The following is a 224622-nucleotide window of genomic DNA, read 5'->3' on the forward strand; positions in this document are numbered from 1 at the left end:
AAGGATATACCCCATTTGCGTTTATATAACCAAACATTTGAGTTATTAAAGGGGTAAGTAACCCACGTGTCTTATTCGAGAAAGTAGAAACCCTGTCCCAGTTTGGCCTTACCCACTGATGCTAGCTAGCTAGCTCCCTAAAAAGATAAACAAGCACCATGGGAGCTAGCTAAAAGGTAAACACGCACCATGGGAGCTAGCTAGCTAGCTAGCATCTGGGGCTAAAGCCAAACTGTGGCAGGCATTTTACTTTCTGAACCTGCATTCGCCACCTCTGATGTCAACATCGTCACTGCCCAATGAGCATCTCAAACGTGATCCTTGTTAGCTGTACAGGCAAGATATGTGTACCTAATAAAGAGGTCAGTGACTATGTTCAAGTCGGTCAGACCAAAGAAAACACAAAAATAATCCAATTCATACTCGGCTGACCAATGAGGATCCACTTTCTCTCGTTTTTTATTGACATGACATATTTTGAATAGCTTCGAAGTCAAAGTGCTATCGCGGCCATGTTGGGCGAGCGCCATCACTGATATCACATGACTCATATTCAAGTCATGTGATTTACGAGCGGCATATAAACGGTTTTTTGGCCTTGCGTCCAATCAGAAGATGCAGAGAACCTTCCAGAAAGAAAAAACCTCAGCAATTGTACTAAGGAAACATGAATTCGTATTTTTTTTTAAAATGTTCCTTATATGGTTTCATTATATGGCAGACTTTCACCTACGGTTGGTCTGGAACGATAAATGAGGGTCCACTGCACGTCCTAAAAGTACATTTTGTAATTGTGTCTTCGTGACTCCAACTACCGGTGACAAATTCCTTGTGTGTTTTGCACATTCTTGGCCAATAAAGACGATTCCGATCCCGATTCTAAGTTTGCCGACAAAATGAGTCATTTCTTGGCGTCCATTGTGCGAGGAGCTTACGGGCCCTGAAAGGAAGCGAAGGGGTCTAAAAAAAAAAAAAAAGGCAACGGATAAAGCGGAAAGATGGCAGCGGAGGGGGCGGGGCCCAGGCGTGTTCACAAAGTTTGTGGCTACAGCTCAGTGTGTGTTGATAGCCTCCTAATCCGGGTTTTATTGGCTGCCTGTGTCCAGCCATGCTGTTGGAGGGAGTGGTGGGTCGGGGGGGGGGGGGGGGGGGGGGGGGCTGGCCAAGGGGGGGGTCAACACATGTCCTCCTTTGTGCTAATACGCTGATTAGGCCTGAGAAAAGGCCGGACCTACTTACGGCCTTTCTCAGGTCACCGTAGAAACCAGCCCAGTAGGGGACCTCATTGACACCCCCCCCCCATCCCATCCCACCCCACCCTCCCCCTGTGGCAGCCCCCCTCGGACGCACACAGAACCGTAGGCTAGTGTAGGCTGTGTGTGTGTGTGTGTGTGTGCGTGAGACATCATTTGGCTGCGACGTTCTTGACCTTAACCGCCGGGGCGGCTTCCAGCCACGTTGGCCCGGAGCGGGGAAACACGCTTCCAGTGTTGTCGGGCGTCCGACCGCAGACCGCGTCGCCCGGGCCCCCGCGCTCGTCAATCAAAACGTCGTCGTGTCACATTCCCCCTCGCGACCAGCTCGTCATCCAAAAAAATCCCAACGCTGAGCTCGGCACATTTCTGACGCTGTCGTAATAACGCGGCAACGCCGGTGATGGAAAACAGACCTGCAGGCTGCTCGCATGACACATGGACATCCAGGATGGGAGCCCGAGACCAGCCCACCACGTCCCCCGTTCTGTGCCCCGCTCAACTTCCAGTGGCGGGTCCAGTGGTTCTTCTTCCTCTTTGTTGTCACATAAAAGACACTGTGTGTGAGTGTATGTGAGAGGAGGCTCCAAGGGGGGGGGGGGGGGGGGGGGGGGGCCTTACCGCTGACCTCCACGCTCTGCTCGCTGGATGCGTACCCAGATCACTCACACACATGCCAAGAACCCCCTTAAACAGAACAAAAAAAGTCCCAGTGAACCCAAGCTCCTACAAATGGGACAAAAACCTCCCCTAAATACAACCAGAGCGTCCCACAAAAACAGAACTAAAAAAAATGTTGCAGTAAAAAGAACCAGATCTCCATCAAACGTAACATCCCACTAAACCAGGGGTGGGCACACTCGGTCCTCGAGGGCCGGAGTCCTGCATGTTTTGGATGTTTCCCTTTTCCAATACAAGCTGATTCCAATCGACATGGTTCGTTATCAGGGTTATGCAGAGCTTGCTGATGAGCTGATCATATATCAGCTGTGTTGGAGAAAGGAAACATCTAAAACCTGTAGGACTCCGGCCCTTGAGGACAGAGTGTGCCCACCCCTGCACTAAACGAATCCGAACCACTTGTAACCAGACTAGGGTATACCAAAGAGACAAAGAACAAAATCTGAACCGCCTACTAAGAAGAACCAGAACCTATCCTACAGTAGAACCACAACCTCCTGTAAACAGAAACACCCTTAAACAGATCCAGAAACCTTCCTTACACCAGGACAAGACCCTAACCTTCAATAAAACCAGAGCATCCAACTAAACCAAACTACAATCCCTCTTGAATAGAACAAGAACCTCCCAGGAACCAAAACCAGAGCCAGAAGAGAACAGAACAAGAACCACAAACTATAAACAACCAGAATCCCCCGTAAACAAGCAAACTGACCCAGAAACCTCTGTGAACCTACCCGGAGCCCCTCCAGATGGAACAAGAACCCCAAAAAGAGCTCTGCATTTTGTCGCTGTCACTTCTTCTGTCCCTGACTCTCCCTCACCACAGATGCCTTAGAACCAACCAGAACCCTTATAAACGGAACCAAAACTCCACTGGGAACAGAAACCCCCGGAAACAGGACAAGGACCTGCGCCCCACTCCCACAAATCGAACATAAACAAAAATAGACCTACTAAGCAAAAGAAGAACCAAAGGCTAAAAAATAACCGGAATCCCCCAAAACAGAACCTCCTAGTAAATTCAACCAAAAACTTGTTCAGAGCCAGGGCGCTTCAAACAGAACAAGAACCTCTCACTAAAAACAACCAGAACCGACCAAACAGGAAAAGACCCTCACAACAACAAAAAACCTCCAGAACCCCTTTCAAATCTCTAGAACCTCAAACTTGCCCTGTGATTGGCTGGCAACCAGTTCAGGGTGTACCCCGCCTACTGCCCGAAGCCAACTGGGATAGGCTCCAGCAACCCCCGCGACCCTTGTGAGGACAAGCGGTACAGAAAATGGATGGATGGATGGATAGAACCTCAAACTAAAACCAACCAGAATGTATTAAGCTGGGCAAGAACCTCACACTCAACATATCACCCTGTCACAAAAATACCTATCACAAGCTGAACCAGAACCCATCAAACAAAAACTCCCATACACAGACTAAAACAAGCTGAACAAAACAAGAACATGTCAGTCTAAACAAGAACCAGAACACCCCTTAAACAGAACCAAAACATTCCACTCAACAGAACAAGAGCCACACATAAAACCAATCCCAAAACCTAAACAGAAGCAGAACCTTCCCTAAACAGAACCAGGACCTGTCTCAAAGGGTGCTTACCCATCTTTTTATGATAATGTGCTCGTCAACAGAGATGACGTGGTCCGAGTCGGAATGAGCTGTTCGGGGACGGGAGCTGTCGACGGCCGCTCCGGTTGCCATCTGGCTGTCGCCGTGCGGCGGCCCGCCAATCAAAGCGGTGTCCCGTTTCAATAACCGCCGCAAAAAGCGCAGGACACAAAGCGCACTCCGCCTGCAGGTGGGGTAGAAGGCCGCCGCCACAGAAACGTCCAGAGGGCGAGGCCTTCATTTTGTGACGCATCAACATTCTTGTAAGGCACTTTTTAATCAGTCATCATTGGAAGTCATGTCAGCGCCTTCGCGTGATCTCATTAAAAAGTCCTGAACGCGTCGCGACCTTTGCTACTTGGAAGGGGGGATCTCCTCAAAGCGGCGCGGCTCATTTAAATGTATAATGGAAAGAACTTAAATCGAGCCTTATTTCGGTTGAGTTCTAAAGTGTAGGAGTTTGTCACGACATGAAATCTGCCTAAAATGGCCGACTTCAAAGCGGAGAATCAACCTTCGAGACGGTAGCAAAAAAAGCGACACTGGGCAGGACGTCACGGTTGGGGGAAGCGAGGTGCTACTTACGCCGCAGCAGCTAGCTAGAAAAAGAGCTTCGGCTGACTAGCTAGTGTTGCTAAACACGTTGCGGAGTCATTTCTAGTCGTCGCTTTCATGGGGGCGAATAAGCTACATTTCTGACAAGTGTCGTTCTCTCGAGGGTAAACAGGAAAACGGGAAAAGACTGAAAAAGCCAGGCTAATGGCTAAGCTAACCTAAGATTGACCAATCATCGCTAATTGTTATCATGGTGGCGAATAAGCTACAATACGGACAAGTGTCGTTCTCTCAAAGGTAAACGGGAAAAGATGAAAAAGCCATGCTAATGGCTAAGCTAACCTAAGATTGACCAATCATCGCTAATTGTTATCATGGTGGCGAATAAGCTACATTACGGACAAGTATTGTTCTCTCAAAGGGAAACGGGAAAAGATGAAAAAGCCATGCTAATTGCTAAGCTAACCTAAGATTGACCAATCATCGCTAATTGTTATCATGGTGGCGAATAAGCTACATTACGGACAAGTGTCGTTCTCTCAAAGGTAAACAGGAAAAGATGAAAAAGCCATGCTAATGGCTAAGCTAACCTAAGATTGACCAATCATCACTAATTGTTATCATGGGGGCGAATAAGCTACATTACTGACAAGTGTCATTCTCTCAAAGGTAAACAGGAAAAGATAAAAAAGCCATGCTAATTGCTAAGCTAACCTAAGATTGACCAATCATCGCTAATTGTTATCATGGGGGCGAATAAGCTACATTACTGACAAGTATTGTTCTCTCAAAGGTAAACAGGAAAAGATGAAAAAGCCATGCTAATGGCTAAGCTAACCTAAGATTGACCAATCATCTCTAATTTTTATCATGGTGGCGAATAAGCTACATTACGGACAAGTGTCATTCTCTCAAAGGTAAACAGGAAAAGATGAAAAAGCCATGCTAATGGCTAAGCTAACATAAGATTGACCAATCATCTCTAATTGTTATCATGGGGGCGAATAAGCTACATTACGGACAAGTGTCATTCTCTCAAAGGTAAACAGGAAAAGATGAAAAAGCTATGCTAATGGCTAAGCTAACCTAAGATTGACCAATCATCACTAATTGTTATCATGGGGGCGAATAAGCTACATTACTGACAAGTATTGTTCTCTCAAAGGTAAACAGGAAAAGATGAAAAAGCCATGCTAATGGCTAAGCTAACCTAAGATTGACCAATCATCGCTAATTGTTATCATGGTGGCGAATAAGCTACATTACGGACAAGTGTCGTTCTCTCAAAGGTAAACAGGAAAATGGCCATGCTAATTGCTAAGCTAATTTAAGATTTACACGGCTAGTGCATTTAACACCAAATTAAGTACTTGGGTGACCGAGTACACTTTTCACAGATGTCTGGCTGGAACCGCATTATACCACATCCAACTTTGAACTTCCAATTCATAAGTGTATGGACTCTGGAGAGAAAATCAAATGAATTTAGCTTTGCTTTTGGACAAGAAAATACAGTTTACTGCTGCACACAATGTGAATTAAAAAACGTATTTTCCATCCTTGTCCCAGCACTTTTCCACCATTTTACCAACGCTTTCTATGATATTTCCATTCTCCTCCCATCGTTTTCCTGTCCAGTTTCCATCCTTCGGCCACGCCTTATTTCTTCTTCCGCCATCTTATCTCTTCCATCCTTTTGCCCTTGCCTTTCTACTATCGGTCCATTTTCTATACTTTCCCCCATCTGTTTTCAAACATTTTTCTTTTCATAATTTCTATCCGTCTTCCCCATCCAATTCCAAAATATTTGCCTCCTCCACCCTTCTTTTCTCCATCACCTTTTCACCATTTCCATCCTTTCTCCTTTTTCAGATTCTTTTCATCTCGCTTCCCAGTCAAGCAGAATTTTGATGTTGAGGGGCGTCGTTTAGGTCTCCTACAAACTACAGAAGGGCGGCTAAAAAGGTGGCACAGTTCCCTTCCACTAATTTGTGAAAATGTAAGTTGATCCCAAAGTGAGACTGTCTTGCGCACAGGTGTCAAACTTAAGACCTGGGGGCCATATCCGGCCCACTAAGGGAAACCCAATGAGTCTAATTCAAGTTTCTGGCAACATTTATTTTTCTTTACATTTTGTCAGATAATCTGTACCCATGTATCCATTTATGAAGAAAAATTGCAATTTATTTTTCTTCATAAATGGATATTAAAACATTTTTTTGCGTTAGTCCGCTAGCTTAATGCTAACACATAATAGGAAATGCCAATGTAATACTAATAGCATCAGTGTTGTGGTGCTATAACCCTGAAACTAACAGATATTAGAAAACTGTACACACTCATGGGTGTACAATCTTTATCCTCTGCAAAGAATGACTAATATTACTGTCGCTGTCCATGATATCCACAAATGTGGATTATAGCGCCTCCAGGTGGCCACGGCGCACACGATGAAATCAAGATGAAAATGAGTTGTCTGGTGAAAGCAGGACTGCGGTTTGCGCAGGTTTCCAGCAGGGAGTGGCAACTGGCGTTACGAGTCTCGTTTTGTTGCGTGTGACATCGCAGCCCCGTTCGCGCCACGGCCCGTCTAGTCGTCTGGCGCGCTGCGACTCTCCTTTGATGCTCGCTATCTTGTCGCTATTCATGCTGATCAGTTTCCTCGTATGTGAATCGGATGACTCCAGGCCATCCGTCACACGTACCCCCCCCCCCCTTCCTTCACCCCCCACCCCCTCCCTCCAGCCATCAGAATGACAATGATGTAAAAAAAAAAAAGTGTCGCCTTTGGGCCGCGGCATGCCTGGCCCGGCCACCGCCGCACTTTATGGCTTTATTGTGGCCCCTTTTATGCGCTCCCCCCACTGGGGCGGGCGGGTAACAATTTGGAAAATTCACTGTATACATCGTCTACCCCGCCCCCCGCCCCCCGCCCCCCCCCCCAGCGGCGTGCGGCGACATGCGCTCGCTGGCCGATATCCGGATCAATTAGTCAGGCCGCAACCTTTTCTACATTTTTTTTTTCGGGGTGTGTGTGTGTGGGGGGGGGGGCAAGTTACCTTCTCCGTGCGTCCCGCCCTCTCTGCACACGACTGGAGGATGGGTCGGGAGTTTTGGGGGGTGATTGACAGATGGGAAGGAATAATAATTTTTTTTTTCGTAACCTAAGGCCATCTCCTGTGATTGGCTTGCCAGCTGACATCTCCAACACCCCCCCCCCCCCCTTCACCTCCCTCCTCCTCCTCCTCTCCCTCCCATTTAATATTGGGCCTGTGGATGAGGCATCCTGAGGGAGAAAAAAGTGCAGCGGGAGGAAGACATCTACCTTAGGGAAGAAGGAGAAGAAGAAGGAGAAGAAGAGAGGGAGGGAAGGACGGACGCAGAGGATCGTCGCTCACTTTTTCTTTCTGGCAGCCACCAGGAGCCTCACACACTTTCCTGGCCCGACGCGAATACAACAGGACGCTTCTTCTTCTTCTTCTTCTTCTTTTCGACATCTTCAATTGAATTCCACGCTGCGGCTTCACTCCTGAAAATTTCCCAAAAATCTTGCGGGGAAAGCGGAGCTTCCATGCGTTGAACGCTCCAAGCAGGCTGGCCTCATGGATTTGTACCTGATTGGATATTTGCTGTGCGTGTGGCTGTGCGGCTCGAGGGTGCTCGGAGGCTATCCCATCTGGTGGTGAGTACGCCGCCCGCGCCAACCAACCGGCCCGCCCGCAAGCCCCTACGACGTGGTGCGGCGTTCGGGAGACAAAACATGCAAAAAAAGGCCTCCCCGGGTGATGAATTAGTTGAAGTTGAAGGGTCGGACTTAATAGTGAATTATGTGCATTTTGACAGGAATTAAATGAGTTTGATGGCAAAAATATAGCATTGAATTTGGATGTAATTGCATAAAACATGGGAGGCAAAATTCCATAAATAACAGGAAGATAATTGCGCTAGAAATGGAGTCTAAAGAAGACAACTGAACCCAATTCTGGGAGAAATTCAGAGGAAAAAAAAAAACAAGTCAAAATTTTCTTTAAGATAAAAACTCAATTGAACAAGAAATTCCACCAAAGCAGAAAATATTAAACTGAATTTCACAAAAAAAAAAAAGAAGAAGCCACAATTCTATTCAAGATACAAATTCAATTGATCAAAAAAATTGCATGGAAGCAGAATGTAATTAAACTAAATTTCACAAGAAATGATGTCAGAATTCCATGAAAGCAGAAAATAATTTGTTTTCACTTCAACTTTTTTTTTTACCAATTTATTGAGCTAAAAATCTTAATCTTGCTGATTTTTTTTTTAATGTTGGTAAAAAGTGATATTTTTGAGCAAATCTTACACAATTTGTTTTTAGTGTTGACATGTTCAAGAAGAAAAAAGTTGCCAAGTTACAAGAACAAAGTCATTTTTTTTCTAAGAAAAAACTCACAATCGAACAAGAACAAAAATGACTTTGGTTGTTTTCATGCCAGTGCAATTTGGTCGTTAATTATTTGTTATGGTTACAGCTTGTCACCTCCATGCGAGTGACCGCAGAATTTTGGTGAACTTTTGAGTGATTTGGAAGTTCTACTGCTTCTCGGTAAATATGAGCGTGTGTGTGTGTGTGTGTGTGTGTGTGTGTGCGTGTGACAAAGGCGACCTGGCTCCGCCCGCGCAACTTGTCAACGCTACTACGCGTTCGGTAGCCCAGCGAGCATGTGGCCGCGCCGCGCAGCGCCAGCGCGCGCTTCTGCTTCCATTTAGCGCGGCGGCGACCGCCAAGCGTTTTGCGAGGCCTGCACGCCCACTGCTGGCTGCGGCGAGGACCACCGCGCACGAGCCACAAAAGGGCTCAGCTTGCTGACCCCTGTTTTTTTTTTTTTTTTTTTTGCGCCTTCAAGGAACTTACGCGACGGCGGTGTCGCGTTCCCGGTAGCGAACAAAGAGCGCGGTTGCCTTTGATTGAGGCTGACAATTTTTTTTTAGCGGCGTGGCTCCAGGTGAAGGCGCAGGTGCTGAGGAATGGCTGCCGTCAGGAGCCCCCTCCCACTCGGGAACGTCAAACGAGTTGGGTTTCAGCGAGGAGCCCGGCGGGCTCCTCTGGCAGCGCCTGACGGAGGGGCCGTAAATTGTGAGGGAGCAGTGATATGCACATTCTGGATACGAGCATGCAGCGAGCGCTAATCAGGAGACTTTGGAGAGTCAATTGGCCTCGTAAATTCTAATTCAAGAATGCTGCGGGGAAACAATTTGACTGAGAATACAGTTCTGTTGGACTGTCATGTTCATCGAGTCATGATGAGAAGCTTGAGGGCTTTGTAAATGTGTTTTTTAGCGTTTTCTAAAAAAAAAAACTGTAAAAAAAAAAAAAAGGAGAAAAGACCCCCGGAAATGTTGAGACTTTTTTTGTGCGTCTAAGCAAGTTAGACATGCCTACCAACTTTCAATTTACTAAGTCAAACTAGATTTGGGGGCTGAATTTTCAAAAGATTTGACTGATGCCTGGAAATGGCCAAAGTGGCCCTAAAATGGCAGCTTCAAAGTAGCATAGCAGACTTCATGTGTCTTTTTGAGTATGGCATCTTGAGACTTTTTTGTGGGTCTACTCACGGTAGACATGCCTACCAAGTTTCACGTAGCTAAATGAAACTGGATTCAGGGGCCGAATTTTCAAAAGATTTGAAGGGCGCCTGGAAATGGCCATAAAATGGCAGCTTCAAAGTAACATAGCAGACTTTGTGTGTATTTTTGAGCATGGTTACTTGAGACTTTTTTGTGGGTCTACTCATGATAGACATGATTACCAACTTTGATGTAGCTAAGTGAAACAGGATTTAGGGGCTGATTTTTTATTTTTTATTTTTATTTTTTTTAAGAAGGACCACTGGAAATGGCCAGAGTGACCCTAAAAATGTAACACAACAGACTTTGTGTGTCTTTTTGAGCATCCACTTTGTGATAGACATGCTTACCAATTTTGATGTTGCGAAGCCCTGGAGTTAACCTAAAATGTCTCCTTTAACACAAAATGGCCAAATCTGTTCAATTTTGGAAAAATGGGTCATTGGTACTTTTTTTGCTGCATCCTGTATGAATGACATATTCACTAAATGTCATGTAGAAATGTGCTATTTTTTGCTAACTTTCCAGGGGGTGTACAAACATGGCACGAGGAGGCCCCAAAAGTGTCTAATAATTATATTGTTCAACTAATCGCTTAGCAAAAAAAATTCTAAATGAAGAATTTTTTTTAACTGTATCTGATTAGAATGACACGACAAAAAGGTGGTTTTGGATCAACATCATATTTGCGGAATCACTTTTTGTCCTAAGATCTGAAGGCAAAGCCAAGGAGGTTCACACACACACACACACACACACACACCTCTCCTGTGTGACCCAAAGCAGCTTAAATGGAGCTGAAGAGTCCATCTCCGGGTCTCAGGAATGTCATTATCTGACAGACCCCTCACCCTTCCCCAAAAAAAAAGAGAAAAAAGAAAAGAAAACTTGCACTCCTCAATCTCGGAGGGATCACTTTAAATGATTCCCAGTGCGACCACTCCATGTGAAAGGATTGAGGATGTGGTGCTGTTATTGGCAGATTTGCGGTGAACGTTGAAGCAAAGAAGGCAGGAACGTTTGTGAGAGGCCAAGGGCTGGGGGGGTTAAAGTTCACTTGAGGCTTGTGGCAAAAGAGTCTTTTTTGGACTGTGTGATGCAAGGCAGGTGCACTTCGGAGTCAAACTTTCAAAAAAATTTGAAGGATGCTAGGAAATTGAGATAATGGCATTAGAATAATAGCTTCTAAAGGAGGAGAAGACTTCCTGGCTTTTTGAGACGATTTTTTCGTGGGTCTCCTCATGATAGATATGCCTACCAAGTTTCATGTAGCTCAGTGAAATTGGATTTGGGGACTGAATTTTCAAAAAAATTGAAGGATGCTTGGAAATTGCCAAAACGGCATTCAAATGATAGCTATAAAGGACTGTAGCAGACTTCCTGTGTGTTTCCGAACATGGCTTTTTGAGACTTTTTCGTGGGTCTCCTCATGATAGATATGCTTACCAAGTTTTATGTAACTCAGTGAAATTGGATTCGGGGACTGAATTTTCAAAAAAATTGAAGGATGCTTGGAAATTGCCAAAAACGGCATTCAAATGATAGCTATAAAGGACTGTAGCAGACTTCCTGTGTGTTTCTGAACATGGCTTTTTGAGACTTTTTCGTGGGTCTACTCATGATAGACATGCCTACCAAGTTTTATGTAACTCAGTGAAATTGGATTCGGGGACTGAATTTTCAAAAAAATTGAAGGATGCTTGGAAATTGCCAAAACGGCATTCAAATGATAGCTATAAAGGACTGTAGCAGACTTCCTGTGTGTTTCCGAACATGGCTTTTTGAGACTTTTTCGTGGGTCTCCTCATGATAGATATGCTTACCAAGTTTTATGTAACTCAGTGAAATTGGATTCGGGGACTGAATTTTCAAAAAAATTGAAGGATGCTTGGAAATTGCCAAAAACGGCATTCAAATGATAGCTATAAAGGACTGTAGCAGACTTCCTGTGTGTTTCTGAACATGGCTTTTTGAGACTTTTTCGTGGGTCTACTCATGATAGACATGCCTACCAAGTTTTATGTAACTCAGTGAAATTGGATTCGGGGACTGAATTTTCAAAAAAATTGAAGGATGCTTGGAAATTGCCAAAAACGGCATTCAAATGATAGCTATAAAGGACTGTAGCAGACTTCCTGTGTGTTTCCGAACATGGCTTTTTGAGACTTTTTCGTGGGTCTACTCATGATAGACATGCCTACCAAGTTTCATGTAGCTAAGCGAAATTGTATTCGGGGGCTGCATTTTTTTAAAGTTTTGACTGACAATTAGAAACTGCCCAAAATAGTTTTAAGATGGTAGCTTCAAAGCACCTGTGTGTTTTTTCACATGGCTTCCCGATACTTTTTTTTGTGTGGATCCACTCATGATAGACAAGCCTACCAAATATCATGTTGCTAAAATTGAACTGCCGTTGATAAACACGCCTCCCAACTTTCATGCAAAGAGTGAAACTGGCTCCGGGTGCGACGTCAACGTCAACATGCAGGAGCGCGAGAGTGAGGCGAGCTTTTCACAAGAACATTTCAAAGCGGGCATAATCTGGCCCGTCATCAAAGCAGATGCACAGCGCTCATGTAGGAAATGACAAAGTATTCACAATCATACACCCCCCCCCCCCCCCCCCCCGCTCCCACCTCCACCTCCACCTCCAGCGCGCATGGCTATTAGTGGCACTAAAACACAGGCCGGGCCGGTTCCTCAAAGGGAAACCTCGGAGGCCCCGAGGCTACGAACTCATTAAGACTGAGCACACATTCAACATTTAAAAGTCTTCATTAGCTCACCCGTCTCACCTGCTAGCGCGTTCATTATGAGCTAAGACACATGAGGTCACATGCACCCCCCCCCCCCCCCCCCGGGTCATATTGACCCGGTCAAATACGGCACAAAAGTTTGATTTCGTTGTTGATCAAAATGTACATTCAGACATGCGAATCCATCCTCCGTGAGGATTTCAACCATGGGACAATTCACAACACGCAAGCAACAACAACACCACCACGAGCGATTTAATTATCAGCACGTAATATTTTCGAAAGACGCCGTGTCCTCGCTCTCATCCACGCAAACAAATTCCAGAAGCGCACCTGAAGATTCCACACGCTCTCGTGCGAGTTTTGATTTGCGTCGGACGGATTAGTGCTGACATTTGGAGCACCGAGCCAACAAGCTAGCATCAAAATAGCAATGAGCTAACACACAGCTAAGATCATGCTATACCTGGCAAAAAAAACTGCAAAAAAAAAAAAAAGAAGCTTCCTTTTACAACATCCTGTCTTTGTGAAGCGGGATGACACTGACCAAAACAAAATGACTGAGTAGACTGGATTTGAAGCATTGATCTCAACAAGCCTGAGTTACTAAGATCTCAAACAGCGGGTGCTAAATTGCAACATTTGAACATTTGGGTGGGCTACAAAAGCACAAAAATGAAGTTCGAAGTGATGGAATTGGAAGTGTTAGCGGAAGAGGCAAACAAAAATATTACTCAGTTACGGAAAATAAATCTTATCAGCAAAAAAGCTAGCAACGCCAAACATCAGGTGAAGTGTGGTTTCTTTTTCAGAAATAGAACCTGCTTCTATCGCAGAGTCAAAAATAAATTAGCGATAGCCAACTTCTTGCGCCTTTTTAACTACGCGTTTTATTTGAGTGCATCATCCAAATAAATGTACGACGGCGTATTAGGGCCACGTATAGATTATTATTATTTTTTATTTATAGAAAAAAACGTGCAAATTTGCCACTTTATAAAGTGGGAGATTTAGGAGAAAAAACCTTCTGAGAAATACACGTAGTATTGAACTTTTATGTTTCCAGAATTATTATTTACACATTCATAACTTTTATTTTTTTTGTACAAGTAGCTAAGTTGATGTGTCGAATCTGCTGCTCTCCGTCATTCACTTGCATTTACCTAAAGCATGCTAGCTTCTGATTGGTTAGTGTTAAGTCAGCGGATCAGGAAGTTTGTTGTCGCTCCCGCTGCCGTGTATGACGAATAAAGTTTAAATTAAGAATGAATCCCGTCTCCATCCTGCCTTTTCAATTTATAAACAGTGTCCCATTAACCACCAACGAATGCTTTTTTTCTCTCGCAAATTTGCCACTTTATAAAGTCGCAAGTTTTTTCTCAGAATATTAACCCCCCCCCCCACCTCTGTGAAAAATATATCTATATATATATAATATATACGTGGCCCCAATACGCCGTCGTACAAATGTCTCCGGCCCTGGGGTACGGTTTCTTTTAATTAATTGAATAATAAATAAATAAATAAATAAATAAATAAATAAATGTCATTTATAAAGCTCTTTTAAAGGCTCGATTCCACCTTATGTTTGTGCTTTACCGCGATAAACAAGCCGTTGCTATGCCTTTGCGTTCTTGCGCTACACTTGTTTTTATCTATTCCCCGGGTAAGGCGTGAGTTTGCAAAAAAAAAAAGAGCAATCAGCTTTGATGGCCCCGCGGCATGGAATACACTCTGCTGACTAAAGCAAAACTCTCTCTGAAGTTATATTCGGCTCGGAGTTTTCCGTTTTATCCTGAGGGACTACCAGTTTGAAACCACTGAACGCCGCCGCCGCCTGTGTTCCAAATTTGAAATTGGTGTTTGTTGTTTGCGTTTCGGTTTCCACAGCTTCGTTATGACATGCGCTGTTTGACCTCTTGGGCAGGTCAGTGTTGTTCCGGAAATCTCAATGAATTGTTATCTGGTTAAAAAAAAAAGGGCGGAATAAAAATAGGCCTTTTGTTTGATTTACTCGTCCTGGGAATTGGATGCATCGGGGACAGGACACTAAAAAAAAAAAAAAACTGCTCTGCATCAATCGCTATCAATAGAATTTATGCAGAATGTTTGTTTTTGGTGCTATGGCATGACACCTTCTTGTGACACCCTCCAAGTGAGTTTTTAGGTCATAGGAATCAAATTCAAGGACTGAGGGCCAGATGTGGGCCCACCATATCAGTTTTTGTGGCCTGCCACGTTTCTTCTATGATTGCAAATGTCCAAGGGCATCTATTTATTTATATTCCTTCCAGAACGTGTGCGGTCATTTTGTCCGTTTGGGCCTACGCAAGCCTAAATTTGCGCGCCCGCTTAGTCGCATCAAGTTTGTGCCGTTTTTTGTTTTTTTTGCACGCGTAAGCCTCGAGTAAATTAGGCCTAATGTGTCTGATGGTCTCGGCGGAGAGTTCACAAGTTTACGTCGTGTTCATCTTCCCTCTCGTGACCGCAGGGCGTCCTCGTCCCAACGCTGCACTCCAGCAGCAGCAGCAGCAGGCAGGATGAGCCGCGGAGCTCCCGACAGGTTGGAACATCTTTCAATGGTCCTGTCATTTTTTATCTGATCAGCCGGAAGCTGTTGGACTACAAATCAAACGTGTGCCAGAGAAAAAGTCGTCAACACGAGAAAAAAAGTCCCGTCCTTGAGAAAAGCCGCCAACCATCCGTAACCCACTTTCCGCTATCTTCGGCTCTCCGTGGACCTTCTTTAGGGATTTCGGCAACAGCAACAACGCGCCGGCAGCGCGATTCTGCCAAGGACTCGCGCGCTTAGTGATGCGAGCGCCCGCGGGCGAATATGACAAACATCCGCTTGTGCGTCCACGTTGCGAGGTAAATACGAGTTGAATGCAAATACCGTCCCCCAAAGTCACCTGGGATGCGACGCTCCAGGCTCAACGTAGCATATGCTAGCCTGACTTATTAACGAGATAAAGTTTGTTTGCGAGTCTTTTATTAATGCCCTCGCAGTGGGTTTATATCAAAAGGTCACCTTTTTGTGAACAGATCACTCCGAAGACAGCCACGTCCTGTTTGGAGGAAGTCGCCATCTGAAACAGTCCGCTAGTGGCATCTTAGCCATGCTACATGCTCGTAGCTTTGTGCACGTCAGCCCAGCAACTTTTTTTATTTTATTTTTAAAACTGTGAATAAAGTTTCACAATAAGAGCAGACGCTCCAGTTACAGGGCTGGGACCGATGAACGGCATTTCAAAGGGGGAATTGATTCTATGAGTCAATTGATTGACCTCGAGCCATACGTTAAAAGCTGCTACTGTACTTTCAGATGAGCCCACTTAGATCGCAACAGAGAAAACCCCCAACCAGGCTGCAAAGCCCCCCAGGCCATAAGAGGCCCCACGCGGGACTTGCCGAGGCACGCACCTGCCAAAGCCTGCAGTTGGCCTCCGCCGCCGCCGCCGCCGCCGCCGCCGCCACTCTTTGCCGTTTGTCCCAGCGCCTGCAGCGGATTCCCCCGGATGGCTGGCTGCCTCCGTGGAGGTCTGCCGTTCGCCGCCCCGGTCGGGACATGTTGCTGGCGGCTTACGAGAAGCCAGGGGAAAGGCAAGAAGGAAGGCGGGAGGGCAGGTGGGCGGGGCTAGCGCGGTCTACGTGCTGTCACGACTCCACTGACATCCCCTTGGGCTGAGACTCATTCCTCATCCACCCTGCGGAGTGACAGAACGTCCAAGATCATATTTGGAACGCAAAGTTGAGAATGTTGACATCCAAGATGGATGACGACGCTAGCACAGTGAACGCCGTACTATTCACGATTTGAAATTCGCAAATTGACCGACGAGCGTTTGTGCACTCTCACCTATTCGCAATTTTTGTGCACTTTCTGTAATGCCCTAAAATGTCACAAGATGCCGCCAAATGCCAGGCCAATAGGAGAGTACTAATTGGTGTCAAGGAAGTATGTTGAAGTGATCTAAGATCTCTGTAAAAATTACGTCAATTGCGTTTTTTTTTCAGAAGGGGGTTGACAATTTCTGCATGTGAGTGTCTGGTCGTGAGCTGTGGCTGACAGCAGCTCAAGTATGCGTGTGCTTTGAATGTGTTTTGCTGTTCTCTGAATGGATATTGTCCTGAATAAAACATACGATCATAACGTGGTAAAATAGAATCCTGATAATGCACTGTAACAATGTGAACTGATGGTGGCCTGATTTTATAATGTGAACAAACTTCACATTATAAAATGCTAGCTGGATAGCTAAATAGATAGCCGGATGGATGGATAGACGCGTGTAAAGCTAGCTAGCTGGTTGCTCGCTAACTAGCCAGATAGCTAGATAGAAATTTAGCTAGATCAATAGATAGTGTAGCTTGCTAGCTAGTATTGCTAATGTTATGCTAACGTTATCATTTTATAGTTTGTGAGGTTGCTAGTGGTAGTAAAATTGTATTCATACTTGACTTTGCGCTGTCAAGGGGGCTGCAGCTTGCTCATCTGTCACCGTCGCTAGCCGCACTGATTGGGTTGCGCCCCGCAGGGGGTCCCGAGGTCATCCTGAGCGGCGCTATGATCTGATCGCTGTCAACTGTCAACCCCCACACCAAAGCGCCGCCACCCTGGGAGCCTTTTCAAGTCCCCCCCCCAGCGTCATGTTGTCCACTCGGACCCGAGCTGCTAATCAAACGGATATTGTATTGAGTTTGTAGCGATGACATCAGCACCTTGGAAGTGTACTACTGTCCTTGCGTGTCTTGATGAGATGAAAAATTAAAGCTGATGGACAACTCAAAGACTGTAGTCCAACCCCTGATTGATTGATTGATTGATTGATTGAGAGGCCAACCCGTGGCCCTCCAATAAATAAACAGGAGCTGTCAGTATTGGAGTACATTAGTGACTCACCATGAATGGTTGTGCTGTCAAGAATTGAAGGAGTCTGCTGTTGTGGTGCGGCAGGTTTCCATCCAGAGAGCCTCCCCCCCCCCGGCACGTCACCATTATTGGGAATGTAGGAAGTTCACAGAGGACACAAAGTGTGAGGGAGGAATTTGCGCTGAATAAAAGCAAAGAAGGGAACAGGATCGCATTTGCCTTTACGGCTTGACCTGAAACTAATTGAGTTAATTTATTTTAATGAGTAGAATCTGATTGACTCACCTGATTTCCTTTACTTTTGTGGTAGCTGCTCTTTGGTTCTGACTTCATGGTGGTTTGAGACATTTTGGACTTTAGACTTGTGACTTCCGGCTTCATACAAATGTGGTAATAGTGTCTTAAAGGTCTTGAAGCTCAAGACCAAGTTAAAGACTTAATGTGAGACTTTGCACTTGACACCAGTGACTCAAAGGTGTTGATGAAGAAGTTTAAAACTAAAAGCTAATTAATTCTAGACTTTTGACTTTATTGACTCCTTCAGTAAAAAGACTTTGACGTGAAAGACTGGAGTTTACACGAGAGCCTTGAAAGTTTTGCAAACCAAGAAAAAGTCAAAGACTTAAAGTTAACTAAGTTCAAGACCCCTATTGACTCTGTTGTAAAAGATGATGTTAACGACTTAACGTGATAGACACCTGACATTGGCACCAGTGACCTCTAGGTTTTGTGGCTCAAGACAAAGTTCAAGATTCTGTACTCCATTGACTCCAAGACTTTAATCTACAAGACTTTAATGTGAATGACCGGATTTTGGACTGGGCACTAGGGACTTTAAAGTGTTACAGATCAGAAGAAGTTGAAGACCTCAAGCTAATTAATTTGAAGACTCATTGACTCTAATGTCTTGAAGGGATTGTATATGAATTAGACGCAAAGCGAAGGACTCTTGATTTTAGAATTATTCTAGTGTCTCAAGGCTTTTGTAACAAAGTGTGGTACTGACTGACGTTGTTGCTGCCCCCCCCCCCCCCCAGGTCGCTGGCCCTGGGGCAGCAGTACTCATCTTTGGGCTCCCAACCCATCCTGTGCGGCTCCATCCCCGGCCTGGTTCCCAAGCAGCTGCGCTTCTGCCGCAACTACATCGAGATCATGCCCAGCGTGGCCGAGGGAGTCAAACTGGGCATCCAGGAGTGCCAGCACCAGTTCCGCGGCCGGCGGTGGAACTGCACCACCATCAAGGACAACCTGGCCATCTTCGGCCCGGTGCTGGATAAAGGTACGCCGGCCTTCCGCGTTTGCGTCACTGTGGAGATGACTCATGAGTGGCGGGTTCAGAAAGGCTACTGCAAGCCGTTACAAAACCTCCACATGTAGCAGTTTGGCACCCGAGGCGCAGGGCTGCCTGAACTCCTGCTGCCAAAAACACTAACTGGGGCAATTACAATAATAGACACCTTTCCGAGCCGCAGCCAGCGCAGACACAAGCACCGACACATTCCGCTTGCATCCGCATTTGTCCTCGCCACCCCCCTTTTTGCCCGTGTACAGCGCACCGCGCATTTAAGAGGGTCAGCGCACCGCGTCCATCAGCGAGGTTCCAGTCAAGTGCCACTGAAACACTGCACGCATTCATCAGGTGGCTCACAGGCGGAATATATTAATTGTCTGGACACCTCCTGTGAGGGGGACAGCGGGATGAGGCCTCGCGCCGTCGGCGGTTGGGAAGGTAGACGCTTGTGTTGCCGCTGATTGGGAAAAAGAATCAGCTTGTGTGTGTGTGTGCGCGTCACAGGCGAATGAATGTGGGCAGCGTAAGCAGTCCAAGCGCCTCCGTCAACTCAAAAGGAGAAGGGAAGGCCAAATGAGATTACAGGCAATAGAAAAGGGCCGGGGGGGGGGGGGGGGGGCTCCGCTCAACCCCTACTGTGCATGAAGGCCGCTGCTTGCCTCACACAGTCCGGCTCCCACGGACGCCCCATTCACACGCCCTTTTGACTCATGTCATGAACAGGCTGAAAGGGGATCTCTCCCAACCTGGCCCGGGTGCGCTCTTCGGGACGGGGAAGCGACCCAGCCTCGGACGTACCCGAGCTGGCTTGGGGAGGTTGGAGCCATACAGCGGGGGCTGGTGGTCGTGGTGCATGGGATTTCTGTTGGGGGGGGGGTGAAGGGAGGGTGGGGGTGTGCGCTTGGTTAAGGGAGTTTAGGGAATGCCAGCTCAGGGCAGAGCGGGGGGGCGGCGGGGGCGCGAGTCGCTGGGCTCTTTGTGTGGATAACACAGCGTGACACGTAGGAAACAATGGCGAGTCGATGAGCCCAGCAGGTAGAGGCGAGCCTTGTACATGACGGCCCGGTTCCGATTTAGCAGGAACCGCTGATTTGACTGATATCATCCAAGATAGTTGTAATATTAGTCTTCAAGTCAAAAGGTTAATGAAGGAAGAAAGTCTTTGGTTTATTACATTTGAGTGGCAGGCACATTTGATGATACAGCAAAATATTTTGCAGAGCCCAATGTTAGACCCATGTAGGTCCAATGACCCCAGTTTAAGGACCACACTTGGATCTCTCAAACAAGCAGTGTGGCAACATGTTGACTAATAAAGAGCCTAGGTGGGTGGCGGACTCATAGTCTTGGAATTTCTGGCTCTACCTGAGTAAACCAGGCCCCCCCCCCCCGCCCGGCCCAGCGTATCAGTATGTGTTGGCATTTGTGTAAGAGGCGGCGCGTAACGGCAGAGCCACAGACAACAAGTGCGCTGCGATTATGAAACAATGGTGTCATCTTACAAAATGAGCCGCTGTCTTCAAAGGCAGCGTCAGCTAAGAAAACGGGCCGACGTGCTGCTAGGTTTCACCTGAAGGCCTTGAGCGCTGAACAGGGATGGGTAAGAGATGAGGTGGTGTGGGGTTGGGGTTGGGGGTTGGGGGGGGGGGGGGGGGGTGCGGTTGACAACATTCCTGAAACACTATCCAGATGCAAAGCAGCACACACCTCAGGGATGACAGGAGGTCATGAGATCCCACCGAGCGCTAAGGCCTCACTGACGCCGCCACAAAAGGGGCTGATGTCACTGCAGGGACTCGGCTTTTCCCAGGAGTCCTCGCTCGTTCCAGAGTAAACAAAGTGTTTACCGTCCTTATCGTCCAGTGAGACGTGGAGGAAAGGTCCTGCCACGTCCCCAAAGAGGCTCGTCAGGGGGGGTTCTTATAAACCATCCAGCACGGGTGACCTGCCGTTATATTTTATGCACCGTGTCCCGCCACTCTGCGGTCTTGGTGATACCAATCAACCAGAGGCATCAACGGGTTAATCCATACATTTTCTACACTAGTTATGCTCTTTAGGGTCGTGAGTGATCTAGACCCTATACTATCTTAACTTTGGGCGGCTTCGTCTGTCCTTCCTCCCTTTTCTCGGTCTCTCCTTCGGTCTCTTGAGGCCTCCCTGATTTTAGGTTTTTTGGATTTGTTGGGGTCTGGATGTTTCTTGGGCTGGGGAGGAGTTCTGGTGGGTGGTGCCTGGTCGGTGCTGGATTTCACCTTCCTTGGTTTTCTTTGGTCCCCTCGGGTCTCCTGACGGCGGTGTTCGGTTTAGGTGAACGGTATGAGATTTTTTCTAATAGGTTTTTTTGGTGAGCTAACAAATACACGCACGCACGCACACACACAAAAAAAAATAATAATAAATAAAAAAAAAAATAAAAAAAAAAAAGAGTAATGATGATGACATTTCCGAATGAACAATACTGAGCTCTTTAAAGAGAGAAAAAAAAAAAAAAACTTAGGGCGAACTGATCACCAGCCAAACACAACATGAAAGAATCACAGGGAAGGTTTGAAGGAGCTACGGGAGGAGTTGTGGCACTGAGTTAGGAAATCTGGAGTGGCACAGAGTTTGTTTTTAGTTTTTTTTTTTAGACTAGTACAGGTCTAGTATGAGAAGAGTAAGACCGTGGCAAATTGAGGTATGCTGCAGCAGAGACAAAAAAACTAAGTTGGAGGTGGGATAGCCTTCAAGGATCAGCTCTATCTCGTTTTTGGAAAAAGGAGATTTCGTGGAGATGAAATTTTAATCTGTGGTGAGAGGAAGAACTGAAAGAGAGAGAGATGGGGGTTGCACTGGAGTACTGGCAAGAGTACGCGTGTGACTGAAAAACCCAGAGCAATAGTGAGGGTACAAGGAGTCGAGGTAGAGAAGGTACAGGAGTTCGTCTACTTAGGGTATTAAAAAAAAAAGGGTCGTTTTCGAAAACACGATATAGTGAGGAATCTTTGTAATGATTCCAAGTAGAATCCTCAAGTGAGTGTCCTCTTTGTCCTGAGCAGAGTTGCGCGGAAGGGAAGTACTCTGAATAGCAGCGTCTGGATGTTGGCAGAGCTCACAATTGCTCTTGACCATGTTTAACACGATTGACACACTCTCTCCCTTCTCTCAACCCCCCCCAACCTGTTTGGTGCCCGTTCTACGTCTCCCGCAGCAACCAGAGAGTCAGCGTTTGTCCACGCCATCGCCTCGGCCGGCGTGGCCTTCGCCGTGACGCGTTCTTGCGCCGAGGGCACGTCCACCATGTGCGGCTGTGACTCCCACCACAAGGGACCGCCCGGGGAGGGCTGGAAGTGGGGCGGCTGCAGCGAGGACGCGGAGTTTGGCGTGCTGGTGTCCCGAGAGTTTGCCGACGCCCGAGAGAACCGACCCGACGCCCGCTCGGCCATGAACCGGCACAACAACGAAGCAGGACGCACGGTAAAAACTCGTCAATGTTGCTTTCAAGCATCTTTTAAGTCAAGGTGCTGATGTATTCTCAATTCCAAAGATGTGTCGATGGTTGTCCAGATTTCCTTCCGAAGATAAGAACGTCAATACGATGATTGACGCTTTCTTTCATTTGGAAGATGGGCCGATGTTTCTGTTTGAGCTCAAAGTGAACACTTCACTACACGCAACACACCCACAGTAAAAAATTCCCTGACTGTCAGTCAGCTGCGTGACTTGAGGGTGGAAGTCGGGACTAAACGCATTCACGGCTGGTCAGGACCACACGGGAACAAGCCGGCGGGGGTGCCTGCTGCTTGGGCACCTCAAGCCCCCCGGTTTGAGGTCACCTGTCCATTTTCTGGTGGGACGGTGAGGTTGCACGGGGCTTTTTTTTTGTGAGGTTAAAAGGTAGCAGGAGCCTAAGGGCGGCCTTCTATTGATGTGGACTCGCAGCTGCACCCCAAAGTCTCCTTTACAGGGTTAGAGTTAAAACGACTTAATGCAAATAATTAATATCTAGGAGATCTGGATGAACAGGGTTTAGTTCAGATAGCAAAAAACACATCGGGTGATCTCTCACGGCATTGTTTTGGGGGAATCAAGGACTCCCTGTACTTTTCTTAATCCCAGGAAGACGGCCGTCTACTTTGCTATCTTCTGACTTAATCGAATTGATTTGAGAGTGCAGTAATAAAGTTTGCATTGCGGTTACTTGTCACCACTAGTGAATCCACTGATGAAACTTTTTGTCTGTGGGTGTCAAGTATGCATGACCGCAGGCTTTGGAATGTTTCTATCTCAGATTCCATCTCTCTCTTCCCGAGTAGTATGATTGCATTGACATTTGAACAATGTCATGTTGTGTGTCCCCCCCCCCCCCCCCCCCAGACCATCCTGGACCACATGCATCTGCGCTGCAAGTGCCACGGCCTGTCGGGGAGCTGCGAGGTGAAGACGTGCTGGTGGGCGCAGCCCGACTTCCGCATGCTGGGCGACTACCTGAAGGACAAGTACGACAGCGCCTCCGAGATGGTGGCGGAAAAGCACCGGGAGTCCCGCGGCTGGGTGGAGACCCTGCGCGTCAAGTACGCCTTCTTCAAGCACCCCACCGAGCGCGACCTGGTCTACTACGAGGGCTCGCCAAACTTCTGCGAGCCCAACCAGGAGACCGGCTCCTTCGGCACGCGGGACCGCGCCTGCAACGTGTCGTCGCACGGCATCGAGGGCTGCGACCTGCTGTGCTGCGGCCGCGGCCACAACACCCGAACTGAGAAGCGCAAGGAGAAGTGCCACTGCATCTTCCACTGGTGCTGCTACGTCAGCTGCCAGGAGTGCATGCGCGTTTACGACGTGCACACGTGCAAGTGAACAGCGGGGGGGGGGGGTGGGGGGGGGGGGGGGGGTCGGGTGGACTGGACTATAAGGAGCCACCCGAACCTTTCAGATCCCTGAACGGCGTCCCGCTCTGTACCCAACATCCGGTCCCTGACCTGGTGGACACTTCTGACCTTCCCCCCCCCAGCTTCACATCCCCACATTGTCTTTATTTATTTCCCCTCTGTGCCAACCACATGTACAGTAACACATAAATGCAGTCGAAACCAACAGCACAAGACTATTTGCTTTTGGATTGTAAGCAAAGCATCTAACACCTCCCATGTCGGGCCGCTCCGGCTGGTTGCTGCTACTCACAAATAGTTTGGGGGGAATTGCGCTTTCAGGTGAAATTTCAGGATGTACCTATAATGCACTAGAATCTTTACAGTTGACCTCTAAAGTTTTGAAAAGGGATAGACGATTATCGATTATGAGCGGCAATATTCCGCCGATAATAGATCCATTAAATAAAGTTTTCGGGGGGGGGGAATCAGGGAACACATTTTTATAGATGCTTCTGACCCTGGGAACTCTCTGCACCTTCTGTCTTTGTTTGAAATTAAAACTAGAGAAGTAAAATTTTAATACTTCAGATATTTTGAAATTTGATTTGATTTTCTATTTACTGTAGCAAACAATAAGGAGCTATTTACTTAAATTATTTAACTTTTGAAGACGTGCTACTGCCCCTGGAAAATTCCTGAACTTTTTGTTAGAACAAAGATGTCTATGGACTGTGTAATATTTTATGAACCCTAAACGTTGCTCAATAAATAAATAATAAATAATAAATACCAAGAGCTTGAGTTTGTATTTAAAAAAAAAAAAATTATGCCAATAATTTCCATTTTAGTTAAAATATCGGCTCCAAATATCGGTTATCGGCATCCTTGACTACTAATAATTGGTATCGTATCGACCCTGAAAACCCCCCATTATCGGTTTATCTCTAGTTTTGAATCCAACTGTCCATCATGTCAGGAAAACGTTTAGACAAGGTCAGCTGAAAATGTTAATAGCGCATTTTGGGGTCATCGTGAAAATTCACCCAAAAGCCAAATCCAATTACTTTTTGTGAGTAGCGTATAGTGATTGCTTTTAAAAATTAAATCAACCTCTTTAAAAAGAGGAAAAAAAGTGACTCGAGCGGGTGGCCTGGGGAAGCGGACCTCACCGTGTTAACTACTGAACAGGACTGCAGGTCTTCAAAACTACTGAGCGGAAAAGAGGCGCTCGCGCGGCCCGTTTTTTTTTTTTTTTTTTTTTTTTTTTTTACGGCCCCGCATTGCTGACATATTAGCATTGGGCCGGGACTGCAGGTATGCAGGAGGGAGCATGTGTGCGAACTGGCAAGCTCATTCCACGCGCTAACAACGCCACATTTCAGCCAAACGTTGCTTAACTCCATTGTGGAAACTATTGCAACAGGATTTCGTTTTTTTTTTCTTTCTTTTTCATTGAACTGCTGAGCTGGTTGCTAACTTAACTCATTCACTCCCAGCCGTTTTCACTGAAGCAAACCCCTTCGCTCCCGGCTGTTTTACTGGATTTTGACTGATTTTGCAAGGCCCACAGAATATTCATTTTTATTGCTATAAAAACATGGAACCTACCAAACGAAAGATTAGTCTCTTCTTTCATCAGGAAAAAAAAGTATATTTGTATCCGTTCTGCAACAATTAGCATTAGATTATAGCTAGGTTTCATCATTATTCATAAACCTGTTCAAATCACTAGGAAAAAGAGCTTGTTGCATCATGGCCCTGGTTGATCTCTTATACTCTGCTGCCACCTGCTGGCCGTTTTTTTTTGGTCATATCTACCATTGCTTTAAGCGACCTCTTCAGGTCAGAAGCTGCATCAAGGCCTTCTGTATGCTCTAGCATAAAAAAAAAATATATATATATATATATATTTTTTTAAATATATATATATATATATATATATATTTTTTTTTTAAATATATATATATATATTTTTTTTTAAATATATATATTTTTTTTTTTACGTATTTATACGGTTTTGGGATTGAATGAGTTAAGTATAATGACGGACTTAGTATGAAATTAGGGTCTACTTTTCTGAATACAAAGTCATCGTGTTGTCTGAATTTCACCGTCTGCCATCTTGTGGAGGGGCATTTAATTTTTCTGTCACTATACGATTATGAATATATGTCATTAATCAATCCTCTTTGAGCCAATTGGATCAAAGTCAAATGAGATCATTTCCTGTAAACAATGCTTAAAGCAACTATATGGAATTGACGTTTTATGATAAACCTTTGCTAACAAACTTCACAAGCGGAGAAAGTGCAACAACCCTCAAGAGGTTCAGCTTCAGATTTTTCAGGCCGCACCGTGACTTTGAGGGAGGCGCAGAATCATGAGATCCTTCCTGAATTTGACCGCAAAAAACATACGCAACGAGTGAGGGATGGGTCACAAGATGGCGGAGTCTTTTTTTTTTTGCAAAAAGGGAGGTGGGAGGGGTGTGGACCTGTAAGGTTTGCGGACATGTATTCAACATAGTGGGGCAAATGTAGCTGACGTGCACTAGCCTAGCTTAGCTTAGCTTAGCTTAGCATTTTCCTACGCACACAGGCTTCCTGTTCCTGGCCCTCCCCCCACCCGCTATATCCAAAGTTTTGTACAAATGTTGTAAAAGTGAATAATTCCCTTTTGATTTTATAATCGTTAATGTTATGTTTTTATAAATATTATTTATTATACAATGTATATATATGTATGACTGAACCAAGATTATATATTTGAACAACAATGCTGTGTCGGCTGTTTTGCTTCACATTGACTCACACGCTGTACTACTACTGTAATACTTTTGTACATATAACAAAACAAAAAAAACACCGGACCTGATTCACTCAATTAATCATTTCATATGATTGATTTATTTATACGGTAAAAAGGTGAGTAAACAGCATAAGACACTGAGGTGTGCGGAATGATCAGGAGTACAAATGTCTTCTTCTTACTTTACATATAAAAATGACATCACTGATCATCGTCAATCACGATATACACAGATCCAGTTCACATCCCCCGTCTACGCAATATTTTTTTGTGGCGTGTGAGGGACAAGTCGAGACAAGAGGACGTTTGCGTCTTCATCATTCTAGAGGCAAACAAGTTGATCGGTTAAACAATTTGAGTGGTGATCATTCGGTCAATAACGGCAAGGCTACAAATCGCAAAACTGGCTTGCGGGTTTGTTAGCTTCTTACCTGGTGATGGGCATCTTTTTATTCTTTTTTTCTTTTTCGCCTGCGGCTCTTCTACTTTGGCGCATCCCAATGCGGTTGAATCCTGGAGGGGGAAACGGCGACGACATGGTGGTCAAATGGAGGACAGCCTTAAAAAATGATTACAATCTTTGATTCATGTCTGAATTCAGGGGCCCAAAATCACAAAGCAAGTTTTGTACAGTCCACGTAAAAAAATAATGAAATCGCAAATGCCAGCTTGAATCGACTTTTATTTTAAGGGGACATGTGGAAAATGAAATCTGGTTGTTTTATTCAGAATTTTTATTAAAATTTATTTCCCAAAGCAAATCTCTTGAATTTTCAAACCCGAGTCAGACGGAACCTGCTTTGGTGCTTCGTGCCCCCGACCCCTAACACTTACGCTCCCTCCTCATGCAGCAGATTCATGAACTTCCGAAGTCTGTATTGGGGAGTCATCTGAAAGCACGAGAGAGGAGAAAGTGAGCAGCTTACCTTCACGAGTGATCCTCAACGACCAGGAGTCGCTCGTCCCCCCCCCCCCCCCGCCAAAAAAAAGAGCGAGGAAGTGACTGTTGCCGTGGCGACGCAAAGGATAATGTTCGCGGCGTCTCAGGACGCGCAGGTCCGGGACGGGATGGGTGGGGGTACTAAACATGGCCGTCGTAATGAAAACCACAGCAATTACACAACACGCTTTTTCAAACTTGGTTTCTGCAGGGGATATTTTTCTCCCTCAGAATCCGAAAACGAATTAAAATATAACCTCATCATCACATCAGATCTTTCAATTAGGCCAAAAAAGTAATGCAGGGAAGAGTAATGAGCAATTACGACTCCTGGACCTCTCTGGGACCCGAGTTTGAGAATCACGCTTTTTTCATTTGAGACTTCTGACTTCTAACAATTTCGGGACATTTTTGTCAACATTTTATGGTAATTTTAGGGATTTCTTCTTTTGTTTTTTGACATTTGAAAGGTACCTTTTGAACATTTTCTTTTCTTCCTTAAAAAAAAAAAAAAAAAAGCAATTTTACTTTTTGGAACATTTTTAGGTAATTTTTACAACTTTTTCATCTACCTCTATTTTTTTTGGCCCAAAAGTAATGCAGGGAGGCGTAATTATAAATTATGACTCGTAGACCTCCGGGGACCCGAGTTTGAGAATCACACTTTTAGAGCGTTTTTTTTTAAATATTTTATGATGAATGTATAAAAAAAAAGAAAAAAGTATCAAAACACAACTCGAAGGCCAAACCGCGAGCCCCTGTGGGCTATATGACAAATCTCTAGGAGGGGTGGGGGGGGGGGGGGGCGTTATGTCCTAGTGAATTAAAGGCATATGTTGGTTGAATCTGCCGTCCCCTCGCCACCCTCGAGGACGCAGCGGGATGCTTCGGGACTTTTGGGGAAGCGTCCCCGTGAGGCAGGACACGTGACCGCCACTTGGCCAGTCGCACGTTGTCAAGTTTGAGCGTACTGGAAGTGGAAGTGGTGACCTAGAAGCGTTCGCAACAAATCATCAGGCGAAGCCGCACACATTTTTCATTGGACTCAACACATGGCGGTTTGCGAGCGGCGGCGGCGGCGGCGGGGACGCTCTGGCGACCAGATGTGGAGGACGGACGTCGGCAGAACGCGCCGGCAGAGGGGTGGGACGCTGATGTCCTTGGCGTGCAACTTGTTGCCATCGACTTTATCACAATCATTTTTTTATTGACTATAATTTAGCGCTCAAGAGCCAAAACGTGTATGTACAGTTAATATAAAAACTCTACACACCCCTTTTCAAATGCCAGGTTTTAGTCATGTAAAAATGAATGACACCAACATTTTCCACTATTAATGTGACCTATGACCTGTACAACTCGATTGGAATAACAATCTTTTCGAGGGGAGAAGTAAAAAAAGTAAAAAAAACAAAAAACAACAACTGAGGTAATTCAGTTGCACAAGTGTGCACACCCTCATATAAATGTTCAGAATAAACCGATTCCATCCAAACTCATGTTAAATGGGAGTATCCATTTAAACCGTTTAGCTGTTCTAGTAGGCTTTTTTTTTAATTAAAAGAATTTTTTTTTTATTAAAAAACAACAACTTACCGTAATAATAATATCATAATTTTGATCAAAAGTGAGCTAATAGTTACTTGTTGTAGTTGACTGAATACATCATCGCTTCTTCTTCTAACGAGATCACTCTCACCCTCTCGCTCGTACCTGAGTGGCCATCTCGATGAGCATGATTAATTTCTTGATGCCGATACTGAGGACCCGACCATGGCAGGCGAAGGCGATGGCCTCCATGTCGTTCTCGTTGAAGCTTCCGAGCACCTTGAGAGCAACAAAGACCAGAAAGTTCAGCGTGTCATCCACGAGTTTGACATTTGTGGAAAATATTTGGAATGAGAAATAATTGATATGATTGATTTTGTATTGTGTGTGTGTGTGTTGGTGTGTGTGTGTGTGTTACCTCCAGGGCCCCGACCAGCTCCTCGCTGCTGGAGATGTTGGGAATGTGGATGGTGGTGCTGAAGGAGTTGAGCATCTCCATTTCCTGGAGGACGTCTTTGCGGCTGCTGGTGCCGATGATCAGCAGCTTGCGACCCTGAAAGGCAGTCGAATGTTTTTTTTTTTCAAGTTACGAGCCGTTGCGTCCATTTTGGGTGAAAATAAACGGAGCCGTCAACATCGTGTAATGCCCTCGCATTGGGGCAAGGCGAGCCATACATATAATATTGCATTTGTAAGACATTGGTGACCGCTCAATGCATTTTTCTTTTCATATTAAAAGCTATCTAATCTTTAACATGAAGTCGCTTGTGAAATTCTGCACATTTTTAAAATTGTAAAATACAACTTGACCCAAGTCTCAACAAATATATGCATTATTATTAAAATTATTGCTGCAAAATTTTGACGTGGACATGTCTGCTGCATTGCGACTGAAATGACCCCAATACAGGCTTTCCAAATAAGGGGCGGTCATTAATGGCACGTTAAAAAAAATGTGGCGTCTAACTCTAATTTTGATGATTGTTGGGGGGGGGGGGGGTCTGGAAAAGGCATAACAATGCATTTCGACGGGGAAATTCATTTGAAAAAAGCTTGGTCGCGGAAGGTGATGTTTGAAGCGCCGAGCAGAGAAGACGGGCGAGCGAGGGCGAACGACGCGAGGACGACCGCAGAGCGGCAGACAAACATGAGCCAGGAAGAAAGAAAATAATTGTAGCTGCGCTAAGCCGGCGAGCTGGAGGAGGACCAGGCGAAGGAGCGGCAGGAGAGTGGCGAGCAGACAGGGGGATTATGGCCGCCGGCCGCACCCCCGCGGCGTGGGGGGTTGCGACGCTGCATGCAGATGAGGTGCCACACAGGCGGCGGCGCTGCCAGGTCCCGGTTCTCTCACAGAGCCCATTCTCCTCCGTGTCGCCCCGGCCTCCCCCCGGCCCCCGGCGCCCCGCTGGGCCCGGCGCTTCTCATGCACATGCGGGCTATACAGCGCGCCATCCGCTCATTCACAAACCCGGCAACGAGCCGCGGGCGCAGCCACGGCGAGGGACGGCCCTCGGCCGCGCCATTCACTCGGAGCACAACAAACACTAACAAGCGTCCCCTCGCGCAACTGCGGCTCTCATGCCACTCGCAGCCCAGCCGGGGCCGGGCCGGGGCCGGGCCGGGCCGGGCCCCCGCTGGCGCACGCGTGATCTGCTGCCCTCTCTCTGCCGCCGCCGGAGCGGCAGCCCCAAGCGTTACCTTGGGAGGAGTCTTCTTGAGGAGGACCAGCAGAGCCTGCAGCACCAGGTTGGAGAAGCGAGGGCCGATGGGCACGTAGTCTGAATTCAGCAAAAGGAGAGGCAAACGTGAAGAGAAAAAGCAAAAAGCAGCGGGATGTCGTCAAAAAGGGCTCGGCCCCGCGTACCCAGCAAGCGCTCGATGTCGTCCACCACGATGCAGCTGAGCTGAGACTTGTAGGCGTCCTCGAATATCTGAGACCGCAAGAGACTCACAATCAAGGAGACGCCGCCAAGTTGGATGTGCATTTAGTTGTTGGTGCTCAAAAGGTCAACGAATGCAAATCATGCGATGATCAGGAAATGATCTACGGTCTGAAAATGATTTCTTCACATCGTGTTCCTTTATGTCAGCGACATATAGTGACAGGCAGAGGGAAAAATTCAACCCGCCTTTAACACAACAGAACACTTTGTTAAATATACTGTATAATATGTAAAATGGTTGATTTGACTATTTAATTTACAATGAACAAATTAGGCTACTAATATATTTTTTATAAAACCCTGTACTATTTATTGTTTCCAATCATTTAATGAAATGATTCAGTTCGGATTAACGGATGTACATGTATAATTGTTTTGTATTATTTTTATTTGCTTTTATGACAAAAAAATAACTTTCCTTAATGTAGTTTTATTTATTTTACTGAAGGTTTTGTTTTATTTACAACAAATCAATCGACCTATTTGTTTAGCCCTAATATATAAATGTGAATTAATGCAATAAAATGTTAAATGGATATGTATTTTTTTATTTTATATCATTTACAATAATAATTAAATCATTTAAATATGTTAAATGTACATGTAAAAGTGTTTACGATATATTCTTTATGATCAAAAATAATAATTGTTTTTAAAAAATAAATTAAAATTGTTCATTTTAACAAATTTATTTAAAAATATATATTTTTTTTAATATATATATTTTAACCAATGTAATATTGTTAATCTTACAATATTTTTTGCTTCATTATTAAAATAAATAAATCCACCAATTTGTTTAAAAAAGGAAACTTCATTTGAATGATCCCATTTTTGGATCAAACCGACTAAATTATAAATATAACATAAGCGCTCGGAGGGCCTCATTAAAGAATGAGGATGATTAAACGTATTTAGATCATCCGCGGACCTTTTCATTTTGTTGTTTGGTTTGTTTTGTGATTTTGGAATTTAGCTATCCGGATTTTAAAAAGAATGAAAAATGTGGAGTGGACTTGGCCATACTTGGCCCACTCTTACGTAACAGTAGCAATAGTGACCTTTTTAATGGCCTGGCATTTGGCGATCTCCGAATGTCCGATCATCTTGTCAGGCGAGCAGATTTTGATGAAAGGAAACTGCGAGTTCTCGGCGATCTTGGCCGCCAACGCCGTCTTCCCGCTGTTGGGCGGCCCTGCGCGTTCAAATCACGAGAGCCGTCCGTCACGCGTCGCTGCCGACGGCCGCGTGTATGCGCGCATGTTTGTGCGGTACCCTCCAGCAGCACGGACACCAGCGGCGTGTGTTCGCTGTTCTTGGTCTGCTGCACCAGCAGCCCGCCGTCCTCCAGCACCGCCGACACCGGGTCGCCCCAGCGGATGATGCCGTTCATGATGTAGCTGGTGTAGTCCTCCTGGTTGCTGCCGAACGCCTGCAGAGGACGCAGTAATAAGCCTGCATGTTGGTTTTTTGTCTTCCCGTTGCAAATAGGGCTGCTCGATTGTGAGGGGGGGAAGAAAAAAATCACGATTATTTTGCCGATACAGTGTTCTCTCATTTTCCGCTGGGGTTAGGTTCCACAACGTGAATTTTAGAAAAATAGGTACATTATTTAAAATTAAAAAAAAAAAAGAATGAAAAATTGCACACACAAAAAATCTGCGAGGCGGCAAAAAGTGAACCGCGTAATTGAAACGATTATTTATTTTTTGGTACAAAACAAGAAAATGTTATTAACCATTTAAAAATATTAAGACCAATTTAAAAAAAAAAATAATAATAATAAACAATAATTATGTAAGTTCCTTTTGGACCAGACAGAATTTATAATAATATATAAACTGTATTTATTTATGTTGGTAAAAAGTGTGCAGTTGGGCTGAATAAAATATTAATCATACACATGTAATAATTGAAATCACAATTAGGACGATCATTTATTTTTGGGTACAAAACAAGAAAAAGTTTAAATGTAAAAAACAGCTAAAAAATATTAAGAGAAATAAAATAATTTGAAACACTCCTTTTGGATGAAACAACATTTGTGAAATGTGTTATTTTAACATTTTTATAAGGCGCAAAGTGTATCAATTTAAACAACTAAAAGGTTTCTATTAACTCATTTGCTCCCCAAAACGTATAAATACGTTCTATTTTAAAATGTCCCAAAGACGTATTAATACGTTTTTTAAATGTTTTTTTTATGCTAGAGCATACAGAAGGCTTTGATGCAGCCTCTGAACTGCAGAGAATGGGTGAAGCAATTATAGTAATTAGAAAAACGGCCAGCAGGTGGCAGCAGAGTATAAAAGATCAACCATGGCACAAGCTCTTTTTGACAGTGTTTTCACCAGGAATGTGAATAATAAGGAAACTTAGCTAAATTCTAATGCCAATTGCTACAAAATGGAAACAGATACAAATATAATTTTTTCCTGATGAAAGAAGGGACTCCTTTGGTAGGATCCATGTTTTTATAACAATAGAACACAATATTCTGTGGGCCTTGCAAAATCAGTCAAAATCCAGTAAAACAGCCGGGAGCGAAGGGGGTTGCTTCAGTGAAAATGGCTGGGAGTTAATAAAATGTTTATGCCGATTTTGTAATTGTGGAGTGTAATCATTGAAATTGTAATTGAATTTCAATTGATTGCACAGCCCTAGTGGCAAATGTAAAGACCATTCGTCCTTGATGACTTCCCTCAACTGCTAACGACGAGACGTCCAACTTACAGGTTTGATGTCGTTGTCCAGCGAGGCCATAAAGTCCAGCCTGCTGACCTTCAGCTTCTCGGCCGTATCGATGTTGACCTCCACCGTGTTGCTGGCCTGAAACACACAATCGCACACACATGAATGAGACGCGCATATTGCCATTGCTCAACTGCACAGAGTGCAAAGGTCAGACGGAGACGACCCCGGCGAAGAATACGAGCTCACACGGGGCACCAGACGTCTCGGCCGGCGTACGTCAACACCCGCTAATATCTGCGTGTGTGCGTGCGTGCGTGTTCAAGTGTTTTGTCAGCTGTGCAGACTTGAACTTCACAATGATGAGGTGCCATTTTCTCATGATAACAAGCACCGGCAACTACATCAAAAAATAATAATTCATTACTTCAACTTTCAGCATCTTTAAAAAAATAATAAAAAATACAGATTACCGATTCATCAGACAATTATTTAAAAATATATATATATATAATGCATAAAAGATGCTAACTTCCGGTTAGCATTTGAATGGGATCGTCCCTTCGCTTTTAGCATTAGCGCTAGGCTAGCGATGTTTTAAAACAAAGCATGTTTTGTATTAAATATACAATGGATGCTATTCTTATTGTCGTGTGATTCGTTTTACAGTTAACTCCAACTGGGGTGTCATTAAACAGCTTAAAGGATGCTTGGGAGACGACAGAATGAGCAGAATAACATGCGTTACACACTAGCTAGTTGCTAATGCTACGCAAGCAAAATGGTGCATTCAGGGTACTTTCACAGCGTCTGACACTTCGGTTTTCTTCGTTTATAACGTTTTAAGGGGAAAATAGATTGCTTTGGCAGATGTTTGAAGGGCAATAATCGGCGGCCGAGATAATTAGCCAATTTATTTCAACAGTTTTTCTTTTTATCTAAAATTGTTCTTGTTGTTTTCTGCTGATGCCATGTTTATTGTCATGTTGATGTCATATGCAAATTTCCTGGGCGGGATCAATAAAGTGATATTTTGTCTTTACATGAAACGGCATAAAAAATATCAAAGACAGCTGCGAATAAAATCAATGATGTCATCGGTTAATGAACTACGACTTGTCTACCATATTGAGTCGTTCGACTCCTAATATGGACGCAGGAAGTTTGGTCGCCGACCTTAATATGTCTGTTCATGGCGGTGGACTGCGCCGCCCTGACCAGGCCTTCCAGCTCGGCCCCGCTGTAGTTTTTGGTCTCCACGGCGAGCTCTACGATGTCCACGTCGCTGGCCAGCAACTTGAACTGCCGCATTTTTATCGTGTGAATATTCAGGATCTGAACGCGACCTTTCTCATCCGGCAGGCCTGAAAGCGGGAAGAAGGCGCGTTTTCATGACAGGGTGGACGTCGTCGTCGTCGTCGTCGTCGTCGTCGTCGTCGCCAGTGAGACGAGCCGAGTATCGTCTCTCTGCGCTCTTACCGATCTCCATCTTGACTTCCAGCCTCCCGGGCCGCAGCAAGGCCTCGTCGATCAGGTCCGGCCTGTTGGTCATACCTGAAGGAACAAAAAAAAAAAGTCCGATGGACAGAGGTACCTCCGCCATTTACTTGAACATTGTCCAAGATGCCACAAGATGGTGCTAAAGCAACCTTTATTGTCAAAAGAGCCATTTTAGGCCAAATAAAGAAATAAATAAAAAATTGTGATGAACGAAACAGTGTTAGTGTTGTACTGAGGGGGGCCAATAGCCAAATTTTCATAAATGTTTTAGACTTTTCTGCCATCTCTGTTAAATTTCTAACATTATTGGCAATTTTATGGACATTGGGCAATTTTCTGCCTCTCTTTTTTCTTTTTGCAAATTTGATGGCTAGTTTGGACATTTTTTTCCTGCTTTTTTTGCTATCAATTTTTGGACATTTTTGTAGACATTTGATGGTAATTTTAGGGATTTCTTCTTTTGTTTTGGGAAATTTGATAGGTAATTTTTGAACATTTTCTTTTCTGCCTTTAATAAAAAACTATTTTCTGACTATTTGGAATGCCAAAGACATTTCATGCTAAATTTTCTGCCTTTCGTCTTTGGACATTTAATGCTTTTTTTATTCAATTCTCTGACATTTTTAGCAATTTCGTGAAGATTTGATGCTAATTTTCTGCTTTTCCTCTTCCTTTTTGGACATTTTATGGTCACTTTTTGGATATTTTTAAGCAATTTTTAAAACTTTTTCATCATTTCACCTGTCTATTTTCTGACAAATTAAAAAATGTGAACAGTTTTTGAATACTTAAAGTAGCACTAAGGAATTTTTTAACCTTCATAAAATATTTTCATAACTTTTCTGATCAAACATTGACTTAAAACTAGTTGAATGGTGCCTTTGCCATGGCCTGAGGGGGTCTGTATAATTTTTAGTGGCACCAAGCAACTTTGAGGAGGATGGTAGGAACACTGCCACACAAAAAAACTACAAATGTGCTGACTGCTTCACGGCATACGTCACTTCCACCTTGACGGAAGTCAATTTGAATGTCGACGCACAATTACTGCTTTCCTGGCAGAAGCTGCAAAACAACTGAAAAGAAAAAAGGAAGCTACCCGGATAAAAGGACAGTCAAGGACCAACATTAGCCTGTTTTTCACTTGCTAACGTGAGCTCAAAAATGTCCTCATGGGAAATGTGGTCTTCCTTCAGGCATAACATTACCGCTTTTGTCCATATGGTGCCGCCATAATCAACATAAACTGAAAGTTCCTTAGTGTTGCTTTAATTATTATTTTTTATACAAATTTCTTTATTTATAATTAGTTTAAAAAAACATTATACATTTTTATTTCATCATTAATTCATGTAAAGAATATTTTATCTGAAAAATACAAATAAATATGTAAAAAAAAATAGGAATGGCTTCAATTTTGTTTTGTTTTTTAAGAGATAGGTTAAAAAAACAAAAAAAAAATGAGAATATTGAGACTATATGAGGATATCCATGCGTTACCGATAACCAAGATGTTGTTGAGCTGCTCCACGCCGTCCATCTTGGACAGCAGCTGGTTGACCACCGTGTCGTGCACGCCCGTGCTGCCCGCCATGCTTCCTCGCTGCTTGCAGATGGCGTCGATCTCGTCCAGGATGATGATGTGCAAGCCGCTGTTGGGGCCCAGCTATCGACAGTTTGAACGGGGACACGTTAAAAAAAAATTTTTTAATCAATCTTTGTGGATGCTTGCATTTTGTCAAATACATCATTTCAAACTGAAACGGCGTGACGACTACTTTTGATAAGTCTCCAAGAATATTCCTCCGGATTGTGTCTGAATAATAGTCAAATGTCACATTTTTAGCATCCTTCATCATGACTGGTGAAAGGCTGGGGTGGGGGTGTGGGGGTGGGGGGGGGGATTTTCCCCTCCATCCACACAGCTGTCAGTGCAGCATTTAAAGCAGCTGCGTCAAAGAAGCGCCTCATTAGGTGGTGAAGACTGAGGTTCGACGCCAGTGTCTCGCTATCCAAACGGACCACCACTGTCCACCACATGGTGAAAAGTTATCAACATCTCGCTTCGCCTAAAGGGCAGATCTGTCCACTCCTGCACAAATTACGTGTTCAGATAAATCATGTTGATGGAAGTGAGGTCAGTGCATACGCGCTCAATTTGTGCAAGCTGGCGTTACTACGTGCGTGCGCTGGGAACCCTTCTCCAAAAGTCGCTCCAAAATTGCCGACTCACTAAAATCTCTCAATTCCAAACTGGATGATTGCCGGACGGATCCCCTCCTCACCCTCTTCTGCTCATCCTCAGCGTCGGCAAACAGCTTGCGCACGTTGGCCTCCGACTCGCCCACGTACTTGTTGAGGATCTCGGGCCCGTTGACGATTTTGGGCTCGCGGGCGTTGAGCATCTTGCCGATCTGCCGCGCCATCAGCGTCTTGCCGCAGCCCGGCGGGCCGTACAGCAGGATGCCCTTCACGTGCTTGCAGCCTGCAGCCAAAAAACCACGTCAGTCGTTCGCAGCATCGCGATGCAAACGTACGATAAGTGTAAAACATGATCATGGAATTATTTCTAAACTCATTCAAACCCAAAAACGTGTAACCCCCTTCGCTTAGAGCAATGGTAGTTATTGCAAAAAAAAATAAAAAATTGGCCAGCAGGTGGCAGCAGAGTATAAGAGATCAACCAGGGCACAAACTCTTTTTGACAGTGTTTTCACTAGGAATGTGAATAATGATGAAACTTTTGACTATTTTACTAATGTCTTTTTGGAATTGTCTTTTGAATACGTGTAGCCATGTCAGCTAGTCTGCGGCTAACGTTAGCTCGCGACCCAACAGAAATACCAAAGTGCATTTTTGGAAAACATTGGGAATGCTGCTATTAAAAGTATTAACTCATTTGCCCTTAAAAACCTATAAATATGTTCTATTTTAAATATGACCATGCTCCAAAAGACGTATTTATACGTTTTTATGTTGTTGTTGTTGTTTTGTGCAAGAGCATACAGAAGGCTTTGATGCAGCCTCTGCAAAAGAATGCTTGAAGCAAAGGTAGTTATTACAAAAACGGCCAGCAGGTGGCAGCAGAGTATAAGAGATCAACCAGGGCCATGTTGCAACAAGCTCTTTTCCCCACTGTTTTAAACAGATTTATGAATAATGATGAAACTTAGCTATATTCTAATGCTAATTGCTGCAAAACGGAAACAGATAGAAATATACTTTTTTTTTCCTGATGAAAGAAGAGACTCTAATCTTTCTTTTGGTAGGCTCCGTGTTTTATAGCAAGAAAACACAATCTTCTGTGGGCCTCGCAAAAATCTGTCAAAATCCAGTAAAACAGCCGGGAGCGAAGGGGGTTGCTTCAGTGAAAATGCCTGCGAGTGAATGAGTTAAATTCATCCATTATTGGCTGCCAGATTTTGACATGTGTCCAAACGCTGTACATGGACATTAGCATTGAGCGTCGGACTTTCCGACTCTGGCTGCAGATCATCAGCGTGCTGTCAGGTGACGTGACCTCGGCGGACAGTGTGGCTTTCATGGCGGCCGTTTGCACCTGCGCCATGACATTTGGGCTAATTGAGAGGCCCGCTGATAAACATCTGCGCTGCCATTTGCGGAGGAGCGGCCAGGTGGGAAGTCGACTTCGGCGCCAGAGCCCGGGTGACCTCGGCAGGAGTCAAACGGCTTCGTAAAGCAACGCTCGCACCCGAAAGGCGCGCACTGCAGACGCCCCCTCCCCGCTGTGCCTTCCCCCTTGCTGTCAGCACCTGTCCACCCCATGCAGGCCAATTAGAGCTTTACCTTTAGCGGGACGGGCTATCAGGGCCTGGCATCTCAGTGCAGCGGCCATCTGGACACAGCCAAAGGCCGACTCCTGCGCACCAGCGCGCGGCTAAAGGTCGACATCAGCAATGTGTATGTGTCGGGGGGGGTTGTTAGGGACTTAAGGTTTCTAACGAAAACTACAGGGAGCCCAGGGCTAAAAGGTTAACTGGCAACTCAAACAATTCAAAACAATTCAAAAGTTACAGATTGACTTTCTTTTCTTTGATCCTTCCTCTGGTCTCCTGACAATTTCACAAATAGCGGGATTCTGAGGTATTTGGTTAAGGTGAAGGGTATGGGATTTTTTAACAGGTTTCAGGTGAATTAATGAGCACAAACTCACACGCACGCACACAGAATTAAAATAATTAAATTAAATTAACAAAAATAAAAAGAGAGAGAGCAATGATGATGATGATGAAGAATCGGTAAGATTGCTGAGCTCTCTCAAAAAAAGGAAAGAAAAAAAAGTTACCAATTGTTTTCAAGGATAGTTTTCCAAAACTTCTAAACATCTGGAATGTTACATTTTCACTTAGTTTTCATTTCAAACCAAAACAAAAAGGTGTAGAGTTCCCAGGGAAAAAAGAACATTGAAATAGTTGACACAAATTGATCTCTTATCGGCTGTTAGATTTGCAAAAAAGGCTGACGCCGATATCCGTCAAAATGCCGAATATCGACACCGATAATCAGTCTATCTCTAGTATATTGTAAAATAGAACGCACTATAAATATTCATGCAAAAATAATTACTACTTTCCTATTTGTCATTTTATAACACTCTAGACTTATTGATATGTACATACAGTCATTTTTAATGCAATCATTTTAAGAATGTTCCACAGAAAATTTTTCCAAAATCGGCGAGTTCACGAAAGGCAATGAGCAAATCGGTGAGAGTTCTTTCTTTTGAACAGGTCCTCACAAGTCTTGAGGATCAGGACTGATGTGTGAGAAGCAGATGAGTCATGAAGAAGAAGAGTTGTGAATCATGTGACACACGTCAGACGCGAGCCTGCGTGCTACTCGCCAATTATGACAGATGACACATTCACCTTCAAAAGGTGCCTCGTTTTGGATTTAAGGATTTATAAACGCCGTGAATGGATTTGACGTCTCGTTATAATCCGGTCCTGACAGCAGTTACTCTTCTTCAATTCAATTAAATAAACTCTTTTTTTTTTTTTTTTTTTAAGTCTGTCCACGCATGCAAAGTCGTTGCCTGTCATGTGTGTGCCCGAGCAACAGGTGGCGCTGCGACAGGAACTCACCCATCTGTTCCACGATGTCCGGAGGGAAAACCCGCGAGGCGAAAGCTCGGCGGAAGATGTCGGAAAACTCCTTGTCGAGGCCTCCGATGCCCATTTTCTCAAAGTTCCAGTCGGGACTGATGATGGACTGGCGAGACTCTCTGGTCTTGGATTTCCCTGTGAGGCGGTTAGCCAAACATGTCATTAAAAACAAAACAAAAAAAAACATTTATTATTACCATAAGTGGGAGATTTCAGTTACACAACTTGGCTTGAGTTGCCAATTTTAGGATCTTGACTTTGACTTGACATTTCGTGGGGTCTTTTGATTTTTTTGCCACAGAAACTTGAAGGTTAAGAACCTCTTTGGAAGATGATCTACTCCAATAGTGCCGCAACCACTCAAATAGAACCTCCCATGCAGTCGAGGAATTCTAAATGTGAGCACAGTGCCCCCTTGTGGTCATATAGAAGACTGTCATCCCATCCTGGCGATAGTGGCTGTTCTGGGAATCACTCATTTATTCCTTCATTATTACTTCATGCTAGAAGTGTGATTTTTATTCTCCTGACTTTTTTTTTGCCGAGAAACAACTCCCACATAATAATTTGTTTCCATATTATATTATCATATACACCAGAAGACCTGGGTTCAAACCCCGCTTGGACAACTCTTCAGCTAGTGCAGCGGAGCTTTGACCGGTAAACAGGAGGCGATGGTTCGAAACGCACCTTCACCACTTAATAATTACTAGTAATACTACTTTGTCATTTCCATATCATTTATCCTTCAATTTCCTTCATAAGCATTTTCAGCTTTCAGCATTTCTGCAGAAATTGCACACAAAAAATGTCATCATTCACTACACAAAAGGCAAAAACCACAGCTCACCAATCAGCGTCATGGAGGAACTCTCCGCCTTCTCAAAGATCACCTGACTATTTGCCAGCAACAAGCCGATCGCAATCTGAGGGAAAGACGCGTTATTATGATTAGCAATAGCGCGACGCCATTGAGCATGAAGTCATTGTTGAAGGCATCCGAAAAAGAAGGGCACCTTTGGTTTTTTGATGGAGGAGCTCTGGACACCCTTTAGGATGCTGGGGTCCATGCCCTCCATATCTTTCACCAGCACGTCAAATGGCTTATCGCCAAACTTAAACACCATCTGTAAAGTTCACATTGATAAGATTTCAGTGCACGGAGGATTCAAAATGATTCTCATGCCCCGACTCAAGTCACCGATACGGGACGAGCGTCTGCTACCTGCTGGCCCGTGGTGAAGGCCTGGTGGTTGAACTGCTGAATGAAGTCGTTGGCCATCACGTCCGAGTCGTACGGATTGCTGTCGGCGTTCTTCTTCTGCAGGAAGTCGATCTCCACCGTCATGGCGCTGATGCACTGCTTGGACTTGTCAAACGTGTAGTTGGAGACTGCATGACATATATGAGGTTGATGATTGCAAAAAAAAAAAATTTGTCAGTTCTCAGGGAAACTCAAGAAAAAAAAAATCATTAAGTGGAAAAACTACAGTAGCATAAGTATTAGGGGTGTGCCCCCCCTCCCCCAAAAAACCAAATCGATTATCATTCAGAATCGATTTTAAATGTCCCAAAATCGATTTTATTTAAATTATTTTATACTGTCTCGCCTTTGTCTTTGTGTGCCTTCATTTGGAACGCTGTTCATGTTGTACCCGGTTTGGCCACTGAGGGGCAGTGTGGTTCCACGCGGTCTAATACACTGTTAAGTTGCAGCCACATTAGAGAGTGGAAAGGAAAAAGTCAACATCAAGTTATTCCAATAAAAGTCTTTTTTTTTTTCTCCCCAGCGTGGAGCCGTTCTTTTGAGTGATAAAAGTGCCGCGAGTAGCGCGCTAATTAGCATTAGCGAGTCAGACTGGAGTAGATCATGACGATTCCTTGCACATCTATAGATTGAAGCAAAAATCGTTCTTAATCGAAAGTCGATTCTGAATCGAATCGCAGACCCCAACACTGGAATTGGATCGAATCGTGAGACAGTGAAAGATTCCCACCCCTAATAAGTATTTATGCTGCCCCCACGTGGCCAAAGTGTACAAACCAGGAAGAGTAGCACAAAATTAAATTTAATCCCCCCCAAAAAAGTGACAAAAACTGCTTAATTCTTTACATTATATTTAATGATGTCATTCCTGTATGTTTTTCTAAAGTAAAATATTCTAGAGTTATATTTTTCTTATTAACAAATTTTTGCTCAAACGGATTTATGGCAATTGCATTTATTTCAATAAGGAAATGAATATAGAAAATTGCACTGGATCTCATGCAAACTTTTGATTGACACTACATCTGTTGCATTGGATCTCAAGTGTACCTAATGTAGTGGCCTAATCTTTTTAGCTCACCTTCCACTTCTTGTCCGATAGACAGACCGGCCCATTTTCTCTGTTTGGAGGGGGGAAAAAAAAAATAGTACACAAGATGGACTTTCATTGCTTTTAAGTCACAACAACGTAGGGTTAGCAGCCTCGAAAGCAGATGTAAAGTCGGGCGGAAGAACAAACAGAAGGAAGAGCGGGTTAGAGAGTACCTGCGGGCTGGTGAGGAGGCAGCGGCCCGTGTTAAAGATGGACGGAGAGGAGGCCAAGTTAAAAGGAGGAAAAAGCAATTTGTTACAAGCGAGAGTGAGCGCACACACACACACACACACACACACACACACACACACACACACACACACACACACACACACACACACACACACACACACAAAGCTAAATTTTACGGTGAGTTTAGAACGATGATGAAGGTAGAAGAAACAAACGTGTTCATTCCGCTCCTAAAACGGGCTACACGCACACTCACGTAGATGTTAAAAAGCAACATGCGTGTTTCCCCGCTTAAACTGACAAGAGCCAAAAGTGACAAGAGCGACCCCTAGTGGCAAGATGCGGAATGCCAGGCCGGTTTAGGTGGTCCGGGAGCTGTACCTGTGGGAGACTAAAGGCGATGCTGCCCATGTTGACGCTTTGATGCGTCTTCAAGGTGAACACATACTTCTGGGTTAGGTTGCGCACAGTCACGTGTCTGAGAGGAACGAGAAATAATGAGATGAATTGAGACATGACAAACGTTGACGTATGTCGAGAGACTGAAGAACTCACTGCTCAAATTGAGGCTCCTTCTCGTTGATGATGGCACAGTTGGTGAGGGACAATTTGTCCGTCGGGCATCGCGCCGCCTGCATTAGCTGAAGAAAGATGATGGACAAATCAATCCCTTTTATATCAACAGAGAATAACACATACAATACAGCAACACCTTGATTTACCAATATACCACTTTTTTTTTTTTTTGTTATAAGCCGCCATTGCTCTGAGACCCTAATTTAAATCATACCCCTTGATTAAAACCCTAACTACAAACCATAACTTGAAACCTGGCTAAAACTTTTTAAAACCACAAACCTGGCTTGAAATCTTAGTTGTAAAAACACATTTAAAAAAGCTACGTTGATTGTTGATCAATTGGTGATGACGTAATACGTTGACGTCAACTAAACCGGAAGTTAATCCTTGCTGGCATTTAACTTCACTAATTAAACTCGACAAACGCCTCATAATGACCAGAAAGATAAATATTAGATGTTTAATGTTGAGGCTAAACACAAAGAATGGTCGTATTGTATTTAAAATATGCAAAATAGAAACACAAGGTACTTTGTTGACATACGTCCGTAGCAGTGCTTGAAAAAGCTTTGCTGACGTAAACAGTCGCTGGTGAAATGTGCTAAGTAAAGCGTTGCAGCGCTATTAAACTTGTTCACAAACTTCTTTTGAGCCGGACAGAACACTTATTGGTGCGGTCGACTGCTCCGGGGCAACTCTTAGCACATTTAAGTGGCAGCTAAATCGTGCTAGCAGAGAAAGTGGTCATAAGGTTTCGCTTTCCGGACTGCCAACTTTTGAATGACAAGTGTTCTTGCAACCACAGAATTTTTCAGTCCTCTAAAATACAAAATTTAACCTCCCCCGTATGTAATGTAGGTTGGCTTGTTCGTAAACTGTACATTCCATAGATACTCACCCTCGTAGTCATCTTTGTGTTGAGATTTTTTTGTTTTTGCGCTGATTCGAGGGCAAAGAAATTAAGTTTTTCTTCCGCTGACAGAACAACCAACTGCGGTTAAACCTCGCGATATGGGACGAGATCTCGTGGCGTCACGTGACAAACACGTGTCTCTGATGTCACCGCATACAGGAAGTCTCGGAACAGTTTTTTTTTTACCGAGATACAATCTTTTTTCTTTTTTCAATTAAACTAATAAGGCACACATGTATCATCAAATGACAAATTACTTGACAAAGATTGAGCAAAAGTATTCTAACAATATAATTGAACATATAAAATAAAAGGGAAAAAACATAAAATAAATAACAAATAAAATAAACACAAATTATATTTGTAAGAGGACTATAACTAATAAAATCTTTCCAATAAAGAAACTAAATAAGGAGCTTTACTATCCATAACCAATTCCAAAGACTAAGTGCCGGAACAGTATTCAGTGATGCATTTAATTCTTCAAACCAGACTCATCAACTTATGCTGTGTCCCGAATGCCTTTTAATAAACTCATTAATTAAATATTTAACATTGACCAACATTTTTTTTTTAACCCAATTAGAAAGTGAGAAAACAGTTGCCAAGGAATTTTTGTGCCATTTCAAGAGACAGGACAAATTTCTTTAAAATACAAAATATTTATTTTGAAAATGTTTTTATAAGAGAACAACAAAACGAAAAAAAAAAAAAAACATACAAATTGTTTGGTTACTAGCATACCACGCTAATGCTAGAAACTAACAATGGAGAAGAGCAGAGTCGGGGATGCTGAAAGGCAAAAATATTTGTATTTGATTTGTTTTGCCTGATGGGACTTTTTTAATGTTGCACCCCGACAAGAGGCAGACAAGCGCCAGGGAACATGGCACTCGTGGTGAAATTTCCTCTCGCCTCTTCTATAAACATACATGAGCATTCAGGGTTGGGGGGGCAGGCATGTGGCAACCATTATTTTTGTTTGTTGTTTCTTTTTTTACAAAAACACAAAACCAAAAGCAAATATAGTGAGTTTAATACACTTCTGAAATACAGTGGGGATTTAAACTGTTGGCAATGATATGACTGAAGGGGGGTAAAACCAAAATGGAGTATTCCAACCTTCCCAAAAACTGAACAATGTACTCCTGAAAACATGAATAATAGGGAACAAAAAGTGTTTGTTTTTTTGGAGCAGATCTTGAAGGCTCAAGAGGTTGAAGTGGCATGTACTGTTCTTCCTTTTAATCTTTTTTTACTGTGGTTGTACAATAAGATTCCCTGATGGCCTGGCTTGGCCGCTGAGTTTAAATGAGATATCGAAATAAAAGAGAGCCAGGAAAAAAAAAAAACACACACAAAAATGTGATACTGTCCATTGAGGGAAAGGAGGGAGGAGGGGGGGTGTGTCTGATGGGTGGTGGGACGGGGGCGATCCTGTTCACTGCACTTTTGTCATCTTCTCCCTTGTCCCCAGTCTTCAAATGTTACATAAGCTGCTCAAACACACACGCGCGCGCGCGCGCGCGCGCGCGCGCTTCCTCCAGGTCACGGCCGCAGGCCTGCTCTGAGAACGAAAATTGGAAAAACCACACTCAGCATCATCAACATCATCAACGTCATTTTCTGTACGTGTCGAGTGTTGCTTTCATGTCGTCGCTCACCTATGTCAGCTTCTTGGCTTTGTTGTAAAGCGAGTCGACCACTTTGCTCATGTTCTGAATGGTTTCCAAGGCGGCTTCGTACGTTTTGTCCACTGGCGGCTCCTCGAAGATGATCAGGACGCCTTCGCCCTGGTCCAGGATTCCTGAGACCACAAAAAAAAAAAAAAAAAAACACAATTTGATTAAAAGGAAAATAATAAGCCTCCAATTCAATTTGTTATCAGAAAGTCTTACAGGCGTGAACACTCTTTGGGTGTTGCCGTTTACAATGTCTACTGTCAAAAGGTACATAGGGTTGCTGATTTGATATTTTTCAATCAAAAATAAAACATTTCGCAACGCTGTCCGGGCGCTTATATGCTCGCTAACATCTGCTTTTTACTGATATTAACGACAACACTGACAGTTGTGACCATTTTAGTCATGTGACATTTTCCCATCGTGTCATCTCAACACGCATGTTCAGTAAATCGCACATCGTAAAACAAACATACCGTGAAACTTTTCATCCAGAATCATCTGTGATAGTTTGCGCTCTACGTCCCCCTTAAAAAACAAAAACAAATTTGTCATTAGCAATTCGACAACCTATTTCGTAGATAGTGGTTTACTTGAGTTGACTTACCTTAGAGAGTTTGATAAGACTTGATATGTGTTCTATCTGGAAAAACACATAAAAAAAATGCTTTAAAAAAACAAACCACAATACAGTATACACATTCATTCCTTTATTGACAGTAAGTAAACACGACCATCTTATTAAATATGGAGATGCGGGAAAAAGTCCGCTTCCGCTATTAGCGAGTCTGCAACATGTCACTTGGAGTTCAGGAAAAAAAATAAAAAATTTGCTCCCAAAAACACCACAATTTTTTTTTCAGCCCCTCCCCCCGGTTTTTCTGAATAATACCCCCCCCCACACACACACACACACCTTCTTTTTCTGAGTAATTTTTCCTAATTAGTAATTTTTTCCAACATGTTTTTCGGAATTTATTTTTGACAGAATTTTTTTTCTGTAAAACTGAAAAAAAAATCTGAAAAACAGAAAATAAAAATAATCAAAAAAACAAAGCTCCCTCCAAAAATTAGTTAGAAAAACAGGAGTTTTTTTTCTCTTCAAGTGAATGCAATACGCTTCCGTGGAAACGAATCAAATGCAGGAGGCTACTTTACCGCGATCTCTTACCTGCACTCTGGAGAAGGGCTCGATGACCCGGATGAGGTTCTGTTCCAGCAGGTTGTCGTACAGCTTGGCCAGGTGTGTGTTGATGATGGGGTCGTCTCTCAGCTCAGCTCTATACTCTGTGAGGGCCTACGGGAAGAAGGGGGGGGGGGGGGTGGCATGCTCGCTTGAAAAAAATGCAACAAAACTTGCCGTGAGACAAGACTGGACCAACCGAAGACTTTTGTTACCTTTTCAAAGTCTGCTAACGATCTGTTCTTGCTGGCCTGGGCCACACATTTCAGTGCGTCTGTCTGCAAGGGGAGTGACAATTGAGATTTACAATAAATTCATAAATAACAGTAATCCGGTGTGGATGAGAAAAGGGAAATGAAATGCACCTGGCGTCCGGTATATCGCAGGGCCAGTTTCCCGCTGATCAAAGCTTGAACCTCTTCTGGTCTACAACAGAAAATAAAAAATAAAAAATAAATCTCATCTACAAGCCAGTCGACAATGACGGCGACACTTCCCCAAACGTGTACGTACAAGTTGAGGACAATCTTGCAGAGGAGCATGTATTTGAGGGCCGTGATGGCTCGCGGGCTGTCGATGGAGTCGTAGCCCTCGAAGGCCTCGAAGAAGTAAGAGTAAGCCGTCTTCCAGTCCTTTTCCTCGGCCGCGTGGATGATCCCTGCACACGGCAGACAAGAGCTTGGATGACGCGCCAGGGTCAAACCCCCCCCCCGCCGTTATGCCAACCCGCTGTCGATTCCCACCTGACTGCATGTCCAGCGCCGCCTGGAGCTTGGGAGGACAGTAGATGGCGTTGGCGGTGGTGCGCGCCGAGGTGAGAGCGGCGCGGGCCTTGGGCAGGTTGCTGAGGGCGTGGTACGTCTTGCTCTCCAGCAGCTGCACCTCCACCAGCAGGGCCTTGTCGTCCATCTTCTTCAGCTCCAGGAGAAGCTGCGAGCCTGCGGCGGACAACGGATGCTCACTCATAAATGCGCCGCAGTTATTTATTCATTCGTCGTCTTTCTCCGTCTCCAAGTCTGATCTCGGATGCGCATATGCGACGGGGGCCTTGAGTTCCCACCCCCGGCACCAACTGGCGACCAGGATAGCAGCTCATGGAAATAAAATGGATAAGAGGGCGGCAAACGTCGAGCACCCACCGAGCGCCAAGGCCTCCTGGTACCTCTTGGTGTCAAAATAGAGCGAGATCAGTCGAGCCTGAGGGCACAAGAAAGAAAATGGGAGAAAAATGGATCACATCGGTACGAAATAACAGGGGAAAAAAACAACGTTAAAAGTCCTTATATAGACCTCAGCTGCATTTCTGACTTTCAAACAAACATTAATATTATTACTATGTGACTATATATTTTTCAATTATTGATCAACTCATCCCCTCCCAGCCATTTTTACTGAAGCAACCCCCTTCGCTCCCGGCTGTTTTACTAGATTTTGACTGATTTTGCAAGGCCCACAGATTATTGTGTTCTATTGCTATAAAAACATGGAACCTTTCCAAAAGAAAGATTAGAGTCTCTTCTTTCATCATGAAAAAAAAAGTATATTTCGATCCTTTTCCGTTTTGCAGCAATTAGCATTAGTATATAGCAAAGTTTCATCATTATTGGGAAAACTTGTTGCAACATAGCCCTGGTTGACGTCTTATACTCTGCTGCCACCTGCTGGCCGTTTTTGTTATAACTACAATTGCTTCAAGCATACTCTTTAGTTCTAAGGCTGCATCAAAGCCTTCTGTATAATCTAGCATAAAAAAACATTAGAATAACGTATAAATATGTCTTTGGGAGCGCGGTAATATTTAAAAATAGAAGGTATTTATACGTTTTGGGAGCAAATTAGTTAATATGGTGGGACTTTGTAGTTAACGACCGATATGAGTTTTTCAAGACCGATACAGATTATTATTAGTCAAGGAGACAGATAATATTTCAAGCCGACTTGCAGTAAAAGAGAAAAGCATCAAAAATAAAAAATAAAATAAAACCTTTTTCTTTAAATTTTGAACATATAAAGAATTGAGAGCTTTGTTTAAAAATTATAACAACAACTGCAGGGAGCTTCCAGGGTCATCAGCATGTGTTAAGCTAAATTAAAAACTAAGCAAGTGAATAGTTCCCTAAAGTTTTCTACTGTAAATAAAGTTTTCCAAAAAAATGAAAAAAATCAACATAATTTCTTAATTCTATTTAAAAAAAATTGTTTTTGTCAAAGTGTAGGAAGTTCCAGTGTTGGCCTAATTTTTATAAAGGGGAACCTTAAATAAATCCATAAATAAGATGTTCACTGTATCTCACTGAACGACAAATGCATGCCAATGTAGCTCATTTGGGTTTTTTTGTCAGGGTTTGTAAAATGTTTCAGAAGATCTTCGCAGACAGTGAAAATGTGTCTGAATATGTTCGAAATGTGTTTGCGACAAGTAAAAACTGTCACTGAACATCTTACAAATCCTTTTGAAAACCCTCAATTCCGCTACGTTCACAAGCATTCAGTGTGACACCAGCTTCAGATTTGTAAAAAGGCCGATATTGGTCAAAACGCCAAATATCGGCACGTCTATCCCCAGTACTTTGAGAGCTTCCTTTTTTATTTTCATTTTTAGGTGCTACTAAGTTTTCATTCATTTTCTTGTCTGTACCTCGAGAGCTTGTCGCAAGAAGGTCCTCTTCTCGGCCTTGGCCCACTCGATGCATTCCAGACACAGTTCCACTTCCTGGCCCGTGGCCGCCTCCATATCGAGGAACAAGTCCAGCAGCGAGCGCACCAGCCGGGCCGCTTTGGCCTTGCTGATGGAGATCAGGAACGGCCGCACGAATTTCAGCAGGCCGCCGAGCTCTGGGGACACGGGGGGGGAGGGGGGGGGGGGGGTCGTTTAAGAGAATAAAAGAATATCCTGATGCATTGTTGGGAGTTTTCAAAGTTCACCTGCCGCCTGCCCCGTCTTGGCCAGCAGCGTCCCCAGCTCCAGGATGCTCTGCTCTTTGACTCTGACCGCTTCCTCATCGTTCTCCTGGACGTCTCGCCTCACTGCGAGCGCCAAAGCGTTACAAACACCTCTCGTTAGTTTTGTGCAACCGTGGTTAATCCACAGCAGAAAAGAGGCTGTGGAAAATGGACTCGCCAATTAAAAAAATAAATAAAATGGATGAGCATTTCACATTCATATCTTCAGTTACAGGTAAGTAGCAACAAGTAGTTTGCTCGAAGCGTCTGTCAGGAGCAGTGGTACGAAGTAGCAAAGTACAAATACTTAAACATTTTTCCCATACTAACTTTTGAGAGACTTTTACTTTGTATTATTTTTTTTCATGTTGCACATAACTGATGGTCACGTCATTTGTACTTTACCCAATTTCAGCGTCCGTGCATTTATAAGTAAGAGTTGAATCAGCACTTCCAGCAGCATCTTAATTTTACGCGAGTATCTGTACTAGTACTCAAGTACACCGTGTGAGTACTGAGTACAAACACGAGGCGAGCTCGTTGACAGCCAAGCCTGCCGCTGTGACAAGGCAATTTGAGGGCAACCTCGCCAGTGTTTACACATGACAACATTATGCGGAGCACACGTTCAAATTCGCTTTCTAAAACTCAAAACCATCGAAACAAACGTTGGCGAAACGCTGTCGTGCCATTGTGAAGAACAGTGTGTACCCAGAAAAACAACAACATGAAAAAAAAAAAAACATGTCACAGCTTCACCAATCACGGTCATGATGACAACAGGCTAACAACGCTAGCCAGTTATCATCACCGATCATCGAATAGTACAAATAATACAAAAAAAATCAATAGCAGGTCGGTGAGAGAAAAAAAATGTTTAAAAAGGACAAAACACGGCTTGCGTGAGACGTCAGGCCTGTTAGCAGAGCGGCTAACGAGCTAACGTCCGTCCACCACGGTAGCTCCCATTCAACAGTGAGTCAGCACCGCACAGCCGGCTCGCCGCTACTCAACTAGCGCCGGCCCACGAGCGACAAAACGCTGAGAAAGCGGCTAGAAAACGTCCTCCGTCTCGCGAGGTGCCCCCCAGGCTCCGAATAAAAGCGTGACTCGTACCTATCGAGTGCAGAATATCGATGGAGGCGTCGCGGTCCGTGCTAATGAGAGACTGAGCTCTCTGAAACTCGACCACTGCTGCAGCCGCCATCTTCCTTATTCAAAGTGCAGCCTGAATGAGAAGTACGTGCAGGATGTGACGTCGGGTGGCTTGGGGCATGCCGGGAAGTGTAGTCTAACGCAAAACTAGCCTTTTGTGTTGGACAACAGTAACTAGTCCAAAGCGATATTTGAGTAAAAGTACATAAAATAAGTCACTTTACAGAATAATACTTTGTAAACGCCCAGAAAGCACATTACAAGCTTACCGTCAAACTAAACATGAAGCAAATTACATAAAACAACCACAGAGCTAAAGTCTGTGTAGCTCAATGCTAACAGGCAACACAAAATGTCATTAGTGGCTAACGGATAGCATCAGTCATAGTTTTATAAACAACTTTTATTGGAACACAAAAGTGGTGTAATATATATAGACAGATAATATACTACAACATTGACAGGCATATACTGTATATTTCCCCGTCTGTATGAAGTTCTGAGTCTCCATGTATATGTGTACTGTATGCTTGTATTATACTGCCCCCAGGTGACCAAGGTGCGCACACCAGAAGGAGCAGCATACTGTCCATTGAATTGAAGCAAAAATAAAAAAAATAAAAAAGGCAAGCGCGGTTTAATTTGATAAATTCGCTTCAACTATGTCACAACTGGATGTGTTTATAAAGTACAATATTAAGTGCTACTCATTCGTATTAAATACACATTGCAAAAAGGGTGTCTTTTTTTATGGATGCTGGTACAGATTGATCATAGTATTTTTATTCATTTAAATGAGGAAAGCTTGATAACAGGGCACCTGTGTAGCAAATACAAATGAACAATAATACCTATAGACCTACCTACTTGCGTTTCAGGTTTATCCTATAGGTTTTGTATTCTTACAAAGAAAGCGTCTTTATACTGTTGATCACACGCAATACGTTTTACTATCCTGTACTATCTTGACAACCTCGCGTTCAATATTTGCTCTTAGCAGAGGTAACACGTGTGTCAAACCCAATGAGCACATTCCCTATTGATTTTGCCCCCCGGGGGGAGTGTAGATTCGTGTCAATGTGCCTCAAATTGGGTCAAACGCCAACGTCCTCCAATCACATTGGACGCTCGGTGGTGCGTTCAGGTGCGCGCGCCGCGCACTGTACACATCAGAGTTCTCCGAGCGGCTGCGCGGCGCGGACGCTTTACAGTTAGGACCACCGCCTTTGCGCCATCACTGCACAACACAACGCCGCACTACACGACACTACACGACACTACTACACACCAGGCAGCTCTCGCAGCAGCATCACGGCCGCAGGAGCGGGAGCGCATCCTCATCATCCTCATCATCCCCCCCCCAGCATCCTCCGTCGCGTGTTTTCACGTATTCATATATTGATTGTATTTGGTATATTATCATCGGGGGATTTTATCGCTTCTCTCGGGCGCCTTTTAAAACGGACCGAGATGCTCGTCAGTCGCCGTTCATGAGGGGGAAGAGGCTCATCTTCATCATCGTCGTCGCTGCGCAGTCATCCGGAGCGCTGGTAAGCTTTATTTTCAACATATTCATCTTTTGGCTTGGATGTTACATGGGATGATATCAATTTCTTTTCACGCGTATGGATGTATTTTTTTTTTTTTTTTTTTTTGCACGAGTGGCTATAAATAGGCTCGATTCCACGAACGGGCTCAGCTTCAGAACCACGGAGAGCATCCGTGTTCCGGAATTAGCCCCAAAAAATCCGCGAAAATCAGCTTTACACTCGGTTCTGGGGTCTTGAATTGTATTTTTTCTCACGGATGACGGCGCTCAAGTGATGCACGATGATGGGCTAAAGGTTCGGCTCGGTTGGCATGATGCTGCAGTGAGGACGAGACATTTTTCTCTCCTGGTTTCATGAAAATGAGCCCATATCCAATACACGGCGTTCTATACATAAACTGGACCTTATGGACGGTGTTTACTGTATACATTTCAGGCGTCCATTTTAGAGATGGTGCATGATTCGGTCATCGGCCGTTGCACATTGAATATGGATTTGTGCTCTTGAAATATTAATGCAAACCACCATTTAGGGTGTGTTTTATTATTATTATTTATTTTTTTTTACAGCGTGGCACAGGCAGGAGCAACACATGATATATTGTTGATCATTACGTGTGATTATCGTCATTACGTCCATCATCTGCTGCTGGTCGCCTGATTGTGTGTGTGTGTGTGTGTGTGTGTGTGTGTGTGTGTGTGTGTGTGTGTGTGTGTGTGTGTGTGTGTGTGTGTGTGTCTAAATGAATCCCTCCAACGCCGCAGCAGAGTCCAGTCAATGCTGCTAAATAAGCCTCAAGGACAAACAACTTAATAAGAGTGAAAGGAAAAATAAACGTGTAAAGCCATTTCGCAAATTTTTCAGTTTTAACACAAGCTATATGGTGAAAAACGCACCTTCTCACGCTTATCTCTCGATTTTATTTTATTTTATTTTATTTACTGCCGGCAGGCTGTATTGACAGGAATGGCTCCTTGAAAATAGGCTGGTAAACATCTCAAAATGATGCAGAGAAAGTCAAGAGATGATTAGCTGTTAGCAGCTAGCTATGCAAGTTGGTAAAGCTTGCCGCTTCTTTTGTCGATAACAGCAAAAAAAGAAAGAAAAAGAAAAAAGGTGCGTTTCTGACCTCCACCACTAGATGGCAGCAGCAAACATGACAACGCCGGGCCGCCATCAATTCACATTGGTTTCTCGGCAGTAACAATCTAATTTGAAGCGTTATGGGATTATACAGCAATTTCTATTCTTATCTGACATCACTCAACAACGGAGACAGACCATAATTGGCAAAACATAATTTATTATTATATTTATATAAGATTTTAAACAGATTTAATCGTTATTTGTCATGTTAATTTAGCTACGTGACATCGTTTTCACAGTCCGCCATCTTTGTTTACATTTGCCAGTGAATTTGGGAATATCAGACGGCGAACATACGGGAGGTTCACTGTAAACGGGCTTCACGATTGTTCGGTTTTTGCTATCTGCCTCAGGGCTCGGTCCCGAATCCGTCTGATCATTGATCTCGTTGGCTTCCGGCAGCCGCCGCCGTCTGGAGAGTGAAAGCTGAGCGGCACAGCCGAGACGCTCGCCGTCCCTTCCCGAGTCTCTTCCGCCGTCTCCTCGCCGTCGCCATGGGAACCGTGCTGTCCCTGTCGCCCAGTTACCGCAAGGCGGCCCTGTTCGAGGACGGGCCGGCCACGGTGGGCCACTACACGGCGGTGCAGAACAGCAAGAACGCCAAAGACAAGGGCCTGAAGCGCCACTCGCTCATCAACGTGCTGCCGTGGAAGCGCATCGTGGCCGTGTCGGCGAAGAAGAAGGGCTCCAAGAAGGTGCAGCCCAACGCCGCCTACCAGAACAATGTCAGCCACCTGAACAGCGAGAACCTGAAGAAGTCGCAGTCGTGCGCCAACCTGTCGTCCTTCGCGCAGGATCAGAGCACGCCGAGCGACAAGGCCGCCGGCGACAGCCCCTCGGTCAAGAAGGCCCCCGTGGTGGCCGCCGCCCCCGCCCCCGCCGCCGGGACCCCCAAGCGGGTGATCGTGCAGGCGTCCACCAGCGAGCTGCTGCGCTGCCTGGGCGACTTCCTGTGCCGGCGCTGCTACCGCCTCAAGCACCTGTCGCCCACCGAGCCGGTGCTGTGGCTGCGCAGCGTGGACCGCTCCCTGCTGCTGCAGGGGTGGCAGGACCAGGGCTTCATCACGCCCGCCAACGTGGTCTTCGTCTACATGCTGTGCCGCGACGTGGTCTCCTCCGAGGTGGCCGGCGAGCACGAGCTGCAGGCCGTGCTGCTCACCTGCCTCTACCTGTCCTACTCCTACATGGGCAACGAGATCTCCTACCCGCTCAAGCCCTTCCTGGTGGAGAGCTCCAAGGAGGCCTTCTGGGACCGCTGCCTGTCCATCATCGAGCTGATGAGCGGCAAGATGCTGCAGATCAACTCGGACCCGCACTACTTCACGCAGGTCTTCGCCGACCTCAAGAACGAGAGCCAGAAGGAGGAGGAGCGCAGTCGCCTGCTCATCGGGCTGGACCGGTGAGAGGGGTGCGGGGGAATGACGGCGGGGGGTGGGGGAGGGGGGGTTGAAATAAGATTTTTGACGTCTATAGTCGTCAATGGCACTGAATGAATGCAGACTTCTTCAAACATGGGAAACATTAAAACAAACAGAAACAGAAGAATTTGAACGGTGAGACAGATTCAATCAATTCAGACTAAAACCCCATTGAGTATGGAGTTTTTAAGAGACTAACGGGAATAACAGTTTGGGAGCAGGGAATGATCAGTTTTTGGTTTTTGAATTAAAGACTGCATGCTCTACAGGGTTTCAGTCTGGAGATTTATTTCAATGGGTTCAAGTCTCTTCTTTCGACAGGGTTTTAGTCTGGAGATTGATTTACTTCTTACCTTATTCACTGCCGGTCCTTTCCAAAGTTGAGTTCTCCACATTGACAGCCATTTTAGAGGGTTTTGACGAATCCACATCTTGTTACTTATTAATGGCTTCATCAAAAACACTTTTCCGACAAGGCTGGTCTTTAGATGGCAAAATAATAACAAAGATTACATTTTTCTACCTTTCATTTTCCACTTTTTGCTATCAATTTTCAGATTTTTCTTTTAACAATTTTATGGACATTTTATGTTCATTTTCGGGATTTCTTCTTTTTTTTGTGGACATTTTATAGTTACGTTTTTAACGTTTTCTTTTATGCCTTTTAAAAAAAGAGATTTTTCTACCTTTTATCTTCCACTTTTGGATTGTTTCTGCCTTTTTTGCTATCAATTTTTTGATTATTCTTTTGACAATTTTATGGACATTTTATGTTCATTTTCGGGATTTCTTCTTTTGTTTTTGGACATTTTATAGTTACGTTTTTAACGTTTTCTTTTATGCCTTTTTAAAAAAAAGAGATTTTTCTACCTTTTATCTTCCACTTTTGGATTGTTTCTGCCTTTTTTGCTATCAATTTTTTGATTATTCTTTTGACAATTTCATTTACATTTTATGATAATTTTCAGGATTTCTTCTTTTGTTTTTGGACATTTTGTAGTTACGTTAACGTTTTCCTTTTTGCCTTTCAAAAATATCATCTGTTTCAGATTTTTTGGCCAGTTCTTTTTTGCCATTTTTATTAAATTCTCTGACCAAAAAAATAAAAGAGGCAAACTAATAATTTCATGACAGATACACAATTATGTAATGAGCGCAAGCGGACTGGTATGAAGACACATTTCAAGTCAAGTGTGTAACTTTTGCTGCCCGTGTCGTGTGCCCTGCAGGAGGGCCATCGCCTGACTGGCGTCCGTCATCAAGCGACACCAATGAAATTCCTGCACCCCTTTTGACATCCTCTCGCCCGTCAATGCGGACTTCACGTGGACGTTGACGAGTCCGGGACAGAATGTCAGCTACGTTGAGGCGTTGGGACCTTTTTTTTTTTTTTTTTTTTTGAGACGGCGTTTTCTCGGACCAGACAAAGTGGGGAACGCTGGGATGGAACGTTGCGTCATCGGACTTTTTCTCAGCCAGAAGACGCAAATTTTTTTTTTTTTCATTTTAAGCGACAAGTTACTGGATGTTTTCACACCCGTGTGGAGCTTATATTTATTGCTTTTTATTTATGGCTCTTCTGGAACGAGCTCTTTTTATTTGTAATCATTGGTTATGAGGATTAGAATGACATGTTTTTGCACGCCTGCCAGCGACTTTAGAGGAGCAAAGCTTTTCTCTTCTTCTTTGGACTTGATTAATAATTGCATTAGTGTTGATTTTAGCTCTGCTTGCGAACATGTTTTTTTTTTTTTTGCTACTTAGCGTTCTCATCATCTACCGTTAAAACAGTGCCATATCCTCCCATCACGCTCTCCTCCCCTTAACACTGATATCTACTCACTTTCATGACTTTTAGGAGCTCGTTAACACGGTCAGTGTAACATTTTAGCTTGAGCGTTTCGTCTCGTCGTTTGGTGGGAATGACGATTGCTTCCGGTCGAGTGTCAGGGATTTATTAACGGATGACCCGCAGGAAACAGTCTGACCAGCAAAAAAAAAAAAAAGACGACGAAACAACAAGCGACAACAGGATTAAAGTGGAGTGAAAAAGACGAAAAGTATAGTTGATTGGTAGTTTGGCTTCAGTGGGGGGTTTTAAAAGCAAACTTGCACACCTTCTCGTTTCAGACCAGGAGATTTTTATGCTTTATGCCGGTGTCACATTTTGTTTCCCCCATATTTTATAGATGGCGTCACATTTCTGACGGTTTCAAATTTTGGGGGTATTTTAAGTCGGTGTCCCATTTCCCCCCCGTATTTCACGCAGTTGTCATATTTCACATACACGTATACATATTTTACTACCATAATGCAATTGACATGCCATCGTCACGTTTTTTTCCCCCATATTTAATTTCTTCCATGTTTTACTAGTGCCACATTTCCCCCGTATTTTAGTACCAACAACCCATTTTCACGTTTTTTTTTTCACACCCGAAATTTTCACATTTCTCCCACATTTTCCGGCTAAGATCAGATTTCTTCCATAAACGGTCTATCTCACATTTTTCCTGTACTCATTTCTACTGCCAGTGGTGTCACATTCGTCTTCACCAATATCACATTTCATTTGCATTTGCCCTGTTCTTTTTGTTTAGTCAAATTTCTCCCATCACTTTTTTCGAGCTTCAGATTTTCCCCCGTATTTTATTTTTGCCATATTTTTGTCTCAAATTGCTCCTGTTTTAAATTTCTCCTTTTTGTATTGCTGCCGTCACATTATTTTAACCTGTTACCGGTTATTTCTATGGTTGATTTGTATGCTCCCCCCCCCCCCCCCCACCTACCCCCCTCCCACCCCAAACACTTTTGCTGAACATTTCTCATCCTGTCTCTCCTGTATAAGTCCTTGTATTTTACTGCCGGCGTCAAATTTTACGACTATTTCACAAAGTCAATAGACAGAGGGGAAGGCTTGCAAGTGTGTTTAAAAAGAGAGGTCACATTTGAAGACGATTACGAGTGCGCTTGGCAGGAAGTCACCAGAAATTGTGCTTAAGGAGGCTTTTATGTGCATAATCTAAAACTAATACATCACTTGGAGTACAAGCAATGCCCCCCCCCCCCAAGTTTTTATATTTTTTTATCTTCTAAAACCTTCCTGTTCTGCTTTTGAATGCCATTTCCAAAGTCATGTTTCCGTCAAGCAGTCGTCATTTTGGAGTAAAAATCATTGACGTGAACTGGCGAAAAATAGACTTTTTTGGCTCCCTTTGGAAGAATATCAACCTTTGGAGAAAAAAAAAAAGTGACATGGAAATGCAAAGAAATATCAAGCTGCTCGGTAGAAAGAGCCAAACAAAAACAAAAAAAAAGCACATTTCAACATCAACAAAAAAAAAAGCATCTTTTTCCTCCACTCGCGTCATCGAATCAAGCTTAAAAAAAAAAACTGGACAAAACTGATGATTTTGTGACTGTTGTTGCGTATCTTGTAGATAAATAACACAAGTGGCTCAGACCAGGTCGTTTGCGAGTGTGTGTGTGAATGTGTGTTTGTACAGAAGATTGTGTGGAAACAAAAATGGTAGGGGGTGCGAGGAGGGAGGGGATCATGACAGTTATTAAAATGTCACATTTTTTCCAACAAAAAAAAAAAGAAGAAAAAAAAAAAAGAAGAAAAAAAAAAAGCTGATGTTGTTCCTGATTTCATTTCCCGGTTCGGCTTATTTTCATTTATTTTTGTACTGTGCTGAATATAAAATCCAAATAAAATGCACTGATTGTTCCAGACACTGACGTGTGGATTTGTGCAAGTTAGCCCTAGAAAAAGCGCTAGCTGCTCATTTAGCTTGAACAAAACAAAACAAAACAAAACCCCAAAAAAACTGCCCGGTGAGAGGCAGAAGGACGCGAAGGCGAGTCACTGAGTCAGCGGGCCGAAGCGCTAACCAGTCATCACCGGGAGCCAATTAAAGCGGCCCGCCGGTGACTGACACCAAGCGGCGTTGTCACGGCGACAACAAGTCACTTAACGTTAACAGGTGTCCGTGATTCATAGTTGACAACTTCCTGTTCTCACACACGTTCGGAGAAAACATTTGCACACAAGACTGCAAAAAGTACTGCATGTACTGTTTATTGCTACGAGAATATGACAAAGTGTACGCAGAGAGAATATCAAATGAGGCACACGCGACCGCATGTAAATATACAACACACAATAAATAACGGGGAATCTGGCGAACGCGCGGCGGAGACCGCCGTTGGCACACAAACGCAACATTCTAAGTGTACTTTACGTAGTGGTACGTTTCCAGCGGCACCTTGACATACAAGTGCCCCAAATTTGGGAGTTTTTGGAGTTAGTTTGCAAACGAAGCCACTGGTGGAGTGAAATAAAAAAAAAATAGTGAGATGCCCTCGCATGTGGGCAAGGAGAGCCCAAGATGCCGACGCACTTTGAGAGCACGGCCAAACAATCGCACACACAGACTAACGAGGCAACCTGAGCTCAGGTGCTATTGTCACTCGCTAGGCCACACCCCCTTAAAGGCACGCATCCAACACAAATACTACAGTTTGTTCAGTACGGACTTAAAAAAAAATTAATTACTGTTCAGTACTGACCATTTATCATTTTATTTATTTCATTTATCATTTTATTTATTTATATTAGATTTGGGCGGGGGGGGGGGGGGGGCGAGAACTGATTAACTCATTCACTGCCATTGAATTTTTCCCCACTTTTGTTAACAATATAAAAACAGATATAAAATTTGTGATTAATCATGACTTAACTGTTGAAGTCATGCGATTAATTACAATTAAAAAAATAAATAATCACCTGACGCGATAAAGAAAAGATTATAAAAAATTAGGGGCGTCAGGCGATTACATTTTTTAATTGTAATTAATTGCATGACTTCACTAGTTCACTCACAAATAATCACACATTTTATATCTGTTCTAAATGTACAATCATTTTTTCCCTAGGTTTTAATACTCTTAGCAAAAGTGAAAAAAAAAAAATTAAATTAATAGAAATTAGTTCAAATGACTTTTTGACGTCTATAGCCGTCAATGGCAGTAAATGAGTTTCAATAAGAAAATTCCGACCTGGGAACAAAATTCATATCCTAAGTCAAGGTACCAGCGTACTTCTCATGTATATTTGTTACGTGCACTTTTTTTTTGTAACGGTTTATCATCACATGTTTTTTTTAGACTTTGAGGAGAGGCGGAATGAAGAAAAAGCAGATAAGGAAAGAGAATAGGAACAAATTAGAAAGGAAAGAAGGACGTAGGGGGGGGCAAGAAAGCAGAAAACTTTCCCACCACCTCTTCTTCTTCTTCTTCTTTTTGGCGTGACAGCGCGAGTTCCTTCCGAGGCTGGAGAATAACGGGCTAACGAGCGGAATCGGGGACTCGAGCGCACGCATTCTCCACTCGCTCGCTCGACCGCGCCACTGAGCACAAACCTCGACGACCTTTGACTCACTTTACACACACGCTTTACTTTGTCACACAACATGACAATAAAAGTGTGTGTGTGGCTCCTTTGGGTTCGAGTCTGTTAGCATGCATTTGTTAGCATGCGGCTAATGCTTCATATTTGATTCTACGGAGGTTTCCTTCATTACAGAGTACTCGCGTGCGTTGCATTCATCCGGCCGTCCCTTCATTCATTAAAAAAAAAAATATTGTATGGCTTCGAGCGAGAGGCGGGGTTAACCCGAGACTGGTTGCTGCCAATCAGGGGTACGTATTGACAAACAATCATTCACCCGTTTTAGAGCAGCAGTTCTCAAAACTTTTAGGGTCCACATGAAATGAAAGATCAACTTAAGCGGGTTTAATAAATACATTTCCAAATAAAACTGAATTCTTATTTTTATGGCTAGTGCAGTGGCGTGCAAAAGTGGGGGCTGAAAGAGCACTGCCCCCCCCCCCCCCCCTTAACGGACACATTTCAAAAAGGGCAATAAATGAGAAAATAACTATTTCCCATCACGAATGTCAGATTAAATGCTATTTTGTGGACCCCCCCAAGGTACAGAGCCCAGTTTGAGAACCGCTGAATTTGAGTCATGTTTCTTCTGCTTTGGAACCAAGACTCCAACGGGGAACCCGTGAGGCCTCCTAACCAGCGGCGCACTTTGCTGCATAATGTATTAAATGTGCATGCATCACAACTTTAAATTAACTTCATTGAAATTGCGGACGTGCTCAACACGTCCCAACTAAAAAGTCAAGAAACGCCTTTGGCACGGACCAACGTTTATAATTAACACTTTTAAATCCATTAACATAAAACTTCTTCAACTCATTCTTGGATTGACAACAAAACAAAGTCAATATTGCACAAAGCAAACAAAGAAAAGAGGAAAGAACATCACTTTGGCGGATGATCCAGCAGTGCTAACTTTTTGAAAGCTGCGATTGGACGCTTCCGTAAACAGACAAACAAGTCAGTCACCTTCCCGGCCTGCTGGGGGGGGGGGGGGGGGGGGCGTCGCCCTTCAGTTGGCGGGGACGGCCAGCACGTAGCCGGCGCGGCTCTTGGTGAAGTCGGGCTGCGATTGGTTGATCTTGGGCTCCACCACCACCGTGCACTTTTTGCCGTTCATGCTGCAGTGGATGGGTGTGTTGACGTTCACCTGCAGCTTCCTGCGCTCACTGACGCACAAAATAAGACAACGCACTTGTTAATACATTCAAATGTGCACAAATGTACACAAAACATTTTCAACTTTATACACTTTGAGGTCACCGACAGGCTGCTGGCGGAAAAGCGCACAATTCCCCCAGGAAAAAGTTCAGCACCCCCCACCCCGTGCTCTCCAAAACCCATCTCTGACAATGACAGCGCCACTGCCCCCTACTGTAGTGGATGTGCAATTACAGGTTAATCCTGAATCCCAATTTTATAAAAAATAAATACATAAATAAAATGTGAATGAATAAAAAAATAAAAATAAAATAATATAAATAAATAAAAATATATAAATAACTAAAAAAAATAAAAATAAAAATAAATAAAAAGAAAATATAAATTAATAAAATATAAATAAAATAATATAAATAAAAGAATATAAATGAAAAAAATAAATAAAAAAATATGATCCTACAGTACAGCCAGTCTGGCAATACGTAACACAAATCACGCTTTTCCACTTCCAAACTCAGTACAAGTCGTCACCCGATGACAGCAACTTGTTACGCAACCACAACAAGTCACTCATGAACACAAACACGCCGCCCACAACGCACTCCTCCGCAGAGCCGCTGCATGGGAGCTCCAGTTGGAGCGGAGGGGAGAAGTCACTGCTGGTTGCCGTGGCAACCTCCGCCAGCCCAACTCCTCCATCTGTCATGGCCGCCAGCCAAAGGTACTTTGTGTGTGTGTGTGTGTGTGTGTGTCTTGCTGAAATGCCAGAGGGATGCTGGACTTGGCGTGAAGGGCAAACACTAGGAGGATTACACACACACACACACGCACGTCTCCAAATAGATAACACAATAAAATCACATTGTGTCGATAAATAGAAAAAATATTATTTTTAAGGTCACAGGATGATTTTTCATTCCCAGCAGGCCGTCTGAGCTGCACTGACCTCCCCCAAGGCAGACTTGCACTGCACTGGCCCCTCAAACAGTAAAATCAATTATTTCCTTCTCCTAATCGCATTTTAACCACCGAACATCCCCCTTACAACTCTTGCCGTTGTCAGCTCACGTTTTTCACTACTTCACCCAGATTGCAGGACAAGATTGGACATTTCAAACACGCCACAATCAGATAATTAGGTGGCGGGACAAAAAAAAAAAAAATGATTATCTGACGCAGACACTTTCAACCCCACAGCAATCGTGACGTGAATTGTACATATAAATGACGACAATGTAACAATTGAGGCACAGCTAATATTCTGAAGAACGGTCGCCACGAGCAGACCAGGCAGCTTTGCGCGTCTCCCGACTACAATTACAAAGAATCAAGGCCAATCAAAAGGTTATAATCCCCGTGAAGGATTAAGTGCGCAGCTTCTGGATTATTCTGCATTAGTTTGATCTATGCGCGGCTGATTAGCATGCGCGTAGATACAGTACACAGCACGGGATTCTGACAGAAGGGCACGTGAAGGACGATAATGCTAATTAGAATCGCTACTCCTTGTTATTCATGTGTCTTTGCTGACTGAGCAGAAAAACGGCAAAAAGAGCAGATTGGCACATTTCGACCTCGCCTTTTTGTTCTTCTTATAGATTTTTTTTCCGTTTGCTAACAATAGGTGTTTGCGAGTACGTCCAAATGATGCGGGCTTGTTCTACCTCACATGTGGAGAACCTCCCCGGGCCATGCGGTTTCCTTCTTTTGTCTGACTCGATGCTCATCTCACCGCAAGGAGCTAAACATCGACTTTCTCTCCCTCTTGGAATACATTTAATCGATAGCGCTTTCTTTATGCCTTCTTGCTGACCTACCAAGAACCGTGCCGTGCCGAGAGCCTGCAGCAGCTCAGAAGCTCCCAGAGAACGAGTTTATTATTTGCCCGGAAACGGCTCAAACGTTGATCATTTCCAGTGCAACAATTCCCAACATGGCAGCGGATTATTCGCAAGAACTGGGAAGAACAAATATTGTTGTTGTGAAATAGTGAAATTAGCTTTGAAATGAGACGCAACGCAGAAGTGTGTTAGCAACCCTGACAAATTTGAATGATTAAAAATCAGCAGTTATGCAAAATGTGGCTTTTTTTAAATTTTATTATTATTATATTTTTTACCTCTGTCTACACATCCCTAAATGTTTCCGAAGTAAAATATGTCTGCATAAAGCCAGGTCGTTGCTTTCCGCGCCGTTACAAAAGGTGCTAGCCATCAGCTAGCTTGCAAGCTAGCAGACTTTGCCCTAATAATAGCTATTAGCTAAGCAAGTTAAGGATAACCACTAGCACAAAAAAAAAACTAGGAGTTTTTTAATTTTATTTTTTAAACCACATCCAGAAATGGTGGACAACAGTTTTATATAAATCACCACAAAATTCAAACGTGTCTTTTAATTCACTTTTGAGTCAAAAACAAAACAAAACAATAGTGACTCTAAAATGTACACTAAAAACAGTTGGATCCTCTACTTGAGTCAAGAAATGGGTTTTTGAGCGTAAAACAACTCATAAATATCCGTTTTAAAAACAACCGTGAAAGTTGGGTCAAATTGACACATAAAGTGTATCGTTCCATTTTTTATCCATAATTGGGTTATTTTTGACCCAACTGTTTTTAGAATGTACTTAATAAGTACAGCGTGAGTACTTTCGCCACCTCTGGCAGTTACACTTGCAGAGGGAAAACAGCAGCAAGGTGATGTTTTTTTTGGATGAGCGTCATTGGCTCTTGATTTTATTCATGCATGGCAGAAGCTGCTCACGTGTTGCCTCCTCAACCTGCTCCATATGTTTGCCGTGACTCAGCCGCATCTAAATAACAGTGACTCCAAAGGGGGGGGGGGGGGTTGGGGTGTTTCGACAGAAAGGAGCATGACCCCGTCCTCACAACATTTGGACATTGACTGTCCGTCTTCCCGCGGGACGGCGGGTGAACGGCGCGTGCCAATAACAGCTGTTGCCGGGAATGCGCACATGCGGCGCTTAAACAAACGGGCCACTTCAGCGGCTGAGTGGGAGGTGAGGCGGAACCGGAGTCGCAGGAAAAGCGGCGGCGGCGTCTGCCTCTTGGGGTGGGGACGGTGTCGCACTCCGCAGATGGCGGCGGCAGGGTGTGTCGAATGAGCCTTTGTGCCAAGTCACTGATCAGGAAAAGGCATACGTAAATCGCTTCCACTGAAAAACTAAAATGCTAATGCTAACACGGATGGAAAACGTTTTTGGCGGGCTAACAACTAGCATCAATAGTCATACAGAAGAAAATGGCAGCTTCAATCTTCTTCGGTTGCCTGTATGACTATTATACAGCCCCCTGGTGGCCAAGGTGGGCACACCAAAAGGAGCAGCACAATGAACGGAGCTGAAGCATTAAACACGAAGTGCTTAATTCTTTGCATTCTATTTATGTGTTTACGCTCTATGTACAGTATTTCCCTTCTCTAAATCAGGTAAACATTTTTGTTAGGTCTCTCTGAAGAAGAAAATGGAACACATGAGGCTCTTGAAGGAGGCGTCGCTGCGAATGTAGCGTGGCAAAGGTGTCGGACGGGATGGATGGTGGCGAGGAAATGAGGTCATCGGGCGAGTGTGACACGGAATGAGCAATGACGGGATCCACTGGAGAGGTGGCGGACGATGAAGCTAATCATGCTTGTGGCAGGGAGGGGGAAAATGAGGGAGGGGGGGGGGGGGGGCGGAGTAGGTAGGAAGGACCGCTGTTGCTGGGCGGAACATGGGTACCCCTGGCATGGGCCGAGGTCACAAGAACAAAGATGACAATGTCTAATTGAACACAAAAAAAAAAGAAGCAAGATAGGCCAGGACTTCACGTAGCAAACATGCGGTGTAATTAATGGATCGCTTACTGATCAGACAAACATGGAAGCAGCTGTCGCCATGGCAACTGCATCCGCAGCGCCCCAGAATGGAAACGGCAGGCAAGGGGGAGAAAGGAGAACAAAAAGAGGAATGTGAGGAATGACAGGTGAAAAACAAAAGAGGAGAAGGGGCGCAGCTGGTGGGAGAGGGGAGGATGGGAATAAGGGAGGGGGAAAGAAAGAAAAGGGGGATGGGGGGAAGAGGAGAGAGCTACGGTGGATTAGGACGAGGGGAAAAAACGGGGAAAGGGAGGGGCGAGTAGAGAGAAAGGGTGGAAGGGAAACGGCAATATGAGACAAATGGGAGGAAAGAAGAGAAGAAAATATGGAGGCAAATTAAGGAGAAGAGAAAGTGATGGAAGGAAGAAAAAAAGGAAGGGATAGAAAGACTAGAGGAGGGATGAAGTAAAAATGAGAGGGATGGACGAACAACGGGATGAATGAAGAAGAGAAGAAAATGAAGGGAAGAGTTGGATGTAAGGGGAAAAGAAAATAAAGAATGGGGTGGAGGGCAAGAGCAGAGATAAGGAGGGATGAAAGGAAGAGTGCATTGAAAAAAGAAGGCACACGAGGAGAGGATGGAAGCAACAGGGGGGGAGGAATAGAAGGGAAAAAAGAAAGGAGGGATGGAAGAAAAGAGGGAAGAAACTGGATGAGATGAAGAGGAAAGAGTCATGGGTAAGAAAGGATAAAAAGATATGAGGGACGACAGGAAAAAGGAGTGCATCGCTTGCATCAGTGAGGAAGAAAGATTTGATTCAGCAGAAAGCGTTGTGACCTTGGCGTGGGCGAGCAAATCGACCCTCTCTCTCTCTCTCTCTCTCTCTCTCTTTCTCTCCATCATTCCGGTGCAGGCTAAAATGCACTTTGACATGTTCCCTTTACAAAGTGCTGACGTACTCCCGTTTCAATATTTACATTTTACACGCTTCTGCGGCAAACATGGAAGGCGGCGGCGGCACTGGTTGGATCTGATCCCAGCACTTGCACCGCGTGTTACACGTGCGCTGTGAGAACCTCACGGGACTTGAACGCATCGCGCTGTGCGCAATCAATGAAAGTCTGCTGACTCAGGCAATCGGGTCAATGATAATAAAGCAGATGGTTAAATGAACACCTCTCTCATGGCCGTGATCGATGTCACCTTTTGTATTGAAGGTGTCCCTAATGAAGTGGCTGCTGACTTCATTAAAGCCCTTTTTAATTGTTGTAAAATCGTTTTGGGCAGCAGGAAAAAAATGTGTGCATGGAGTTCATTTTTCAATTTCCTTCACAAAAAAATTCACGATTAACCTGACGGTGAGCAGGATGAATAGAATTTCATCAATGACTCCATCAATCCTGCGTGTTGGATCTTTTCCAGGAAAGCCCCCTCGACTGATCACTGACACAACACAAAGTCAGATTACGCCGGGATTTAGAAATGACGTCATACTGAGAGACAGAACATCCGCAAGGATGGACGTTAACAGCAAGTAGCAAAGAGAGGAATGATATAATGTAATATATATATATATATATATATATATATGAGTAATATAGAAATATATAAATAACATCATTACAAAATATCTTTATATCTTTGTTTCTATAAAATAACATCTAAGACAGTAATTAAATGTGAGGGCCACATTTTACCGTTTAAAGTGACAGATGAAGACAATAATTCTTTTCAATTTGATTTGATTTATTAATTTAATTATAAAAAGTATTTTGATTATCAAATTATTATTACATCATTATTGTTAAATGTAATTCTTAAATTAAATTAAAATAATTTCATCAATTATTGAATAAAATAAAAAATATATATTATTATTATTACTATTATATTTTTATTTTAGAATTTACAAAAAAATCAATTACCCAATACATTTAATGAAACAAATCAACCAAAAATGAATATATATAAATATGTAAATATATAAATATATATTATATATATATATATATATATATAAATAATCGCATCCAAAAAGATCTTGACGACTCGAACCTCTTATTGATTGACTGATTTCAGGGCTGCGTCCCATTACTAGAACGAGGGATAAAAGAGAACGAGGGAGGCTGTTTGTGCTCTAAAAATAGTGGTCAGCAGCAGCAGCAGCATCTTTAAATATTTCATCTCCTCAGAAATAAAACAGGGGGAGTCAAGTGAGGCTGAGGTGGGGTTGGGATTGGGGGTTGGCATGAAAGACGAGCGAGGGGCGGTTTGTTTCAGAAAGATGGAGGCGGCTAAAGCTCTTCTTTTTCCTTCCTATTTTTTTTTTTGAAAAACAAGACGACTGAGGTTGCCTAGTGAAGCAACTCTCTCTCTCTGCCTCTTTTTACATAATGTGAAAAATCTGCCATCTAAAAAAAAAAAAGAAAGTGAAAAAAAATGTGAAGGTCCGTTTGTCTCAGAAGGACACTTGAAGGTTAGTACTGTGCGTGGTGACACCGTGAAAATAATTACGCTGCCTCTCGGAGATCATGGCACACACGGGCCATCGGACTAACACACACACACACACACATGCCTGCGTGTCAAAGTGACGGATGAGGCAGCGTGAAGAGCTGTTCCTCATTGAATTGCCATTAATCCATAACAGTTTTCGCAGCTTTTTATTCGTCGACATGTTGCTTTACCGTTTGTGTTCAAATATTTGTTTAAAGAGTTCTAAACACCACGCTACAGATGCTGTTCCACATACGTTTGTTAATTTGACACATTATCTGTAAATAAAACAATTTCTATTATTTTTGTAGGTTTTTTTTTTGGGGGGGGGGGGGTCCATTGAAAATCAATTAAAAAAAAACAAAAAGCAAAATTTGTTATGAATAATGTAATTATTTTCTTTTTCTATAGGCAAAAAAAGAAAAAAAAGATGTATTTTAACTCATTCCCTCCCTGCCATTTCCCCTGATTTTCCTGTTTTACTGGATTTTGAAAGGTCCACAAAATATTCTGTTCTTTCGCTATAAAAACATGGAACTTACCAAAAGAAAGATTAGAGTCTCTCCTTTCATCAGAAAAAAAAAGGATATTTGTATCTGTTTTCATTTTGCAGCAATTAGCATTAGAATATAGCTAAGTCTCATCATTATTCACAAACCTGTTGAAAACACTGGCAAAAAGAGCTTGTTGCAACATGGCTTTGGCTGAGCTCTTATACTCTGCTGCCACCTGCTGGCCGTTTTTTTGGTAATAACTACAATTGCTTTAAGCAATCTCTTCATGTCAGAATATGTATCAAAGCCTTCTGTATGCGCTGGCATAAAAAAACAAAAAAATATATAAATACGTTTTTGGGAGTGAAGGTCAAAGTACTAAAAAACGTATTTACACGTTTTTGGGTTTGAATGACCCAATCAGAGCTCTAAGGTACACTGAAAATAAAAGGCACACAATAACATCATCTGGATTCAGAAACATATTTGAATATGTTATGATGAGTATATGATGAATAGTTCACTTAGCGCCAGATGATGTCATTTCACTCCAAGAATGAGACTTTCCCATGGCGTTGGCCAGGAAATGGGCATATTGGCCAACTTACCTCTTAAAGTGGCTGAGCAGGGCCCCCACCAGCTCACCGATGCGGTTCTCGTTGGCGGGCACCAGGCCCTGCAGGCACACCACCATGTCTCGGCTGTCCTTGGTGTGGAAAACCACCAGCTGGTCTTTGCCCGGCGACACGCTCATGCCCGTGACCTGCCATGCATCATAATGCATGTGAATCGAACAAAAAAAAAAAAGAAGACAATTAGCAAAATGACATTAAAAGTGAGCAACTATATCTCTGTCAAGGCAGAATGTTGTCCCGCAGGTGTCGTGTCGAGTGAGCGGATTGATGCTGTGAAGATGATGTCTTTACCGCGCTGTCAGATTGAGTCGAGAAGGGGAAAATAATCCATCAAAGTCAAAGCGGGTAAAGATTTATTGAAGTGCGTCCCGCCCGGGGGGGAACGGTCAAATGTTCTTTTAATCAAAAGCAGCAGGACCCAAACAATGAGTTTGACTTGTGCATTTTTAAAGACGCAGACGGAAAAGGACGATAAGCGGCCTCGAGCTTCTGTTGTCGTAATTGTGCTTCATCTCACTCGCTGTTTATTTTTTGCTGCAACTGTAAGTTTATGAGTGCGCCGCCTTCAGAGTCTTTCCAAGTCACGAGCCGCCGCCGCTTTGTCAGATATGCCGTCGCTCGAGTCGAGTGGGGGGAAAGTAACAATAGCTGAACACGCGAATACAAAATGAAAACACTCACGAGGAGCTGCTGCTAACGCTAACAAACAACTGATTGACCACGCCCCTTAACTCTTTGACTGCCAGACGTTTTCAGAAAAGGGATGCCGCCAGTGCCAGCCGATTTAAGCATTTTGACTGATTTTCAAGGTCCACAGAAAATGTTCTGTTTGGACTATGGAAACACACGTACTACCAAATGAAAGATTGGACTTTCATCTTTCATCAGAAAAAAAGAGTTTGTTTCTACCTTATTCCGTTCTTTAGTAATCAACAATAGAAAATGGTTAGTTTCATCCGATTTCGCTTGTTTTGAACTCAAATACGGAGAAATCAAGCTTTTAGTGAAACGATATTATTTCATGCATTCTAGTGAATTTGACACTTCTTTTTGTCCATGAATGATGCCACAAACACCTAAATAGTGCTTTACTTCTATAAAACACTACCACCAAGAATGAAAAAGTGTTTTTTGATAGCAAAATACGTTTATTTACATTCAACAGTGTAACAATTTGACAACAATTTGGCAAACTATTTACAAATGTGTGCAACTGTGGTGCTATTTACAAATATGTGGATGTTTCAACGACAGTTTTTCTTTGTGTAACACTCTCCTGCGTGCAAGAAGACGCAACAGCATTTGCACAACAGATTGCCTCTTCGCGTGTGCCACTTTCTTGCAGGCCGTTTTTTTCCGGGGAATAGCAAGTATATACTGCAGTGTGTGTCAAGTCTAATATCAGGATCATGCTACGGTTACGTTACGGTGGTGTTACGTCTCGCTTCCCCGTGTCCTTCAGTTGCTATACCGGGTTGGTCGGAGATGCTCTGATCCATTTTATCCACTCCATTCATGGTGGCATCGTAGTCCAGAAACAGTGTCTTCTCCGTGATCAGACTGTACCCGCTCCTCCGATGAATATGCATTGGACTCGGGGTACTCTTCATTGTCCGATCGAATGTCCGCTTGTGCAGCTCCGCGTTTTCCGGCCTTAGCAGCGCTAGCCGCGCTAGCCGCGCTTTGCCGATGAGGCTTACTACTTGTTCATAACAGTCACGCCAAAGCTTCCAACTTTGGCGTAGAGCTCGTTGTCATCTTCATCATCATAATCAATCTGCATTGGTCGATGCCAACTCTCCATCGCCCGATCGAATGTCCGATTGTGTAGAAGTACCCGGCCGGCTATTGTGCGCGTTTTCCGGCCTTAGCAGCGCTAGCCGCGCTAGCCGCGCGTAGCCGGTGACGCTTACTACGTGATAGTAACAGGCCAAAGCTTCCAACTTTGGCGAAGAGCTCGTTGTCATCATCATCGTTGACATCAATGCGCTTTTTAGTATTGATTGATGCTTTCCGTCTTTGAAAAAAATGCTCAAGCGTGAGCTGCTTGTAACCGGTTGCTTGGTCTAGCCATTGTGGCTTGGATCAGCCATTGTCTCCTCAACACTCTAGCTCCGCCTCACGTCTTCTACTGACGCCCACGGTGGGCGGCCCATCCAACCTTGTGCAAAGAGAGTCATCGCTGCCCTCTAGGGGCCAAAACGAGTCTTTGACTAATCAGATCAGCCTGATTCTTTCAGCACAGCTGCCCAAGGCTTTCCTGCACCCGTTTTTGAAAAAAAAAAAAAAAAACATAGGGGACGTCTTTTAACGTCCTCGGCGCCCTTCCCTAGGTTTATGCTAAACGTTTTATAACGTTTATGGCAGTCAAAGAGTTAAAGGCACACAATCCAATATGCGGACTTTCCAGTTTGTACAGTAATTACGATTATTAGAAAAGCAGTTTATTTCTTTTCATTCTCTTTTAATATGCTTCATTATGGCGCGGGCCAAAAGGGTTACAATCCCTCACAATTATTAGCGCCACATTGACTTTATTTTGAAGGCTTAATTGCAGGGCAGCCCGCTTGGCTGCTACTAACGAGTAGCTTAATGATACTTTCTGATTTGTTTTCTCGCCTTGATCCACTAAATCACTTTTGATCTGCCGAATGAAGCCGCGGCGGCCACTCGTCTGTCCCGCCATCTGTTTAATTGTCTCGCCGCAGGACACCACATGTTGACGAAGGGGCTGGCTGGGCGCGATCATTCTTTTTGGCTCAACTGAATGTGCCGACCTTTTTTCCCCCCCTTTTTTTTTTTAAAGCTACAAACATACACTTGCCATCTGAAGTAGGGTTATTTTCCGCCTGAATGAAGTTTATAAATTTTTATTATATATAAAATATATATATTATATATTTTTTTATTTTTGGTCTCAAATTTTATGTTTTGTATTTTGTTGACGTGACATGGTGATTACAAAACTGCACTTTTTAACTTTTTTATTTTTTTTATTAACTTGACACTGTAGCACTTTTGTGAGATTTCATTGGAAATGTAAAGTGCATTACAAATACAATTTATTATTATTATTGTTATTAATTAGGTGTCTATTACTTTACAGTACATTAATTGCTTCATTTTTTTCCCCCTCACTTCACTCGAGGTGAGTCAGCGTTTGCACAGAGCGTAGTTGTAAAGCTGTAAAAAAATTATTTTGGCTTTCTTTGTCTTGTTTTTGTTGTTTAAAAGTGGCAAGGGTCACAAAAGCCAAAAATAAGCATCAAAGTCACGTGTTTTTTTTTGGGGGGGGGGGGGGGGGGGGGTCAGACACCTAGCCATGTTCTAATGCTGATTATTTAAACTAAACTAAGCGTTAATATAGGAAATTCTATATATTTTCAAAGAGGTTGCCAATTACACGTATTTTTGCAATTCACATCGCCAAACTAAAATGGCCGCACATCAGGAAGTTACGGGAAGGTTAACGGCAGAAAAAAAGGAAGCGGACGAACGGGTACATGAGGAGATGAACGACTCTCCTCGAGAAACGGGAGGAGGAAGAGGAGAGCTCCTCGCCACCAGACATCAGCTGATCCGCTCGGTCGCTATGACGACGCCATCTCCTGGGAAGTTGGCATGACAACAGTGGGAAAGGAAGCGGAGACAGTGCGGGGGAGATGTATCAGGTGGAGGGTGCGGGGGGGATTGGGGGCGGGCGGGTGGTGCTTATCGGAAGTGGGGGAAAGAAAGTTGGAAAGTCGCTGAGGCAGAGATGTTGCTCAGGTGATGATGTCATCGTGTTGTTTTTGCACAGGTGTCGAGGAGCTTGCTTAAAATAAATAAAATCACATCTTTTGGTTTCAACTAGTGATCGCTAACTGAGAAAAACTCCCACTGTCGCGCCCCCGCACCCGACGCCATCTGTCGCGACTGTGGCTGTCTAGATGCAACCGCAGCGGCGGCGGCTGTCTCCTGGCTCTCAGTTTTCCTCGCGCCAGGTGGAAAACCCTCATTCCTCATCCCCGTCAAATCTCAAGGAAAAGAGGTTAGTCAAAAGACATCTTTAGATGCTTTTTTCAGCTTTCAAATATGCTCGATAGCTAGCAAATATGTTGATATTTTCCTTTTGTTATATTTTCTACCCTGGCGCAATATTATTATTATTTTCTATCTATGTACGTTTTTCGTGGACCTAAGTGATGAAATGAAAGAATCCTACGTTGTAAAGTGGGATGCTCTTCATGAGTTTGTACTGCTTGAGGGGGTCCATCTTGTACAGGTGACGGTCAGTGATGAGCACAGCTCTGTCTTCCGCCTTGTTGAAGCGGTTGATCTGGAAACACAATTCCAGATGTTATTCTAGTCTGGTTTGCCTGAAAAGAGAAATAAGGCGGGAAAAGGTGCTGAGGCCACCTTGCGCACGTTGCACGCAAACAGGACCCGCATGAATTTGTCCTTGCGCTGCAACTCGCTGGCGACCAACGCGAAGGACGGCGTGCTATCGGGGCTGTCTCGCTTCTGGAAAAGGGACACAACAAAGGCTCCATGTGTATCAAGAGTAATAACATGAAGTCAACAGATTCACAGTTGCTAGGTAGAATATACTGTATATTTTCTATGAAATAACATCTACGTTAGCAATTGAATGCGAAGGCCACATTTTACTGTTAAAAATGACAGATGAAGACAATAATTCTTTTAAATTATTAATTTAATTATTAGAAGTCTTTTGATGATCAAGTATTAAATTTAAGTCTTAAATTAAATGTAAATTACTTCAATTATTATTGGATAAAATATATATTTTTTAATTGTTATTAATATTACCTACTATTATTATACTATATGTTTTATTTTAGAATTTACAATAAATCAATTACCCAATAAAATGAATGAAACAAATCAACAAAAATATTTTTAAATTAACCACAAAATAATTCCATTTATCTGTAATTCAGATACTCTTAATAAAACATAGTTACTAAATTAAAAATAAATAAATAAATGCAATAAAATAATAATTATTATTATTAATTATTATTAAATAATAATAATAAAACAAATTTGGGATGCTGCAGTAAACCACAAATAGCTTAACTCACAAATAGCGACCCGCGACCAATCAGGGTTTCACTGTATTATCTCAGAGAGCAGTCGAACAATTTACCAGGTAATTTCCTTCCCAGGCTCTCTGCAGCCCCAGGTCAACCCTGTGGTCCTTCAAGGCCTCCAGGCAGGCCACCTTCGCCTTCACCTGCAGAGTCTCCTCTGCATTAAGGCCTTTGATCAGCGTCCATGCCCACCACCTGCAGAAGGGGAAAAAGGGGGGGAAAAAAACAAAAACAAAAAAACACCTTATTAGAGTAGTGGAAAATCGACCCGAGTCGACTCGTCTATCGTCTCGGGGTGTGGGAGGGGCAAAGTTCTCGTTGAGCAAACCGCCGTGAGGATGAAAGGAAGCGATGGGTTTTTGGAGGATGCAGGGAATAAAAGAAAAAAAAATCCATTCCCTGTGTGAGCAGAAGGAAACATGCTTCAAAGGGCCGCATCTGGATGAGAAAAAAGACCCGAGGCCTTGTCAGTCTCCAGCGGTTCACGGGTCAAATCCAAGGCTGCCAGGTTTGAAAAAACACCGATTGAGAGGCCACGCTGGCTGGCCGCGCTTACTTGGAAGCACATTTTCTGTGTTTCGGCTGCTTGAAATCACAAGTAAACGGCCAAAAAGGTTATTTCATTTGTCCAATTTGAAAACTAAATATAATTATTAAAATGATTGATTCTAAAATAGCTGATAAACCTAATAGTGTTCTTGGGGCGTCACGAGCAGGTTAACACTTGATAATAACAGTAAAATAACAGCAAAAAGAGTAAGAAGAACAAATGGATGTTCATATTTTGTTTCAGAGGTCCCTGAAGGCAACGTATGGTAAGATAGCGGTTAATGGACAGCCAGGAAGTGCAAATGCAGTGAGCGCTAGCTTAGCCTGGAGCTACACTCGTGTCCACAGAGATCTTCTTTGTTGTTTCCTAATAAACCTTCTGGTAAGAAGAAGTAGCAGCAGCCAGATCTATAAGAGAGGAACCAGAGCAGGAGTGCAGGGGGCGGAGCTACACGGTTGTCAGTCTCTGGCCACCCCCATACCAAAAGGTAACATTTTGGTATCCCTGATTTTTCTTCATATGATTATTATTACGGATTCTTATTATTAGTTTTCATGTTATAGTTGTTTATATTATTATTATTATATTTTTTATTATAAAATCGCCCTGGCAACCCCAATAAAAGTTTTCTGGCAACGCTCCAGTAGATACACTTTTGTGCTCAAGGGCCAAATATGATTTTTTTTAACGGACATATATTACAAAATTACACATCCACCCATCTATTTATTTATTTATTTCATACATTTTCTATAGCACTCTTATTCCGGGTCAAGGTGAGCTAGAGCCTTTTCCAGCCAACACCAGGCAAAAGGCAATTTTAGGATTTATTTATTATTATTATTTTTTTTTTACAGTACTTTTGATATAAATGCTCCGTCAGCCAAATAGGCCGTAATCTGGCCCCCGTGCCATATTTTGCCCACCATTGGACTCGCACCTGTACCTGTTATAAATGTTCCTGAGCGCCTCCTCGAACTTGCGCAGCACTTTGGGCGGCGAGGGCCACTTGACGTGCCGGCCGCGGTCCTTCATGGAGCGCACGTTGCGGAAGCGGCGGTTCAGCTCGCGGATGTAGGACTTGACCTTGTAGTGGCGGTAGGCCTGCAGGATGACCAGGCCCGCCCGCATGCGCCGGTACTGGATGCGGGCGATGGTGCCCCTCCACACCTGGAGGTGCAACCCCGACAAAAAAAGAGAACGTCTCAGATGAGGGTCTACAGGGTCTACTTTCAGGCTAACCAGAACGGGCCGAGTGGCTATTAACATGAATATTCAAAATGCAGCAGCAGCACCCTTGGGTGTCATAACATTCCACCAATTTCAAAGCCCGGTCAGCACAACCATTATCGGGTGCACGACTTGCTTGTTTAAGTCAGTTCGCAACATTAGAAAAGCCGCGGGAACATGCTTATATGTGTGTTTTATTCAATTCTCAGTGCAACGTTGTAACCTCTGTCTGTGTGAAAATAAAGTAGCAGATGAAATAACATTTCATGCGGAATCCGGCGCTCAGTCATGATCGAGATCATGAATATTTCATGCATTGGGGGCGCGCGTGTGTGTGTGGGGGGGGTTTGGCTGACGGCAAGAAGGAAGCACATTTCAAGCACATGAATAATAAAAAAGCGCAGGAGGTGGTCTTCACCTGACGAGCTCGCCGCCATAATTGGAGAGGAGGATGAGAAGTCACGCCGCAGCACAAGTTGCCAACGACTCATTTGTCTCATTCCCGGCATTGTTAATTATCTCGGCGAGATGAGGTCCGCCGCATTGACAAATTTTTTTTGACAATAACTTCTATGCAGCCTCATTGGTCTAAATATGGTAAGCAGCAAAATGCAGCCGTTTTTTTTTTCCATCTCAGAGGGCGGCCATTTTGCCACTTGCTGTCGACTAAAGATGACATCACAGTTGCTCAGGGCTCAGGCAACGACCAATCACAGCTCACCTGTTTTCTGAAGCTGAGCTGTGATTGGTCGTTGCCTGAGCCTTGAGCAACTGTGAAGTCATTTTCAGCAAAATGGCCGCCTCCTGAGATGGATAAAAATGGCTGCATTTGGATTCATAACTCTTATTGTAACTCTTATCCAATATAATATAAATCCGAATGTCGTATTTAAACTAGTGAGGTCACATATAACATATTACTGTCAAGAAATGTTTACGGTTGACTTTCACTTGAATAATTTCAAACAGTTCCAAGATGTCGTAATATGTGGCATGCTTTTGTCAAAATACGCCCAGGCTCAATAATCATAGGCATATTTCACCAGCATGGTGAAATTGGCTCATTTCATAGCGGTAGGAAAATAAGAAAAAAAAATTCATTTCTGATTTCATTTCAATTAATTTCAATGGGGTCACAAAACAGTCAAGACACCACTGTATTAAAAATGGACAAAAAAGCCTCGGGGGAGTTCCGAGCTCTCTCGACCAGCACAGAACGACGCCGAGAATCGAATGCCTGCTGCACTGCGCTGCTCCGCGTTTATCCAAGCAGATCGCTAATTAAAGCCAAGCGCTGTGGAGAGTGCAAAAGGGGGGAGGAGCAGGAGGTCAATTGCAGGGGAGGAGGAATCAAATAAAAGAGCATCAAGTGACAATAAATCACATCGCCGCTCCAACATGGCGGCGGCAAGACAATAACACCCTGGGGACGGGTGGGGATATAATCAGGCTCCAAATAAGACGGCCAGACAGAGCAGCCCTGCAGACCTGCGCCAATAAAAGTGAGTGCTTTTACTGCACCCTTGTCAGGATTTACAAGACCATCAGAGACCAATAGGAAGAAAATGAATTGACCACCGACGCATTAGAGATGTCCATTTGTAACAAAACAAGGCTTACACAAATGTATCGAAAATATTTCCACTTCCTGTATATGAAAAACAGATCTCGTGGTGACATAATGCTGCACGGCTCCCGCAGAGGGAAAGTTAACAGACATCGTAGTATCGATTTGTGACAAAATATGAAATTGACCACCCGTTTGCAAAGTTATTTTTACTTAAAATGAAATTATCAGACAAGATCATTGTTCTTATTTTAAGATACTTATTACTTAATTATCGTATTTGATCAAGCAGTCTTGGCATTGAGTGGCTTAAAACAAGCATTTTCCATATTTTAAGATGACAACTAACCAACATCAAAGGCCCTGAGAACTGGGGTTTCATAAATTGAATTGTCTTATTTTAAGATTTTGCATAATCCAGTCATAAGATAAATGGAAAAAAATTCAAGTATGAAAACAATAAGACAAAAAGTGCAATATAGCTTAAGTGGTTCGTTTGGTTATATTTACTAAGTTTACCATTATTTTCTTAGTTTTCAAAATCTTTCCAGGTAAATTTAAGTAAAATTTTCCTGTTCTAATGGCAGATAAAAATTTGCTTATTTGAAGTAATAATTTTCTTCTTTTACTATATATATATATATATATATATATATATATATATATATATATATATATATATACATTTTCTACTGTCCTTTTTGCAGTGTGCTACCTCCCTGCATATTATCCAAGCGTAAAAAAATACTTTAAAAATAAAAATAAAAGGCATTAAAAATATTTTAAGAAAATATTCTATTGATTACAGCTTAAAAAAAAGACACAATTAATTGTTTTTAGTCTAAAAATACTATTTTCCAGACCGCTGTGGTTGATAAGGGCCTAGTATTATTTTCTTTATTTTTCAAAATCTTACAGGTAAATTTAAGTAAACTGTTCTTGTTCTGTTGGCAGATAAATGTGCTTATTTGAAGTAATGAATGCCTTATTTTACTATATATTTTTCTGAACTTTTCTACTGTCCTTTCTGTAGTGCGCGGGACGCGCCTGCTTCGGCGGCCATTGTGAAAGGGGGGCTACCGATGCGCGTTCCCGCTTTGGCAGCCAGGAGTGTGACTTATTGCCCCGCCCACTCACTCCACTGACACACTTCGCTGCGGCCGGCGGTCGTCCTCGGGACCACGGGGAGGCGCATTAGAGCGTTTGTGACACACTTTGGCGAGGCGGGGAGCGCCGCGGTTATCGATCCATCGGGAGCTTCACTTGAGTGATACAGTCGTGACGTATTAACCAACAAAGCGATGCTTTGTCTGTCGATTAGACACCAGACAGACCATCAATTCAGGATAAGTGTTTACTTCTGACATTTTTGTGCAAGCCGTGAGATTTTCCCAATGTAAAATATGTGCAATAAAGGTTGGTAACGTGGTTTGGATGAGGGCTAAAGCGCATGTAGTCTCATGTCAAGTCTCCTCGAGCTGGATTTGACTTCCCAATCTACTGAATAAGGACGCTATTTTGCGAAGGAGAAGACAACGATAGGAAAAAAAAAAAAAAAAAAAAGAGTCTCGGCCACACTGACAAGCTGATGCCCTGAGAGCGCAGGACAGGGAGAAAAGGCTTTGGAAAGCAATTAAGGCGGCGGGGGCAGAGAATTCCCGAGGGGAATCTTCGGTCTCGCTGCTTTGACAGGCACACACTTACTGGGATGTGGTCTGATGCGCTGGAATTTATGAAATATTCATTTGGTCACGTGGGGAGGAAATGGAAGGGGGAGCTCATGTCAGTGGGCCTTTCTTTACTTGTGTGATTGTTCCAAGTGGGAATGAGTGGACAGAAAGAAGCCTCCGGAGCAGGATGGCCTCTGGGGGGGGGGGGGGGGGGGGGATCCGAAAAACCGAGCACTAGCTTCAGTTATTGTTACATGACAGTGGGGCTAATTTGCATAATAACTCATTCACTTCCATCTATTTGCACCGAAGCAACCACCTTCGCTCCAGGCTGTTTTACTGGATTTTGGCTGATTTTGCAAGGCCCACAGAATATTGTGTTTTATTGCTATAAAAGCATGGAGTCTACCAAAAGAACAATTAGAGTCTCTTCTTTCATCAGGAAACAAAGTACATTTATATCTGTTTCCGTTTTGAAGCAATTAGCATTAGAATATAGCTAAGTTTCATCATTATTGGGAAAACAACTTGTTGCAACATGGCCCTGGTTGATCTCTTATACTCTGCTGTCACCTGCTGGCCGTTTTTGTAATAACTACCATTCTTCAAGCATCCCTCTTCACTTCAGAGGCTGCATCAAAGCCTTCTGTAAGCTTTAAAAACGTATAAATACGTCTTTGGGAGCATATTAATATTTAAAATAAAAAGCTTGCCCATATTTGGAAGTGCTTGCGTAACTGACAACCAGGACGTAACATGCAGGCTTTTTCCTCTGGTTGGTCTATTTCTGTTAGCGCTCTGAAATCACTCCGTCAGCATCTTGTTTTTCCTCTGGGTAACAGATTTTTGCTGAAATACTCAATTATTGGCATTTTTGTGCTCTTTCGATAACGCTGCAAAATGCCACGAGATGACGTCAAAGCAGCTCCACATAGACTAATATTGCAAGTGGAAGTAACTTTTAGTCGCATGTGCATGGACACATGCACTTGAAAGTGAAACAAATCCGTTTTATTTCTTAACAGAGGGTTTACTATGGGACACTTTTAAAAGACATCCAAGTGTGGCTGCTGTGCTCTGATGTTTGCTTTGCTTGCAAAGACGCCGCAATTCCTGCGGGTGTTCCCTTTGCCATCAAAGTTCGTTTTCCCCGGGAGATACGTGATAGGACTGTGCTGGAAGGGAGGAGGAGGAGGAGGAGGAGGACGTGGGATGGGAGATCAAATGGATCAATACGTGAAGGTCAACCGATCAATTGGCTTCGGAAGCTAATTTGAACACGCTCTTAGGGGAGGAGCAGGCAACATGAAGGAATCCGCCAAAGTGATTCCGATGGAACGGGCTGAATTGCAAATAAAGAGTTGACACGTGTGTGTGTGTGTGTGTGTGTGTGTGTGTGTGTGTGTGTGTGTGTGTGTGTGTGTGTGTGTGTGTGTGTGTGTGTGTGTGTCAGTCGAGACGGAATCATGAAGGGAGCATCCAGGCGAGTTGCAGCCTCCGCTTGACAGACAAAGCCGCGTTCCTTCTGTCAACACGGTTTGATTCGCGTGCGGTTCACGTAGAACGCTGCCATGTCAAGGCATTGCCGACACGCGACGGGCTGACAAAATGTCCGCCTGAGGACCAAAACTGCCAAAATTAAGAATTAATAAATGACTAAATAAATAAATAAATGAATAAAAGTGAAAATAAAAAACGGATATCCATCCATCCATCCATTTTTTTAACCGCTTGTCTATAAAAAAAAAAGATTCAAAAATTAAATAGAAATGGAAATAGAAACAACAACAAAATATATATCCCTAAATAAACAAAAGTAAAAATAATACAAAAATTAAAAATGAGATTAAAAAATAAATAAATAAATAAATACAACAATAAATATATAAATATAATTAAATATCAATCAATCAATAAAAATGCTCTGCTCTCACATTTATTTATTTCATGTTGGAGACACTCTGTCAGGACAAAATATTATTCAAATGAGGGGGGCGGCTCTAAACGTGTCTTGGGATTGGACTCCGCTGCTGCAAACTGCCTTTCAATGGTCGAGTGAGCAGGTCGGCGAACAAGAAAGTAAATGAAATAAAAAAATGTGAGAGCAGAGCGTTTTTATTTATCAATTGATATTTAATTCTATTTATATACACCGATATTTATTTCAACATTTATATATACATAATTTTTTTTAATCTATTTTAATATATATATATTTTGTTGTATTTTATTTTGAAATTATATTTTTATATCCGTTTTTATTTGAACTTTTATTCAATTATTTATTTATGTAGTCATTTATTTTTAATGCTGGCAGTTTTGACCCTCCATACAAAACAAGTAGTAAACACAAACATGTCCCTCTGTACTGGCGATGGCGGACAAATGCAAGAGGTGGTGATATATTAACACCAGTCATAAAACCATCGTAGCCAATCAGAAGACTGAAAAAAAGTGGAAAAGAGTGTCGGAGACAATCTGCATCGCACCCTCACCTTCTGCAGTAAGAGGACGATCCTCTGGAGCATGACGGTGCGCTTCTCCTCCAGGCTGAAAAGCGTGCGCGGCGTACGCACAAACACTTTGGTCTTGCCGTAGGCCACGTCGTCCTCAAACCGGCAGCTCTGCAGGAGCTTCTTGACCGCATCCTTGTCTGAGGGAAGATCGTGGTTGGGCCACGTGAACTCCGAGATCAACTTGTACCTGCGGGGTGGGACGGCAAGATTAGGAATACAGTATGATATTTTGAATTTCAAGACGTCATGTTATGTCATAGCGGCCCCTGAGGATGTTTTTATGCGTGATAAAAATCCCTTTCAAAGCAAAAGTGAAATAAGTTTCTTCTTGCATGCAATATTTCAAACCATCAGAAAAAAAAGAAGTGTGTGAATCTTTTATCGGCATGTTTCTAAAAATGTGCACGAGCAAGCCCTTGTCAAATTGTGTAATTTACATAATCCCGCTCGTATAAAACAAGGCCAGCTCTTCAAAAAGGGGCAAGAAATGGGGCCTGTAAAATGGACTATAACGTCCTATCTATGAGGTCTTTTATGAAGACACCTGGGAGCTGTTTAAAAATAGAGAAACACATAATTAGTCTCCTTTAACAGATACAAATCAGCCTTAGCCATCTCATTTACAGTGCCTATGTGAATGATAGCGCCTCAATGAGCACAAGACGTGTGATTCATCACCGCTTGGAGTCCACAGCAGCCAAACGATGACATCACTTGACACCACAAACAAAATCGGCAACCCGCAAGACAGCATCTTGAAAACATCCGACACGTCCTTTCCTCGACATTTGGCGCGCTGAGTCAATGCTTAAGCTGTGATGTAATAGATGTGACCTAATGCTGTGTGGACAGTGGGTGAGTGTAACAGATGGCGAACGAGACCACAAGTGCGCTTATGTGTCGCATCTTCCATAGGTTCAAACTGCAATTAACATTTTTAGGAAAAGGCAGTAACAATTTTTATTTTTTTTTACCTGTGCAGGAATCTCGGGTACGTCTGTCTGTAGGCAAAGCCGGCGCGGCGCACTCGAACGTTCTCCAGAAGGCCCAGGTACTCCACCTGGTGGCGGCAACGCTCGCGCTCAAAGAGCAGCGGCGACTTGACGTCGTTGGGCTTGATGCAACGCACGTAGTAGGGCTCCTGCACGGCGCGGCAGAAAATAAATCGAGGTGTAAGTGTGGAAAAAGGTCGACTAAAAAATGTCTGCCGAGAAGCTCCGGCGGAACCATGTTTGGGCCATCCATGGCTTTTGATTTTTTTTTTTTAATTGGCAGACGCACAAAGTACTGGAATGGCAACTTTGATCTGATCTTAATTTTTTTCTGTTAGTGCACCATCTAGTGGCCGAATTGCATATGTTATTTGTATGCTTAAAAACACTCATTAACTTAGTACTTAGTGTTTTTTTTTTTTTAAAGAACTTCTGAATGTCCTAAAAAGCACTTAGGCTGTAATTGTTACAAAATATATCCTGCCACTTGGTTTTAGGTGTTCACCACTAAACCAGTAGAGGGCAGTCATCCACTAAACATGCCCAGAAAAGGACAAGAATAAGAAGTGATTGATGTCATGTAGCTAACAGCTAGCTCTAGCCTTGTTTACTCATGGAATAATGTTGAAGCATCATGTGTAAGCAACTTTTAAGACACTATTACATGTGCAATGTAGATATAATATGTACGCGTAAACTAAATGGTAGTTAGTATTTGCCTTAAGCGCTAACAACTAGCGCACTAATGCTAATCACAATTGCTAACCGTTTAAGGCTAATTTTGTTGGTGGTTAATAATGCATATGTATAAAAATTAACAAATTATGAGTACTTATATCCACTCAATTCAATTTACGTCCAATCCTAATGGATAAAAAAAAAAAAGGATTATCTGATGTAATAATCAATAGGATTTCGCCTTTCACAGTCAACCACGGGGAGGGAGGGCCATTTTTACACAAATGAGTCGTCACCTTGCTCGCCAAGTTCTCCACCAAGGAGATCATGGAGTTTTTGAAGAGCGCGGCGGCAGTGAGCGGCCGCTTGGTGACCTCTGTGATGCTCAGCTTGCCCTCGGGCCACATTGCCTTCAGCACCGGGTTGGAACTGGACATGAGAAACAAAAATGGAGAATGCTTGGTAAATTGGTCCCACAACGTGGTGGCCATTTTTTTCTCCTTACTACCCTGTGAATTGATTTCCAATTTTAACCTTCAAGTCCAGGTAAGAAACCTGACTCAGCGAGTGCGACTTGCGGGAGCAGATAAATTACGGGATGAAAAAAAGACGTGCGTGTAAATGTGTCACACCTGTTATAGAGCAGCCTCTTGAAGTCCTGAAACAGAGTGTCTTTGTTCTTGTCGATGAAACCCACCACCGAGTAGCTGCGAAACGGAAAGAGGAAAGGAGGCAGGTAAGAAGCGCAAACACGTCATTTCTACAAGTTAATCCTATTAAGTGAGCCCAGCTGAGCGATAGCAGGCCTGCTCTGGCGGCGCAAAGTAGCTGAGGGATCAATCAAGCTTGTCCCCTGCTCCCCCCCCCCTCCCTCCCATGCACCCCCCCCCCCCCCCCCCCCCCAGTGGGCGCGGGAGGGGGCTCTTAACCCAAGAGCGTTAAGAGGGCTTAGCATGTGTGATTTATTCATTTGAACGGTGTCCAGCGGCTTTAGGGATTGTCATCAAGCAATGATGATGTCATTTAAACGCTTCTCCGTGAAAGTCGTTTTAACACGAAACGGAATACTCACACCACATCTCCGGCGTAGTGTCGGATGCGAAAGTCCCGGTCAAACTCCAAACTCTTGTCGGTCGGTGAGAGCTGAACAAAGACAAGAAATGCAGTATTTTTGTTTTATTACTGAACGATGGTGGGATTACGGTGAACCGCGATAAGTCTGCAATATATTGAAATTTACATAAACCGTGTGAAATCTGGGCCTTTCTAGTTCTTTTTCTGTTTATGAATGGCAACAACTGGATAAGCAGGTTAATTACACTTTCTGCCACCTAGTGGAAGATCACGTAATTGTTCTGTTTATCTTTAACCCCTTCAGACCCACATTTTTTTTTCGCTGGGCATTTTGTTGTTTTTGTTTTACTGATTTGGACTCTTTTCCCGCATAAAGAACAACATGGGGAAACTTTTTTGGGGTTATCTCATTTTTTATTTGTTATAGTGGACGCCAGGATAGTATGGCTGCAATATGCTGTAAACTTACCAAGCTTATATATGTAACACTTTTAACATGAACATCATGCAAATCAACTTGCAATCGTGATTGGTTAGTTAAGATCCAATCATGAACCAGAAGTGTTGGCATCATCCAATTTATGCATTTTGTTGGTTTAGACAAATATGTCATGTCCAATGCGATCATCGACGCATGCTTAGATGAACGCATATTTCAGTAAATAAACAGCCTAATAATTTTGGGGCAAATTACCGGTAAATGCGAATTTTGGCACAGTGCTGGTAATCCCGAATCTAAATCTAGATTTGATTTAGATCCAACACTGCAAGTAATCCACACTGTACTGTACTGCAGCTACCAACGAGCTAAGATGACATCACTCTCTTTTACTTCTTTTCCCGCAGCCAGCAGTGTTCACCCGAGTGCTAAAGTTGTTGCTGAACTATGCAGAAGAGCAAATGGCGCGACGTCGACGCTAATCGCGCGACACCGATTTCACGGCTTCAGTGGAGCAGAAAGCGGCCGACTCGGATGAAGCCTGCAAGGAGAGCCGAAAGTCTTTGAAACGGGGCCATGAGAGAGCGCGAGGGAGAGAGACGGATGGTGGAGTGATGGGAAGAGACATCGCGGGGAGAAAAAAAAAAAAAAATTAAAATAAAATTTAAAAAAAAGAGTGTGTAAGTGGAGGTGTGATGGTTGGATGGAGGCCAGTCAACAAGGTTTCAATTAATTTGATAATCGATTACTTGTCAATTAATCCTAATTTAGAGCACTTGTACGCCAATGTACCACTGCATTAGCATTCGCAATTAGCGTTAAAGAAAGCTGTCATGAGTCCAATGAGTCGTGATTGCCACCAGGCCTCGACTGAAACTGAAATAAACAAGGCTGGTGTGAAAACCCAGAAGGCAACACGCAAACACACACTTGGCGCCGGTTAGGTGTTTCGACAAATGTGTTGGGTGTGATGGTGTGTGTCAGTGTGTGTATAGAAGGAAAAGTGATCAAATACGGTCAGAATAATGAGCACAGGAAGTAGGGAAGGGAGGGGGGGGGGGGGGTCGACGCTAAGCAAAGAGGACACTTCAATGACATCAGGAGTAAGTCGTACTTCTCCAACGCACCAAGTGATTCTTTTTTTCTTTTTCTTTTTTAGCTGTACATCATAAAAATAAATATTTAAACGAGCTAACCAATACATCTGAAAATGAACGTTAAGTGCCACATACAGGCTAAATAATGTGGTTGGGAAACTCACACACAGCGTTCGTAGTGTCGACAGGAAGTTGCGAAGTGAAAGGGGCGCGAGAGAGAAAAGTAACAAAAACACATCCGAACGATGTGTCAGCCATGACAGGTACAGTACATGGTGACGATTGATGAGGTGCGTTTTTTTGTTGTTGAACTTGTAGTTGTAGAAAAGGCTGATATTATAGCTTCAAGTTGAGCGTCCATTGAGAGGTCAGCGCGAAGGGAGGTTGCTGAAGGCATCTCAGGACAACAACAAATCAAATCCTAACATTAAATCTGCTTTATTGGACGTTGAATTCTGCCTTTGTGGACGACCTTCCTGACAAGCAGATGTTTACCAAGCACTCATCTGCACTGCATCTCACCCTCCCACTGACGTCATCTATTGCTCCCTCTCGTATTCTTCCTGACATCTGCTGCCCTCTAGTGTCCACAAAGAAGATCGACTGCAGTTTAGCGTTGACACCCCATGACCACATTCATTAGCTAAGTCGCCACCCGCTTTTATAAATGTTCAAAGGGGACCTTATTAAAATGATTTTTTTTTTTTTAATGACTAAAATATCATAATTGAACAAACTACGGCCACAAGTTTCACTGAATACAAAGAGGGTTTTGTTGAGTACCTTGCGACTGGTGTAGTGCGCGTGCTTGGCCAGCTTGTCATTGAGTCCCTGCAGGAAGAGCTCGTCGGTGACTTTGCCCACGTTCATGCAGGCTTCGTCCAGCACGGAGATGATGCCCTTGTGCTGCTGCTCCACCAAGTCCACAATGATCTGATTGTTGAAGTAGTCGATCTGACGGGCCGGCGCGGCAACAAACGGGGTTAGCGTTGCCTATATGTTAATTGCGCATCGGAGTGCAAACGAGCGGCGCGTACGTGTTTCCACGGGATGCCCTCTCGCTGGTACTCCTCCTGCTCCTGTTTCAAGACCAGCTGGATGAAGAGTTGCTGCAGTTTCTCGTTGCAATAGTTGATGCAGAACTGCTCAAAGCTGACACAAGCAAACAAAATAACACGTTTTTGTGGAACTTAAAACTTTTTCTATTTTCTGTTTTTGTGCTCAGGCCATAGCCACATATGATATACAAATAGTGTATTGGCGCCATCTGGTGGCAGGTAACTACATTGGCCTGCATTAGGGAGTCAAGTAGGTATCGCTTATGTCCATCTCAAACCTGTTATTCTGGAAGATCTCAAAGCCGTAAATGTCCAAAACCCCGATGACGGTGTTCTTCCCGTGAATCCTGGCGTTGTAGTCTTTCACCTCGATGATGTTGTTGATGCATCCCACAATCCAACAGAAGAGCCGCTCATACATGGCCTAGTGATGATGAGGACGATGAAGAAAAAACAGGTGAGCGCAGATTTAAAAACAAAACAGACATGGCGAGCGCGTGACGCCGCGTCACCTTAGCGAGGGCTTCGCGTCCGTAGCAGGCTTCTTGCACCGTGTGCTGCTTCTCGATGATGTCGCGGCCCGTGGCCACCGTGCGGAACAGCAGCGCTTTCTCCACGTTTTCCTGCTTGGCGGACAGCAGATCGGCCATCACCGACACCAGCTTGGTGGTCTCGATCAGCGTCACGTCGCCGTCCACGCCAATCGTCAAATTCCCCTGAGAGACAGCCAAATTTGAGTCAACAAATACTTTGCGTACAAGCTCAGGGATCGAACGGGAACGGGAACGTTACCAGGTGCAAGATGGTGGCCAGGATCTTGTAAACCGTTAGGACCTCGTCGCCCGTGAAGCCGATCACTTTCATGGCGTCGGCCACGGCTTTGAAATCGGCGCTGTCGTTGATGCACGACTGCAGACGCGAAGCAGGTTCATGGTTATCAGTAAGGATGGGTATCATGGATTGAAGACAGTTGATGGTGTCTTTGACAAAATTGTCAAGTTAGTACATCTTGCAATAATGAATTTTAATACTTGTACTACTAACAGAAAGTGTATTTTCATTCATCCCTAACCTAAGTCACTTCACAGAGAATTTTATTCTAGTATTAACTCATTGCTTCATTTGCTGAACGCTTAAAGCAATGGTAGTTATTACAAAAACGGCCAGCAGGTGGCAGCAGAGGATAAGAGCTCAACCAGGGCAGTGTTGCAAAAAAATAGCTCTTTCCCCCAGTGTTTGTAAAACTGATTTGTGAATAATGATGAAACTTAGCTATATTCTTATGCTAATTGCTGCAAAACGGAAACAGATAGAGATAGAAGGGACTCTAATCTTTCTTTTGGTAGGTTCCGTGTTTTGATCGCAATAGAACACAATTGCAAAATCAGTCAAAATCCAGTAAAACAGCCTGGAGCGAAAGGGGGTTGCTTCAGTGAAATTGGCTGCGAGTGAATGAGTTAATTGAGCTAGGGCATAAATTCCAGCAAAAAAAAATAAAAATAAATCCCACCAGCAAAATATCACAAAAATTCATGTATATAATACACAATGATGATCTTGTCTCAATTTGCCCCCAGTTTAGTTCAACACAAAGCCATTATTTAATTGTTCATGTCCAGAATGAACCTTCTGCCATCTAGTGGATGAGCATAAAATTGTTCCTCCTGTCACTTTGAACATATTATATATATATATATATATATATATATATATATATATATATATATATATATATATATATATATATATATATATATATATATATATATATATATATATATATATATATATATATATATTTATTTATTTTTGGCACATTTGTTGGGATCTACCTTTATCTGGCCTCCCACTTTGATGTAGTTGTAGTTTTTGGGGTCCCTTTGGACATGGAGGGTACGCAGCAGGGCATCGGGAGCTCCTCTCAGCAGCTTGTCCAAACCAAACACACATAAAAATTCAACTTTAAGAACATGTTCCTACATACACTACAAAGAAGAAGAAGTCAACTTTTTTTTATGAATATTCTAAGTAAACACATTTACCTGATAGAACGAGTGAAAGCTCCGCTCTCCTTCTTGCTGAAAAATCACTCTTGACTGAGTGGAGAAAAAAATGAAACAGATAATCCGATGCAACAAGAGAATAGACTGGTGATGGATTTAAAGGTTAGCCACAGACCGGAGACGTCCTTACCTTCTCGAGCAGGTAGTTGCTGATGTGGCCGCCGATGGGGTCCCCCTTGAAGTCAAAATTGATGTCCATGTATTTGCCAAATCGGCTGGAGTTGTCGTTGCGGTTGGTCTTGGCGTTCCCGAAGGCCTCCAGGACGCAGTTCGACTTGAGGAGCATGTTTTTCACCCTGTGGAGGACATGGCGGCCGCCTTGTCACACATTTGCTTGCTTTGTACGTATAAAGAAGTCTTCCTCACCTCTCAACCTCAGCCCGCTGGTTGGGGTTCGTGATGGCAGCGATGTACTGCATGATGTATTTGCTGGCTTCCGTTTTTCCGGCCCCGCTTTCCCCTGCAGAAAAAAAGCACCATGGCTACTTTTTTTTACCTTGATTTTATATATATATATATAAATATTTTATATATATATATAAATATTTTATATATATATATATATAAATATTTTATATATATATATATATATATATAAATATTTTATATATATATATATATATATTTTATATATATATATATATATATATATATATATATATATATATATATATATATATATATATATATATATATATATATATATATATATATATATATATAAATATTTTATATATATAAATATTTTATATATATATATATATATATATATATATATATATATATATATATATATATAAATATTTTATATATATATATATATATATATATATATAAATATTTTATATTCAGGCAGATGACTCACCGTAGCTAACAAAAGAGATTTTCCACAGTCAAACCGCAGAGTGTCTTTAAATACGGTATACAATTATATTAGGAGTCTATAATTTCAGTTTAATTGGCTGCCAAATGGAATCAGCAGACCTCAAGAAGGGAGGTGTAGTTGTCTCTCTGACCACTGGGTGTCACTTTATCACCATTGTGGTCACACCAAGAAATGTTTTTGTTTGTGTTTCATTGGTAATACTTTTCATGTAAAAATCTCATTGACTACTAACCTAAATTGGGATGGATTGCATACAAAAAAATTATTTCAACACTATCGTCCAAATGTGAATTGTTGTCGGGCTGGAAACGAGTCCAGGGTGTACCCCGCCTCTCTCCCCCAAAATCAGCTAGGATAAGTTCTAGGAAACGGCTAAATGGATGAATAAAATTGTTACCCGAGATGACAATACAGGTGTCTTTGTTGCGCCTCTTCATGGCTTTGTAGGCTGCGTCAGCGATGGCAAAGAGATGCGGCGGCCTCTCGTAGAGCTCGCGGCCTTTATACTGCTCCACCACGTCGCGGCCGTAGATGTTCATGGCACGGTAAGGGTTGACCGACACCACCACCTCGCCAATGTAACTGTAGATTCTCCCCTTCTCGAACCTGAGAAGACCAAAACAGACAGTTTAGGAAGAGACTTATAAGACCTATTTCGAGGCTACTTCCTTTCAATTTAAAATGCCTTATTTACTAACTATGTATAGTGAGCTAAGAGTCGTAATTAAGAAAAAATATATAGAAATCGACGCCTTCTTAACTCAAACCCAAAAACGTGCAAGTGCGTTTTTTAATACTTTGTCCTTCACTCCCCAAAACGTATTTATACATTTTTTTAATGCAAGAGCATAAAGAGGTGGCATAAAGCAATGGTAGTTATTACAAAAAAACTGCCAGCAGGTGGCAGCAGAGTATAAGAGATCAGCCAGGGCCATGTGGCAACAAGCTCTTTTTGACAGTGTTTTCAACAGATTTGTGAATAATGATTAAACTTAGCGATATTCAAATGCAAATTGCTGCAAAACGGAAACAGATACAAATATACTTTCCCTGGTGAAAGAAGGGACTCTAATCTTTCTTTTGGTAGGTTGCATGCTTTTATAGCAATAGAACACAATATTCTGTGGCACTTGCAAAATCAGTCAAAATCCAGTAAAACAGCCGCGAAGGGGGTTGCTTCAGTGAAAATGGCTGGGAGTGAATGAGTTAAAATAATTGCCTAAGTCTTTTTTTTAATATCGATTTTTTTAGGCAACAAAAAATTTAACCATTTGCATCATGAAGAGATGATTAAGGCAAAAAAATATATATATTTTTTTGCAAAAAATTTAAAAAAGAATTGTTTTAAGAGAGTGTGGACTTTTTAAGACAGGTTCATTTAAGGTTTAATTATTTACACCGTGGATATTGGATAATGCAAATCTGCTTTTGGGACAAAACTCAAGACCTCATTATCATGTAGATAAAAGACAGAAAGATAAGTACGCATCAGCTTTATTGAACAGCATAAATCGTTAATATATAACCAAAAGACAATCCAAACTTGACATGTTATTCCAACACGGCAATTCTGATCAGGAAGTTCATGCAGCCAAAACTTGCACAAAGGCTTTGACGTGCAGAACCAGAAAGTCTTCATTTGGAATATTATAACATGTCTGCCTCACAGTTTTGAGGTTCAGGGTTCGAATCTTGGCTGCTGCCCACTCGTGTGCAGTTTACATGTTCTCTGTGCTTGTGTGTGTTTTCTCCATCTTCCTCCAACATTCCATAAGGAGGGCAAACTGAAGACTGAATTGCTCATAGGTGTCACTGTGAGTGTAAATGTTTGTTTTGTCTCCGTGCCCCGTGGTTGGCTGGCGACCAGTTCACGGTGTAATCCCGACGCTCAAATTCACCCCCGACCCTAACGACGACACCTGGTATCAAAGCATCTCCCGTTCATTTAGGAAAAAAGCTCTTTGTGCCTTTTCCTCCCTCCTCTCCTCGCTATCCTCCAAGCCGCCGAATGACCTCCTTCCGTTTCCTTCCTCTTCCAAAAAAGCAATCGGATCCCGGCTGGTCGGCACAGAAGAAGAATGCTCTCTTTATTCAGCGCTACCTAACGTCTGCTGCCCCCCCCCCCCCCCGACAAAACAATCCGGGTAAAGTGGGGGCCGACTTATTTCGGAAACATCCTCACAGTCGCGTGTGAAGTCTGTCACCGAAGCCAGTCAAGTCCTCCACACGTTGGCAACCAAACAAACAATGATGACAGGTAGGTCAGCTGTTAGCTCGAGCTAACGTTAGCAGCACGCTACAACACCTCTTTGGCAGCCGGGCCAAAACGCGAGCATTGTTCTGCTAGGCTAAACACGCGTCGCTATTTCAAAGCGCCATTGTGCGCTGGCTTCGCTGCCGCCGCCAGGAGGCTGCCGTGCGCCCGCTCCATTGTTCGGGTCGTCAATCGGACGTCTTTGTCTGAGAACGGACCCAACGTGGGTCGAGCAATGTAGCGAGCATACATGAGAGAGGCGTAGTGTATTTTCTTCATCAGAAGTTCGGCCTGGAACGAGTTACGTTTTCAATGTTTAATTAAGCATTCTGTATGGATTAATTGAGTCGTTCATTAACGAAACAATTAGGTAAAGGTGTGTCTCGAACTGTAAGTTGTTGGGAATCAAGCCATCAACGAGGTTGAACTACAGCCCGCAACTTGGTTACTCATCTCATCGTTTGGCGTGGATGGAAGAAGGCCATCAAACACGGACGGATGAATGGAGAAAAAAAAAAAAAAGCTCACAAAAGCTTTCAAGAGGAGGAGCAGTTTAACATTGAACTTTGTATTCTTCTTTTCGCGTAAGAGGAGATGGAAGAGGGAGAGCGGTGAGAAAATGTCATAAATGGCTTGAGCTCCTCCCAAAAAGTTGACCATAAAAAAGATCCGCCCAAGCCAAACTGCGGCGTGCGGTTCTGTGTGCGCGCGCTCTGCTCTTGTCTTTCTCTCTTTGTGAAGCGCAACCTTTTTTTGACTCTCCGTACAAGAACAGCCATTCTCTTATTTGCAGCCTGCATCATTTTCCTACGCATCTCCAAAACAGGCGTTTTGACTTTTTTTTGATTGATTGATTGTCCCAATACTTTTGTTTTTGGTCCACGTTGGCGTGCGTTCCTCCCGCGCGTGTGTGCCAACGCTTTCACCTTCAGGGTCATGGCAGGCATTATAAAGAGCGAGGAGATAATCTGTGTGTGTTCCACTTCATCACAGTCGCTCTTGTTTTGAGACCGAGGGGGCTTAAAGCTGATCTCCGCCCACCCGCCGCGGATGCCGCCGGATGGCACGTGATACTCGTCAAAAAAAAAAAAAAACGCCATCTCCAGCTGTGCACAGGGAACACTTCGGCTCTAATGTGTTCGTGGGAGAACAGGAGCTGCGGGTAAACGGATCCAATGACTCACACACCCCACAACACAATAAATAAGCGGGTTCAATAAGACAACAATCTTCTGGGGAAGGTGGGTGGGGTCATGATGTAAAAGCTGATGTTTCCATTGAAGTGTAGGGGGGAAAAAAAAGAAGGTGAAAAACAAAATGGCTGCTTCCAGAAAGAAGTAGTGACTCACGGAGCTGTTTTGGGGCAAAGTCCCAGAAATCGCAAATCAAGAGCCAGAAAGGATCAGCGGACTAAATTGAATAATAATTACACGCTCCCTGAGGGGAGCAAGAGCGTGTGTGCGTGCTGAGTCAGCAACTCGTATCCTATCCAGCCCCCCCCACCCCCTCCCGACACAACTACATAATGACATCATGTCAAGAACAAGAAGGCTTCAGTGAAGAAGTGTCGCATCAGCGTACAGAAGCATTTTCGAATACATGTGTAAGCTTTTCCTACGCCATTCAAATATATTAAATATAAAAATCCATATCCCACTAATAGAGATGACATATACATACAAAAATGTGTATTATCGCTCAAATTGGCTTCAACTGTACTGTATAGATTAGCTGCTTCTGGGTTGTCAATGTACGAGCCCCTAAAATGCACCCAAAATGAAAATGGCAGCTTCCATCCAACATGGCTGGCTTCCTGATAGATTTGATATATTTTTTGACAATTCCATCAAAATAGAAATGTTGAAATTGTGCCTTAAAACATTTTTCTAATTTCTCGCATTCGGTTCAAGTGGAAGTCAACCTTAAACATTCCTTGACAATAATATGTTATGTGTGACCTCACTCGTCTAAACACGACATTCTGATTAATAATACATTTGTGGAATAAGAGTTATGAAGCAAAATCCAGCTGTTTTTATCCATCTCAGGAGGCGGCCATTTTACCACCTGCTGTCGACTGAAGATGACATCAGTTACTCAGGGCTCAGGCAACGACCAATCACAGCTAACCCGTTTTCTGAAGCTGGGCTGTGATTGGTTGTTACCTGAGCAACAATGATGTCACCGTTAGTCGACAGCAAATGGCAAAATGGCCGCCCCGTGAGATGGATCAAAACGGCTGGGATTTTGCTGCTTAACTCATGTTCCACTAATGCAATATTAACCATATTTAGACGAGTGGGGCTGCATAGAACATATTATTGTCAAAAAAAATGGGGGTTTGACTTCCTCTTCAAACAGGAACCTGGTATGCAACTAGTCACCCCTGACATCTGGAATATGGCCTGATTCTGCCCCCACCCCCCGAGGCACTTCGAGTGCAGTTTTGTCAAATCTAAGTGACGTAAGAGAAGCCAATCCAGTGAAGGTAGTGTAAGTGTTTTGTAGCCTCCCCCCTCCCACAAATGAGGCGTCCGCGAGAGTTGCTCTACTTATTTGCAGAGGAGGTTTGGGCTTTGGTTGGGGTGGGGGGGGGGGCTGCAGAATAACACAACACCAGCACGGCGAGTGTTTACATAAGGACGGTAATGTGGTTCCGATTACACAGGCTCGTATGGAAATTCTTGCGGCGAGACTGGACGATCGCAGGCGAGCGGGCCCGCCGGGCAAATAAACCGTCTGTTGTCGAGGAGAGGCAGGAAATCTCCAGGCGAGCCCAGACTGCGTTCTCAACCGACATTGAGAATATGCCCAAATCCTGACTTTATCAAGCAGGTTGTAGCGCCGGTATATTGCGGGCGGCTCGTAAAAAAGCTATCAGGGCTCTGGTCGGTTGGATTTTTATTGCCGAGGGGCGCCCAAAGGAGAAAGTAAACAGTGCTGCTTTGACTGATAAGACGTACAAAAGGGCAAACCTCGCCTGTGTCGCATGCTCACATTGATTGCCCCTGCGCAGGATGAAAAGGAAAGACGAAGGTCATGCTGGACTTTGTTCCGAAATGTCTTCTACTTCATTCGGCAAGCCCTACTTTTGTTTGAGAGCAGGCAATGCCAACATTAGATAGAAAAAAATGTTTTGATTTTGGTCCAAAGTGCAAAAAACAACCCGCCCGTGTCACATGACGACGAAGATGAAAGCGGAAGGTGGTCCTTAAAACAGTGAGAGGAAACTCTTGAAACATGAGGAGCAACACAACACGGTCAGGAGGAAACGCCGGCTTTCGCTTTCCTTCCTGTTTTCTAAACCCTCCACAGTTCAAAGGTCAAATCACTCCAGCCTCTCAGAAGGCCAAATCGCACTTGTTGAAAAATGTCATTTAACTGGAAGAGCAAGTGAGAGTATGTTGTAGAAACCTTGGTGGCTTCTGGTTGGTGGAGTGTACTTGTGCCAGACGCAGCCGGCCCCGCCCCCTTCCCGGGACTTCCTGCAAGACTAAAACAAACAGCCGATCCTGTAATTATTTGCTTTGCAGGCCGCTGCCTTATAAAGACATTCAGACCGGCATCCAATCAGGAAAGAGAACCCTTATCCTGCCGGCCATCTGTCCCAGAGGAGCGGGCACCGCTGCACCCTCAGAAACCATCTTTTTCCAAAGCAACATGGCGGGCGTGGAGTGACGGGAACGCTCGGCAGAAAAGTTATTCGGAGGTTGGAGTCCCTCAATTTAGGCTTGGGTGTGAACCAAAACTCGTCTCCGGGCCCAACTCCCGTCTAGATTGTCACCAGACCTGAACCACTGGGCTGCATCTTCACCAATGCCCCCGGGTCCCTCAAACACATGCTGGGAATACGGGGAGGAGGGGGTGGGGTGGGAAGGGGGGGGGGGGGTTGTAGCACTCCTGCTTGGTGACGCCCTCAGCAAATAACAATCCGCACACGCCATCTCCGGACCGAGCTGAGGGGAAAACAAGCAGACAGAAACTGGCAAGAGGCGGGAAAATGAGGCCCAATGTTGGCCCGCTAGCCGTCTGGCTACTGTGCGCGCTGTCTGGGAAAACACCGTCAAGCTCTTCTTAATATATCAACTTGCCGGGTACAAATCCCACAAGCTGCCCATTAATTGTTGGGGTATTTTAAGTAATCTCTTGGACTGTAACGATACACCAAAGTTAAGATTCTATACATCTTGATGTACTGACTCACAGTTCTGTCCATGATTAGATTTTTAAATCAAATTAATATAACACAATACATACCATAATATTATATTATATTCAAAGTTCTGCAATTTTTGTTGTTTTGGTAAGTTCAACTAGCATTAGTGGTAGCCACAGTTTTACTCACGCTGGTCAGATGACTGTCACCCGAAAAACTGGCTTAAAACTAGGTCTACATTATTTTTAAATAATAATATAGTGGACCAGGCTGCCGCTTTTGCAAGCGATGGAAGGCAAATCACAAAGTCAAATCGCGCCGAACAGTGTCAAAAGGCATAGCCACCCGTGTATACGTTGCAAAAGCAGTGATTTATTGTCGTTGGAAACTTTTGTACCGAGAGGCATGTGCTTCCAAGCCACAAATATTTTTGCAAAGTTGGCCTTGCCTTACCTGTACAACCGAATATGAGAGCAAATGGAGGTGCAGTACAGTAGTAGTATTTTTTTATTATATATATTATATTCAAGTATTTTTTTTGTAGAATTTTAAAATGTTAATGGGTTCAAAATCTAAGGCAAGGCAGCGTTATTCAAGTCAAAAGTCATAGATAAATGACATTGCAATAATGTCAATTTGCTTTTCCTAAAAGTTAAGAAATTAGAAATATTTTTGGGGGGAAATAACAGTAGACTTCCTTTTAAAACATGGGTTCTAACAACAATAATTTAAACCGTTATTAGTTTTATTAAATGACAATGATTAAATACGAGGAATATGCTGCCACGGACGACATCAAAGCCACATGGTAAAGCTGTCAATCAAAATATGCCTTTATGACGTCAAACTTCAGGGGGTCGCTCCTTTACGACGTCACACTACCACCTGGGCACCCACAAATGCACCTTTTGGCGGGTTTACGTTGACCTGTCGCACCTGTCGCAGCGATAACCAAAGATAAGGCCGCTCACCTCAGCTTGAGGTTGGCCATGAAGTCCTCCATGGACACGTTGTCCAGAAGCACAAAGTCGGCCATCCCGAACTCGAGGCTCTCGTGTTCGGCCATCGTCTTTCCCGGGGTGGCTTGGGAGTTTCCTTCTCGAAGCCCTGACGTCCGTCTCCAGGTGAGCCGTCTCGACGCCTCCTCCTCCTTTTGCTCGTCACTGCTCGACGCCAACTTTCTTCTCGCTCATTTCCGAACGAGCAACTACTAGTCTGTGACAAAAAAATGTTGTTTAATTTTCTCCTCTCCCTCGTGTTGTTAAGTGTTCATGTCAAGTTACAATCGCATCCTTGTTCCGTCACTGGCACACACAAGCTCGAGCCGGACGGGCTGTCCCGCCTCGTGTTGTCCGGAGACTCTCACAGCCAATAGGAATGCAGCTTGCTCACTTCAAGCCACGCCCCTTCACGAAAGCGGGTGTTTGTTTTTTATTTTTTTTTCCAAACGACATTCTCTTCTATATAAACCACCATTTCATTCCCAGTCCATGCTTCATACTTTGGCGATGACTGAGAAGTGGACCACGCCGCTGTGGGAGGAGAAATGGGGGCTGTAACCACTTTTGCCTGTGACCATACAAGGAAAAATGAGGGATTTTCCCTCAGACTTTCAGCGGTCATCAGCTGGATGGGCAAGAAGTAAAAAAAAAAAACTACTGGATCAGCAACAAACTTGTTGCGTCGAGTCAATGTCGGTGCAATTGCGCCATCTGGTGGACAAGAGAGGAAAATCCTCCAAATGACTCAAAACTGACTCAAGACTGTCCTCTAGTGGTTCTCAAATTAACGGTTTAAAAATAAACATAGGATTAAATATATTGTACTGACTTTGGAAGTTAAATACAGTGAGCTGTACTAAAAAAGTACAATTTAGGTATACTGTAATGGACACTCTTTTGTAACTGAGATGTAGTTGTATTAAGAATTAACCAAATGTTCCATGCTAAATGGCAGTCAGCGCACACCTGCCACCATTTAAGGAGCCTTTGAATAACCCCAAAGATGTTTTAAATGTTCTAGTAGTCTTTGGCTGACTTATTTTTTTTTCTACAGAAGCAGTTTTGTGCATTCACAGTCATTCCAAACTGTTCATAATTGCCTCCACTTTGTCCAATGCCCCAATTCCAGCAGAAGAAAAACATTGTAGGAATTGTGTTATAGTTTGGTGATGACCACACTTGTGTACATTTTGGGAAATATGGCCTGAAAGGTCAAATTTGGTTTCATCGGACCAGGATGTACTTTTAAATCTGCACCCCAAAAAAAACAAACAAAAAAAAAACACCTCACACTTTACAATCTCAGCGTGGCAGGAGTTTTCCTCGCTGGCATTTGCCAGGACTTCAGTTGCATAATAGATGAACTTTTTATGCTCCATCTGCCTCCCAACTCTGCTCGGTCCCGCGCAAAAAAAGATGACAGCAACCAGGAGGAGGAGACGACCATCTGCGGTCACGCTCGAGATGACATTTATGCGGCTTCACACTTACTCACTGTGTGTGTGTGTGTTTGTGTTTATGTGTCATCACCAGGAATCACCGTCTCCACTTTCACACGCTTCTCCTCACCTGCGACGTGTTCTTTTTTTGGTCCTGCAGAAGAGCAACGATCAGCATCTGCGAAGATGGATGACACAGCCGGCTGAATGATCGATGCCGCGTTGGCCCCGCAAGGTAGCGACCGTAAAGTGAGCCTCGCTTGACATTTGCTCATCCCTCGAACGCCCCGGCTGGGCAGATGGCGGGGGACGCGTGCTGCGCTGCCAGTAAGAGCAGCAGCGATCTGTTGAAGCGCGTCATCCGCACTGCATGTGGTCAGGATGACACGCCGTTAAGAACCCCCGATGAGAGGCGGGTCAAAAACGCCGCCTTTACAAAGATAATGAAACGTCGAATGCAGTGGAAATGGACTGAGCTTGGCCCATGAAGAGTGAAAATCTGTGCAGAATTTACACTCATAACCCCCCCCAAAATTCAAAATAAAAAAAACTTTTTTAAAAAACTGATAAACTGCCACCAACTTTTCCATGTTTTTTTTCTTGCTATTTACTCTAATGCTCACTATTAATTGACACTGGTTGTAGTAATAATGACCAACATGTAGACCACTCGAATAGTTAAGTTACTCGAGAATTTAGTGATACACAAAGATTAGACTCAATTTCCATCTATTTCACTGTAGGTAGTCGTGGTGGGACAAACAGACACCCTTGGGTCTTCTTCTTTCTTTTTTTTTTTTAATACTAACTTATGTATCATATTTACAGTATTTACAATCACTTCAAGCTGGGAATAAACTTGTAAAAATAACATTTCACACAATATCGATGAGATTGACTAGACATGTCTGATAATAATAATAATAATAATAATAATCAGAGGTGTAAAATCCAGGTCCAGGTCCAGAAAGTATAAACCCTGCCACAGTTTGGCTTTAGCCCCTGATGCTAGCTAGCTAGCTCCCTAAAAGAGAAACAAGCACCATGGGAGCTAACTAGGGAGCTAGCTAGCTAGCATCAGGGGCTAAAGCCAAACTGTGGCAGGGTTTTAACTTTCGGGACCTGGATTTGCCACCTCTGATGATGATGATAATAATAATAATAATGCACACTGTTTGCTGATGATGTTCTGATGGCAAGGATGTCACATGACTGATGTTTGTTCCAAGATGCACACAAGAATGGAGTAAACAAACAATTCCAACTTGGAATTTCCAAGTCATTCACATATGATCCTTTGGGTGGGAGTATTGTGGGGTGGTCAGTACCTTTCCTTCCTCATTCCGAACCGACAACATGCTGGGGAGCCGCTCGGGACAGCTCCGCTTGTCGGCCTCTCACGAGACTTTTTTTTTTTTTTTAACATCCTCCGATCGTCCCTGACAAAAACAACATGCTACTGCTAAGACTGAAGTGAGAGCAGGCACTTGTCTGATTGGTCCATGATGGCAGGGAGGGGAGGGGGGAGGGGTCGTGCAAAAGGCCTTCAGGAGGACTTTTTCAGGGCGGGGTAGCAGGGGGGTGTTTGAACGGACAGGACGCGGCTTCACTTGGCCACCTTGTAGTTGCTCAGGTCCAGAGGTTCTCTGCTGGGGATGCACCAGTCGTCCACCTCCTGGCTCACTTTGTAGTTCCTCAGCGCCGTCTTGTTGTACACCGGGAGCCGCTCGATGGAGTCCGTCGACAGCGCCTGACGCACATGACACGGAACTCAAAATGTGGCCGTCGTGCTACGCAGAAAATTTCGCGTTTTAGTCGTGTTCGGGCGACTTGCGCCATGAGTCGAACTCATCGGTGTCAAACATAAGGCCCGGCCCACCAGGTCATCTTATGAGGCCCGTATATATAAAACTATGATGTGACGATATACATTTATATGGTTTAACAGTCTTAATGGTGGTCTGGCGGAAGCCATAACCACAATGCGGGCCCGTAAAAATGAGTTTGACACTGGTTCAACTCGTTCCATGACCTAGTTCAAAAGAGAATATGACAATGCCGCTTCTGTCAAAATGGTTTGATTGATGATGCCCCTTCCGGTCCAGCCCTTCACTTCCGGTCAGAGTCCCGCCCCCTCTGGGAACTTACCAAAGGATGACGTCACTTCCGGTCAACCCCTTTCACCCAAATATGGGCACATGTCATATGAGGTCATACTTCCGCCCCCGTATGCCCAAATATGGACTTCCTATGACACCATACTTTCGACCCTGCACCCTTTGCCAAAATATGGACTTCCTATGACGTCATACTTCCGGTGATCCAGAACCAGTTCTGACACGTTTGAACAAAGCGGGACATGTCCTAACAATGAAGGTCATTGAGCTCACTGTGATCCCGCCCGCTAGGCCCAAATATGGACTTCCTGTCTTAGTTCCATTTATGAAATAATCCCCATTGAAATGAATTGGAATTCCGTGAATCCGAACATGTTTTTTCCCCCCCATTTGAATAAAAAATGTATCATAATGTCATGTGACTGCAATAAAGTAAATATGGAGCGTTTTTGTGCACGTGGCTTCATCTTACCTTCAAGTAGATGACGGCGTCGGTTCCGTGACCCTCCATGGAGTAGAGCTGCAGGTCGCCCTGGAAGTACTTGGCGTAGAGCCGCGAGATGGGAAGCCCGTAGCCAAAGCCGGCCTGCGCACAAGGATGGCTGTCGTTCAAACAACACGCTCCTGTTTGCTACCGCTATTGTTGCGTAACGTTGCGGACCCACCAGCGGCGGCCGGGCGTGCTCTCCGATCTGCGGCGCGGGGGCGGTGGAGTACATGTAGCTGAAGAGGTTGTCGATCCGGCGGAAGGGAACGCCGCCGCCCTTGTCGCTCACCTGCCGGGAAAGGAGAGAAGGACGTTGAACAACGGTTTGAGTTGATACTCTCTTTTGTTATGTCACTTGTCGCCATGGCGACGCTGAAGAAGAGATATGCTTGTGGTGAAGAACAGCCATCTTTTTTTTTTACACTGTTCGTCTTAACAAATCTGTAGCCTACAAAATGCTTATCTTTTTTTCAGCGAAGGGTGTGGAATTGGATTGTAACCAGACACGCACAAAGCCCGATGTTGTCGACGGGTTTATCTTGCTTGGCAAAAATTTGGATTCAAATTTGGCACCTACCTGGCCTGAAATACTAAACATACCGGATGGAGGATTGTGTTGACATGTTCTGGGAGAAAATATTTTGTTTTTGTTTTTTTTGTATGGAAGCAGCACCTTTTATTTAGATGACATTTTTGTTGATTTAATTAGTTCCTGTTAATACTAGAAGAAGAAGAAAGAACTTTAAACCTGTGTTTGGTTTCTGGATTAATAAAGCAAATCCCAGAAGGAAAAATCCTATGGATAACATCATTGTCATTTGCGTTTCTTTTTTTTATATATATATATATATATATATATATATTGATTAAAAAATATCACTAACCTATTATGAGAAATCCGATTTTATTTTAGAATCCCTTAAATTAAAAATAAATATATCTTGACACACCACAAAAAAAGACAAATTTGAATTATTACAAAAATTACTACTTCATCTAGCATCTTTCTTATTCCGAAACAGGCACTTGTGAAAATATTCACTGTAGCGATTCGAAATTCAATTTTCTGCGCCCAGTAGCTTTAAATAAAAACAAAAAACAATTCCCCTCCTCATTGCTCTTCCGTGTTTTTCCGCGTGCACTCACGGCAGACAACGAGGCGCTCTAATGCGGCCATGCCAGTAATACTAAGGCCGCGTCACCCAAATCCTAACATACTGCACTGCACACCTTAATGGACATGTCCTCTCCCCCGAGGGACACCAGCACCTGGATGGCCGGCAGCTCGCTGTTCTCGTGCGTCTCGATGGTCGCCCTCATGGCGTTCTGGTCATGGTGACAACAATCAAAGGAAGAATCATTAAAAAAAAAAGAAGAAAAAAAAAGAAGTATTTGTGCACGTGTTGTCGCCGTCTCACCTTGAAGAGCTCGAACAGCATGTGGTACAAGTGCGACGGCACATACACGATGCCGATAGGCTGCTGCGTCTTCTTGACTGCGCGGGGAAAAACAATCGCCGTTTCAATGCCAGCGCCCACTTGTGCGCATTTTCCACGCCGGGCTGCTTATCTCCGTCAATATTTATCCGGCCCGCTCGGCCATTACTTCGGCTTGAGTGCTGCTGAACATAGCGGCGGCGGCGGCGGCGGGGGGGGCGGGGGGGACACTTTGCATTGAGTGTGTACACAAGCGAGGCTCGCGCTGTTTATTCTTACATTTGATCCCTTATCAGGAATGTTCACTTTTAAGCCAATTTTCCTGTTTGATCAAAAAAAGGCATGCCAGCCTTCGGCGCCGGACTAAACATGTTCCCACGTAATTACAATCAAGCAAGTGATGAATATCGTAGACAGATTTGAGCATGTCCTGACGATTCCTCACAAGGTGTACTGATATGTTAACTCCAACCCGAACCTCACCCCATATACGCTTCACAAACTGTAACATTGCAATAATGAATAATGGATGCACCAAAATCGAATTCACGACACAATATCATCTCATTGAAAAAATGGATGAATAACTTAATGAATAATAATAACGCGAGGCGGCCCATCCGCCTTTAACCACCGAGAAATGACGTGAATGGGAATTGGACGCGAGTAGCGCACATTGCACTCACTGTTGATCTCTTGCAGAACGAGCGGAGGCGAGCGCAGGTAGTACTGCTCGCACAGCATCTTGGCGCTGTGGAAGGCGTCTGAAACACAAAAAGCAAAGAATTCGGGTTTTTTTTTACACGCACGTTGCTTGCCCATCAAATAACGGTCATAATAACACCGTCGTCTTAATAGTCATATTCATGGTTCACTGTTACATTTTTTTTTTCCCCAGCTCGTGGCATGTGAAAGATTTTTAAACATTTAATTCGCAAGACATTTGAATTGTGTATCCAAGTAGTTTTGACAAAATATCTTATTGAAACGCAGGTTAATATTAAAACTTTGCATCATGTTACATTGGCTTACAATAATTAAAAAAAAATACACTTTTTAGTCACAACTTGTCCCGTTTTTAACACTCCTGTATTTTAATGTTGATCATGATGGTGTTTTTTTTTTTTTTTAAGACGTTAATGAAAAGTCTGAGAAACACTAATATAGGTGATTAGATTTTTTTTTTTTTTTGTTATTTGCGGCATACCTCGGCCCCTTATTCGGGACAAAACTGGAATAAGAAAAGCAACATTTACCCTGCACCACGTCGCCCACCTGGCAGTGCGGGTCGATGCTGCCGATGGTGTTGGGGTGCACGGGGTTGGTGGTGCCGTCAAAAATCAGAGCTGGCCAAAGACAAAGAAGATCTTTCAATACGGCCGGGACTTGCACCGAGGTGGGCCCCCCCCCGTCGTCGCGGTTACGCACTGTGCTGGTTGATGAGCATGCGGATGGAGATGCGGCTCATGTAGAAGCGGTCCAGGAAGTACTGGATGTTCTGGTTGGTGATGGCATCCTGCGGGAAGACTTCCTTGTACTCCATGACGCCCTGAGCCATGGTGGGGACCACGTCGTTGTGGCGGTTCCGGATGGTCACCAGGGCCTCCACGAACCTGGACAGACGAGGGTGAGGGGGGGGGAAATTATGTGACGTCATCTTTTTTTTTTTTGCCCCCCCTTTGATATCAAACAAGCTTTTTTTTACCACAGCATGTATTTTGCCAGCTGAATTTGTTGTTTTTCTTTCTCGCTAGAACATTATTAGAAATATCAAAGTCACTCATTTCCATGTCAATTGGTGCCTTAAGATACGACTTCTAGTTTTTCAAGATATGAGGTGGTGGCAGTGAACTTAATTCAACTCATATTACAATAAGAAAATGTTTGGCAAATATTGAACAAGTCTGAACAACAAAAAGAAAAAAAGAAAAAAAAGAATTACACACTCATTTTCTTTTAAAGCACACATAGCTGTGCCTAAGAAAAGTCAACTTAGGTTAATGTAAAATAGTTGTTGTTTGGAGCAAGAAACAACAAATCAACAAAAAATAACAACACAAGTACGAGCAATACTTTTTTTCAACCTTTGTGTCTGCATCATGACAATTATAATGCCTCCTGGTGGCCAAAGCATGATATAGCAATCATAATGCGCTAACTGTTTAATTATTTTCATCCTAATTAAGATATGCAGTTTTTATAAAGTACAATTGTTATCGAGTGCTATTTGACCTTATTAAAAAAATAAAAAAATAAAAATATTTTGGTTTCCATTCTTTGAAATGGGGAAAGACGATTCGAAATAAGTTTTGAGGTCATGGAAGAAATTTAACTTACTCTTCAAGGACTTTGTGGTCGTCCGGGTTCTTGTGGAGGAAGTCGAGGATTTCCATCAAACTTTGGATGTACCTGACAGCACACGCGCCACACGCACATTTGGTCATAACAATATAGAATAACCAATGCAGGGCAGCAAAACACAGACACGTGAGGAGAAAGTGGGCTAAAGTTCACAGCTGAGAAGGAAACCCCCACCCCGTGTCCCCCCTCGCCCTCCTCGAACCCGCCTCCCCCATTAGTACGCGCAGATCCGGCTGGAGCGAGCACAACTTGGTGAAAGGGGGTCGTTGTTATCTTGAGCATGTGACATAAGTGGACATGCGCGGCATATGCTTTGCCTCGTTAACATATTTTCAGACATCGAGTGTCATATGAGGGGGAAGGAGAAGAAGAAGAACATCCTGCCGGCCATGCGTGGCCTTTACAGCATTTATCCCAAAACAAACACTCACCAGCCTTGCACCGTTTGCACGGAGGGTGTCGTGAGCAGCTTGTCGGGCAGCAGGTTGATCTCCTTCATGATGTTGGACAGCCGCACTGGCAGTTCCTGCCTCAAGAAGGCAAACGATGTTTTCTCGCAGGCGTTGATGGATCCTGGATGGACACGCGACCAAACATCATCCAAGCATTCCGAATTTATGGCTGCAGTTTTAGTAGCATCTGGGGACGGCGAGTCTACGACTAGTCACTATTTTTATTTTTTATTTAAAAAATGTATAAGAAATTCCTGAGACCTTTCTCTTTCCCGACGGGTCCATATCTGACGCAATATTGTATGCAAGTGACCAGCGTGCATGCAAGGCCGGCCAACTGCGGCGCATCCATCCCAACATTAAATTGAATGACACCCATTTAAAAAAAATAAAGAAAGAAATAAAACATCCAATGCTATGATAATACTATAACAACGTAATTTGGCCGCGTTCGTTTGCATGCATTTCCGACACTCACCGAAGTCCAGAAACTGCTTCATGGAGAGCGGCGAAGGGGAAAATTTGGAGAAGTGCTCGATGTGTTTGGGAACACTCGCCAGCGCGGCGTTTTTCATAATAAAGCGAACGAACTTCATGTTTGATGCCGTGGAAGGTCACAGCCGCCAAATGTGACTGCTAGTTCGGGCTGCAGTAAGCTCGCCAGTCGCCACAGCAGATGAAGCTCCCCTAAAATAAGTGGGCGGGGACAAACGGCGGGTAGCCAATAAGGGGGTGAGTTTGTGATTTATTTCCCCAAGAGAGCCAATAGGAGCCGGGGAGCGGGGTTTGTTGTTAGCTCCGCTTCGGAAAGAAAACGCAGGACACTAATGGCGAGTAGCCAATAGGTGGCGAGATTTGTATTTACACCCCAGTTGGGCCAATAGAAGCCGAAGGGCGGGGTTTGCGCTGTCTATTTATCTTCCGGTTGAGCCAATGGGAGCTGCGTGGCATGGTTCGTTTTATGTCCGCCTGGACAGTGGACTTGTAGCACCTTTGCCCTACTTCTGTTATTCAGGGACGTGACAAAGTACTGTGAACCCCCGCATATTCGCGTTTGACACGCGCAATTTCGCATAACGCCATCTAGAATGGAATAGAAAGCTTTTATTTTCGTTGTATGGTGCAGATGTAACGAAAATGGGGTGCAACTATCAAGTTTGTGTTTGAAGATTTGAGAAAACATAAAAACTGCACTAAACAAACTAAATATGCAGTGCAAAATCTCAGTAACGCACATTACGTGTGCATAAGGAGCATTTTGTGGCATCTCTATTCGCTAGGGATAGTGACTAAGCCTGCTTCAAAGAGTGGGGGTTCTTTGTGACTATTTACGCCCCATTCAAAAGAAGACACAGGCTGATTTTTACAACTGGCAACTCTTGTTTTTCTTGTTTGCGTTAGCAGACGTGCCTCCAGGAGCTGACATACATTTTGTGACGCCATTCACATTCAACAGTGGCAGGATGCCTTCAGTGGGGGTTTAATCCGCCCACTATCACATTGCAATTATAGAAACCATCAATACTATATATATATATTAAAAAAATAATAATACATCAACCAGCCAATCAAGACCTCAACTGCTGTTGACTTTATCTCTCTGTGTTTTTTTTTTGTATTGTGGCGTCATCTGCAGGCCTTGAAACAAGTAACTGAGATGCAAGGAAACACTTCCTCTATTTGACCTCCTGGGTTTAAAAGGCAGCAGCGGTTGGTCCGTCTACCAATCGGCCTCCCCGGTAGAGGATTCCGTGGAAGTTTGCCAGCGTTGGTTTTGAACAAAAATGCTTCTGTCAGGGAACAACGTGCCCCGCTCGACATCGCGCACTCCCGTTATGTAAGCTGCTGCTGAGTCGGGATTGTCCTCACAAAGCCGCCGCCTTGTTGTTGTTCATCGGAACATGAGTTGCGCACACGGGCTCGTGTAATCAATGTCATGTAACGTTTTGGGTTCAAGTCAAGGTGCCTTAATCATTTTTGTTGTTTCCCTCAAAAGGGTTTTTTTTATAACTCATGTAAACAGTCATACTAAAACATTTTGATTATACTATACATGGGGTATGATATGATTCAAGGACGTCGCGTTTTTGATTCAGTGTAGCTTTTGTCATGTTTAGGAATACTAACTAAGTAACATGTAAAAAAACTAAACCATTCAAGTTAACTAAATGTAACAAAAACACAAATTATCGGCAACATCAAACTGATTTATATTTGGCTTAGGTCTCTCATAAATGACGACTTGATGCGTATTTCGATACATGGGATGCGAAACGATTTAAGAATGCAAGCATTCCATTTGGTTCGTCAAATCAAAACCAATTTGAATAGTTTTTTGTTACACCCCTAATATATATATATATATATATATATATATATATTTAAAATTATTTTTAAATTATTATTTATTATTATAAAATTAAAAAAAATATATAAATATATAAAAAATAGTTTTTAAAATCATTTTATTTTTTTAAGTACGACTGTACACCTTGTAAATCCTGAGATATCCATCTAAAATGAGGAGGAACTGCGGGTTCACATGAACTCGTGTTTTGTGGACTTTCATTTTGTTCAATATCAATTTAAATCTCAGAAGGTGAAGCACGTCGTCAAAAATGACTTTTGACCCGATTTAAAGCGAACCACCGTCGTCATAACTGGATAACGACGACAACTTCAATACAGTAAGTAAATACTGTAGTTTAAATGAGGACCTTTTGGTATCATCATTGAAGAATCTCCAGCTGTTTATCTACTGGAAACTCTCCACTGAGCAGTGTGTGTTCTGTTTGGGATGGGTTGTCTTACCCCCACCCCCGCTAGTAGTTTTCCATCAGCCGGCATTCCTACTACTGGTCAGCTCCTATTCCCGCCGTCAGCGTGGCCTTACCAAATGGCGCAACTGGACCTCTACCAGGATCGTGCAGGAGGATGTTGCCTACTTGGAACAACATGTTCTCGTGATCGTGACGTGCGGCGTGGATAAAAAAAAAAGTACACACCTGCCACAAATAACTCAACAACTCATACCTGAAAACTGATAGACTACCAATTTTGGTTTGAAACATCAATTTAAGGTCAATTTGGTCATTTTCTAGGGCGCTTTGAATTTGTGAACGTTCAGCCTATTAAGCCAATTTCACTCGACAGTGCCCCCTCCTGGAAGAAATGTGCAACTGCAACAGTGCCCCCTCCTGGTGCTCTTTACCGATGCTTATCTTTAACTGGGCGCATTATGACATCTGAGGCGGGGAAGAAAGACGATTTCGCCCACAGAAGAACTGCGGATGAAGTGTAGCATTAGAATTAGCATATTCATATACAATATTTATGTTCTGTAGCCTGTGGCTAATAACCTCATATGAATAACTAACACATCAAGAAGAAGCCTGGTGCTGACCTTTCAACTCTACCACCTGACACAAGTATGCCTTCACTCTCCCGGGATGACGACAGTCACAGAAGTTTTGGATCATTGCGTCCTATTTGTAAAATAGATATTTTCTTGGCCATAAGGCCTCTCGAATGAATCAGTGAGGAAAAAGGGATGAGGAACATCACAAGCGAGCAGGTTGTATACAGGCGCTTACATAAGAAACGCCCACCAGCGTGTTATTTATTGTGCGCGCTGTTGCTGACTGGCTTGCCTGCTTGCTTTGCCCCCAAAATAAAAACCAAAAAAAGTCTAAAAGGAGGAGCTGATGGAACTCTCCGGATTATGATGAGCAGAGCCACACACACACACAAAAAAAAAAAGTCTCAGAAAGTCATGCCTCAAAAGTCAAGAGGTCTGCTATTTTGATATGAAACAGACACGGGGTCGATTTGGTTCTTCAAATGATTTGAAAACTCAATCACTAAAGCCAGTTTCATGATAACATGTAATATGGTAGGCATCTCGAAGACAGGTAAACCCACAAAAAAAGCCTCAAGATCGCATGTCCTCTCATCTGCCATTTTGGTTCAAGGCCGCCATTTTAGTGACAATTTGGTCATTTCAAAGGCTACTTTCAATTATTTAAAAATGCAACCCCTTATGCCAGTTTGACTTAGCAACATCAAATTTGGTGGGCAAGTTTATCTCAAGTAAACCCACAAAAAAAGTCTCAAGATTGCATGTCCTCTCATCTGCCATTTAGGTTCCGGGCCGCCACTTTAGTGACAATATGGTAATTTCAATTATTTTAAAAGTCAGCCCCTTATGCCAGTTTGACTTAGCAACATCAAATTTGGTGGGCATGTTTATCTCAAGTAGACCCACAAAAAAAGTCTCAAAAAGCTATGCTTTAATGCTCACAGGAAATCTGCCATTTTGGTTAAATTTTTGTCCATTTTAGTGACAATTTGGTCATTTCAATTATTTAAAAATCCAGCCCCTTATGCCAGCTGGACTTAGCAACATCAAATTTGGTGGGCATGTTTACCTCAAATAGACCCACAAAAAAGTCTCAAGAAGCTATGCTTAAATATATACAGGAAGTCTCCCATTTTGGTTCAATGCTGCCAATTTGGTCATTTCCAAGGCTCTTTTCAATTATTTAAAAATTCAGCCCCTTATAGCAGATTGACTTAGCAACATTAAATTTGGTGGGCATGTTTATCTCAAGTAGACCCACAAAAAAAGTCTCAAAAAGCTATGCTTTAATGCTCACAGGAAATCTGCCATTTTGGTTCAATGCCGCTATTTTAGTGACAATTTGGTCATTTCAATTATTTAAAAATTCAGCCCCTTATGCCAGCCGGACTTAGCAACATCAAATTTGGTGGGCATGTTTACCTCAAATAGACCCACAAAAAAGTCTCAAGAAGCTATGCTTAAATATATACAGGAAGTCTCCCATTTTGGTTCAATGCTGCCAATTTTGGTGACAATTTGGTCATTTCCAAGGCTCTTTTCAATTATTTAAAAATGCAGCCCCTTATGCTAGTTTGACTTAGCAACATCAAATTTGGTGGGCATGTTTATATCAAGTAGACCCACAAAAAAGTCTCAAAAAGCTATACTTTAATGCTCACAGGAAATCTGCCATTTTGGTTCAATGCCGCCATTTTAGTGACAATTTGGTAATTTCAATTATTAAAAAATTCAACCCCTTATGCCAGCTTGACTTAGCAACATCAAATTTGGTGGGCATGTTTACCGCAAATAGACCCACAAAAAAGTCTCAAGAAGCTATGCTTAAATATATACAGGAAGTCTCCCATTTTGGTTCAATGCTGCCATTTTGGTGACAATTTGGTCATTTCCAAGGCTCTTTTCAATTATTTAAAAATGCAGCCCCTTATGCTAGTTTGACTTAGCAACATCAAATTTGGTAGGCATGTTTATCACAAGCAGATCCACAAAAAAGTCTCAAGAAGCTATGCTTAAATATTTACAGAAAGTCCTCATCGCCAAAAAAAAAAATCTACTTTCACTTAGCAATTAGAAATTTTGTATGTGTGTCTGGAACGAGAGGACCCACAAAAATGTCTCAGACAGCCATGCCCAAAAAGACACAGGAAGGTTGTTTTGAAAATTCAGCCTCTAAATACAATGAAATTAGGTAGACATGTCTATTGTGACTAGACCCGCAAAAAAATTCTCAACAACCAAGCGTAAAAAGACACAGGAAGTCTGCCATTTTAGTGTCAATTTGGTCATTTCCCGTGAATGTTCTGAAAATTCTGCCACTGAAGTCAGTTTCACTTCACATTATGTGAAACGTAATACATGACAACCACAATTAAGTCGACCAACAACAAAAAACCTCAGCAAGTCATCCGAGTTGACCTCCTTACTTTTTGTGCACACTGCATACGGGAATATGGGAAAAAATATATAAAATATTCCCATCGTCATTCTTAATGAACGTGGCGTCATCGCCAGCGAGAGCGAGAGAGACTGACGCTCCTATTCGCGCGACATCATCAGCATCATCAGCATCATCTTCCTCCTCCTCTTCCTCCTCCTCCTCCTCCTCCTCCTCCTCCACAGAGCGCGATGTGAAGGCTGAGCCGCGCCGCACACGGGCGACTACAGGCGGCGTGCTTGTGCTCGGCTCTTCCGCTCGCTTCCGTTCTGCTGCTCCGGAGAGCCAAGAGGGAGGAGTACAAGGGAGTGCCTTTTCTTCCGCGGACGTGCCCGCTTACCGCACGCTGCAGCCGGCCATGCCTTCCACGGCGGATCGCTCCGCGGCAGCAGAGCGTGAGTTTCAAATCCGATCCCCGTATCTTTGCACCTCCACGGCGCTCGTGGACGCGCAGCCATGTTGGCTTGCTGTTAGCAACTCACACACACGCACGCGCGCGCGCGCAGCAACATCATGTCGTGGTTCAAAACGTACGTTCGAAGGAGTATTATTATTATTATTTTTTTTACACGCTCTTATGACAAGACTGCAACATGAGTTGCAAACGCAGGCCGGGTGATGGAAGGGAGGATGAGGAGGATGGAAAAGTAGCTCACGTTTTGCACTTTGCAGGAAGGAGACAAAAGGAGCTCAAAACATATTTAGCAACCCGGTTGTCTTGAACGTCACTCGTCTCGTGTTTAGAGCCGAGCTGAAGTTGATTGCAGGTATGAACTTTGTGGGACTGAATGCTGACAAATGATGAGACAAAAAAATCAGGACGCAACTACTTAGTTAGCATCGTAACAGATCATAGAACATCCCTGAATTGTTGTCAAATACACCGCCTAGTGGTTGGGAGAAGCGTAGCGAGGACATCAGAGTACTCTGATTGGATGAGTTTGGGCTGGGCAATATGGCCTTAAAATCAAATTTCAAATATTTTTATTTTATTTTATTTTTTTAGATTAAAGCACATTTCCTGAATCTTTGCGGAAACAGGTCAAGGCAAAAACATTTTTTTTTTAAATCGGAAAATCGTGTTTAAAAAATGTGAGTGCATATATATGATATTTTAATACGCAATTAAACTGTCAATTATTTTGTCGATAAATCCATGAATCAGGCCCAAAAACCATTTTAATTTCCTATTTTAAAAAACAGGACTTTTTTCAAATTGACATTGGAGAAAATGCACTTGCATGATTTTTTTTTATGATTCAGTTACTGGTTTGTTCCATGTTATAAGCAAAAATGTCGATCATTGTTTCATTGTAAATATCATATTTGGATACAATACTCATCAGTCTGCTTTTATAGAGGTCTAAAAAAAACTGAAAATATTTGCTTTCGAGAGGCTGAAATTTCTCAAAACGGTCAATCAATAATCAATAAATAAAATAATAAATAATTATCACTTAATTCCATAATTGATTAGTTGTCGATTAATTGTTTTATATCGTTTTAAAAAATCTACATTTTACAAGAGTCTGCACTTTTATTTTATTTTACTTGAGCTGAATTGATACTATTTACCATTTAAGTACAGAATATGAGTACTTTTGCCACCACTGCTTGTGTTGTGTCAGCCACGTCTGACTTGGCGACGAGTTAGCGTAGCATCGCGCTGCCAATGTAATTGATTGCTCTCTTTTTTATTCAGTGTTGTCATCGCAGCGGATTTGTCGGCTTTTATTTTGAGCTGCCTTGATGCCAGCTGACCATTTGTGTGTGTGCGTGCGTGTTACTGACGCAATCAGGGTGAGAAAATTGTCACCTAAGCAGCAGATGTGTTGGCTCTGTGGAACGATGCTAAACGGCAGCACAGCTGTCAGCCAGCAGGCCTTGTTCTTGCTGCTCAGGTGTTTTGCTTTTCCCACGCTGTTAAAAACAGAAACGGAGCACACGCGTAAACGGCCGTTCTGGGCGACGGCGCATTTGCAGCTAAATATTACTTGCTCGGCTTCATGTAACACAGGTGCAAAGCGCTATTCAGACACTGCGCCGACGCAACTATTACTAAGTGGATTCCATGCAATATAGATAAGAAGCAGCTCTAGAAATAGGGGCTATAGAGTTAAAACATTAGTGGATCAATTCCTTGTAACAGATGACCAAAACAGTGTCAAGGCAGGAAACAGGAAACTAGATGATTCCATGCAACACTGATGTGAAGCAGTTTTTAAAAATTGTTTATACGACTACTTAGGATGACCCAATGCAACACAAATGTGAAGCAGTGCTCATACAATTAAATATTAGTTGGTCAAGTCCATGCACCACAGCTGTGAAGTATTTGTCAGAAACAATATTTTATTTGTATTGTTAGTTGGACCACTCCATGCAACACAGATATGAAACAGTTGATAGGAAAAGTGCTCATAAAATTAAATGTTAGTTGATCGACTCGTGCAATACAGATGTGAAGTAGTTGTTATAAACATTGCTTATACAAATATACTGTTTGTTGGTGGACTCCATCCAATACAGATGTGAAGCAGTTCTCATGAACAGTGCTTACAGTATGCAACTAAATATGAGTTGGCTGACTCCATGCTAGACAGATGTGAAGCAGTTGATAGGAAAAGTGCCCATAAAATTAAGTGTTAGTTGGTCAACTCAATGCAATACAGATTTGAAGTAGTTGTCCTAAACAATGCTTATACATTTATTGGTGGACTCCATCCAAAATGCTTTTACAAATATACTGTTTGTGGGTGGACTCCATCCAAAACAGATGTGAAGCAGTTTTCCGACTTTTCACCCCCAAATAAATGTTAGTTGACAACTCCATCCAATACAGATGTGAAGTAGTTGTTATAAACACTGTGTATACAAATATAGTGTTTGTTGGTGGTCTCCATCCAAAACAGGTGTGAAGTAGTTTTCAGACCCCCCCCCCCCAATAGTTGACAACTCCATGCAACACAGATGTGAAGCAGTTCTCATAAACAGTGCTTACAATATGCACCTAAATATGAGTTGGTCGACTCCATGAAAGACAGATGTGAAGCAGTTGGCAGAAAGAGTGCCTGGCCAATTGAAAGAATGCAAAACATGAGAACAAAACAACAAATATCTGCACTTTCATCGCGAGCTAACCTTACGAACTGATGGAATGGAGGCCGGATCTTGTGAAGTTCACTACCGCCATCTAGTGGTAGAGCGTCTTCTCAGTCAGAAACCATTAAGCAAAGCAAAAACAAAAAAAAAATCGACCCAGCTTCAAAAACTCGTCAATTTACTACTTAAGGACAAAAGCGCTAATAAAGCTATCGCTAAAAGTGTAGCAACGCGCAAGCTAGCTGGCTGACTGACACAACTGCCATGCATGCCGAGACTTTTTCGGCGGCTCTGCCGGACCTTGGTGCTCGGGGGGGGCCTGCGGGGCTGAGCTTTGATATATGAGATCATTTATCTCACGCTGCAGCAGCATCACCGCTGGGCACACACTACACGCCCTCTCACACATACTATACACGCGCGCACACACACATGCACGCTGAGAAAGTGAAGCTCGCATCGTTTCATTTTCGTCCCTCACTCGGCATGTTGCCTGGCCGACCGCCTACCGCTCTGCTCTCATAGTACACCGTGTGAGTAAGTACAGGACAGAGCTTTACGTAAGACGCTCTGATAAACTCAAGAAAAAGAAAAGGAGAACATTCTTTGTATGAGAGGCCGTCGGGGACATCATTGAGGACACGTTATTATTAAAACGCTTTCATAGTTTGCAACCGAAAAAGTTTTTGCTCATACACAATCACATTTACTACTGAAACTCTCGCATACACTGATAAAATATCACACACACTACTGAAGCACTCTCACACAGCACTTAAACACGCTCAAACTGAAATAATCTCACATGCACTACTGGAATAATCTCACATTCTACTGAAAGTGTTTTTGCCCTGACAGCTCTTACATGCTCTCACACACTACTGAATTGTTTTCACATTTCTCACACCCCACTAAAACACTACTGAAATTGATTTTGCTCACACACTACTGACCACTCTCACATGCACTACTGAAATAATCTCAGCTCTAAAGAAAAGTTACCACAGTATTTAAACCACTCTCACATTCACTAGTGAAATATTACAGCACTACTGAAGCACCCACACAGCGGTAGTAAAACATTTTTACTCACACACTTCTGACATGCTCTCCCACACTACTGAATCAATCTCATATATATTACTGAAATAACCTCATTCTTAGTGAAAAGCTCTCATTCACTATTGAAAATGTTTTTGCTCACACACTACTGACATGCTCTTACACACTACTGAACCACTCTCATATATATTACTGAAATAACCTCATTCTTAGTGAAAAGCTCTCATTCACTATTGAAAATGTTTTTGCTCACACACTACTGACATGCTCTTACACACTACTGAACCACTCTCACACTACTGAAATATCATGTCACTACTGAATCAATCTCATATACACTCGTATATACTATTCTTAAACACCATTGAAAATGTTTTTGCTCACACACTACTGACATGCTGTAAGATCCTACTGAATCATTCTCGCATTCACTACTGAAATAATCTAATTCATAATGAAATGCTCTCACATTTTACAGAAAATGTTTTCACTCTTGAGAAAATTCTCTCATTTGCACTACTGAAGTGCTCTTATGGTTTACTAAAATGCTCTCACGCACTACTGAAAATTTATTCTCTAGGATACACGAGTGAAATGCTCTCGCATGAACTACTTATACACTACAAATTTTTTTACTTCTCAGTACAGATCTTGGCCCCCTTTCCAGAAATAGGCAGGAAAATAAATTTGACTGTTTTCTTTTTTTTCTTTTTTTTTTATCCCTGATGGGTGAGCAAGCCCAAATGGTAATTTCCCATCGCTTTCAAACGCTGCAACATTTTCCAGATGTTTCTCACTGGATGACATTTGAGTGTCGTTGATTTCCCCCCGGCCGGAGTCCAAGCGTGTCTTTGAGCGCGCGCGTGTCATCCCGCCAGACAGTGGCAGTCTGGCGGCTTGCGTTGCGCGAAGAAAATAGCTGACGCACGCGTCTCTAAGCTGCTGCTGTGCCAAAAGCGACTCTTTGATGATTTGTGGAAACAACACCTCCACCGTTACCAGCTTGAGTGGGAAGACGCTCGCGTGCGCACCTTTTGATGCCGCTAACGGCCGGCACAGTCGAGGAGCGGTTAGCATGTTTGTCCGTATGTGTACTGATGTTGCGTGTGCCTTGATTTTGACATCTGGAGTGGCGAGCAATCGGTTATAGATCATATTGGATATGTTTAATTAGTTATGTCGTTAGTTTTCATTAACTCTTTGACTGCCATAAACGTTATAAAACGTTTAGCATAAACCTAGGGAAGGGCGCCGAGGACGTTAAAAGACGTCCCCTATGTTTTTTTTTTTTTTTTCAAAAACGGGTGCAGGAAAGCCTTGGGCAGCTGTGCTGAAAGTATCAGGCTGATCTGATTAGTCAAAGACTCGTTTTGGCCCCTAGAGGGCAGCGATGACTCTCTTTGCACAAGGTTGGATGGGCCGCCCACCGTGGGCGTCAGTAGAAGACGTGAGGCGGAGCTAGAGTGTTGAGGAGACAATGGCTGATCCAAGCCACAATGGCTTGACCAAGCAACCGGTTACAAGCAGCTCAGCTTGAGCATTTTTTTCAAAGACGGAAAGCATCAATCAATACTAAAAAGCGCATTGATGTCAACGATGATGATGACAACGAGCTCTACGCCAAAGTTGGAAGCTTTGGCGTGACTGTTATGAACACGTAGTAAGCCTCACGGCTAAGCGCGGCTAGCGCGGCTAGCGCTGCTAAGGCCGGAAAACGCGCACAATAGCCGGCCGGGTACTTCTACACAATCGGACATTCGATCGGGCGATGGAGAGTTGGCATCGACCAATGCAGATTGATGATGATGATGAAGATGACAACGAGCTCTACGCCAAAGTTGGAAGCTTTGGCGTGACTGTTATGAACAAGTAGTAAGCCTCATCGGCAAAGCGCGGCTAGCGCGGCTAGCGCGGCTAGCGCTGCTAAGGCCGGAAAACGCGGAGCTGCACAAGCGGACATTCGATCGGACAATGAAGAGTACCCCGAGTCCAATGCATATTCATCGGAGGAGCGGGTACAGTCTGATCACGGAGAAGACACTGTTTCTGGACTACGATGCCACCATGAATGGAGTGGATAAAATGGATCATGCAAATGCTGTTGCGTCTTCTTGCACGCAGGAGAGTGTTACACAAAGAAAAACTGTCGTTGAAACATCCACATATTTGTAAATAGCACCACAGTTGCACACATTTGTAAATAGTTTGCCAAATTGTTGTCAAATTGTTACACTGTTGAATGTAAATAAACGTATTTTGCTATCAAAAAACACTTTTTCATTCTTGGTGGTAGTGTTTTATAGAAGTAAAGCACTATTTAGGTGTTTGTGGCATCATTCATGGACAAAAAGAAGTGTCAAATTCACTAGAATGCATGAAATAATATCGTTTCACTAAAAGCTTGATTTCTCCGTATTTTGGTCCAACACAGGCGAAATTGGGTCAAACTAACCATTTTCTATTGTTGATTACTAAAGAACGGAATAAGGTAGAAACAAACTCTTTTTTTCTGATGAAAGATGAAAGTCCAATCTTTCATTTGGTAGTACGTGTGTTTCCATAGTCCAAACAGAACATTTTCTGTGGACCTTGAAAATCAGTCAAAATGCTTAAATCGGCTGGCACTGGCGGCATCCCTTTTCTGAAAACGTCTGGCAGTCAAAGAGTTAACGGGGTGTCGAGACGGTCGTTCAGTAACCAGAAAGTCGGCTGTTCGATTCCCGCAAGTCATGTGTCGTCGTGTCCTTGGGCAAGGCACTTCACGCACATTGCCTCCAGTGCTACTCACACTGGAGTATGGAAGGTGTGAATGTTTGGTGGTGGTGGTCGGAGGGGTTGTAGGCGCACACTGGCAGCCATGCTTCCGTCAGTCTGCCCCCAGGACAGCTGTGGCTACTTAAGTAGCTTACCGCCATCACAGTGTGAATGTGTGAGTGCATGAATAATGGTTCCATTCCATTGTAAAGTGTCTATGAGTGTCTAGAAAAGCATTATTATTATTATTTTATTCTTAGTTTTTGTTCTTTTTTTTCCCCCCCCCCCATTTCATTTTTTTCTTTATAATTTTCATTATCGGTAGTTTTTATTTCTTTCTTAGTTTTTTTTCCCTCAAATTTATTTAGTTTTAATTCATTTTGACATTCTTTCAAAAATGTTTCATTTAGTTGAGTTTTCATTAGTTTTAGTATAGTTTTATTTTTATTTTTTATTGTTGTGTATTTCTTGTGTGCATCAACAACACCCCAGACTTTTGACTTTTTATTTCGTTCTTAGTTTTATTTATTTTTTAATTAAATTTAGTTCTTTATCATTTTCATTATAGGTAGTTTTTATTTAATTCTTTTTTTTCTCTCTCAAATTTATTTAATTTTAATTAATTTTGGGCTTCTTAGTGGGGTTTTTTTTTTTCAAAAATGCTTCATTTATTTTAGTTTTTATTAGTTTAAGTTGAAAAAAATTGTTGTGTATTTCTTGTGTGCAATTTTTTTTTAGGAGTTTTTAAAACAACCATCAACAACAACACTCCACAGACTTTTGACATACATTAAGTGCAGCGTAAATAATAAGTGCAGTGTGAATAATATTGCTTGTACACTTAGATGCATCCGAACTCTAACATCTATAAGTGACTTGCTTTTATCTGAGAGTCGTAGTCAAGATGGCGGATGGATGAATGCGTTTATCTATACATCTTTTAATTAAAAAAAATATTTAGTTTTTATTTCATTCTTAGTTTTTTCCCCCAAATGTATTTAGTTTTAATTAATTTTGACAGTGGTGCTTAAATTAGTTTAGTTAAATAATTGTGTATTTCTTGTTTGCAATAAAATAAATAAAAAACATCCACAACAACACTCCACACATTTTTGACATACATTAAGTGCAGTGTGAATAATGTTTATGTAACATCTATAAGCCACTTGCTTTTATCTGTGAGTCGTAGTCAAGATGGATGGATTGATGCATTTGTGTCCTGGCGTTGACTGGCGACCATTTCTAGCTCTAATTGTTAGCTGATCTGACCGAATCCCTTTCCTCCGTTTGCCTCGTTGACGATCTTCCGAGAGCGAGCTTCCAGGAGAAGAGGATACAAGAGCGCCGCTGCCGCCGCCGCCGCCGCCGCCGCCGCCGTTGTTGTGAGTTACGATCGAGCCGAGGTGCTCGGAAGCGCCAGCCGTCGCCGGGCGGCGCAACCTCCCGTCACCATGGCGACCTGGAAAGAGGACAAAGTAGGCACTCGACGAGCAGGCGGGGAAAACATGCCGGGCGGGAGGAGGAGGAGGCGGCGAGACAAAGAAAAGCCAGAAGAGGCAAGGCCATCACTCACGCGGCAAAGAAGCTCCTGAAGGCCGAACGAGACGTTCCTTCACAAGTTGGAAGGTGGAGGCCGCTGCTTATTCTGACTCACTGTCAGAAAAAAAAGAATCGATGAAGATGTTACAGGAATGTGAAAATATAGATTTTTTTTTTTAAATCAAAACATTCCGTTTCTTGGAGGACACCTGGTTTCTTAGGAGACCACCTGACGGAATGCGACGACTTGGACGGACGTGTCACGTGACTGCTGACTGCCTCCGCCTACGGATGCCATGTTGTGCTTGCCCCCTAGGGGGCAGTGTACTACAAATGGACATATTACACTACTCATACAGTAGATGCGATGAAGAAAAAGTGGCCAGGACAGTCATTTTCATGTTTGCTTTTTGCCAAACAAAGGGTACCATAAACAGAGGTGGCAAATCCAGGTCCATAAAGTAAAAACCCTGCCACCGTTTGGCTTTAGCCCCAGGTGCTAGCTAGCTAGCTTCCTAGCTGGCCTTAGACCCTGATACTAGCTAGCGAGCTAGCTCCCTAAAAGGTAAACAAGCACCATGGGAGTGAGCTAGCTTGCATCTGGGACTAAAGCCAAACTGTGGCAGGGTTTTTACCATCAGGACCCCGGATTTGCCACCTCTGACCACAAAAGTGTTATTTTTGGTACGACTTTTGACGTTGAAAGCAACAAACATAACGTAGGCCCATTTCCCCCCCTATGGTGTTCCACAGCCTGCGATAGCATACTGTACTTCCAGAAAATCTGTCCATGCTCAGCAGGGATCCGCTCGTTTCTTTCTTGTGTGTTGAGGGAAAAAAAAGAAAAAAAAAAAAGAAGCAGGTTACCCACTTGACTGTCGTTGCTTGTTGGACGGCTCGCGTTCCCGGTGGAGCGACTAAAAATATCCACTCGATGACGCTTCCCAGTAAGTCCCAGCAAATGTTTGTTACATTATTGGTGATAGTCCGCATCTTAGAATGAAATCCAGTAACAAGACCGAGACAAGCACGTGATGATACCGTCTTATGTCTTCAGTGAATTCCAATAAATGGACGGAGACAAGATCTCTGGAATGGAATCCAGTCAATAGATGGTGACAAAAGTGTGTGATGCAATCTCACGTCTGGAATGAAGTCCAGTAGGTGGCGCAAAAAGGAAGTCTGACGACACCATCTAACATTTGGATGGAGACCCTATTTAACTCATTCACTGCCATTGACGACTATAGACGTCAAAAATTGATGTGAACTATGAAAACCTAGAATTGTTTTAATTGTACATTTATAACAGATATAAAATTATCATTACGATTAAATGCCCCTCATTTTTAAGATTTTTTTTTTTAATTAGGCCCGTCAGGCGATTCAAATGTTTTATTGTAATTAATCACTAGTTAACTAACAATTAATCACAAATCACAGATCCAAATGTCCTGATGACACGGTCTAATATCTGGAACGATATACGGCAAACACGCCTCTGTAATGAAACCCGGTAAATAGACCGATCTGGTGATTAGATGGTGACGAGCATTCTGATGTCGCGGTTCACTCAAGTACATCCCTGTCACGTCGTCATTGCTCCGGAAAGAAAGACGCGGCAGGCCGAGGGAAGAGAACGGTGGCCGGTTGCCGTGGTTACCACAATAATAGCAACTGACACCAAGAGCAAGCACAGTCGTATGTCATTTTTGAATAATTGGCAAACCAAAAATTCATTTTCACTTTTTGCATTTAAGTACATTTCAGAGTTTGTGCACCTTCCCCACTCTGGGGTCAGACTCCTCCCCCCCCCCCTTGGACACCACTTCCTGTAAAACCACACACACATCCACTTGAGAGTGTGCGGCAGCGAGGGAGAACCAAACTGCGTCCTTGCACAAGGACGCCGACACTCATCGCAAACACTTTGCCACAAAGGCGCACGTGCGACCGCACACACACACACACACACACACACACATGCGCGACCAATTTGCATTCAAAGCGACTTTGCGTGCCGACGTGTCACTTCCTTCAAGTCAACATCAATCGTGTGCATGCGTGATGACTGCAGCTGCTCACCTCCATGATTCATGTATGAACTACAGTGCATACATAAAGTGGGAGTGTGGGCGTGTGCGTGGGTGCGAAAATGCAGTTGCGTGTACATGCGTGCAGTGAGGCGCCTGCGTGCGCTTATGTATCGTATGGTGTGTACGTGCACAATTGTGTAGGAGGCGACATCTGTGTCAGACGGAATATACGAGTGCAGTGAGTTTTTTTTTTTTGTGAGGACTTTTAGTTAGTTTTTTTACGACGGCGTATTAGAGCCACGAATAAAAACAATTTTGGGTTGGGGCAATATTTTGAGAAAAAAACTCGTACACTTGCAACTTTATTGAGTGGCAAATTTGCAAAAAAATTCGTAAATTTGCAACTTTATGAAGTGGCAAATTTGTGAGTTTATAAAGTGGCAAATTTGCGAAAAAAAAAGTAAATTTGCAATTTTATAAAGTGGCAAATTTGTGAGTTTATAAAGTGGCAAATTTGCGAGAAAAAAAAGTAAATTTGCAATTTTATAAAGTGGCAAATTTGTGAGTTTATAAAGTGGAAAATTTGCAAAAAAACTCATAAATTTGCAACTTTATGAAGTGGCAAATTTGTGAGTTTATAAAGTGGCAAATTTGTGGAAAAAAATAGTAAATTTGCAATTTTATAAAGTGGCAAATTTGTGAGTTTATAAAGTGGAAAATTTGCAAAAAAAACCCTCGATAATTTGCCACTTTATAAAGTCGCAAAAATATTTATACGCAGCCCTAATACTAATATAAGAGAACTTTTGTTGTTGTGAAAACATATTAACGCATAAAGACAGCAAATTGTCCCCAAATTGTCCTGGCGAATGGTTCACGTATGCCTTGCGATTGGCTGGCGACCAGTCCAGACCAGGAGAGGCGAGTGAGGATAAGCGCCATCGAAAAGGACGGGATGGAATTCATTGCGTTGGCGTGCCCGCAAGCTGTGAAACCACATTTGACGGATTCACTTAATAAGGTCAGAGAGGCGTTGCGTATGCGTATGGATCCGCTGGATTGGATTGTTGCATCGATACTGGAGCCTCCGTGTTCTAAATATAAAGGCGCGGTAAAATATTTGGGAAACGAATGGGCATCGAGGACGGGTAGAACCGTTAGTCTGATTATACAAACGCCAATAACAGTGAGGATGTTATGTAAAATGGAAATAACAAACATTTCACAAATTCCTTTTTGACCCACATTCAATGGAATACACTAATAGGATATTTAATATTTAATATGATAGTTATTCAACAGTCCAGGTCTGGACTGCTGGCAGGCCAACTCTAGTACTCGTTTAAAAATAAAATGAAGCCAAGTTTTAAAGGGGAAGTCAACCCCCCCATTTTTTTTAATATATTCTATTCTATGCAGCAGTAGAATATGAGTTAAGCAACAAAAGCAACAAAATCCAGCCGTTTTTATCCATCTCAAATCTCATTTTGCCACGTGCTGTCGACTGAAGATGACATCACAGTTGCTCAGGGGTCAGGCAACGACCAATCACAGCTCACCTGTTTTTTTAAGCTGAGCTGTGATTGGTTGTTACCTGAGACCTGAGCAACATTACCTCACTCGTCTAAACGGGACATTCGGATTAATATTACATTTGTGGTATATAAGTCATAGTTATGGAGCAAAATTCAGCCAAGAACCAATCATAGCTCAGCTTCAGAAAACAGGTGAGCTGTGATTGGTTGTTGCCCTGAGCAACTGTGATGTCAAAGTGGCAAAATGGCCGCCCCCTGAGATGTATAAAAACGGCTGGATTTGGCTTCATAATTTATATTCCAAAAATGTAATATTAATCAGAATACCGTATTTAGACTCGTGGGGCTGTATAGAACATATTATTGTCCCAAAAAATAGGGGGGGTGTAGACTTCCCCTTTAATGATTAGATGCAAATTTTTTACTGTAAATTTAAATACAACTTGAACTCTTTAAGATAGTGAAACAAGATGTACAGTTTGATCAATTATTTTTGCCTACATTTTTAACAAAATAAAAATGTAAAAACATCAAATGTATCGAAATATTTGATTGATCCCCCCCCCCCATCTTTGCAGTTCTCAATCCCTGCTCCCCACGAACAGCGGGGGATTATTGCATATGAAGGTCAAGAGTCTATCGAGTCCGTCCTGCCAAATTTAGATGTGCTTGCGTCTCCTTTGAAAGCAAATTGGTTCATATTTAATGAGTGTGTGTGTGTGTGTGTGTGTGTGTGTGTGTGTGTGTGTGTGTGTGTGTGTGTGTGTGTGTGTGTGTGTGTGTGTGTGTGTGTGTGTGTGTGTGTGTGTGTGTGTGTGTGTGTGTGTTCAGGTTGAGGCCATGCAGTCTCTGTTCGGCGGCGGCGAGCTGGGCCTGCTGGGCGGGGCCGGCGACGGCGGCGGGGGCCTAAAAGAGGACGGCTGCGGCGGCGTGGGGTGGCGCTCGCCGCCCCTCCCCGCCGCCGACGTCTACTCGCCGTCGCACTTCGCCCTGATCGCCGCCTACCAGGACATCAAAAGCCGGCTGGGCGGCCTGGAGCGCGAGAACAGCAGCATCAAGAGGAAGCTGAAGCTCTACGAGATCAAGGTGAACGCGCTACTTGCTGTTTGGCGGGCGCGTTGTGTTATAGAGTGTATCCGAGTACAAATACTTTGTTACTTTATTTAGTTACTTTTCAGTAAAAATTGCCCTCACTCACACAGTAAGAACATTTGGTCCCCACTTGACCTCAAGCGCAGAAAATGCTAGCACAAACCACGAGTGTACCTAATCTATTGACCTTGCTGTTCTTCTTCTGTGGTTTCAATTTGGCGGTTGGCAAACCAGTTTATTGATGCCTTAGCGCCACCAACTGAAATTTACCTTACACTGCACGGAAACTTGTTTGAAAAGATGCTTGCCAGATTTTTCTCAAATTTTTGCTTGTATCTCAAAACAAAGCAAAACTACCTTTTTTTTAAAAAAAGCTCTCAAGTCAAGGCACTCGTGTCTCAAGGCACTGCTGTGTTTGCATTTCGACAAGTACAGATTGTGAGTATTTTTGCCACCTTTCGTGCCGCGTGATGGCCACCGCGGGGAATAAATCTCTCAGGTTGTTTTTTTTTTTTTAGCCTAGCGACCCATCACGCGCTCTCGACTCGGAGGCGAACAAAAAAAAAATAATGTTACGAATAAAAACGAGCCGAGCGGTCATCACATGACTCTCAGCAGATGGAAGACGCTCGCTCATCTTTGTGACTCTTCACAACTCTTCTTCACACCTCATGAAAACATATTTTGGACGTGGACGAACGCTTTGCCGCATCCAAAATTCGGCCTTTTGAAAATGAAGAAATGCACGCATCACTTTATAGGGACTCGAAAATGTGAGACGCGCGCTCCATATGTCGAGCGCCGTGAAGCCCGTTGTTGTGCATTGGCTCCATTTCAGCACAATTGAATCCAATTGAAATGTTGCAACTTCAGCACCCCGGACAGAGCCGCGGCTCCACCAGGGGTCCGCTTTCATTTTTTTTTTTTCCCTTTCCACTCTCTCCAATTGCCGTACAGCGATGAGCCCGATCCATGTGGGTGGTTGCCACGGCAACGCCGGTCTCGATCTATCACGGCCAGCTTTTGCGTGCACTTTGTCATCGTCAACGTGGCCCAAGATGCCCTCGCGAACAAAAATGTCTTCTTCCAGGACTTCCTGGAAAAACACCAGCAGACTTTTTTGTTCTTAATTTATTCCCATACTCAAGCTTCCTCCTCCAAATAGAAAACGGGCCTCTCTCTTTTCTTCTCTCTCTCCCTCCCACGCCATTCCATTACACTCACTCTCGCCGTTGCCCCCCCACCCCCCCTGGAATTGCTGCACGCCAGCTCACCCCCCCCCCCCCATAAAAAAAAAGACAAGAAAAAAAAGAAACCCATGCTACACAAATACACTCGCACCCATCGACGGGAACGCGGGAAACAGCGCCCGTGCGTGAAACCCGGAAGTCTGAAGTCCCGCCTCCTCCGTGGCAGACATCACAGTTGTTGAGTTAATCTGTACGTTCGTATAAAGTTGACTTAACCATGAGAGTGACATTTAATAATTGCGAACGGCGAAGTGAAGTTGACTGGCAACCAATCCAGGGTGTACTCCGCGCCTCTGGAACCAGATTCAGAACAAATAACAAATGATGGATTAGTACATTTTCACCGCACAAAATCCTGTTAGCAAGTGTGCTCAAAGAGTATTTAGAGGGGTGGGATGAGGTTGAGGGTCTGCCTAAAGCGTCCTCTCGTCACATGATTCACCACACGCACACACACGCGCACACACAAAAACACATCTCGTGCTCAAGCCGCTCTCTCTTGTTGTACTTTCTTTTTCTTGGAGTCGAGCATTTCGGCGGGGTTGGTCTCTGGGGGCCCTCAGTGCCTTTTGCTGTTTAACTGAGCAAAGACAGGGAGGAAGCAGTTTGGCTAAATGGAAAAAGGTAGTTAAACCCAGTCCTCGCGCGGCCCTCGCACAGAACGGGGGAAGAAAGGGGAAAAAAAAAAAAGGAAAAAAAAATCAAATGCCCGAAGCTGACGAAAGGCATTCTAAATGCAAATGTACTCGTTTATGTTGCTTACATAACACGTCTCTCATGTTCGGGAAACGAGTCCACTTCAACCCGCTGACTGCACTCGGGTGCGCGACGCACACAGCGCTCATCAAATATATACGGTAAATAATATGCATTGACTCGCTCATCTTCAGATTTACTGTACACGCATAGTTTTGTTCAGGTTTTTTTTTTTTTTTTTTTAACTGACATGCAGGGTTCATTTGTTTGGAGTAAGTCCCAAAAAAAATGTTAGAGGTAAACATAATAATAATACAAATAATAAATAATTTAATTTAAATTAGAATTTTAAAAAAATTGTTTGAATAGGAACGATCTGAACAGATTAAAATCTGAAAATTTGAGGTAAAAAAAAAATTATGTACAGTTTTTATTCAGAAATTTGGAAACAGGTGGAGTCAGTCAAAAAATGTGTTTTAGTAATAAAATGGAGTTTAAAAGTGAAATTTGGAATGGTTCGAATCAGTCAAGAAATGTGGGAAATGGACTTTGGTATGTAAAATGTTTTAATTTGTGGCTTTTATTTTGAAAATTGGAACAGTTTGTGCATCATGATTAATTCATCGCGGCTCTTTTACTGTGTACGACTTGGCCACCGGGGGCAGTATAGTACAATCATGCAGACGCAAGTCAAGAAGAGTTTCACAATTACTGTAAGTGACCCAGTATATTCATGGTTTAGTTAAGGTTATTTTTTTGTTTTTTTACTCACATGCAAGTTTCATTTGTATGGCATCGGTCAAAAATTTTTGAAGTTAGGAGGTAAATGTAAATAATAATAATCATCACCATCATCATTTGGGCCTTTAATTTTAACAATTAAAAAATATTTGGAATAGGAATGTGGTAATTGGTGAACAGTTGAAATAAATCAAAAATATGTAGAAAATTAAGGTAAAATGCCCCAAATTTTAGGAAAAAAAACATTGAAGATGAGTGAGATTAACAGTTTGAATTTGGAATGGTTCGAATCTGTCAAGAAATGTGGAAAATGGACTTTGGTATGTGAAATGTCTTCATTTGTGGCTATTATTTTGAAAATTAATTGTAATTCATTGCGGCTCTTTTAGTGCGCAGTGTGTCGATCAATACAGTCATGCGGGCAAAAATGAAGAAGAGTTTCACAACTACTGTAAGTTGTATCTCAGAGTGCGCCACTGCATTCAAATACAGAGCAAACTTAATGATAATGATAATTGAAAATTTAATTATGTGGTTTTGCTTGTCTGTCTGACATTAGGTGATGTTATCATTGTATTTAGGTTGTACCGAAACATAGCTTACAATTGTTTGTCTTCTCCAAAAATAAATTTACAGTAGCAACACGTGTAAGACGTGTTATTTTTTCACCACAGAGCTCGGTCACTGGAGCACGCAGTCGCAGCGTGTGAACTCACACCTCGCATATATACATAGCACACACAGAACAGAACAACAACATGCACGTATTTTCCACCATTAAAAAAAAAAAAAAAAAAAAAACCCGACTCTAAGCGCTAAGAAAAACAAAACAAAGAGTTATCAAGGAATTGTGCAAATTTTTGGACAACGGAGCATCAAGTTATAATTTAAAAAAAATTCAAGGCATAGTGATCATGTGATGCAAAAAAAAGAAAGAATCGATTTGGCTGGTCGGTCCTCATTAGGGATCTTATTACTGCCGACTTTTGGACCAAACCTGAAACCACACACAGGAAAGCCGAAGTGGAAAATCAAACCCGGAACCTCAGAACTGCGCGCTGACACATTTGCCGCTTTTGTGTATTTCAGTTCCCGATGATCAGCGAGTTCGGCGAGGACGCCAACTCGTACTGCTCGTTCGAGAGCAAGGAGACGGCGCTGCTGCACTCGGAGAACGACAACCTGCAGCAGAGGGTCAACATCCTCACGCATGAGGTGCGAACACGATGCTAGTTGGAAAGAAAACCTGCCCGAAGGTCGGTTTGGTATACGGAACATGGCAAAAATCTGGAAAGTAGTATTCAAAAGCCACCTTCGTAATTGCCTATAAGTGCCACAAGATGGCAGCAAAGCACTTAAAAAATATATATTAGACAAAGCTATGGCTTAATGGAATGAAGCTCACTTCACTGCCTCTCTTTTCAATATTGTTTCTTGGCCAACAGTAGAGCCGTTGAGACTTAGATTATTTTTTACTCCGGAGGAGAACGGACAGAGATGTGCACAGATTACAATCTCCTAAATTCAAATTAATCCAATTAGTTGATTAATCGATTAAATAATCGCTAGATGAATCAATTCTAAAAATATTTGATAGTGACAGCACGAGCCAACATCTCGCACAGAAGGGTTGCCCCTCAATGTGTACACGCTTAAAGCTGTTGGGTCAAAAATAACCCATTTTTGGTCCAAAATTTGACCGACCCTCTACGTGGGTCAATTTGACCCAATTTTAGGTTGTTTTGTTTTGAATTAAAAAAATGGGTTACGTTGGGTACCCAAGTAGCAGGTTGGTCCAATTTGGACCAATATTGGGTTATTTTTGACCGAGCGGTTTTAAGAGGGTTTTGAGCTTTGTTTTGCACGAAAAAAATTGGTTGGAAAAAAATAATTGGGTTGTCTTGATACAAAACCGACCCTCTACGTGGGTCAATTTGACCCAATTTTAGGTTGTTTTGTGATTAATTAAAAAATGGGTTACGTTCTGTACCAAAGTAGCAGGGCGGATCAAATTTGGACCAATATTGGGTTATTTTTGACCAAGCAGTTTTAAGAGTGTATGCTCTAACTTGCTTTTCTAAGTCACTATATGGTGTAGGGTTTTTTTTCCAGATCCCACACTGTGCCCCCCACCTACCCTTATGGGAGCATTGTCTGGGACTTGCTTTTCCCCTCCCTCCCTCTCTCTCATACCTCATATCATCTCACATGTTTTCTACTTCCTATCTAAGAAATCAAACCCGTCAGATTCCTGTTCCTGTCTCCCCCTGCTAGGTGTTACTATCTTATTAAAAAAAAAATTTTTTTTTAATTTTTTAGTTTTCTTGGACGATAAAATGAATTTCGCTCTGTACTCACTCGATTCCATTATATTTGATTCCATTCCATTCCAAGATGGCGCTTAAAGCAATATTTGACAATGTGACAATACCCTCCACTCTGATTGGTCGGTCCCGGTAGGACTGATGTCATGCCTGGACTTGTGGTTTAACCAGTGTAAGGTGAATTTTGCTTGCTTTTTCCACCAATTATTTTTGTTTTAATTAGGCCCAGCACCCGTGTGTGTGTTTTTTTGGGGGGACGACTAAATGTACACCTTTAAATTATAATTGGCTTGTATTATGCTTGGCTGCCATTTTTGGCTTCATGTGCAGATAAGGGGGTTTTAATTAAAGCCCTGTGCCACCGTGTGGGAATCCGTGTCCAAACGGGAGAGTAAGCAAAACAGTCAGTCAGAACAGCCGTGTAGAAAATGAACAAGAGTTCAAATAGCCGGCTGGGATTCCAGAAGGACAGAGGAAGGACGAAGGCAAGGACGGCTTAAGTTGCGGGTGCGATGCGGCACAAGAGGAGGAAGCGGCATCATGTGAGCAGTGACGACATCTAGAGGGCGGTAGAGAGCAAGAAAAATGTTTGGGTTGCTCAAGATGCGCTTGCCGGCCTGCATCAATTCTTTTGCGTGAAGTCGACGGATGAGGACGCATGGAGAGCTGGGGGGGGGGGGGGGGGGGGCGGACTCCAGTCACATGACTTCAGATGAAGTCAGCAATTGTTGGACTTGCTTGGCTCAAATTTAAGAGATGAGACTTTGACCTGCTATTCAGAAGGCTCGGCTTGAAAAACAGACTTGGCTTTACATATTGGCATGCCATGTTGATTGTGGTTAATGAGCAAGACACTATGCTAAATGTAACGGATGCTTGAATTTCATTATCTTTACCTTGTTTCACATTTTTTTGTCCTCATCTTTAAAAAAACAAACAAATTTGCCTACCTGCTTTTTGTTAGAATTTCATTATCTTTACCTTATACCTTACCTCTTTTTTTAAAATTAAATTTACCTGCCTGTTTTTTTTTTTTTTTTAATGTCATTATCTTTTCCTATTTATTTATTTTATTTTTTTTGCCCTCATCTTGTTTTATTTTTTTTATTTGCCTGGCTGCTTTTTGTTCGAATTTCATTATCTTTACCTTCTTTCACATTTTTTTGTCCTATTCAAATGTATTTCAAATTTAATAAAAACAAAAAAAAACTTTTTATTAAATTTGCCTGCCTGTTTTTTTTGTGACTGAGCAAGATTGGATAACTTGACTTTGGGCTTTTACAGTCACTGGTGGCGTTTTTATTTTTTTACTTTTTTATTTTTTAAAGTAGAAAAGCATGTTCAACTCACATGGAGCAAGTTTTCTAATGAGGGCGCGCTGCAAACAAGGCAAAGCGTCGTGGGACGAGTTAAGCGTTGAATGTGACGAACATGTCGGAGCCGCCGCGTGTCCTAGAAGGACCTCCTCCCCTCCTCTTACACAACATCTCCCACGCCGCGTCGCTTGGCCTCGTTCGCTTTGGCTCACTTTTTCTTGTTCTTGGTGGAGAAGTTGGACAAAGTGGAGTAAAAAAGTGTGCTGTCGTTTCCTGGTCTTTGCTCTCTCTCAGCTGCAGAAGAGGAAGGAGCGCGAGGAGCAGCTGGAGGATGTGATCCAGGCCTACGAGAAGATCCACATGGAGAAGAGCAACCTCCAAAGGGACCTGGACAAGATGGTCTGTGTCTGCTTGTCCCCGGCGTGGTCGCGCGGTCGCCGTTGATCATGTGACCCCCCGTGTGTGCTTTTAGACGGGCCTGGTGGACAAGCACGTGGAGCGCATCCTGGGCCTGGAGGTGGCGCTCCGGCAACGGGACAATTCGCTGCACAAGCTCAACGTGCAGATGCACAGCAAAGACATGCAGTACCTGCAGCTGCACGCAGGGCCCGACGTGCACAGTGAGTGTGAACGCACCTGTGTTCGGGACAGTGTCCCAATACTTTTGTCTGAATTGTGTTCCGACACTTCACGATCCAAATGTGTCCCAATATTTTGTACAAACTTCACATTGCTTCACTTTCCGTAAGGTGTCCCGATACTTTTGTCTGAACTCCACATTACTTCTTGTGGGTGTCCCAATACTTTTGTTTAGGGGTGTCAGGCGATTATTTTTTTTTTTTACAAATTTTAATTAATCTCATGACTTCAATAGTTAACTCACAAATAATCACACATTTTATATCTGTTCTAAAAGGTACAATAATTTTTTTTTTATTGTTGACATAAGTGATAAAAAATGTGAAACTAATAGAAAGATGGCTGCAACTTTTAGTCATTGATACAGTAATTTCATAATTGATAAAATGTAGTTATAGATGTACTGTACTGTAAAAACGTGATTTGTGTTGGTCATTTTTCTGCCACTAGATGGCATAATTGATTTACTAAGACGTTGGCGACAGCTCAGAGCGATCTAATCTTTAACATGAAGTCACTTGTAAAATTCTGCACATTTTTAAAATTGACTCCAAGTCTTCACAAATACATGCATTATTATTACAGTTATTACTGCTAAATTTTGACGTGGACGTGTCTGGGGCGGTTATTAATCACGTGTTAAAAAAAACTGATTAATTTTGACACCCCTACTTTTAATACAACTATACATTTTCTTCACTTCTTCCTGGAGTCCCAAAACTTTCGCCCAAATTCCACATTTCGCCTCTTTTGAGCGTTTACTCAAACTTCCTTCCTGTACGTGTCCCAATACTTTTGTCCAGACTGCACACTTTCTCACTTTCCTTTCTGTGCGTGTCCGTGATCGGCTTGCATCCAGTGCTGGACTGTCCCGCCATGACGCTGCAGAGCTCGCGCAGCCTGGACGCGCTGTCCGACCTGAAGGTGCAGCGGCTGGAGGCCGAGCTGGAGGGGGCGCGGCACGAGGCGCAGGGGGCGTGCCAGCGGGAGGAGGAGCTTAAGGCGCAGTGCGAGCGCCTCAGGGAGGACGTCAGGCAGCTGCAGGGCGGCCAGCGGGACAGGGTGAGGGACAGCAAGCCCCCCCCCCCCCTTTCTGTCAAATATTAGAAATACAGTAAATTGTTTTTGATTTTATTTATTCATTATTATTATTATTATTATTATTATAATTAAATTTATTGATTTGATTTATTTTTTTCAATTAGACAAAGCTATGTCCCTGTCTACTGTATATTATGTTTAGTATGCTATTCTTAACTCACTCACTGCCATTGACGGCTTTAGACCTCAAAAATTCATTTGAACTATTTCTGTTAGTTTAACATTTTTTTCCACTTTTAACAAGCGTATGAAAAGCTAGAAAAAAGTTTTTAGAACAGATATAAAATTTGTGATTCATCGTGAGTTAACTATTGAAGTCATGTGACCTAATTTCTAATAATCTTTTCTTTTATTTTTTTTAAATGATTTTTTTTCAAAAAAAAAAGAAAAGATTATTAAAATTAGGGCGTCAGGCGATTATTTATTTTTTTAATTGTAATTAATCGCATGACTTCAATAGTTAACTCACGATTAATCACAAATTTTATATCTGTTCTAAATGTACAATATTTGTTTTCTTACTCTTGTTAGCAAAAGTGGAGAAAAAAAAAAGTTTAACTAATAGAAATAGTCGCCGTCAATGGCAGTGAATGAGTAAAAAACAAAACAAAAACATCACTCACTCTTTTTCCGCCTGACGAGCACACTAAAGCTAATTTCTCGCTCTACTTTGGCAGGAGATGCCATCGCCGTGTAAGCAGTGCGACGTGGAGTGGATCAAGAAGGTGGGAGACGAGCAGTAAGTGGGGAAGGGGGGGGGAGGGGGGGGGCGCAAAGATGGACGAGGAGGAGGGCATAGTAGGGCCGTAATATTTGTTGGAGCTGCTCTTTTTCCTATAATTGCTCCATTCTCAAGAAATCATTTGTTCAATGATTGAGTGGAAATAAGAAAACGTAGTCCGAAACGAATAGAAATAGAAATAGAAATAGAAACACAACCGACCGCAGGTGACTCTTACTCAGCGAAAGCCAGCAATGGTTTGATGGGTTGAAAAATGAAAGTAAAAGATGAGTGTGTGTGTGTGTGTGTGTGTGTGTGTGTGTGTGTGTGTGTGTGTCTTTCTTCTTTCTTTCCAGACCGCTGCCAAGGCACGGGTTTACTCACTGCTTTCACATCCCTCCCACTGATAGCCCCCCACCCCCCACCCCCCCGAAGCCTTCTTGTAATTTAGAGCATTTAGTGTAAACGGCACAACTCTTGAGAATAAGCTCGGATAGAATTTCAGCGTTTTTATGAGCAAATGGGAATTGGTGGCAAAAGACAAGTGAGCACTTTTCTGGGGCCAAGAAATAACAAAACATGACTTCGATAAGACATTGTTTTTTTCTGTATTTGATAGTAAACGCGATGCCACCATTTTTCACTATTTCCTTCCCGTTGGTGTCCCAATACTTTTGTCTAAATTCCACATTTTCTATTTTCACGAAACATTTGTCCAAATGCCACATTCTTCTCGACTAAACCTCCTTCAGACTTTTGTCCGCGTTCTCTTTTGCCTGTCCCAATACTTTTGTCCAAATGTGAATTTTTTTTTTTTATACAATATATATTTTCTTAAATTATTTTGCAGTTGTCCCTAGACTTTTTGTACAAACACCCCATTTTTCGCAAAACTTTCACATGTCCCAATACTTTTGTTCGTCTTGAAGCCTTTAGTAGTAAAACATTAGTAATCGAGAAAATGAAAGTATGTGTGTGCGTGGTTGGTAGAAAAAAAAAAAAAAAAAAAAAAAAAGAAGAAGAAGAAAAAAAGCGTTGGGCGGTTGTAGTTGTGATTCATCTCATGCTGGGCACTAACGAGCCAGTAGTGGGCGTAATGACTTTTTTACCTCCTTCACTTCTTTGCAAATGGTCGCCCCAAGTGCAAAAAGTCAATAATGATTCAAACAAGACAAAAACAAGCCAAACTTTGAAAATATGATATTAGAGCAGACGTGGAAAAAAAAAATTCTTCAATTATATTGTAAAAATAGATAAATAAATTAAAAAAAAAAAACCCTGCCAGTAAATGCTCCTAATACAACATAAAGAGAAAAAAAATAGAGAAAGAGAGAAAAAAAAACTAACTCCCGAACAAAGAAATGAGTCAAAAGTGTCAATCTGGTGATCTTTTTAAATAAATGTCTTCTTGTAATCAGCATTGTGTTCCTGCACGAGTCAACTTCTGTGAAATGCGTGGAATTGTAAACTCATGATTGAGAATCTGCCGTACAATTGGAAAGACGACTTTCACGCCGTCTAATGAGATCCGCTACAAAAATGCCAATAATGTTTGAAATTAGCCTCTCGGAGGTCACCGACAAATTGGAAACAGCTTGAATTTATTGTGTACGATTTGACTTTTCAGTGTCGACTCAGACCAATAGGAAAGTAGTCATTTGCATCAAATTGATCACACCGTTTTTTTTTTTTGGTGATCATAAGTTTCTCGTATATTTAGTTTAAGGCTAATATATAAACGCAACATATTTGTCCAGGGTCAACCTGGCGCTGGCCTACACGGAGCTGACGGAGGAGCTGAGCCGCCTGCGGGCGCTGAGCTCCAAGCAGACCGAGATCCTGAGAAAAGCCTCGCAAGAGCAGCACAGTCCGGGTGAGACATCCGCAAGGACACGGCAGCATTTCGATGATTTTTGAACGAGCTGCTGGGGGGTTTCAACACCTACTTTTTGACACCTCCACCCATCTGATGGCACAGAACACGTTTCCTTTGACAAGCATCGACATTACAGGAAACGTCAGAGATGTACTTGTGCCAAATATAGAAATGTTCAATAGCGTACATACTCAGTCCTGCGACTTGCGTCGCCTCTAATCTCACGATCCACAAGTGAGGGACGGCGAACTAATGTTACATGAAGGTGTATCTGGTCGTGAGATATTTTTATTACGTTTTTTTGAAATCTACTTGGGTGGTGGCAGGTTTACTTGGGTGGCCCGCCCAAGTATTAACATGGTGTGGGAAACACTTGACTATTACTGCAAAAATGTGAAATTTTTGGTACGTAGGTCGTTTTCGAAGTGTTGAGAAATGATGAAATAGTGAGCTGAATGAATGAATGAGCTGAATATTTTTGAGTTGGAACGATGTGAAACCTGCTTGTTGAATGTCTCATTGGGAATGAATGGCATTTTTTTTGTGTCAAAATGTAAACTTTTGGGAAAACTGCGAACATTTGGAATGAGAAAAATAATAGCACAGAAGATGTGAATTTAATAATTAGGTTGACGTTGGAATGGTGAAAATCAGCTGAGAAAAGGGAAAGTAGAAGCATGTCAAACAAGTGCAGGGAACTAATATATATATATATATAACCCGCAGTTTCTCCTCATTTTAGATTGATATCTCAGGATTTACAAGGCGAAGTCTTACTTAAAAAAATAAAATAATTTTCAAAAAACTATACATATATATTTATAATTTTGTAATAATTTTTTTTTTTTATAAAATAAAATAATTGATATATATATATTTATTTATTTATTTTTTCAAGTTAGTGGTGTAAAATAAATGTATTGAATACATTTTCAAAAGTCCTACAAAACTGATGCAATGTGTGTTAATCGTGTGGTTGCAGTCCAGCTGCACTCTCCCATCCACCACCAGCGCCACTCGCCCGGGTCGCAGCGCCGCTCGCCCATCTCTCAGCGCCACTCGCCGGTGGTGCCGCAGCCGTCCGCGCACCACTCGCCCATACAGCAACGGCGCTCGCCCGTGCTGCAGCGCCTCTCGCCCGACACGCACCGCCGCTCGCCCCTGCTGGACGTCAGCGAGGCGGGCCCGGCCTCGTACTCGTGCCGCCCTCCCAGCCAGCACCTCCGCGCCAGCTTCCAAGGCCGTCGCAGCTACTCAGAAGTGACCGACCCGTCGGCGTACCAGTGTCCGCCGCGCTTCTCCCTGGACCCCGTGTCCACGCTGCCTAAGCCTCGCCCCTTTGTGGAGGGCTATTCCAAACAGACGCCCCAGCACTCGCCTCACGGAGGCCTGCAGCACAGAGGGGCATCGTCCCCTCACCAGGGTGGCGGCGGAGGAGACGAGAACGCCATGCGCCACATGCCCTTTCCCCTGCGCTTTGAGCCACCGCCGCCCTCAGCGCAGGGCCCGCCACCGCCCATGCAGTCCTCCGAAGACGAGGAGGAGTGGACCTGCCCACATCCCATCAGCCCACCCAGGACGCTGGGCACGCTCTCCGCTGTTGTGCCCAGCGGCACCATGAGGGGTCCGGCGTCCTGCTCGGCCTTCCCCGCCCCCCAGTGCCCCAACGCCTTGGGCTGCCACCCCCAGTCCGGCTACATATCGGCCGAGCACGCTCAGTCGTGGCCCTCCATCAATGTGAGTGGTGACCCTTCATGTTCATATTAGCATTTCTGCCCGCTAGCCATGTTAGCATGCTAGCAATTGTCGCTAATCGTAATGGTGCTAACTTGTGGCATCGATAGTCACTTACCAACCTTTTGATATGCGTTTCAAATGCTCATAGATTATACATTTTTGGTTTAGGAAACTGTCAGTTTATCCCGCTAGATACGTTTCTGAATTTTTAACTTATTAAAACGTACTTTAAAAAAATTCCTTAGCGCCAATTCTCACTCGCTGGTCATTATCAGTCTGGGGTGCACAAATTGACGCTAACGTTGTCAGGTTCAGTCAACCTAGAACATTTAATAAACAACAGACAGGGAAGGAAGACAAGAGACTTATTTTTGCTCGCGAGGAGAACGGACAGAGATGTGCACAGTTACAAACTCCTACCGCTCTGAAGCACATTCTGCCCAGCCCCCTCTTTATTTCATTTAGGGCAGTTCCCTGGTTATACAAACGTTGCTGCTCTAAAGGTTGGGGGAAGACACAGCAGCAACCATCGCGCATATGAGTCATTGTGCAGATAATAATATAGACGTGTCTTTCTTCGACGCTGTAGGTTTCAACGGTCAAAGTTCAACAGTTCAGCCGCTATCTTGTGATAAGGGCACAGTTCCGGTTTTCGCAGCTGCAAGAGCATGAGTCATGCGTTGCAATACTATAAGAGTAAATATGTGATAACTTATTGACATTTATTTTAACAAACGCTACTTCTAGTGTTGTTTAGCTTGAAAACTATAGCGTGGGTTCAGATAGCGCGCCAGTGAGTCATTATCGACTCGACGGATCTATTTCCACATCGCACACTCGCTCGAGCAGTCAGGGTGACTCATACGAGAACGAGCGAGACGCATAAAGAAGGCCGGTGACCACGGCGGCATCTAACCGGCCACCTGTGTCGATCCGCAGCTCTGGATGGAGACGGAGGAAAGCGACGTGCGGAGCTGCCCGCTGTGCCAGCTGATGTTCCCCGTCGGTTACCCTGACGATGCCCTCATCAAGCACATTGACTCCCACCTGGAGAACAGCAAGATCTGATCGCCATGGCGACCGGAGGACCGACATGAGAGGGTTACGGGAATTATTTTAGTTTTTTTAAACTTCAATGACCAAAATGGGGTTGGAAATGTTACAGAAAGTCGCTGGTATATTTTCATGGGAACTTAAAACGGAGGAATTCTTGAAATATTCCAAAGTGGAAACTTTCTGCGGGAGTGAACTGGAAATTTAGTGTCATTTAATGGGAATGTGGAATTCAGGCAGAAATTTAGGCAAAGTAGCTCTCCTTGCCCACAAGTGAGGGCATTGAAGAATCATAATTTTTAAAATTTTCCCCCCCACATCTCCAGATCTCAGTAGGACCTCCCAAAAATATTAAAATCGAAATTGGAATTTATTTTTTATATGTTATATTAAATTATATATATTGAAATATTTGTGTGTTTTTTTCAATTTTAGTTTGGTTATTTATTTTATTATTTTGACAAATTCCCGTTAATTCCCATTGAAAGTTTCCCAGACATTTGCAACTCAACGACTAAGCAAGATGGCCACTTGTTTTTTTTGTTTTTTTTTAACCCTGTGAACGGCTCCTTCTTTGGCTTTGTGAGTCACGTCCCGTGCTTTTTCTTTCGCTTTTGCCTTTTTTCATGGCGGTCGAGTGGCTCTGCATGTTGGTGTCACCTTCACAGTCCAAGCTTCAAACACGATCCGTCTGGCATGAAACATGAACATTCGTACTCACGTTATACCTTTTAACGCTTGCGGCCTGTAAAAAAAAAAAAAGGAAAAAAAAAGAAAAAAAAGTAACTTAGCACTTTATGCTAGTTCTTTCCTCTGCTGTGTGTCTGTCTCAAGCCCCCCCCCCCCCCCCCTTATATACATTATGATATTTATATTGTAAATCTGTCAAGGCAAAAAAGAACAAAAAATATTTCTATTTTTGCAGCACGTTTGAGGCTGGTGACACAAACTTTCACACGTTGTACAGAAAAACACAGACGAGGTGCACTGGGAGTCTTCCTCAAAACAAAAAAATCACTACGGACAAAAGTATTGGGTCACTTAATGAATCCAAGGGTGGCCAAAGGTTTCATTTTTTAAATTGCATAAATTCAACTTTTTTTTTATTTTTATGTATGTAACATGTAAAATGTAATTTTAAATCACATAAAACTAAATACCCCTGAATGATCACCGTCACTGTCGCCCGAATCAAATGCTTCCGATTTTCCCTCTTGTTGACGTTTGACCTCCCAAAACGGACAAAATAAGTGAAGAAAATCCACACTTTCCCCCCCTCTTCCTGGAAGTGTCCCAATACTTTTGTCTATCTAGCGTACCCACACAACACGATGTCGGCCAGACCACAAACGGCAAAAATTTAAAAAAAAAAAAGAAAAAGAAAAAAAACGTGTTGGCCTGCTGGTGTACCTTGATAAGAACACTGATGTCAGCTCATCTGAGGTTTTGCGGGTCACATGATCACTTCCGGACGATTACAGATGCTATCTTGTCGGAGCGTTCGCATTTATTTATTTTTTTTGTACCCTTTTGCCCGTCATTATAACGTCGCTTCAGAAAATAATTATTGCGGAGGTTCAGCAACATTAACTGGCTTCAGTTTGTGAATGTACAAAAGTAACCAATCAACATTCGTGTCCTGCATATTCCCCCTCCTCTCTAAAAAGCGATTTATTTAAAAAGGGCTACTTTTCTGCCATGCGCGTCGCAGGATGATGACATCACTACAGATGATGAGAGCAGAATATCGGTGGAGTTCTTGAACAAAGCCCGAAAAAATGTCAAAAAACGCGCCGAGAAGCCAAATGGCGAGTTTTCGATGCTTTGTCACAATTGCGTCTCGACTTGCAAATCCGGTCAACTCGCGCCACACGAACAACCCTCACGATAAGGTGCCGGATACAGTGGAATTATCATTGGAAAACAATTATAATAATTAAGGTAATGGCTGTCATATTTTTGTGGGGGGAAAAAACTTGCATAATTGTCACCTATTGCATTTTTGATTGCAAGACGAGATGCAAAGGCCAGCCCCAAAAATAATAATTCAAAAAGTAATAGAAATAATTATTATATATAATATATAATAATAATAATAATAATAATAATGACCTAAAAATACAAATACAAAATAATTGTCACCTATTGCATTTTTTTATTTGTTAAATTCTGGGGGGGAATTTCAAAAACAAAACAAAGGCAACCCCCCAAAATAATAATACAGAAGTTATATAATTAATAATAATAAGAATAAGAATTATTATTATTTATTTTACAATAATAATAATATAATGATATAATAATAATAATAAAATACAAAATAAAAATTTATAATATATAGTAATTTTTTTTTTATAATAATGTAAAAAAAATATTAGGAAACAAAAAAATCAGCAAACAGGTGAATTCACAGATGTCAGCCAAAAACAGCATTTATCTTACACACACAAAAAAAAAAAAATGAAACAGATCTTCTCCCCATTAAACCCCCAAAAACCAAAAACAAGATAATTTCCCTAAAAAAAAAATCGTAATCATGGGGCTACACAGAGCGTGTGCACGGACTACATGCGGTCCGCAGGTCACTGGTTGTCCACCCTGTCATAGACAATAATGGGACCTCATTTTGGGCTCAATTATAAGTATGCGTTTACACATCAGGAATTTGAAATCTCCTCATGAAACCGACGTCAACTTTTCTCCGAAACCTCATGACAAACAAGTGTCCCAATTATCAACGAATCCGATGATTATATTCTCTTACGATTCTTTTCCGTGCCGCCGACGTGAAGACGCTTTCTCCGGTCGTGTGCGCACCTCTTGCTTTTCTTTCTTTCCGTCTTTCTACGTTGACTCAGGAGAACTGCAAAAGCAACCCAAGCAGAGGAACAAAGAATTCTTTTCCACGACGTTTCCTCCACTCAGGAGACAAAAAAAGCGGCTTTTACACGATTGTGATTGTTGTTTTGCAACACGACACGATGCTGCCAACGGAGACGTAACGAGACATCTCGATGTCGCCTTTTTTTTGTCTTTCTTTCTTCCTGTGTCTGTAAATAGTCCAACCAATAAACTTGCACTGCAACTCGGCCTTCCTTGACTCATTTCAGTTTGAAAAAGCTTCACTCGTTTCATGTTTTCACAAATTTAAAACTTGTGACATGAATAGGGGTGTTCTAAATGTATGATAAAATATCGAAGTTTTCATACTCTTGTTAACATAAAAGCAAAAAAAAAAAAAAACTAGTTGAAATCTTTAGTAATTTCATAATAATTCATGAAATTGAGTTAATTAAAAAGATGTACTGTAAAAAACGAATGTGATATTGATTTGTGTTTTCTGCCACTAGATGGCATAATTGCATTTGTAAGACGGTGACAGCTCAGTTCATTTTGCTTTTCATATTTCTAATCTTTAACGTGAAATAACTTCTTTTTTTTTTTTTTAGGTAAAATACAACTTGACCCCAGTCTCCACAAATATGTGCATTATTATTCAATTTATTACTGCAAATTTTTGACGTGAACATTTCTGTTGCAGTACAGGTTTTCCAATTTTGACAACCCTTGACACGACCAGGAAATTATTAATTTGTACATAAAATGAAATGTCTTCAAGAAGTATTTTGGATATGATCTAAACTTTATTGGTGCTCAGTTTGGAATATTGCTTCAGTGTCTTATAAATACCAAGTAATTATGCATTATAGGCCTGTTTGGATTCTTCTACTGACTCTCCCCGTTTGATCTCCGCCATGTTCATCATTAGAGGCTCGTAAATATGCAGCGGGGAGGAGATTTGTTTGTTTTTGGTGCACATTTTCTATCAAGTGTTCAACGACCCCCTACACACACACACACAGGATATTTTTTTCCCCTCCCTCTCATACTAAATTTGGTTTGCACATTTTAAGAAGCGGGCCGCTAACCTCAGGAAGAGGAAAAAGTGATAAAATTCACCGCCCACCCGGGCCACAAAACCACACGGGACCAGGTCGACCTGCGAGCATGGAAATCTTCCATCAGCTGAATGCTGACAACACACACACACACACACACCCCCCCCCCCCCCCCCACACACACACACACACACACACACACACACACGCACACACACACACACACACACACACACACACACACACACACACACGTAGAAAGAAAAAGAAGGGCCAGGTCATTCGGTATAAAAACAAAAACATGTCTCATAGTTTGTTGCAAGTTAAATAAAATGTAATTATTGAATGAAAATAATAAAAATAAAAACATAAAAAAGTGCATGTAAAATGTCGAAGAGTTGATTTTAAATGTAATATAATATCATAATTTACAAAACTAATTTTTAACTCTTTGACTGCCAGACGTTTTCAGAAAAGGGATGCCGCCAGTGCCAGCCGATTTAAGCATTTTGACTGATTTTCAAGGTCCACAGAAAATGTTCTGTTTGGACTATGGAAACACACGTACTACCAAATGAAAGATTGGACTTTCATCTTTCATCAGAAAAAAAGAGTTTGTTTCTACCTTATTCCGTTCTTTAGTAATCAACAATAGAAAATGGTTAGTTTCATCCGATTTCGCTTGTTTTGAACTCAAATACGGAGAAATCAAGCTTTTAGTGAAACGATATTATTTCATGCATTCTAGTGAATTTGACACTTCTTTTTGTCCATGAATGATGCCACAAACACCTAAATAGTGCTTTACTTCTATAAAACACTACCACCAAGAATGAAAAAGTGTTTTTTGATAGCAAAATACGTTTATTTACATTCAACAGTGTAACAATTTGACAACAATTTGGCAAACTATTTACAAATGTGTGCAACTGTGGTGCTATTTACAAATATGTGGATGTTTCAACGACAGTTTTTCTTTGTGTAACACTCTCCTGCGTGCAAGAAGACGCAACAGCATTTGCTTGATCCATTTTATCCACTCCATTCATGGTGGCATCGTAGTCCAGAAACAGTGTCTTCTCCGTGATCAGACTGTACCCGCTCCTCCGATGAATATGCATTGGACTCGGGGTACTCTTCATTGTCCGATCGAATGTCCGCTTGTGCAGCTCCGCGTTTTCCGGCCTTAGCAGCGCTAGCCGCGCTAGCCGCGCTTTGCCGATGAGGCTTACTACTTGTTCATAACAGTCACGCCAAAGCTTCCAACTTTGGCGTAGAGCTCGTTGTCATCTTCATCATCATTATCAATCTGCATTGGTCGATGCCAACTCTCCATCGCCCGATCGAATGTCCGATTGTGTAGAAGTACCCGGCCGGCTATTGTGCGCGTTTTCCGGCCTTAGCAGCGCTAGCCGCGCTAGCCGCGCTTTGCCGATGAGGCTTACTACTTGTTCATAACAGTCACGCCAAAGCTTCCAACTTTGGCGTAGAGCTCGTTGTCATCTTCATCATCATTATCAATCTGCATTGGTCGATGCCAACTCTCCATCGCCCGATCGAATGTCCGATTGTGTAGAAGTACCCGGCCGGCTATTGTGCGCGTTTTCCGGCCTTAGCAGCGCTAGCCGCGCTAGCCGCGCTTAGCCGTGAGGCTTACTACGTGTTCATAACGCCAAAGCTTCCAACTTTGGCGTAGAGCTCGTTGTCATCATCATCGTTGACATCAATGCGCTTTTTAGTATTGATTGATGCTTTCCGTCTTTGAAAAAAATGCTCAAGCTGAGCTGCTTGTAACCGGTTGCTTGGTCAAGCCATTGTGGCTTGGATCAGCCATTGTCTCCTCAACACTCTAGCTCCGCCTCACGTCTTCTACTGACGCCCACGGTGGGCGGCCCATCCAACCTTGTGCAAAGAGAGTCATCGCTGCCCTCTAGGGGCCAAAACGAGTCTTTGACTAATCAGATCAGCCTGATTCTTTCAGCACAGCTGCCCAAGGCTTTCCTGCACCCGTTTTTGAAAAAAAAAAAAAAAAACATAGGGGACGTCTTTTAACGTCCTCGGCGCCCTTCCCTAGGTTTATGCTAAACGTTTTATAACGTTTATGGCAGTCAAAGAGTTAATAAAAAAATTTTTACTCATTGCTGTAGATAAGGTAAAAAAATAAGTTTGTTGTAATCATTTATTTTTAATTGTTTTCCCAATTAATTGAATTATTTAACCAATATTTAATGAGATTAAGGAATAATAAAACGCAATCACAAAGTTGAAATGTAGCATATATAAAGTAGTAAAGTTCAAGTATATATTTTTTAATAAATTCATTCTACTTTTAATTGCATTATTTACATTACACAACTATTTAATAAAATAATATGTAACATTGTTTCACTAATATTATTGTTATTTATCAAATCAATTTAAAAAAAATTAACAAACGCTGATTAATTAACCAACTTTAAAAAAACAAAAACTAAATGAATGCAAAATATAACACACACGCGCGCGCACGTGTATTTTCAGACTTTCAGAGAACTTGACGAGCAGCTCATCATTTGAGATGACCCAGTTGATCCAAAGCTTTTGTTTTGCATGTCAAAAGTGTTCCTCCGCCCACTAGGTGGCCACATAAACCACATCAACCGCAGCCTGCACACCACACAGCACAACTCAGCAACCAGTGTTGTGTTTTCTTGTCTTGTGTTTGTCCAACATTTTGAAACGGGCTGCAAAATTCGTGTGCACGAGGACCACGTTTTGTTTTTTCAAACAGATGGATGTGCGAGATCATTTATTGTATGGGAAATCTTAATTATTGCTCAAATAAATTAATCAACTCATGTTTAAATTGGATTCTGTCAAAAAAAAGTATATATTTTTTTAAATAAAACTAAAATGAGGTGTTTGTATTGTATTATTTACAGTAAATCAATTAACCAATTGTTTAATGAGATTAAAACATGAATACCTTTTTATTAAACCTATTTTAGAAGTACAGCTAAATAATGCAACAAATATGAAATAATTATATGTCATTGTGATTTTTATTTTCCACACTTTTTTGCCGTGTAACAACTCCCACATAATACTTCCAATTTACACCGTTCAAATTTCAACTTGCTTAAAAAATTCACACTTATATATATATATATATATATATATATATATATGTCGTCTGATTCCACATTACTTACAGTATTGGCACAATTTCTCGTTAAATATCAACTATTTTTGTGGGGGAAAAAACGTGCATAATTGTCACCTATTGCATTTTTGATTGCAAGACGAGATGCAAAGGCCATCCCCAAAATTAATAATTAAAAAAGTAATAGAAATAAAAATTATATATAATATATAATAATAATAATAATAATAATAATAATAATAATAATAATAATAATGACCTAAAAATACAAATACAAAATAATTGTCACCTATTGCATTTTTTTATTTGTTAAATTCAACCCCCTAAAATAATAATACAAAAGTTATATCATTAATAATATTTAAGAATTTTTTTGAGAGAAAAACTGCTAAGAAAAAAATGTATTTATATTTTTCCAGTGACATATCATCACGAAAGCCCGAGCCAAGATCCGAACCCTCAACCTCGGAACTGAGAAGCCAACATGGCTGCCAATCAAACATTTGGACTTAACGCAATCACAAGTGAACTGAGCGTGACATTTTCCGCCGACGCGTTAGCGATGTAGCGCTGACAACGTGTTCATTATGTCAGCTGGCACAAGGCCCGGCAGCCCGGCAGCCCGATCGAAAGGGCCAATCAGAGGAGCCCGTGTCAGGAAACACGCAACGCAAACAAAAACAACCATAGTCTTAATTGTGGCATCATACTACATGCACGCTTGCACATGTCCTGACATCATGTGGAGGGGGGTGAGAGCGGCGAGGGGTCCGGAGAGGGGGCTCGGTTCGCCAGGCGTCAGGGCGAGGCGGTGAACTATATTTGAACCCGTGACCTATGTAAGGAACCCGTATTGATGACTGGCAGCGCGCTCGCTCGCTGCAGCAGGCATCGCATGGCCTGGGGAGGGGATGGGGCGGGGCACCGCGGGGGAGGGGCGGGGGGCGCCTGAGAGGAGGCGGTTGACAGATGAGTTTGAGGGGATGTTTAGTCTTTGAGTTAGCCCGGGTGCGACAACAAAGACTCTCCTAAGCGACATCGCAGCGTTACTACACACACATTGGTTATAAACCGATGAGTCGACTAGTTAATGAGTCGACTATTACTCCGACGTTCAACAATTAAAAAACAACTCCTTGTATTTGCTAATCATGTCACTCAATCAATTTTACAGCAATATTGACAATTTCATTAATTTCCAGAGCTATTTTTCGAGAGGAGGAAATGTATGAAAGGTCAACTTGACAGTCGATAAAAAGCAACAGTGCGTCACCTTTGAAGCAAAGCGAGCGCGGCAGGTACTCAATCTGTCAAATTGAGCGTCGAGGCCCTGAGGAAGTCGGAAGAGGTGGCGAGGAGCGCACATAAACTCCTCCCCCCCTCCCCCCCCCTCCCCTCCCTTGTCGCGAGGTTCTGTGTCGGAGGCGTCGCGACCCGCAAAAATTCTTGGTCGTCGAGCCAATACGAAAAGGTGAGCGCCGGCGACAGCTGTCAATCTCCGCACAAAGAGCAAAGAGCTCCGCGGCCGGCGGAGCCGTCATCATTAGCCGCCTGGCAGCGGGCGCCGGGGCCTTCTCGTTTTCTTCCTCGCAGGCGGCGGTATCACAGCTCCGATCTGTCACCCCGCGCCCGCCTTAATGTGTGAAAGCAAGACGTGTTGCGCCTATTAGCACTTCTTGGCCAGGCTGGCACGCTGATCCCTCGTCCCCGGGGAGCCCCGGCAATATGGTGCCGCATGGTGACCGCCCGCCAGCCCCGGCTGCCGCTGTCACAACACATCTCGCGTCCCCTGGCCGCCGTTCCGTCATCGGCGACGACGGCGGCCGCTGTCGGCGGTACTCCACAAAAAAAAAAAAAAAAAAAAAAAAAACTTTTACATGGACGCCGGGGAAGCCAAAGCGGTTTGGATTTGACCGACAGGAAGTGAGGGCAGAGGTCAAGTTGGCCGGCATATGCCAGCTTTTAGTTGGAATGACCAACGATAAGACAAGAAATATTGTCAGAAATGTTTGTGGATTTGCTCGTCCAGGTCAGCATTGAATCGAAAATCAGCAACTGGGCTGCTCTGTTCTACTTCATGATGCAAGACTTGGTTAGGACGGATCAGCCTGAATTGTCAGAAAGGTATTTATCCATTTCGCACGTGAGAGTAAATCATTCAAGTCTCAAGTCTTGCAAGTGAGACCATTTTAGTCGCATATGGGAAAGATGCCGGCACACCCGCGACCTTAACGAGGAAAAGCGGTGTGAGTGTTTCAGTGGTGCGTATGAGAGCATTTTAGTAGTATGTGTGAGCTTTTCAGCGGTAAAGTGAGAGTGTCTTAGTCATACTCGTGAGAAACATTTCCGTATAGTGTGATAGTTTTTCGATTGTGTATTTGAGTGAATAATCTTCCAGTCGTGCTTTTGTAGCACTTCAGGTGTGTGTGAGCTTTTCAGCCATGTGCATGGGAGCATTTTAGTAGTGTATGTGTGAGAGCATTTCAGCCATACAAGTGAGTGTTTTGGAGCACTTCAGTACCGTGTTGGGGAAAAAAAACAGTGAGAGAATTTGCAGTTGTGTGTGAAAGCTTTTCCGCCATGAATTAGAAAGTGGTGTCAGTGGTGTATGTATGAGAGTGTTTCAGTTGTACATTTGAGAGCATTTTCAGCACAATGCGAAAGTGGTTCCATTGTGCATGTGCCCATCATTAAGGAATTTTGCTTTTCGAGCATATCAACGCGTATGAGAGCACTTCAGTTGTTAGTGTGAGAGCTTTTCAGCCATGTGTATGGGAGCATTTCAGTAGTGTATGTGTGAGAGCATTGCAGTCATCTATGGACGTGAATCATTTTCCATTTCCAGTAGTGGTTAAGAGAGTTTGAGTCATGTGTGAGAAAATACATTTTGTAATGTATCTAAGCGTATTTTAGGAGTGAGCGTAAGAGCATTTCAGTGGAAAATGGAGGAAAATAATTATGTTATGTGTGAGAGCATTCCCATAGAGTGCGTTTAGACTCGATGGAACAGGGGGATTTAGAACAAATTATATTTTGTGTGAGAGCATTTCAGTGGAAAATGGAGGCAAATAATTATGTCATGTGTGAGAGCATTCCCATAGAGTGCGTTTAGACTCGATGGAACAGGGGATTTAGAACAAATTATATTTTGTGTGAGAGCATTTCAGTGGAAAATGGAGGAAAAATAATTATGTTATGTGTGAGAGCATTCCCATAGAGTGCGTTTAGACTAGATGGAACAGGGGATTTAGAACAAATTATATTTTGTGTGAGAGCATTTCAGTGGAAAATGGAGGAAAATAATTATGTTATGTGTGAGAGCATTCCCATAGAGTGCGTTTAGACTAGATGGAACAGGGGATTTAGAACAAATTATATTTTGTGTGAGAGCATTTCACTACAGTGTTTATGGAGCAGTAGACTTGCCAATAAGTGATGTCACGCCAACCGTGATGACAATTATGATAAAGACGACCAAATCAGCCAATAAAAATACAGAAAGAAAAACATCTTTCAGCCTTAAAAAAACAAAAAGGTGTCATTTTTACGCCAGCTTTGTTTTCAAACATGTCGCTGTAAACGCCACCAAGCTTGCGCCCGACACGAAAGGTCATGCCGTCTGAAAGGCCCAACGGCCCGAGCCCGGAGCCGCGCTGACACCACCGTCACCGCCGATCCTCCGTGCCATCGCCACGACGACGCCCGCCGGGCACAACGGGGCGCTCGGCGGGCAGGTTCTGACCTAAAATTAAACAAAAAAGTCTTCACGCCAGAGGTGACGCCCGGTCGGTAATGGATCTGTAGTCACTGTGCAGGCAAGCGAGGTCAACGCAGAGATGAAACGGGGCGAGAGGAGGCGGGCTAGCGGGGGAGGGGGATGTGTTGGGGGGGGGGGGGGATACGGGTTCATGTGATCTGTCGCAGCTCCACGGCCGAGTGACCATGCGCGCATTAACACTGACGAGACCGAGAGGTGACACATGCCCGCCTTCGGGGGCCCCGACTACACGCCGCAAATGTCCACGCGCCGTCACACGACGGATTCCACTCACACCTGCACCGCTATTATTATTATTAGAAACAGGCAGGAGTGGGAAAGTAACAAAGTAACCTTGTTACGATACAGCGGCAGATTTTTTTTTAGGTCTCAAATACAACTTGATGTGTAATGTGCAGTACACAGCAGTGAGAAGGAAATATGAAGAATATGAAACCGGCATAGGACGATTAAAAACAAAGACAAAGTTTAAAATGGTCACGTTTCGGTTCTGTGGGGATTTGGTTTTTGTTTGTTACGGGTGTTCTTGTTGGTTTTGTCTGTGGTTGGTGTTTTTTGTCTTGTGTTCCTGGTTTCTTCCCTTGTCTCGTTATGTCGAACCACGTCCACCTGTGTGTGTGTGTGTCTTCCCTTCCCCAGGTGTGTCTCATTAGTGTTGGTGTATTTAGTCTGTTTTGTTTGTCCAGTCGGTGGGGGAGCATTGCCTATGTTATGTGTGACAAGTCTTCGTCACGGCTAAGTTGTCGTCGTCACAGCTACCCATGAGCAAGTCGTCACAGCTAACCATGAGCAAGTCGTCACAGCTAACCATGAGCAAGTCGTCACAGCTAACCATGAGCAAGTCGTCGTCGTCACAGCTAACCATGAGCAAGTCGTCACAGCTAACCATGAGCAAGTCGTCACAGCTAACCATGAGCAAGTCGTCGTCGTCACAGCTAACCATGAGCAAGTCGTCACAGCTAACCATGAGCAAGTCGTCGTCGTCACAGCTAACCATGAGCAAGTCGTCGTCGTCACAGCCAAGAAGCCAAAGCCCCAGTCAAGTAAAGTGAAGGCAAATCAGGTCCTGTCACATCACGCTCGTTCCAGTCATGGCGACCAGTTCACTCACGTCCCGTCCAGCCATGGCGACCAGTCCACTCACGTCCCGTCCAGCCATGGCGACCAGTCCACTCACGTCCCGTCCAGCCATGGCGACCAGTCCCCTTACATCCCGTCCAGTCATGATTGTCTGCTCACCTTTCTCCCTGTTTCATTAAAGTTCCTCATATTGCACTTCATCCCTGTCTCACTGCCTTGCTTCCCCGCATGCGGTTCCACATCCCTCAACCACTCACGCCCACCCTGACAAAAATAAAATATTAAACTTAATTTATTTTTTTTAAGCAAAAAGTGTGTTTTACGATGACTTAATGGTAGATCAAGGGAGAAGATAAGAGGCTCTGGAATGGAGCCTTGAGGTACTCCACCTAAGAGGAACGGGGCTGCAGATGAACAAAGATACTGCACATCATTTTCAAATCACAATTTCCCGTGGCAAACTAATTGGGAATTACCAGCGCCGAGAACAAGAACCACAACAGATGAGAACATTTTGATCCCCGTGACAGATGAAAGGTGTCAGAAAGCGACGCCCAAGCAGATTGACGTCACTCCGAGCAGCGGAGGGCACGCGGCGGTCACTGGGGGGCAAGGCGGCGGTCAACGGGGGCTGCAACAACATCCCGAGGAGGATGAGAGGGGAGGGGGGGGGGGGGAGGATGGAGAGGGGGTGGTGGGTGTTGATGGTGTGGAAGCGGGGCAGGGCTGAGGTGGGGGGTGGGGGGGGGGGGGTCGGATTAGTAGCTGGGGCCACGCCGCCATCATGTCAGATGGTGTCAGGAGCAATCAACGTTACTTGTAATTTTCTGAGCAATTAGAGTGCTTATATTGAGAACGCTCACCAGCTGACAAACACTGGCTCAAGGACTTCCTCACAGCCAACAGACACACGCAGGCGCATGTGAGAACGCACACACGCGCGCAGAGGGCGGGAAAAAACATCACACATATACACACACACATTTGTTTTACTATCTGTGCGGGGCCGTCTCATTGACATAATGCAATTCCTAGCCCCTCCCCCTAACCCCAACCATCAAAAAAAGATGGCCTCACCCTATTCCTTACCCGAACCTCAACCATAACCCAATTCAAACCTAAACTCTAAAACCAAGCCTTGACCCTCGAAAGGAGGTCTAAACTTGTGGGGCCCAGCAAAATGGCCCCCATAACTCTGTGAAATCCCGAAATGTTGGCCCCACTATGTGACAAAAACAAGACCACAAACACACACACACACACACACACACACACACACACACACACACACATGGGTGGTTGAAGGAATGCTAGCCATCTACGCTTCCCACTTTCATCACAAAAAAATGTTCTACAAAAAAATTGTAGTGTGCGAGTGTGTTTCATTCATGCATATAAAAAGTGTTTCCGTACTGGCTGTGAGAGAGTTTCAGTAGTTTGTGTCTATAGTGTACGTGAGTGAATAATTTTGTGTTTTGTGAGTGTGCGCGAATGTCTTTCAGTCGCTCATGTGAGAATATTTTTGTACCATATTTTCACGACCATAAAAGGCGCAGTCACAGTGACGGGGGCTATTTCTGTGTTCGACACACACATAAGGCACTATTGGGCGCAGGCACACTTAAACAAACGCTAGCTTAAAACATATGGTAGCATGCGAATATGCTAAAACATGCGCTAGTGCTAGCGCATGTTTTTAAGCCGATACAAAAATTGAGTTCAGTTGTACTTGAAGTATATAATAATGTACTCACGTTGCTTTTGATGATTCATCCTAATCCACAAATCCTTCATAGTCCTCAGGAACTTCTGTATCCGAAACAAAACAACTGGGCAAGGTCTCCATCAAACACGCCAGGCTCTGTCTCATTGTCAGAGTCAGTCTCGTTGTCGTGTCCTCGGAAATGATACCGGCGTTTGCGTTTGCCCGAGCATTCACGATCCATTGACAAATTGTGGCGTAATTCCGCACGGTGCTGCCTTCCCAATCTTGTCTCCCGGAATGATAGCAAGCTCCCGTGTTCATTTGCCGAACTTTATTTTTCACAGCTGCTGAGAGTTGCGTGCACATTTGAGTCATGAAGTTAGGGAAGGAAAGGTGATTTGTGGGAAAAACCAATCTGGTGTCTTTAGGATGTGGTATGATCTGTTTAGCGACACTGTGTAGACTTGCACTACTTCAAGTTGACGTTTGCGATGTCTGTTGCTGTAAGTGAACGTTGTTCAATAAAGCATTTTAAAAAAAGACAGGGGGAAAAAAAAGGGAACGATACACTACTGTGTGTCGTAGTTTAGCCCGACCACCCCTTTGCATTTGGTATGTTCCATCTCCCTCACTACCTGCGAGAGCACGAGTTCACTTTTGGAGGGAGCTGTCAATCAAGCAATTAACTCTTAAGTGGCTCGTTAAGCTCTGAAACAAGCAAAAACAGAAAAAAAGAGGACAGTGCTCACTGAACATGGACGCTTTAGCGACATGGCATAAGTTTGAACACAAGTCAGGACAGGAAGAGCAAACACTGGGGGGGGGGGGGGGGAATAGCCACCAAGTTGACTTTTCCGTGCTCTCATGTCTGTCCTCAGTCAGGTCCGCCTTTCTTGTATATAAGCAATGTGTCGCGGGAAGCCCCTCCCACACTGTCAGTCAGATTTTGGACAAGGTGCACCTCACTTTTTAGGCACAAAGTCAATTTTTGAGAAAATATAAGACTTTAAAGTGTGCCTTATAGTCGTGAAAATACGGTAGTTTGAGAGAGCATTTAGTAGTGAGCGTAAGAGTGTTTCATCCGTGTGTGAGAAGCATTTTTCATTAGCGTCTAAGAGCATTTTATTTGTGTTTATGAGAGTTTTTTCAGAAAGTGTTTGTGAGTAAATAATTTTACAGTTGTAATTTAAGCATATTGTGCGTGAGAGCATTTTCGTCGTGTGACGGAATAATTTTTCCAGAGAACGTTTCAGTCAACAGATTTTCAGTTATGAGCGTGAGAGAGTTTATGTGGTGTGAAGAAACCCCTTAGCGAGACGCACTCGAGGGTTAAACTTGAGTGTGAGAGCATTTCAGTCATTTTAAAAGAGAGTGTTAAAGTAGTGTGTAAGAGCGTGAATAAAAAATATGTAGCTTGAGAGAGAGAGAGTTTCAGTAGTGTAAGAAAAGAATTGGTAGTGTGTGAGAGTGTTTCGCTTGTGCATGTAAGTGTTTCAGTGGTTTTTCAGTGGTGTGCGAGAGGAAATCCTGAATGATGTCCCCAGCGGCCCCTAATATATACATACGCGTATGTGCGTCAAGCATTAACAGGTTTGAGGCTTGAGTGCGTTTCAAGCTCTAACGCGCCTTCCGCTCCTCACAGGACTTTTGCAACGCTCCAACATCTCACACACAAAACGCGCGCGCGCACACACACGCGTCTCCCCGCGTCCACCGTTGTTGCTGTGACATCCACGCGAGCGAGTCTCTGCCCACATCCTGTCCGCTCGCATCGACTGGTCGCTCGTCATGGGCCGCCGCGCGTCTCCGTCTCGCCCCGGACAGGAAGGACGTTAGGACCTGACACCAGCAAGCGCGGCCGAACGGGACCCGCGGGGACTCGGAGTCACTTCCTGTTGCGGGCTCCGCCCACAAAGGCTTTAAATCCAACAACAAGGAAGTGTACGGAATACAGCGGAACCTCGATTTTACCGACTAATAGAGGGGAGGGGCTGTCCATTAGAGCCAATTTTGCATTCAATTTAAGTAATTTTCTTTGTGGTATAAAAATGTTTAGTACAGCGTAGAATTATTTTAAATAAATGTAAAAAATAAGAAGCTTATCCAAACTTAGCTCGTTGGTGCTTTGCCGCAATGTTAGCTAGCACGCTTCCTTTTTTTTCAACCCCAATTCCATAGATAAGGACTGTTTGAAAGACTAAATGATGAGAGATTGCCAACATGGGCTGGCATGTGTGTCCTTTATTGTGTCCTTTGATGGGAACACCGCCCCTACCAAGATGGCTGCCATGTACGCACATTGTTTAGCCTGCGCTAGTCTGTACTGTACTGTTTGTACTATAATACTAAAAATAGCATGTTTGAGAGACTGCATGCTGAGAAATTGCCAACATGGCTGCCATGTGTGTCCTTTGATGGAAACATCGCCCCTACCAAGATGGCTGCCATGTACGCACATCGTTTAGCCTGCTCCAGTCTGTACTGTACTGTTTGTACTATAATACTAAAAATAGCATGTTTGAGAGACTGCATGCTGAGAAATTTCCAACATGGCTGCCATGTGTGTCCTTTGATGGAAACATCGCCCCTACCAAGATGGCTGCCATGTACGCGCATCGGTTAGTCTGTGATGAACTGTTGGTACTACAATACGACTCAGTATTGTATCATCTATCTGGTGGCATCAAATGTTTGTGTGGACGAGAGGAGGATAAAGTTGAAGACTCGACGACGCAAAGATCCTCCCCCCTCCCGTCATGCTTAAGTTCAGCGTGTATAAATACCCCCCCCCTGCCCCCGGGGGCTCAACTCAACCCAGCAAGACTCCAATGCCCCAACCTCCCCTCCCTGCGCTCCTTGTCCAGATCCTGCACGCAGGCCTCCTCCAATCACCTCCTCTTCTTCTGGTCGCCTAATTAGGATCTCGGGCCTCGTTAGGGTCGCCGCCGCCGGGCGCCGAGGACGCCAAGGCTGATTCCAACTGACGTAACAAGTCAATGCCAAGGGGACAGATGCTAATTTTAATTAATTAAATGGAAGGGTCAGCTTGTGATGAACTAGGGCCAGAGGGGGGGAGGGAGTGGGGCGGGGCGGGGCGGGGCTCGGACCAGCCACAACCTTCTTCTTCCTCAGTGAGATGTGTCCAGCTGTTGCGGTGTTTGTTTTTGTTGTTTTGTAGCAGAAATAGCCTCGGAATTCACTCAGTTTCAACGCCGTGTCGTTTGGCTACTCGGCCACAGTTGGTTGACTGGAAGTGAAGCTCCTCAACTCACTGATTCTCAAAGCGTAGCTGAAAATCTGAAAATGGGTCAAAGTTCCAGGTAGCGTTCAGTGCTAGCGTTATTGTTGAAGGATAACAGTTAGCTCACTTGTGTGTTCATGGTGCGGAGGACTCTTGGTCCCGAGCACAGGTGGTCCTGGACCGACAACCAGCATTCCTGAAAAGGGAGGCTTGAGGTCAAACCCGTCTCATGAAGCTGATTGTCAAACATCGAAAAAATGTGGTTGACTTCAGTTGAAAAAAGTACAGTTTGTCAATAGTGACACATTGTTTGTAATATTTTGTACCCCACCCCTTTCCAATCCACCTCCACCGTGTGTCTCCGCCCCCTGACCTAGTTTGGGCATTTGATCCCGACTGGAAGATCAGCCCCTAGAGGGTGTTCCGTGTCAGACCGCTGCCATGTCAATTGCCGCACAAAGGGCAGCCTTTGTCACTTCACATTTTCAAGGCTTTGCCATTGTTGTTCTTGTGCCCCGCCCTCCCCCCTCCCCCCCTCCCCCCTCCCCCCCACCCAAACACCAAAACGAAGAATCTTTGTCTTGATGATTTCTTGAGCTACACGTAGCTACGTGTATCTCGGTGAGCGGCAGGTCTTTAAAAGTTGGAACGCTTTGGCCGCTGTCTTCCCGTTGTCCATTCTGGTGGCCTGGCGTATGACTCAAGAGTGGCCGGGGCGTTTTTTAGCGGGCTGTCCTTTGATGAGGCCCGGCACAAATTAAGCGCTATCTTTGCCGGCGCCACTTACTATTTCACAGCAGGAGAGTGAGCGCCGCTCCTGGCAGGAAGTTGGAACCTGGCATCATGGCAGCGGCGGCGGCGGTGGCCGCTGCGGTGCCGGCGGTCGGCAGCCATCACACGCAGCCGGCCTAATGCCGCTGATGAGAGAGAGGCGGCCTGGAGGGCCCGAGCGCCCCCCCTCCCCCCCTGGGGGTGCGGCCTTTCGGCATCAGGTTAACCCGAGCTGACAGACGGGCTGCGTGGACGTGCGCGCGCTTACACATGCAGCGAGTTGTGGAAATAGCCGTCGCTATGCACTGTGGTACGAGGGCTCTCAAACTTTTTGGGTGCAGGGACCCTTTACAGGGACGAACTTTTCCACTGGCGATCTCATCTTATAGCAAAGGTTGGCAAATCCGGGTCCAGAAAGTAAAAACCCTGCCACAGTTTGGCTTTAGCCCTTATTGCTATTTGTTTCAGTTGTCGTGCTAGCTAGCTAGCTCCCTAGCTAGCTCCCATGGTGCTCGTTTACCTGCTCGGGAGCTAGCGAGCTCGCTAGCACCAGGGGCTAAAGCCAAACTGTGGCAAAGTTTTACTTTCTGGACCTGGATTTGCCACCCCTGAGAATCTGGAATACAGCGAGATCACAATCGGTGATGTCGCACATGGCGGAGGACATTTCTTGATGTCCCATTGCTTTTTTTTTTTTCTTGCTTTTTTTTTTTTCTTGCTTTTTTTTTTCTTGCTTTTTTTCTTCTTATAAAGAGCTCAGTATTGTTCATTCGGAAATGTCATCATCATTGCTCTTTATTTATTTATTTTTTCTTTATTTTTTTTCTTTTATTTTTTTCTTCTTATAAAGAGCTCAGTATTGTTCATTCGGAAATGTCATCATCATTGCTCTTTATTTATTTTTATTATTTTTATTATTTTTTTTATTTTTTATTTTTTTTGTGTGTGGGTGAGTATGTGTATGTGCGTGCGTGCGTGTGTGCGTGCGTGCGTGCGTGTATTTGTTAGCTCACCAAAAAAACTATTAGAAAAAATCTCATACCGTTCACCTAAACCGAACACCGCCGTCAGGAGACCCGAGGGGACCAAAGAAAACCAAGGAAGGTGAAATCCAGCACCGACCAGACACCACCCACCAGAACTCCTCCCCAACCCAAGAAACATCCAGACCCCAACAAATCCAAAAAACATCAAATCAGGGAGGCCTCAAGAGACCGAAGGAGAGACCGAATGTCACATTGCTGATGATTGCTTCGTTGTTTGTGATTCAATAAAGTTTGTTTGGCAGGAAGTAGGTTGGAGGTGAAAGGGAAAAACCGCAGCGTTGATCTCCTGGAACGCCGTCCGCCAGCGAGCCAGCTCCGCTGGCACCAAACCAAAAATGCCTCGGACCCCATTCCGCCCACACCGTGTAACTCGGCCTCCCCCCGTCCCGCCGCTCCAACTGAAAGAGGAGAGCCGGCATCTCCGTATCCTCTGACCAAGCTCAGCAGTCACTCCGACATTCTCATGTTCCGTCGCATCGCCTGCCGCCGTTTGCCGGCCGGCTGTCGGGGGCGAGCGTTCAGAATAGAACGGCGACGTCATTCCGGTTACTAGAAAACTACCGGGAAACACACACGCGTGAAAAGGGGAATCGGAGGCTGTCTTCAGTAGCGACTGCACTTGAACCCCCACCGCTAATTGGCCTGTCATTCATATTTATCCAAATGAAGGCGCAACGTGTCGGCAGTACTTTCGATCCGCACCTTGTATCATGATCTCGATTGTCCGTACCATGCCAATGCCTTGCTGGAGTGTCGGTACTGCGCGTCAGTCGATTTATCGTCTCAGTTCTGTGTCTGTCTTCGTACTTGTGTCAAGACTTTGTGTAGGTACCTTGTGTCTTTTTTTTTTTTTTTTGTATCACGCGTCAAAACTTTGTTTCAATCCTTTGTGTCAATCACGAGGGTCAGTACTTTGGATCCAGTACCTTGTGACAGCCGTGTCCGAGTATCCTGTGTCAAAACCTTGTATCAAGGATTTATCTCTGCTCCTTCCGTTGGCACCTGTTGCCAAAACTCAGTTCCAGTACTTTGTGTCGGTTCCTTGTGTCGGTACCACGTCCAAAGCAACTTGTGTCTGTGCCTCGGTCAAGGTTAACTGGTTCGAAATGTTTGGATTTTTGGGGAGGAAAGCCGAGTTGTTGAGTCAGTTCTGGTATCGGGTATCACGAGGCCGCCGACAGAGCAAAACGAGAGTTGGTGGTCTGAAGATACTGTTAGAGTAGATAATATTTAGTATTCTACTCTTTGAGATTCTGGTGAAGAAGTCCCTTTGCAAAGGTAATCGGAAATTTCTGGTCACACAATGAAGACACTCAAACCGTGTTCTGTTCAGATTGGGTGTCTCTCCTTCTGCTGCACATCATTATTTATTGAAAAGTGGGTGAATACGAAAAGTCTCCTCCCATCAGCAAGTTCAGCAAGTTCCCAGGAATACAAATCAGATTAGAGAAAAACAATAATACATCAGCCTGTCTCTCCCCTCTTCCGACTGAGACCGGTACTAGACTATACTCCCTTGTAGATAATAGTAGAAGAGAAACCCGTTGCCCTTCTTTTCTCATGAGAGGGACAGATAAGAATACAATACTATTCTATTCATTGAGCTACACAGCTATAACTAAATCCAAAACGGCTAAAATATAAATTGAAACTGAAAAACAATGTTAATAACTTAACAATACTCAATGACCTGCAACAAGATCCGACGAGAAAACGGCGAGAAAGCGAAACGCCTTTGATGAAGAAACTTGCAAGGGGGGGGGGGGGGGAACACCGCGGAGCAAACGAGGCAGCGGCCGCGTTGTCACTTTGGCTGGCATCCGTCGGCGTGATCGGTGTTGACGGAAGCCCTGCGTTTGTCAGGCGAGGTGTCTGCAGTCAAAGTGCCACAGCCCTCCATGTTGACACTCATTAGCGAGGGGCTCTGAGGCACGTGCGCGGGGGGGGGGGGCGGTGGGGCGGGGGGGGGGGGGGTCAGCGAGCGGGGGCGAGAGGCCACATCGCGCTAAAAATAATTCATTTTTCCTGATTGATTCAGATCGCAGTCGACTGATAGCCGCGCGAATCGGAAAGGCCGCCAACCGGCGAGGCCCCTGGTTGGCAACTTGTTGGCAAGTCGAATGGCGCTCAGAGGGGCTGGCCCGCCCGCCTAAACGGATTTGGACCAGCGCCCACGTGCAGAACCAGGATGTGCCCACACAAAGTCCTCAAACATCACTATGTGTGTCCATCAGTGTGTGTGTGCGCTGAGGTCACTAGCGACATGTGCGGCTGTCAGTCAATCAATCAATCAATCAATCGATGGAAGTGTCATTGCAGTGATTAGAACATCCTGGCCCGCAGCTTTGAACTCGTCTGGATTATTACATTTAATTTCCCATTTTCTGCCCCGGTAAAAGTGAAACTGCACAAACCTGCGCTCAAGAGGAAGTGATCCAAGTCATTTGGTTCTGATCCAACTTCAAGCGCATCATGTTTGAAAGGGATGTCTGCAACAAGACAACAGAGGTGGCAAACTCAGGTCCAGAAAGTTAACAAACACCCTGCCACAGTTTGGCTTTAGCCTCAGCTGCTAGCTAGCGAGCTCCCTCGCTAGCTCCCCGGGTGCTAGGTCACCTGCTAGGGAGCTAGCTAGCTAGCTAGCACAAGGGGCTAAAGCCAAACTGTGGCAGTTTCTTTTTTTTTTTTACTTTCTGTAAATGGCAATTATTTTACATGAAGAATGTCAGCCATTTTGAGTGTCAATAAACACAAATAAAACATTAGCCACTGTTAGCATATCAACCACTTAATGACATGTGTTGTATGAAATAAATAACTTTCGATCCAAAAGGGGGTAATTTGGGTAAAGTGTCAGTGGCCTGACATATTCTTGAAGGTCAACTGGAGGGCGCCCACTGTTCCATTACTCATTTACACTCCCTGAAGCAGCGCTGTTACTCAAAATGGAGGTAGATGTCAGTGGAAGACAAATAAGTAGGACCAAAACATCCTTAGTTGACTCTTTTTGAAACTGGCCGCTGGTTGAAGAATTTTGATTTATAACGTGAGTTCAAGTTGAGGTCCACAGTGACCCGCTGTACGCTAGCATGTAGCATTGATTAGCAGCTAATAATAGCCACAGGAAGCGGCGGCTTGTTGGTTGCCGAGGAATACATTCACACTTCGCCAAGACACACCGCGTGTGAACTCTGCTAAGTTTTTTCCCCTCTTCGTTTGCGAACATATCTGCACTCTCGATCCACCTCCTCCTCCCTCGCTTTTCACAGCCTCCCCAAGCCCTCTTCACACCCGACCCGCGGATCGCTACCGACATATGCCGCGTTAATGATGAACCCGTGCCAGGGCGACGCTCCGACGCGCATTCCGGATACTTCTAACGAGGGACATTTACATGAGTACTGATTACGAGGTACCTCCTCGCTGGTGCGACATCTGCTCACATGCTAATGGACCGTATGAGGAGGCCCAAAAACGGTGTCGATAGCGCAAGTGTGATATACGCTCTCTATGTGTCAAGATTCCCCCCCCCCCCCCCCCAAAATTGTGTCAAGGACAGTGTTGCCAAGCAGTCTCCTTGAAAAAAAAAAAAAAATCTGATTACGATTTCTCTTTCAAAAAGTAACTTAGTTACTTTAATTGATTACTTTATTTTAAAAGTAACTAAATTATATTACACGTTATATTACTAGGTATATAAAGTAAATGTTATCAAACAAATTAAAGGTAGACAAAATAAACCCAACTTACATAAATCATAGCCCTCGCTAGGATAACGTAGCACCAAACTTAGCATAGCATACTAACGTGGCACGTAACGGGGAGGCACGATACAGATTTGCCTTCCTTAATTGAACAATTGTACATAGACCAAATGGTGTTATGTGAAATATGACATCATTTAAAACCCTGCATAACTCAATAAACTGCTCTCGCGCTTTCTTGCTCGCTCGACTGTGACGTCATCAAGCTACGGAGGACCCACAAAAATAGCACCCGCTTCGCTCCACTGTCGAAAAACATCAACAAAGGAAGTCTGTTTTACATCGTAAATCATATTTATCGTTTGTCTTGTCCAGTACGTCCAACAGGTCTTGATAAGTTAAGACACCATCCAGGTGCCAGCCCGTGTGATCGATTGATGAATTGATTGACTGGAGTGTTGTTACGCAACTCGTCGTCATCACTGGCATGCTTAAGCACTCAAGTGGCGTTTCCGTGAAACCAACACCGGCGCATTGACTTTGATTTACGGACTTGATGGCAGGCGTGCTGTGCCCACCCACATGGCAGAAGAAGGGGGGGGGGGGTCGGGGGGTGTACTGGGGGGAGGTTTTGGGGGATGCTGTGCAATGGAAAGGCACAAAACACGAGGGAGGTGGGCGATATGAGGGGGAGAATCAGTTATGAATGACTCAAGGAAAGAGTTTCCATTGGTGAACGCTGACTGACGTTTCACCTGTTTAGCAAACATTTTGCTGCCAGGACATGTCAGACTGATGAGGCGGAAAAAAACATGCGTGACAAACAATAAAGGGGATACCATTTTTGGAAAAATGGAAATTTGGGCTATGTGGTCAAATTGGTCCCAATTTTGAAGTTTGAATGGGTTGAGAAATGCAAACGGAGAAGGCTAATTCAATATAAGCGCAGTGAGGCTGTGAGGTCTACAAACTTGGGTCAATTGGTGGAAGTCAGGATTCAAAGCAAACATGGTGAAGCAGCATTTAGGTGTTATGCTGCATGCAAATGGTATAAGGTGCCTGCTAAAGTGAAGTCAGCCCCAATTATAAATGCTTTTAGGTTAAAAAATAATATATTTTTTACATCAGGTTACATATGTCTTAATTTGAGAATTTAATTATGGAAATGTGTTTTTGTTTGTGCCCCGATTACAAGGTTATTTTAGTTGACTAAAACTAACTAAATAACAAAAATTCCCAAAACATTTTCGGTAACGAAATAAAAGAAAAACGAAAATGCTTTTTAAAAAATGAAAACTAACTGAAATTATTTTATATTTACAAAAGTAACTAAAACTATAACTCAGTGAAAATGTCCAGTTTTCGTTTTTGGTCATTTATTTAATACATGAGCCTTTGGGGTTGATTTTAAATGTGATTTAAGTATATTTATTTCAATATGAACTGGAAAAAAGGACGTTTGAAAGCATGTCGCGCAGAAGTGACGTCATCTAGCAACACTAAATAGAAAAGCACCTTCAGATGACATCGCTCCTGATCTGACAATTTTGCGTGTTTGACCTTTGGCTCTAATGGCTTGCCTTGCCTGCTTTTTCATTCAATTCAGCCAAAACGCAACGCTAGGTATAAAGTGCGTTGCTTCATGGTGTTTAAAGTCATACGCATCATTTAAAAAACAAATACTAAAACTAACTCAAACTAAGCATTTTTGAAATAACTAAAACTAAAAAAAAATAACAGAGGCGCCCTGAAAACGAATTAAAACTATAACAAAAATAAAAAAAACTGAACTATAATGAAAATCCCCAAACTATAATAACTTTTTTTTTAATCAAACGTGGAAGAAAATGGCTAACATGTAAAACATCTCTATTTGATAATTGGATCGAGAAAAAAAGCAAGAATTTGGGAAACGCGATGGTTGGCTTTTTAGGACTGACACGATTGACCTCGTGTGACGCGCGTGCACGTGCAGCACACAGGGGGACACACCTCCGCGATAAATGTACACATCGCATCCTTGAGTTTGCATGAGAGCGTGCAGCCAGTCAGTAAGTCAGTCAGTCAGTCAGTCAGTCAGGCAGGCAGTCAGTCAGGCAGAACAAGTCATCCAGTGAGCGTTCGGAGGATCATCCCGACCAAGCGCTCCATCCCGTGGTTCGGATGCGGACGCGAGACTTATGACTTTTGTGGGGGCTACAAATGGGCGGCACGGGTGGCAACCTCTACCTCAGCATGTTAACCGGCGCCACCGAAGCGCACAGCTTGCCAAAGACCCCCGAGGTCGTCAACGGACACCCGCACCGCAAGGACCCGGCCGAGCTGAAGATGGGCATCCAGGACGCCGCGCGTTTCTACTACTCGGACTCCCTCGCGGGCGGCCAGGACGCCCTGGCGCTGCAGTACCACTCGGACCAGGCGCTCGGCGGCTTCGGCGCAGCGCAGCCGGCTCGCTTTTACGCGCAGACGCTCGGCGGCTGCGCGTACGCCGGCGCGGACTCGCCGCCGCAAAGGAGCGCCGCCGCCGCCCGGCCGGGCTACGGCGGGGACGGCTTCCCGCCGGTGGGCAAAGACGCGTACCCGCCGTCGCCGGACGGCTACGGCGCAATGGCGGCGGTGGCGGCGGCGGCGGCGGCAGCGGCGGGCTACCAGCGGGCCGCCCTCTACCCGCTGCCCGGCTTGCAGCTGTGCGGGAAGACGCAGGCGCTGCTCAACAACTACCCGCTGTGGGCAAAGTTCCACAAGTTCCGCACTGAGATGATCATCACCAAGCACGGCAGGTGAGACGTTTCAAAAGCTTCATCAATAAACACAACTTTGCCTGCGTAATTAACAACTTTTTTTTTTTTTTTTTTTTTTTTTTTTTTTAAAGTTGTTCACTTCAGATGTCAAAGTTTTCGAAAAAATAAATAAAAGAGTCATCATGATCGTAAAGTTGATATTGAGGCATCGATTGAAGCTTCCATCGTCGTGCGCAGGTGCAAAAAATGATTCAATAATCGAATTGTAATAGTCGAGGCGTGTCAGCTGTAATGAATAATATTGAGGCGCTCAAATATTTGACATTCTTCATAATCATATTCAAAAATGCAAAACGTAACTATAATAAATTGCTTCAGTGTTTATGACGATTAAAATAATGATAGGCATTTATGCTAATTATTATAATGATTTTGTTGAGGCATAGAATGATAAATACTTAACTCAATATATGATATTTAGACATTTATGCTTACAGTGCATTGTTAAAACACACAAACAAAATTGTCCAATTCAAAACGTGAAGTGACTAAATTAAGTTGATTCTGTGTTGAAAAAATGATCACTATTATAATTAATAGGACGATTTTGTGACATGCTCGAAGCTTCCAATTCAAAGGTTGCCGTAGAAATATTTGATATGTGTGTTTAAAATGATGTCATAATAACTATGACGCTGATATTTAGACACTTGTTGGTCTGTTTGAAGATTTCAACTTGATTTATAAATTAAAATTTAAATCTCCTTTTAATATGATAATTGTTAAATTAATCATTACACTTCAATTATTTAAAAACATGACTTTTGAGGCTGGCAACATTTCATTTCGACTTGATTTCACGACAGTTTTCAAATGTAATTTTCGCTTTTGTGGAGTTCTTCATATTCTCAAGGCCTCTCATTCATATCAACTCTGAAATGTCAAAGAAGAAGCCAAAGATTATTTTCCACTTCCCCGTATATACGACTAAAAATTAAATATGATGACACACACAAAAGAAGCCGCAAAATGCTTCCAAATGTTCTCAGCAGAAAATGCAACAATGGAAAAAGATGACAAATTATATCAAAGACACCTGCGAGGAAAGCCTTTTTTTTTTTTTTTTTTTTTTTTTTTTAACCTTTGACTAGCCTTAGTCATATGCGAGTGTGTCAGCTCGTGATTCAAACATGCGAAGGAGTGAAGTCCACGAAAACCTCCTGAGAGCGAAAGTTCACATGCAGCCCTTCACAAGGTGAAGCGCCTTTGAAGCTGCTTTGAGGCTCGCCGGCTCCTCGCCGAGTGGACTTTGACACGAGTGCACATTTTAAAGAAGTCCCAAAAAAAAAAAAAAGAGAAATCATTTGCGAGTCCACCACGAGCGAACCGAAAAGATGCAGAAGAACCAGAACTTCTTTGAGGAAGGACTTGGAACTCTCACAAAGTGTGAGCGTTTTTGAAAATTCTTATTTGTCTAAGGCTAATCAAAATCAAATTGATGTCGCGATGTTATAGAATGCAATTTTTTCAAAGGCTGCAATTTGGAAAAAAAATTTTTTTTAAATTATTATTATTATTATATTGCTGATATCAAGTCAAATTTGTCATATCTCCAAAAGCCTTACTTTTCAGCCCCCTTAAAAAAAAATGTTGACCCATTAACGTTGCTGCTCAAACAGAGCAAGTCATTTTCCAAAAAGGTCAAAGGCCAAAAACTGAGCAATTTGACCTTTTTTTTTTTTTTGCCTGAAATTTTAGGTGTGCACACCATAAGTCGACTTTCCGAGTAAATATTCACTCCGCTCATTTTCACTAAATTACTGACAAATGTCAGCAACAAAAAATAATCAAAAACAATAGAAACATTTTTCTTTTTCTTTTTTGAGAAAGAAAAAAAAAAGTAACATTTGGTTCTAATCTTCAAATTTACTGTCCGAGATGAAAAATTTACTTTTGTTTTTTGTTGAGTTGTCACAAATTCTAGTCGCAAAATGTCACCATTTACGAGCAGCCCGAAGCCACGAATAGTCTCGATTTACGGAAAAAAAATATGAAGTTGGCCAAATTTTGACACACGCTTCCTTCCGCCCAACGTGCCAATGACGACACATTCTGTGAAATGATTTTTAATACTACTCAATATTCTGAGGTTCTGTCGTCATTTTCAGTTTCACAGGTTGGATCCTGGTCAGCATGTTTAGGTTGTCTAATTAATAATAATTAATATTTCATTCAAGATTTTTTAAAAACATTCACTACAATGGTGGTCAGAATCCGTCTGTCAAATTGAGCAATATTTCATGCAGATGCACAATTTACTTTCGGAGTCTTCTTTTCATCTCGGAACATGACTGTGGGATGTTTTTGCGGGAGGTGAGAACAGGTTTCATCCTTGTGCCAAATCCAATTTTAAAAAAAAAATCAAAAATGCTACCAATATGCTCAAAATGGAACTGAGCCTTGATCATCTTAATCATTTGTGCATTTAACTTAAAAATTAGGAAAAAACTGAGTTAGCCAACTGTGAAAAAAAATCTCAGAGCATTTCGTTGCGAAAAATGAAAATGTTTTTTGGGGTCTTTTAATTTTGTCCGGAGGTGTTAAATGACAAGAAAATAAAACAATTATTATACTGTACATGCATATGATTTTTTTTTTCCTGTCATAACAACCCACTTGGGAGAACCAATACTACGATGTGGCCACTGATGAAAATACTGTAAGTTTGATGACCTTCAGAGAAAAGTTCAAGATCAAGAAAAAAATAAGATTTTTCTTTTAGGTGTCTTCCCACAAGAGTTTCACACTCAAAGTGGCGAGTCCGAAGTGGGCGCCTTTTCTATTTTAAGTCCTCACTGATGATAATCAAAATGTCAGTCATCATGAAAATATTTCATTTGAATATTAGGAAGTCTTCTGTCTTCTTCTTCTTGTCCCCCTCCCGGAAAAAAAAAAAGCAGAAGTGCGACCGTGTCAAGCTGTGACAGTCACTTCCTGTTCACGCTTCGTCTTCGCAGAAACGGCGAGCGAGCGCAAAACAAACGCTTTCTACAAGACTCGCACTCAACCATATTGACAAACCAAACCGCAAGTTTGATGTTTAATAAGCATTATTTTCACAAAAAGAACCCCCCCCCCCTCCATGATATGGTGGCGCCAAAGCACTCATTTTGTACTAGACAGGGACGCTCCTCCCCTCATCTCGACGTAGTTCCAAGGCATCATGACGCCCTCCCCTCACTTATAGCTCCTTAGCACAAAGATGCTACAAGATGGCGCCAAAGCACTACTTCTTCCTGTTAGACAGGGCTTTTTAGCGGCAAATGCGAAACGACAACACTAGGGGCTCAATGCAATTTTAAAATAATAAACACAAATAAGTCCAATGGATACCCAAAAAATGTCAGTGCTCCAGTCAACAAATCCCTTCTTTTTTTTTTTTTTTTTTTACAAATGAACAACTTATCATCTACAATATAAATCAATAATTATGCCAAAAAATCTCAAATGATCTTGAAATAGGTCTACTTCCTGTTTTCACTTTTCTTCTTTCAAATTTACAGTGAAAATACGCTTAAACTGGGCAGATAAAAAATGTAGTTCTAATACTGTAAAAAAAAAAATTATATATATATATATATATATATATATATATATATATATATATAAAATAAAAAACATGTAAAATAGCAGGAACGCGAACCCCCCCCCCCCCCCCCCAAAAAACGCAATTGAGTGTTACTATTTTTATTTATAAACAAACATAACAAAATTTGGCATTTTTGGGAGGTTGTGCCGGATTATTATTATATATTTCAAATAATTTAGCTACATTTAGCTATGTGGCTCAGCACTTGTTTTTGGATTTACCTATTCACTTTTTTAGAGATATCATCAATTATATGCGGAATTCCTGCTATTCAACAATCCAGGCCCGGTTACGAGGAGGGTCCTTCAAAAGATGTCTCACCTTTAAGGGGTCCCTGAACCATATATAGAGCTCCGTGTTAGCGGGTGGCGGCAGCTGCGGACTGGCACGTCGCGGTCACAGACGATCAGGCGAGCGCACGCGGTGACAAGAAGCCGACCTGAGCCCCTGTCCACATGCATCAGCGGGTGCGCCGGTGCGGAAGAGTCCTCTCCCCTCCCGCCCGACGTCCACTTCCTCTCCCGTACATTCCGCACTCTGCCGTACCAGCCGGATTGTTCCTAAATGTCAGCCACGTACTTCCGCCGCGTTTCCCCGAGCTCTTCGCCGTACTGCCAAAGACTTGCGAGCGTCCGCGTTGACGGACGAAACGCCGTTGAGTGTTAGCGTCAAGCATCGGTTCGACGGAAGATTCGTAGATTTGATTCCCAGTGGATGGCCTTTCCGAGACGCTCCTGCGAGGATCACAGTTTCTTTTGTGAAACAAGTCAGTGATATAAAAAAAACACGAAAACCATCATCGCACACGACACAAAAAAATCATGCCTAAATATTTACATTATAAAATGAACCTACATATGTCTCTTTCTGTAGGCGTAAAAAGCAGAATGGGAGAGAAATGAAACGTTCAAAATTCTTCAGCAAAAACTAGGCTGAACTTGAAATACTTCCTGTTTTGACAGTTTTTTTTTTTCAAATTTTGTGTCAAACAGTGCCACCATCTCGTGGCTAATAATGGAATTACACCCAAATGAGTTAGCTAAACGGTACCGCAAAAAAATCCTGCAAATCTAGAACCCGCGATGTTGTTGGGTTTACTGTATTTGTATTGCTGGGTTGAAACACAATGGCTGACCTGGCGTCTAACGCTACTTACTAGCACAGTTTCAACTCCAATGTAATCAGTTATGTAGTGACAACGAAACATTAAAACGACAAGACTCCAAAATGGCCGCCCCTCAGGTGCCTCGGCGACCAGCGACAAACGCTTTCCCGCCTTTACACACCTCACTTGTTTTGACGCCGCCAAAGCGCCCGAGGGAACAATTAGATTCATTTGCATAAGCACGTTTCACATTTAGCTAAGCAGCGCTGTCAACATGCAGGAGAGTCACACGTACACAACTAGCGTAGCTTGTCGAGTATTTTAAGCGAGAACCATTTAGGATTCAAATGCTAACCATCTGGCTACGTTAGCAAGTACTTTAACATCTTGTACGGAGGCCAGTTGTCACAAAGAATGATGTTTAGATTGTTAAGTGAGATATATTTAATGTTCTCTTACAAACATCACAAAGCGAGCACCGTAAATGTCGAGGATTTAACGGTCCTAAAATATTGAATGCGTAATATTGCCCTAAAATTGGTTCATTAAAGTTGATCTGTTTTTATTGATTGATACATTTCTAGGTAAATAATTGGTTTATTTGTTTATTGTAGTAATAAAATACAAAAGTTAGTCAAATTTAAATACCTACGTATACAATGGAGATATTTTCATTCATTTGTTTATAATTATAATTACAAAAAAAATATTAATACGACTTAAATGTTAGAGTAAATCATTTTATAAATTCAAATATTATATAATACGAGCAGGCCCAGCTGTTGGTTTTAAAATTCAAATGTAGCCCTTGAGCACTAAAGTTTGCCGACCCGATTTCTATCTATGCAGAACTGCCATTATAGTTAGCTTAGCTTAGCATGTAGTATTAAAGAAGGCTAACCTGTACCAAATACATTCTCCTCGACCAATCCGTTGGTTTTACTCAGTAAGAGCTAAAAAATAATAATAATAATAATATTTTTTAAGTTTTGCTAGCTAGCTTTTAGCTTGTCTACGTTAGCCTGTAGATTAGCCCACATTAACGAGAGGACTATCTTCCTCTTCAAAATGTTCCACGATTCTTAGTAAATCGTTTGTTTTCTTTAATTTAAAAAAGAAGAAGAAAAAAGTCAAATGAAAAACATTTTTGTTGGACTTGATCGAGTGGAGCAACAGCATGACACCAAAAGACCTTCTATTCCAGTCCAAAACAAAGTAAAACAAAAACAAATGCAGAGTTGGCAAATCCAGGTCCACAAAGTAAAAACCCTGCCACAGTTTGGCTTTAGCCCCAGGTGCTAGCTAGCTAGCTCCCTAGCTAGCTCCCATGGTGCTTGTTTACATTTTAGCTAGCTCGCCTAGCTGGCTCCCATGGTGCTTGTTTACATTTTAGCTAGCTCGCCTAGCTAGCTCCCATGGTGCTTGTTTACATTTTAGGGAGCTAGCTAGCTAGCATCAGGGGCTAAAGCCAAACTGTGGCTGGATTTTTACTTTCTAGACCAGGATTTGCCACCTCCAGATAATCCAAAAACACGACTGAGTACTTAAGCGAAGAAGCAACCAGACGTGCGGCAAACATGGACTGGCCCAGGTGGGCTGAGAATGAATGTGATTGGCTGGCACAAGAGGGAAAGGGAGGGGCTAAAGAGAGCAGGTGAACCTCAAATTGGAGCAAAAGGACCTTGCGAGGACAGCTAGATCATGTAAAAATACGTACCGGTATTTTGTCTTGCCAGGAGGATGTTCCCATTCCTAAGCTTCAACATCAGCTCGCTGGACCCGTCGGCCCACTACAACGTGTACGTGGACGTGGTTCTGGCCGACCAGCACCACTGGCGCTACCAGGGCGGCAAGTGGGTGCAGTGCGGCAAAGCGGAGGGCAACATGCCAGGTACGATCACTACTCGGATGGCGGATGGGCGTCGTGACGCTCGGCCTGACGTGTCTTTCGAGACTACTTAGTCATGTCGTGATTGGCGCAGGAAACAGGATGTACGTGCACCCCGATTCTCCCAACACGGGCGCCCACTGGATGAGACAGGAAGTGTCCTTCAGTAAGCTCAAGCTCACCAACAACAAGGGCGGAAGTAACAACGTGGCACAGGTACAAACACTGCACTTGCACTTTCTAGTTTAGTTTTTTTATTTATTTATATAAAAAATTCATTTAACACAATGAAAAAAAATTGGGAACGTGATGTGGTAAACTGCTACAGTATAGCGCCATCTATTGCTGTGGAGGACTTAATTTGGGGTTTTTTTTGCCTTAAATTTTGTTTAAGTACCTGATACACTGGTATCGGCCCGATACGGACCCTTGGTATCAATATTTGCTCATCCCTAATTCTTACTATTAAGGTCATTTTAAAAGCAGGATGAAAATTTGTTTAATTTAAATTTACAAATTTGAATTAAATAATATTTTTAAGCCTCATCTAAAACGGATTAGTTAGTGTGTTGTTTTTTAAAGAAAAAGTGGTAGGGATTTTTTTTTTCAAATTTGAAGCACAATGTAAAATTGATTAAATGCAATTTTTTTACTAAATTACATTAATTCAACTTAATAATAATAATAATAATACTTAAATTAAAATACATTAAAATGTATTTCTAATTAAATTACATTTTCAAATAAAAATAAATGTTTGTAATTTTATAAGAGGTATCTAACATTGATTCATTTTAATTAAAAAGAGATAGGTAAACTATTAAATTGAATTGTAATTTTTAATTTGATAATATAAGCATAATGTAATTGTAATTGATGGTGGATATAGATTTTAATTTATTTCCATTAAAATTTGAATTTATAAGCAGTTAGGAACAAATGGGTGGAATTTAGTTTGAATTCAAATTTTTGTTTAATTTTTAAATGTAAATAAATGCAAGTGGCATCTAAAATTGATTAACTAGAATTGTATTTCTGGTGAGAATTTAAATTTGATATTATAAGCAAAATATAAAATGGAATAATTTGATTTCAATTTATTGTTTGATTTTATATTTATTTGTAATGTTTTTTTGTTTTTTTTATCCTAGACGTGTAATCTAAATTAGATTTTTGTTTTTTGTCCTTGAACGCGCAGATGATCGTGCTGCAGTCCCTGCACAAGTATCAGCCGCGTCTGCACGTGGTGGAGGTGAAGGAAGACGGCAGCGAGGACGCCTTCCACGCGTCCAAATCGCAAACTTTCGTCTTTCCCGAGACGCAGTTCATCGCTGTAACCGCCTACCAGAACGCCGACGTGGGTCAACATTTCGGCCGGCAGATGAAGCAGCATGATGTTCACCGTCTTGAAAATGGAAAACTAATTTCTCTCGTTTTCTCCCCGTCTCACAGATCACGCAATTAAAAATAGACCATAACCCTTTTGCGAAAGGTTTTCGGGACAGTTACGACACGTGAGTATAGTAAAATATTTTTCGAGTGGATATAAAAAGTCTACACACCCCCGTTTTTTGTGATACAAATAAGGGCAAGATAAATCCTTTTAAAGCTTCAACTTTTTCAAATCTTTTTGAGTGGTGATGTAAAAAATAATCAACTGAGATTGTGGTTGCATAAGTGTCTGATTAAACCCAAATAAAGTTCAGATGTTCTAGTAGGCTTTTTTTTAATCCACCAACAAACAGCATTTAAACAAGGGTGTGCAGACTTGTTATATAGATGACTGGATTGTATTGTACTCAAAAGGACGTACATACAAGTAAGTATGCTTTGCGATTGTGTGCTACAAAGCGAGCAACTGGTGTCTGCTTCGACAGGATAAGCACAGAAAAAAAGATGAAATACGAGATAAGATTCTTGTTTTCATTGTGGTCAAACAGACAACACATGATGGAAACAAGATAACGTGACAAAGAATTGAGGATGCTTAGTCAATTTTTAACCTTGTCCATTTTTAGGACAGTAAAATAATTATATACGTATGTTTTTAGTAAACCACAAAAAAAAAAATGCTAACTTAACAAATAGTGTAACAATGTTGTTTTTTTAGTAATTTCTAGCAGAGTAATTAAGTTAGAGGCGAGTACAAAGACTGGCAAATATATTACATAATATTTCAATTTCAGTCAGATGAAGCAAATTTAAAATAAGATTTTTGTTGTTGTCAATTTGTGTAATAGAGATTCATTTGGTGCAGAGTACAAAAATAATGGCATTTTATTTAATAATGTATTTATTTTTATACGTATATATATATATAATAAATATATAAATAAAATAAATAAATAATATATCTATTTTATATATAATAGATATATACATAAATAAATTATATATATATATATAGATATATATAGATATATACATAAATAAATAAATTATATATATCTATTATATATATATATATATATATAATAGATATATAAATAAATAAATAAATTATATATATATATATATATATATATATATATATAAATATATACACACACACAACCACAGTGCACTAAAGTTTCCTTTGAGGAGATACTTGATAGATGTTTGAGGTTTATGGGCAGGAAGTAACAACTTTTCTTCCTCTTTCCCCTGTCGTCTGTCTAGTTTGTACGCGCCGCCCGACCCCGAGCGCCTCACCCCCTCCCCCACGGAGAGCCAGTCACTCCTGCCTGGGGGCTGCTACACTCCGGGCTACCTGTCGGAGTCATACATCAGCCCCCTGCCCCAGAGCCGCTTCTACGGCCGAGAAGCGGCGGTGGGCGGCCAGCAGCACAAGGACCCTCCCTCCAGCCCAGGGCCCCACTGGTACCTGCAGTCCCAGCAGGCCGTGGCCCCAAACCGTCTGGACTTTGCGTCGTCCTTTGACGGGGACTTCTCCGGCAACGCCATCTACAAGCCCTTCCCCCTGCAGACCCCCCCGCACCTCAGCTACTACCCCGAGCACCCGTTCGCCTCCAGCAGCGTGTCCACCACGGCGGGATGGTCCCCCGCCCGGGCCCCGCCCCAGTATCTAGCAAGTAAGCCGGCCCCAAGCCTGGCTTGGTTCCGCCCGCTGTCCTCATCACCGTCATCGCCCGGTAACGCCAGGCTGCATCCCGCCCCGCTGGAGCCCCTCCCCCTGGCTGACAAGGGCAAAGACGAGCAGCACTGGCTGGAGCCGTCCTCGGTGAAATCGCCCGACTCGGCGGACTCTGCCCCGTTTGAGGGCGGCGACGTCAAGAAGAGGAGGGTGTCGCCCTACACGTCCAGCACTGAGAACTCGCCTCCGCACAATCGCGGGGCACAGCTGTGCGACAAAGACGCCGATTACTTCGGTTATTACACACACTGAGCCGCAAGTCTTGCACCCCCCCCCCCAAGTTCAAATCCAAGTTCAGAAAGTAAAAACCCTGCCACAGTTTGGCTTTAGCCCCTGATGCTAGCTAGCTAGCTAGCTCCCTAGCAGGAAAACGAGCGCCATGGGAGCTAACTAGGGAGCTAGCTAGCTAGCAACTAAGGCTAAAGCCAAACTGTGGCAGGGTTTTTACTTTCTGGACCTGGATTTGCCACCTCTGCATACTTGAGACGGCAAAGTGTGTACTAGTACATGAACCTTAAGATGGATATCAAGCATATGGGATGCGTGACAATCATAACAGAATCCTTATTTGGCCCAACTGATCTTTTTTTTTTCTTTCTTTGGCTTCATATGCCAAACAAACTGATCCAATTAACATATCTTGTCCATTTTTAAAATGGAAAACACTTGACTGTGGACACCGTGTATTCAAAATATGAAAAAATGGCCGAATCCACGCAAAATTCCCTCCCAACCCTGAGGAAAAACATTTGGAGGAGGTGACAGAACATAGAGGTGAATTGATGGTTGGTGAGAGTTACCGTAGTAACGCGAGGTGCAGGGAGGAAAGTGTGTGTGTGTGGGGGGTTGCCAGCTCTCACGGTGCGTTTGTGGCCAGTGGGAAAAATGAGCGTTCCAGGCTGCGTTCCCCTTCTTCTTCTGTGGTCCAAAGAAAGTGGGTCACTCACACACCTGGAGCCAAACAGAAACTTGTCATCGCTGTAAACAGGAAGTGGAAAGTGACCACACAGACAACATGTCCCTCCCCGAGGGTGGCGGGGGTCTTTCGGGGGGGGGGCCCTGTCTGTCTTGTCTGTGAGAAAGCAGTTGGACTCCACAAAGTCGCAACCGCAGATGACAGAAGGTAATTCTGAGTCAAAGCTGAGCAGCTTCAATGTCAATATCATCATGTCAATACTTGCTGGAGTTTTTTTTCTTTTTAGGTATGGAGGTACAACAGGGGTTCTCAAAAAATATGTTTTTCCTAATTTTCAAGTTGTTCAAGTTTTTTAAAGAAAAAAAAAAAAACTTTTTTTCACATAATAAAAACAAAATATGAACTTTGTCAGGATTAAAAGTGAAATATATTTTAAAAATATTATTACATTTAAAAATAAATTATTTTTGCTCGGTCCCGGGGACCCCATTTTGAGAGCCGCCACATTACAATCTAATCTGATCTGACTTTAAAACAAAATGGATGCAAAATGACTGCATATAAAATGTCTTAATATTAGCCACAACACCCCCTCCCCCCCAACCCCCCATCCCAAATGAAATATTTTTTGTTAAAGTATTTATTGTTTGTGTTCAGGCAGCATCGTGGGCACGTGGTTAGCAAGTCTGCCACGCAGTTGTGAGGTGTCATGTTTCATGTTTGCGCTATTACAATCGCACTCTGAGGTCACAGCAGCGTCCCGTATATTTAAACATAATAATAATAATAATAATAAAAGGAGCTGCTGCACATATTTGAAAGATGAAATGAGCAATAATCCTCTCGTCAATCCCAATTTATAAAGTGAGATTTCTAAAAGGGGACAAGTGTTATTTATTCAAGGTGGCACAATGGAGTATTAGTGTACTGTTGTTTTTTTTTATTTTCTATTCAAATAAAGCTTAAAGGACACATAGTATGCACTTCTTTTTTTTTTCCACACACACAGTTCCCAGGTGTCTTAACAATATGTCTGTAGAAATGTTGACTTAGCTGCAGTGCTTCCAGTACCAGTCTGTGAATGTAACTTTTTGTTTGTTTGTCCAATCATATTTCAGCAACTGTGTTGCCATGTTAATCTAATCTGCCCAGGGAATTCAGAATTAGCAATGCTGTCCGATGTATCTTAAACAATATTAGCAATCGGGCTGCTTGTTCAACCAATCAGATTTCAAATTCATCAGCGAGCTCGCCCTCGATGACATCAACATTCTTCCGTCCTCTGATTGGTCGACAGGCCAATCTTCCATAATGCGTTCCCATTGAAGATTTTCTTTGTTAAAAAGTGTACATTTCTAAAAGTGAGTTCAAACTTGAGTTTGCAAAGATTACAGTCATCTACAAAAAAAGTTTTTTTTTTATAAAAGTTGAATAATAGTGATAGGCTGCCATGATCCAGTCACGGCCGACCACGAGGGGCTCAGCACATCAGCGCTTAGCTCCGCAGCGGATCACATGTGCTTTTGTTTTTCTTTTTTTTGTGCAGTAACGTCACCACAGCGTTGTACACGGGAGCTTCGCAAAGCCAGGGTCCTCTCGGAGTTTCCAGTAAGTCCCGTTCGTCAACCACACGTCGCGCCCGCAAGAGTCTTGGGCTTTTCTGAAATGATGACAACACACAATTTTGGGTTTAAATAGGGGGCGTAACACGGCCAATTTGTTTGAGGGATGTGAACTGACTTGAAGAAAGCCGGGACGTGCTCCTCTCCTTTCTTGCCGAGCTCCTTCCTCCTTTCCCTCTGCTGCTCCTCGATCTCATCTTTCTTTCTGTCCGTCTCCTCCACTTGTCCCTCCTCCAGCATCCTGCTCACGAGACACAGAACGGCTTGTCAAGAATGTGGCAGCTTCCTGTCCGTTTGGTTTACTACTTCCTGCCTGTGTTATTTTATCTTTTTTTGTTTTATTTTTTGTTTAATATATATATATATTTTTTTCAACTCAAATCAAATACAATACAAACAATTGAAGCTCTTCCTGCCTGTGTTACTAATGTCCTGTTTGTGTTTGTAACTTCCTGTTTGTGTTTGTAACTTCGTATTTGTGCTTCTAAATTCTTTCTTGTTTGTAAATGCCTCTTTCTGTTTTTAACTTCCTGTTTGTGTCAATAACTTCCTGTCTGTGTCAATAACTTCCTGTTTGTGTCAATAACTTCCTGTTTGTGTTTTTAATTTCCTGTTTGTCTTTGCAACTTCCTGTTTGTGCCTCTAACTTCCTGTTTGTGTGTTGTTGTTTTTTGCTTTTTAAATGAATCCAAACTCCAACATACAATTCAAACGGAGCACTTCCTGTTTGTGTTTTTAACTTCCTGTTTGTGTTTGTAACTTGGTATTTGTGCTTCTAAATTCTTCTTTGTGTTTGTAAATTCCTCTTTCTGTTTTTAACTTCCTGTTTGGGTCAATAACTTCCTGTTTGTGTGTTGTTGATTTTTTTGCTTTCTTTATTAATCCAAACTCCAACATCCAATTCAAACTGAGCACTTCCTGATTGTGTTTGTAACTTCGTATTTGAGCTTCTTACTTCCTGCTTGTGTTTTAAACTTCCTGCTTGTGTTTGTAACTTCCTGTTTGCCAAGGTGGCTAGAAACGCACTACTCTTACTCTGTTACATTTACTTAAATGAAGTAACATTTTGGATAAATTGTTTTTATAAGAATAGTTTTAATACAACATGTTTGACTTGTTCGTGAGTATTTTTGTTAAGGTGTCTTCTTTAAATTTGTATCTATCTATTAGGCTATTGCTTGCAAGATGTATTTGCCTTGGTTTGATTTTGTTTCACCAATCAAGCATAACAACTGGCAACATTTGACTCAATATGCCCAATCAAACAGAGCCAGGCATTTATGCTATGCTATTTTATGAAAAATATAATTTCCTATTGTTTTAGTTAAAGTGATACATTTGGGCAGTATCTGAATTTGTACGTTTTATTTTTGTCAATTTAATGTTCATACTTGGATTGAAAAAAAATCACATGTTCACCAGTTACTTAAATAGTACTTTAATTCTTCTTCTTATTATTATTTTTTTTAAACTGAATACTTACTCTTGCTCGGGTACTACTTAAGTCATAGTATCGTAAAGTATCTAATACACAAACAATATTTGGCGACTCTATCCATGCTGCCTTTGTGTTTCCGGCTTGAATTAGTTTGCAACTTCTCTGACCTCTGGTCGGGGCGCAGGCGACTGTCAGTAGGGGGCAGCAGAGGTTTGAGGTCCGCTGTAAGCTGGTTGAGCTCCATGGCGAAGGCAGAGAAGCCGTAGTAGATCAGATGGTCTTTGGGTTGAGGATCTGCAAGGTGAGACAAACCTCTCAGGTGAGGAAGTTGAAGAAAGGACGCAGTGCAAGATGATTAACTCATTCACTGCCATTGACGGCTATAGACGTCAAAAATTCATTTGAACTATTTATATTATTTGAACATTTTTTTCATCACTTTTGTTAACAAGAGTATGAAAACCTAGAAAAACAAATATTGTACATTTAGAACAGATATAAAATGTGTGATTAATCATGAGTCTATTAATTGTAATCGCCTGACGCGATTAAAAAAGAAAATAAATGATTATTAAAAATTAGGGGCGTCAGGCTATTACATTTTTTAATTGTAATTAATTGCATGACTTCACTAGTTAACTCACGATTAATCGCAAATTTGACATCTGTTCTAAATGTTAAATTAAACAAATTCTAGGTTTTCATACTCTTGTTAACAAAAGTGGAAAACATTTTAAACTAAGAAATAGTTCAAATGAATTTTTGACGTCTATAGCCGTCAATGGCATGATAAAAAATAAATAAAAACAACTCACTTGGCTTCCAGACGCATTTAGGGGTCGGCAGCGTGTCGCAGAAGATTCCCTCGTGCCACAGACCTCCAAAGCGGTGGATGACGCTTCCGCTCTGGTCCAGCACGGTGCCCTGGACCTCGTTTTTGTTGGCGTCTGAACCCCAGTAGCGAGACTATAAGGAGCAGAGGTAGCAGCATGAGTACAGGGTGTGAAGACTTTTGCCACCTGCTCACCTTGACAAAAGTGATCTTGCAGGTGCACGCCTTGCTCGTCAGGTTGCGGATGGTGACTTCTCCGTAATGTTCCAGGTAGCGCTGCTGACTCAGCACGTTGTGGATGCACGTCACCACTTTGTTCCACTCGTAGTGATCTCCGTAGCTGAGCATGACAACCACAAATAGCAAAGTCAACCAAAAAACAAACCTTTGCGGAGCTTCCCCCCCAAGGTTTCATGAAGCCTGGCTTACCTGGGAATGGTGACGTTGACCATTCCAGTCGGCACGATCTCCAGTGACTTCCCCCAAAACTTGTTCTTCCACCTCTGGTCTGTTTTGAGAGATAAACCGAGCTGACGGGGTTTTGCTCCACTTTCATTTCAGTTCCTATGATCGTGAAGTGTCACCTTGCCAGAAGGAGAAGTTGTCGGATTCCGCGTGGCAGGCGGAGATGGGAGGATGGTGGCACACCTGATTCATCAAAATACAGGAAAAACAGAAAAGATCACCAACTCACAGATGGTTTGATAAGGGGAGGGCAAAACATGGACAACCAAAAATGATTAAGGGTCCAGTAAAAATGGTTTCACTCTTTTTTTCTTAGTTTTCCTCAATTGGTTGCATTAGATAGTAGGAATGTAACGATATCCAAAAATCACGATACGATAAATATCAGGATATTGTGGGGGGGTTGGCGAAACAAAAAAAACGCTCACAATAATGTGTAAAAACTCACAATGTTCACAAAATCACATTCAATTTAACAAAAGCTCACATTGGGGGGAAGAAGCACAATATTGTGTTTGTGTACATAATAACAGCAGTGACGGGGAAGTAGGCTTGCCAATGTCATTGTCATGTGCTCCTATTGGCTCAGCGGCGCAAAGCATCGTGGTCTATGTAGTTCACAATGTTTGAAGCGGGCCAAAAGTAATGTTTTTTGTTTTGTTTTTTACTGCATTGTTCAATAATATTTGCTGGTATGACTGATTCAAATTAAATTGCACTAATAAACTAACCACCAGAGGGTGCTAGAACTGCACAAATGGAATATAACCTCACATTTTTAATGGGTGTGCTGCTTTTAATATCGTGAAATGACAACGATATTGTGGCACGTTTAATATCACGATATCACAATGTTGCCGCTATCGTTGCATCCCTATTAGATAGATAGTAATTGATTTATTATAAATTCTAACATTAATATATCGCTAAAATAAAACATTTTACATACTGTATACATTTAAACAAAAAATAGAGAATTAATTAGAACAACATTAACTGTAAATGATAACATTTAAAATGAGTTAAAAAAGAGTTGTTTTTTTGGTCATAAAAAAAATCCAATGTGAAAGTTAAATAAATGTTGAATTAACTTATAATAAATAATATAAAACATATGAGAAAAAAAACTATTTTATAAATATATAATCAATTTTTAAATTACTTAAATATTGTTAAATAATTGAAATTTAATTAATTATCAATAATACAATAAAAATATGATTTTGCTAATAATCTACAAATGGCCTGGCCCTCCTGTTAGATTTAATATTTCAAATGTGGACCTTAAAATTTTAATTACCATTATATTAACTCATTCACGGCCATTGACGGCTATAGACGTCAAAAATTCATTTGAACCATTTCTATTAGTTTAACATTTTTTTCCACTTTTGTTAACAAGATTATGAAAACCTAGAAAAAAATATTTTTTATTGTACATTTAGACCCAGATTTAAATTTTGGAGACTATTGGAGTCATGCAGTTAATTACCATCAAAAAATGTAATCGCCTGGCACGATTAAAAAGAAAAGAAAAAAGAAAAGATTATTAAAAATTAGGGACATCAGGCGATTACATTTTTTAATCATAATTAATCGCATGACTTCACTAGTTAACTCACTATTAATCACAAATTTTATATCTGTTCTAAATGTACAACAAAAAGAATTCTAGGTTTTCATGCTCTTGTTAACAAAAGTGGAAAAACTGTTAAACTAATAGAAATAGTTCAAATGAATTTTTGACGTCTATAGCCGCCAATGGCAGTGAATGAGTTAATTAATTAATTAATTTATTTATTTTATTTATTATATACTGTATGAATGGCATGGCCCACTTGTATCTTTTTAAAAATTAAAATGTGGCCTTTAAGCGCTAAAGTTGATCCACCCCCTATGGACAGTCCATGAACAAAAGTATTGGGACACACCGTTCCCTCGTCTCATCAATCAGATTGGACTGGAGTTCTTAGAGGCCTTTGAATGAGAATAGTTCTGACGTGGTTGACCTGCTCGCTGATGAAGCGAAAGCCGCAGTCGTCCCGCACGCACTCGTAGGTCTCCCCCAGGACGGGGTTGAAGGGCTTGTAGCGGTTTCGGAAGGTGGCGCTGGAGTAGCCCGAGATGGCGAAAGCGGCGATGTAGACCTGACGGAGAGACAACAGCTGTCATATTATATTTGAATTTTTTTTTTTTTTTTTTTTGTTTCTTTCATTATTCTCTATCTCTTTGTCCTTTTGCGTACCATCCTCTGGTAGGGGTCTGCTGTGGCGCTGGCGGTGTCGAGCAGCTGGCTGTACTCCAGCTCCTCGCACAGCCGCTGCAGCAGGTTGACGGGCTCGTTGAGTGCGGCCGGCATGGACACGCGAGCCAGGTCTTTGCCTGGCGCCACAACATACGATCGTCATTTTTCCAAAAAGCGTTTATCGCCACCTCTCAGGCGATTTGTCAATTTGAGTTTGCTGCGTCGCACCGATGTTATTGTAGAGGATGGCCATGAGGCCCACGTGACTGTTGTCCGGACACGGCGCAGGAAGCGTCGCTCGCCTGCCGCCGCTGCTCTTCGGCGCGACACTGTGAGGAGTCCGGGAAATGCTGGCGCGGTACTTGCGGGTGGCGGATACTGTCGAGAACAGGAAGTGGAACGTGGCATTATATTTTTCAAACTTTTCGGGTCTTTTTGTAGAGTAAAGTTGCAGTGGACTCACAATGTCCTTCCTCCGGCTCTGAGTTGGACGTGCTCGCGTCGCTCAGTCCCGACTCATCCGACACGTCGGAGGAGCTCCCAAAAAGGAAGTCATCGCTGGCGTCGAAATACTCGGCCGTCGACTCTGCCGCCGAGGGAGGTCTGTGGGACGGACGCCTCCCTGCTGCCACCTGTAGGAGGAAGAGGAGCAAATCGAGCTCCGGCACACTTTCAGGGGAGCTGGTGGAGGTTCACCTCTTCCGTGTGGACGTTGTTGTTTTCCCAGACTTCCAGAAGCTTCTGTCTCTCTTGGCACAGTGAGTGGTGGACCGTTCGGAGGGTCGCCAGGACTGACGATAAGAAGAATGTACACACCTTTATTACTCTATTTTTGTGCGCGTGCTAAATCTCACTCTCACATTAGCATTTTTTTTAGCCTAACCCTACTATGAATGTTTTCATTGTTCAGCACTTTGAGTTGCATTTTAATGTACGAAAGGTGCTATATAAATAAAGTTTGATTGATTGATTGAACCCTAAGCCGTCAACCTTATGTTGTCTCCCGATAATATAATACAAATTTAACTCATTCACTGCCATTGACGGCTATAGACGTCAAAAAAAATTTTGAACTATTTATATTGGTTTAACATTTTTTCCCACTTTTGTTAACAAGAGTATGAAAACCTAGATTTTTTTTTTATTGCATTAGAACAGAGTTAACTATTATGGTTAAAATTTGGCGATTGCCTGGAGCCCCTAATTTTGAATCATCTTTTCTTTTAAAAAAAACTTCACAAAAAGATCAGGTGCACGCTACCTCGCAGCGACACGGCGCAGATGTCCTGCTGGATATTCTTGCCCTCTGCAGATGAGGCGGCGTTAAGGGGGGTCAACTGGGAGTAGACATAGTCCGGGATGGATGGAACGGAGGCGCCAAAGTGGGAGGAGCTGCTCAGAGGGCTGGAGGACAACTGGACAAACGAACACAGTCGTCAGGTCAAAAGCTCCAAAGAAACCACCCAGAGAAACTAGTCTGCAGCACCACAGTTTAGTACAACACTCAATGTGTTTCCATTGTGAAAAGGGTACCAAAATAAGCACTTTTTTTTGCAGCGTTGACACTAAAAGGGGCGGAGCTAGACAGTGACTGGTGTTGATTGGTAAATATAGAACAGTCACAAAATTGCACATCTCAGGGTCTGCCCACTAAACACTCACCGATTTTGTCATCCTACGAACAGGCTTTTGGAATGGAAAGATATATATTTTTTAATTGTCCTGTTTGTAATACGGATTGTAAACTATGTTACCAACACAACAAAAACTCTAATTCAGGGGCAAGTAAGTAACTTCTGAGTATAAGCTATGTCCCAATACTTTTGACAATTTGTGACTTCTCACCATTCCCAGTGCTTCCACTCTGGACAGGGTGCGAGAATGACCCCATACTCTTCCTGGTTTTTGCTTCTTTGGCTTTTCCAGGGAAAGATTCTGTATTCAAAACACACAAAAAAACATGATCATGAAGCTTTTTCAAGAAAAATAACACAAAATATACACGGAGGCACCTGCGAGCTGATGATACGCTGCAGTTCCCCGTTGACGGTCTGGCCCGCCTCCAGCAGCTGCAGCCTCTGGATCAGCCGGTTCAGTTCCGAAAGGTCCAAATTGCAACGGTTCAACTCTGGAAGAAGACAGCGGATGAGCCTGGTGTAGCAGCATGTGGCTCTCTCAAGTAACTATCAACAGTGGTATGTTTTTTTTTTTTTTTTTTTTTTTTTAATATATATATATATATATTTTTTTTTTTTAATTAAAAAAAAAAAAATAATAAACTGGTATGTTTGTAAACTTGAGGCAGCTCCATGTTTTTAGTATCAATATGATTGACACAACGTTAACCACAATGTACCTTGAGCGCAGGTGTCAGGAGGAGGATTCTGCTGCAGCCACGCCGACACTTTGCTGTTGACAGAAGCCTTGGCGGAGGTCTGCGGGAAAAACTTTGGCTGTCCGCCAAGGAAGGCGGCATCAGGCGTGACCGTCAGCAGGTGTCCGTTATTGTGGACGACGCCATGTCCCGCTCCCGCTGCCGCCGCCGCCGCCTCGCTCTTCTTGTACGAGCGATGCGCCTGCAGCTTGGTCACCCAAATGTAGAAGAGCTCGTTGCTCCTTGCCTTGAATCGCACGGGGAACATTTATTGTCTCTTTCCAACATCAAAGACTCATTTTATAGATCACATTATATATGAAAATATATTTTTTCAAGTATAAACACGTGGCGTTTACCTTCATGTGATACAGAATGTCCCCAGCGTCCAAGTCAATTTGGTTGGACTTCTTGTTGATGGACATGACAGCGCTGCTGATGTCCAGAGAGCCTTGCACTCTTCCTATGTACACCTGTTAGCATTTTGTGTTAGCATACAATCTCACATATGATGCAGTATTTCGTGTTAAAATCACAATAATATGATTTTTACGTTTGTATGTTGTTTGTTAAACATGTTAGCATTTTGTGTTAAAATGTGTTCGCTACAGACATTATAGTAGGATGTATGAGTAGTATGACAGTGTAAAGGCTTCGTCACGGCCAAGTCGTCTTCGTCACGGCCAAGTCGTCTTCGTCACAGCCAAGTCGTCTTCATCGCAGCCAAGTCGTCTTCATCGCATCCAAGTTGTCTTCGTCACAACCAAGTCGTCATCGTCACAACCAAGTCGTCTTCGTCACAACCAAGACGTCTTCGTCACAGCCAAGTAGCTATTGTCACAGCCAAGTCGTCTTCATCACAGCCAAGCCGTCTTCGTCACAGCCAAGCCGTCTTCGTCACAGCCAAGCCGTCTTCGTCACAGCCACAGTCAAACCATCGCAACAGCTACAGCCAAGCCATAACCCCAGCCAAGTCATGGCCACTCCACAGTAAGTCAAGTCAAGGCAAATCAGGTCTTGTCACGTCATGCTTGTGCCAGTCATTGCGACCAGTCTAGTCACGTCCTGTCCAGTCATGGCGACAAGTCTAGTCGCATTTGATTTAGCATTTTGTGTTTTAATCGTAGATGCTTTTGTGAGATGTTTTAGGAATGTTTTAGGAGGTTGTTGTAAGTGCCATGTTAACATTTAGTGTTAGCATTATATCTTAAGCGTTAGCGTGACATGTTCTGTTGCTAGTACTTGTAACATACACGAGCAGGATGTGTTAATCACGTGTTAGCATTATATCGATACATTACATGTTTGGGTAGTAGTTTTTCAAATCAAGATAAATGTATTTAAATTGTGCTCGTGGGACGCAAATGTAGGATGTAAGTTGAGATAGCCTGAGATGTTAGCATTTCATGTTAGCATTGTGTCTTTACAGACATGTTAGCAGAACGTTTCAGAAGGATGTATTAATCTTACATGTTTGGAGTATTTATCAGTATCAGGTGTTAGCATTTCAGTATTATGTGTTTACATGATTAATATATAATAGTAGCATGTGTTAATCATGTGACACGATACCATATATGGAAGCAGAATGTTAGCAAATTACATGTTAGCATACTGTACAGAGTTAGCATTCTACGTAGCGATCCCAAGACAAGTTAGCATGATGAGTTTATGTAAATATGTCTATTCAGGATATGATATTTGATATGCACTTACATCTTGTTGATTTTTACAGTATCTCAAGATCCCCGCCTCCAGTACAAAGTATCGCTGCATAAAAAATAATAATAATAATTTTAGACTGAAGATAAGAAGTATTTAAAGTGAAAAGTTTGATGAGCATTTTGAGGACTGGCCATAAAATAAAAAGCAGTCACTTTGTGCCAGCCTTTAAGCGGCCACTTCCTCCTCTTGAGAAGATAACCTTCACAGACGCCTGGCGTGCGCGTCTCCTGAGTATGTTCCCCCGCGGCGTTCACTTCTACTTCGTCGACCACTTCCCAGTCTTTGATCAGCTGAAAAAAAGAACTTACTTTGACGCCCCTTTTTGACAGAAGGCGCTAATGTTTTTTTGTTTTTTTTCTAACGGGCCTCACCTGTCGCGAGTGTCGAGACGACAGCGTGCTGCTGCTCCGGGAGTGGGGAGTTTTGGTCCACGTGGGCGACGACTTCTCCAGGCCGCTCGCCAGCGACTGGCTGCGATTGAGGGCCGAGCCATAGGAAGTCATTTTGGAGCTGTTATGACCTCATGCAACGTACCCCACCAACCATCTGCAGGGATTCTGAACACAAGCAAAGACTGAGAAACGTTAAACTGCCTTTCACCATTTGAGTTTTCCTGAATTTTTTGACCATATACAGCTGGCCTGGCTCTTAAGAGTACCTCGTCGTCAACCACGAGTGTGCGCACGTCCCACATAAAAAGGTGGAATATTGAGGAGATGAGTGGGGGGGATAAAATCGATTTAAAGTCTCCGACTTGACAGTCGGCGTGTGGACTGGGACTTAGGACTGCTGTGGATGCATTAGAGTGCCCCGTCGTAGGCTGTGAGCGCGTGTACATCTGTTGAATGCAGACCTCCAACCATTCCAAACAATCCTCATTTGGGTAACCTGTAAACCTGGATTTAGTTTCCAAATATGGATTTTTTTATTATTAACTCTTTGACTGCCATAAACGTTATAAGACGTTTAGCATAAACCTAGGGAAGGGCGCCGAGGACGTTAAAGATTAATAATCGTTCACCACCACTAAAACGCGATCAAGTTGCGTCTTGCTTCCAGTGAGGTGCCCTGTCAAAAGACGACAGGACACGTGCTGCTATTAGCGGCACCAGCGCGTCCCGGCGTTTCCCAGCGCGGCTGCCAGGAGGATTACTAACTTTGTCTTAATTGGTTTTTCATGCAGACCTTTTTAGCAACACGAGTAACTACATGCTGCAATGCATGCACTCGCACATGCAAATCGAAAAATCTCACGGCGCGCCAACACAAATATAAGATACTGCAAAAGGGTGGAAATAGGTATTTGTGGACCAATGATATAAAAACGTGACTATTTCCGAATTGATCGTTTAGGGCTACTTTGTGAAGACATTTTGGCGAAGTTCCTTTTCCTGTTTGTGATACCGGTGACCTCTGACAGCCCAAATCATCCCACAAGAAGTGCACTACATGCTTTTTTCCCCCTGGCGTCAGGTGTCCCAATACTTTTGAATCCTGTGTTACATAAGCGGGATGACCTCGCAGGAGGAGGAAATGGGATGAGAGGATTTGGTGGCGAGCTCGCTTATACACACAAATCTCCACAAGACGTTTTTTTTTTTTTTAACTTTCAACCAGGCTTGGGCAGTCGCTTGATTTTTAAGATGACTTAAAATTGAATAGAAATGTAGTTGAATGTGCGTTAAAAGCTGATGTGAGCTGCTTACGCTAACATGGCTATGAACTGAGACAAACACAGTCAAGTGTTGCTCATTTTTGGTGACTATTTTTTTCTTCTTCAATATTTTGTCAATTTAAATCCATTTTCCTAACCCCTTTTAAAAATAATAATAATAATAAAATAAAAAAGTTCTTCATCTCAACCCAACATGGCAGCCAAAGCGTTTCCCGTTGATTTGACTTTTTGGAAGATGTCAGCGCTTTCTTTTCAGCGTGCGGTTAGTTGCGCTAAGAGGATATCACAGCACCATCTTGCTCGTACACCCCACAAATATTTCTGAGATAAAGTCCACTCTGAGCGCTCGGGCTGAATGACATGATGTCAGCGTAGGGGATTTCATCTTAAGACTTTCAGATGACACCGCAAACACCCCCATCAACTGACTTGAGCATGCTAATATTATGGATGTTTATGGCTACTAATAACTGCTATTATGGTCTGATTCAGAAGTATTGACGTAATGTTTCTCATCTTGCACTTAAATATTCCGTCATGAAAATAATGCCAACATATTTGACTTATTTTACATGATCAATGGAGAGTAAGAAGTTTAATACCATCATGGCAATAATGTAATAACAAGAGCAAACTATAAAATGTACTGTTTATTTTACAGATGGTTGTGAGTTCATAATAGTAATAGTCTATAATAATTTGTGCTAATTGTTTTGTTGAATTGATTTTTTGAACATATTTGTAGATGAGGTATAGCATGTAAAACTGTTTATTTGAATTTTTTTTTTTCAGCATTCATTTCAAAATTGACCAAATATTTAAACAATTTAAATATACATTATTCTGTCTGTTTTACGTGCTGATATAATTTTTTTTACAATAAATATAAAATGATTTAAGTAAATTGTTAATTTACTGTAATGAGTCTTATAATGTTTACAATTAATAAAATCTTTAAAAAAAATAATGTTAATTTCCATAGCAAAATAGTTTTGCATTATTTCACTACACTTAAAAAAAATGGATGAACTCAAAATTTAAAGGCAACAAACTAATTTTAAGTTAAGCAATTTATCCAAGTGTTTTACTTTGGTGAAAATCGGCTTTCCTGCATTTCACAACAAAGAGAAAGAAAACAAAAGGAAATAAGACTTTACAGAATCTTATATTAAACCTCAACTTAAAGATAAGTGAAAATTCAACAACTTGCTTATTTTGCTGTGCAAACTCACAATATTGCCTTAAATACCAATCATTTATGTTTTCAAGTTCATCCAATTTAAATGAGTTTTTTTTTTTTTGTCTCACTGTATTTAATGAGACAAAAAACAAACATTGTAACTAAACTATTTCTGGGGGGTAAAAACATCTAAATGAGAGCAACAAAGACTGCAGGACTCTTGATCATGGGCCGGATTAAACAACCGAGTGGTCTTCCTGACCCCTAACCCTGACCCTAAACCTAGATTGTTTTTGCTGAGTTAAACATTGATCTGATAAAAATCTGCTATATTTAATAAATCCTTGCAGTAATCTAAGCATATTAAATGTAAAACACTTTTTTACTTCATAGAATAAAAACACAAGCAAAACATGACTTACCTGGATGTCAGTTACGTGGATCATGGTCCTTCCTTCGCGAGCAACCGAAGGGTCCACTTTTGCAGAACCAGAACCATCAGGTCCGGTTGTGCTTGTCGACCACTTCCACGCGCACGTCAATCACTTTGCCATACAGGATGCGCGTTCACGAGGATGCGCGCACCAGGACGTCCTGGACGTGATCCGCATTAGTGGGAATTACAGCAGGCAGGCCCGCCGAAAAGCAGGTGGGGGTTCTACACCCTCGTGTGCACCTCAGATTAACGCACACTAATCTGAGGATTAGCGGGCCAGGAGCTGCCGCTGCTTGTGCGCTTGTTAGACGACGCCACCTACAGGCCACACGGTGTCATCACAAGCCAATTTTACAGGACATTTTTATGTATATTTTACACTACAATACTAAGTTATATATATTATTAACTTCACGTGTTTATTGTTGTGATAATACTGAGAGGTACACTGGTGTTAAATAAAAGTAGACTTTGTAATCAGAGGTGGCAAATCCAGGTCCAGAAAGTAAAAATGCTGCCAGTTTGGCTTTAGCCCCAGGTGCTAGTTAGCTAGCTCCCGAGTTAGCTCACCGGGTGCTTGTTTATCTGGTAGGGAGCTAGCTAGCTAGCACGAGGGGCTAAAGCCAAACCGTTAGCAGTGTTTTTACTTTCTGGACCTGGATTTGCCATCTCTTTTTGTAATACAGTAGTGCCTTGCAATAGACCAGATTTTTTGAATTCAATACATCTTTTGGACAATTTTTGCTTTGATTTAAGAAATCAAATTTGAGATTTTTTCAAAATACAAAAAAAAAACAATTCAAATGAGTAAACAGATTTTTGTGAAAAAAAAAGTGACCATATCACACCACCCTAATACTTCATGACATGTCCAGTGAAAAAGCAAAATGAACAACTCAATCCACAAACAGTCGCAAAACACCTTTAATGTAAATAATAATAATTAAGACCTTATTAAATCAAGGCAGCAGTCCAGCGTGCGCGGTCCTCCCTCGCCCACGTCCTCAACGTCCAGTGACGTTCCTCACCTCACGTGGCTTTCTCCGCTTCGGCCTGCTGCGCGACGTACTGCTGCAGCAGCGCCGTCAGGTGGGCGGGGTGCCGCTGCAGCAAGGCGCTGGTTTGCGAGGCCAGCATATTCAGGCCGCTCACCAGCTGGCCCTGGACCACAGTGACTGACGGTAGCTTGGCGTAGCTCGCCAGGCCTTGAGTGCTCATTAGCGTGTTGTCTATGCACGCTCCTGCGGAGCACAGCGGCAAGTGTTGGCTTGTATTAGTTTCAGTATTCATTCGAATTTGTATTTGCAATATTTTTTTTGTAGGCGTAAAAAGCAGGATTGAAGAGGATGTGACATTTAATAATCTTGAGCAAAAACAAGGCTGACCTTGAAATTCTTCCTGTTTTCACTTTTTGTCTTTCCAATTTACAGTATCAAACACAAGAATAAAATACCATCTAGTGGCCAACAGTGGAACTACACCCAAAATAAACATGAAGGAGAACAAAATGCAATAAATAAATAATACTAATTAAAAAATACTATAAATTGCACCGCAAAAAAATGGCAAAATTGCAGTCAGACAGAGGGGCATTTTACTCACTGTATTCTAAAACGTAAAAAATAAAAGGTACCTAGTAGAACCATCTGCTGGGTGACCCGCAACGTGGACAGCATTTCCTTCACCTTGGGCTCTTTACTGACAAACAGCACGGTGGGCCCAATGAATAGAGGAGCCATGTTGCTGTAGATGCTCTCGCTGAGGAACGAACGCATCACCTGCAAACGAACACATGCGGACAATAGATCAGTGTTTCATATATTTTATAGAGCAAAGGCAAACATAAGTAGATGAACAAAGATACATAATTTGTAGTAAAAAAAACTAGAGCTGAGTTAATACTTCCTGGTTGTTCTATTGGTTTACCTGGTTAGGGAAGAATTTGACCATAATACCATGCTTGTGGAACCTGTACTTGAGCATCACCATGTCATCAGAGGAGGAACCATTGTTCTGCGCCACAGCGACCATCTTGCAGTCGCGGAAGACCCCTTCCACGTCTCGCTTCAGCAGCCTCACCAACGGACTCTCCTGAACATGAAGAAAGTTTTTTCACGCTTACTTTTGTCTTATTTGTATGCAGTTGTAATGAACTGTCCAGTGACACCATCTGAAGTTTTTTTTTTAATAACATGTCTAATAAAATAAATGTTATACTATAGTGATGATTTTGACGCCTGTTGTTACCTGCTCCTTAACCACAGTGGTTTCTTCTGCATAAGCGCCCCGCGGCGCAGGCGGTGTCGGGGGTATGTACTGTGTCACAGCCATGAGCTTCTGTTTAATGAAATGCATCGGTTTCCTGTGGCGGGTGACAGCTTTGGAGCCGTGTCGAATGCTCTGAGTCAGGGGGAGCCATCCTGGAACGAAGACACGGTCACAAGCTGGACAGATACAATAAAGCCTCCTCTGAAGAAGATCGTTCATATGAGATATTCCAATTTTTTATGTTTTTATTTAGCACAATTTAAAAACAGTTTAAGGAGGAAATGAAGCCGAAATGGCTTATACAAGATTCTACTCCATGCTCAAAGTTTCATATCAAATTTGAAAAAAATATAGCAGGGTAGTGAGAGTATATATATATATATATATATATATATATATATATATGTATAATGTATTTAATATCTAATACAGCAGGTCCACAAGTTGACGTCTATCCGGTACGACAATAATAACATCACGAGGCGGCCCATATACAATAATGAAACCCGAGGGGTATTCGAAAACTGATTTTAAACGATTTATTAACCATACAGTCCACTATATTAATAACATCTCTATGTAGTAATTAGGAGGTAATAAATGAGGCAAGTTTTTCGGCGAAAGCCGCAGTTGGACCCCTTATTTATACAGTAAACATTACATGCTAGCTAAACCCTCATTGGTTAGCAGCAACTTAGCAGCAACTTAACGATCATCGCGAATATTGAAGGGGAAATCGTCATCACACGCGTTATATAAATAATAATATAAGTAGTTATAGCTACATTACCTTTTTTAGGTAATAATTTTCCACACAAGGTCGCCGCCATGTTTGACAGGAAATCGTCTTCCGGAAGTGACGCCTAAATACTACCTTCACAATCATGGCTATAAATTGTTTTTTATGTGTATTATTCTTTGTTACAAATAATATCAGGCCACGATTGATACAAAGTAAATAAACGTTATAGATACAGGTGTTCACATTTCGTTTTCGTAATCTTAATACATCCTAATGTGCCGCGGTTGTTTTATTCTCTCCGAATATCATTAAAACGATATTCCCTAAACGCAACACTGTGCAATGTTCCGCATGTTTTTCGTGAATGTCATTTTCTGTCGACTTCATACTTATTATAAACCAATGGTTAAGAAAGATACTATCGGTTGCTTGAAAATAAAGTTATACATTAACATCGGCTGTAAAACTTGCGTAATGTTTTTTACGTAAAGCGAGCTCGCCGTTGCGTCACATTGGCGACAAGCATGAGGCGCACACTGTCATTGGGCCGGATTGTTTTATTCATCGGTGCAAATCGCGCGTCAATTTCGCCTCCGATTGCTTGTGAGCAAAGCGTCTTTCCACACTTTCTCCACAGACAGCCGACGCGTAACAGCTCCATCATGGACCTCAGTGACATGAGGAAGAAATACAAAGGAGACGAGGAGGTGAGCGTTGCAATAAGGCTGGAATGCAATTACTGAATGCACATTATGCATTATACAAAAGAATAATTATAGTGTACAAATGGTCTCTGGTGTGCACTACACACCCATTAAATATAAACATCAAGCCACCAAACAAATCTTTAATCATCTACTTTTTTTTTCTTTTTTTTTAAGAAACCTGTTGTTACAAATCAGTGGGGCTAATCAAGATAATAACCTAACCGGCCCCACACCGCATTTAGCAGCAATGCCTTTGGCTTGGCAGCTAGGCTGATGTTGAAGAGCAAAATAAACTTTGACTTCACATAAATTCCCATTGAGTTTCCACTCTCTGCTTTGAACGTCTACATTTGAACTTCTTACAGCATGATTCTTTTTAATTTAGTGTTTTGAGGAGAGCCAGCTGACTTCTCTGGATCCAATCAAGCAGTTTGGAAGCTGGTTCGATGAAGCCACCAAGTGTCCTGAGGTTGGCGAGGCCAACGCCATGTGCATCGCCACGGCAACCAAGTGAGCAACAGCATGCATGTTTGCAACTATGTACCAATTCTACTTTTATGTGAGTGAGTCAAATAAAAACGTGCAGACTCTGAAATATACTTGCGCATAAAAGGTGCTGCAACTTGGCTTGTCTCATCGGGCCTCATAAAAATGATTATTTATTGGTGGCTGTATTGTAGCAATAATATTCTATTATATCATAATCCATTTTTTTTTTTACTTTGTGCAACGAAATAAAACACTTCTCTGTACACAAAATTACCTATTTTACTAACATAGTGTGCGTACAAAGAAGAAGTAACAAAACACTTTAAAACCAACATGTTCGCATAGCTTTGCTAAAGTTGTGAACTGAATTACAAAACACACTTAAGTAGATAATGATAGTAATTGAAATACATCTTATTTGTATGTTTTTCTCCAGATTAGACAGAGATTATTTTTTTGGCCATGAATCGTTATTGGAGCTGATAACATGAAGTAATTCTCTTAAATAAGGGCATGCTTGGAGTTGTTTAAAATCTCAAGAAATCAATCAGTCAAAATCATAATTACAGTTGACTTTACCTCTCGATTTCTATTAAACGTCGTGTCGTCGTCTGATGAGGGTGGAAAAAAAGTAGCACCTATTTTGACAAAATTAGCAGAAATGACATCACTGCGTGTAGGCTACAGTGAACACACACTGTTTGTAATCGCCTAGAAATGTTTCAAAATGGTGGCAAAGTACTTTAAACATAAAGGATCAAACGCAGGGGTCGTATGATGTCACCAGGAGTTCGAACATTTGGAGCGTATGCCCACAAACGCGCAATTATGAACCAGTGTTACCAGAAATTAAATTATTCAGCACAAACAAGCCACCGGCAAATGAGGCTCATCAATAGCATTAGCTAGCATATTAGCATAAATAACATGCTCACACACACAAGCACTTTAAAGTCTCCTTTTTTTTTTTTAACTAACTCCACCAATATTCCACTAAGTGGCGCCAAAGTAATACTTGAATTGCTTAAGGAGCGCTTCCAATGAAAAATATACACACGATTACACACACCTGTAAAATCTAGTACACTAACAAAGTATTTGTACTTGGTTACTTCCCACTGCTGTGAGTCAGGGATGGACGGCCGTCGGCCCGCATGGTTCTGCTCAAAGGTTACAGCGACTGCGGCTTCCGATTCTTCACCAACTTCGAGAGCCGCAAGGGAAAGGAGCTGGTGAGTAACCGCGACCTTCGACCTTTTGTGTCCTCCAAAATCATTGCAGTCATTTTGTCGCCCATTGACAGGAGAGCAACCCTCACGCCTGTCTCGTCTTCTACTGGGAGCCTTTGAACAGACAGGTGAGACGACATCCATGTCCGTTTGTCTCTCTTGGTCTGCGCGGATTTCCCACTTTTTGTCCTGGTAGATCCGCATCGAGGGCGAGGTGGAGCGAATCCCCTACCAGAGCTCCTGCGATTACTTCCACTCGCGGCCAAAAAGCAGCCAGATCGGGGCGGTGGTGAGCAGGCAGAGCACGGCGGTTCCCAACAGAGACGTAAGAAGAACCAAATATACACAAACACTGATGCCGGAAACACTTAAAAAATACATAAATAAAATAATAATAAATAAATAAATATAAAATAAATATAAAGTATAATAATAATAATTACTTATATTAAGCCAAAAAGTTGTCTTTATTTTATTTATTTATTTTATTCAAAATTATTAGCTCATTTACTGGCATAAATGTATTTAAAAAAAATAGATTATTAAAAATTCTTCAGGCGGTTAACAATTTTAATCGTAATTAATCGCATGACTTCACTAGTTTACTCACGAATAATCACAAATTTTATATCTGTTCCAAATGTACAATAAAAAAAAAAGATCTAGGTTTTCATACTCTTGTTAACAAAAAAAAAATTTAATAATAGAAATAGTTAAAACAAATTTTTGACTTTTATAGCCAACAATGGCAGTGAATTAATTAAAAAAAAGAAAAAGAAAAGATTATTAAAAATTTGGGGCTTCAGGTGGTTAATTTTTTTTTTATTGTAATTAATCGCATGACTTCACTAGTTAACTCACGATTAATATTTTTTTTTATATCTGTTCTAAATGTACAATAAAAGTTTTTTTTACTTTTGTTCACAAAAGTGTGGGGGGGGGGGATTTAACTAATCGAAATAGTTCAAATTCATTTTTTACGTTTATAGCCAATGGCAGTAAATTAGTTAAAAAGAAACTTTATTCTTAAATGTTAAAAATTTACTTCCAATTAAGTATTGGCAAACCGGTTGTCAATTTTATGTTCAGAAGGCTAGTTGGCATCTATTGAATGTAACTAATAAAGTAACATGTAATCTAACTTAGTTACATTTGAAGTCAAATAATCAATAACTCTGATAAATGGACTTTTAGTTGTAAAATTCAAGTAATCAATAACAAAGTTACCTTTCCAGGCTAACTGTGTCAACACGACACAAACCTCTGAAAAGTTAACATAAAGTCTTTTTAGTTCCTGAGGGAGAAAAACGCGGAGCTAGAGGAGAAGTATAAGGACACACAAGTGCCGATGCCAGACTACTGGTGAGTATTTTCACAATAAAATCACTAAAATGAGATTTTACATACTACATCTACATCAATAGAAATTCATTCTTCTGTTGCCCACTAGGGGGGGCTATGTGGTGAAGCCCCATCTGATGGAGTTCTGGCAGGGTCAAACCAACAGGCTGCACGACCGTATCGTCTTCACTAAAATGGCTGCCGACGCCGAGCTGGGTGAGCATCAACGCCGCGGCGAGGGCTGCTGGGCTTACCAGCGACTCTCACCGTGATTGGCGGACGTCGCCTGCTGCTCTCCATCCGGCACCGGACGTCAAAATCATCATCCTGACTTCACTTGAGTGCTTTTACTCCAAACTACCTAAAAAAAATATATATATACCATCAAAATGACCAATGTAATATTGCAGTAGTGTAGTGGGCCCAAGTATTGATCCAAAATGAGGTACAGTGTATGAACAAACAGTAGCATAAAAATTAGCTTCAATCGTTAAGCGATTAACATTATATCCAGACTGAAAAAAACTGCTATAAACAAAAAATATTGTAAAATACAGGAACATGTGTATGAACGTCTTCATTCTGTATTTGTGTTTGACTGACCCTTTCTTGTTGTTGTTGTTGAAATGCCTGAATGTGCGTTAGCAACTGTGACTCTTGGTGTCATTAGCACAACAAACACATTTCGGTGTTTAATATGAGCTGCATGCAGTTCTAGCACAACCCAGTAGAGAATGAAAAAAAAATACACAAACTGCCGCAGAGAGAGGCAAGGCAACCTATTTATTGGTTTCATAAGGTCTGTGAACTTGGAATTTATTCACCACTGCAAAAAAAAAAAAAGAAGAAAAAAAAGTGCCTTGCTGGTTGTTCATAATAGTTTATAAATAGAAACAGATATGAAAATGTAACTCTTTTCCAGAGGGGAAGTAAAAACAAAAGACAAAAAACATAAATAAAATTACAAAAATGAAAGATCAACAGTAATTCGAAAGTTGGCAGAAAGCTACAAAAGATATCGAGCTAGCTAAATAAGTAAGTAAGTTGTTTTTTTAGCAAAAAATGTTTACTTATTTATGATTGTATTATTGCCCAAAGGCAGCAGCTAAACTCCAGCTCAGATGTTAGCACTACAGAGAATGGATGATTGAATAATTATATTAATTACTGTCTTTATGTTTAATGTGTAACACTTTTTCACCCAACAAGCAATTGTCTTTGTTAAATTGCAAGATCAATAAAGTTGTGTTTTTAAGTCAATACATGACTTTTGAACTATAAAAGTAATTTCAGTGTTGTTGTTTTTTTTTTGTTTGTTTTTTTGTTTTTAACCCACACAAGCACAAGAAAACTAAATTTCTGACAAATCAAAAGAAAGATGTTAACCATTTATTCAATTAATTGACGCTGTTATTTGTGACGCAAAATCACGGCGGCGGAGGTGAAGCGGTGCACTCGGAGCGCGCGCAAGGTAGGGTGGCTTGCCACATTAGACGGTGCGGTTTACGATTGCAGCCACATTAGAAAAGAATGTAAAGAGCGAGCTCCGCGTGCAGGTTCGATGTGACGGCCATCAGCGCGGCACGGAAAGTTTCCACGCTGCGTTCCTCTACCTGTAAGTGTTTTTTTTTTCTTTCTTAAAAAAATAATAATAACATCCGCTGTCAAATAATTGCAGTGATTACATTTCGTGTGGATTATTTGGAGCTTGGGAGAAGAGAGAGGCTCTTATGTATTAATTTTTTTTTTTTAATACTGTATTAATTCGTGCTCCAGTTAAATTTGCATGTTTGTTTCTCAAGCAAAGATTGAAGATTATTTTAGAAGATGTTAGAAGCTAGACAAAATCCTTTATCAAATAATGTTTACATTAATTGGCTACTTTGGCTTCGGATCATATACGTTTTTTTTTTTTGTGTTGTTTCTCTACATTTACTTGTACATAAAGATTTGCGAATTGTGTGACATTAAAGTCATTTTTTTCCCTATAGCATTTGTGTTGTGACTACATATTAGTTCATTATGTTTCCATATGTATTTATTGATTTTTTATTTTATTTTATGTATTTATTTATTTATTTATTTATTGATTGATTGATTGATTGATTGATTGATTTATATTATTTAACAACCATAGTGTTGCAATACTGTTGGCACATGAAATCTCCTCTTAAAAATTGGCTAAATGTGGTGTACATGTTTGCAAGTAAATGCTTCAGATTTGGGCTTCCTCCTTCAGTGTGCGGTGAGAAAGAAAAAAATCAATCACAATGGCGTCCAGAGATATCCTGGCCGTGACATGTCTGCTGCTTGCCAAACTACCCATGGTTAGTTTGGTTTTTTTCTCCCTTTTTGTGTTGAATGTTTAATAAGCTCGAAGGAAAACCTTATAATAGATCTTTTCATCATGTTTGTAAGCAATCGGCGCCATCCGAGTGGCAGTGAGCGCGTGACCCGAAAATGTCAAATCACTCGTGTCTTACATCAACTTTACAATAATATTCACAGATTGACATGGCCAGCGGGAAAGTGTTAGAGGAAACGTATCACAAGTGGGTGCAGTATAAGGACGACTGTATCAAGATGATTGAAAATGAGCCGTTGCCTCAAGGTATGGATATGTTTGGCATACACAGTTCAATATGACACAATCAGAGAGAGGAAAATGTCACCTGCTGTAATTCACGTGAAAATATTCAAACGGGCCGTGAATGTTTGACCTTTACCTTGTCATTGTATTCGCCTTTCCAGACGGCTTGTTTTGCAACAGGACGTTTGATAGATACGCTTGCTGGCCAAATGCTCCTGCTTCGTCTCTTGTCAACATCTCCTGTCCTTTCTACCTGCCCTGGTATGATCAAGGTATACCAGTCCGAAATATTGGGTTTGCATAATAGAGCTCACTTATGATTAGATGCCATAGATAAGAGCTTTGTACAACAACGACAACAACTGTTGTTGTGGATGTGCTAAGCTAACATCCATGCCTTCCATGACCTTTGCTAGGACAGTCGCCCCTACTAAGATGGCCGCCACGTATGTACATGGACAATTTGGAAAAACAGCTATGGATATTTTAAAGACCCAGTGTGTAGTCCTTAGCGCCATCTAATGGTCAAAGAATAGCATCAGGAGCGCGCACACACTACAGTGACCACATTTCGCAAACCTACCAACAATTCTTATTTTCGCATTGAGCAAACAAGCATCTCAGCGAGCGGCGGCGACTTGGCAACCGTTGTGAAGCGACGGCAAAAGACCGAGCGAGCCGTAATTATCCGGGGCAGCTGACAAGAGCGACTAGCGGGAGTTAGTCGGAGACATAGGTTGGCGTGGCTAACAAGAGCAGCTAGTCGGAGGAGCTAGTAACAAAAAAAAAAAAAAAAAAAAAAGCTAGTAAAAGTTTGCGAGAGCAAAGCAGGAGGATGGTGGCGAAACATGGCGGCTCTGGTGAGGTGAGACGACATCCATGTAATATAATTAGTGATTACTAGACCTACGATGATATAAAAAGAAAATATATGTTTATGCTATATACAACATCTTTTTTTAAATACTATTCACATAAACAGTCAGTTTTTTTAAATGAATGAATGATTAGTTCACCACTAGATGGCGCTAGGGATCACTGACTCTCCCTTTAAACTTAATAAGTTTCCACTGGCTGCCATTATTGACCCGCGAGAGTCATTTTTCTACCATTCAAATTGTTTCTTCACTGAGGATGTGGAGGGTTGTAGTGGGTGCACCCACTCAGGTGGATGCTCAGAAAATATGCTAGGCTACTGCTTGTTAGCATATATATATATATATATATACAATTATTGTTTTTCTTTGATCCAGTGTCACACGGCGTGGTACAACGGCGGTGCGGCACCGACGGCCTTTGGGAGCTTGACGATAACGGCCACGTGTGGAGGGATAAGTCCCAGTGTGAAGAGGAAAAAGAGGTCACATCTCAGGAGGTAGGACACACAAATGATCTTTACGCAGGAGCCTCAAGCGCTTCTCACATGAGCCCAGGTGCAGGGGTGCTTTGATATATATATTTTGGGGGGGGGGGGGGTCTGTTCTTGTGATTGGCCAAGCAACGACTCGAATCTTGATAGGCATCCATATCTCAAGGAACTATTGTGATATATATCCTGTGGAGAATAATAGCCTTATTCTATTTTATGTTAATAATGAAGGGTTGTTTAATATTATATTTTCTGAACCTTTCAGGTGCTCGGGGAAATCAATTTCATTCCATTCTAGTCAATTTTCGTGGTTTCATACTTCCCTGCAGATAGGTCACGTATATTGCCATGTATACTGTATTGCCGTAGCACAGAATGACAAAAGGTTGGTCCTATTAAGTCCAATAGCCACGGGTGGGCTGTAATTTGAGTGCTGGGCAGGAGAAATAATAATGGATGACATCGCCACTGCTGTGATAGATGTTTTTATATTTTTGTGTTCAGGGTCAAAATCAATACATATAAAGTCCATTTTCATGTGGGTTCATAACTACCAGCAAATCTGTCCCACATGTTATTTTATACTGTATTGCGGCAAAAACACTGATTATTCTTTTCAGTCCACCTGCCAATGAATGAAAAAAAATTATATTAATAACATATTTATTTTTAGAGCACTTTTAATCGAAGTGTTGTATAGATGGATAAAAATAAAGTACAAGTGGAAACAAGTGAGAGAACCAACAAAGTAAAAAAAAAAGTTTCATGAATAAAAACACAGGCAGGAACAAAAGTGATAAAAAAAAAAAAATACAGCACACAATTAAAATGGACGGTTAGGGTTGCAAATGTCACATGACTAAAAAAAAAAACTGTGACTGTCGCTACCTAAGCCCGTAGTCACTGTGATGTCATTTCCAGTCGACAGCAAGTAGCAAAACAAAATGGCCGTCCCCTGAGATGGATGAAAAACGCTTTAGTTCATGTTCTACAAACGCAATATCAATCAGCATGTTTAGACCAATGGGGGCTCATAGAACACATTCAAGTTAAGACATTTTGGACTTGACTTTAACACAGAGCCTAAAAATACACCTGCGCTATCACCTGGCTAAACTGATGAAAGCTAACTCTTGTTCTACAGTTGTTCTAGAGTCGAGTTGATTTTTTTTTTTTTAATTCTTACTTACTTACTGTAGTGGTACATGAACCTTAAGCTGGACTTGAAGAATATTGAAAAAATGCAAATGGCATGTCAAGGCAGTTGAGGAAACGAGACTAAGCTGTACAGGAAATGGATGAATAATGGAAATCATTATTGTCATTTTATCAGCAGATGCAATGAAATTGAAGGGCCTGCTGCTCCTGTGATGTCATAGCTGTAGTTTGTGTTGGCAGGTGACAGGAGATTGATGGAACCATTTAAGGCAAATCCAGTCATGGCTTGATAAACCAAAAAAAAAAGGCTGATTTGCTGCCATCGCCCAAGTACGCCTTATGATAGACTGCGCGCATACGCAGTACTGCTGTAGTGGCTTTTATCTAAAGCCAGTACAGCGTCATCATTTGATAAATCTTAACCTGTGAGAATTAAAATATCAACCAGGAGAAATGCGCTTACTGCTAACTGTTGTTGTTTTTTTTTAGAAGGGCAGACAGGTGGAAACGTTCCATTAAAAATTCTGGAAAGTTTGCATTAAATTTTCTGCTTCTTCATACAGACATGCAAAATAATCCACTTCCATTCATGGCATTTCAACACTAAAACATAAATGTTGATTTCAATATTACTTATCCCACCAACCCAACCGAAAATACCAACAAAGGCTTTTAAACACACTTTTAACTCATTCACTGCCATTGACGACGATAGATGTATAAAATTAATTTGAACTATTTCTATTAGTTTGACCTTTTTTCCACTTTTGTTAACAAGAGTATGAAAACCTAGAGCATTTTTTATTGTACATATAGAACAGGTATAACATTTTTGATTAATTAGTGAAGTCGTGATTATTTACAATTAAAAATTGTAATCACCTGATGCCCCTAATTAAAAAAAAGAAAATATAAAAAAATGTGCGGTATCAGACGATTACATTTTTTTATTGTAATTAAACGCATGACTTCAATAGTTAGCTCACGATTAATCACAAATTCTGTTCTAAATGTACAATAACATTTTTCCCCCTAGGTTTTCATACTCTTGTTAACAAAAGTGGAAGAAAATGGGAAACTAATAGAAATAGTTTAAATGAATTTTTGACGTCTATAGCCGTCAATGGCAGCGAATGAGTTAAAATAACACAAATGCATTCAAACACATATAGAAAAAAAATGAGAGAAAGCAAGAGAAACAAATCACAATTTATCATCCCACATAAAATACATAAAAAAATCATCATTCCCAAAGATGTACATTTATAAAATGAAGCTACAACTGTTACTTTCTGTAGGCGTAAAAAGCAGGATTACAGAGGACGTGCCGCCATGTAGTGGTTGTTGCTAACGGTACAAAAAAGTACAGTATATCATTTTTCTATTGGATGCACGGGATTTTGACATGCCCCGCATGCTGCTCCACTAATTTGGATTTGTGTGTATGTCTTTCAGATGTGGCTGAAAAAAATTATGGTGAGCTTCAGGACGTTGTACACGGTGGGCTATTCCTTGTCCCTCCTCACTCTCGTTACTGCTCTTGTCATTCTGCTAAGCTTTCGGTAAACACATTTCACTACGTTGTTGTGTTTATTGTTGTTTTTCTTTCAGTAGTCTCTTTTTCTTTCTTTTTCTTTTTTCTTTTTTTCTTGTTTTTTTTTTTCTTGTTCTGATACAGTCAGCAATGAATACTGATTAGCATTGAAAGCCGCTTGTCACAATATTAACCTTGGTTGAGGAGAAGTGCCGTGCTGTCGTCATTCACCAGACGCATTCAAGAGTTTTGATCGTCACTTTAGGAACGCGACGGAGACTTACCTTGCTTTCTTTATGGACGTTTCACTTCGCTTTTTATTTAATTTGAATTTTTTTATTAATCATATTCAAAAGTACAAGTATACAAAGAAAGTTGTATGCAATGTTGAACAAACACATGCCAGGCGGTATATACATAAGTTACTTATAGTCAAAGAGTTTATAAGGAATAAAAATACTGATCGTTTTTAAAGCCTGAGCTAATAATAAATTTTAGATAAGAAATAGTATCATTATGAAAGTGTTTTCTTAATTGGAAGAAAATGGATGTCTTGATTAGCGGATAATTTTAGAGATGGCGGATAATTGCGAAATAATACTCCTTTGTTCTTAAGGAAACTGCGTTGCGCACGGAACTACATCCACGCCAACCTCTTCCTGTCCTTCATCCTGCGAGCCGTGTCTGTCATTGTTAAGGACACCATGCTGGAACGCCACTGGGGGCGTGAAATCATGAAACCCGCGGACGTGAGCGAGATGCTCAGCCATCAGGTGGGTGTGGCTTCTCGTCGCTTGGTCGTCTCGTCATGAAACGGAACCCATTAAGTTTGAGTTTGGACTTTTATGTCCTGTCATATGTGTCTTTTCTGTGTCCTCCTCAGGCTGCTATTGGCTGCAGGGTAGCACAGGTTCTGATGCAGTATTGTGTCCTCGCCAACCATTACTGGTTCTTTGGAGAGGCCATTTATCTGTATTCTGTGCTGATTGCCTCCGTGTTCATCGACAGCAATAAATACTTGCCGTACCTCTGTCTCGGCTGGGGTAAGCTTGCTCGAGGCTGATTACTTTGACAACTATAATTTAATTTATATTGTGTGTCAAGGAGAGGGCAATGCATTAGAATATTAGACTACCAAATGGGTGCCATGGAAATACATGGGCCATATTCGTTAGTTAGTGTACTTAATCTGTGTTGCAGTGGACGACCGTGCTTTTTGGTAGCTTCAGTGGGCACTTGCTTATTTTAATCTATACGGTGCCTTTTAAAACTCATTCATTCCCAGTCATTTTCACTGCAGCAACCCTCTTTGCTCCTTGCTGTTTTACTGGATTTTGACTGATTTTTGCAAGGCCCACATAATATTGTGTTCTGTTGCTATAAAATCTTGGAACCGACCAAAAGAAGGATTAGAGTCTCTTCTTTCATCAGGGTAAAAAAAGTATATTTGTATCTGTTTCCGCTTAGCGTTAGAATATAGCTAAGTTTAATCATTATTCACATTACTGGTGAAAACACTGTCAAAAAGAGCTTGTTGTTGGCCCTGGCTGATCTCTTATACTCTGCTGCCACCTGCTGGCCGTTTATTTTATTTGATTAACTATCATTGCTTTAAGCCACCTCTTCATGTCAGAAGCTGTATCAAAGATTTCTGTATGCTCTAGCATTAAAAAAACAACATTAAAAACAAAATGTATAGGCCTAAAACATTTTTGGGAGGGAAGGACAAAGTTTAAAAAAACATATTTACACATTTTTGGGTTTGAATGAGTTAATACCAGCACCACCAGTGATAGAAAACATCACAACTATAAAAAAAAATGCAAAGAACAGCATGTTGCTTCAAATTTGTTTTGCTAGTCAAAAATGTTTGGCAAATTTGCTCTGATCAACCAATAATAAGAATAATAAGAATTATCAAGGGCCAGCTTCAATTTTATCAACATGCTGTGTTTGTCGTAGGAACCCCACTTCTCTTTGTCGTTCCCTGGGTAGTGATGAAGATTCTGAAAGAAAATAAAGAGTAAGTCTGTCTCGTATGTAACTGTACAATACCGCTTGTAATCCCAATGAGACCAGATGGGAATAATCGTTCTTCCTTCCCAGATGTTGGGCCGTCAATGAGAACATGAACTACTGGTGGATTATTCGTTCCCCCATTCTTCTTGCCTCGCTCGTAAGTATGATATTTGGGAGCCACTCGTGTCACGCAAAAAACTCAAAAGTTCTTCTTCTCGTGCACCAACTGCAGATCAACTTTCTGATATTCGTGAATATTCTGAAGGTTATTCTGTCCAAACTTCGAGCCAACAACCAGAGTGACTATTCCGGTTATAAACGTCGGCAAGTCATCACACATTCGTTTCGCATGACGCGAAGAAAATAAAATACGAGAGAATGGACATATAACGCTGAATTACAATTTTGAACTGTGCTGCTGTTTTTGTCTCGGTCCGATTAGGCTGGCCAAGGCAACGCTGACGTTGATTCCCTTGTTTGGCGTTCATGAGGTCATCTTCATCTTTGTGACAGATGAGCAAACCACGGGGCTTCTGCGTTACATCAAAGTCTTCTTTTCGCTTTTCCTGAATTCGTTTCAGGTAGGCTGAACAAGGCCAAGGCGGCTTGTTGCTTATTATGTTCTCATATGCGTCACATTGTCGGGGTCAAACAGTGCCATTTTTTAACTGAAGTCATTTTTTTACAGGGCTTTCTGGTGGCGGTTCTCTACTGCTATGCAAACAAAGAGGTTGTTTTTTTTCCCCCCATCACTAATCATTTTTGGAACATGAAAATATAGAAAATATTTATTACCACTTCCTTCTATATTGAAGCATTACAGTTTGAACAAAACAATCGAACTCCATTGTATCCAATCAAGTGTTCAAGAGATTTGTTTAAGAAAAAAAAAAAATCCATATTGGCCTGGCCCTAATAACAGCAAACTTTCTTTGACCTTTGTTTACAGGTGAGGACAGAGTTGAAGAAAAAACTGCACAGCTGGACAACAGAAACGCGACTTGTGTGCTGTGGACAGTGACTAGCCGGTGTTGACAACAACGTAAACACTTTTTCTATTGCCTCAGTGCCAGACCACAACAGGTCCTCGGACAGCACAACCAGGGCGATGGCTGACGCCTCGCCCACCCCCGACAGTTCTCAGATTTTTCAACATCAGATTCAGGGTACTGACCAGTGTCATATGACGTCACTGCTCCAAATTCCTGCAGCCAAAACGGGCAATGCCACCCTGCAGTGTGCAGATGGCGATGACACCCTGCTGGCGGCATCATCAGCAAGCATGCAGGTGTCGTTCCAAATTCATCTTCAAGATCCTGTGGAGTTACTCCCACATGTTGCCAATATGGAGTCAGACTGAACATTTATGGTTCATTTGAAATCAAAGTGTGATCTGTGTGTGTGTGTTTTTGGTGGTGTAAAACCGTTGTTCATTGTTATGTAAAATATGGTTGTGTCATTAGAATTTTATTTTTTTATTTTTATTATATTTTAATGTTTAGAGCAGGGATGAGCAAAGGTAGATAGGCAGATGGGATGTTTCATTTTGAAAATAGCCATTGTTGCTCATTCATTGTCAAATGTTATATTGTATTGTTGAATTGCATCGTGTTATATAATATAATACATAATGTATTTTATTATTGTATAATAACTGTTCTGTTATGTTTTTGGCAAAAATGTCAAAATCATCAGATTTCGGTTTGGGTTAATGCTGTTGTTTGGTTCCTCTCGAAGATTTGTTGTTTTCGCTGGAATCCAATGAGAGGAGCGGTTTTTCTGTGAACTACATTACCCATAAGTGTTCGAAACCAAATCGACGTTCGTTACGTAATGACGTCAGGAGCCGATCGGAAACGGCGGAAAACGAAGCGGGAAGGATAGGATCGCTTCGATGGTTGTCAATTCATTTTTGTAATTAGAGTTCTACTAAAAAAAAACCCGGACTGCCTCTTTGAAGCTAATACAGTTGAAAGAAAAAAGACACTTGTCAACAAAGAGGGCATTTTGTTTCGTGTTTAGCACTACTGTATGTATCTAAGCTAATGTGTGTAAATGTACATGAAAACAGTTGGGCGAGTTGTCTCCCGACTTTGGATAAGATCCCGCACGATTAAGTCCACGGGACTTTTGGAAGTGTTCCCCGCCAATGGCCGCCAAAGGTACGACATTTACAGTTAAAATGACCTTCGGCGAATATGCCAGCTTTAATGGCAGCACTTTACAACTTTGTTTGCCATTTGCTTGCATTTGCAGTTCGGGGAACCTGTTCGAATGTACTTTGAATGACAGCCATTGACTTGCCTAGACAGTTACACAATCGAACAACTATGATGTCTGAAAAGTGTTGCTTTGATGTCTAACTCGAATGGCCAATTTCTGCTTTCTAGATGGTTGGCAGCATCCTTACGTCAACATATTCAAACAGTTCCGACTTTCAGAGTGGCTCAAGGCATCCAAACAAGGATATGTGTCAATATACACGGTAACCATTGTGATGTATGACGTAAACTGCACTGCATCTGTCAAGGTTCAAACCCTTGCAGATAAAAGCTGAGACTAGTACACACTGACCACAAGTTTATGGTAGAATGGTGGACTAGTGATGATTAACATGTCTGCCCCACAGTTTTGAGTATTTTCTCTGTGCAGTTTGCATGTTCTGCTTGTGTTTTTAAAGTTTTCTCAAGGTACTCTTGCTGCCTACCAAAATTCCAAAAATAGGCATGTTAAATTCATGAATTCATTATTCACAAATCTGTTTAGAACTGTGGGGAAATTAGCTTGTTTGCAACATGGCCCAGGTTGAACTCTTATACTCCGCTGCCACCTGCTGGCCACTCTAAATTGTCCATAAGTGTGACTGGTTGTCTACGTGTACTCTGCAATGGGCTGGCATTGGCAATCAACTTTAGAAAATTGAAAGCATGAATAGTACAGTATTTTTTCTAGTTTTTAAATTTTTAAATATAGCATCCTTAGTTATGTTGTACCAATTTCTAATAGCAGCTACTACTTCCCATTTACCATACCCTTAGGACAAGATCCTCAACAGTACAGTGTATCGGATCAGGGGTTCTGAATCCGATGACGGTTGCATCAAGCTTCCTAAAAACCCGCACCGGTCTCTGGGTCTGACAGGCCGATATCTCTACGTCCTCTTCAAGCCCAAGCCAGGAAAACAATTTTTGATCGTCCTGGATGTCATAGCAGAGGTACTTTTGGCTGATGTTGCACACGTTTGACTCACCAGCTACTTGCAATGGTACCTTGATTTACGAGATTTACGAAGTCTCTTCCAAATGCAGATATTCCATGTTCCAAGTTAATTGACGAATTGTCTGCTTAAGCCCCTCCCTCTTTACGTGTTGTGACTCATAGGATGGCCGCGTGGTCCGCATATCCATCTCCAACACGTTCAAAGAGTTCAAATTCACGAACACGTCGCTGCGCTTCCCGTTCCAGTGCGGCCCTGAATTTGATTGGGTTGCTGAAACGACAGCCAGGTCTACACGACAACGTAAAAAACGCACCATGCGCGTTATTCTTACCTGTACAGCAATGTTGTCATCACCTACAGCGCTTTGACAGTTTTCGCTCCTGTGGTTAGGTTACAGACCTTCAGCACCCACTAAGGTCCGCTGGACCTGTTTGATGATGGATCTGCAGCGTACGCTCACCATCTACCTCAACAATCTCTACTACAGTCACCTTAAGAGCGTCAAGCTGTTCGCCTACATGACTGTTAAAAACTTGTTTACCAGTGACCTGCTGTTTAATCCTGGTGAGACTCCCAGCATCCTCATCATAGAAATTCATCAATGAATTATGTTATATTGAATGATTTACAATACAACTTAGGGCTGCTCGATTATTAAAATAAATAAATATTCATCACGATTATTTCAGTTATAATTGAAATCACGATTATTCAAACGATCTTAATAGAAAAATTAAATAAGTTTTAAATAAAATTCTTTGAAACACTAATTATAAAAGTTCCTTTTGGACCAAACAACATTTATAAAATTAATAATAATAATAAAAATAAAAATAAATTCAAGGACAAATGTATAGGTTCCTTGTATAAACAAGCATCGTGCATTGGAGTCGCATTGCTGTACACTAATAAATTGCCATAGAACTGTTGTAACATTTAAACGATTTCAATATTTATTTATTTTTTACGACTGGCAATTTTGTAATGGTGGAGTGTAATAATTGAAGTTGTAATTGAATTTTGATTAACTGCAACAGATATTACAGTTGTAGGGCTGTGCAATTAATCGAAATGTAATAAAAAAAAAAAAAACATGATTATGGCAATTTTGTGATCATCGAGTGTAATACAGTAATTGAAATCGCAATTGAATTTCGATTAATTGCACAGTCCCACAACAACTGTAATATTTGTTGCATTGAAGTAGCCCCATCGCATAAAAAAAAAAGTTAATGTTGATTAATTTTAGTGTATATAAGCAGTTGAGAAAATGGATAGAGTCCTTTGCATTACTGTACTGCAAACAATAACTTTTTTTCCCCTTTTTTTTTTAAACAAAAAATTAACTGTCTATTTCTCCGTAGCGAGGTTATAATACTAAGAATCAACCCAGGGTGCAAAGGCATATGCATACAGTCCCTCCAAAAGTGTTGGAGCAGCAAGGTCACTTCCTTTTGTTTAGTTTTTTTTTTTGTATACTGAAGACATTTGGGATTCAGATGAAAAGATGAACATGAGACAGAAGTTCATGACATGAGTCTGCATTCCAATTTTTTGATGTCACCTCTCTCATCTCCACGTCCAATCATCTCTCGCAACAGAGGTTTCGTACCACGAAGCAAAGCAAATGAGACTGCCCACTTCGGACGGCATTGGACACATGCCCAGAGACATGATGTTTCCTGTGCCCGAGGGACGCACCTGGCATAATTGCTACAATTACATCAGGTGACCTCTCCTTGGGGGGGGGATTTTAAAAGGTTGAATTTATCGTTTGTTCTCAACTTTTAGACAACAAACGATTTTTCAGATTTGAAATGAAATATTGAGACAGTTAAGCTAAAGTCAATAGCCTCTTTTATACTGTGATCTGTCAATAACCTCCGTCAGAGCTCTAAACGTTAATATCACAAAGATCAGAGACACAAGGCACATTGAAGCCCTCGTCTGCCTTCTACCAGGTTTCCGTTAGAAGAAGATCTGAAGTGCGGCATCATACGAAAAGGTCCTTTAAAGGTGGAAAAATGTGAGTTATCTCAAAGCGCTCGTATAAATGGATGCATTTCTTTTTTTGCCGATGACTCTCTGATATTTTTTCCAGCAAACTTGCCCAGCCTCATGGAAGAAGAATCCCAACTCCCCAGCCCCGAATTAGTAAGATCAACAAAAAATAGCCTGCTGCTTGTTGTGCAAACCGTCCAATCTGCTGCTCTCGCTTTGGCGTTAGGTGAGCGACATCCCCGAGCTGCCTGAAGTCGTCACTGAGGCGGTGGATGATCCTGAGCACGTATCGCCGTCCTCCAGTCGACACTCCACACCCCCCTCGGTTGTCAACGAGGAGGAAATAGAAGAGGAGGTGAAGCTTTGTAGAAAAGTGAAAAAATGTCATTGATATAATAGCCCTCACTTGAATCTTTTTTTTTTCTTTTCTTCTTCTTCTTGTCAGGTTGCTGACAGCTCTGAAGAGGCGCAGGTAAGATAAAATGCTTGGCAGAAAATTCCCATAAAAGGGCATCTCTGCATTCAGCCTTTCTTCTCTTGTCATAGAAGCTGTTGCCAGACCCGATTCTCAGGCTCAGGAGGATAATTGGTTTTGGAGGAGCCACCACCAAATGTGTAGGCTTATTTAGATCATTTCAACATCATGTATTTTTACAAATGTACACATTTTCTACCGATATAAACTAGGGGTGTCAGGCGATTAAAATTTGTAATCACAATTAATCGCATGACTTCAATAGTCAACTCAACGATTAATCACAACTTTGATATCTGTTCTAAATGTACAATAACATAAAAAAAAATCTAAGTTTTAATACTCTTGTTAACATAAAAGTGGGGAAACATGTTAAACTAATAGAAATATGGCTGCATCTTTTAGTCATTGATATAGTAATTTCATAAGAATTCATAAAATTTAGGTAAAAATAAAAAGGTGTACTGTAAAAAAATGAGTGTGATATTGATTTGTTGAAGTCATTTTTCTGCCACTAGATGGCATAATTGCAAGACGGTGGCGATGTTTATTTTCATATTAATAACTATCTTAATCTTTAACATGAAGTAACTTGTAACTCATCAAATACCATTAAAAATATGTACTGTGTTGTAAAAAACATGCGTGATATTGATGTGTTGAGGTCATTTTTCTGCCACTAGATGGCATAATTGCATTTGTAAGACATTGGTGACAGCTTCTTTTCATATTAAGAACTATCTAATCTTTAACATGAAGTAACTTCTGCACATTTTTAAAATAGTAAAATACAACCTGACCCCAGTCTCCACAAATATATGCATTATTATTAATTTTGACGTGGACCTGTCTGCTACGTTGCAGAAAAAAAAATAGTGGTTTTAAAGGAACTTCAAATGAACTCAAAATTAACGCACTAATTTTGACACCCCTAATATATATATATATATATATTTTTTTAAATGTCATTGGTGTGATTTTTATTTTAGGCCCTATGGACCATCTCAGGCGATTCCGTGGTTTATCCATGTCACGCCATTGTTGTCTCTATGAAAATAGACTCTAGCGAGCAGAGGTTCTTCATTGGCCACACGGACAAGGTAAAATGGCCTCCAACTCAGCCGCGACTAGTGAGGAAACGGAAATGTATTACTGCATTGCATGGCTGGATAATTTCAGTGTCGGAAACGTGCTTTTAAACCCTGCTCCCTTTTGATTCACATGATAACTTTGTGTTTGTATGTCAGGTGTCTGCACTGGCTTTTAACGGCAACACCACACTGCTGGCCTCTGCGCAAAGTGGCAATTACTGTGTGGTTCGAATATGGAACTACCTCAAAGGAAATTGTATGGCCATGTTCAGGATGCATGCTCATTCGGTAACCTCGCTAAGGTAATCAGAGGATAAAGAGAGAGTTCTCTTATGCGCACAGTAGAGGCTAGCACTTTGCAAACTATAATTATGTACTCGTCTTTTCAAAGCTTCTCGTACAGTGGCAGCATTCTTTGTGGCGTGGGGAAAGACAGCCGCGGCAAAACGGCAAGTACTTCCGATGCCTAATCATAACCCACTATGTACTGTTTTAAAAGCTGCAAGTTATAATTTCAAACCAAATGCCGTGATTGCTTTCCTTTTCGCTCAGTGCATGCAGTTGACTGATCTTTGTTATTATGTGTAATAGTTGGTGGTTGTCTGGAACACGGCCAATGTCGGCAACGGCGGAGAAGTGAGCATGTTTGCCAAGACAAAACTGGATGTGGACATTAAAAGCATGAAATGTGCAAACTTTGATGAGACAAGGTACGCTCCCGTCTTCTTTGATTGTTAGCTTCATTAACTCATTTGCTTCCAAAAACGTATAAATGCGTGCTATTTAAAATGTTTTAAGTGTCCCAAAGACGTGTTTATACGTTGTTTATGGGGGGGTTAATGCGAGAGCATACAGAAAGCTTTGATGCAGCCTCTGAACTGCAGAGAACGGGTGAAGCAATGGTAGTACTTACAAAAAATGGCCAGCAGGTGGCAGCGGAGTATAAGAGACCAACCTGGGCCATGTTGCAAACACGCTAATTTCCCCACAGTTCTAAACAGATTTGTGAATAATGATATTCTAATGATAATTGCTGCAAAACAGATAGAAATATACTTTTTTTTTCCTGATGGAAAGAGGAAACTCTTCTTTTTTTTGGTAAGTTCCATGTTTTTATAGCAATAGAACACAATATTCTGTGGGCCTTGCAAAATCTGTCAAAATCCAGTAAAACAGCCGGGAGCGAAGGGGATTGCTTCAGTGAAAATGGCTGGGAGTGAACCAAGTCAAAAAAAAAATTTTTTTTGTGGGCAATTACATGTTCTATGCAGCACCCCGGTCTAAATATGCTATACTGTTTAATATTGCATTATTAATATGAGTTAAGCAGCAAAATCCATCCGTTTTTATCAATCTCAGTGGGCGGCCATTTTGCCACTTGCTGTCGACTGCTGATGAGAATCAATGTTGCTCAGGTCTCATGTAACAACCAATCACAGAAAACAGGTGAGCTGTGATTGGTCGTTGCCTGAGCCCTGAGCAACTGTGATGTCATCTTCGGTCGATAGCAAGTGGTAAAATGGCCGCCCCCTGAGATGGATAAAAGCAGCTGGATTTTGCTTCATACCCCCTTTTAAAAACAAACAAACAGACTCTTATTCCACAAATCAATCAAAATGTCACGTTTTTCACAAAATGTTCAAGTTTGACTTCCACTTTAAAATGTGTGTAAGTGTTTTGCTGTTCCCTTACACTAACTGAAGAATGTGTTTTTCTTGATTTTTGGTTTTTCGAACCGCTCTCGGCCCACTCAGGCTGGTGTCGTGTGGTCATGACAGCATTCGTCTGTGGCGGGTACGCCAAGGCACACTGCGCTCATGCCCAATCAACCTCGGTGAATATCGCCCATTGGACTTCACCGATGTGGCCTTTGAGGAGGGGGACTCACCCGGACAGCATATTGATGATAGGCTGCTGTGAGTGATCAATCTGAATCGCTTTATCTATGAAAGTGTGTGAATTTAGCAAGGATCTGGCTTCATAGTTCACGATGGGTTTTTTTTTCCCCCTGCAGGTTTGCAAGCTGCAGGAGTGGCCACATCTTTGAGATTGACTACACCAGGGTCGTCATTCGAAATGTCAGATGGTTGTTTCCAGTGCAGCAGGAGCAGCAGGAGAAGTGGACCCTCAACAAAGGTGGGTTTCCTGAGGTGCACTGCTTGCACTAACCAAGGCTGAGAAGAAAATGGGGGGTGGTTATTGACAAAAGCGCAGTCAGAGGATGCAGAAGTAGCAACAAAAAAAAAGCGTCAGTTCAGTTCCCGCTAAGATACAAACAGGAGCAAAATCATAATTACATTTTTCTCTGGGTGACAAAAAAAACAGCCCAGTGGAGTCAATGATTAATAAAACCATTAATCAATTATTTTGTATATCTCTTTTTCCCATAAATTGTTAAGAAAATAGAATTTTAAAGGGAAATGTAAGAAAATACTTTTAACTTGTTTTGAATAATGTCATTGCTTTTTCTGTATGCCAAAGAGGAAAAATCGTTTAACTCAGGAAATTAGATTTTTGTGAGAAAAATACAAAATTGTATCGTAAGACCATATCGCCCAGCCTCAGTTGGAAGGAAGGAAGGTTTTTTTTTCTTTTCTTTTTTAATTGCTGAAAATGTGTGCTTTTCCCAGATCCAGGTATCGCCATCAACAGCCTCAGCGTGCGCTCCTCTTTCTGCGCCACGGGCTCCGAAGATGGCTTCCTGCGGCTGTGGCCTCTGGATTTTTCTGCCGTCTTCCTTGAAGCTGGTAGGCACGACGCAGTGCACCATAATGTCATCTTTAAAGCTTGAATGCACAACCAATGAGCTGGAAGTAAAGACATTGTTATCACATGAACGAATTCAGACATTTCAGACGCACATCTGCCTCGCCAGTTCTCCTTTCTCACCTCATTTTCAAGCGAGAAAGTCGACAAGAGTTAAAATTTTTCAACCCAATTGCTTTCTAGAACACGAGGGTCCCGTGAGCCTGGTATCCGTGTCGTCAGACAGCATGCGCGTCCTGACTGCCACCTTTACTGGTAACCTGGGTTTCCTCGATGTGAGCAGTCGGGGTTACAGCACGCTGATGAGGTCGCACACGGGCGCCGTGCTTGGCTTCAGCGTGGATGGGATCCGTCGGCATCTCACAACAGCCTCTGCCGACGGCTCCGTGCGCATTTGGTCGATGGACTCCTTGCAGCAGGTCAATATTTGGCATGTGGATGAAATCCAAATATTTATTTCTAGAAAAAGTGATCAGCATTTTACTTTGATTTGAGAGCTTAGTTCCACGACGACTTGTTGTTCACAGCTGTACGACTTTGTGTCGGAAGATAAGCCGTGTTCGGTTGCCTTTCACCCCAGCGAGCAGATCTTCTCTTGTGGCTTCAGCTCAGGCATCGTCAGAGTCTTCGATATCTCCTGTGGCAAGCTGTTGGCTGAGCACAAGTATGTGTGGAAAATGTGCCAATGCGCCAATTCAACTATAGTTCCTAGAATAGATTGTTAGAGCTGCCAAAATTAATCGATTCATCGACAGTCAATTATCAAATTCATCGATAACTATTTTAACGCATTCAAACCCAAAAATTTATAAATACGTTTTTAATACATTGTCCTTCACTCCCAAAAACGTATTTATAAGTTTGTAATGTTTTTTTAATGCTCTAGCATACAAAAGGCTTTGATGCAGCTTCTGACCTGAAGAGGTCGCTTAAAGCAATGGCATTTATTACAAAAAAACGGCCAACAGGTGGCAGCAAAGTATAAGAGATCAGCCAGGGCCATTTTGCAACAAGCTCTTTTTCCCAGTATTTTCAACAGGTTTATAAATAATGATGAAACTTAGCTATATTCTATTGCTAATTGCTGCAGAACGGAAACAGATGAATATACTCTAATCTTTTTTTTGGTAGGTTCCATGTTTTTATAGCAATAGAACACAATATTCTGTGGGTCTTGCAAAATCTGTCAAAATCCAGTAAAACAGCTGGGAGCAAAGGAGATTACTTCAGTGAAAATGGCTGGGAGTGAATGAGTTAATAATCAAGTAATTGTTTGGATTCATTTTTTTAAATTTAAAATTGTCCAAATAATCAGATTTCAACATATCAACAGTAATTGTCCACATATTTCTGTAGTCCTTCATGAAAGAAGACTGATTATATTCTGTGTTTAATCCAAATATTACAATTATAAACATCTGTTTTTATTTTGGAATCAATGACTTGAACCGGTAACATACTTTTTTGATCACTATATGAATACAAAGGACGGAATAAACACCAGTCACTGGTTAATAAACAATAATCAGGGGAAAAAATGCTTTTGTAATTGATTTGAATGCAAAATTAAAATGTATCCGATTAATTGATTGAATAAATTGAATTGATTCTATAAAAATATTCTAGAATAGATTATGAGAGACTATAACTTTATTTGTCCAGCCCCAACTTCAGTTTGGTGATAGTAATTTACCTTGATCTTAAATATGGAGCATGGGTTTTGCTGTTCTATTTCATTTAATAGCATTTCAACACAAATATCACAATAATGAGCGTGATTGTGTTTCGACTGCATATTTGTCTCCATCCCAATGTGGTAGTCATCACAGAGGGGAAGTGGTGGGTCTTGCCTTCTCTCCCGACGGCGACTGCATGTACAGCGCCGCCTCCGAGGGCTCTCTGGCACTCTACAACTCCTGCGACAATGACAGCCACGTCATCCGAGTTGTCTGTGCGTACACACGTTCACCTGGGCCACATCATCATACGGTCACTGTCAACTCGACAGCTAATTGAAATATGACATCCCTGGTACAACAGATTCATTTCTTGACTGCCTGATGGTCTAGGTGGTGTGGTTGCCCGAGGCACTGGTCGTGCTCCTGATGCTCTTGCAGTGAGCAGTGACAGCCACTGTCTGGCTTTTGTTGGGCCCTCTGAGTACACCATTACTATTGCTGATGCATTGTCTCTCGAAGAGGTACCTTTTTGTCTCCCATCTGTGCAGAAATGCCACACTGATGTATCTTTAAGGGGAAGTCAACCCCCCCCCCCCCCCACCCCAATTTTTTTTTTACATCAACTCATTCACTGCCATTGACGGCTATAGACGTCAAACATTCATTTGAACTATTTTTATTAGTTTCACATTTTATTGAGTGTGACGATCTAGAATTTGTTATTGTACATTTAGAACGGATATAAAATTTTTGATTAATCGTAAGTTAACTATTGAAGTCATGCGATTAATTACAATTTTAAAAAAGTATCGTCTGACGCCCTTAATTTTTAATAATCTTTTTTCTTTTATCTTTAAAAAAAAAGAAAAGAAAAGATTATTAAAAATTAGGTGCATCAAGCGATTAATTTTTTTAAATTGTAATTAATCGCATGACTTCCCTAGTTAACTCAAGATTAATCACACATTTTATATCTGTTCTAAATTTACAATAATTTTTTTTTCTAGGTTTTCATACTCTAGTTAACAAAAGTGGGAAAAAAATGTGAAACTAATAGAAATAATTCAAATTAATTTTTGACGTCTATAGCCGTCAATGGCAGTGAATGAGTTAATATGTCCTATGCAGCCACACTAGTCTAAATATGGTATTGTGGTTAATATTGCGTTATGCAGCAAAATCCAGCCGTTTTGATCCATCTCAGGGCAGCCATTTTGTCATTTGCTGTTGACTGAAGATGACAACAATGTTGCTCAGGTCTCAGGTAACAACCAATCATAGCGCAGCTTCAGAAAACAAGTGAGCTGTGATTGGTCGTCGCCTGAGCCCTGAGCAACATTGATGTCATCTTCAGTCGACAGCAAGTGGCAAAATGGCCGCCCCCTGAGATGGATAAAAACGGCTGGATTTTGCTTCTTAACCAAAAATTAATATTAATCAGAATGTCACGTTTTGAGGTCACATATTATTGTCAAGATATGTTTAAGGTTGACTTCCACTTTAACTTCATTTTATATACCTGTAGAATAAAGCACTGTTTAGCAAAATAATGCCACCAGGCTCCTAAGGCACGCACACTAGAAGAAGCATCACATTGTCCACTGAATTGAAGCAAAAAAAAAAAAAAGTAGCTTAAGAGGTTTAATTTCTTTACGTTGAATGTATGTTTTTTAGAGTACAATATTAAGCAAATTATTTTCATCTCAGGGCACCACTGTATCCTTATTTTCCCTCCTTCAGTCACTCCGCCTCGACGTGAGTATTTTGGATTCGGAGAGCCACTTCCTGGATTCTGCGCTGAAGGTCTGCTTCTCCTCAGCCTCCCCTGAGCATTTGTTGGTAGCGACATCCGCTAACAAAATCCTCTGGGTCAACACCAAGACGGGTAGTCTGCTCCGGCAGGTAGAGTATTGTAGCGTTTTCTGTTTTGTCCATCCCCCCCCAGACTAAGCTGACTAAATGAGATTTACTTCAGACTGCTTTTTTTTTTGTGCAACAGGTGTCCAAGGTGCACAAGCACTGGTGTTCCTCTCTGGCTGTGAGCGAAGACCGACGTTTTTTGGTCACGGCGGGACATAATGCAGTCAAAGTGTGGGATTATAACATGCAGCTGACTACGAACTCGCAGGTACACAGAAATTTTAATTATTAACGTATTTTTACCTTTTTGGGCGCAACTGGGTTCAATTGAAGAGGTACTCTGATATTTCATGTTAATAGTAGCAGTCTTTGCCAGACATTATTTTACATTAGAAAAATCTCACAGCACAATACCAAATGGAAAAAAAAAAGTGCATACAGAAACTGATGATCTCATCTCAATTTCCTCACTTGCTCAGTGGTAAATCTGGGCATGCCATTTTCATCACTTTAAATTAGTCAATAATTGAAAAAAAAAAAAAACATTCACACATGGACTAATATTATAAATTTGTGCAAAAATCTGAAATTTACCAAATTGTAACATAGGAGCTTTTGGCCGACACTAGTAAATAATAAAAAAAGAATTTTGGGAATTTAAGTAAAATAATTTCTCACATCACTCTAGTTTGTCAATCCCTGGTCTAAAGTACTCTACTGTATATAGTGTAGTAACTCAAGCATGTATTTTGTGTCCCAGATGTTTATAGGTCATAGTCAGCCCATCAACCAGGTGAGCTTCACCCCTGGACAGCAAGGTGTGGTCTCAGTGGGGGACGCCATTTTCCTTTGGGACTTCCTGGCACAGCCAGTTGACTTGCTACGTACCGTCCGGTACTAATCACTTTTAAAAAACGTAGTACTTTTGAATGAAAATGTGTGTCTCTTAATTTTTCCTTGATGCTTTGTTTCTGCCCACAGTTTATCATCGCGATTTGCAATCACCTCAGGTACAATAACCTCAGCAATCGACTACTGCTGCACACGATCTGATTGGCTGTTTTAAATGACAGCTGTGGATGAGATGCCTCGTGAAAGGGCACCCCGACCCTTGTCTCCTCCACCGCCACTGGATGTGAGCGCCATGGACCCCACCGAAGTCGAGCTGGACGGTAATAATAAAATAAAATAAAAGATTAGAAACATGTCTGAGTCTGACAATTAGAACTAAGATCTATTGGGCACTGATTAATGTGAAGGATTACCATAATAAAGTTGTCGATTTTTCACTAACAACTTTTCTGCTGAGGAAAATTGACTTTCATTTTCAATGATATCAATCCAATTTGGAGCAATTTGTAAATAATTGCCAATATTGATTTGTGCCTCCAGGCTTCATTTCTAAATCCAGAACTACGAAATCAAAGCCAATGTTGGGACCGTAAGAGATTAATGATGATTCAGGGGTGCCTTGAAAGCAGTGACAAGCTTCGAGCAGCTTGTTGCCTAGCAACCGATTTATAGGCACTGCCTGTATTTAAACTATATTTGGCTTTTCTGTCGAGAACCGTGACGGGGTTGAATTTTGTAGCTTTATTCTGTGTCTTTTGAGACTTTAGCGATGCCGTCTCAACTCCATTTGTTGCAGTCACAGCCACTGGTTCAGAGCCCGGTTTTCACCACAAGCCTGCCACATCCTTCTTGAAAATCACAGAAGTAGACGATACCATCAGAAGGAGTATCAATCTTCAAAACAATGGTGAGTCCCCAACTTCACTGGCACATTAGTAATAAAACATGCATATATTTGTTGCGTAATCTTTGCCATTTTGTAGATTTTAATGAGAAGCGCGTGCGTCCAGATTGTTATAGACACTTCATACCACGATTTAAGAATTCCACACTTGATGAGGTAAACATGTCATTCCGACATACAAAAACATGTCATATGTTTTTTTTTTTTGTTTTTTTTTTGACCAGTCAGAATATTTTCTTTTATCCAGACTGCTGTGATTGCTCAGCCAGGGGAAGCAGGCATGACACTGAAGGCAGTAATTGGTTACAATGGCAACGGTCGTGACAACTTGGTTTGGAGCCCTGACCAAGGTCATTCTCATATACTGCATAATAAAAGCATTACTGTAAATTCAGTACAAATGAGATGAAAAGTGAACAAGTGTACTGTAGCTCCTCTTCACGCAGGAGACATTTGGTAATTTTTTATTTTTTTGTCATCACAGGTTTATTTGCATACTCCTGCGGTGGTGTGGTGGTGGTGGAGAATGTCAACTCAGGGCGTCAGAGACATTTGCAGGGCCACAGGGAAGAGATCTCTTGTCTTGCTATCTCAAATGACGCTCAGGTATGAGTTTTGATATTACTGAAAAATAGTATTGGACAATGTGAGCTGTACCACAGATTATTGGGGGGAAAAAATTCCCCACAGAAAAAAAGAAGAAGATTTTTCCACTTTCGGGCTTCTATTCAAACTGAGGTCCATGTGATGCGAGATATACAATATATTGATTTGTTCCATATCAAAGTATCACCACAGAAGAGAAAGTGAACCAAAGGGCCATTTCATGATTTTCTCAGCAGGCGTGTAACAGGCGGCGCATTTTGGAGCTGTTTTCTATTTTTAAGCCTAATCACGGAGTGGAGCAGCAGGTGCCTCCCAGAACGCACTCTGTCTCCAATTATCTGGACAAGAAAAGCCCTATAGGGCAGGAAGGCTACTATATTTACCTCAATTTCACCAGGAGAAACAGACTCTCTTACTTTGCTATGAAACCAATTTTTGTCACTAGCCACGTTTTAGAGTGCCGTTAATAACTTGAAAGCGCATATTATTACATATAAACTACAAATTGATGAGAAAATATTAGGGGTGGGAATCTTTGAATGTCTCACAATTCGATTCCGTTTTTTGGGTGCGCGATTCGATTCAGAATCGATTTTTGGTTAGGAAAGATTTTTTATTCAAATTGATGTGATTGACAATGATTTTTGCTTCAATTTATAGATGTTCAAGGAATCGTAATGATCTACTCCAGTCTGACTCGCTAATGCTAATTAGTGCTCTACTCGCGGCACTTTTATCACTCAAAAAAACGGCTCCACGCTGAACCCCCCCCCCACCCCACCCCCCACAACTTTTATTGGAATAACTTGATCGTGACTTTTTCCTTCTACTCTCTAATTTGGCTACAACTTAACAGTGTATCTCAGACCGTGTGGAACCACAGTGCCCCTAAGTGGCCAAATTGGGTACAACATGAACAGCGCTCCCAATAAAGGCACAAAGGGAAGACAGTATAACATTTAAATAAAATTAATTTTGGGGCATTTAAAATCGATTCTGAATCGTACTAAATGAGAATTGTGATTCTTATGAGAATCTATTTTTTGGGGCACACCCCTAGAAAATATATATATTTTCAACTATTATTGACCTGCGTTACCATTGAACTATTGTTACTATTGGTAACTATTACCCGTGTTATCATTTCTCCAGATAATGGCCTCTGCTGCGAGTAAAAGTGCCAACAAGAGCCTCATTTGCATTTGGGCCGTCCAGAGTGGCGCTTGTCTGAATACCATTTCCTACCACAGAGGGGCAGTGCAGAGTCTCGCTTTCTCCAAAAATGATCGATTCTTGCTCTCCATAGGTTAGTGGGGTAAAGAGGACCAAAAAAACATGTAACTCCAATTGATGATTTCTTATGACTCAAGCCCAATTCGCTTCTATTCCCCCACCATATTAGGAGACTTCTCAGACCCGGCAGTGGCTGTGTGGAGCAGCTCGACCTTCCAGATGCTCTCCAGTGAGAGTGGTTTGGGAGCGATCCACGACGCAGCCTTCAGCCCCTTTGTGGCCGCCCAGCTGGCCTGTGTAGGCAGCCAAGGTGTTTACTTCGGCCTCTTCAACAGTCATGAGGATGATGGTGACCTCAAAGTAAGCGCCTGCAAGGATCCTTGCTTTGAATCCATTACAGTTGATGTTCTTTGATAAATTTTTTTTAAAAAAACCCCCAAAAAAAAACGACTTACTTACTTTATCCGTGGCCATGCTTTTAGCTTCAGAGAGCGAGGGCACCAGTCGAGGTGGGTGATGTGGAGCTGACAGCTCTGTGCTACCATTCGGAGTCGTTGCTATTCACCGCCACCAACAGAGGACACCTTTGCGTTTGGGACATCAAGACACAGAGCTGCTTCATGACATGGGAGGCTGATGAGGGAGAGATTGGTAAATATTTGCTGTTTGTTTGTTGAAGAAAAATGCACTAAGCTATCACTGTCTTACAAATGCAATTATGCCATCTCGTGGCAGAAATATGACCAACACAAATCAATATCACATTAATTTTTTTACAATACAGTACTACATATTTTTAACTCATTCACTGCCATCGACAGCTATAGACGTCAAAAATTCATTTTAACTATTTCTATGTTTAAATTTTTTTTCCCACTTTGTTAACAAGAGTATGAAAACCTAGATTTTTTTTATTGTATATTTAGAACAGATATAAAATCGTGAGTTAACTAGTAAAGTCATGTGACAAATTTTTATCGCCTGACACCCCTCATTTTTAATAATCTTTTCTTTTTTAAATCTTAAAAAAAAAATGAAGAAAAGATTATTAAAAATTAGGGGTGTCAGGTGATTACATTTTTAAATTGTAATTAATCCTATGACTTTAATAGTTAACTCACGATTAAAAAAAAAAGATTATTAAAAATTAGGGGTGTCAGGTGATTACATTTTTAAATTGTAATTAATCCTATGACTTTAATAGTTAACTCACGATTAAAAAAAAAAGATTATTAAAAATTAGGGGCGTCAGGTGATTATTTTTTTTTATTGTAATTAATCTCATGACTTTAATAGTTAACTCACGGTTTAAAAAAAATATTATTAAAAATTAGGGGCGTCAGGTGATAAAAAAATTAAATTGTAAATAATCGCATGACATCACTAGTTAACTCACGATTAATAACAAATTTTATATCTGTTCTAAATGTGCAATACATTTTTTTCAAGGTTTTCATACTCTTGTTAACAAAAGTGGATTTTTTTTTAACTAATAGAAATAGTTGAAATAAATGTTTGACGTCTATAGGCGTCAATGGCAGTGAACGAGTTAATTTTAACTCAATTTTATGAATTATTATGAAATTACTGTATCAATGACTAAAAGATGCAACCATATTACTATGAGTCTAACATTTTTGTCCACTTTTATGTTATGAGTATGAAAAGGTACATTTTATTGTACACTTAGAACAGATGTCAAATGTGTGATTAATCGTGAGTTAACTATGTCATGCGATTAATTACGATTAATAATTTTAATCGCCTGACACCCCTACTTGCTAATAAAGGCGATTCATTTGTGAAGCTTTGCTGCACCGACAGAGCCACCTGACACGTTTGTTATGATATTTGATTAGGTTTTTTTTTTTCCTTCTTTTTGCTGAAGGTGTGTTGCTGTGTCGAGGGAACACGCTGTTGACAGGCAGCAACACCCACTGGCTGCGACTGTGGGAGGTAGAAGCTGTGCGGCGCATGAAGCCTCAGGGCAAGGCGTCCAGAAAAGATGGGTTTGTTGATGCGAACCTTTCATCGACTGAACATTATTCAGATCCTATTATTTTGCTGGCTCACCTCGCCAGCCAGTCGCAAGGCTCGTATAGACAAACAAAAAGAATGTATTCACACTCACGTACATACTAGTAGACAAATCAGAGTTTGAAATTGAAGTATTATTTGGAGGTGGGGGGGCAAAGTGAGAGAGGATATAATTATTATTTCATGAGTTTAGTAACATAACGGGTAGAAAACCCATCCGCAATATAATGGTTGTCATGGTGTGCTGTAACCAGGTGCACATTAATAGGATGAGTGGAATTCATTTAAAAAAAGGTTTCAATGTACCTTTTGTCCATGTATACCTGTAAAAGAGACATTATGATCCAGACTGAAGTGTTGTGTTAGAAATACTGCTGGTTAGTACACGGTAGATGAACTCAATGGCATTCTATTGAAGGGGGATAATTAATTAATCATAAAGGATCTGAATGTTAATGATAATCATATGTTGCCCAATGCCACCCTGTGATTTGACAAAGGCATTTTGACATTTAAATAAAAACATTGTCATAATAATTTCCGAGCAGTTGTATGTTAAATCTAAATAACCATGTTTTACCCTTTAACTTTCATTGATTTCACAAAGACGCAATCAAAAGGCAAAACATTCTGTTCACGTGTGTTTGGTAGCCACTCGCCATATTGATCTCATTGTCTTTGGTCATCCCGCAGCAGGGCGTCGGTGGTGCTAAAGCAGGAGATAATGCTGGATGGCACCACAGTCAGCGCTGCCTTTGACAACACAATGGACATGGGCATTGTGGGCACCACCACGGGAACCTTGTGGTACATCGACTGGTTGGACAACAGCAGCATCCGGCTGGTCAGCGGCCACAACAATAAGGTAACAATGTCAGATGTGGCAAATCACAAAAGCACGTAGTCAAAAGGGCCCGAGCGATAATGGAGCTTTTTTAGGCTGATTCCGATTAGTTGTAATAGATTATATACTAATATATATGTATTGTTTGTATTTTTACAACAGAGAGAAAAATCTGCAGTTTTTGCTTTATTTTTATTGATTTATTTTTATTGATTGTCGTTATCTTTGTCTCGTGTTAACTCATTCACTTCCACTTCCATAGACGTCAAAAATTCATTTAAACTGTTTCTATTAGTTTAAATTTTTTTTACCCCTTCTGTTAACAAGAGTATTTATATCGATTTTTTTAATTGTATTAGAACAGATATAAAATCTGTGATTAATCGTGAGTTAACTAGTAAAGTCATGCGATTAATTACGATTAAAAATTGTAATCGACCGACGCCCCTCATTTGTATTAATCTTTTCCTTATATATGTATATATATATATATATAAAAGATTAATTAAAAATTTAAAAAATACGTATTTAAAAAAAGAAGAAAAGATTATTAAAAATTAGGGGCATCAGGCAATTAACATTTGTAATCGTACTTAATCGCAAGACTTCACTAGTTAACTCACGATTAATCACAAATTTGTTATCTGTTCTAAATGTACAAAAAAATAATCCAGGTTTTCATACTCTTGTTAACAAAAATGGAAAAATATGTTAAACTAATAAGAAATAGTTCAAATGTATTTGTGACGTCTATGGCAGTGATTAATAGGTACATTTGTAAATTGTGAGCCAGGATTATGCACGGGATTACTGTACTGGTTTTCCCCTTTGTTAGTTTTTATTTTGTTTTATTTTTTTATAAATGGATGTTGAAATGGAATAACAATACTGTACTCCTATGAGTGCCCGAAGACCCGCCTACATTACATCTCCTCACCTTGTCTTACTGCAGAGTTAATTTAGTAGAAGCAGGCCAATCACACCTTCACATGGCAGCTCTGGGTGTGTTGGGGTCCTTGAAGCGAAAAATCGAAGCGGAACAGCAGGGAAGGCTGTCATTAATTTGACTCTATAATTATCACCTGATTTGAGTGCTATACTTACAACACTTGATATAAAATAAACTTGGCAGAATTGTTATTGAATGATAGAGCGTTGTGTTTTGGTAAAATGAATCAGCTTGTGATTATGATTATAATCTTAATAAACAAAATCAAAGAATCCAATTCAAAAAATTACATTTAAAAGAAGGACTAAATCAATCTTATTAGAGAAATATGAACGAGATTAAGTTTGAACATTATGCCATTGCCAATTTTGTTGTCACGAATGTCCGAAATCTTTTGTAAACCCAGTACAGATGTGACTCGGAGACTAGCTGTCACAATTTCATTTTATTTATTTATTTAAAATGTTGCTGTTGTTGTTTTAAATGACTTTAACTTGTAAATGAACTCTGGAGAAATGCGGCAGATACAATAAGACTTGTCTTCTTTCTGCTCGTTTTCATTCAAAGATGAAGAATTTCGTTTGTCTTTTTTTTTTTTTTTTTTTTTTTTTTTTTACAAATGAATGAAATAAATGATTGAAATGAAAAACAAAATGT

General features: G+C 42.2%; 13 protein-coding genes and 1 long non-coding RNA gene across 22 annotated transcripts in view; 8 read left to right on the plus strand and 6 right to left on the minus strand.

Moving 5' to 3' along the window:
• The first annotated feature begins 7415 nt into the window (after nucleotides 1–7415).
• On the plus strand, nucleotides 7416–23478 carry wnt3 (wingless-type MMTV integration site family, member 3). Its single transcript, XM_086064002.1, has 4 exons — nucleotides 7416–7797; nucleotides 18386–18627; nucleotides 21833–22098; nucleotides 22999–23478. Exons 1-4 carry the CDS (start codon nucleotides 7718–7720, stop codon nucleotides 23476–23478), a joined length of 1068 nt encoding a protein of 355 aa, XP_085920128.1. The 5' UTR covers nucleotides 7416–7717.
• A 2888-nt stretch (nucleotides 23479–26366) lies between these two features.
• Nucleotides 26367–44197, minus strand: LOC147156392 (vesicle-fusing ATPase-like). 2 transcript variants are annotated; one of them, XR_015091824.1, is made up of 22 exons: nucleotides 44078–44197; nucleotides 43156–43241; nucleotides 42982–43078; nucleotides 42397–42436; nucleotides 41274–41440; nucleotides 41065–41175; nucleotides 40899–40974; nucleotides 40028–40183; nucleotides 37208–37407; nucleotides 36423–36588; nucleotides 34902–34976; nucleotides 34599–34786; nucleotides 33465–33560; nucleotides 32007–32163; nucleotides 31793–31926; nucleotides 30653–30719; nucleotides 30487–30566; nucleotides 29207–29341; nucleotides 28954–29067; nucleotides 27135–27190; nucleotides 26732–26813; nucleotides 26367–26622 (listed from the first exon to the last, which is right to left on the minus strand). XR_015091824.1 is itself a non-coding variant. In XM_086065058.1 (20 exons), exons 1-20 carry the CDS (start codon nucleotides 44087–44089, stop codon nucleotides 27131–27133), a joined length of 2217 nt encoding a protein of 738 aa, XP_085921184.1. In that variant the 5' UTR covers nucleotides 44090–44197. The 2 variants fall into 2 exon arrangements, 1 of the variants encoding a protein (XP_085921184.1); XM_086065058.1 differs by lacking the exons at nucleotides 26367–26622; nucleotides 26732–26813 and having other exon boundaries at nucleotides 27131–27190.
• Nucleotides 44198–45111: 914 nt separating this feature from the next.
• Nucleotides 45112–51139, minus strand: psmd11b (proteasome 26S subunit, non-ATPase 11b). Its single transcript, XM_086065034.1, has 13 exons — nucleotides 51017–51139; nucleotides 49883–49984; nucleotides 49596–49792; nucleotides 48097–48154; nucleotides 47701–47895; nucleotides 47471–47615; nucleotides 47323–47383; nucleotides 47173–47235; nucleotides 46946–47071; nucleotides 46382–46417; nucleotides 46251–46302; nucleotides 45757–45899; nucleotides 45112–45659 (listed from the first exon to the last, which is right to left on the minus strand). Exons 1-12 carry the CDS (start codon nucleotides 51105–51107, stop codon nucleotides 45757–45759), a joined length of 1269 nt encoding a protein of 422 aa, XP_085921160.1. The 5' UTR covers nucleotides 51108–51139; the 3' UTR covers nucleotides 45112–45659.
• A 1102-nt stretch (nucleotides 51140–52241) lies between these two features.
• On the plus strand, nucleotides 52242–58899 carry cdk5r1b (cyclin dependent kinase 5, regulatory subunit 1b (p35)). Of its 3 annotated transcripts, none has more exons than XM_086065025.1 (3): nucleotides 52242–52605; nucleotides 54105–55150; nucleotides 56399–58899. In XM_086065025.1, exons 2-3 carry the CDS (start codon nucleotides 54246–54248, stop codon nucleotides 56412–56414), a joined length of 921 nt encoding a protein of 306 aa, XP_085921151.1. In that variant the 5' UTR covers nucleotides 52242–52605; nucleotides 54105–54245; the 3' UTR covers nucleotides 56415–58899. The 3 variants fall into 3 exon arrangements, with proteins under 3 accessions (XP_085921151.1, XP_085921150.1, XP_085921152.1); XM_086065024.1 differs by having other exon boundaries at nucleotides 54154–55150; XM_086065026.1 differs by lacking the exon at nucleotides 56399–58899 and having other exon boundaries at nucleotides 54154–55154.
• Nucleotides 58900–59234: 335 nt separating this feature from the next.
• myo1d (myosin 1D) lies at nucleotides 59235–97899 on the minus strand. 2 transcript variants are annotated; one of them, XR_015091612.1, is made up of 23 exons: nucleotides 97522–97899; nucleotides 90538–90746; nucleotides 89621–89714; nucleotides 89385–89550; nucleotides 89234–89287; nucleotides 89024–89119; nucleotides 87984–88100; nucleotides 87704–87907; nucleotides 87470–87615; nucleotides 87171–87285; nucleotides 86917–87087; nucleotides 84596–84666; nucleotides 84156–84230; nucleotides 83820–83952; nucleotides 82828–82994; nucleotides 81833–82040; nucleotides 75817–76040; nucleotides 74377–74515; nucleotides 73623–73727; nucleotides 73429–73542; nucleotides 69198–69352; nucleotides 60065–61790; nucleotides 59235–59958 (listed from the first exon to the last, which is right to left on the minus strand). XR_015091612.1 is itself a non-coding variant. In XM_086064040.1 (22 exons), the coding sequence occupies exons 1-22, from the start codon at nucleotides 97614–97616 to the stop codon at nucleotides 61634–61636; spliced, it is 3015 nt and encodes a 1004-aa protein (XP_085920166.1). In that variant the 5' UTR covers nucleotides 97617–97899; the 3' UTR covers nucleotides 59235–61633. The 2 variants fall into 2 exon arrangements, 1 of the variants encoding a protein (XP_085920166.1); XM_086064040.1 differs by having other exon boundaries at nucleotides 59235–61790.
• LOC147156396 (uncharacterized) lies at nucleotides 72941–85995 on the plus strand. Of its 2 annotated transcripts, none has more exons than XR_015091614.1 (3): nucleotides 72941–73254; nucleotides 82836–84259; nucleotides 85444–85995. It is a non-coding gene; the product is annotated as an uncharacterized LOC147156396 (long non-coding RNA). The 2 variants fall into 2 exon arrangements; XR_015091613.1 differs by having other exon boundaries at nucleotides 72947–72992; nucleotides 73078–73254; nucleotides 82836–85995.
• Nucleotides 97900–100112: 2213 nt separating the features above from the next.
• Nucleotides 100113–106543, minus strand: pdk2a (pyruvate dehydrogenase kinase 2a). The gene is made up of 11 exons (XM_086064980.1): nucleotides 106322–106543; nucleotides 105823–105964; nucleotides 105368–105439; nucleotides 104459–104643; nucleotides 104287–104376; nucleotides 103717–103794; nucleotides 103013–103089; nucleotides 102825–102920; nucleotides 101773–101883; nucleotides 101580–101693; nucleotides 100113–100740 (listed from the first exon to the last, which is right to left on the minus strand). Exons 1-11 carry the CDS (start codon nucleotides 106437–106439, stop codon nucleotides 100597–100599), a joined length of 1227 nt encoding a protein of 408 aa, XP_085921106.1. The 5' UTR covers nucleotides 106440–106543; the 3' UTR covers nucleotides 100113–100596.
• Nucleotides 106544–111764: 5221 nt separating this feature from the next.
• Nucleotides 111765–141297, plus strand: tbkbp1 (TBK1 binding protein 1). Its single transcript, XM_086064474.1, has 10 exons — nucleotides 111765–112033; nucleotides 124498–124752; nucleotides 128535–128660; nucleotides 131380–131484; nucleotides 131558–131705; nucleotides 132584–132786; nucleotides 133503–133564; nucleotides 135304–135419; nucleotides 136405–137159; nucleotides 138099–141297. The coding sequence occupies exons 2-10, from the start codon at nucleotides 124507–124509 to the stop codon at nucleotides 138225–138227; spliced, it is 1890 nt and encodes a 629-aa protein (XP_085920600.1). The 5' UTR covers nucleotides 111765–112033; nucleotides 124498–124506; the 3' UTR covers nucleotides 138228–141297.
• Nucleotides 141298–162625: 21328 nt separating this feature from the next.
• On the plus strand, nucleotides 162626–173361 carry tbx21 (T-box transcription factor 21). The gene is made up of 6 exons (XM_086064475.1): nucleotides 162626–163358; nucleotides 169810–169964; nucleotides 170056–170177; nucleotides 171160–171318; nucleotides 171414–171475; nucleotides 172620–173361. Exons 1-6 carry the CDS (start codon nucleotides 162781–162783, stop codon nucleotides 173344–173346), a joined length of 1803 nt encoding a protein of 600 aa, XP_085920601.1. The 5' UTR covers nucleotides 162626–162780; the 3' UTR covers nucleotides 173347–173361.
• Nucleotides 173362–174929: 1568 nt separating this feature from the next.
• On the minus strand, nucleotides 174930–188502 carry osbpl7 (oxysterol binding protein-like 7). 2 transcript variants are annotated; one of them, XM_086064668.1, is made up of 22 exons: nucleotides 187989–188502; nucleotides 185083–185268; nucleotides 184864–185001; nucleotides 184703–184756; nucleotides 183346–183459; nucleotides 182969–183233; nucleotides 182625–182740; nucleotides 182458–182547; nucleotides 182275–182298; nucleotides 181874–182027; nucleotides 181309–181403; nucleotides 181076–181244; nucleotides 180841–180990; nucleotides 180613–180749; nucleotides 180377–180514; nucleotides 178487–178550; nucleotides 178332–178410; nucleotides 178098–178242; nucleotides 177886–178036; nucleotides 177238–177364; nucleotides 175751–175873; nucleotides 174930–175670 (listed from the first exon to the last, which is right to left on the minus strand). In XM_086064668.1, the coding sequence occupies exons 2-22, from the start codon at nucleotides 185212–185214 to the stop codon at nucleotides 175562–175564; spliced, it is 2574 nt and encodes an 857-aa protein (XP_085920794.1). In that variant the 5' UTR covers nucleotides 185215–185268; nucleotides 187989–188502; the 3' UTR covers nucleotides 174930–175561. The 2 variants fall into 2 exon arrangements, with proteins under 2 accessions (XP_085920794.1, XP_085920795.1); XM_086064669.1 differs by lacking the exon at nucleotides 182275–182298.
• Nucleotides 188503–188908: 406 nt separating this feature from the next.
• On the minus strand, nucleotides 188909–192926 carry mrpl10 (mitochondrial ribosomal protein L10). 3 transcript variants are annotated; one of them, XM_086065139.1, is made up of 5 exons: nucleotides 192788–192926; nucleotides 190250–190424; nucleotides 189929–190093; nucleotides 189636–189780; nucleotides 188909–189243 (listed from the first exon to the last, which is right to left on the minus strand). In XM_086065139.1, exons 2-5 carry the CDS (start codon nucleotides 190355–190357, stop codon nucleotides 189032–189034), a joined length of 630 nt encoding a protein of 209 aa, XP_085921265.1. In that variant the 5' UTR covers nucleotides 190358–190424; nucleotides 192788–192926; the 3' UTR covers nucleotides 188909–189031. The 3 variants fall into 3 exon arrangements, with proteins under 3 accessions (XP_085921265.1, XP_085921264.1, XP_085921263.1); XM_086065138.1 differs by lacking the exon at nucleotides 192788–192926 and adding an exon at nucleotides 191061–191128 and having other exon boundaries at nucleotides 190250–190422; XM_086065137.1 differs by lacking the exon at nucleotides 192788–192926 and adding an exon at nucleotides 191061–191109 and having other exon boundaries at nucleotides 190250–190446.
• Nucleotides 191341–196065, plus strand: pnpo (pyridoxamine 5'-phosphate oxidase). Its single transcript, XM_086065136.1, has 7 exons — nucleotides 191341–191719; nucleotides 192105–192229; nucleotides 193341–193440; nucleotides 193512–193565; nucleotides 193634–193762; nucleotides 194729–194799; nucleotides 194888–196065. The coding sequence occupies exons 1-7, from the start codon at nucleotides 191537–191539 to the stop codon at nucleotides 195048–195050; spliced, it is 825 nt and encodes a 274-aa protein (XP_085921262.1). The 5' UTR covers nucleotides 191341–191536; the 3' UTR covers nucleotides 195051–196065.
• A 209-nt stretch (nucleotides 196066–196274) lies between these two features.
• Nucleotides 196275–204791, plus strand: LOC147156403 (glucagon receptor-like). The gene is made up of 14 exons (XM_086064536.1): nucleotides 196275–196393; nucleotides 197018–197105; nucleotides 197287–197389; nucleotides 197530–197640; nucleotides 198622–198743; nucleotides 201351–201457; nucleotides 202046–202202; nucleotides 202313–202472; nucleotides 203392–203452; nucleotides 203536–203605; nucleotides 203681–203772; nucleotides 203891–204029; nucleotides 204137–204178; nucleotides 204398–204791. The coding sequence occupies exons 2-14, from the start codon at nucleotides 197049–197051 to the stop codon at nucleotides 204467–204469; spliced, it is 1293 nt and encodes a 430-aa protein (XP_085920662.1). The 5' UTR covers nucleotides 196275–196393; nucleotides 197018–197048; the 3' UTR covers nucleotides 204470–204791.
• A 484-nt stretch (nucleotides 204792–205275) lies between these two features.
• The window catches only part of wdr90 (WD repeat domain 90), a 23889-nt gene continuing 4542 nt past the window's right edge, over nucleotides 205276–224622 (plus strand). The window contains exons 1-36 of the mRNA XM_086065087.1: nucleotides 205276–205610; nucleotides 205839–205933; nucleotides 206487–206663; nucleotides 206830–206968; nucleotides 207059–207232; nucleotides 208270–208396; nucleotides 208630–208694; nucleotides 208770–208822; nucleotides 208896–209024; nucleotides 209115–209141; nucleotides 209216–209284; nucleotides 210134–210244; nucleotides 210392–210537; nucleotides 210627–210684; nucleotides 210827–210945; nucleotides 211990–212151; nucleotides 212250–212371; nucleotides 212866–212982; nucleotides 213185–213420; nucleotides 213529–213665; nucleotides 214822–214952; nucleotides 215071–215201; nucleotides 216421–216582; nucleotides 216680–216808; nucleotides 217301–217434; nucleotides 217522–217550; nucleotides 217614–217712; nucleotides 218189–218299; nucleotides 218376–218452; nucleotides 218544–218646; nucleotides 218781–218902; nucleotides 220055–220208; nucleotides 220305–220495; nucleotides 220618–220786; nucleotides 222024–222144; nucleotides 222866–223037. Coding sequence (XP_085921213.1) covers nucleotides 205598–205610; nucleotides 205839–205933; nucleotides 206487–206663; nucleotides 206830–206968; nucleotides 207059–207232; nucleotides 208270–208396; nucleotides 208630–208694; nucleotides 208770–208822; nucleotides 208896–209024; nucleotides 209115–209141; nucleotides 209216–209284; nucleotides 210134–210244; nucleotides 210392–210537; nucleotides 210627–210684; nucleotides 210827–210945; nucleotides 211990–212151; nucleotides 212250–212371; nucleotides 212866–212982; nucleotides 213185–213420; nucleotides 213529–213665; nucleotides 214822–214952; nucleotides 215071–215201; nucleotides 216421–216582; nucleotides 216680–216808; nucleotides 217301–217434; nucleotides 217522–217550; nucleotides 217614–217712; nucleotides 218189–218299; nucleotides 218376–218452; nucleotides 218544–218646; nucleotides 218781–218902; nucleotides 220055–220208; nucleotides 220305–220495; nucleotides 220618–220786; nucleotides 222024–222144; nucleotides 222866–223037 — 4311 coding nt within the window. The 5' untranslated portion in view covers nucleotides 205276–205597. The remainder of the gene's footprint in view (nucleotides 205611–205838; nucleotides 205934–206486; nucleotides 206664–206829; nucleotides 206969–207058; nucleotides 207233–208269; nucleotides 208397–208629; nucleotides 208695–208769; nucleotides 208823–208895; nucleotides 209025–209114; nucleotides 209142–209215; nucleotides 209285–210133; nucleotides 210245–210391; nucleotides 210538–210626; nucleotides 210685–210826; nucleotides 210946–211989; nucleotides 212152–212249; nucleotides 212372–212865; nucleotides 212983–213184; nucleotides 213421–213528; nucleotides 213666–214821; nucleotides 214953–215070; nucleotides 215202–216420; nucleotides 216583–216679; nucleotides 216809–217300; nucleotides 217435–217521; nucleotides 217551–217613; nucleotides 217713–218188; nucleotides 218300–218375; nucleotides 218453–218543; nucleotides 218647–218780; nucleotides 218903–220054; nucleotides 220209–220304; nucleotides 220496–220617; nucleotides 220787–222023; nucleotides 222145–222865; nucleotides 223038–224622) is intronic.

This window comes from Leptonotus elevatus, chromosome 20 (genome assembly GCF_054856555.1).
Source record: "Leptonotus elevatus isolate MCC_2025b chromosome 20, RoL_Lele_1.0, whole genome shotgun sequence".
NCBI lineage: Eukaryota > Metazoa > Chordata > Actinopteri > Syngnathiformes > Syngnathidae > Leptonotus > Leptonotus elevatus.

Coding starts and splice junctions, on each gene's coding strand:
- mrpl10 (XM_086065137.1), bottom strand. CDS start 191,100: ATGGCGGCGACCTTGTGTGGAAAATTATTACCTAAAAAAG. Junction 190,447..191,060: donor AAAATTATTACCTAAAAAAG/GTAATGTAGCTA, acceptor GTATCTGTCCAG/CTTGTGACCGTGTCTTCGTT. Junction 189,244..189,635: donor CCAGCAGATGGTTCTACTAG/GTACCTTTTATT, acceptor TGTGCTCCGCAG/GAGCGTGCATAGACAACACG.
- tbx21 (XM_086064475.1), top strand. CDS start 162,781: ATGGGCGGCACGGGTGGCAACCTCTACCTCAGCATGTTAACCGGCGCC. Junction 169,965..170,055: donor AGCGGAGGGCAACATGCCAG/GTACGATCACTA, acceptor TGATTGGCGCAG/GAAACAGGATGTACGTGCAC. Junction 170,178..171,159: donor GAAGTAACAACGTGGCACAG/GTACAAACACTG, acceptor TTGAACGCGCAG/ATGATCGTGCTGCAGTCCCT.
- cdk5r1b (XM_086065025.1), top strand. CDS start 54,246: ATGGGAACCGTGCTGTCCCTGTCGCCCAGTTACCGCAAGGCGGCCCTG.
- LOC147156403 (XM_086064536.1), top strand. CDS start 197,049: ATGGCGTCCAGAGATATCCTGGCCGTGACATGTCTGCTGCTTGCCAAA. Junction 197,106..197,286: donor TGCTTGCCAAACTACCCATG/GTTAGTTTGGTT, acceptor TAATATTCACAG/ATTGACATGGCCAGCGGGAA. Junction 204,179..204,397: donor ACTGCTATGCAAACAAAGAG/GTTGTTTTTTTT, acceptor CTTTGTTTACAG/GTGAGGACAGAGTTGAAGAA.
- tbkbp1 (XM_086064474.1), top strand. CDS start 124,507: ATGCAGTCTCTGTTCGGCGGCGGCGAGCTGGGCCTGCTGGGCGGGGCC. Junction 131,706..132,583: donor CGCAGGGCCCGACGTGCACA/GTGAGTGTGAAC, acceptor GCTTGCATCCAG/TGCTGGACTGTCCCGCCATG. Junction 133,565..135,303: donor AAGAAGGTGGGAGACGAGCA/GTAAGTGGGGAA, acceptor ATATTTGTCCAG/GGTCAACCTGGCGCTGGCCT.
- pdk2a (XM_086064980.1), bottom strand. CDS start 106,439: ATGAAGTTCGTTCGCTTTATTATGAAAAACGCCGCGCTGGCGAGTGTT. Junction 105,965..106,321: donor GAAGCAGTTTCTGGACTTCG/GTGAGTGTCGGA, acceptor GTGTCCATCCAG/GATCCATCAACGCCTGCGAG. Junction 101,884..102,824: donor GAGAGGACATGTCCATTAAG/GTGTGCAGTGCA, acceptor CTTTCCCGGCAG/GTGAGCGACAAGGGCGGCGG.
- wnt3 (XM_086064002.1), top strand. CDS start 7,718: ATGGATTTGTACCTGATTGGATATTTGCTGTGCGTGTGGCTGTGCGGC. Junction 7,798..18,385: donor GGAGGCTATCCCATCTGGTG/GTGAGTACGCCG, acceptor CCCCCCCCCCAG/GTCGCTGGCCCTGGGGCAGC. Junction 18,628..21,832: donor CGGCCCGGTGCTGGATAAAG/GTACGCCGGCCT, acceptor CGTCTCCCGCAG/CAACCAGAGAGTCAGCGTTT.
- psmd11b (XM_086065034.1), bottom strand. CDS start 51,107: ATGGCGGCTGCAGCAGTGGTCGAGTTTCAGAGAGCTCAGTCTCTCATT. Junction 49,985..51,016: donor CGATATTCTGCACTCGATAG/GTACGAGTCACG, acceptor TGGCGCTCGCAG/TGAGGCGAGACGTCCAGGAG. Junction 47,072..47,172: donor CGTTAGCAGACTTTGAAAAG/GTAACAAAAGTC, acceptor TTCTTCCCGTAG/GCCCTCACAGAGTATAGAGC.
- osbpl7 (XM_086064668.1), bottom strand. CDS start 185,214: ATGACTTCCTATGGCTCGGCCCTCAATCGCAGCCAGTCGCTGGCGAGC. Junction 182,299..182,457: donor GAGTGGAAGCACTGGGAATG/GTGAGAAGTCAC, acceptor CCATTCCAAAAG/CCTGTTCGTAGGATGACAAA. Junction 175,671..175,750: donor CACGTCCCGGCTTTCTTCAA/GTCAGTTCACAT, acceptor TCATCATTTCAG/AAAAGCCCAAGACTCTTGCG.
- myo1d (XM_086064040.1), bottom strand. CDS start 97,616: ATGGCCGAACACGAGAGCCTCGAGTTCGGGATGGCCGACTTTGTGCTT. Junction 87,088..87,170: donor AGGGCATCCCGTGGAAACAC/GTACGCGCCGCT, acceptor CCGGCCCGTCAG/ATCGACTACTTCAACAATCA. Junction 82,995..83,819: donor TGGAGAACTTGGCGAGCAAG/GTGACGACTCAT, acceptor CGCGCCGTGCAG/GAGCCCTACTACGTGCGTTG.
- pnpo (XM_086065136.1), top strand. CDS start 191,537: ATGAGGCGCACACTGTCATTGGGCCGGATTGTTTTATTCATCGGTGCA. Junction 191,720..192,104: donor AATACAAAGGAGACGAGGAG/GTGAGCGTTGCA, acceptor TTTTTAATTTAG/TGTTTTGAGGAGAGCCAGCT. Junction 193,566..193,633: donor GGGAGCCTTTGAACAGACAG/GTGAGACGACAT, acceptor TTGTCCTGGTAG/ATCCGCATCGAGGGCGAGGT.
- LOC147156392 (XM_086065058.1), bottom strand. Junction 40,184..40,898: donor TTCCTCCATGACGCTGATTG/GTGAGCTGTGGT, acceptor ACCGCCTCACAG/GGAAATCCAAGACCAGAGAG. Junction 36,589..37,207: donor CTGAGGATGAGCAGAAGAGG/GTGAGGAGGGGA, acceptor AACTGTCGATAG/CTGGGCCCCAACAGCGGCTT.